Here is a 288,358-nt window from a genome sequence, read left to right as displayed (position 1 = left end):
AAACTTAGAAAAGGAACTTTAAGTTAAAGGGAATATGAATTTTTAAGGCTTCTATTACCTTTCAGCAAACTGCCTTCTACAAAATTTGCACTAGTTTGTAATTCTAACTTATGTGAGTCTGTGTATTACCTTGCTCTGTCCCTGGCACTAGTGGTTAATCAATAATTTTATCTTAGCCAAAAGCCAGAAACTGAACATGGGGTAGCTCTGCTACTTTTTGATTTATCTTAAGTAAGAAAATATCATTATAAATTTAACACTGATTTACAGTTATGTTTAGTTACTTGTGTAAATCCTTTCACCATTTTTTCCTACTGGAGTCCTTTTTTTTTTTTTTGGTAAATAAGTGTTTGAGATTGTGTGTGTGTGTATACATACACATATCATGTAATGTTTCTTTAAGATTGACCCTTCTTTGTCAAATAAATCTTTCACTTTGTCACTTACTCTTAAATTTGCTCAGAGCATTTTACGTTAAGAGAAGCATTAGTTTTTAGGTGATAAAATCTATCAGCATTTTATATTATGATTTCGGAGTCTACTCTCATAATATGAAATATCTTCAGAAATCCAAAATTACATCTCTACTTTCATTTTTTATAAATATATTTTATTGCAGTTGGATATTAATACATCTACACTTAATTTGATGTTAGATAGAATTCTTACATACCTCTTCAACTTGTCCAAACACAATTTATTGAATTAATTATTTTCCCCATTGCTTGAAATTCCCATTGTATTATATAATAAGTTGTTATAATAAGTTCTTGGATCTATTTCTCAACTGCATAGGCATTTTCACTGCGCTGTTTCTCTTTTTCTTCACCAAATCTGCCCTCGTTCTTCTCTTTTATTCCTAAAGTTTCAAGTTCCATCTTTTTTATCCTTTTTTTGAAAACGAACTATATAATAGTTTTGTCATTATTCATATAATCTCGATGAATTGTTAAGTGAAGGTAGTTTATGTTAAGAGTATAAGGACTCTGCAGATTCGTTTTTTGTTGTTTGTTTTCCAGTACTTTTTGTTTAGGAGTCACAACTCCATATATATATAATACATATATATGTATTGCTCCATTGCATTGCCTTTGCTCCTTGTTCAGTGATCAGTTGACTATATATTTTTCAAGTTATTTTTCACTGGAGAATAGTTAATTTACAAAGTTGCATTAAATTCAGGTATACATCAAAATGAATCAGTTACATATATACACATATGAGCAAACTGCAGAAGATGGTGAAGGACAAGGAAGCCTGGCATGCTGCAGTCCACGGGGTCGCAAAGAGTCAGACACGACTAAGCGACTGAACACCAACTATACATATATATGTACACTATAGTATATATATGTATACTATATATATAGTATATGTATACATACTATATATGCATATACTATATATACATGTACATATATACTATATATACATATCCTATGTATACTATATATGTAGTATATATATATACTATAGTGTATATATATATGTAGTATATATAGTATATATATGTGTATATATATGTAGTATACATATATATACTATATATATACATACATATATATACATATATATTATATATGTATATATATGTAGTATACATATATATACTATATATATAGTATATATATACTATATATATACATATATGTATACTATACATATACATATATATATACTATAGTGTATATATATATGTAGTATATATATTATATATATGTATATATATTATATATATGTATATATGTATATATAGTATATATACATATCCTATAGTATATATATATATATATACATATACTATATATACATATACTATATATACACATATACATATATACTATATATACATATCCTATGTATACTATATATATACTACAGTGTATATATATGTAGTATATATATGTGTATATATATATATATAAAACATATTTTTTTCTTTGGATTCTGTTCCCATATAGGTCATTAGAGACTGTTGAGTACAGTTTCCTTGTGCTATACAGTAGGTTCTTACTAATTATCTGTCTTATATATGTGTGTGTATGTCGATCCCAAGCTCCCAACAGTTGACTATATTTATGTGAGTCTATTTCTGGAATCTTTATTCTGTTCCGTTGATTAATTTGTCTACTCATTTATTAATATCATTCCATCATCATTAGTACAGCTTTATACTAAGTCTCTTTTAACCCTGTGCACTTATTTTTAATGGTTATCTGGCTGCGTTGGGTCTTCGTTGTAGCACACGTGCTCTCTAGCTGTGGCAATGGGCTCAGTGGCTGTGGTTCATGGTCTTAGTTGTCCTGTGGCGTGTGGACCCCTAGTTCCCTAGCCAGGAATCACACCCATGTCCCCTGCATGGCAATGCGAATTCCTAACCATTGGACCGTGAAGAAAGTCCCCATAGAGTTAGTCTTAATGTCAGCTAATGCCACTCCTCCAACTGTGATCTTCCCCTTCAACATTATATAAGATTTGAGGTACTGATGAGGCCCTTTCCATCCTGATTTAACTATGGTGTTAATTCACCAGGAACTCCAAATGAGAACCGGAAGGACATATTGAGTCCCTTCTCCTTGACAGGATCTGACTAAACTCTATTTTTTCGATCCCCAGCACTATGAAACTGCTGAAATTCTTTTTTGGTTTTCAGCCATTGTCTGAATAGCTTCTGGGGCCTCTCTCTTTGGGAAACTACCATCAGCAACTGTTCAGAGAAAAAGAGACCAAAGATATTGGACTTACTTCTACTTCTCTTCTTTCTGGGGTGTTGCGCTCTTAAGCCTGGGATGCCTTGACCAGAAATGCAATTTTTGCTTCCCAGTGTTACGGGATTGCTGAAAACTCTTCTGGTTCTGTGACTCTTGGAAGCGGCTCTCTCCTCAAATTATCAGCCTCTCTCCTTAGACTAACTGGGAAAATTCCCTGGAGGGAAAAGTGATACATAGAAACTTGGGCACAGAAAATTGTACAGTTCTCTCAAACTAATCAAACTACAACTTTCCTCTCTTTTTTATGAGAAAAGGAATATATTCCATTAACATGTGTATGTGCGTGTGTGTATGTGAGTGAATACTGTCAACTCCAAATTGGCACTTACCATGGGCACTTGCCATTATTAAATCATGAGCTGCTGCAGCTGCTGACTTTCAACACTCCCTGAAAGGAGTTCAGGGTGGAGAACAGGAATGAGACACTCTGTGCCAGAAGGAAAAAGTGGCAAAAAAAGGGCTTCAGATAGTCATGTATTTTCAGGAACTGATTTTTTTTAGCCTAATTATTGTATCTCCTCGTTATCTAGAAAAGCACTAAATTCCTTCATGGTGACAACTTCTCTTTGTGAACTAGCAGAAAGCTTCTGCAAAAAAAATGTCCTTGATTGCATATACTGCCCCTGCACCAAAATCCACATATACATTGACCTTTCCCCCTGCTTCTTTGAAGCAGTTTCTCAGAGCTATCTGAAATGCTATCTCCTGGGCTATAGTCCTCATTTCACCCCATATAAACCTTAGCTCCCTTAATTCCAATCTCTAACACTGTGCAGTTTTTTTTTTTAAGTTGACAATATATAAGAAAAGTAGAGCTCAGATAGGTAATTTGTGTTTAACAGTGTCACATAGTATATTGGGGAAAAGGGGTGGGAAATACTAATACTCTAACTCTCCAGACTTGCAGCTGTCTTTTCTGATATTTTTTTCATCATTTTTCTAATGTCTACTATTAAAAGAAATATACATATATTATATATATATATATATATAATAAAATGAGCCCCAAGAGGAAAACTCTTGATTTTAACAGCTCAAAGGGATGCATCTGAAGAGGGACACTTTGGAGGTGGTCAGGCCTCCCTGGGTGGGACTCACACACCACCTGCCTGGAGAAGAATCATTTGTAAATTCCTCCACACCTCAGCTTTGCAAGGGCCTCCTAAAGTTAAGACTGTTCTTTTCTATTAAGGAGTCTTTGCAGTGGCAAAGCAGTCATCAGCTTATGCAAATTCCTGTGGGTACAGAAAAGGGACCTTTTAAGCTGCCTATTACTTTATTATTGGTGAAAGAGAGAAAAGAGATGCAGAAAGGGAGAGGGGGTGGGGAGAATTAAGGATCTAATAACAGTGAGCGCTGGCTACCCAGGTTGTGTCTCTTGCTGCGTTTGAATGATTTTTCTTTGTCGACAGCCTTGCACTTGGCTATTTTTAGCATCTCTTTAATAATTGAGCTGTAGCAATTGTGCTCAGCAGCTGGAACAGGCAGGGGAAATAGCAGCTCAAAGAAACAGTGCAGCCGGGTCATAATTTAAGTCAAGTTGCATTATGAAGCATACTCTCAAAGGCAGAATGCTGAGCCGAGGTGGGGGGGAATAAAATTGCAAAGAGTAGAAAGAGAGGAAGGACATGAAGTGATGGATGGGGAGGTTTTTGTTTTCCCGATTTTTTTTAAACAAGTCTGAGAAGGTGCCCCACTGGCCAGATTCTTCTGAGGGTAAAGAAAGTGGGGCGGAGGGACTAGTGCCTTCGGTGGCACACAGGACAGGAGCCTGAGGCTGCCAGCAGCATTGGTGTTCTCATTCCCCTACGGGACACCGGGAACCTGTGACCTGGGAGTGGCAGGAAGCTGAAAAGTTAGGAGAAGAAACTTAGGCCACTCACAGAGCAACTGACTCGTGAGGAAGAGCTGGCCTCACAGTGCCTTATATTTCCCTCTCTTGAAAGGCTGCGAGCAAGGAGCACAGGTTTTTGGAAGATACAGTTGGGATTTTTAAAGTCCAGTTCTCAGCTCCATCATGAAATACTCAATTTAGGTTCTTGAGGCATTGGGCACAGTGTACACCTCACCTCATGGGATTCATTGACTTTAGCTCCTTCCAGGCAGGGTTTGCAGAGCCCAGAGTGAAATGGATGCTTAATAAGTGGAGACAGACTAAGTGCTCACATGCCTGGTCCATGGAGACATTCAACCTGAGTAATTCAGGCAACCTAAAGAAACAGTCAAAATAGTAGACGGTGTCTTTAATTAATTAAATAACCAAACTAACTAGACAGCTGCCAAATTATAGCTGAGCAGACACTGTGGGACCTTCCCAGGATTAACTCCTCCTCCCAGCTCCTCTGCTGTAGCTCCTCTCTGAAGTACCCAGAGAACAGTGTCTGACACACATTTCCTGAGTTGTTTCACTGATGCTCAAACTGTTGCAGGAAGGGGGACCCCTTCCAGGAGTGGCCCAGGAGTGAGCTCTTGTCTAACACTCGGAAATGAATCGTCCAAGAAGACACACAGGCTGACAAAGCAAGGGACTTTATTGGGAAGGGGCACAGCGGTGGAGAGCCAGGAGGCTCAGGGACCCCAGGAGAGCTGCTCTGCCACGTGGCTCACAGTCTCGGGTTTGATGGTGATGGGATCAGTTTCTGGGTGGTCTTTGACCAATCACTCTGACTCTGGGTCTTTCCTGGTGGTGCACACATTGCCCAGCCACGATGGATGCCAGCGAGAAGGATTCTGGGAGGTGGAAGGGCACGTGGTGTCTCCTTTTGACCTTTCCCAGACTCTTCTGGCTGCTGGTGGCTAATACTTCCATATTCCTTACCATGACGTCCTATTGTGAAATAACTCATGCAAGTGGTTACTATGGTGCCTGGCCAGGGTGGACAGTTTCAGTCAGCGTGTTTCCCCTAACACAACTCCCACTAAATGGAAGAAGTTAAGTACTTGATGATCAAGAGCTCGTAAACCCCAGACCTAAGGACTGATAATGTTAACCCCTGTGACACCACCCTGTAACCAGTTGATAATTACCTCACTATCAACCAATCAGAATTTTTAACATACCCTGCTGACCCCACTCCCTCATCTTGCCTTTAAAAATGTTTCCCTGAGATTAACATATACACACCACTGTGTATAAAATCGGAGAAGGCAATGGCACCCCACTCCAGTGTTCTTGCCTGGAAAATCCCATGGACAGAGGAGCCTGGTAGGCTGTAGTCCATGGGGTCACAAACAGTCGGACACGACTGAGTGACTTCACTTTCACTTTTCAATTTCATGCATTGGAGAAGGAAATGGCAACCCACTCCAGTGTTCTTGCCTGGAGAATCCCAGGGACGGGGGAGCCTGGTGGGCTGCTGTCTACGGGGTCGCACAAAGTCGGACACGACTGAAGCGACTCAGCAGCAGCAGCAGCAGCAGCAGCAGCAGCAGTGTATAAAATAGGTAACCAACAGGACTTACTGTATGGCACAAGGAACTAAACTCAGTATTTTGTAATGATCCCTAAGGGGAAAGGATCTGAGAAAGAATATATATATATATATATATATATATATATATACACACACATATATAACTGAATTGCTCTACTCTATACCTGAAACTAACATGAAATCAACTATACTTCAATAAATAAATAATAGTAAATTCAAATTGGACAAAAGCCAAAAATATAGTCTCCCTGAAGCCCACTGGGGAGTTCAGGCTTTTTGAGCACCAGCTGCCTTGGATTCCTTGTTTAGCATCTGCAGTAAGCACTGCACTTTCCTCCACCACAACCCAGTAGATGGCTTTATTGCACACAGGCAAGCAGACCCAACTGTTTGCTTTGGTAGCAGAATTGCTCCATCCGTGTTTGAGGAGGCACAGATTGCTGAAGAATGACCAGGTTGTGAATTTCCTTCCTCAGCACTTCAAACATTTTGCCTCTTGCATTTCCCTGCTTTTTACCTCTGCCTTGCTGTATTCTGGCCTTCCCTTCCTCCATTCATTTTCCTCTCCCTCCTTCCTTCCACACCATTCCCTCTGCCTTTTTACCTTCCCTCTGCCTCTTTACCTATGTCCCCTCTGCTTTCTAGCAGGGTTTATTTTTTTAATTGGAGGATAATTGCTTTACAATATTGTAAATATTGTTAGTTTCTGATGTACAAGTAAATCAGCCATATATACACACATACATCCCTTCCCTCTCACCCACCCCCATCCCACGCCTCTCGGTTGTCACAGAGTACCCAGTTGAGGTCCCTGCGCTATACAGCAGCTTTCCACTAGCTATTTATTCTACTGTGGTATTGCATATATGTCAGTGTCTAGCAGGGTTTTAGACTAGAGCCTTAGGCAACAGGATAAAGTTTCTAAGCTAAACTGAGCTGGTGAGACATTCCATCCAGCAGAGGTCAATGTGACAAGGGGAATTTCACACTACCTTGGCATACACACAGCCCACTGACACAGTGTAGGGAAGGGGGGCCTGAGATTCCTTCCTCACAGGAACATTAATTATCAAAATAGCCGTTTTCTTTAACACTCATCTTCAGGAACTTTGAAATAGAAAGTGGAAAGCAGAAATACTTTTCATGGATTTCTTAAACCTCAGGGTCAGTGTTAACTCATACTTTCTTCTAAATAGAAAAAAAAAATGTTTAAAATATCAGTCCTTATATACAGATTTAAATACTTGACGTATATTTTAGGTCTTCAGGAGGTCAAAAAGGGTGTCATAAATTTGAACAACAATCAAAAGAATTAGGTTAGATCAGAGTGAAATCTGGGACATAGGTCAGACCTCACTTTTTCATATGAATTCATTCCGTAAGAATTGGTATGTAAACGAGGAACAATCGGTTAGGATTGCTTGGCTGGAAAACACAGACACAAAGAATACTAGGGGGTATGTGTAGGATCATCTTCAGATTGTGTGTGTGTGTGTTTTCTGCCTGTGAGTTGCTCAGCATGTAGTACACGCAGGTGCTGTGTTCTGGCAGGCAGGTAGAGATATCCATACATCATTACACTTGCAGGCATTTAGGAGAATGCCAATTTTCAACCTCAGAGGCTTTGCTGAAGGTCCACTCCAGCAGCCAATTGGATCTATGAAATTGAAAATGAGATCTGACAGGTTTGAAGGGATTACAACTTCGGAGGGTGTACTTGTCCACTCTACCTGACGCCAGCCACAGAATTTAGCTGCACCCTATATTACTTACCTGGGCTTCCCAGGTGATGTTAGTAGTAAAGAACCCACCTGCCAGTGCGGGAGACATAAGAAATGTGGGTTTGATCCATGGGTTGGGAATTTGCCCTGGAGGAGGGCATGGCAACCCACTCCAGTATTCTCGCCTGGAGAACCCCATGGACAGTGGAGCCTGGTAGCTACAGTCCATAGGGTCACAAAGAGTCAGACAAAACTGAAGCAACTTAGCACAACACATATTACTTTCCTAGAACTTCCAGAACATATTGCCATAAACAGTGGCTTAAAACAAGAGAAATGTATCTTATCACAGTTTCAGAGGCCAGAAGTTCAAAATCAGTCTCACTTGGCCTCAATTAAGCTGTTAGCAGAGCCCAGTTCCCTCCAGAATCTCTGGTGGGGGAGCGGAGGGGGACATTCCTTGCATCTTTCAACTTCTGGAGGGAAACCAAGCAGAACTCTGTGGGGCTCCAGAGTACAGATCCTTTCTGTCCCCTACCCCACCCACCGCTTCTTATTTGTAGGAAATAGGTACATTCAACCTCCTAGACCTTTCTGGAGTTCCAAAGGGCAGATTCAAACAGCTGCTAATCAGAGAAGGGAAGGAACACAAGAAGAAGAGAGGAACAGTGAAAAAACAGTGCAGTCTTGGGGCAAGGTCCTGGTTCCCGCTCAGGGAATATATAGAATATATCTCTGAGCTCTTCTGTAGGTACTCAGGCCCCCACCCACCCAGGTAGAGGATGGCAACTTCAGGCTGAGCACAAGATTCCTGGAGCATCACCTTGTTATCTTGCTACCGATCAATCAGAAGAAAGCCACTGTAGCCCTCACTCCAAATTTTGCCTATCAAAATCTTTTCCCCAAAAACCATCAGGGAGTCCAGGGTTTTTGAGCATGAGTGACCCATTCTCCTTGCTTGGCCCTATAATACACTTTGCTATGCTCCAAAATCTGACATTTTGGTTTGTTTGGCCTCACTGTGCATTGGACACATGAACTTGTGCTTTGTAACACTAATAAGCCTGTCCTGGATGTTTTAAAGCAGACACCAGTGTACACAGTTCCTTCACTCACTTACAGACTAAGAAGCAAAGGAGATAAAATGAGCGAAAAGGGACGAGGGTGAGAGAAGGTGAAAGAAGACAGAAAATATGTGCGTGTGTGTGTGTGTGTAGATATGCATGTGTATTTCACATGTAAACACACACACAACTTAGACTTTGAGTAAATTGTGTTATTTTAGTAGTAAAAATGTTAGAAGAGTAGGCAGGGAAGGGATTTTTACTGAGTTGTACAGTAAACTATGTACAGGGTCACTCATGCTCAAACTATCATCTATTAAAAAACAGTGAATCACAACCTCAGAGTAGGACTGCAAGGAGATCCAACCAGTCCATTCTGAAGGAGATCAGCCCTGGGATTTCTTTGGAAGGAATGATGCTAAAGCTGAAGCTCCAGTACTTTGGCCACCTCATGCGAAGAGTTGACTCATTGGAAAAGACTTTGATGCTGGGAGGGACTGGGGGCAGGAGGAGAAGGGGACGACCGAGGATGAGATGGCTGGATGGCATCATGGACTCGACGGACGTGAGTCTGAGTGAACTCCGGGAGTTGGTGATGGACAGGGAGGCCTGGCGTGCTGCGATTCATGGGGTCGCAAAGAGTCGGATACGACTGAGCGACTGAACTGAACTGAACTGAATCTTTTTTCCTTTGATGTTTTAGTGTCCTGTGTTGTTTTCTCCTTTACTGACCTTGTTTATTGTACCTTTTTTAAAAAGTTTTATTAAAGTATAGTTGATTTACAATGTTGTGTTAATTTCTGCTGCTCAGCAGAGTGACTCAAATATACACATTATATATATATATTCTTTTTTATAGTCTTTCATTATGACATTATAAGATATTGAATATAGTTCACTGTGCTATACAGTAGGACCTTGCTGTTTATTCAGGCTACATAGAAGAGTTTGTATCTGCTAATCCAAAAACTCACAACCCTTCCCTCCCATTGGCAACCACAAGTTGGCTCTCTATGTCTGTGGGTTTGTTTCTGTTTTGTAGATGTGTTCATTTGTATTTTAGATTTCACACGTGAGTGATATCATATGGTGTTTTCTTTCTCTTTTTGACATATTTTGCTTAGTATGACAGTCTCTCAGTCCATCCACGTTGCTGCAAATGTCATTTCATTCTTTTTAATGGCTGGGTAATCATGCATTGTATGTAGGTATGTGTGTGTGTGTGTGTGTGTGTGTGTGTGTGTGTGCGCGCGCGCACGCGCGCGCGCATATATATACATATGTATGTATGTGTGTGTATACATTGTTTTGCCAAGTGTTTTAACTTTCGTCTTAGGTTCAAAGGATTTGTTAGCAAAAGAGACTAATCATTATACACAAATAAACAATTCCAGCATTTCATACAAAATGATCTGTCTTACTTTAGATATACCATCATTAAAAGAAAAAGGAATCAACGTGTAATAGAGAATATTTATCTTACTTCCAATATACAGTCATTAAAAACAAAGAGAAATAGAACAGTAAGGGAAAATAACTGCTCATACATCACTAAATTGGGTTTTGAAGGACATCCAAACTCAAACAGTGCTGGGAAGTCCCATGTAACAGCAGCTGGGAGTCCCAGTTGGATCCATGGGTGAGACTTCAAAATTGCAGTTTGGGGATTGCCAGTTATAATCCCAGTCCACAAAAGAGCACACTGCAACTCTGGTTCTATGTTAATCTTTCTTTACAACACTGTTTGTTTTGTCTTCAAATCTTGCAAAGTTGTTAAGCGCCAGGCATGGCTGGCCGGACCCCCTCCATTTGTTGTCACTAAGGCGTATCCCACTCTTTGTGAGCCCAGGACTGCAGCACACCAGTCTTTCCTGTCCTTCACTGTCTCCCAGAGTTTGCTCAAACTCATGTCCATTGAGTCGGTGATGCCAGGCAACCATCTCATCCTCTGTCGTCCCCTTCTCCTCCTGCCCTCAATCTTCCCCAGCATCAAGGTCTGTTCTAACAAGTCGGCTCTTCCCATCAGGTGGCCAAAGTATTGGAGCTTTAGTTTCAGCATTAGTCCTTCCAATGAACATTCAGGGTTGATCTCCTTTAGGATGGACTGATTTGATCTCCTTGTAGTCCAGGGGACTCTCAAGGGTCTTTTCCAGCACCACAGTTTGAAAGCATCAATTCTTCGGCGCTCAGCTTTCTTCACAGTCCAACCCTCACGTCCATACATGACCACAGGAAGAGCCATAGTTTTGAGTATATGGACCTTTGTCGGCAAAGTGCTGCCTCTGCTTTTGAATGCGCTGTCTAGGTTTGTCACAGCTTTTCTTCCAAGGATCAAACATCTTTTAATTTTGTAGTTGTAGCCACTGTCCTCAGTGATTTAGGAGCCCCCCAAAATGTAATCTGCCAGCATTGCCATTTTTTCTCCATCTATTTGCCATTAAAGATAGGACGGGATTTCATGATCTTAATTTTTTGAATGTTGAGTTATAGGCCAGCTTTTTTACTCTCCTCTTTCACCTTCATCAAGAAGCTCTTCAGTTCTTCTTTGCTTTCTGCCATTAGGGTGTCACGCAGTTTGCCTTTACAGCTGGCATATAGTCAAGGCAGTGTACAGGCCGGTCGAAAGCAAGGTCAGAGGTCTGTGCTGCTTTCCTTGTCTCTGAAGCCTGAACAAGGCTACTGTCATTTACTTTCCCTAACAGTACACACTCCTGAGAAATCTGTATGCAGGTCAAGCATACAATACTCCTGAGAAATCTGTATTCAGGTCAAGAAGCATCAGTTAGAATAGGACATGGAACACAGACTGGTTCCAAATTGGGAAAGGAGCATGACAAGGCTGTATATTGTCACCCTGCTTATTTAACTTATATGCAGAGTACATCATGAGAAATGCCAGGCTGGATGAAGCACAAGCTGGAATAAAGATTGCCAGGAGAAATATCAATAACCTCAGATATGCAGATGACACCACCCTTATGGCAGAAAGCAAAGAAGAACTAAAGAGCCTCTTGATGAAAGTGAAAGAGGAGAGTGAAAAAGTTGGCTTAAAACTTTTAAAGTTTTGGCTCAACATTCAGAAAACTAAGATCATGGCATCTGGTCCCATCACTTCATGGCAAATAGATCGGGAAGCAATGGAAACAGTGAGAGACTTTATTTTGGGGGACTTCAAAATCATTGCAGATGGTGTCTGCAGCCATGAAATTAAAAGATGCCTTGCCCCTTGGAAGGAAAATTATGACCAACCTAGACAGCATATTAAAAAGCACAGACATTACTTTGCTAACAAAGGTCCATCTAGTCAAAGCTATGGTTTTTCCAGTAGTCATGTATGGATGTGAGAGTTGGACTATAAAGAAAGCTGAGCACCAAAGAACTGATACTTTTGAACTGTGATATTGGAGAAGACTCGAGAATCCCCTTGGACTGCAAGGAGATCAAACCAGTCCATCCTAAAGGAAATCAGTCCTGAATATTCATTAGAAAGATTGATGCTGAAGCTGAAATACCAGTATTTTGGCCACCTGATGCGGAGAACTGACTCATTGGAAAAGACCCTGATGCTGGGAAAGATTGAAGGCAGGAGGAGAAGGGGATGACAGAGGATGAGATGGTTGGATGGCATCACTGACTCAATGGACATAAGTTTGAGTAAGCTCTGAGAGTTGGTGATGTACAAGGAAGCCTGCTGTGCTGCAGTCCATGGGGTCGCAAAGAATCAGACACGACTGAGCAACTGAACTGGACTGAACAATACACACACACACACACACACACACACACACACATTCATGCTCATTTGCTTCAGTTGTGTCCAACCCTTTGTGACTCTATGGACTGTAGCCCACTAGGCTCCTCTCTCCTTAGGATTTCCCAGGCAAAAATACTGGAGTGGGTTGTCATTTCCTCCTCCAGGGGATCTTCCCAACCCAGGGATCAAACCTGCGTCTCCCAGTTCCTCTCATAGAAGCACTTAAATACATTTTTTTAAAAATCAAATTTCTAAAGCTACTGTCTTCCCAATGACCAATCCTTCTCTTGTCTTTGAAATTCTCTCCTTCCTTGACTCCTAAAACTCCAAGACCTATTTCTCCTCCAACCTCTTTGCCAGTCTTCTCATTTATGTCACCTGCTTCTAAATATCCTAAATACTAAATTCTAAATATATTCATGTTATTCACACACACACACACACACCGCATCTTTGCATCATCTGTCAGCCTATGTTTAGGTTGTCTCCATGTCTTGGGTATTGTAAGTAGAGCTGCTGAGAACATTGGGTACGTGTGTCTTTTTGAGTTAGAATTTTGTCTGGGTATATGCTCAGGACGGAGAAGGCAATGGCACCCCACTCCAGTACTCTTGCCTGGAAAATCCCATGGACGGAGGAGCCTGGTAGGCTGCAGTCAATGGGGTCGCTAAGAGTCAGACACGACTGAGCGACTTCACTTTCACTTTTCACTTTCATGCATTGGAGAAGGAAATGGCAACCCGCTCCAGTTTTCTTGCCTGGAGAATCCCAGGAACGGGGGAGCCTGATGGACTGCCATCTATGGGGTCACACAGAGTCGGACACGACTGAAGCGACTTAGCAGCAGCAGCAGCAGCATATGCTCAGGAATGGAATTACTAGGTCCTTCTATTTTTAGTTTTTTAAGTCACCTTCATACTGTTTTCCATAGTGGCAGCACCAATGTACATTCCCACCACAGTGTAGAAGGGATCTCTTTTACCCACACCCTCCCCAGCATTTGTTATTTGTAGACTCTCTAATGATGACCACTGTGGCTGGTGTGTAGTGGCCTATGTTTTACACAGAACCAGGACCTGGAGATTAGGGATATCTGGTCCTCTGAAAACAAAGCTACAAATATGTAGGGTGAACCACTGAAAAGAAGGCATGGGGATGCCCCCAAATGTCATCTGTTCTTAATGTCACCTTTTGGGAAAATTGTATCTCTGCCTCCCATTAGGATGCAGTGATTTCTTTCTTAAATACCATCTGCTCAGGTGGGATACCTGCTGAAAGAAACTGTGACTTCAGTTTTTTGACATAAGCTTTGTTTTTGTTCTTGTGGAAACTGATTACTCTCTGTTCTTGTTTGCAAGCAGCAAAATTTTAACCGTGATACTTGACTTTTAAGCTGCTTACATTTTTTAAAAAGTAATAGCATTTTTCCTACTGACTTAGAAGCAGTGAGTATTCACTAAAGAGAATTTAGAAATCTGGACAATTGAAAAGATGAAATCATCCAGTAACCCTAATACCCAGAGATGACCACTATTCATAATTGCTAAATTTCTTTCACTTCTTCTTTGTATTTACATATAAATATTATAAAATGCAATAATGTTATATGGAGAGTGTTGGTTTTCATCCTTTATACTTGACATCAAATAAGGTTTCCTGAGCTTAAATATTCTTCACAATGTGATTTTCAGAATAAGATGTTCTTTGTTAATGTATGTAAAGGGTTCTCCAGAGAAACAGAACCAATATTGTTTATATTACATATTACATATTAAGAACCATATATATTGTGTGCATATATACTTGTATATATATATATATATGGAGAGAGATTTGTTATAAGAAATTTGCTTACGTGAGTATGAGGGTTGGTAAAATCTGCAGCCTGTGGTGCAGGAGACCCAGGAAGAGCTGATGTTCAAGTTCAAAGGCCATCAGTCAGGAAGAGTCAATACCGCTGATGAAATCCAAAGGCAATCAGCTGGAGAATTCTCTCAAACTCAGGGGAGAACTGGTCTTTTTGTTCTAATCTGACTTGCAATTGATTAGATGAGGCTATCTTGCATTATGGAGAACAGTCTGCTTCACTGAAAGTCCTTTGATTTCAATGTCAATCTCAGGCAAAAACACTTTCCCAGATACCCCGGGATAATACCTGACCACCTGTCTGGGGACCTCATGGTCTAGTCAAGTTCACGCATATGATTTATCATCACAGTGTGTATGCCTTCATTCATTTAACCAAATTTTATGAGGGACTATTTAGGTGATTTTTAAACACATGAACCTTTACAATCAATCCCCCTCCTTCATCCATGACAGACATATTTTATCACACAACTCTTCCTTCTTATGGAGAAACAGAGCTTTTTTTATTTACAAATTTATTTATTTATTTATTGGCCATGCCATGGGGCATGTGGGATCTTCGTTCCCCCACCAGGGATTGAACCTACACCCCCTACAGTAGAAGCACAGAGTTTTAACCGCTGGACCACCAGGGAGCCCCCAGAGCTTTTTCTAAACACAGCAACTGAAGACTCCCACTGTCAGCCAGAGTTGATGTGTCATCAGAGATGTTTCCTCTTTCTCATCCCATTTGTTTCTGACCAGCTGACGTGAAGTCACTGTCTTTCCGCACCTTCTGCTCCTCTGAGATGACACAGTATATGGCCTGTCACTGCCTCCAGCAGGCCGTGCTAACAGGCTGCTTCACGTCGGCACCTCCGGCTTCAAATGCAGGAGGCACCACCGGTCAAGGTGCAGTGCCTTGCTGTCGAACTATCCCTACCCTACTTCTCAGGCTATTTTCTCCCTGATTCTTGTTATGAATTAATATATTTTAAAGTGAAGATGCGAAATGCTGGGCTGGATGAAGCATAGGCTGAAATCAAATTGTGGGGAGAAATAGCAATAACCTCAGATAAGTAGATGACACCATCCTTAAGGCAGAAAGTGAAGAGGAATTAAAGAGCCTCTTGATGAAACTGAAAGAGGAGACTGAAAAGCTGGCTTAAAACTCAACATTCAAAAGACTAATATCATGGTATCCAGTCCTATCACTTCATGGCAAATAGATGGGGAAACAATGGAAACAGTGACAGACATTATTTTCTTGGGCTCCAAAATCACTGCAGATGGTGACTGCAGCCGTGAAATTAAAAAAGACGCTTGCTCCTTGGAAGAAAAGCTATAAAAAAAAATCTAGATGACATATTAAAAAATCAGAGACATTAGTTTGCCTACAAATGTCCATCTAGTCAAAGCCATGGTTTTTCCAGTAGTCATGTATGGATGTGAGAGCTGGACCGTAAAAAAGGCTGAGTGCCAAAGAATTCATACCTTCGATCTAGGGCATTGGAGAAGACTTGAGAGTCCCTTGGATAGCAAGAAGATCAAACCAGTCAATCCCAAAGAAAATCAACTCTGAATATTCGTTGGAAGGGCTAATGCTGAAGCTGAAGTTCCAATGCAATCATTTGGCCACTTGATCCAAAGAGCCAATTCATTGGAAAAGCCCCTGATGCTGGGAAAGATTGAAGGCAGGAAGAGAAGGGGATGACGGAGGATGAGATGGTTGGACGGCATCACAGATTCAGTGGACATGAGTTGGAGCAAACTCAAGGAAGTAGAGAAGGACAGAAAAGACTAGTGTGCTGCAGCCCATGAGGTTGCAAAGAGTTGGACACGACTGAGTCACTGAACGACAAAAGTGAAGATGAGGGGGTAGAAGTAACAGACACTCAGAACCATGTTCAGACATCTCAGAGGCAACACACCTTAGGTAAAAGAGTAGGAGAGGTGCAGTGGGCATGCTATTTTTTATCATTTACATTTTTTACTGTTTCTTGAAGGCAAAACCATGGGAGACGTACTTCGGCACTTCTCCCCATCTACCTCCCAAATCCCATCTTATGTAGAAAATTCTACTTATGTCACGAGGTGTATTTCAGATACATCTGTGGCTGTGTTTTAATTTCTAATCCAGCCCAATTGGCCTCATTGTTAGAATAAGTTCTCTCCAAATTCCAGAATTAGCTTTTCCATCTGTGTTTGAGAGATTTCGTCTTTATTCATATTTTCTTAAGTAGAGAAGTCAAGAAAGACCATTTTTGAACCTGCAAATCAGACCCAATTTTAACCACTGACGTATGTTTTAAATAGGAATTCATGACACTGTTATCTTAAGCTGTGTGCCCACTGCAATCGGGGAAGGCCAGTGACCTAACAAACTGAAGTGACTTGATAAAGTTATTTCTTAATGCTCTATTGTACATTTTACATTTGCAACTGTAGCTAATTGTATCAAACGTGAAATCTAATTAAAACCTCATTGTACCATCTGTGTTCTTTGGTTAAAGGACATGTACTATTAAACAAGTGTTGAAAAGGAGGTATTGAAAGAGTTACTTAAAATTCAATTCCTTCCATTCTCAAAGACTGGATGGTGGCAGAATGTAATACTCCATTGTTGTAGCCAGTCTTTAAAAGCTCCCCCAGAGCCACAGTTAATTTTCCTATTAGTTACAGACTAGAGACTGCACCACCAAATTCAATCTCATAGTTTTGGCAATGGAGAGAGAGAAAATCACACACACACACACAGACACACACATAAATCTATCCAGTAAAAAACTAAGAACCTTGGTAATGCAGAGACATAATGGTCTTTTAAGGGTTTCATCTTTTCTTCTCTCACCATGTTGAATGCAAATGAGAAGTATTTTGTTAAATAGAAGACTTTGAGAATTCCCTCTGCCAACAAATGGACCAACCTGTTAATAATTGTAATTTATCTGTGTTACATGGTACAAAAGTCAGAGAGTAGGAAAGGAAGAAAACAGAGAAAGGATACTATTGGAGTGAAATCCACACATCTGCAAAAAATTAAGTGGCTACTCTAGTTTAGCTCACACCAGCATGGCCTACACTTAGTTCCTTCCTCCTGTAACAGTTACATGATGTCTGGAAAGAAATGACTGACACTGAATCTTCGTTGAAATACTAAAAGTTAGTTTCAGTGGAAGTTTTCATTCTCCTTCTCTGTTAAAAAACTCTAAGACATATTAAGGCATTTCTTCTTTGTAGGTCTTAGGCTTTTAAAAAGCCCCAGGGTGGCTTCCAGTTTATTTATATACCAGCAGCTGCAGTCATGACATCAAGATGCAATAAAACCATCTCTCAGTAATGCAGGCACCTGTTGTTAAAGAAAGAAATCTAGGACACACAGGCAGGGGCTCTCGGATCCTAAATGATGGTGGGCACCCTGAGAAACTAGAGGCAGTTTTAGGGCAGAGAAGCCAGGGGTGCACACATCAGTGGCCAAATGTCCCGTGCTTAGGCCCTTTGTTAAACTGACCTCCTTATTCACACATAGAAAGAAGTCAATTTCTTTGTGCAATTCACCACAAAATTGTGATGGGACAAAGTTTGTTTTCTCTTTGTTTTTGAAGCTGTGTATTCTGTTGCAGAGGACCCAGAAACACACCACACATCCTTGACACATATTCGTGAGTGACACATATTCCACCCTGAGATGATCTAGTATGCTGCCGTCCAGGGTTTTTTTTTCCCCATTGTATTTATTTGTTTATTTATTTTTGGCTGAATTGGGTCTTTGTTGCTGTGCACTGGCTTTCCTCTAGTTTCAGTGAGCAGGGCTAATCTCTAGCTGTGGTGTGCAGACTTCTCATTGCAGTGACTTCTCTTGTTGAGGGCTCTAGAGCCTGGGCTTAGCTGCTCCTTGGCAAGTGGAATCTTCCCAGACCAGGCACGCAACCTGTGTCCCCTGCATTGGCAGGTGGATTCTTAATCACTGAACCACCTCAGAAGTCCCCAATTTTTTTTTTAAACAATGGCTATCCCAAGTCAAGCAGGCTCATTGATGATTTTGGTCTTCATAACAGCCATATGTGGGAGGCAAAACAGAATTGTGTTTTCACAGTTGAGGATCCTGAGGTCCACACAGGCTAAGTGATTTGCCTAAGATCACGTATGGAAGCTGGTCAAGGAATAACATCCAGCTGTTAGAGCAACTCTTAAGTTCCCGGGGCGCACACACAGCTGAGTTTGAATTCCGATTTATCACTTGTTTTCTCTCTGAAACTCAGTCTCCTGGTCTATACATGGTTTGAGGTGGGATCAAATGTAATAATCTATATCTGACACAACCAACAACATGAATGGCAATCCAGTCCTCAAGTCCTTTTCTTGAGCCCTCTTTGTGTGGAATTCAAACTAGAACATTCTATGCTTTATAAAAATTGGCAAAATATGTATTATTACATGAATACAATTTTCTAGTGAACATTTTTCTTTCAAAATATGATATACATGAAGGTTAAAAGTGTAAGGATGTGTCAATATAAATATCTGAGCCATTTTTTTTTAAGGATTCATGATTTGTCATGGAAAAGCAAGGACTTCACCAAAGGGAACAAAAAGACAAAATAAATTGAGTCTGAAATTCGACTCTTCTCTGGGATCTTCCTTACAAAGGAATTTGAGCAAATAATTGGTTCAAGTTTTCTAGTTCAATGTTCAAGTCTTCTAAGTTATTTGATATCACCAACCAGGCACAGTAAAAGAGAGTTTTCTGTCATTTCCCCTCATAGCTCTGTGGTGTCTGCTAAGAATATTAATAAAGACATGGCGTGCTTCATCCAGATGCACAGAGCTTCTGGTGAAAACGACGAGATAAGGGGATGGTATGATGGGTGCAAACCTTGGGTTGGACGGCAGTAGTCTCGGATGATTATATATATGAGGCAATGATTTTGTTTGTTAAGTTTTTTTTTTTCTCTAACCTCGTGTAGTGTACTGGAATTTCAGTCAATATAATCACCATCTTGGCAATGACTGAATTTGAAGGGAAACCAGTAGGATGCTAGATTTTAAGAACAAATTTGTGTGCAGATGACAATTCACACACCATCATAGTTATATAAAAAGCAAGTCTTGCTTTGAAAAACAAAAGATCAGCCGTGAACATTCACTTACTCTCAAGTGCCGTATGAGTAGACTACTGATAGATGAGCACTGTAAGTCCGTCATAGACATAAAATATGAGACTGGTTTGCCCTTAGAGATCATCCAGATCAGGCATCCCAAGTGGATCTGTTTTCACTTTCCCACCCTAATTGATTGGTGATGGCTACCAGATTAGCCATGTTGTTTAGCCAAGGATTATCGGGCTTTGCACAGAAACAGAACAGTGACTGGGATGGATTAACAATGTATCCTGATTCCAGCCTCCAGTTCTAGAAGTCCTTAATTCTTATAATTGTTGGGATTTAGCTGTTCAGAAAACAATCAACTTTTTTTCAGTTTTAGTATCTTTTATTAAAGTATAGTTGATTTACACTGTTGTGTTAATTTTTGCTGTTCGGCAAAGTAACCGAGTTATACATACATACATACATATATATATTCTTTTCTAATGTTCTTTTCCATTATGATTTATCATAGGATACGGAATATAGTTCTCTGTCCTGTATGTAGGACCTTGTTTATCTGTTCCATAAATAATAGCTTACATCTGCTAATCCCAACCTCCCACTCAGTCCCTCCCCTAAACCCCTCTGCTTTGGCAACCACCAAAGGGGTTATAAATTTCTGTTTCTATTTCATGGATAGGTTCACTGGGGTCATATTTTAGATTCCACATATGAATGATATCATTTGTCTTTTTCTGACTTAATTCACTTCATATGATATTCTCTGGTTGCATTCCTGCTGCTACAGATGGCATTATGTTGTAATTTTTGTGGCTTTGTATGTATGTGTCACACCTTCTTTACCCAGTCATCTGTAGTTGGGCGTTTAGGTTGTCTCCAAACGCCTAGTGCTTGGCTCGTGTGACTAGTGCTATATGAACATGTATGAACAGGAGTGCATGTATCTTTTCAAATTATAGTTTTGTCTGGATATTTGCCTAGGAGGAGGATTTCTGGATCGTATGGCAATTCTATTTTTAATTTTCTGAGGAACTTCCATACTGTTTTCCATAGTGACTGCACCAAGTTGCATCTTCACCAAGAATCTAGGAGGGCCCCCTTTTCTCCACCCCCTCTCCAGCATTTGTTATTTGTCGACGTTTTCATGATGGCCATTCTGACCAGTGTAAGGTGGTCCTTCGTTACAGTTATGACTTGCATTTCTCTAAGATGAGCAGTGAGCAGCTTTGCATGTGCCTATCAGCCACCTGTATTTCTTCTTTGGAGAAATATCTTTTTAGATTCCCTGCCCAATTTTTGGGAGAAGGCAATGGCAGCCCACTCCAGTCCTCTTGCCTGGAGAATCCCATGGCCAGAGGAGCCTGGTAGGCTGCAGTCCATGGGGTCTCGAACAGTCGGACATGACTTAGCGACTTCACTTTCACTTTTCACTTTGGTACATTGGAGAAAGGAATGGCAACCCACTCCAGTGTTCTTGCCTGGAGAATCCCAGGGATTGGGGAGCCTGGTGGGCTGCCGTCTATGGGGTCACACAGACTGTGACATGACTGAAGCGACTTAGCAGTAGCAGCAGCCCATTTTTTTGATTGGGTTTTTTGTTGTTGTTGAGTTGTATGAGCTGATCACATATTTTGGAAATTAAGCCCATGCCAGTCATATCGTTTGCAAACATTTTCTCCTATTCTGTAGGTTATCTTTTGCTTTGTTTTTGGTTTCCTTTGTTGTGCAAAATTTTGCAAGTTTGATTAGATCTCTTTTGTTTAGTTTTGTGTTTATTTCTATGGCCTTGGAAAACTGACCTAAGAAGGTATGATTTTTGTTAGAGAATGTTTTGTCTATGTTCCCCTCTAGGAGTTTTGTGGTGTCATGTCTTATGTTCAGTCTTTAAGCTATTTTATTTTTGTGTGTGGTGAGAGGGTGTGTTCCAACTTGATTTACAGGTGGCTGTCCAATTTTCCCAACACCTCTTGCTGAAGAGAAGGTGTATTTTTCCTATTGTGTATTCTTAACTCTTTGGTCAAACATTAGTTGACTCTAGGTGTATGGGTTCATTTCTGGGCTGTCTATTCTGTTCCAGTGCTCTATAAGCCTGTTTTTGTGCAAATACCACTCTGTTTTGATTACTGTAGCTTTGCAGTGTTGTCTGAATACTTGGAGGTTTATGCATCCTGCTTTGTTCTTTATCTGCAGGATTGCTTTAGCAATTCTTGGTCTTTTAGGGTTCCATATGAATTTTAGGATTATTTGTTCTAGTTCTGTGAACAATTAACTTTTTTAAACTAAAATAAAGTTAAAATAGCTAGGTTATGATCAAGGTAATGACTCTAAATTTTTTTGAGTATGACTTATAGAAGACACCTTGAAAATCTTTTTTAATTGAGCTATAATGTGTATATGTTATATATATTTGTGTGTTTTATATTTTTTATATAACATACAGAATATTAATCTTAAGTATATAGCTTGGTGGATTTTTACATAGGTAAACACCTATGTAACTACCATCTTGATCACTTTGATTGATGCATCCCAGAAGTTTCCCTTGAACCCCTTCCTAGTCAGTAACATGAGAGGTGACCACCATTCTGACTTCTGTAACCATTGTTTGGTTTTGTATGTTCTTGAACTGCATAGAAATGGGGTTATACTATGTACTTGGACATCTTTTATCAATGTAGTTTTATTATCTGTCTCTGCACTGGCAACTGATTATTCACAGTAAGTTGATTGAGAGCCTAGCATCTTACAAATGGAAAAGTTTTGTACTTAATAAAAGAGATTGTTATGAAGAAAGGAAGGGTTGTGTTAGATCACATGCAAATCTCCAATAATTAATTCTTACCTCTTTAAGACAAGGCTAAGCTAACATACACCTTGAAAAGACTTTATGGAAAACCATATACTTTGAAAAGCTCTCTATACAAATAACTAGAAATGTTAGATAGAATATAACAAACAACATTTTAAATTCACAAATGACCTCAATAAGCCTCCACAGAAAATTGCCAAGGATGGGGAAGGAATAAAGAAAACTGAAAACCAAAAAAAAGTAATTTCATAATCTACTTCTGTAGCTTCTCTGCAGTCAGGGGATGAGAAGAAACCACAGCCCACAGTCAGGGATAGAAGATGGTTTACTGTACCCATTCCACATATGGTCCTGGTATTGAGACCTTCTTTTGAAACAGGATACAGTGTGCAGTGAACTGAAGACTAGAAAAACCACCTTTCAGCTGGCACAAGCAGATGACAAGGTTGTTAGAGCCTGAATGAGCTCTTTGCAGGCAAAAACAAAATCTACTTAGAATTCACAGACATAGTGGCCACCTTGCCTGGATTTAACAGCCCATGTGGTATGAAAACTCTTAAAGGGAAAGTAACACACACATGGCCTTCCCCATGGAACACTTGCCAGAGGGAACTGCATATAGTTTAAGTTTACTTAAACTATAAGTAAAAATTGTAAGAAATTCATTGAATTCCATCAAGAGGAGAAAGAAAAGAACAACATAAAATTCTATAATTAAGTATATATGTTCAGTCCCTGGGTTGGGAAGATCCCCTGGGCAACCCACTCCAGTATTCTTGCCTAGAGAATCCCATGGCCAGAGAAGCTTGTCAGGTTACAGTCCATAGGGTTGCAAAGAGTTGGACTTGACTGAAGCTATTTAGCACAAGTACAATACATATATGAAAACAGTTACATAGGACTTGTGCAACTTAAAACAGGTATAAAACCATTGGTGAAATGGAACATAGACGTAAGGCAAGTTTCCAGATAAAATACTGCAGAAACTATATAACCCCCTATGATGTCTAATACAAAATAATTACATTATATATATACACACCAATGGCACCACCAATTTAGTGGCTGAAAATGATGCACATTTATTATCTCAGTTTGTTGGGTCAAGTGTCTTGGAACAGCCTAGTGGGTTTCCTCTGCTTCGGGGTCTCCCAAGGCTGTTGTCAAGGTGTAGGTTAGAGCTACAGTCTCATCTGAAGTTCAGATAAGGAAGGATCCATCTTCAAGTTCAAGTTGTCATCATCTAATCCCCTGTGGGCCGTTGGACTGAGAGCTTGAGTCTCTTGCTGGCTAACTGCTGGCCAACAAGCATGTGTTTCTTGCCATGTGGGTCTTCTCAGTATAACCGTTTGTTCTCAAGCCTTCAACAGAGAATATCTTCTAGCAAAATGGGTTAAAATCTTATGGAACACTATTATGATCATGATATTTGCCAAAGTCACAGGTCCCATTCACAATCAAGAGCAGAAATTCCATAGAGTATGAATACCAGGAAGCAAAAATCTTGGGGCCTATGTTTGAGTATGTCTACCCCAAAAAGGATTTAGATTTTTAATATATTTCATAGTTACAAAAAAGATGGTAATAAAAGTTCTTTTCCTCTCCTTCTCTTTCTTTTCTTTTCCCTTTCCACTTGTACATTTGTCTTTCTGTAAAGCTGATGTTACAGATTCCTCTGAAGTTGGGATAGCTGGCACTCATGACGAGACACATGGCTAACTGTCTACATCACAGTGCATATTATAACTTGCATGTCATTTCAACAAAGAAACCTTCCCTGGTGGCTCAGACGGTAAAGCGTCTGCCTGTAATGCGGGAGACCCAGGTTCGATCCCTGAATCGGGAAGATCCCCTGGAGAAGGAAATGGCAACCCACTCCAGTATTCTTGCCTGGAGAATTCCGTGGATTGAGGAGCCTGGTAGGCTACAGTCTACGGGGTCGCAAAGAGTCGGACATGGCTGAGTAACTTCACTTCACTTCAACAAAGAAATTCCACCAGAAACTTGAGAGTGAATAATGTTTCCTAATAATTAAGTATTTTAAAGAGAGAATAACATCTTTATAGAAAACAAGATGAGTAGAAAAACAGGGCTCCAGAGGGATATTCCAAATTGTTTAGAGCTTTAACAAGTACAAGAGAGTATTGAAATAATTAATTTACGCATGTTATTGACTGCAAGTAACTCAAGCTAGGGACTACCGGACTGACAATAAATTTCTCCTCTCATGGATTTGTCCAAAATTTCCTTACTATACTGTACATCTGCAGGATGAATTTTTTAGTGGAAGTGATCATTTGTATCTATTCCATTATCTCTTGGAAAGACTGATGTCTTTCAAACAGCCAGGGCTCATTAATTCAGACTACTTCTTAGACGGTCCAGCCAAAATATTCAGAAATAGCTATATTCACACAAAAGAAGATCACATAAGTTATTAATATATAAAAACCAATATATTTTAGATTTTGGAGAATGTAATATTATAATTTATTACATCCCTATATTAAGAGTGATGTTACTTTCCATAGTTAAATACAATAACTGAAGCTGTATCAACAAAGACATACTTAGTTTTGGAATCAGCAAGACCTGTTTTAAGAATTTATATCTTTTGCTCGTTAACTTAGTTCCTTTTTTCTGTCTTAATTGCCTTGGACTTATTGGTTTGAAATGACTGAATGCTTTGACATTTTGTTAATGTTAATTTAACTAAAAGATCTTTATTCTTTTGCTCCAAACCAAGTTGTTTCTGAGAAATTGGTTTATAGACTCCAGACAGTCTTAAGTTCCATCTCAAAATTGTTAGGATGGCTTCAATCAAAAAAGAGGCAAAGTCTAGGTGTCCTTCATAAGAATCACTTGTCTGGAATCTTAGGTATTCTTTCTTCTCCTTAAAAACCTGTGTTAAGCAATCTTACAGCTCTCAGATTTGCTCTTTGTTAAATAGAGGAGTCCTGGGATAGTTTCAAAACATTTCCACTTAGAGCACTTCCACTTACCCCTAATTTATATGAAGGATTGCTGTATCAATCAGAGAAATGACAGAAGCATTAATGTATCAGGAAAGCCTGAATTTGTCAGTATAGACATGTGGATGCTTTGGGATTATAAAAGCCCAATCTTGGAAAGAAGAGATGAGGTTTAACAAGGAAAAGGGTAGATTACTATCCAATTATTTGTGTCCCTAAAAGCTAGAGTTATATTTTCAAAAAATCCCTCTCCTTTTCTTTCTTTCTTATAGCTGTTTTGTCATTTTCTCATGCTTTGGGGCAAAGTTCAAATTTCTTAAAATGTTCTGTAGAGTTTTGCTCTGTTTGACTCACACATAACAATTGAAAGTTGAGCTTAATGCTTTAATGATGGATGAAGCACTATGCCCTACCCCAGTCCTTATCTGGGGTAACCAAACTGACTGAGCAGATGCAATCAGTGAAAAAAAAAAAAAATCTCCGTGAGCTATTTGGGCTTTCTGGACAGACCACAGGAAAGTGAAATGTCATCCTGAAGGCACCGGACTCCTGCTCCATGGACGGGTTTGTGTGCAGTGTGCACTTATGTCCCCTGACTTTTCACTCTGGCTTCTTCCCCAGTTCCTCAATGCAGTGTGCTCTCTTCCACCACAGTGCCCTTGCACGTGCTCTTCCCTTTACATCAAAACACACTCCCTGAATTCACAACCTCTCTCTCCCCCCACTCACCATCTCTCCATCTTTCTCTTTAGCTAACGCTGTTCCTTTAGACCTAAACTCAATGTCTACTTGCTCAAAATAGCTTTCCCTGGCTTTTAGGATGAGTTTTAATGTCAACTTTACAGCATTTCAAAGCAACATGCACCTCTTTTCACTAGCAATGGACATAACTGTGATTTTCTCTAGTTTGTGTGACTATCTGTTTAATGATCATCTGTTTCACTAGGGGTTATAAGCTGCATCAGGCCCTTGTCTGTTTTGCTGATTGTTTTAAGTCCCTTCCAATAGTAGAGATCAATAAATTTTATTACTGAGTTAATGTATCATATCTTTACCATATGATGTCTCTACTACTGGTAAGTCACTTCAGTCATGTCTGACTCTGTGCGACCCCATAGACAGCAGCCCACCAGGCTCCCCCATCCCCAGGATTCTCCAGGCAAGAACACTGGAGTGGGTTGCCATTTCCTTCTGCAATGCATGAAAGTGAAAAGTGAAAAAGTGAAGTTGCTCAGTCGTGTCCGACTCTTAGCGACCCCAGGGACTGCAGCCTACCAGGCTCCTCCATCCATGGGATTTTCCAGGCAAGAGTCCTGGAGCCGGGTGCCATTGCCTTCTCCATATGATGTCTCTAACTACTATCATATAATGTACATAGTTACTCGGTAATGATAGAGGTTAGAAATAACTTGAAAAGAGGACACTCTACCGTCTGCACCGAGACAAGGGCTTCCTGTGATATACAGGTGGGTTTTTTGATGGACTCAGGGACCGCAGGATCTTTACTTTCCATGATGAAAATTACAGCCTGCCTGATTAGTCTTTGTCATCACTTAATGATCAAGAGTAAGATAACAAAAGAGGGAGAATTCAGTGTGGGAGGGAATAATGACACAAAAGCAGATTTATGCCACCTTCCTCCAAAACCTACCAAAATATATCAATAAAAGTTTAAAATGTACCAATATTATAAAACCCCATATGACTCAAATTTCACTAATGAATAAGTAATGGAAAAAGATTAAGTTTTTAAAATCAAAATGAAGCATAAACACCTCAGTGACAGTCCTGTGAGAAAGGATGTGAATGGAGGAAATTCACTTGCAGATTAGATGTAAAGAAGCCAAAAATTCCTTGAGAAAACAAACAAACAAACATTCTTGCCACTGTGGATAACTAGGGACACAAAGAAGGAGGAAAAAATTCTTTAATTTGCCATTTATTTTAACATGGCCAGGAGAAATAATAGGAGTGAGTACAAAGAAAATTCTCTCTAATCATTAATAAAAACACATGAAAGGGGCCTTTTGAAAATCTTTCTTCCAGTGATGGGTAAGTGTTCAATATTTAAAACCTTAAAGCATAGATTGCCTTCTCCTTTAAATCTGCTCTGCTTCTCTTCACAACAAAAAAGAAGATAGAAGAGTAGCATTGAAATAAAACTCAAAGATAAGACTTCCCTTGTGCTCCATTGGCTAAGACTTCATGCTGCCATTGCAGGGGGCCTGGGTTCAGTCCCTGGTCAAGGAACTAGATTCCGCATGCTGCAATTAAGACCTGACACAGCCAAGGAAATAAATAATTATTTTATAAAAAAAAGAAAGAAGACTCAAAAGTGATGGCATACACAGGGTTTAGACAAAGAACAAAATCAGTCAAGGAAAACCACAAATAAATGGTCTGGGTAAAGATACACATGTGTTTTGTTATTTTCTAAGTGAAGATATTATAGAACACCATATAGTGACATATTGGTAAATAATAGCATAATTAGAAAATTTTAAAAATTCATCTCCTTGGATATACTTTAAACTTTCTCTTGAACAACTTCTGGATTGCAGAGAAAATCAAAATCCCCAGTGGTCAAAGTACTGAAAGCCAGTGGACATTGGAGCCCAGGTGTTTAATCCAAGTAGGCAGCCTCCCATGGGAAAGAACAGGATGGAAACTTGGAAAGTCATGATGGAAGGGCACGCAAGAGATTTCTGGCCCAAGGAACAGAATAGATGAACAGAAGTTAGACAGTGCATTACAAAGTTTTCTTGGATACAAGGAATCAGGTAGATTTTGACAAATAGCCAAATACATTTAGAAGTAGAGGCTTTGATACATAAACTACAATGGCGGGTTCTTAAATAGGAAAATAAAACACAAAAGCTAGTGTTTCAGGAATATCAGTTTGGCCATTGTTCAGGTCAGTTCAGTTCAGTCACTCAGTTGTGTCTGACTCTTTGTGACCCCATGGACCAGAGCACACCAGGCTTCCCTGTCCATCACCAACTCCTGGAGTTTACCCAAACTCATGTCCATTGAGTCAGTGATCCCATCCAACCATCTCATCCTCTGTCGTCCCCTCCTGCCTTCAATTTTTTCCAGCATCAGGGTCTTTTCAAATGAGTCAGCTCTTTGCATCAGGTGGCCAAAGTATTAGAGTTTCAGCTTCAACATCAGTCCTTCCAATGAACACCCAGGACTGATCTCCTTTAGGATGGACTGGTTGAAACTCCTTGCAGTTCAAGGGACACTCAACAGTCTTCTCCAACACCACAGTTCAAAAGCATCAATTCTTTGGCACTCAGCTTTCTTTACAGTCCAACTTTCACATCCATACATGACTACTGGAAAAACCATAGCCTTGACTAGATGGACCTTTGTTTTGCAAAGTAATGTCTCTGCTTTTTAATATGCTGTCTAGGTTGGTCATAACTTTTCTTCCAAGGAGTAAGCATCTTTTAATTTCATGGCTACAGTCACCATCTGCAGTGATTTTGGAGCCCCCCCAAATAAAGTCTGACACTGTTTCCACTGTTTCTCCATCCATTTGCCATAAAGTGACGGGACTGGATGCCATGATCTTAGTTTTCTGAATGTTGAGCTTTAAGCCAACTTTTTCACTCTCCTCTTTTACTTTCATCAAGAGGTTCTTTAGTTCTTCTTCACTTTCTGCCATAAGGGTGGTGTCATCTGCATATCTGAGGTTATTGAGATTTCTCCTGGCAATCTTGATTCCAGCTTGTGCTTCTTCCAGCCCAGCGTTTCTCATGATGTACTCTGCATAGAAGTTAAATAAGCAGGGTGACAGTATACAGCCTTGGCGTACTCCTTTTCCTATTTGGAACCAGTCTGTTGTTCCATGTCCAGTTCCAACTGTTGCTTCCTAACCTGCATACAGGTTTTTCCATAAGCAGGTCAAGTGGTCTGGTATTCCCATCTCTTTCAGAATTTTCCACAGTTTATTGTGATCCACACAGTCAAAAGCTTTGGCATAGTCAATAAAGCAGAAATAGATGTTTTATGGAACTCTCTTGCTTTTTCAATGATCCAGTAGATGTTGGCAATTTGATCTCTTGTTCCTCTGCCTTTCTGAAAACCAGCTTGAACATCTGGAAGTTCATGGTTCATGTATTGCTGAAGCCTGGCTTGGAGAATTTTGAGCACTACTTTACTACTAGCATGTGAGATGAGTGCAATTGTACAGTAGTTTGAGCATTCTTTGGCATTGCCTTTCTTTGGGATTGGAATGAAAACTGACCTTTTCCAGTCCTGTGGCCACTGCTGAATTTTCCAAATTTGCTGGCATATTGAGTGCAGCACTTTCAAGCATCATCTTTTAGGATTTGAAATAGCTCAATTGGAATTCCATCACCTCCATTAGCTTTGTTCATAGTGATGCTTCCTTAGGCCCACTTGACTTCACATTCCAGGATGTCTGGCTCTAGGTGTTGATGACACCATCATGATTATCTGGGTCATGAAGATCTTTTTTCTACAGTTCTTCTGTGTATTCTTGCCACCTCTTCTTAATATCTCCTGCTTCTGTTAGGTCCATACCATTTTTGTCCTTTATTGAGCCCATCTTTGCATGAAATATTCCCTTGGTATCTCTAATTTTCTTGAAGAGATCTCTAGTCTTTCCCATTGTATTGTTTTGCTTTATTTCTTTGCACTGATCACTGAGGAAGACTTTCTTATCTCTCCTTACTATTTTTTGAAACTCTACATTCAAATGGTATATCTTTCCTTTTCTCCTTTGCTTTTTGCTTCTCTTCTTTTCACAGCTATTTGTAAGGCCTCCTCAGACAGCCATTTTGCTTTTTTCCATTTCTTTTTCTTGGGGATGGTCTTGCTCCTTGTCTCCTATATAATGTCATGAACCTTCATCCATAGTTCATCAGGGACTCTGTCTATCAGATCTAGTCCCTTAAATCTATTTCTCACTTTCACTGTATAATCATAAGGGATTTGATTTAGGTCATACCTGAATGGCCTAGGGGTTTTCCCTACTTTCTTCAAGTTGAGTCTAAATTTGGCAATAAGGGGTTCATGATCTGAGCCTTAGTCAGCTCCCAGTCTTGTTTTTGCTAACTGTATAGAACTTCTCCATCTTTGGCTGCAAAGAATATAATCAATCTGATTTTAATGTTGGCCATCTGGTGATGTCCATGTGTAGAGTCTTCTCTTGTGTTTTGGAAGAGGATGTTTGCTATGACCAGTGCATTCTCTTGGCAAAACTCTGTTAGCCTTTGCCCTGCTTCATTATTCTGTACTCCGAGACCAAATTTCCCTGTTACTCCAGGTGTTTCTTGACTTCCTACTTTTGCAATCCAGTCCACAATTGGCCATTGTGGGCAGAGTAAATGGAAAATCAGGAAATATCACTTTGGGCATTAAAAAAAAGAAGTTAGCATACAGTCTAGTTTGGTGGCTTTAGGATTAAAAGTAAGTGGTTTATACTGTATGATCATTTTATCCAAGTGAGTGAAAGTTGCTCTGTCATGTCTGACTCTGTGACCCCATGGAGTGTAGTAGCCCTTTTATCTGTGTATTTTTGAGCAATCACATTCCAGTCTTGGGGCACTTTTTTCTCTAGAAGACTTTTAAAGGGTAGAAATCACTTTAGTGATATAGTGACAAATTGCCAAATTATCCTTCAGAACACTTGAATTGATTTATAGTGTGTGTGTGTTAGTCACTCAGTCATGTCCAACTTTTTACAATCCCGTGGGTTGTAGCCCTCCAGGCTCCTCTTTCCATGGAATTCTCCAGGCAAAAATACTGGAATGGGTTGCCATTCCCTTCTCCAGGGGATCTTCCCAACCAGGGATGGGACTTGGGTCTCCTGCATTGCAGGCAGATTCTTCACGGTCTGTGCCACCAAGGAAGTCTGAATTGACTTATACTGCTCAGTACTAGGTATGAAATTGTCAGTTTCCCTGTAATTATCACGTGTTTTCTTTTGAAGTCTCATAGGCCACTGAGAGGTTCCTTTCAGTTATCTTAGAATGCCCTGCGAACATCTCTGTCACCACACTCATCATATTTTTAATCTGTTTCTGTGTCTATCCTAGGACTTCAAGTGCCTTTCACTTCAGCATTTCTGTTATCTTTGTAATTTTCTCACATTTTGTCAGTATGGGGATCTCTGAGAATAAAATTGAAGAGAAGGTCTCAGAGGAGCACAATTAGATGAATGATATTGTAAGACCAAACGAAAGAAAATGGCACATAAACACATGGATTTGATCAGCAAGAGGAGTTTATTTAAAGAAAATAGAATTGATAGACTACTGAGGATGAAACCTGGATCCCCTGACATGCCTAATAGAGATAAAGCAGGAAAAATTATGTAGGCAATGATTGTCACAGTCAGAAATACATTCGCCATTAGAAGGACTGGTAGATTTGGCCCCTGATTCCAATGATAATCTGTCTACAAAAATATGAAGAAACAGAGAGGCAGTATAATAATAGGAGGTGAATCTGAGTAAATGAAGCAATTCTGTGAAATCCCAGGGGAGAAGAATTGTTTTGGTTTAACTTGGGAAGTTTCTGAGGAGAGGTCATTAGTTAGGAATGCAGGGGTGCACTAAAGTAGAAGAAAGAAGATAAAAGAGAGAAAAAGCTAGTGCCTGGGAAGTATATATTTGTCTTTAAACAAACTGAGAAAACCAATAGGTCTGTACAAGAGCAGAGAAGACAATGAAGAGTTAAACATTTGACAAAATAATGATCTAATTAAAGAACATAGGGCTATGAAAAGAGGCAAATGTCTTCCACTCACGTGGAAGAATAAAGCGAGCTATCACAATTTCAAAGTTAAAATCATTTTGGCATCATAAAGAGGAAATAATCTTAATAGTCATATTGTTAGATGGTTACTTTACTTATAATTAAGAGAGGTGCCATATTTTAAATAAATGTGTAACATCTGGAATATGAGTCTGTTCAATTAGCATATAATATAGAATTTAATGAAACTTCTTTATTACAGTTATTCCTTCATGAAAAAATAAAAATAAGGGAGGAATTTATTAATGAAGACAAATGAGATGGGATTTGCTCCTATAGATCCAAAGTCTCCCGAAGATCAGAAACCTTCAGTTAATTCCACTTGTATATTGCCATCATGTACACTCAGGACAGATTTTCAAGCTCTCTGTAGATAAAGCTTATTGCAATAATTATATACTGTATCATAGACGTTAGTCTGCATGCTACAAAATTAGAGTCTTATTGACTGGGGTTTTCATGAGTATGTATTCATTAACCAAAAACCTTACAGCAGGTAGGAATTGAATACACCTGGCAGGGGTACCAACTCAGTATGCCGGGTATTCAAGTATGCGGAAGAAACTAACTGAGACCGGAAGTAACTAACTGAGACCGGAAGTATCACAACCAAATGTTCAGTGGCGGAGGGGCATCCTTTGTCTCTGTGAAAGGTTGCTGCCAGAGTCCGCGATTCTGGATCTCTCTGCTCTTACTTTTGCTGCTTGTTCTCACGTTACCCTGCCCTTCACAATAAGCTGCCTGATTCCGCAACTGCTCTTTCAAGTGGGAAAGGCAGCATTCACCTTCTCTCCCTGACAAGAGAAAAGGACCTTCATTCTGGTACATGCGTATCTCAACATCAATTTCTTGATGCTTTCTCAGTGTGCTGACCTGAGTTTCTCTGCTCTTCACCCAGGACTGCCCGTTCTGTTGGGCATTCTTATTCCTGATTGAAAGACTAGCTGTGGTAACCAAGGGCACTCAAGGGTGAACTTCTGACATCAACACTCCGGATAGAAGCCTATCCCATACACCCTTTCTCTAGCCTCCCCTGAACCGCTCCCTTTTCCAACTTTCCTATTTCCAGCAAAGGGTTTAATGTACCTCTGTTTGCAAAAATTGCAAACAGTAAAATTGAAGGATTGAAAACTCAAAAACAATGAGACTTCCTTGGTGGTCCAGTGGTGAAGATTCTGTCTCCAATGTAGGGGGCCCAGGTTCAACCCCTTGCAAGGGAACTAGATCTCATATGTTGCAACTAAGACCCAGCACAGCCAAACAGATAAATTTTTAAGGAAACCTCAAAAATATGAAGAAACATTGCAAAATATCTACATTCTACATTAGAAACTGATTTCGTTGTAAATTCAAAATTCCTTCAGTTAACACTCGTTCTCTAGAGAACCTAGTTGATAATGAGGCTTCATTTGTACCCACTGGGAAAGCTCCATGATAGATTAAAGATGTCTGGTTCAGTCATCAGACTAGTGTGAGGTCGCTTGTACTGGAAATGACACGTTCTGATTATAGTTGATTGGCCTTTTTATCAGTGCAAGGGTCTAAAGTTCTAAGTATTTAACTAACTTTCGAATACACAGCTGGTGGATCTCACTGCTGGAAAGAGAAACCAGATTTTCTGAGTCCTAGGAACATAATGTCCATGTATCAAAGGAAATCTAATTCTAAGAGTCACATTATCTTTGTTTCTTCCGTATTAAAGCAGATCTCATTCACAATTCCTTCAAACTTTCCCTTCTCTGGTTTTCTGTTTTCCAGCCCTTGAAGTATAACCTTTTCTTCTCACACAAACATTATGTCAAGCTACTGGTTATTGTTTTTCTTGTCTTTCACTACTGCTCCAACCAATCCTCTTTTTAGATAAATCTAATACATTATTAGCATAATCTTGATCTCCAGCTTTAAAAACAATCAAAAATATAAATATTTCAAAGATGAAATAAGTCCCTCCGACTACATTTTAAACTCTTTTATGAAGTCAGACTTTTTGTTCAGTCCCTCAGTCATGTCCGACTGCTTGTTACCTCATGGACAGCAGCACGCCAGGCTTCTCTGTCCTTCACCATCTCCCAGAGCTTGCTCAAACCCGTGTCCATTGAGTCAGTGATGCTATACAAGCATCTCATCCTCTGTCATCCCCTTCTCCTCCTGCCTTCAATCCTTCCCAGCATCAGGATCTTTTCTCATGAGTTAGTTCTTCGCATCAGGTGGCCAAATTATTGGAGCTTCAGCTTCAGCATCAGTCCTTCCAATGAATATTCAGGACTGATTTCCTTAAGGATTGACTGGTTGGATCCCCTTAAAGTCCAAGGGACTCAAGAGTTGTCTCCAACACCACAGTTCAAAAGCATCAATTCTTTGGCAGTCAGCCTTCTTTATGGTCCAACTGGTGATTGCAGCCATGAAATTAAAAGACGCTTACTCCTTGGAAGAAAAGTTATGACCAAACTAGATAGTATATTCAAAAGCAGAGACATTACTTTGCCGACTAAGGTCCGCCTAGTCAAGGCTATGGTTTTTCCTGTGGTCATGTATGGATGTGAGAGTTGGACTGTGAGGAAGGCTGAGTGCCAAAGAATTGATGCTTTTGAACTGTGGTGTTGGAGAAGACTCTTGAGGGTCCCTTGGACTGCAAGGAGATCCACCCAGTCCATTCTGAAGGAGATCAACCCTGGGATTTCTTTGGAAGGAATGATGCTAAAGCTGAAGCTCCAGTACTCTGGCCACCTCATGTGAAGAGTTGACTCATTGGAAAAGACTCTGATGCTGGGAGAGATTGGGGGCAGGAGGAGAAGGGGACAACCCAGGATGAGATGGCTGGATGGCATCACGGACTCGATGGACGTGAGTCTGAGTGAACTCCGGGAGATGGTGATGGACAGGGAGGCCTGGTGTGCTGCGATTCATAGGGTCGCAAAGAGTCAGACATGACTGAGCGACTGAATTGATTGAATTGATTCTCACATCCATACATGACTACTGGAAAAACCATAGCTTTGACTAGACAGACCTTTGTCGGCAAAAAATGTCTCTGCTTTTTTATATGCTGTCTAGGTTGGTCATAGCTTTTCTTCCAAGGAACAAGTATCTTTTTTAATTTCATGGCTACAGTCACCATCTGCAGTGATTTTGGAGCCCAAGAAAATAAAGTCTGTCACTGTTTCCATTGTTTTTCCATTGTTTCCCCATCTATTTGCCATGAAGTGATGGGACCAGATGCCATAATCTCAGTTTTCTGAATGTTGCGTTTTAAACCAGGTTTTTCACTCTCATCTTTCACCTTCATCAAGAGGCTCTTTAGTTCTTCACTTTCTGCCATAAGGGTGGTGTCATCTGCATATCTGAAGTTACTGATATTTCTCCCAGCAATCTTGATTCCAGCTTGTGCTTTATTTAGTCCAGCATTTCACATGAATATGTAACTCTGCATATAAGTTAAATAAGCAGGGTGACAATATACAGCCTTGATGTACTCCTTTCCCAATTTTGAACCAGTCTGTTGTTCCATGTCTGGTTCTAACTGTTGCCTCTTGACCTGCACACAGATTTCTTCGGCGGCAGGTCAGGTAGTCTGGTATTCCCATCTCTTTAAGAATTTTCCAGACTTTGTTGTGATCCACACAGTCTAAGGCTTTTAGTGTAGTCAGTGAAGCAGAAATAGATTTGTTTTTTTTAGAGTTCTCTTGCTTTTCCTCTGATCCAACGATGTTGGCAATTTGATCTCTGGTTCCAAGAAGTTAGACTACTACTTGGGAAAAATGTATTTCCTACTGTGACCCAGTGGGTCACATACTCACTGGCTCATTTTGTTTTGTCATATCTGCGATGATGGCATCATAATTTCTACCTAGCTAAATCCTTCACTCGGTTTTTCTCCCCCGTTGTTGTCAACTGCCTTTTTACCTCTTTCCTGTAGCTGACACTAGCTCACTACACAAACATCCAGACACATAGATTCACAGTTTACCTTTTACACAACAGAAATCACATGAGTGCTGCATAGGTGAGTTGAAATAACTAGAAAAGCTAAGCGTGACATGAGGACTTTGGCATATCAGAAACCACAAAGAATGTGCTCTCAGTTCTATACTATACATAGTAAGAAACCCAATAAATATTTTTCTGATAATGACTTTGATATAAAAAATTGTTGTTACTCAGTTTGGCCATAATTTTATTAGCTTGAAGTCTATCTACATACTGATTTTCTCCCAAAATAGATCCTTTAGACTCCCTAGACAATTCTTTTCATTACTTTTCTGAAATTGATCAATTTCATCCCTGGCTTGTTTGACAGTCACCAAGGAAATTGAATTGCTTTTCAACAAGTAAATGGGTTCCCACTCCTTTTCCTACTTGAAAGAAAATACTTCTTTGCAGCACAAATAAACCCCACACCTGTCCATTTCTACAATACAAAAATTATTTGAGGAATCTACTCAACTGGAAAATATATTGGGGTAAGAAACTACACACAAGTCAAGAAAGGCATTAGGGTAAAAAATAAATCCGACAGAGTCTGTATCTATTTATTCCTTGTATAAAGGACAGCTGTGGCACCAAAAGTTCCAGTTATTTTGGGTATCTCTACCATAATCCTGGGTCGGGTGAGGTTGGAGGGAGAGGAGGGGGGGAGGGAAAATCTAAACTAGATATACTATGATGTTTTTTCATTTAATGTCGGTTTGGTATTTTTTATTTGTTTGTTTTGATTAATGTTTAAAAAATTAGAAAATGTGATTAGTTGATAATGGGTAAGTTCTGGATACATGTACTCCCGCAGAATTCTATAGTTTATTTGTATCCCCTAAAGATCATGCACGGTGTCACTTTCAGCATTTAGGAAGCCTATTTGCACATAATATGTATAAATCTTGCATAATTGCTTTCCCTTGCTTCCATGGGTCCTGTCATGGAATCTGCATCATGGCCTTCCCGTCTGCGGTCAGCTCATAGCGCTCTCTCTGGGGTGACCCTTCTGGTGAGGTGGCTTTCTGCGACAGAATTCTCTGCCCATGGTGTCCTTGTTCTCTGTGCCCAGTATGATCAACTGTGGGTTTTTATTTTCCTGGGAGTTCTAGAATCCAGCTCACTATGATCCACTTGCTATCAACCCAGGAGTTATTCTCCTGAGGTGATTCTTGAGTTCTGTTCTTCTACGGCAGAAATAGGTTTGCAAGTGAATTGTCAGTTTAGGATGTCTAACTTTAGGACTCTGTTTATTTATGTTTTTGAAATGGACACTGCTTGATATCACCATCATCAAAATAATGCATGGTCTTTAAACAAACAAGTGAAATACAGTGAGTAATACATGAAGTGAAAATGTATCTTTTCAACTCATTCTGCAAACAATTATTTAAAATTAAATGCTGGGACTTCAGTGGTGGTCCAGTGATTAAGAAACCATCTTCCAACGCAGGAGATACATGTTCAATCCCCAGTAGGGAAGCTAAGATCCCACATGCTATGGAACAACTGAGCCCACACACCACAGCTGAGACCTAACACAACCATAAATAAATAAATATTAAAAGTAAATACTGCTAGCAGGTTGATTGATATAGTCCCAGACATTAAAATGTATATTTGTGTAAGCATGTGTGAACATAAGCACATATTATTAATACATATAATATATATTCATATAATATAAGTAAATTATATAGCAACATACATAAGCATAGTCTTTGGGAAAGGTCTTCCCTTCTTTAGCTGTAAATATCTTTAATTTAAATGTTAATGTTTACATGCCTATATATACAGGTCTACATTTCTTTCCTTTTTTTGACTGCAACAGGTTATGTGGATGTGCCATTATTTCTTTTTCATCTCAGTAAAAAATACGTACCTTTCTCCTCAGAAAATATGCAAATCACAGAGTGGAGTGAAATATTCATAGTATTAAAAGAATGAATCCACCGACTATAAAAATAGTCCACAATTACAAAACCTTTGAAATACTATTGAGAATAAAGTCATAGACATATGAAAGATGAAACGTAAGACCTCACTGTGGGGCTTCCAAGTTGACTCACTGGATAAAGAATTCTCCTGCAATGCAGGAGACACAGGAGATGAGAGTTTGATCCTGGGTCAGGAAAATCCCCTGGAGAAGGGCATGGCAACCCACTCCACTATTCCTGCCTGGAGAATTCCATGGACAAAGGAGCCTGGTAGACTACAGTCCATAGGGTCACAAAGAGCCTGACACAATTGCAATGACTGAGTGCAAGACCATGATGTCCACCATTCCATGTTCACACATTTGAAAATCATGATGGAAGACATTGGTTTTCAGAGATTATAAATTTGAGGTGCTGTGCATGTCTCTAATTTTATTTCATTTAAATTTCTACTGTATTTGCAGAGACAAATTTCATATGGACATCTATTTCCTGAGTAATTTTTATAAATGAGTTTAACAAATTGGTCTAATATGTCAGTTCTGAAATAGGTAATGCATTATAGGAAACACATTTGAATTTTTAGAAAATAAAGATTACTGCTGAAATTATAAATCTTATTTAAAAATTTAACACTCATCTTTCTTTGTTGGTCTTTAGTAATAAGAGTTCCAATGGATTCTGTTTATTTACTAAAGAAGTATTCATGGTGGGAAGGCACAAATAGAATCTACTGGAAACAACAGGAGGTGTTGTATTCATGCTATGCATGTCTCTAGAATGTTATTTAATTAAAATACACATATTTTATTTGCAGAGATAAATTTGCAATGATGATCAGTTGCAAATAAAAACCTTAGCCCAGATAGTTTTATGGATGAAGTCTGTCATACCTTCAAAGAATAATAATACCTTCAATATTAAGTTCTAGGACATAGAAAAATTCCAGCTTTCCCATTAATATTATACAACTAGCATAACCTTAAAAGTAAATTACATTAGGAAAATAGCCTAACAGAAATGCAAAGACCAATCTCAACTAGAATATACATATAAAGTTTAATTAAAAACCATTCCAACTCAAATTTATATTACATACTATTAATAAATAATATTTGGAAAGAAATCAAAAGTTGTTTGACATAAAAAAACCTTACCAATATAATTCAATCTATTAATTCTTAAAAAGGAATCTTCTTATTTTTTAAAAAGGACATTTGATGATATTTGACACACATTTTTGATAGAAAATCACTACTCTTGTTAAAAATATTCCTTCAGTTCAGTTCTGTTCAGTTCAGTCGCTCAGTCATGTCCAACTCTTTGCGACCCCATGAATCGCAGCACGCCAGGCCTCCCTGTCCATCACCAACTGCGGAGTTCACTCAGACTCACATCCATCGAGTCAGTGATGCCATCCAGCCATCTCATCCTCTACTTCCAATAATATCCCCTCAAAATTTTTATCACATGTTGGCTCCACTTTTATGTATTTTTAATTTAAGTTAGCCTGCATAATGATCTATTTCCATCTTTTGCTTAATACTAGATTGTATCTTACTTCTATGTGTGTATATATATATTTACATGATATACAACATATATTATATATTTAAAATATATACTTTATAATATATAAAAGTTGTTATATATCTGTATAGATACTATATATTATCTTTTATATTTATCTTTGTTGTATTATAAAGTATATATTGTTCACCAGGCCATTTGCCTTTTATGCATCAGTATGGTGCCATGTCAGGCAAGAACTTATGAGCCATCGGTTCAAAATCACTTATGATGCTGTATGTCAGGAACAAAACTCTTTGAGGACACAGACATGAATAAATCATAGGCCTTGCCCTTGAGGAGCTCACAGTCTAAGTAAAGATAACAGGTCTATAATGTACATCCATAGTGGCTTTGCTTCGAGAGGAAAATTATTTTCTCTTACAAGAGTCACTTGCACTAGCAGTGAAGTCCTGTCTTAATTTAAATCCTCAGCAGAATACCCATCACATAAATGACAACTTGGGCAAGTCCTCCACTCTGGAGTATATGCCTAGATTTTGAATTTCAGCTTCCCCTTAAGCCCAGTTCAGTGGATGATAGTGGATTGATTCTCACATCAAAAAGAACTCAGAGCTATACATACTTAACCTTTGGAACCAGCTACTGCTAGAAAAATAATAAGCAACTCTTAGGAGGGAAAAAGTGTTGCTTGAAATTCTACAGTTCTTTTAATCTTGTGAAGCATGGGCTATAAATCAATAAATAACAATAACATCAAGAGGTGCAATTACATTTTCTATCCACTTAGAAACTGGAAAGAAGTCCTTGGTTCCAACAGCTTTCTTCCTTTAAAGTAATAACAGACTAAATCTTTACTTCTGCAACTAGGGCATGAGCCTGGGTCTAGGTTGGTGTCCTTTCACTGAATTGGAAACAGTGTAACACAAATCGATGGAAAAATACATCTATGCCAAGAGATTCTTTCCTCAAACTCTCTCAAATTAGAAACATATACATCTTTAGTTATGTCTTAAGTAGCTCCAAAAAGTAGACATTTATGCAAAAAGTTTTAGACATAGTTGGAGTCTTACTGGTCAAGTAACTCATTTCAAGTGAGGAAAGTCACTTACCTAAAGCAATGTGGCTAATTTTGGAGGTATTTGATTCATAACTCTGCACTAAATGCAAAAAACTCTTGCTAAGAATTGAACCAAATTTGATACAATATCAGTAATTTTCTTATCTTTTTGTAGCTAATTCCCTCCAAGCCAGAGGTAGTTTTAATTTCTCAATTAAGAATAGTCATGTCCTTTCCCTTGATTGGTTTGATTAGAAAGGTAATGAGATTTACCCCCATGGAACAGGTCCCATCACACTGTTCAATTTCAGGTGTGAAATAATATGCCTAAATATCCCAATGAAAACTGTCCAATGGATGTGTGTGTGTGCACAGAGCTCAACAATATATTTCCTTCTTTTTGAAAGAAATTGTTCTTTCCCCTACTACCTGAGTTGTTAAATTGAGCGGTGTGATGGAGAGTGTGAAACTAGGGGATAAATCCTGAGACCCATGGATCATAGAAGTCAAGGAGAAAGGGAGGATTCATCAGCTGGTTAAGTGGAATGGGTTGGACTAATAAATAAACATAGGTGGAATTACATCCGTGACTGATGAAAACTTCATCTAAGTTATTGAAGATGAAGTTATTGAAGATGTATCTGCACAGGGCAGATACAATGGGAACTCTGCAGTGGCTAGGAGGGCTTGTGTTTAGAGAGAGAGGATTCTCAGGTGCACTGATTTCACTCCAACTCAAACCTTTTTTTTTTTTTTCTCATTAACTGCTTTTCTCAGCCATAATGAACAACCAGACTTAGAATTTTTAGTTTCATTCATCAAGTAGAGAGAATCCTAAGTGGCTATTTGCTGGGTAAATGATCCTTTTAAAGAGATATAAACAGGTGATGGGCGCACCCTCACTCCAGTGGAGAGAGAAATTGAGCACCAGGGTACCCAGGGCTTACCTCCTTCTCCATGCCTCCTGGGTTGGAGGTTTTGGCTGGAGCAAATTACGTGGTTCAGAAACTCTCTCTCTGTTCATCTGTTTCTCTCTGTCTCTCTCCTATCTTTTGATTGTAAAATAAAACTCATAATCAGAAAACCAGACAAAACAATAGCTGGGTGAGTTATTAGAAAGCCAACAGTCTTCTCCCAAACAGCACTCAGGTCAAACAATAAAACCTTTGCAACCTTCTCCCTCCAAATGAAAGCTTTCTCTCAATATTCACCACAGCCTTGCCTGTAACAGCACAACAAACAAACAAATGTGCTACAACGGGAAGTAATTAACAAAGCAGATAAAGACATTCAGTGGAATACTATGCAACAGTTATAAAGATGGAGACTGAATCACTCAGTTAGTCCTTTATTTGTGAACCTGCAGGCCCAATCCTAGCTTCTGGGGAGATGAGAGTGAACAAAATAAAGAGTACTCATGTACTTTTAGAGATGACATTTGAATGAGGGAGACCAACAATAACAGACCAACCCAAGAGTAAACAGTAACATTGGAGTTAATGGGAATACTTTGAGAACAAGCGATAGAGAGAAAGATGCTGTCCATAGAAGGGCTTTTGGAGGCATGAACAAAAAATTTGAGCAAAGAGTGAAGTAAGTTTGGGGAAGAGGATTCCAGTTAGAACAAAGAGCACTGTCAGTGGAGTCTTCCAACAAAAGCAAGGCTAAAGTGAAAGGCTGTGCTGTGCTCTGCTTAGTCACTCAATCATGTCTGACTCTCTGCAATCCCATGGACTGTAGCCTGCGAGGCTCCTATCAGGAGACAGATTCAGGGGAAACAAGATAGAGAGCCCAGAGGGGCTCAGAAGCCAAGGGAGGAAATTTGGATATTATTTAATTGCATTGGGAAACCACTGGAGGGTTTTGATCAAGGAGGTCGCCATCATATTTATGTTTCTAAAGATCACACTGACTGAGGAGGAGCAATATTTAGGAGGCCTCTTGTCTCAGATTTGGAGAAAGATGATGATGGAAGGAAATTCTTCTTAAAATAATATGGAAAGGTCTCGAAGGCATATTGTAGGTTTTTTTTTAAAGCAGAACATTTCTAATGTGTGATCTTAGTTATGTAAAAATAGCAAAATTAGTACTTTCAGACCCCACAAATATAAGCTTTGTATGTGTGACTATGCATAAACGCTTATTTAGAAAGCTCTCAGAAGAATCATAGAAGGCAACCCAGCAGACAGGAGAAATAATTCTGGGAACAGAGTGGGTTTGGCTGTGGGTGGGGATGAACCACTTTTGAATGATTTATTTTTATTTTTTACAACAATAATGTATTCATTTGTTGATTGCCTATCTCATATACAAATTATAAGAATGATATAGCTGAATCAAGTGCTTGCGGTATGGCTAAAATAAAAATTATAAAGATTTTTAACAGCTGCCTTCAAAAAGATAAATACTTTAGAGAATTGGTGATTCTGGAAGCGTGAGCTAAATCTCATAATGTTACATTTACAAATTTGCTGTCAAATTGTTTTCCCACAACATTAATTTCAGAAAAGATTAGATATACATTTACATGAAAGATGAGTAGGGTATTGAGAAGGTGTGAGAACAGGCACAGATTTATGACAGTTCATGCAGAAATTTTGATCTCGAAACTGCTGATGGAGGATAAACAGAAAGGAAACCTAGTTTTAAGAGCAGTGGATTTGGAAATTTTTGTTATAAGAATAGACAATTTAAACCTAACATGGAACCCATGCTCCCTTGTTTTCTGAGCATGGAATTAATGGGCATACTTTGAGAACAAGAGATGGAGAGAAAGATTCTGTTCATAGAAGGGCAAGTCACTTAACCTTTCTGAATTTCCATCTCTTCTCTGCTTAAAGGTAGCTATTCCTACCTGATCACTTTACAAAACACATAGCTGAAGGAAGGAAAAGAAGCAGAGGGAGAGAGAAAGAGAAAGACTTACTGAAAATCACAGGTGATGGCAGCTTCTACCCCTACAGGGGTGTCATTTCTCTTTGGAGCAGGTAACCTTTTGTTGAGCAAAACGAAATGCTGGGACATTTGGCTGTGACAGTATCATCCTCAAGGCATGCTAAGAAAGAAAGTTTGTGAAAGAAAGAGATGAAATTGCCCTACACAATAAATAAGAATTTCCAAGTTTCTAGAACTGGAGAGAAGCCCACTAGGATGAGGAGGGTGGGGGCCCTGGGACTCTCAGCTGGAAAGAGTCACTCAGGGCCTTCTTAAGATACCATCTGCCTAGCAGTGACCCGTTGTGATCTGTGTGCGGCTTGTATGGCAATGTGACACCCTCATGTCCATCAACCACCAGGCTCAGTAAATGACTGCCCCAGAAAAAGGCTTCTCCACTTGGGACTCTGAATGAATGAGGGGAAGGTGTCTGTCTGGGGAGATTAAATAGTTACCAACATGTAGGATTCCAGAAGAAACTTCAGAAGAGTTAGGAGTTTCCTATCACAAGGAAGGTGAAAGTATTAGTCCAACGCTTTGCGACCACATGGACTGTAACCCACCAGGTTCCTCTGTCCATGGGATCCTCCAGACAAGAATACTGGGTTACCATTCACTTCTCCAGGGGATCTTCCCAACCCAGGGATCAAACCCAGTTCTCCTGCATTGCAGGTAGATTCTTTACTGTCTGAGCTACCAGGGAAGCCCCTCTGTATCACAGGTGCAATAGAATTTGTCACTAGTGACAGTGTGTCTCCGGGTGACATCCAGGTTGATTAAAATAATGCAGAGAAAGAGTGGTTCACAACATACTTTATTAAATAAAGGCTCTTTATTTAAGTCTTTAATTTTAGTTTGTGTATGATGTAAGAGAAAGTTAATTTTCAAAATAGACAATGAGCTTCAGGCAGCTCAATAACAACAACAAAAAAAAAAAAAAAAAAACAAAGAACTCAGTTGTAATCCTTGTTTAAATAAGTGTTGATGCTGGGTGTTAACACTGAGCAATATATGGAACTCTCTAGGCCTTGGTTGCCTTATCTCAGGGCTTCTCAGAAGGCTCAGTGGTAAAGAACCTGCCTGCCAAGGCAGAAGATGTACCTTCGATCCCTAGGTCAGGAAGATCTGCTTGAGAAGGGAATGGCAACCCACTTCAGTATTCTTGCCTGGAGAATCCCATGGACAGAGGAGCCTGGTGGGCTACAGCCCACGGGTGACAAAGAATTGGGTGTAACTGAGCATGCATTCACACACACACACAATCTGGAAAGTAATTTTAACTTAGATATTTTGTTTTTTGTGTGGTTTTTTTTTGGCAAGAATTTAAAAGTTAACGTACATAAAGTGCCTAGAACTATGCCTTGAATGTTGATGGAAACAATCAATATTTTTATTACATATTTATTTCCTTTATCTATTATCCTACAAAGTAATCTCATAATGTTACTTGCAATGGAGGCAGCAAGACATTGTGGAAAGAGCAGTAACCCCAGGAGTCCCTCCATCCCTACCATCCCATTTATTCACTGTGGGACTCTGAGTCCTTCAGTTCAGTTCAGTTCAGTCGCTCAGTCATGTCCGACTCTTTGCGACCCTATGAATCGCAGCACACCAGGCCTCCCTGTCCATCACCAACTCCCGGAGTTCACTCAGACTCATATCCATTGAGTCAGTGATGCCATCCAGCCATCTCATCCTCGGTCGTCCCCTTCTCTTCCTGTCCCCAATCCCTCCCAGCATCAAAGTCTTTTCCAATGAGTCAACTCTTATCATGAGGTGGCCAAAGTACTGGAGTTTCAGCTTCAGCATCATTCCTTCCAAAGAAATCCCAGGGCTGATCTCCTTCAGAATGGACTGGAAGACTCTCAAGAGTCTTCTCCAACACCACAGTTCAAAAGCATCAATTCTTCGGCACTCAACCTTCTTCACAGTCCAACTCTCACATCCATACATGACCATAGGAAAAACCATAGCCTTGACTAGATGGACATTAGTGGGCAAAGTAATGTCTCTGCTTTTGAATATGCTATCTAGGTTGGTCATAACTTTTCTTCCAAGGAGTAAGCGTCTTTTAATTTCATGGCTGCAGTCACCATCTGCAGTGATTGTGGAGCCCCAAAAAATAAAGTCTGACACTGTTTCCACTGTTTCCCCATCTATTTGCCATGAAGTGATGGGACCAGATGCCATGATCTTCGTTTTCTGAATGTTGAGTTTTAAGCCAACTTTTTCACTCTCCACTTTCACTTTCATCAAGAGCCTTTTTAGTTCCTCTTCACTTTCTGCCATAAGGGTGGTGTCATCTGCATATCTGAGGTTATTGATATTTTTCCCAGCAATCTTGATTCCAGCTTGTGTTTCTTCCAGCCCAGCATTTCTCATGATGTACTCTGCATATAAGTTAAATAAGCAGGGTGACAATATACAGCCTTGACACACTCCTTTTCCTGTTTGGAACCAGTCTGTTGTTCCATGTCCAGTTCTAGCTGTTGCTTCCTGACCTGCATACAGATTTCTCAAGAAGCAGGTCAGGTGGTCTGGTATTCCCACCTCTTTCAGAGTTTTCCACAGTTTATTGTGATCCACACAGTCAAAGAAGTTAGTCCCTAAGTTAAGTTGTTTCATTTCTAAATCATGACCTTTGAGCCAGATGATCACAAAGATGGATTTCCATTCAAACTAGCAAATTGTGAATCTCAAATCCTACATGACTGCACCTGTGACACAGTTCCCATGCATCATCTGACGTACAAAAGTGGTTAAGCTTGTTTTCCATCCCCTTTATTCTCTTTAAAAGGCTCATAAAAGTAAAAAGTAACTTCCTCTCCAAGCCATATAGTTACATGGAGATGGCTTTGTCTTTCTGAATCTTGAGTTGCCCAGGTATAAAAAAAAAATTTTTTTTTTTTTAAGAATGAAGTCAGTTCAGTTCAGTCACTCAGTTATATCTGACTCTTTGCGACCCCATGGACTTCTACACACCAGGCTTCCCTGTCCATCACCAACTGCCAGAGCCTGCTTCAAACTCATGTCCATAGAGTTGGTGATGCCATCCAACCATCTCATCCTCTGTCATCCCCTTTTCCTCCTGCCTTCAATCTTTCCCAGCATCAGGGTCTTTTCCAATGAGTCAGTTCTTCATATCAGGTGGCCAAAGTATTGAAGTTTCAGCTTCAGCATCAGTCCTGCCAATGAATATTTAGGACTGATTTTCTTTAGGATGGACTGATTTGACCTCCTTGCAGTTCAAGGGACTCTCAAGAGTCTTCTCCAGCACCACAGTTCAAAAGCATCAGTTCTTCAGTAGTCAGGTTTCTTTATGGTCCAACTCTCACATCCATACATGACTACTGGAAAAGCTATAGCTTTCACTAGACAGACCTTTGTTGGCAAGCAAAGTAACCTCTCTGTTTTTTAATATGCTTTTTTTAATAGGTTGGTCATAACTTTTCTTCTAAAGAGCAAGCATCTTTTAATTTCATGGCTGCAGTCACCATCTGCAGTGATTTTGGAGCCCCCCCAAAATAGTCTGTCACTGTTTCCATTATTTCCCCATCTATTTGCCATGAAGTGATGGGACCAGATGCCATGATCTTCGTTTTTTGAATGTTGAATTTTAAGCCAACTTTTTCACTCTCCTCTTTCACTTTCATCAAGAGGCTCTTTAGTTTCTCTTTGTTTTCTGCCATAAGGGAGGGAGGGAACACAGCCCCGCCCATCTGCCATGAGTCAGACTTGCCTATGAGTGTCTACTGGTCTCTGATGGAGGCATGGCTTGACAGTTTGACCTCAGGCCAAATAACAGGGAGGAAACACAGCCCTGCCCATCAGCAGAAAATTGGATTGAAGAATGAAATACTCCTTTTCAATGTGGGATTTGACTCAACATTAGAAGATGAGTATGGCAGAGTCAGACATGACTGAGCGACTTCACACTCATGGCCAAAAATAAATAAGAAAATAGCCCATTCCCAAGCTCTCTTAAAAAAAATTTTTTTTTTTCAAAGAATAAAACTAACTAGTAGAAAAGTGACTTGCAGGTATGAGGAAAGTAGTCCTCTTCACACTTCATGACCAGGAAAGAGATGGGTATATCTTGGAATAATATAATGGAATTAAAAGTGAAGAGAAATTGATATATGTTGGATAGTTTTGCAAGTAAAATTGATATTGATAGAATTTCCTGATGCAATCTATTGGGGAGTTGGGAAAAGGAAGAATCAGAATGATGCTATTTCTGATTTAAGCAAATGACTTGATTGATGCCATTTAATTAGGTGGGAAAGGTTAGAAAACTAGCATGAGGAAAAAAGGAAGATTCAGATTTCCATCTTGTGCCAGGTTGTTTGAGATGTACCTCTGACTTCCAAATGGAAAAGTCACCTATCTACTTGATAAATAACCCTGGCATACAGAGAACAGGTTTGAGGCAGAAACAGCCCTCTTGTTGTGGTCCACGCACACACATGACCTTTAAAAGCACCAGAAATGGATGAAATCACTAAAGCTACAAGGACCTAGCATCAAACCCTGGGGGCAGATGCAGAGTGGGAAAGGAAGGGGAACCTATAAGCTGAGGGCTGCCCTCGTGGCTCAGTCGGTAAAGAATCCACCTGCAATTTGGGAGACCTGGGTTCGATCCCTGAGTTGGGAAGATCCCTTGGAGGAGGGCATGGCAACCCACTCCAGTATTCTTGCCTGGAGAATCTCCAAGGACAGTGGAGCCTGTGGGCCACAGCACATGGGGTCACAAAGAGTCAGAGTGTGAGGGAGGAAGAGGGACTAAAGTAAGAGGCTGACGACTTCAAAAAAGTGGAGCATTCATCTCTGAATTGCAACTAAGAAGAGGATGAAGAAGAACCAATTGGATTTTGAACATGGAAGTTATTGTTTATCTTATAAGAGCAGCATTGGTGGCACCTTAGGAGCAGAACTCCAATTGAACATTTTCAAAAATGAATTTGAGGTCTGACTGAAAGGAAGCTACACATAGTAAATTGTTTTGCAAAAATTTGTCTTTAAGAAATGCAGGAACTGTATTTTGTTACACCAAAAAAGAGAAAAAGAACTCCAGAAGGGAGTTTGATTAACTTGAATTTAAGAATGTCTCCAGGGTTTTCAGGTGTTTCCTTTTCATTGCGTGGTATCTCAGTACTTTTTAAAAATTTTAATTTATTTTTGGCTGTGCTGAGTCTTTGTTGCAGTGTTCAGGCTTCTCGTTACAGTGGCTTCTCTTGTTGTGGAGCACGGGCTCTAAGGCGTGTGGACCTTAGTATTTGTGGCATGCAAGCTCAGCCTCTCCATGGCAAGTGGGATCTTCTAGGATCAGGGATCGAACCCGTGTGCCCTGCACTGGAAGGTGGATTCCTAACCACTGGACCACCAGAAAATCCTCTCATCCCAACACTAACACATCTGACTAAAGCAGGTTTAATTAGTAGTGATGGACTCTGGACTCACCATGCCTTAGCTTTTATATAATGTTAATTTAGCTGAATGTGGTGGAGACTTCTAATCTATCATGGGTTTACAGACTTCCCTCTGGAGCCCAGAGACTAAGGAGGATATGAGGGCGTCCTAGTAGAAATACCTCATTCAGGTTAGGAATGTGGTAGTGCTCCTCAGCTGGCGCTAGTGGTAAAGAATCCACCTGCCAATGCAGGGAATGTAAGAGATGCTGGTTTGATCCCTGGGTTGGGAAGATCCCCTGGAGGAGGAAATGGCAACCCACTCCAGTATTCTTGCCTGGAGGATCTCGGATGGAGGAGCCTGGAGGGCTATAGTCCATGGAGTCGTAAAGAGTCAGACACAACTGAAGTAACTTAGCACGCCTGCAAGGCTAAGTTACTGGAGAAGGGACATGGCTCCTTCCACACAGGGCAGTGTAGGTGAAGGAGAAGAACCAAGAACAGTACCTCGTGCCAACCCTTAGAGGAAATTGAGTGTGGAAGGAGTTGAATATGCGATCATCAACTCAAACTATTCACCAGTCTTTCCAATGCCTGACCTATATGCATTCAACTTTTTCCTAAACATCAGCTCCTGAATATTCTGGCCTTGGCACAGCCTCACAGACCCCAGGGACAGTTTACCTTTATACTTGACTCAGACACAAGTGTCCTTGTCCCAAAGAGAGACGGCAGGCTGGATATCTAGTGAGCTGGAATCTGAGAGGTAGAGAAAAGCATGGGGCCCGTAGAGAGTGAAGATTTCCCTGGTCCAATGCACTACCTCCACCAAAGGTGCACAGAACTTTCTCACACAATTCAGAACCTAGAAGGTTCCAAGAAAAGATGGCATTCAAGTGAATTGAGATAGCATTAATATTTAGTGTATTATTTCAGGATAATATTTATAAATATATAAATATATTTCATGTATATTTACATAATATAATCATATAAATTATATTATATAATCTATAATTATTTCATAATTATACCATGTTATGTCTTTTGCCTGCATTGTCTAGCTTTATTATTATAACAGTCTTGGGCTGCCCTGGTAGCTCAGTTAAAGAATCTGGCTGCAATGCAGGAGACCCTGGTTTGATTCCTGGGTCAGGAAGATCCCCTGGAGAAGGAAAAGGCCACCCACTCCAGTATTCTTGGGCTTCCCTTGTGGCTCAGCTGGTAAAGAATCTGCCTGTGATGCGGGAGACCTGGATTTGATCCCTGGGTTGGGAAGATCCCCTGGAGAAGGGAAAGGCCACCCACTCCAGTATTCTGGCCAGGAGAATTCCCTGGACTGTACAGTCCATGGGGTCAGAAAGAGTCGGACATGACTGAGCGACTTTCACTTTCGCTTTTTCAGGGTACAAAACATTGAACATGATGTGAAGAGTATGTAACTCTGAGATTATGCCACATCTAGAGGATAGGAAGAGAAGAGCAGTGAAATGGCGTGTGGTGGTGGACAGCAGGCCTGGTGGGGGGTGGGGACAGTATGGGAAGACTGGTGGCCAGCAGTGAAGCAAAGCCATGGAGATGCGCTGCAGAGTTCCTCTCTTTAACTCAGTTCAGGTCAGTTCAGTTCAGCCGCTCAGTCGTGTCCCACTCTTTGAGACCCTATGAATCGCAGCACACCAGGCCTCCCTGTCCATCACCAACTCCCGGAGTTTACCCAAACTCACGTCCATCGAGTTGGTGATGCCATCCAGCCATCTCATCCTCTGTCGTCCCCTTCTCCTCCTGTCCCCAATCCCTCCCAGCATCAGAGTCTTTTCCAATGAGTCAACTCTTCGCATGAGGTGGCCAAAGTATTGAAGCTGAAGCTTCAGCATCAGTCCTTCCAATGAACACCCAGGACTGGGCTCCTTTAGGATGGACTGGTTGGATCTCCTTGCAGTCCAAGGGACTCTCAAGAGTCTTCTCCAACACCACAGTTCAAAAGCATCAATTCTTCGGTGCTCAGCCTTCTTCACAGTCCAATTCTCATGTCCATACATGACCACAGGAAAAACCATAGCCTTGACTAGATTTCTCTTTCCAAACAACACCCTGACTTCAATTTGAAGAAATATTTCTAATGTATTAGAATCAGCCTGGAAGCTTCATCATAGCTAAAAGGTGATCATTTCACTCAAGTCAGACCAGTTGGGAGGTTCTTCTCTGGGATTATAAACTTAGAGGAACAAAAAGACTGAAATGCCCAGTATAGACTTTGTCTCTATGAATGAGCCCTGAACACTTGAGACCATCTTTCTGCTTCTTACTTCTGCAGCTGCCTTGCTTCCTGTCTTACTTCTCTTACCTCTCATCAATTCACTGAGCCCCTGGGATCCTTTGTGTCGGGAGGTTATTTTGCTTAAATGCATCCGGGTTGAATTTCTGTTGCCGGCAATCAGGGAGCCCTGACTGGTCAGCAGACAAAGTCCACCAAAAGCTCAATGAGCACTGATAGAAGGTGTGTTTCAGGGAAACACACCTGAAACTGCAAGGATTTTTAAAGATGAACAAAGAAGAGTAACTGGAAGAGGTTTCATTTATCCAAACCCCAAGTGCAAGAGAAATCAAAGCCTCTCTTTTTTTCCTTCCAGTCATACGTAACATGCTCAGAGGCCCCCTTCTATCTGAAGGATAGATTAAGTAATCTTAGTTATCAGGTAACCTTCCCACTCCAATCATTAGATATACAAGAGTCTGCAGCTGATTTGTTGGCAGGAAAAGCCAGGCTCCTGGCCTCATGTGGTCTCCACCATCTGTCCCTTGGGCACCTCTCATTGGTCCACAATGCTGACCACAGATGCCACATCACAGCTACCCTTCTGTCATCCTATCATCCTCAAGGCCAGAGGCACCCTTGTCTGTACTTCCTTAGTGCCCAAGGCCTGTAAGAAGCTCAGATTTGGTGTCCAGCCTTTTTTTACTTTCCCCATTCAAAAATGTGGCTCCATTTCATCCCTCTTCCTGGTCAGTGCAAATCTAGCATTGTTGTTCAGTTGCTCACTCGTTTCCAATTCTCTCTGACCCCATGGACTACAGCACATCAGACATCCCTGTCCTTCACTATCTCCTGGAGCTTGCTCAAACTCATGTCCATCGAGTTGGTGATGCCATCCAATGATCTCATCCCCTGTCACCCCCTTCTCCTCCTGCCTTCAGTCTTTCCCAGCATCAGGCTCTTTTTCAATCAGTCGGCTCTTCGCATCCGGTGGCCAAAGTATTGGAGCTTCAGCTTCAGCATCAGTCCTTCCAATGAATAGTCAGGGTTGATCTCCTTTAAGATGGACTGGTTGGCTCTCCTTTCAGTCCAAGGGACTCTCAAGATTCTTCTCTTGCACTACAATTTGAAAGCATCAATTCTTTGGCCCTAAGCATGAATCCCCTTCAGTTCACCTTTGAAACCCATCAACAATGACTTCTTTCTTCTAGGACAGGAAATGCTAACACCAGGGTTTGTTTTCTTTTTTCCTTAATATCATCCTCTGTGGAATAACTAATGTAGTACATACCTGATTGTGTCATAATTATTTTGTTTGTTGCTGTGTGAAACAATCTAATTTAAAAAATTGATCTCTGTATTTCCCATTCCCAGTTCCTGGACCTACTGAACACTCAATGAATGTTTGTAAAATAGAACACCACAAAAACCTACTGTGTAGACTCATCTTAACATCTTTGCACAGTTCCTGAAAATAGCTTTTGTGGAAAGTCATAAAAATGCATCGATGGGTAGATAGTATCCCCCAAACCAAGATTTTCAAGTGCTTTTCAATAATTAAATTCTGAGGAACAATTTAAAGCTTGCATAGTTTTCTCTCAAATGCTCTCTAGAGACAGCTGGTGTGCGCTGGGGTTCATGGACTTCATTACGAGTTCATTTTCCTCTTTTCTGCATTGGGTATACTGACTGAAATGAGAAGGAGGGAACCAGGAACACAAATTAAACAGGTGGAATCTGGAAGGTGGCAGAGCCCATACACAGATTATTAAACAGTCGGCTTTGCGCTTGGTCTTGACGAAGCCAGGGTTCACCATTCTGAATGAACTCAAGCAAATAGTTGCATGAGCATACCATGATATCCAGTGTCTAAGGGTCTAAGATCATTAAACAAGAATCTGCCCAGAATGCGGGAGATCCAGCTTCTATCCTTAAGTCGGGAAGATCCCCTGGAGAAGGGAATGGCAACCCACTCCAGTATTCTTGCCTGGAGAATTCCATGGGCAGAGGAACCTGATGGGCAAGCCAGACAAGACAGGTCACAGAGTCGGACACGACTGAATGACTTTTCAGTTTCCAGGGTCTGAGATCAGTTAATGAGGGGCCTTCAACAAGTCTATTGTATATTTTGCACACCATATCTCTCTTTGGATAACAGGATTTATAAGCTGCTGTCTCAGTGAGAAAGGGTGAAAAACACCTTCTGACTTCCCACGTGCCTAAGAGTACAGAGACCATGCTAGAAGTTAAATACAATGGAGCATGTGACTTGCCCAAGTTAGAGTTTTAATAAAAGTCATCCTGGAGGCTTTTCAGGTTTTATCCACTCAGATCCCTGAAGTTTTGTCATCCTGTTAGAGCTGTTCAGAACTAACTCTCCACCCCTGTCTGCAACCCATCACAGGAACTCCTTTCAATCCTTAACTCTCCAGGCACATCTTCTTTCTCCCCATCTAAGAAATCTTTCCTTTCTTAAATTACTTCCCTCCCCCGCCCCCGCCCAATCCCTCTTTAGGCATTAGCTGGCAATACCTATCACAGTTGCAATAGCAATGATGATGCTGACTGCAGAAGGAAATCGGTGCCCTTCTCCGATGATAGCTTCTAAACTCTAAGAGTGATCCCTGAAGTAAATTTCAGCCTGTGCCTCACGAGTGATGGAAAAAGCACATGGGACCAGAATGGACATCTGGGAGACAGTAGCAAGAAGGGTTATTGTCTAACTCTAGAAAGCATTTCCATGTCCTACTGCTCAGGTTGGGAATGTTTAAAACCATACTTTGACTTGAATAAAAGGCACTACATACTTATGGAAATGTAAAAGATTACTTTTCAGAAGACATTGTAGGGACTTCCCTGGTGGATCAGTGGTTAAGACTTTACCTTTCAATGCAGACAGTGTGGGTTCAATCCCTGGTCAGGGAGCTAAGATCACACATGCTTCATGACCAAAAAACATAAAACAGAAGCAGTATTGTAACAAATTCAATAAAGACTTTAAAAATGGTCTACATTAAAAAAAATATTTTAAAAAGACATTCTATCAGGTTTTAAAGTGGATTCTCACTAATAAAACACCTTATAAATTAGACAGGACTTCAAAGAGTCAGACACGACTGAGCGACTGAACTGAACTGAAGGGAATCATTAAATAGGATTTTATAAGGTAAGGAAACCACATCATAGACAGAAAAAAGAGATATTACTTTCCATTCTGTCATTGCCATATTTGGGGATTTTTGCTTTTGTGCTCAGATGTTCAGTGTCCAACTCTTTGTGACCCCATGGTCTGTAGCCCACCAGGCTTCTCTGCCCTTGGGATTCTCCCGGCAAGAATACTGGAGTGGGTTGCCATTTATTCCTCCAGGAGATCTTCTTTACCCAGGGATTGAACCCAGGTCTCCTGCATTGCAGGTAGATTCTTTACCACTAGCTCCACCTGGAAAGCCCATTGTGAGGTTTAAAACCTACCCAGCAGCAGCAGCAGCAGCAGCAGCAATGCCTGGAGACTGCAGATGGGAAAGGGAACGTGAAAACTGCTCAGTCACGTCTGACTCTTTGCGACCCCACAGGCTATACAATCCATGGAATTCTCCAGGCCGGAATACTGGAGTGGGTGACCCTTCCCTTCTTCCAGGGGATCTTCCCAACTCAGGGATTGAACCCAGGTTTCCCACATTGCAGATGATTCTTTACCAGTAGACAGGAAGATTAGCATAATCACTGTACCCACCCCACCATGGGAGTCTGTGCTAAACTTAAATATGAATAGTCTGAGATTTTGGGTGTATCTCATATAAATGCTTAGAAAAATGGTGAGTATCATGTTATAACATAGGATTCTTAACTTTGTTAAAGCCTTTATCCCAGATGAACTCAGGTAGTAAGTCAAAACTAGAAACTCCATGGCCATCAAACTTACCTTTGCAGTTTCCTTCTTCCTTTCAATGCAATTGACCCATGAGATTGACTCGAGTGTCCCTGAGGACAGGCTTACAATTATGTCCCCTAGGATGACTCTCCTCAACCCTAATAATGGTGCCCACAATTGAAATCCAGACCCAGTTGCCATGGTCATGCTGTTGAATCTGTAGAAGCAGTGTTTCTATTTGCGATGAATGACTTTTTTAAATTCAGGGCTCAACAAAGTACAGGACCTGCTGCAAAGGGCTAGATGATTTGGGGTCAGAGTGACTCTGTTCACTGTCCACTCCAGTCATTGCAAGGTTCCAAATCTTTAGAGCTGTAGTGAGCACAGACACACATGATTATTTTGTATTAACCTGAGTAAACAATTTGAGATTTATGTTTACACACTGTTAATGCTGGATTTTTAAACAGGAAAGCAGTATACTAATAAATGTCCTCTGCTTCCTCTGATCTGTGCAGCCCATGGATATGGAATCCCCTCCCCTTCACTGTCCCCTTTGCCTTACCATGCTGCTGCTTTGAGAGGCTGAAGGACATCAGATTAAAATATGTGTGGGGGAATCCAAGAGACAGCTGATGGAGTTGGCAGCAGTTTAGAATGGCTTCACTGAGTATGACATTTTTTTAGCAATGCCTTGTGAAAGCTGTAACATAAATAGGGTAGATACAGAGGCCAGTCATCAATATCTCCCTGCTGCTGCTACTGCTGCTAAGTCCCTTCAGTCGTGTCCAACCCTGTGTGACCCCATAGACGGCAGCCCACCAGGCTCCCCCGTCCCTGGGATCCTTCAGGCAAGAACACTGGAGTGGGTTGCCATTTCCTTCTCCAATGCATAAAAGCGAAAAGTGAAAGTGAAGTCACTCTTTGCGACCCCATGGACTGCAGCCTTCCAGGCTCCTCCTCCCATGGGATTTTCCAGGCAAGAGTACTGGAGTGGGGTGCCATTGCCCTCTACGTATCTCCCTGAAACCTGTATATATAGCTTCACATTAATGGTTTGATGTGTTGGGCAGAGTTTTTGACTGCTTGGAAATATCAGTTAGATGTAGTGCTGTAAGATTTTCATCTGCCTACATAGGAGCATAATGGCATTGCTCAGTCCAGACTGAAGTCAATGTTTCATGGGGTCTTCGGGAATTTCTTCTGTCCTATTATTTATCACAGGCAGATGTGCTTATAGAGTGTCCTTGAACGTGGTGGAAATAAGTCCTGAGTTCTGAAGTCTTCTGTCACAACTGCTAAGGTGTCAGGAAAGTGAGGTACAAAAACCAAAACAAACAAGATGGAAACTTGTCTTCATTGAGTGGGTCAAGAGGAGTCCATTCACTATTAGACTTTCTTCTTGGTCATGTAAGAGAGGTTTCTAGATAAAAAGACGTGCTACCTTGCCAAATTGTTTTTTTGTTTGTTCATTTGTTTTCATTAGTTCAGCAAAATCAAGTCACAGATGGGCAATAAACTGAAAACTATATAAACTTTTTTTTTTAACGCACCACATTTGTAAAAGCAATTGTCTTAAGGGACGCTAAACAACAGGTTTTTTAAAAAATTTCTATTTCACATGGTTCCCTAGAGAAAACAAAACAAAACACAATACCAGCCATCTTTAAAACAAAGACCCTGTGTTAATATGATCAGAGAGGTTTAGATGATTCTGTGGGGCAATTTTTTTCCTTCTGCTTAGTCTTCTTGTCAGTTAAGGGCCTTCCCTGTATTCTTTTCCTGTTGTGGTTATTGAGTCGCTAAGTAATCTCTGACTGTGTGACTCCATGAACTGCAGCACACCAGGCTTCCCTATCCTTCACTGTCTCCTGGACTTTACTCAAACTCATGTCTACTGAGTCAGTATGATGCCATCCCTGACATCTAATCTGGCATATTTTAATTTCAGAGCCCAATTGTTTTATGCTCCTTCTTTTCATAGTCCTTCTGTTTTATGGTCCTTCAGAGCCAGCATTCTTTATGGTCTTTCTTTATGGACCTTGGGGAGAGCTCAGCAGACAGCCTTGAAATCAGGTTATCACAGTCATGCCATCTCATCCTCTGTCACCCCCTTCTCCTCTTGCCTTCAGTCTTTCCCAGCATCAGGGATAAGTCAGCTCTTTGCATCAGGTGGCCAAAGTATTGGAGCTTAAGCATCAGTCCTTCCAATGTATGTTCAGGGTTGATTTCCTCTAGGATTGACTGGTTTGATCTCCCTGCTGTCTAAGGGACTCTCAAGAGTCTTCTCCAGCATCACAGTTCAAAAGCCTCAATTCTTCAGTGCTCAATCTTCTTTATGGCCCTATTCTCACATCCATACATGACTACTGGAGAAACCATAGCTTTGACTATACAGACCTTTGTCCGCAAAATAACGTCTCTGCTTTTTAATATGCTCTCTAAGTTTGTCATAGCTTTTCTTCCAAGGAGCAAGCATCTTTTAATTTCATGGCTGCAGTCACCATCCACAGTGATTTTGGAGCCCAATAAAATAAAATCTGTCACTATTTCCACTTTTTCCTCATCTATTTTCCATGAAATGATGAGACTGAATGCCATGATCTTTGTTTTTTGAATGCTGAGTTTTAAGCCAGCTTTTAAATGCTTCTCTTTCACCCTCATCAAGAGGCCCTTTAGTTCCTCTTTCTTCTGTTATCACATTGCAATACCCTTCTGAATGGGGATCAATCTTCCCACTTAATGTCTGCCTAATAAGGGCAAGGCCTCTCTTTGGGTTGCCTGAGCCTTGCAAAGGAAGAGCTTTGCCTCAAAGGGTAACTGAAAACAAAGTATATTTGGTTCAACTGAAATATTTATTCAGGACTTACCTGGTAGTCCAGTGGCTAAGACTCTGAGCTCCCAGTCCAAAGGGCCAGGGTTCAATCCCTGGTCAGGGAACTAGATCCTATGTGCCAGAACTAAGACCTGGTGTAGCCAAATCAGTTTTAAAAAGAAAAAAAAGAAATATTCATTTCACTTAATTGATGAAAGTAATGATTCTTCTATGAACAAGGTCCCAGTAGTTGGTATGAAGGACAGAAAGCCATTAAGACTTTAAGACCTAAAGAATATCCAAGGCCAAAGCTTCTGAAATTAGAAGGTGGCACGTTAGATGCCAAGAATGAGCCCTGGTTGGAGGGAAGGAAGTTGAATATTTGAAGCTGTCTGTTCATCCTTCCAGTTTGCTCTCAGTTTCCTGTTTATTAGAATCTTAAGGTCATTTATTTTTAGACTTGACAAAGACCTAAGAAAGTCACTGACCTTGGGGAGAGCTTAACAAGGTAGTCTTAAAATCAGGTTATTACAGTCATGTCAAACTTCCCAGTATAGAGGGACTGTATATACACAGAAACATATTAGTCATGTAACTCTTACTAATAAATAGATCATAAATATCAGAAGTATTTTAGGTAATATTAATCATGCTGCATGGGAATCAGGTCTGGATTACTAAACAAGAATTTGCAGTTATGTAGGTTAAATAAGTATAGAGATCTAATGTACAGCATGATGGCTATGCTTAATAATACTGTAATGGGGTAGGATGAAGAGAGGAAGGGAAGTTCAAAAGGGAGGGGATATATGTATCCTTATGGCTGATTCACTTTATACTGCGGCAGAAACCAACACAACACTAGAAAGCAATTATCCTCCAATTAAAATTAAAAATAAAATAAAATAAATAATGCTGCGGTGGATACTGGAAATTTGCTAAAAGAATAGATTTCATTTGTTCTCACATCATACACACATACACACACACACACACGCACACATGAAATGTTACTTAGCCTGACTGTAGTCATCATTTCCCTAGGAATATGTATATCAAATAATCCTGTTATAAACCTTAAATACATAAAAATCACATTTAAAATGATTAAAATAAATAAAAATTTTAAATACCAAGAATTGGTGATTCATGTTGATAGAATGATATTAGAAAAGAAGCACTTCTCACAATCAACAAATTTACATTATTTTCAGGAAAAGAGGAATGTATATTTATGGAAAAATGTGAAATTATGAATAATCCACAAAACATAAATGTCTTAGCCCTTGGTGTCTATTAAACTCAAATTTATTACTTTTTAGGAAAAAGAAGGCACATATTGTGGATAGTAGGAGTCAGTAATTTTTACTTTTTCTCTAATTTTTCTATATTTTCAGAGTTATTGATAACATCCATTAATTTCTGATCTAATTAGGGAAAAATCCATCAAAGTCTTCTCTGGTGAGATTTCTTGAAAGCTGTCTCTTCTCACAGAGATCTTCCCTGTGATTCTACAATAAATCATTCCAGTTGACTAAGTGTCTTTATGCTCATGTAATAACAAAGAGATTTTTATTTTTAACATTCAGCTGTACATTCCTGACTTGTACAGTTAATATTTTGATAGGATTGGCTCTCTAGAATCTTCTTCTGAAGCCTCAGGTAGATTCTTTTGTTGACTCAGGAGGTTTGAATAAATTGCCATGAATCTAAAGTCCCTCTTCATAGCATGATTGATTTTATCTCTTTGATTAAGTCAAAAATAACCCATAATCCCAGACATGACTTTTTGAAAACTTTTCTAGTGTGTTTTTAATATTATTATTTTATTAACTCTGTTAGTCCCATCATAAGTGACATCTCTGAAAACTACATACATTGGAAAATTTTATGTCTTCATAGCACAGCTGTAAAAATCAAGGCCAGATAGGATCAGAAAGTAATTAGGCTACCATCTGCTTGCTTCCTTACATATTTGTATCATCAGCTTGCTCAAGGCCAAGCTGTAAAGTACTTTAGCCTGATGATTAGTGGCCCTCTGCCTTTTCACTCAGTAATGCCACTGTGTCTCCAGAAGCCCAGAACTCCCTGAGCAAGTCAGCACTTTTCACCTTTATCCCCTGAGCAGTGCCTCAAAATCTGTATCTTACTTCCTCTCAGTTCAGTTCAGTTCAGTTCAGTCTCTCAGTCTTGCCCTACTCTTTGCAACCCCATGAATCGCAGCACACCAGGCCTCCCCGTCCATCACCAACTCCCAGAGTCCACTCAAACTCATGTCCAACCAGTCGGTGATGCCATCCAGCCATCTCATCCTCTGTCATCCCCTTCTCCTCCTGCCCCCAATCCCTCCCAGCATCAGAGTCTTTTCCAATGAGTCAGCTCTTTGCAAGAGGTGGCCAAATTACTAGAGTTTCAGCTTTAGCATCATTCCTTCCAAAGAATACCCAGGGTTGATCTCCTTCAGAATGGACTGATTGGATCCCCTTGCAATCCAAGGGACTCTCAAGAGTCTTCTCCAACACCACAGTTCAAAAGCATCAATTCTTCGGCACTCAGCTTTCTTCACAGCCCAAATCTCACATCCATACATGACCACTGGAAAAACCATAGCCTTGACTAGATGGACCTTTGTTGGCAAAGTAATGTCTCTGCTTTTAAATATGCTATCTAGGTTGGTCATAGCTTTCCTTCCAAGGACTAAGCGTCTTTTAATTTCATGGCTGCAGTCACCATCTGCAGTGATTGTGGAGCCCAAAAAAATTAAGTCTGACACTGTTTCTACTGTTTCCCCATCTATTTCCCATGAAGTGATGGGACCAGATGCAATGATTTTCATTTTCTGAATGTTGAGCTTTAAGCCAACTTTTTCACTCTCCTCTAACACTTTCATCAAGAGGCTTTTGAGTTCCTCTTCACTTTCTACCATAAGGGTGGTGTCATCTGCATATCTGAGGTTATTGATATTTCTCCCAGCAATCTTGATTCCAGCTTGTGCTTCTTCCAGCCCAGCATTTCTCATGATGTACTCTGCATATAAGTTAAATAAGCAGGGTGACAATATACAGCCTTGGTGTACTCTTTTTCCTATTTGGAACCAGTCTGTTGTTCCATGTCCAGTTCCAACTGTTGCCTCCTGACCTGCATACAGGTTTCTCAAGAGGCAGGTCAGGTGGTCTGGTATTCCCATCTCCTTCAGAATTTTCCACAGTCTATTGTGATCCACACAGTAAAAGGTTTTGGCATAGTCAATAAAGCAGAAATAGATGTTTTTCTGGAACTCTCTTGCTTTTTCCATGATCCAGTGGATGTTGGCAATTTGATCTCTGGTTCCTCTGCCTTTTCTAAACCCAGCTTGAACATCTGGAAGTTCATGGTTCATGAATTGCTGAAGCCTGGCTTGAAGAATTTTGAGCATTACTTTACTAGCATGTGAGATGAGTGCAATTGAGTGGTAGTTTGAGCATTCTTTGGCATTGCCTTTCTTTGGAATTGGAATGAAAACTGACATTTCCAGTGGCCTGTGGCCACTGCTGAGTTTTCCAAATTTACTGGCATATTGAGTGTAGCACTTTCACAGCATCATCTTTCAGGATTTGAAATAGCTCAACTGGAATTCCATCACCTCCACTAGCTTTGTTCATAGTGATGCTTTCTAAGGCCCACTTGACTTCACATTCCAGATGTCTGGCTCTAGGTGAGTGATCACACCATCGTGATTATCCGGGTCATTAAGATCCTTTTTATACAGTTCTTCTGTGTATTCTTGCCACCTCTCCTTAATATCTTCTGCTTCTGTTAGGTCCATACCATTTCTTTTCTTTTTTGAGCCCATCTTTGCTTGAAATGTTCCCTTGGTATCTCTAATTTTCTTTAAGAGATCTCTAGGCTTTCCCATTCTGTTGTTTTCCTCTATTTCTTTGCATTGATTGCTGAGGAAGGCTTTCTTATCTCTTCTTGCTATTCTTTGGAACTCTGCCTTCAGATGCATATATCTTTCCTTTTCTCCTTTGCTCTTTGCTTCTCTTCTTTTCACAGCTATTTGTAAGGCCTCCCCAGACAGCCATTTTGCTTTTTTGCATTTCTTTTCCATGGCAATGGTCTTGATCCCTGTCTCCTGTACAATGTCACGAACCTCAGTCCATAGTTCATCAGGCACTCTATCTATCAGATCTAGTCCCCTAAATCTATTTCTCACTTCCACTGTATGATCATAAGGGATTTGATTTAGGTCATACCTGAATGGTCTAGTGGTTTTCCCTACTTTCTTCCATTTAAGTCTGAATTTGGCAATAAGGAGCTCATGATCTGAGCCACAGTCAGCTTCTGGTCTTGTTTTTGCTGACTGTATAGAGCTTCTCCATCTTTGGCTGCAAAGAATATATCAATCTGATTTTGGTGTTGACCATCTGATGATGCCCATGTGTAGAGTCTTCTCTTGTGTTGTTGGAAGAGGGTGTTTGCTATTTCCTCTAACTTCCATTTATAAAGTCACTTCTCTAATCTCTGGGGAATCCTATTCCCTACATTCCCTGTTGACTGCCAGGTATGTATCTAGTTCCATAGTGCAAGCCACCTGCATCATCATCATGGCAGCTGGACCCACGGTGGCAGGGAAAGACTGGTGTGGCCTCCCGCACATTCTTGGTGCTTCTGGTTTGTTCTTCTCACAGCCACTTCATGTCTGTCTCCCAGTGGAGTGCTGGTGCCCACTTACCGATGATTTAACAAAATTCCTGAGCATTTAACAATTAGCGTCACCAGTCCAGCTCACTTGAGACCCTGCAGCTATAACAAATCTCCTATTTTGGATATTAGACAGAAAATATAGATATAGATCCTACTAGTTTTGCTTTTCTGATAAAGCCCTAATTGTTATACTACTCAAAGAGAACAAACGTATGGATACCAAGTGGGGAAAGATAGGGGTGGGATGGACTGGGAGATTGGGATTGGTGTACATACACTACTATGTATGAAATGGATAACTAAGGAGAACCTACTAGATAACATAGGGAACTTTACCCAGTGCTCTGTGATGACTAATGGGAAGGAAATCCAAGAAAAAGGGGATATGTATATACATATGGTTGATTAACTTTTCCATACAGCAGAAACAGACACAACATTGTATAGCAACTATACTCTAATAAAAATAATTTTTAATAAAAATAAAAATTTTAAAGGATTGAAGACCACAGTCCTTAACAGTTGTGGTCAAGTTTCTCAAGGAAATTCAGCAAATTAAGAGATCTCTAATTTGATACAATTTTTGAGATAAAATTCACTTGGGTCCATGGGGCTTCCCAGGTGGCACTAGTGGTAAAGAACCCACCTGCCAGTTCAGGAGACTTAAGAGATGTGGGTTTGATCCCTGGGTCCAGAAGATCCCCTGGAGAAGGAAATCCAACCCACTCCAGTATTCATGTCTGAAGAATCCCATGCAAAGAGGAGCCTGGCCAGCTATAATCCACAGGGTCGCAAAGAATCAGACACTACTGAGCAACTAACACTTTCACTTTCAGAGATGGTCGTTACACGATCAGTTCAGTTCAGTTCAGTTGCTCAGTTGTGTCCGACTCTGTGCGACTCCATGAATTGCAGCACGCCAGGCCTCCCTGTCCATCACCAACTCCCGGAATTCACTCAGACTCACTTCCATCGAGTCCATGATGCCATCCAGCCATCTCATCCTCAGTCGTCCCCTTCTCCTCCTGCCCCCAATCCCTCCCAGCATCACAGTCTTTTCCAATGAGTCAACTCTTCGCATGAGGTGGCCAAAGTACTGGAGCTTCAGCTTTAGCATCATTCCTTCCAAAGAAATCCCAGGGCTGATCTCCTTCAGAATGGACTGGTTGGATCTCCTTGCAGTCCAAGGGACTCTCAAGAGTCTTCTCCAACACCCACAGTTCAAACGCATCAATTCTTCAGCGCTCAGCCTTCTTCACAGTCCAACTCTCATATCCATACATGACCAAAGAAATCCCAGGGCTGATCTCCTTGCAGTCCAAGGGACTCTCAAGAGTCTTCTCCAACACCACAGTTCAAACGCATCAATTCTTTGGCACTCAGCCTTCTTCACAGTCCAACTCTCACATCCATACATGACCACAGGAAAAACCATAGCCTTGACTAGACAGAACTTAGTCGGCAAAGTAATGTCTCTGCTTTTGAATATACTATCTAGGTTACAAGATAGTTGTTAGCAAAGGCTGACAGTTACACACGGATAACTTCTGGAGAACATTTAAACTTTAACTAATTCATTGGAAATAGTATAATGAATGGTGTTAACAATTCGAGATGGCAAATGTTCTAGATTCTGAAAAACCCATGTCAGTCACAGGCCCACACAACACGAAATCATCTTCCTTATTGCTGAGATTTGTTTGTACTTCTCCTGTCTCTTAGCTGATCATGCCAAATCTGCCCCTGTGGTTTACCTTGAGCAACAAATGTGAGGTGTACCTGGAAGACACACAAAACTAACAACCCAAAAGTTCCTGCACTATTGGCTCCCAAGCATGTTTCACTGGAGATATATGCCCCACGCTGGGTGGACCACTGCCGCATGGCCTTGTCATTGGGCCACCTGTGTGTGTATCCACTGCAGCAACCACAGAGTACTCAGCAGGAAGGAACTCAATGACCTAGCTATTCTCAACTGGAATGAATTTTTGGTTTTGGGTTAGACTTAAATGTTCTGGTTTTGATAGAGTCTAGAAAATCCAGTTTGGGCCTCTTGACCTTGGAATAAATTCTGTTCAGATGATGCTTTCCTATAAAAATGAAATTACTCTCAACTCCTCTTCCTGCATAGTACTTAGCATCCTTGCAGAGGGTTTTGGCATAACTAGCTGGTGTTTATTCTGACAAAATATTACTGGGTAAATAAATATTTCAGAACGTATTTGCATACCATGTTAGTGATACCCTAAATTTTAGACCCAGCTAAGATAATGGGCATACTCTAACTGCATAGTTTTGTTTATTCGTTTCAACTAATTTAGCATGGGCCTAGACAGATGCTGTCTTAATTACTCCAAAAGAGTTTTTTCGCAGTTTGAATGTTTAGTGGAAATATCTCTGAGTGCTTAAGATGCTGTCTCTGGTGAGATAAATGTTTATAACGGAAAGCGCTGGTGTTTTTTGATAACCTCCAAGCCAGCGTCTCTTGGCTTATGTGGATGTGTGGACAGTGTGCCATGTAATTTGTGGCTTCAAGCACTGGCCCGTCACCACTTTGTGTTTGAGCATAAACATAATATAAAAGACCGTTGGACAGGAGCTGCACGAGGGTGCTCTGATGGGGCCAGCCAACACACAGTCAGTAACTGCTGAGGAAGATGGATGGTCAAATAAGCTACCCAGTGCTCGGACAAGCTACCTTGGCGTGATAATCTTGTTTAAGATCTTGCTACATTATTCATTGCTTTTCTCCACTACTAATCTTTGCAACATGCTTCTGTAATGTTTCTGCTTGCCTTCTCAGAGCTATAGAGACTATTGTTTTATGATAGAGATAAAGCTTTTCATTAATTTGCCCATGCTTTGCAGGGAGAGCAGGGAAGACAATAATCTCTGGTAGCTACTGTTCACAGACCACTTCCTGCAACTCATAATTTCCACCGGCTAGAGGAGAATTAATCGTATGTGCATAGAGATGATGGCAGGCTTAGGCACGGTCTCTGTCAAGTGTCCATGGAAAAAGGGATTACTTAAAAGACTTCGGAACAATCACTTCCTTATTATATCACCAACCTGGTTCTACCATTAATATGTTTGTTTATGAACATTTGGATATATGGACATAGATGTGAATACTGCTTCCTTGCAAGCATCCATATTCCATTGCCTGGGTTTTTTTTTTTTTTTTTTTTTTTTTGGCTGCTCTGGTTCTTGGTTGCGTGTGGGCTTTGAGTAGTCGCAGTGAGCAGGGGCTCCTCTCTAAGTTGCGGTGCACAGGCTTCTCAGCGCAGTGGCTTTCTTTGTTGCAGAGCACAGGCTCTAGGGCTTGGCACAGCATTGTGGTGCATGGGCTTAGTTGCCCTGAAGCATGTGGGATCTTAAGTTCCTGGACCAGGGATCAAACTTGTGTCCCCTGCACTACAAGTTCAGTTCAGTTCAGTTCAGTCGCTCAGTCGTGTCCGACTCTTTGTGACCCCATGAATCGCAGCCTGCCAGGCCTCCCTGTCCATCACCAACTCCCAGAGTTCACTCAGACTTGCATCCATCAAATCAGTGATGCCATCCAGCCATCTCATCCTCGGTCGTCCCCTTCTCCTCCTGCCCCCAATCCCTCCCAGCATCAGAGTCTTTTCTAATGAGTCCACTCTTCGCATGAGGTGGCCAATGTACTGGAGTTTCAGCATTGTAAAGCATACTCCTAACCACCGGACCACCATAGAAGTCCCTCCATTGCCTTTTAACGTTGACAGCATTGCAAGGATAAGGTGAGTTAGCACATAGATGCAGTTACGGAATCAAGAAACAAAAGCTAAGAAGTTTCGCAAGAATTTATTAGAATACTGAAGTTGGCGGTGGAAGCTGAGCAGTTGGTTGCTGACAAGCTCCAAAAAAGACACGAACATCGAGCATGGGAGGCTCACGTGGTGAAAGTGACAGGAGCTGGTCCCCAGGACGGGCCACAGTCGGGATGCCTATAGTGCCTGCTCCTCCTCCAGAGGGCAGGTTGGGGAGGGGAGTGGCGAACACTGAGGCCAGCAAAAGGCTTTCAAGGAAGAGAGAAGCCAAGCCCTGCCTCCAGTAACATAAGAAGCTTAGTTTGTGTCCCTAAACTGTTCCTTTGTAAAAACGAACAACAATAATGACAAAATCCCATGAAAAACAAAATACCTTTGGATTTTGAACAAATTAAAGAATTTATCAGAATAAATCCTGGAAAATAAGACACCAACTCAAAATAATAGTGACCAGATTACTAACGGAATTAACATGCTCTACTAGGAAGAAAACAGTAACAGAAGAATAGAGAAATGTAAAGGATAGGAGATACAAAGAAAACAAATAGTAAAATGGTAGACATAAATCCAATTTTATTGATAATAATGTTCAGTGTGACCAGATTAATCAATCCAACCAAAAGACAGAGATTATCAGGCTTGATTAAAAAGGAAAAATCCAACTATTTGATATCTATAGGACATACACTTCAGGTTCAAAGACACAAATAGGTTGAAAGTAAATGGATGGAAAAAATGCATAAGGCAAATAGAAGCAATAAGAAAGCTGGAGTGATTATAGTAATATCAGACAAAATAGACTTTACAATAAAATTAAAATGCTGCTAGGGGTCACATAGAGTCGGACACAACTGAAGCGACTTAGCAGCAGCAGCAGGAACAATAAAGAGCATTTTATCGTGATAAAAGGGTCAATTCATCAGTAACAGTAATAATTATAAATATGTGTGCATCTAATATCCATGCATCATGGCTTCCCTTGTGGCTCAGACAGTAAAGAATCTGCCTGCAGTGCGGAAGACCTGGGTTCGATCCCTGAGTTGGAAAGATCCCCTGGAGAAAGGAACAGCTACCCATTCCAGTATTGTGGCCTGGAGAATTCCATGGACAGAGGAGCCTGGGGGACTACAGTCCATGGGGTCGCAAAGAATCAGACACAACTGAGTGACTTTCACTTCTATGCATCTAATAACAGAACCCCCAAAACATGTGAAGTCAGAACTGACAGAATTGAAGTGAAAATAGGCAATTTAACAGTTATAGTTTGTTACTTCAATACTCTACTTTTAATAATGGCTAGAACAACTTTACAGAAGATCAGCACAGAAATAGAAAACTTGAACAACACTAGAAATCAAGCTGACCTAAAAGACTCTTTAGAATCTTTGACTCATCAGCAACAAGATGCAGAGTCTTGTTAAGTGCACATAGAACATTCTCCAGATGATCTCACATACTCCAAAACAAACCTCAGTAAATTAAAGAGATTGAAAACATGCACAGTAATTCTTCAACTGCAGTGGGATGGAGAAACAGAAAAAGAGAAGTTCAGTAACAGAAACCAAGTTGGAAATTAAAAGTGAAGTAATATCCTCTAAATAACCAATGACTCAAAGAAGAATCACAGGGAATTAAAAAATACTTTATGATGAATGACAATAAAACACACTGTAGCAAAACTTATGGGAGACAGCAATGCTTAGAGGGAAACTTGTAGCTCTAAACACTTATGTGAAAAGAAAAAAAAGATCACAATTCAGTAACCTAGCATTCCACCTTAATATGCTGGATAAAGAGATTGAGGTGCATCTAATGAAAAAAGAAGAAAGAAAATGATAACGATTCAAGTAGAAATTATTAAAACAGAGAATGAAGAAAAGAACAACCAGTAGCTGATACTTTTAAAAAGCCAACAAAATTGACAACTTTGAAGAGTCAGCAAAATTTAACTGGACAGGCCAAGAGAAAACAAGGTGGTTCAAATTACTGACATCAAAAATTAAAGAGGAGGCATTAATACTGACCATACAGAAAGTTAAAGCATCATAAGGAAAGTAATTGTATGCCAACAAATCAGACGGCATGAGTAAAATGCACACACTTCTGAAAGACACAAGCTACAAAGGGAATCAGTTAGAAGTAGAAATCTGAATAGACTTATAACAAGTAAAGAGATTTATAGGGCTTATTGTTATATGTTTTAATAAGGTATTCAACTTTAAAATATTTGTAACCAGGAGCCAAAAGACTTCGAGAACTCTGTCTCTTTTACACCAAGAGCAATCTTAGCTTTAAACTTTGTAATTGTTAAGACCTCAGAATCCTCTACTGCATTTTAATAAAGCTTTCACTGAATTGTGTATCTCTCTGAAATACTAATAGAAAAATTAGAATTGGTTTACACTAGTACGCCATCTGATGAGCCAGAATGAAAGCTGGGAAATATTCTGGTAAGTTAGGAATCAGGTAATTATACACTTTAACCAAAGGAGTAATGACATTACAGGTGGGACTTAAAAGCATCAGTTCTCGCTTTGGGTAAGATGAAAAAAAAAAAAACAACAGTGGTGTTGGGAATTCCCTGGCGGTCCAATTGTTGGGACTCTGCACTCTCACTGCTAAGGGCCCAGGTTCAATACCTGGTCAAGGAATTAATATTCCACAACCCGTGTAGCATGACCAAAAAAATAAAATAGAAAACATTTTTTTTAAATGGTGTCTGAAAACAAGCGGGGAAAATGGGAGTGGCTGGTCCATGACATGGCACTTACCTACCTTTCTTTAGTTAGCAAGTAGCAAATTGATCACACTGCAAACTCTAATGGGCCAGACTCTTCATGTTAGAGAAAGTTAGCTTTGCTTGAATATTTGAGCCCCATCAATATAGGAGGAAGGAAGCAGAGTGGAAAGGCCTGGGTGGGAATTGTGGTGTCATGACAGGGGTGACAACTTTAATATACTGAGCCCCAGACTCCCTGTAATTGTAGTAGTAGCCAAAGCGAGGTGTAGTAATAGCTGCTGCTAAGTCACTTCAGTCGTGTCCGACTCTGTGCAACCCCATAGACGGCAGCCCACTAGGCTCCTCTGTCCCTGGGATTCTCCAGGCAAGAATACTGGAGTGGGTTGCCATTTCCTTCTCCAGTAGTAATAGCTACTGGATGTTTACTCTATGCCAGGCACTGTGCTGAGAACTTCACACACAGTAACTCAGAAGAGATACGTCATTCTACTTGGAAGATGGGAAAGCAAGTTAAGTAGCACATATAACTTACCCAAGGTCACAGATAGCCAGTCTTCTATCGCATGTACACTCACTCTAAAGCTTAGGTTCTTTAATGCTACCCTTCACTCAGAAATGAGAGACTCAGGACTTCCCTGGTGGCCCAGCGGATAACAGTCCACCTGCCGCTGCCGAGGACATGGGTTCCGTCCCCCACCGGGGATGTTCCACATGCTGCAGAGCCACTAAGCCTGTGGATCACAACTGCTGAGCTCTAGAGCCCATGCTCCCCAACAAGGGAAGCCACCCCAATGAGAAGCCCACTCTCTGCAATGAAGAGTAGCCCCTGCTCACCACAGCTAGAGAAAGGCCGCACACAGCAACAAAGAGCCCGTGTAGCCCAAACAATAAAAGAAATGAGAGACTCAGATGCTTGGCAGAGCCAGGAAATGATGTGAGTGAGCGATAATCATGGATGCAAAGCACTAGGAGGATGGGGCCTACAGAGGAGAGACCATCTCATGCATGTTCCTTAGAAAGGCTTTGTTCTGATTCGCTTTGTTTTATTCTTTTTTCACTTTAAAAACATTTACTCACCAAGGACAAATTCAGCAGTCTGCCAGTTGACAGCCTCCCAGTGAGTGGATAAACGTCGAGGGCTTTGTGAAAAGTCTGACCCAGAAAACCAGCCTCTTAATTTTTTTTTTTCTTCTGAGGAATAAGTGGATCCTTTCCAATTAGCTCTTTGCATCATCTATGGACAAGGAAGTGGGTGATAAAGCTCACAGAGCACACAGTCCTCTGCTCACACTTTCCCACTTCCAGATGCCTCCTGCAAAAAGCAAATAACCACATTCAAGAATCCACTTTAATTGGTGGGATGTCAGCCTTCAAAGCCTATGCAGTAAGACTGTAAAATTCAAGAATACAGAGGTGGTCCCCTCAGTTTCCCCCTTTTAACCAGCCAGGAGCTTCTGAAGCAGCTGGTCCTTAATCAAGCCTCACTAAATGTAACAGAATGAGCAGAGCAGGAAAGGCTGAAGGGACTATGTTTCCTCATAAGCATACACTAATAAGCCCTAACTATGCTTGGAGAAGGCAATGGCAACCCACTCCAGTACTCTTGCCTGGAAAATCCCACGGACAAAGGAGCCTGGTAGGCTGCAGTCCATGGGGTCGCTGAGTCAGACACGGCTAAGTGCCTTCACTTTCACTTTTCATTTTCATGCATTGGAGAAGGAAATGGCAACCCACTCCAGTGTTCTTGCTTGGAGAATCCCAGGGACGGGGGAACCAGAGGGCTGCTGTCTATGGGGTCACACAGTCAGACACGACTGAAGCGACTTAGCAGCAGCAGCAGCAGCAGCCTGCCCTGTACTCACCTTCATAAGCAACTCGATGCCTACTCGTCCCCTTGGTGACTTGTCCTTCTTACAGGGGACAGCGAGGAGGACTAGCTATACCTAAGCTTTACAAACCAAGGTTTCACTTCCGACTCTCCTTTTAAAGGCTACCTGTGTACAAGTCATTCCATTTATGAGAACTTTGGCTTCCTTAACTCCAAAATGAATAGTGCCCATTCAAGATCTGCTGTAAAGTTTAAATGAGTTGATGCCTGGGACATGTTCATTGTTCAGTAAATGGTTCTTGTTATGACTTTCTCCAACTTTCAATCTGTCCAACGTTGGACATCCAGCTCCAATGTTATATTCCTCATCAAGTCTTTTCTATTTTTTTCATTTATTTCATTGAGGTATAATTGATTTACAATGTTGTGTTAATTTCTGCTATACACTGATGCAGATATATGTGTATATATATGTGTGTGTGTGTATATATATATATATATATATTCTTTTCCATATTCTTTTCCATTATGGTTTATTACAGGATAGCAAATATAGTTCCATGTGCTATAAAGTAGGACCTTGTTCTTGTCCTCCAGCAAATCTTAAATGATCTCATTAGACAGAAGACTTCTTTGATTTTCCTGTGTCTATAAGTCCCATATTTTTCTTTGTTATGACATGTATTTCAGTAGGTAAGATAGTTACATAACTTCTATCTAATGAAAATAGTTGTACAATTTCTTTTTTTCTATTTTAAGTTATGATGTTCTAAAAGTAAAAGCCATGTCTTGTTCACCACGTATACCTGCTGATAGTATTGTATAGTATCTTGCTGATAGAAATCACTCAGAAACATTTATTGAATAAATTCAACACTCTTTCTAGCCTTTGACTGAAGTTGCATAAATTGAAATTGTACATGATGATGACAGGATGCAAAATGAACATATCCTTGTAAACCACCACTAAGGTTTAATAACAGATGTTACTAGCAGATCTCTAGCACCCTGGAGGCCACCTGTTGAACCCTGCCAGTTATAGCTGCCACCTCCCACACTGATGACCACTCCCCTGGCAATTAATAGCCTATAGTATTTTAGCTTTGTCTGTGATTTAAATGTTTGCATCTATTTATGTATAATCCATATGCATAGATAAGAGTGTTTTTTTGTTTTGTTTGTTTTCTAATCAACAGCACTAGCATAACAGGGACTAAAGCACTGCTTACCAGTTTTAAAATCCCTTTTAATTCGAAAGCACAAGCCCCTCAGTGATGACAGTCACCACTCCAGTAAAACGGCATCTCTACATTTTCACAGTCTCCCTCTTCCCACTGACAGTTTATAACCTTCAAGAAGCAACTTTTATTTTCCAGTGAAGATGACTGAGGCTCACTTTGCAAGGTGCTCTATGGAACAAGGGTGAGAAGTCCATGTCCTCAGAGAGCTGAAAGCCTTCAATGTCTTAAATTCCTTGGGAACCAAAACAACTGGAAAATTTAATAAAGGACAAGTATGAGGCTTGTACCTTGGGTATTAGAGGAGACAAGATCTTACAGTGGATGCACGAAGCAAGAAAGTTTGTCTCTAAAACATTTCATCTGTGCTTGCACCAGTTAGAGATTAGGGAACCTACCTTGTCTATCTCTGGGGAAGTAAGTATCTGATGAGTTAGCCCACTGGTCCGACATATTTCCCATGCCTTTTGTTTTGATTACGTGTCGAGTCTGCCCCTCCTACCCATCTTGTTGTGGTTGCTTCATTTTGTTTTTAGTTGTAGAAGACCTTTTCTGATAAGTTTCAGCCTTCTTCATAGGTGGTTGTTCTGCACGTATTGTGGTTTGGGTATGCTCATGAGAGGGAATGAGTTTTGGGGCAGAGGGGTCTTTCTATTCCACTATCTGGTCATCCTTCAGTGCCTTTGGTTTTCATTGAGAATAGCCCAGCTGAGTACCTGAGTCAGAACTTGCAGTCTTGAGTTGGAGCCAACAGAGTTTGTGAGGATGGGAAGAATGAGAATGTAGAAGGTATAAAGAAAGCATCCTTTCATTTACTTATTTATTCATTAACTCAGAAGATTCCCAAACTCTACTCAGCACACAGTCTAGTGGTTTGGAAAGACAGATTAAAATGACAACGATTATGTACCAGATTTTTATTTGGGTAAAGCATAGGTAGTTCCTGAGATAAAAAAGAAGAAGAAAGAAGAAGGTAAGAGATTACTTTCATTATTTTAGTTTTCATTTACCGTTCACATTAGATGCTGAGAAAACTCAGGTTTATGAATCTTCCGTCCTTTCCTGAGTGGCAATATGGTTTCCTTGGGAAGATGGCATTTGAGCAAGATCTTGAAGAATGAGTTGGGGTGTAGCAAAGACTCTAGGCTCCTTCTGTGAACGCTGAGGATGTGCTGTGAGGTGTTAGGGTGTAGCAGTCATTGCTAGTGCTCCACCATGTGTAACAAGCATGAAAACGAAAAGGGTCACCATTATTCAGTTCTAATCGTGATTGCCAGACATGTTACCTTAGAGAGTTAGTTCTAATAGCTACAGAAATCAATGGGAGACCATGCTTTGCTGTAAGTCTTTCAGACAGAGCTGCTACTAATTGCTCTGTAACTATGGGTCTGACTGTGTTATCAACCTTACTTCACAAGTGATCCTGTTCTGGTGTAATTCTCCTTTTAAGAGCTGTTCGTACAGAACAGCAGGGTCACAATGGCCCTTGGAGACAACTTGTCCAGGCTTTTATCATTGGAGCCCTTTCTCCAGACACAATTCTCTTTAGTGTTGTAAATAAATCGAAGAGGAGTGTTCAATGTAAGGAGCCCTTGTGTGTGGCCTGGTCTGTTTAACCACTGCTCAGACTCAGAGCTCCACTGACCCTGGAGGAGGCTTCAAGGGTGCCCTGTCACCTGAGAGAGATCGGTCATTGTCTTTTCTAACACCTTGTTCTTACAGGTGAGGAAATTGAGATCCAGAGAAGTTAAGTGATGCCTCGAAGTTATACAGCAAGGAGATGTCATAACAACCACAAATTCTTGTTGCCTTTCACTCCAACATAGTTAATCTACCAAGTCTCTTTAGTAACAAATAGCCAGAGTTGGATACAAAGTGTAGAGTAAGATTTTGGCCACATAGAATAAAACTCATTTAATCTCTTCATTTTTTGGAACTTCCCTGGAAGTCCAGTGGTTAAGAATCTGCTTTCTAATGCAAGGGATGCAGGTTCGATCCTGCCTCGTGGCCAAAAAACCAAAACATAAAACAGAAACAATATTGTAACAGATGCAATACAGACTTTAAAAATGGGTCACATCACTTAAAAAAAACTTATTTTAAAAAAAAAAAAAAAACCTTCATTTTCTCACATCAGTTTGCAGTACAGTGCATCTCAAAGCCCCAAGGACTCATGAACAACACAGAATTCTTGACCCCATTCCAGAATTAATAAAGTCTCCTGGATCAGAATGAGAGAACAAGTATTTTATAAGGCCATCCAGATGATTCTGATGTAGCCTGTCAGTCAGTGGGATTAAGATTTGTCACTGGACTTACTGTTCTAGGGGAGTTGGGACTCACTAAACGTTGGAACTCATAACTTCATGTGTAGAATATGTGATTGGTATTTCACTTCCTATGAAGGCAAGATGACTTCAGCTAGGGAGGAAGTACATAGAGTTCATGAACAACTGTGTGAGCAATGGGCCTTCCCATTCTGTCTTGTAAGATTCGTGCATAAAACTGATGGGCGTGAAACCATCCCTCCAAGTCCACTGGGAAAGACTATGGAGCCTCATCAATTGTCTCCTTCAGTTTTCTCTCTGGATATGACCATCTGATGGTAAGAATTGGTTCCAGTAAGATTTTGGCCTCCAAAGTTAAGACTACTAAAGATCTCTTGGAAAAGCTCAATGTACAAATGTATTATACTTTCATACTGTTTGAATTAGAAAATCCTAATTCATCCTAAGTAGGTAGAGACAGGTTTCTTTATGAAATGATGAGTTTTTCAGACTTCAGAGGAATCTCAGAAATCACACAGTTTATCTCTTTTTTTTTTTTTTTTTAAATAGAGATTGGTTAGGGCTGAGGGCTACCATACGTAGATAGAGGCAGGGCTGGGCCTTGAGTGAAAGCCAGGAAAGTGAGTAACTTTTTTTTTAAGTGAGTAAATATTTTATTAAAAAAATTTTTTACATGGTATATGAACTAAAGTTTCCTCCAGAATTTTATATACTGAGTTGGCCACAAAGTTCATTCGAGTTTTTCCGACTTATGGAAAACCCCAAATAAACTTTCATGGTCAATTCAATACATGAAATTTGAAATAAGGAAACCTGACATGCTACAGTTCACGGGGTCACAAAGAGTTGGACATGACAGCAACTGAACAACAGAGTAGAGAGAAACAGACTGAGCTAAGGAGGACATTTAATGCAAATTAGGCTACAGATTACTTGAGCACTTTTCGAAATCATCACTGTTATTTTTCAGCTTGTGTCTATTGTAAATCAAGATGGGCACACAGCGGTTTAGGAAAAAGGATTCACCCTCATTAGTATCTCAGCAAAGGGGGAAAAAAGCAACGAGATAGAACTTGGTTTTTAAGACACTGTGATTTTAGATGGAAAATTTCCTACAAAGAAAGAGCAAAGGGCCAGCATACTAATGGCAGTGAATATCTAGGGGCTGTTCTGAAAACTGCTTGGTCCTTTGAGCAGACATGCAGACTCTCCAAGCATAACTCACACTTCTCAGCAAATTCATTTTACACACTGAAATGCAGCTTTTGACAAAATTCACGATTCCGCCTGCATGTGCCTTTGGCGGTGGCTTAAGGAGCTGCCTCTGACTCCTCTCAAGTCCATCAGCTTATGAAAGAGATTCAAAGGGGCCAACTCTGCCTTCCAGTGAGGACAGAATCGAGAGACTTTGCTGTCCTCCCTGCCCCAGCTACCTCTTTATCTTTTCTTATGGTTTTTGTGATATTTTTATTTATGCGGTATTTATTTTTGGCTGTGCTGAGTCTTCATTACTGCACACGGGCTTTCTCTTGTTGCAGTGAGCAGGGACTACTTTCTAGTTGTGGTGTGCAGGCTTCTCATTGCAGTGGCTTCTCTTAATGCAGAGCATGGGCTCCAGGCATGAGGCTTCAGTAGTTACAACACCTGGGCTCAGTACCTGCAGCTCACCAGCTCTAAAACCTGGGCTCAGTAGTGGTGGCACACAGGCTTAGTTGTTCCACAGCATGTGATATCTTCCTGGACCAGGGTTCGAACCCATGTACCTGAGTTGACAGGCAGATTCTTAAACACTGGGCCAGCAGGGAAGTCACCCAGAAGCCTCTTTCTGCAGGTTCCCACTGGGAAAGGCAAAGAGGGTGCACGAAAGGTTGCTTCCAGTGATGAGGGAGTTTCAGTGTGTGTCAGCAGGTGTGGCACCTGGCCATGTATTGACTTTCGAGCCAGACAGGACTAGCTTTGGTCCTTGCTTTCTTCTCTGAGATCTTGTGCAAATTATTTCTTCAATCTGATCTTGTTCCATCTCTGGGCCTCAGTTTTCTCATTCAGAAAGTGAGAAAGATAAGAATGCTAGTTCCCTCTCTGATTGAGTTCTTTTTTTTTTTTTTGTACCTAGAGCAAAAATGAGTTTTCCTTTAGTTCAGCCAGTTCAGCTGCTCAGTCGTGTCCAACTCTGCGACCCCATGAATTGCAGCATGCCAGGCCTCCCTGTCCATCACCAACTCCTGGAATTCAATCAAACTCATGTCCATCAAGTCGGTAATGCCATCCAGCCGTCTCTTTCTCTGTCGTCCTCTTCTCCTCCTGCCCCCAATTCCTCCCAGCCATCAGAGTCTTTTCCAACAAGTCAATTCTTTGCATGAGGTGGCCGAAGTATTGGATTTTCAGCTTCAGCATCAGTCCTTCCAATGAACGCCCAGGACTGATCTCCTTTAGGATGGACTGGTTGGATCTCCTTGCAGTCCAAGGGACTCTCAAGAGTCTTCTCCAACACCACACTTCAAAAGCATCAGTTCTTCAGAGCTCAGCTTTCTTCACAGTCCAACTCTCACATCCATACATGACTACTGGAAAAACCATAGCCTTGACTAGACAGACCTTTGTTGGCAAAGTTATGTCTCTGCTTTTGAATATGCTATCTAGGTTGGTCATAACTTTCCTTCCAAGGAGTAAGCGTCTTTTACTTTCATTGCTGCAGTCACCATCTGCAGTGATTTTGGAGCCCCAAAAAATTAAGTCTGACACTGTTTCCACTGTTTCCCCATCTATTTCCCATGAAGTGATGGGACCAGATGCCATGATTTTCATTTTCTGAATGTTGAGCTTTAAGCCAACTTTTTCACTTTCCTCTTTCACTTTCATCAAGAGGCTTTTTAGTTCCTCTTCACTTTCTGCCATAAGGGTGGTATCATCTGCATATCTGAGGTTATTGAGATTTCTCCCGGCAATCTTGATTCCAGCTTGTGTTTCTTCCAGTCCAGCATTTCTCATGATGTATTCTGCATATAAGTTAAATAAGCAGGGTGACAATATACAGCCTTGACGTACTCCTTTTCCTATTTGGAACCAGTCTGTTGTTACATTTCCAATTCTAACTGTTGCTTCCTGATCTGCATACAGGTTTCTCAAGAGGCAGGTCAGGTGGTCTGGTATTCCCATCTCTTTCAGAATTTTCTACAGCTTATTGTGATCCATACAGTCAAAGGCTTTGGCATAGTCAATAAAGCAGAAATAGATGTTTTTCTGGAACTCTCTTGCTTTTTCCATGATCCAGCGGATGTTGGCAATTTGATCTCTGGTTCCTCTGCCTTTTCTAAAACCAGCTTGAACATCTGGAAGTTCATGTTTTATGTATTGCTGAAGCCTGGCTTGGAGAATTTTGAGCATTACTTTACTAGCATGTGAGATGAGTGCAATTGAGTGGTAGTTTGAGCATTCTTTGGCATTGCCTTTCTTTGGGATTGGAATGAAAACTGACCTTTTCCAGTCCTGTGGCCACTGCTGAGTTTTCCAAATTTGCTGGCATATTGAGTGCAACACTTTCACAGCATCATCTTTTAGGATTTAAAATAGCTCAACTGGAATTCCATCACCTCCACTAGCTTTGTTCGTAGTGATGCTTCCTAAGGCCCACTTGACTTCACATTCCAGCATGTCTGGCTCTAGGTGAGTGATCACACCATCGTGATTATCTGGGTCATGAAGATCTTTTTTATACAGTTCTTCTGTGTATTCTTGCCACCTCTTCTTAATATCTTCTGCTTCTGTTAGGTCCAGACCGTTTCTGTCCTTTATCGAGCCCATATTTGCATGAAGTGTTCCCTTGGTATCTCTAATTTTCTTGAAGTGATCTCTAGGCTTTCCCATTCTGTTGTTTTCCTCTATTTCTTTGCATTGATCACTGAGGAAGGCTTTCTTATCTCTTCTTGCTATTCTTTGGAACTCTGCATTCAGATGCTTATATCTTTCCTTTTCTCCTTTGCTTTTTGCTTCTCTTCTTTTCACAACTATTTGTAAGGCCTCCTCAGACAGCCATTTTGCTTTTTTGCATTCTTTTCCATGGGGATGCAAACTCCATCATAGATTTCATTCCAGATGTCTTTCTTTTGACAGGTATACTAGTTAGCTTATGCTGACTAGTGGACTACCCTAAACCATTTTAAACAGGACTGTTTCCTGAGCTCAGGGTTCCCCCAATTGGCAATTTGAACTGGATTTAGCTGGATGGTGTGTTATGGATTTGGCTGATCTTGGCTGGGCTTGCTCTTGTGACTGCACTTAGCTGGTAAGGCACCCAAGGCTGCCTGTGACAGGGGGTAGGGGAGACTTTTTTAAAGAGGCTGCGTTTGTTCCCATGGAAATAGCAAAGGTACCAGGAGAGCAAAATGGAAGCTCTAAGACCTCTTGTGTCCCAGGTGTGAAATAAACACTTTTCCTCTGCCACATTCTTTTGGCTCATCAACTCATAAGCCCAGCCCAGATTTAAGAAGCATAAAATACATTCCTTTTCTTGATGGAGGAGCTGAAAGAATTTATACAATGTTTGCCATCTGCCAGGTAAGCCCCTTCTAGATGCAATTTTAATTGACAGAAGGAACACTGTACCGCATGGCAGGATGCTCAACTCTTAGTCACTTCACTGAGTCTATCATCACCTGCAAGAGGGCATTCATAGCAAAAACTTTGTCGTTTTAATTTAGAATTGTATCTCCTTGTGATTCATCCCAGAGCTAAGACAAGTATGGATGCCATGCATTTATTTATTGGAGGGTTGGGGACACTTCCTCTTTTTTTCTCTCTCTCTCTTTCTGACAGGTGTCCTGGGAAATCCTTCTGGAGTAGCAATCTGGCCCTTCGTCTCATTTTGCCAATCCGATCACCCTAGGGTAGGGCGATTTAACAGGAGTAATTAATCATTGTGTTTTCTGAAATTGGAAGCCAAGGCACATTAGCCTCATACCAGAGAGCATGTATGCAAGTGAGGGGGTTATGAAGGAGTGTGTGTAATGAGAGAGGTGAGAGTCTTATAATTAAGGAGGAGCATAAATAATAATGAAAGTCATTAGTGCCACTCGGTTGAAAGAATGTCATCAATGTAATTGGGGCATTAAAGTGAAATCCATTATGACAAACATTAACACATACAAAGGAGGGGAAAATGTGGTTATCTTGAGTTTGACAGATAGTGTCAGCTTCCAGTGGGGCCCAGATGGCATTCAGGAAAATGTTATGAGCAGTTTTATTTTAATATTTTTGGTTATGTGATATTTGGGAATCGAATGACATAAACACATGAGGAATTCTCACATGCCTGGCCTTGAAGCGGCTGGCAGAGAGGGGAGGTCACCAGAGGCAGCAGAAACTGGAGGACTTCCATCTCCATGCACGACGTTTTTTCTTAGGTATTGCAATGTAACTCAAGGCATATGATGCAGCCTGGCATTTTTTCCTCTGTGAAATTCCCCATTGAACCACACATGCAGTTTGGATGCTTTCTTTAAAAAATAGCAAAGTGTGGGGAGAGCGACAGGGATGAGAATGAGGACATTTAAACAATTATGCAGGAAATTTTATGATGCTAAAATTGAACACAGGCAGACTGTGCAATGGCAGGATTCCCACCCGTGCTGAGCTTTGCAAAGGAGAGGGTGTTTTTTTTTTTTCCTTTCTCTCTGGGACTGTAATATTTTAGCATAAAATAATTCAGAATATAAAACAAAAGGGAAAAATTTTAAATATGTCTGGAGATGAAGGCAAAGAGAAATAAAAAAGAAGGCAATTGTAAAAAATAAGAGAGAGAATTGAGATGAAGTATGTGTGTGTGTGTGTGTGTGTGTTCAAAAGGAGGAAATGATAAATGACGGCAGTGGTTTGCAAAGAGATATGTTCTCTGGGGTTTCTTTCCAGGGTAGGAAAGACTCAAGGGGATGGAGTCTCTGCCAGCAGGGGTATCATGAGGATTCAATGAGTCTATATATGTAAAAGACTTAGCACACTGACTAACGGTAAGCCCTCGATAAATGGGAGCTGTAATTACTATTATTATAATGTTATTGTTTGTCAAGGTTGGTAGAGCAGTCCATATACAGGGGGTCTAGATTATTCATGCATGATGGGGAAGAGGAGGAATACACTGACATCAATGTCAAACCCAGTGTATGCAAAGAGATTTAGATAATATGTTAGCTCATTTAATCCACATAGCAAAGCTTCTCAGCAGGTATTATTGCCTATAATCAAGGAAACAAAGGCTGACATAGTTTAACGCATGTAAAGCAGTTAAAACAGTGACTGTCACATAATAAAGGCACAATAAATGTTAGCTCTTATGATTGCCATAAAAGCTGTGTAACTCGAAGTTACACCGTCAGCCACTGGAAGAGTCAAGATTGAAATCCTTCTCTCTTTTACTCCAGTCACACCGGGCTGTCTCTCACTTGACTCGCCTGGAACCCCCACAGATGAACATTCTAGGGTGAGAAGGCCACGGAGACAGCTGGGATGTGATGGAAAGTCCTTGAAGCTTGGAGCCAGATATTTAAGTTGAGATCCCTGCTACTGCGCCCTGGATGCATGGCTCGTGTAGACCAGTCACGGTGCCCAGAGTTCCCTTTAAGGAAGGACCGGGTTATCCCAGTTACTGGGAAAACTGTTAGTGGACCTCATATAAAGTCACGGCCCTTTGTGAGACAGCCCATACTTGATCCTGATGACTGATTGCTGTACAGACATCCTAACTTGGAAGGAACAACTCAGAGGCGCCATTATAGCTCTAGGGCTCCTTGAGTGCAGGGGTGTCTGTGTGTGTGGAATGAATGTTGGCCGAAGCTGTCAATGTCCAACAAGACAGCTCTACTCCACCTTTATTCCCCTGTCTTTTCCATCCCTTCCACAAGAACAGACCTCAAGCACTCTTTTTAATCAACGTTTTGCAGATTAAACTCTAGTTCAGAATCTGCTTCCTGGGGGACCCGAGTGGAGACAGTTTTGAATCTGCAAAGGGAGGTGGTATGATAGTTCCCGAAGATATTTCAGTGAGGAGCTGAGGGGAGCTAGTCAGACTGTTAAGGCAGGAACACAGAGGTGAGAGCATAAGAAAGTTTCAGAAAATACTGATTAAAGAAAAGATGGTGAGCACTCATCCTAACATAAGCTGTGAGCAGGATCATTTGGAAGACTGAGGAATTTCAGTCTGCATCTCCATCCTACCCTGAGGAGATGCCGTCATGCATTCAGTTAATCCCTAGACGGTCTTGCCAGGAGGCAAAAGATATTGTTTGGGTGACGATGTCTTGTTGAACTTCCCCCACAAATGTGCTCTAATGTAGGGGGAAAACTGTTTAAAACGAACATCAGAGGTGTTAGAGAAGAACAAAAGAAAGTCATAAAACAGCAATGTTTAAACCTAGGAGGAAATATAGAGAATAGGCTTGTGTCTTCATTTAGGAAGCCTGATTTAAGAGGCTAAATAGTAAGTAATAATAATAAATAACAGTGAGTGTATCTAAGCAGGAATAATAGAAGCTAGTTTGAGAGACTGGCTTAATTTTGTCTGTTTCCTCATTTGTTCTTGAATTCCGTTATTTATCTTAAAATAGATGAATAACATAAAATATGACCTCTTTCTTTGGCATTGCCTTTCTTTTGGATTGGAATGAAAACCAACCTTCTCCAGTTCTGTGGCCACTGCTGAGTTTTCCAAATTTGCTGGCATATTGAGTGCAGCTTTTTAACAGCATCATCTTTTAGGACTTGAAATAACTCAACCAGAATTCCATCACTTCCACTAGGTTTGTTCAGAGTGATGCTTCCTAAGGCCCACTTGACTTCGCATTCCAGGATGTCTGGCTCTAGGTGAGTGAATACAGCAGCATGGTTATCTGGGTCATGAGATCTTTTTTGTATAGTTCCTCTGTGTATTCTTGCCACCTCTTCTTAATCTGAGAAATCAGTATGCAGGTCAAGAAGCAACAGTTAGAATTAGACATGGAAAAACAGACCAGATGAAGGAAAAACAGCCTAGCAAAATGCCAGACTAGATGAAGCAGAAGCTGAAATGAAGATTTCCAGGAGAAATATCAATAACCTCAGATATGCAGAAGACACCACCCTTATGGCAGAAAGTGAAGAAGAACTAAAGAGTCTCTTGATGAAAGTGAAAGAGGAGAGTGAAAAAGTTGGCTTAGAGCTCAACATTCAGAAAACTAAGATCATGGCAACTAGTCCCATCACTTCATGGCAAAAGATGGGGAAACAATGGAAACAGTGAGAGACTTATTTTTGGGGGGCTCCAAAATCACTGCAGCTGGTAACTGCAGCCATGAAATGAAGGCTTGCTCCTTGGAAGAAAAGCTATGACCAACCTAGACAGCATATTAAAAAGCAGAGACATTACTTTGTCAACTAAGGTCCATCTAGTCAAGGGTATGGTTTTTCCTGTGGTCATGTATGGATGTGAGACTATAAAGAAAGCTGAGTGCCGAAGAATTGATGCTTTTGAACTGTGGTGTTGGAGAAGACTCTTGAGAGCCCCTTGGACTGCAAGGAGATCCAGCTAGTCCATCTAAAGGAAATAAGTCCTGAATATTCACTGGAAGGACTGATGCTGAAGCTGAAACACCAATACTTTAGCCACCTGATCCGAAGAACTGACTCATTTGAAAAACCCTGATGCTGGGAAAGATTGAAGGCGGGAGGAGAAGGGGATGAGATGGTTGGATGGCTTCACCAACTTGATGGACAGGAGATTCAGTAAGCTCTGGGAGTTGGTGATGGACAGGGAAGCCTGGTGTGCTGCAGTCTTTGGAGTCGAAAAGAGTCGGACATGACTAAACGACTGAACTGAACTGAGTGATGACCTCATAGTCAAAAAGAAGCAAGTTATTGGCTTAAGGATCTAATCCTAAAGGACTTGATCCTGCTCACCATAGAGGTTTCCTTTTGGGGATAGAAAAAGTTGGGGGGCTAGAGATTCTGTTAGTGAGTATAATATTTGCTTTTTTATTTTTTTAAATAATTTTCAGTAGCTTTTTATGTCTTTTTAACTTATACTATTCTTTGATATATCATTTTTTCAAGCTTTTAAAAATTTTTTGTAGAAAATTTTTTCTAGCTTATTTTCTAATCAAACAAAAGAAATCTCTCATTTGTAGCAATGTTACTCTTATACGTCCTATTAGAGTGTTTATTTCTATATTTTTTTCTTTATTTTCTTAGAGAATTACCTGATTTTCAAAGAATGAATTATTTTTGGGAAAATGATCTTTCTTATAATTAAAATAAAATAAAAATAATTTTATCATTATCCTTTTATATTGCTTTCATTTCTGGTTGAACTATACTTGTCTTTCTTTTTCAGTTGGGTATTTAGATAATCACATCAATTATTTTTCCATTTATCTATCTCTTTACCTACCTACCTATCTCTATCCATTATTTGTAGGGATATGAAATCCCCTCTGAGCACAGCTTTAGCTACTTCCCAATAGCTTGAAAAACAGGTCATTTATTTTAAATAATTTCATCTGCATTTTATCTACTTTATTATTTCAAAGTAGAAAATGTAATTTCTCAACATGTTTTGGAGAGCATTAGCCATTAATATATTATTGATTTATGCTTTTATTTCATCAGGGTCAGAAAATATGTTGTCCATATTTGTAAAAATTAGAGATAATTGCCTGTTGCCTAGCATACAATCTGTTTTTATAATGTTTCATTGGTTTCATTGGTTTGTAAAAAAAAAAAGTCTATTTTTTTCTTTGAAAAATATGAGCTGCTTTTGAGAGTTTTTTCATCCTACTTATTAATAGTATAATCATATCTTTACTATTTTTCCCTTTTTTTAGGAAAAAAGTTCCAAAGTCTCTCCTATGGATCCTCCCACTTTAGCTTTACATATTTGTAAAGCTGCTGCAAAATCTCTCTCTACAGTTTCAAAATTCCATAATGAGAAATGGATTCCTTCCCATCCAGATGGATTTTTATTTTCAAAAATTTCTAAAGAAATGCCACCAGCCCTAGAAAAGGTGATACTTCCAGCTGGCCTGGCAATCACCAGGTATTGATGCCATCTCTCTTCCCTCCTGGGCCTTTGCCAGACTTGGCTAATTGATCAAGGTCTTCCTTCCTGCAGAGTCCAGATGCTACCTTGGAATATAGTGCTCTAGTCAGCTCCTACCAACCAGTCACAGTTTGCCCTTCATTTAAAACCTATTTGCCTTCTCTGTTCAAAACATTATTAGTCAAGGTAAGAAAATAAAGTTGACCAATGCCTGCTAGGTTTGGAGAGATGCCTCAGATTAATATTACCTGTCAAGCTATTATTCAAAGCAGTTAGCCAACACAGTTTAACATGGGAAATCTCAAGGTAAAAAAGTATCCTTGAGACCTCAAAATACTTAGTTGACAAGATCCAGACAAACACGAGATGAATCAAAATAAACATTAAAGAAACTATGGTCATGGAATCCATCAAAATAAGGTTAAACAATTATAGTTACAGGACAGATATACATAGTTTATTCTTTGACCATGGAAATAATGTTACTGGCTGAAAATAAGTTAAAATAGCTAATCTGTAATTATTGGAAGAATATTGTTGGGGAAGGAAAAAAGCTGTTGATCTCACCTAATCTTTTTTAAAATGGTAACTAATGATGACATTTGGTAGGAGGGAAGGTTCTTATCTATGGAATTACCTTAACAGAACACCCATGGGTTAGAATTGCCCGTGATGAACAAGACCAGTACAAATGGATTCATGAAATCTCTGTGTGTCTCCTGCATTGGCAGGCGGATTCTGGCAAGCCCCATTATAAAACATAATTCCCCCAAAATATTATATAAGATATATGACTGTCTGGAATATCAGATGAAAATGTTTCGTGACCAAAATGTTTTCCGCTGTGTAAGACTGGCAGATTTCAATCAGAGGCCTCATTTATTGCTCTGGTCCAAAGACCTCTCACCTTGGCAAAGGAAGGAAGAACCTGAGGAATCATGAATGGTCTTTGGAACCTCTGTTTGCTTTGGTTGAGCTTCTCAATTCTTGCATATTAAATTATTATTAATAGTAAAGCTTGATTGGTAAGGATATTCATTTGCTTGACTCATATCTTACGATCAGCTCTTCGTATTTGTTGAGAAATTGGGGTGACATATAGATAGATATGGCACTTCCCAGGTGACTCAGTGGTAAAGAATCCACCTGCCAGTGTAGGAGACATGGGTTCAATCCCTGGGTCAGAAAGATTCCCTGGAGAAGGGAATGGTAACCCACTCCAGTATTTTTGCCTGGGAAATCTCAGACAGAGGAGCTGGCAGGCTACAGTCCTTAGGATCGCAAAGAGATGGATACAACCTACTGAACAAGCATGCACACGGAGACAGAAGTGCAAAACTGCATGTTTCTTCTTCTTTCTAAGCGTGGAATCCACCAAAACTGAAACATGGGGCTGACAAAATGTTTTACTCTCAACCTGTTACTGTTTTTCGTAGTATTTTTTACATACTTACAGGATTTGGGGGGCAATCCCACCACTTAAAGTGTAAAATGTTCACCTATTATTTAACAAATCATTTCGTTTTGCTTCTGTTTCTCCTCACTGTATACCCGTCAGTTATTATTAGTAAAAGTAGCATGTGCTATAAAATTCCTCTGAAAGGTTTTGTTTATATCTACCTACTTACCTACTGGCTACCTACATACCTATATTTTTTGTTTAAGGAGAACACACACATTATAAAGATTATTTAACCTTAAATTCTTTATAATGTATGTAAATAATTTTCAAATGATAAATTGTTATTTAGTTAAGAAATACTTGCGACATAGTTAGGATTGATTTGACAAGCATCAGAGCCTCTGGTATGCTAGAGGATGGAAAAGAAAATGAATAAAATGTGGTACGCAGCATTCCCAATCCTAGCATTTTTGTCTCCAGTCTGGTACTTTATGCAAACTTCTAGAATGTTCATTCTGCCTTATATTTTCTACATGCAAAGCTACTTACAGTGTCCTAAGCACTATTTTAAGTGATGATAAGAAGAAAAAGGACAGAAAATCTTACCTCAAAGAGTCCAAAGTAAAAGTTACAATGTGGGGCACTGTTAAAGGTAGCAAACTCTGTATAAATTGCCACTTGGGGACTTCAAAGAGGAGGCAATAACTCTGCTTAGAGCAGCTAAGGAAGGTCTTCCATGAAGAGGAGACCAATATACAAACAGGGACCTCTAATTCACGTTTATAGGGAAGTTTTAAGACTTTGACATTTCATTATTCAAAATAACACCTTGAATGGAGTGCAGAATACAACATCACACCTGATTGAAACAGTCCTGAAGAAGAACCACAGTTTCTTCTGTAGTTACATAATAGAATTCGAAGAACACAAAGCAACAAATGGAGATGTGTGGATCACAATCCTGACGCCAACACTTGTAGACCTTAACAGAACATTGCAAATATGTAAATTTGCAGTGACATAAACTCTGGGTTTCATTTTCTTCTTCAGATAAGAAGTGGGGTTGAATTGCGTTATCCAATATTTTTTGAAAACAGGAATCTGAAGCATAGTTCAATGTTACCAAGACTAAGAAAAAATGTATACCAAAAGAGAGACTGTAACCAAAACCTACCCTAGGAGGTATTGGCTTAGCAATCAGGCAGATGTAAGAAGACTGATATAAGAAGCTGAAAAGAGCAAACTGTCTGACAAAATTGTTACCTCCAGTAACTAGGAAGCAAATCACATCCCTTACATACATGAGGGCACAGGGGGAAAGTTATGAAGATAGAACATGTTATTAACGTGTGTAGAATATTATTGGATGCTTTGGCAAAGTATTTAAAAAAGGGATTAAATCCAGAAAGAATGGGCTGGTTTCAAAATAAAAATGAAAGAAAGCAAAAGTTCTGTTAGAAAAGCATACTGCTTCTAAATTCTGCTACTGATGCTGCTAAGTTGCTTCACTCGTGTCCGACTCTGCGACCCCAAAGACGGCAGCCCACCAGGCTCCCCTGTCCCTGGGATTTTCCAGGCAAGAACACTGGAGTGGGTTGCCATTTCCTTCTCTAATGCATGAAAGTGAAAACTGAAAGTGAAGTCGCTCAGTCATGTCCGACTCTTAGCGACCCCATGGACTGCAGCCTACCAGGCTCCTCCGTCCATGGGATTTTTCAGGCAAGAGTACTGGAGGGGGCTGCCATTGCCTTCTCCATCTAAATCCTAGTGAAGTGGCAAGTAAAGAGGCTTTGAATGGAAATATGCTCATTAAAGCTGATCCACTGATTGAAATATTAAGCAAAAAGCAACATGAGTGTTATTACATACATAAGTTAACATTTTTCAGTGAATTATTTTGCTTCAGGGAAAAGATTGAAGTAAATATGTTGATTAGTTGGTATTTGGGATTGTCCCCCAAATGACAAGTAAGTGAGTTTTGTTTGGCTTTTACATGTGTTATTGCAGATAACGTCTTGAAAATACCCTAGAGAGAGAACCAGAGCTTTACGAGTGGCGGGTGGGCAGGGCATGGAGGAGGGCTAGAAAAGTTTAGAAAACCGCCATAAGTACATAGAATTTACTGGAATCATACTATAAGAAGTCAAGTTAGTTTTGAAAGATAGTTCCAAAGAAAGCAAGAGCTTGAGACTTAAAATGACCCTTTGGCTCTCAAATTTCTGCAGGAAAGAGGCAGAATAAAAAAGTTATATGGCCTTCAAGGATGGCCAAAGAGGATGATGGAAAAAGAACCACCTCCCAGAAGGCATTGTCTAGAGACCTGATGAGCAAAAACAAGGTTGTTTCTACACAAGACCAGAATCAAGACTTAAAGAATTCTCTGTATCCGGACAGTGGAAGACCTTAAGAAGGTCGCCCAGAGGATTTTAAAGTTTGCTCCAAACCTATGGGTGGTATGCATCCCCCATTCTTTCCGCTTCCCAGGGAGGCATGTTTGCTGTGGTTACTCTCTCCTGTGTGATCTCTGCATTTAGGGGTGGGTTGAGAGGGTGACAGGAAATTCCTTTTAATTCACAGATTTCTATAACATTCTAGGAAAGTCCTTGTGGACCTGAGATAGTAATTACCACACATCACTAGGAGATCCTAGACTTTGAAATAAATGTTGATTAGTTGGAATTTGGGATTGTCTCCCAGGACAAGTGAGTTTTTTATTGTTGTTTGTTTTCTCAATGTGCAAGAAGAAGGGAACAAAGACATACATGGTGATCACTAGGATGAAAACTTATGGTATTTATATATTTATATGTCTCAAATTTTAAAATATCAAGGATATCTGAATTTAATAATTAGCATTCATGTCTAGGTGTTTGATAGCTCAGCCATGCTTGCATGAGTAGTAATATAAAGGTATATATACTATATAAATTAATGTGCACTGACTCTGTAGCATTTGCTTTTCTTGCCTACACTTCAGGTAAAATCAATAATTATATTTTAATATAAAGTTTGTCCCCTTTTGAACTTTGTGTTCAAGTCAGGGTCAAACCTGGGGTTCCTGCACTGCAGGCGACTTCTTTGCTGTCCGAGCTGCCTGAGAAGTCCAACATTAGTAACAGACAAGATTAAAATATAAAATAGAAATGCATTCAAAGTGCTGACAATTTGAACATGAAACAAGTGTAAAAAATCAAAAACTGTAGAATTTAGATTTTCAGCAATGTTATTTTTCTTCTAGAGTATTTATTATTTTTATTAAAAATAAAAAAAATAAAATCACTAATTTGAATAAAGTATAAAAAATTTTCATTTATATTTTTAAAATTATTTAAATCAAATTCATTACTTTTTAGACATAAAACTAATCACAATTCTAGCCTTTAATGTCCATCTAGTTTCCAACGTAAACCATCAGTATTGCCCTTTAGGCATGTTATGCAATTTTATCATATACAAATACAAGACGGCCCATTAAATTCGGATTGCAGATAAATAGCAATAATTTTCATGCATGTGTACTCCGATACTGCATTCACACATACTTACTTGAAAAAAGTTACTCATTTTTTAATCTAAAATTTAAATTACACTGATTGTCCTATATTTTATCTGGAAATGTACATGTAAATTTAAGAGTAATAGAATTTGCTTATTGCAACATGTTCCAGAGTCACTAGATACAACTGTTGCAAATAGTGTGGTGATACATAAATGAATATCTGAGGAGGAATTAATTGAAAACCACAAGTAGCAGCAAAACAGACACTTGGCAATACAGAGAACATATTTCAATATATTAAAAAAAATTAAATTCACACCCAGAGGATAGATATGACATGTTAATTAATTTGTGTTTTCTCTTACCTCAGTGCTTCCACTGCTCAAATTCTGCCTGCATTCCAAAGCCGCATCCGTCTCCATACTTAGCAATGTCAAGTATTTTCAAGGTAGGCAAACATAGGTGTCTTCTGTCTCTAGGCCATAAGGCAGAAGTCTTAGACAAGGGTTCCCCTAACACCTGGGACCTAAAATGAGGTTAGTCGTGGGAGTGGAAGTTAAGTGGTATGACTTAGTACTCTACTGTGCCAAGTCTTTAATCTTCAACGTCTCTGAGACACATGTATCCCTTAATATGTGAGCGTGTTCTCATAAAATCCTGGGCTCTTGAATGCCCAGGACCCAAAGTAGACATCCCATATAGCCAGGCGTAAAATGAATAAATTTAGATAAATTAAATTTCTTTCCAACCATCCATGCTCTGACAGTTTTCCAGTCCTCCTGTTGGCCCCCTTTAATCCACGTGATGGACTGTGGACAGAAGTATACACCATGTGTCCTGTCTGGGCTGTCTCAGAGCTGGTATGCCATCCTTCAGGTCTCTCCAGTCATAGCTATGTTGAAACACCAGCACAAGCCAGGACTAGAAGGCCTCCAGTTCTGATCAAGTAGAAAAGAGCACAGCACCAACCCACATTAAATATGTAGCCCCCCAAAGAAGTCTGTTAGGAAAAAACAAAAGGATTTTGGAGGTGTATTCCTTTCCTCAAAACATAGCCTGGCATAATCTGAATAATATCAGCTCTATAATTTAAAAGAGTTTTACACATTCCCAGATTATGCACCCACCTGAGTTTGGTGTTTGTTTGTTTGTTTTTTGAATTGTAGTTTGTGCTTTTTAAACTTGCATTTAAATATTTTCTCAAACTGAAATTTTATTTTAGTGTTGTATACAGTGTGCTTGGGCTTCCCGGGGGGCTCGGCAGTAAAGAATCTGCCTGCAGTGCAGGAGACCTGGGCTCAGTCCCTGGGTCAGGAAGATCCCTTGGAGGAAGGCATGTCACACCACTCCAGTATTCTTGCCTGGAGTATCCTATGGACAGAGGAGCCTGGCAGGCTACAGTCTGTGGGGTTGCAAAGATTCGGACACAGCTGAGCCACTGAGAACCCTCACATTCGTGAACTTGTGGGTCTCTTACATCAATAACACTGTTTCAGGTTAAGCTGGGTGTTGAGTAAAGATACAGGTTAGATGTGGTATAGTTTTTTTTTTCTTTTTTCCATTATTCTTTTCCTTAACTATGTGATATGTATAATAAACATCTTATAAAAGTCAACACAAAAGAATCCCAAGATCTAGCAACTTGCAGGCCACAGTCAAGTCAAAATGACCGAGGCTCTAAGGTGGAAATGACTCATTGAAATGTCATAATGATTTGATATCTGATTCAGGACCAAAATTCTGGTCTCCTAAAATCTATTCTTGGCATTTTTACTCCAGTATATGTTGCTGTCTCACAGACTAACTAGTAGAGTGTTTATAAATCAGAGAATCTAGGTTATGCTTTGGTAATACAAAATCTGTAAGAGTCAGTGGCTTAAAACAATTTTTTTTCTTGCTCTGTTTATTTGTGTGACATAGGTCAGTGTTGACGTCTAGTCCACTTCAGGGATGCCGTCTGATGCAGGCTCCATCACCGTGGAGCTGGACTGTCTGACCTCTGATCCACTCTGTGTCTGTGTGGAGGCCAGGAGAACCCAGAGGATTTCACAGAGGCGTCTCACTGCCCCGGCCCAGAAGCAGCATGTACCGTCACGTTCACTTGTCCTTGGTGAAAATTTGTGATGTGGTCACTCCTGAATGCAAGAAGGCCAGGGCATGTGCTGTCCTCTAAGGGAAAGAAGAGATGGGTGAGGTGAGCGCTGGGTTACAACTGCATGTGATGAAATGGAAGTAACTGAATTGATAAACTGACAATTTCTCTTTTTATTTTTAATTTTATTGGAGTATAGTTGATTTACAATGTTTTATTAGTTTCAGATGTACAGCAAAGTGATTCAGTTATACTTATACATATATTCATTCTTTGTCAGACTTTTTCCCCATATGAGTTATCACAGAATATTGAGTGGAGTTCCCTGGTGCTACGCAATAGGTCCTTGTTGGTTATCTATCTTACATATAGTAGTGTGTGTATGTTAATCCCAAGCTCCTGATTTATCCCTCCTCCCCTCTGATAAGTTTGATTGTTTTCAATATTTATAAGTCTGTTTGTATTTGCAAATAAGTTCATTACATTTTTAAAAATTAGATTCTACATATTAGTGATATCATGTGATATTTGTCTTTGTCTGATGTACTTCACTAAGTATGATACTCTCTAGGCCCATCCAAGTTGCTGCAAATGGCATTATTTTGTTCTTTTTTTATAGCTGAGTAATAGTCTACTGCATGTACCACATCTTTATCCATTCCTCTGTCAAGAGACATTTAGATTGCTTCCATGGTTTGGCTGTTGGAAATACTGCTGCGATCAACATTGGGGTGCATTCTTATCAAAGGATGGTTTTCTCCAGATATATGCCCAGAAGTGGGATTGCTGGATGATATGGTAGCTCTATTTTTAGTTTTTATTTTAAATATAAATTTATTTATTTTAATTAAGGCTAATAACTTTACAATATTGTAGTGGTTTTTGCCATACATTGACATGAATCCACCATGGGTGTACATGTGTCCCCCATCCTGAACCCCCCATCCACCTCCCTCCCCGTACCATCCCTCTGGGTCATCCCAGTGCACCAGCCCTGAGCACACTGTCTCATGCATCAGACCTGAACTGGTGATTTGTTTCACATATGATAATATATTATGATTCAATGACATTCTCCCAAACCATCCCACCCTCGCCCTCTCCCACAGAGTCCAAAAGACTGTTGTATACATCTGTGTCTCTTTTGCTGTCTCGCATACAGGGTTATCGTTACCATCTTTCTAAATTCCATATATATGTGTTAGTATACTGTACTGGTGTTTTTCTTTCTGGCTTACTTTACTCAGTATAATAGGCTCCAATTTCATCCACCTCATTAGAACTGATTCAAATGTATTCTTTTTAATGGCTGAGTAATACTCCATTGTGTATATGTACCACAGCTTTCTTATCCATTCATCTGCTGATGGACATCTAGGTTGCTTCCATGTCCTGGCTATTATAAACAGTGCTGCAATGAACATTGGGGTACACGTGTCTCTTTCAGTTCTGGTTTCCTCAGTGTGTATGCCCAGCAGTGGGATTGCTGGGTCATAAGGCAGTTCTATTTCCAGTATTTTAAGGAATCTCCACACTGTTCTCCATAGTGGCTGTACTAGTTTGCATTCGCACCAGCAGTGTAAGGGGGTTCCCTTTTCTCCACACCCTCTCCAGCGTTTGCTGTTTGTAGACTTTCTGATGATAGCCATTCTTACTGGTGTGAGGTAAGAGCTTATTGTAAGGTATTGTTTTCATCTGCATTTCTCTGATAGTGATTTTGAGAATCTTTCCATGTGCTCTTTGGCCATCTGTATCAGACTGGTGATTTCTTACCTGATGATTTCTCTCCCACAGAAGCTTCTGGTTTCCTAACAAATTTCTGACATCTTGTGTCTGTACCCTTATCCTGAGAATTGAATCAAAGGATAAGTATATGTCATATCAGTGATTTGGGCTCTTTGTGCTTAAAATGGTTAAAATGATAAGAAAAAAAAGAAGAAGAAGAAGAAGATGCAAAAATGGTTTAGAGGCTTGCTCATTGCTTCTAGGGATCTGCTTTATTTCGGAGTGAAAGAGAGCAGAGTCCACCAAAATAGGGTAATTTCTTGACCTGAAAGGGTTCACTCAGCTGTCTCAAAAATTTACCATTTTTTTAAATAGAAAAAAAAAAAGTGTTTGGTGTCTGTGTTAAGGGAAAAATCTGAAGCAAAAATGTAATTGGTAAACTCACAAAATGTTTAGTTCTCTTTCCAAAAGGAAAATTTTGCCTTAACTTAAAAATATACACATAACAATGTTTTGTATGTTTTTAATAGTGTATTTATTTTTGCTATTGTATATAATTTCTACCAGGGAGGTAAAGGTCAACCAGCTCTTGAATAAATATTAGTAATCAAAACAAAAGATATCCTGAGGCTGATGTAGCATCTTTGAATATAGAATTATGCCAAAATGTGAAATAGAGACATGGTTGATAAGCAATTCAGATTTAAAGACTTACCCTCCCAAGGGATAATCCTCCAGTTTGGAGACCACACTCTCCAATAGCTTTCATTTGTGTGTAACACATGTTTTGTCTTCAATACTCTACTCTGCTGTCATTAATATATTGAAATATCCAGTGTCATGAAAATAATCCCCATGACTTATTATATAGAAAAACAAGGAGCGTTTTATGAAGTGATATGCATTTTTCAATCCATTTATGCAAAATAGACCTATATATTTATGGATATGTACAGAAATTGGCTAAGCATAAAAGTGATGGCTGGTGGTGGTGGTATTTTAGGAGATTTTATTTTGTTCCTTTTTAATTTTGATTCCCACCCTCATTTTTTTTTATTTTTTTTGGTGATAAATCTCTATAGATTTTGCAAGTGCACATTTATTTCCAAAGTTAAAAAAATTCTTCAGAGAGTAGCTTTTGAGAACGAATTGTACATTCATGTCGCATTATAAATCTGTACATTGTGCTTCTTTAGATGCTGAATATTGGCCTACAGCTGGGTTTCCAATAAGATCATAGTACTCTTGAAATAGTAACACTGAATATGTTTTACCTTTTAAACACATACACACACACACACACACACACACACAAAACATTGAAAGTTATGAAGAACAGTTGAAATGCCAAATGTGCTATATTTTATTAGAGATGAATTGTAGCTATTTTATTCTAGGGGCTAATTCACAGAACTTTAATGTTATGTCATTATGAGGAAGCCAGATATATTATTTCAGTTCTGAATAACTTGGTAACCTTTTTGTCTTCCTTTGTGTGAAAAAAGGGAACAGTGTCCATTGCAGAAGAAAATGCTGTATCTCAGGACCAGGAATGTAGAACTGGAGACAGGATTACACAGGGCTTTGGCAAATGCTAGGCTATGTTCTGGATCATTCTTTGCATGGCAGGAGGAAACATTTTCCTCTGCCCTTCCCAAATATTCCCTTGATGCTTCTGCTTCATTGATGCTTTCCATTCTGGGCTCAGTTTTTAAAAATCAAAAGCATCTTCCGTGAGTTCCATAGGAAGCTGAAAACACTTCATGCTGAAGAGACCCCAGAGGGCAGTGCCCACCTCAGGCAGGTAGGGAGGCCACTGGACATCCTGCCTGAGCGCATGCCTGCTCTGCAGTCAGAGTTCCTGCATCTGAGCCCCCTCCTGCCTGGAACACAGGCCTCAGCCATGCAGAAGTCACGGGCCCCTCAGGGCAATAGATACAGAGAGGGAAGATGCACAGTACTCTGGGGGGGGGGGCAGCAGGAGCCCAAACCCCCAAATATTAAGGTTGTGTCTAAATGCTGGTATTTCTATCCCAAAAGATGCTGAAAAGAAATATGCAGTTCAGCCAACCGCCTTTCTTATCTTTCGATGCTCAGATGAAAGGTTTCCTAAGCTTCTCTCAGCTCTTTCTTCTCATTGGCCCTCTGATTTAGATGCATCTCCAAGAAAATACTACACAGGTTCATTTTTGAGGAAATTTCTGAGTTTGCCCTGTCAGCCAAGCATCACTGTGTGGGTATGTGCCGGCCAGCTTTCGTTTCTGGTCTGCCTGTGAGAACACCAAGGGTTCGTGAAGATCATTTTCTTGTACTGTGCACAGCAGACTCCAGAAGGATCTGTGCCATCAGAACATTTGGTTTCTAGGCTCCCAAGTCCTCTTTGTTTTTGATCGTGACATTTCTTCATACTCAGATGCATACGTGATGTAACATTCTTTGTTGATGTTCTGAAACGTGTTTTAGAGTTGTTTTGGCTTAGCACTAATTAAGAATGGGGAACTCAACTTTTCTGGTTAAAATGTTACTCTCCCCCACCCTCCCTTCTGACTCCCCTGCCTTTCTGTACCAGGCATATCTGTAGGGCGTTAAACCCAAGACTGGTATTTAATAGACCCTAGACTGTTTTGTTGGAAACAGGGCAAATGAGAATTCTCTCTATGGGGTTTGTGGGTCTTTGTTGTAATGGGGAAGAATGCCCTAAAGGGGAGTTCCTAGCAGCCTAATTGTTGAGAAATGATGGAAGTTCAACAGCATGGAAATTCTACTTCTTGCTTCAGCTGAAAAGGTGCTTATAAAGGTAGCTGGGCTATTTTAGCAATTTGCCTTATTTTGAAAATCCAATTTGAAAGCTTCATTAAAGGGCACTAATTTGGTGTCTTAAGGGAATATGTGTAAAGGAGCTTGTCGGCAGTCTAAGATGTTTGCCAGTGTGTAGGTGAGCTCAACCCCCCAAGCTGGGGTTACTTGGTTACCTGTATGCCCTTTCATTTCAAATGTGATATGAAATAAATTCAAAAGCATCCAGACTTAAAAAGTAACAACACAGCTTCTGCAAACACCTTCTGCTTGCAGCACAACAGGTCAGTAAATCAAGAGATGAGTTGTTGGGACAAGGAATAGAGACTTTATCCAGAAAGCCAAAAGACAGAAAAGATGGCAGACTAATGTCCTAGAGAACCATCTTACCCCAGTAATAAAACAGACTTTTTTTATACTAAAAAGGGGAGGGATATGGTTGGTTGTTGTTAAATATTTCTTGGTGCAGGAATCCTTTGTTCTTGCAGCTGTCCAGACAGGTCAGGTCATGTTGTTCCTGTAAACCTCCAACATGACAAATGTTATTTTCTGTTCTGCAGAAACTTTCTTGTATCTCTATATGAATGGGAAAGTGTTATACTCTTAAAGGTCAGAGCTTTGAGAATGGGCTATCCTGTATATTTCAAGCTGTAGGCAACATTCTTAACTCAAAGCAAAAGCAACAGAATAGAAAAGCTTAAAGTAAAAGAAACAGACCTAATATGGAGTCAGATTTGTTCTTCCCTATGACACTTCCTTGTTCCCCCATTTCCACCACTTCTCACCCCTAAGTGTAGGATGCTTTCAGTGCAGAAATACCTCTGCATGGACATCAGCATCGTAGATATCATTCAGAAGTCCAATAAGGAAGACAACAGTTTCACTGAGTTTGCTGCTGCTGCTGGTGCTAAGTTGCTTCAGTCGTGTCCAACTCTGTGCGACCCCATGGACGGCAGCCCATGCCGTAGTTAATATAGGACAGACCAAGGGACATAAAGTATGGTAACTGTTTCAAATTAAGGAAATGCAAATACTTTCTGAATGCCTAGAAGAGTCGCTTACTGCTCACTGCCTGCCTAATATTCCCAGAAGTATATTTCAGTCCCACTTTGAGACGCAACAGTTAAAATTGGATAGATGAATGTTAATTACCTAGGTGGCCTCAAATAAACTTGAACCTTTTCTAGTTCCTCCTTTGTTGATGACATATTATGAGAAAAGTTATAAAAAGTTAGCCGAATTAAATGAATGTTATTCTTCTTAGGGAGGTTTTCCTTTTTAAGTAAAGGTTAAACTCTGTGAGAAATTGCATTGTTTCAACAACTTTGTCTATACACTGATAAGATACTGAAACACTGTGTCTTGTTCTATTACATAATCACTGACATTTGTAGTAAGAATGGTGATTGAATTCCCTTTCCCCTTGTTCAGTAGTTATAATTTCTAATCCAGTTTATAGAAAGGAGTTCCTCTGTGTGTGTGTGTGTGTGTGTGTAACTTGCAGTGTGAAGTCTGATCTAGAAGACTGTGTTAAGAACAAGGTCTTAAAGCTTTTCTCTTAGTAGATTACTCATCCAACCCATTCAGAGGGTGCTTAGGTGTCATTCTGTCCAAAACGAAAGTCAAGTACAATGACCTCTTTCCCGTGCAGTCCCAACTGTGTGAATTTAATATATAGCAACTTGGCACAACAGTTTCCCCCAAGGAAAGGAGATTTTTTTTTTTTTTTTTGGAACATGAGATGAAGGGAGGAGAATTAGAGATACTTTTTTTTGTGAATTTTTCCCTTGAATTCCATATGGCTGGAAGGAGGAGAGAAATGCCTGTCAAAATGCTTTTGGAGAGGAACATTTGAGTTGAAATGCTCAAAAAATAGATCAACATAAGGGTCTTAAATTCTTTAGGCACATTTGCTGAAACCTCATACAGCAGATTTATTCCAAAACTAGCCAATTCCCGAGGGAAACAATTTCCAATATTGAGGAAATAATGATCTGTTCACCAAAACCAGTACAACTTCATCCTAATTTTTTCCATAGCATTTCCTAGCAGTACACATAACATGTTTGGTATCTTAATCAATATCTTAGCATATATAAACATGGCTACTGCTGTTGAAATTACTTTTCTATAAAAACTGGAAGGCACACCCCTTAATAAATCTGTTTATAATATCTGTTATCAAGAATGGTATCAATAAATGGAACTGAAAGGATGTGGACATCTTCATGACACGGTTTATACTAGTTATTTATTTGTTGTCTCTTCACTGGGGTTACTAATTGCAGCTGGTAAAAGTTGATTTTCTCTTCTCCAATTTATTGTGGGATGGGGCGTTCATTGCACCAGATCCATAGTTATTCAGTGTCTACATTTCAGCAGCTGAATTGCTGGATACTGTCAGAATAAGCTTTGGCAATTCCATGCAGGCGTGTACAACTATAATTTTGCTTCTCATTAATAACAGCCTAGCAAGGAAACCCAGAATCAAATGCCTTGCTCTCAGCTGGGGGCAGAACGCCAGAGTGATCTATCTTGGCTGGTGACCTGTGATGTTGAAAAAGTAGGCTCTACATTCTACTCAGGAGGGGTGGGCTGTGTTCCGGAAATGTATTCCCATTCCTCCACTATTCCTTTTTTTTTTCCTTTTGGTAGTGTGTACCTTGAAACAATGGGGGGGGGGGGAATGAATTACAGATAATAAAAATAGCACATCTCCAAACAAACAAGAAATGCAGCCCTTTTATTTCTTGGGATGTCAACTCTGCGCCCTGCCCCACGCCCTAGCCTGCAGGGGTTTCTGGGGCACCTCTGTGATTCTCAGTCGGCGCCCGGGTGGGCAGCGGGCTGGGCGGGCGCCCACGGGGAGTCCACTTGGCGCCGCACAAGAGGACTTGGGGTCCTGCTCAAAGCCGCGAATGTCTGAGAGCCCTGAGGCTTCGGCTGGATTTGGGTGGAGTGAGGTGTTATTGTTGTGGGATATTCTCTGCAGAGTTGGCCTGGAGAGTGAGCCCCGGAGGAAGGGAGTGAGCACGGCTTGGCCAGGTGTCCGCCGCCAGAGTCCGGAGGCGCCCAGGAGAGGTACTTGGGGCTTTGGCCCCGGGCGGGGAGGGAGGCGCGCTGGCCGAGAGCGGGGACGCATGGTGGAGGGGCAGGGGGCAACGTGCCAGTTTTCTCTCTGATGAATGATGTTCACGCGCCGTTCGTGGCTCGGGCGCTTTGTCTCTAGCCCGGGGCCCGGTGGAGTAGACCAGCCAGGGGACGGATGGCACCAGCACGCGCTCCGGGCACACCGGGCAGGTGCCCGCGCTCCGGCTCAGCCAACTCCGGCTGCGCCTGGTGGCCGAGGCGCGGCCCCCGCAGGCGCCCGACCGCGGCCATCTCCCGGGCGTGGCGGGTCAGAGGCTGGAGTCTGCCGGCCGAGCAGCTGCCGCGCCACATGCGACCCGCACACTGCCGCCAGCCCGGGCGGGGACCGGACACGGCCGGGGCTACGGGGAGGAGCCGGGCGCGTGGGAGGGCAGGGGCGCGCGGAGGCGGGGAGCTGGGCGCGCGGGACCCAGGGACGCCCGAAGCTGGCTGGCTCAGGGAGGGACTGGGAGTGACAGAGCGACGGACAGGTGGGAGCAGTTAGACAACTGGAGACGCGGAGACCGGCACGCAGAGAGAGGGAGGGAGAGGCAGGGGACGCAGACAGAGGAGGGAGAGGGAGTAGCAGCCTCGCGCGCCCTCCCTGCAGACGCCCTCCTCTGTCCGAGGGAAGCGGCCGGGGGCGCGGAGTGGCAGAACGAGAGGGATGCGGGTGCAGAAGACCAGGAGAAGGTCCCTGCCTCGCTAGTGGGACCAAGAGTCGCGGAGGGACCGCCGCGAGGGGCAGCTCGGAGAGCGGATCGCGGGACGGCGGGAAGCCCGCGGTGGGCTGCCGGGCTGAGGGACAGACGGCCGGACAGACAGACGTGCCCGGGGACGGACTGGCAGCCAGGAGGCGGGAGCTCGCTCCCTCTCCGCAGCCAGGGGTCGAGAAGGCGGCGGCAGCGCCCCCCCCGCCCGAGCGCATCTGAGCAGCGGGGAGCCGCAGGGACCTCGGGGTCACCGGCCGAAGCCGCTGCTGTGGCCGCAGCCCTGCCGGGAGCCCCGCCGACGCCGCAGAAGGCTCCTTTTATTAGCAGTTAAATAAATCGACCCCAAATAATAACAATAATAAGCCAAAGCAAACAAATACAGCCAAGTCATCCGTGAGAAACAATAATACTAATAAAAGCCACAAACCAAAATCAATCAAGGAACAGAGACGCTGGGGGACGTCCACTTTTCGGTCAAGGTAAAATAATTTTAAGGTCTTCCGACGTGAACATTGCACGCCTTTTGTCATTTCTTTCTCTTTTTTTTTCTCTTCCTTCCTGCCTTGCATCTGTGCTTTTCTTTCGAGTTGTCTTTAAGTCTAGCTCTCTCCTTCCTGTTTGTAGAAAGCTGTTGTTATGTATGCATCCTGTTTTCATGCTTTGTCGGAGGAGGGGTAGACTCCCCCCTCCCCAGAATGAGGCAAAAATGAAAAGCAGGAAGAGAATGGAAAAGAGCAGGTCTCTTCATCAGAGAAGTACACAGTTGATCTTTAAAGGCTTCTCTGTAGAAAGTTGGGAATGTGCCTGTTTCTTTTGGAAGAGAGCTATGCAAGGGGCAGAAAGTAGTCATCTGTTTGTGGTCCTCAGAGGACTTGAGATCCTGGCTCCCCCAGGAATTAGAGGAAAGATGTTCAGTTTCGTTTTTATGTGTCTGAATTCTGTATCATTGCAAACTCCAAATTTAACATCTTCTGCCTCAGGGTTGTAGATGTAGTGGTAGAATGGAGTTGAATGAGACAGGTGTATAGAAAGTTTCCTAGGACGAGAAATGGATTCTCTGGGTGTTTATGCATGGAAATGGGGCTGGAGTGGATGTGGTTGCTGTCAGTTCAGTATCCTGAAGATATAGGCAAGCACAGAATCTGAGCTGGAAAGACAAAGAATTGATAGTTAGATGGATGGAAGGCTGGGAAAAATCACTTTCACGAGATAATTTCTGACTTTTTTCAAGTCTGTTGGTATGACACGTCAGCCTCCCCAAATAAAGATGACGATCTCCAAAGTTCAGGCTGAATGTGGACAAGATTTCACTCAAATCCTGAAGAAATCCAAACGATCCTCACGTCTTCTTCATCCACTTGGGTGACCAAAATGGCTGTGATTGTTTTGAGAAAACGGAGAAATGGAGCTGACAGGAAATCCCTTTTCATTTGGTAAAAGTTAGGAAACCTTTGACACTTTAAAATAAATGCAGCTACTGCTCAGGTTTTGTCACCACAGGGCTTACATGTCTTCGTAAGATTTTAGGTAATGTCATTTTCGCAGAGGGCAGTCATTTGGAAGCCTAGAGCTCTAGCCATGTGGCCGAGTAGGCTGGTTATCTTGGCAGTGATTGCTTCTGCTTTTTCCCAATAAGGATCGCATGGGAGATAATAATATATGCCCTCATCTCAGGTTGACACGGATTTCTAAGGTATGTATGTGTGTTTGATCCTGAATTTCCTTTCTAATAACATTCTTATACTTCTTTTCGTCACTTGAACAGAATGTTTTTCAAGGCTCCAGAGAGGGAGTTTAGAATATTCTTTAAGGAATACAGTTCTTCCTTGCAAAAGGCTAGTCTGTTACTACCCTTGCTTATTAATACTATCACTTGGTCTCAAGTAATCTGCTTTAAATACAGTTTTAAGACATTCAGACTGCTCTACAGAGATGCCTTAACTTATCCTCACTGCTTGTGATTAATATTTTCCAATAAATCTTGAAATAAGTTGCTTTGGATGAATGTCTATTCAGCAGAGTACTTTTTCAGTGAGATGTATTTAAAGAAACTTACACACTCCAGAAATGCACCTTGAGCTTCTCTGTGACTTCATTTCACTACATGCTGATTTCTCTTTTACAGTATTCTGCTCAGACTGAGATAGGTTTGGGTACACTGCACTATTAAATTTGTAAATTGCTGGTCTCCCAGTGACTTTCCTTCTTGGATACCAGCTGAGTGTGGTTACCTTGAGAACTGTGGCACTAACCCCATTAGAGCATGCTCCACTGGGGAGTTCTGTGTGGTCTATTTTTAATGCTATTTAATGAAGGAGTGAGTGCCTCACTCAGCACTACAAGGAGCAGGATGGAAGGCAGAGCTGGGCATGGTGATGGATCCTGGGGAAGGATGTCTGGAAAGGTACAGACTGGCTACTGGAGATGGTAATTTTCATTAGTCCTAATGAATCGCACTAACAGAGGCCAGTTGATTTTAGTGGGAGAATTACCTGAGAATAGTTTGATATGTGTTTTCATCGACCTCTCCAGTAATTCTTAGAAAGAAGATTCAATAATTTGAGTGCCTTAAAACTTCAGGGAAATAGTAACCAGGGAGTTGCTGTGTATATACTATTTTTAATCCAAACTGTCAGGTGCTTGGGTGGTAAGACGTGCAGAAGTAATTTCAGCTTCCTAAAATATTGTACTGGGGAAGGGTTTGGAGCTTGTAAAATGTTCCGGGCATAAAATAACTAAATCCTTCTAAGATAGGCTGATGACTTGAAGCTCTGCCTTGTGAATTTGTTTTTCATTTTCTTTTATAAATGTGGAGTCTAGATCAAGTATTGTGGCAATGAAGTGAAGTAGGATGTTTTGGCTGAACTTGATAGAATATTTAAGCTGTTTTCCCCCCTTACTTTGAGATAAGCACAATAGATATGTTACCAAAGGTTAACTATCTCTTAAATGTAGATGGCAGAGGCAGCGCTGGTAATTTTCAGGATTTTATAATGAGGGGGGACATGTCTTAATGTTATAGTGCGTAAGATATACAAAGCCATCTGTCTGCAGTATTTGCATATATGCAGAACGCCTGTCTTGAGGTAGGAAGTGAGAATGTTCGATCAGAAAGGTCCCTGTTGTTCACTTTCACATTAACAAGGTACTGCAGTTGGGTTATTTCTTTGTGCAGAGTAAAGCTAATTAGAAAAATGCCTAGGTTGTTTCAAAAGTAATAAACACAAGAGAAAGTGAGAAGTTTGTATTAAGTGGAGAAATGAGTCATAACTATTATTAAATGAAGCTGTTAGAACAGTGTCCAAAGTTGTCCTGAATCTTGTCAATTTTTATAAGAAGTACCCCCCCAAAAAAAAAACAAGAAAAATACATTGCAGAGAGTTAGTATAATTTGCTGCAGTTGCTTGTGTTTCCCACCTTCTACTTTGAGAAGGAGAAAGTAATCTACATTGACTGTAGTATTTCTCTTACCGGAGAAATATTATTTGAACCACAGTGCTGCTACTTTTCTCCAGATTCTCTAGGCAATGGGCATTCTCATCTGAATTCAATGTGGATTATATCTGTGCACAAGATCATGATAAACTGCACAAGTACAGTGTGGAGTGAGTCAGCCGGTGAAGACACAATATCCCATACAGCCAGAAGTGGATACGACTGAAAATCCTCATTAGTATGGAGAGACAGTTTGAAGTCCGTTAAGGTTGAAAATCGCAAATGAACCCTTTGTATATATGTTAGTTTAATTCAGATCTGCTTCATGACAAGGTTAGGAAAGAATCTGGGGCTTAAAGGTGATGTGGACACTGAAAACCATCTCTTCAAATGGTAAGTACTGGCATGGTCCTAACTGGTTCCACACAGTGGTGCATGTTGAGAAATTTGTGAATCTCTAATCAGGAAAAGAATTGGCTTCCTCAAAAATGCCTTATGTCACCAGCGAAGTTCTGAACATATTTTAAGTCAGTGATGATGAACTTATCAAATCCGTACTTCCTCCCTTTAGACAAACGACCTTCATTTTTTTTTTAAATCGGTGCTTTCAGAGTCTTTACATTTCTGACTTTGCTTTCTTTCATTTTTCATTCTAACATTGAAAGTTAAATATGCTTAATGATTTCAAACAGTTATAGAAGTCACTGCTAAAGGACTATTGAAGGTAGAAAAAATATTAGCAAGACTTATCTGTGACTGGATTTGTTTTTCTCAGGCTATCTTTGCTTCTGAGGTTGGTTTCCTTTAATGTATATTTATGCCAAGTGCTAATAAATTGATTTTCTCAGTAGATCAGAGTCTTATAATCTAAATTAATTTTGCTCATCTTGGATTAAACTTGGCTCTGGATGTTCAAAGTTATATAATATTTGTATTTACATCACAACCCTTTCATTTCTAGAGGATGAGATGGGAGCTGAGATACACAGTATTTAAACTGCATACATTAGTATCATCTGCTTGATCAAAAATAAAGTACTTGAGGCAGAGTTTCAAGTTTACTCTGCAGGTTTTAATGTTTGGCAGCAGTGTTAGCTTGTGATTTCAAAATCCTCTGTAATCTGGTGATATTGTATTTTTGTAAGTCATGAAACACCCATCTAGCATTTTGAAGGTACCTTTCTCTAAAATTACTGGGAGGTATCTGTGCCCTGGGAAATTGCTGCACAGGTAAAACAAAACACGGATTGAAATAATTCCACCGGGACAGTTGAGGAGAAATTGAAAAAACAAAAGGAACTGACTTATAATACACCCAACTGACTCTACCTTCAAACTGAGTCTTTAGCATCACGTTCTGTTCTTCCCTTGCTGCCAGCAGCGATCTTCATATCGGCAGGTGGAAGGACTGGTAACCATGGTCTGCAGCCACAGTAGATCAATATTTTAAATTCTTCTACATACTTTTCTTGAGAAAATTTCTCCTGGCAGTTTTTTATAACCCCTACCTAATATACAATGTCCATGCCAAAGGTTATGTGAGATTTTTTAAAGTTCTGTAACCAAGTGATATCTATTAGGATAAAATTGCATCTGTGACTTATTTAAAGGCCAAAGAATTCACCCAGAATTTTCTCACTCAAGGTACAAGGTCATAATTATCCCTCAGTCATAAATTCATACATTTTTAAAGTATTAATATGTTACAAGTGTTTCTTTTATCTAGCAGCAGAAAATATTTCATCTTCTGCAGGTAAAGGGAAGAGGGTTCCACTAGAGATTAGCCTTTTAAGAAACAGGCCTTTTATCAATTTATTACATTTCACACTATTTTAAAATGGTGCAATTCTTACATTAAAAATGTTTTGTGGATAACACACAAAATATTAATATTTTGTTGACAATATCACTTCTGTGAATAGTAACATTGGTTTTAATATAAGTAAAAATGAAATTCAGTTTCAGTTGAAGGATTTAAGATTTTTAACAGGAAAACAACTGCGTCACGTTTTATTTCAAATATTTAGGCAAATTTTGTAGAGATTTCTGTGGTTATGCAGCATGTGATTCTATGCAGAATCACTTAATGTAATATACAGTCTTTATTTTCTGCAAGTTTTTTTTCACTGAGACATATTCACAAAGCTAATCTACCTAAATAAACCCAGATCAACCTCCTGATACCCACACAAGATAGGAAATCAGTGTTTGTGATAAAGACTTCCAAAAGAACTCTGTGACTTTTCAACCTAAGATGGATGTAGAGCTGGAATTTTTAATAATGGATACACATTCTTTTACGTTTCCTTTATTGTCAGTTGCTTCTTTATCATGCACTAAATGTGTGAGGATCATCTCTAGGGAAATGCAAACCAGAGGAATGATCTCACATATTCTGCAGATTTTCCTCCATTTGTCAAGATCCAATACTCACTTTAGGACCATCTAATCCACAGCATCATACCTTAAATGAAAAACTAAAAATGCATGTTGACATAATTTGATCTGGTTGCAATGGAAAATCAGCACCAATAGTTGAGATAAACTGTTTCCGCATCTTCAGAAAACAACGGAACATCAATTTCTAAAAGTTTTACAATCTTCCAAGTCCAAATATGATATGCCTTGACATGGAAATCAGAAGGCCCAGCTGTCATCTGACTGTTCCGTCGTCTGAGTTGCTTTCAGGTGATCTCATCACCGTCACATAGAAAAATCCAGCCATGGGTCGGCAGAGAATGAAGGAGGGGCCTGGCAACTCTCTGAAATTCAGGGACTATGCATAATTGTTTAACTTTTTCTTGCTCATAAACTCAATAGGCAAATAAAAAGCTATCGTGTTAATGTTGCCGTTTTTTTTATACCTTTCTAAAGCCACCAGCTAAAATCTCCACATGAAGTTCTCATACTTATTGATAAGAAAATATCCATACTCTTCATTGGCAGGTTTTTCTTAGCATTTTACTGGTTAATAGGTAATACCACTCTGATGGAAATCCCAGTGCTGCTGTCATCTGACTTAATTTAATCATCAAAGAGCTGTTAGAAAATAAGTAGATGCCATGTGAATATGTGACAGAATCTAGGCTTCAGCATTGTTTACAAGCTTCAAATACGCAATTCTTTAAAATGCAGTTTTTAAAAATGAGTGTCAAAAGATCTTTTTGTTATAAATATAGCATTTTTTTAAAAAATTTTTTAGAGAAAGAAGATTAAGGTTTATACTCAGATGACCACTCTTTTAAGTCAATGAAGCACACAGTTATATTGAAATTGCTATTGAACTCTGCCAAATTCATTCATGGTCAGGACATTGCAGTTGTATCTGTGATCCTATTTCTTTTATCCGGCTTATGGGAATAATGGCACTAACACTTTTAAGTTATACTGTTTTATATTTATTGTAAATTTACTTAGATATACTAGCATTGTAAGAATTTTAGGAAATTATCAAACAAATGGCATGGCACTAAAGACGAATTTAGAAATCCCACTGGAAACAACTAGTTGGTATTAATGGTTTGTCTTTTTATTTTCACTTCGGTGCTTATTTAACTTCGTTCAGCATTTATTTCATATTTCCTTTGTGAAGATTAAAATCTTTCTCTAACCCTGAAATTTCCACATAATCATGGGTAGAGTTTGGGAAAGATGAAATGATACAGCATGCCATCATGATGTGAGTCCATGCTGTTGCTATCTGCTTGAGCTCCGTGAAGCACCCTTAACAACTGGACTCCTTCATTTTTAATTACTATTATAATTATCGACTTTATCTGGAACTACATGTGGCTTCATTTTTAGTGGTTTTTTTTTTTTTCAGCGTGAAGAGGTGGGAGAGTGTATTTAGTTAAGAGAGTTTATGTGTGAAAAATGTATTCATATCATAAGACAAGGATGCAAATATCGGTCCAAGAGGGATATCATTTCACAATGATAATGATTGCAATGTCTGCATGATTTGTCAGATATGATGCAGGAAGCTATAGATAGGGAGACCTTTTGAACTCAGAGGAACTTTGGATCCCTTGTCAGGGTAAAACTAAAGAAGTGTGGGCTAGAGGATGCTGGAACTCATCAGGGAGCAGGCAGCGGACTGCTGTGTGCTCATGATGACGGACTGTACCACTGAGATACACGGGCCTCCATGGGATTCTGCAGATCAGAGAAACGTGCAAAATCTGGATTAAAAGAAAAGGTCCGGAAAACAAAGTCTAAATGTGGTGGTGCATCTAAATCTCACTTCTCCAAAACTTACCTCTGTAAATATGCAATTTACCCCCTGAGCAACCTATCCTGGGGTTTAGCTTCTGGGTCTAAGTAAATAACTGAAAAATGTGTCTACGGCCAAGACTCTCAACCCCTCTCTGCTTCCTAGTTTCCTCAAGACTGTAGTAACACCAGTTCAGTCACAAACAAATGCCCATCATGTGACCATAGCAATTTCGTTAATTCCTCGTTGCTTCAGTGTTTTCATGTAGCATATGGGACACATAAGGCCTGCTTGACAAGACTGAAGCAGAAACAAAGTCCCTGGTACCTTGGTATTTATTCACTAAAAGGAAATCATCACCTTTTCATATAAAAAGTGTTGAGAGAGAGCTTTAACCTGATTACGTGAAATGAGAAAAACTTCCTTTTAAGCATTTCGTGTGTCTGTGTTTTAGTAATTTAGAGTACATTTCTTTTCTTTTTCCGCCCTGTAACCATCTTTACTGGTTGAAATTGGAAACTAGCTTTCCTCTCTCTGTGCCTAGAGAGATATTTTTCTAGGCACAATATTTTCTGTGAGCCTAGAAAATATCAACAGCCAAGCAGAGGTAGTAACTAATCTAGGAGGTGGGCCTTGTATGAGGATAGGAATGCTTAGTAAGGTCATTCTCTCCTGTCAGTCTCTAGGGGGAGAGATGGACCCACTGAGAGTTTTCTGGAAAGTGAAAGGATAGGACTTCTCTAAAACATTTTAATTGAGTCATTTCCACCCTCCAAAAGGGGTGGCCGAAGAGCAAGGCCATTACTGAATGCGAAGGAACTGAAATGGATCCAGGGAGGAATTACCTGGCATCCCGCGCTGAGGATTGCGACCAGGAGCAGCAACTCGGGGGTGGCAGGGGAGGTGGAAACATTTGTCAATATCCTCTCCGAAGTTAAGGCAAGCAGAACAGAGGGCTGGCTGCTGGGCTCTCTGGCGCCCCCACTGGCGGCTTTGGTTTCCTGTCTCCCAAGCCGGGAGAAAGCTGTTAGGAGTGCACCGCTGATAATGGCTTCAGACTCTAAAGTATCTTCAGTTAATGTTGCTGAAATGAATCATTTCATCCCTTACATGAAAATGGTCAGAGGGTGATGTCTGTCATAACTGGGTTTTAATCAGTTGGTCCCCATCAGAAAATGGAGAACCACGAATGGTGTTCCGTAGAGAGGCTGAGCTGTGCAAAGCAGTTAATTCATCAGATAACCACACTTTTTAAAAATCATAATTAAATATCAGCCATTCTTCTGAGGGGACTTCCCTAGTGGCAGAGTGGTCAAGAACCCACCTGCCGTTGCAGGAGACACAGGAGATGCAGGTTCTATTCCTGGGTCAGGAAGATCCCCTGGAGAAGGAAATGGCAACCCATTCCAGCGTTCTTGCCTGGAGAGTCCCATGGACAGAGGAGCCTGACAGGCTCTAGTCCAAAGGGTCACAGAATCAGACATGACTCAGCACACACACACGTTGTTCTGAGAAATAGTACCATCAGAAAAATGCTCCAATGAAATTTCTCAGAAGGTACCTGAGAATACATTTATAAACCTTCAATATTCTAATAAGTGCTAGAACAAAAAATTAGGAAAGGTTAGAGAGTATATCGGAGAAGGCAATGGCAAGCCACTCCAGTACTCTTGCCTGGAAAATCCCATGGACAGAGGAGCCTGGTAGGCTGCAGTCCATGGGGTTGCTACGAGTCAGACGTGACAGAGCGACTTCACTTTCACTTTTCACTTTCACGCATTGGAGAAGGAAATGGCAACCCACTCCAGTGTTCTTGGCTGGAGGATCCCAGGGATGGGGAAGCCTGGTGGGCTGCCGTCTATGGGGTCGCACTGAGTCGGACGCAACTGAAGCGACTTAGCAGCAGCAGCAAAGAGTAAATACAACATTATATATATATACTAGGTTGGCCAAAAAGTTTGAATTTTTCTGTAAGATATTCCAAATGAAAATTTTGGCCAACCCAATACATATTACATATACTATACATATATATGTATACACACACACACACACACATATATATACACTAATATAGATAGTATGTACATGTATATATATACTAGAATCAGCATAATATATATGCTTAAATGCTAGCCATTTAGCATTAAACAAAAAACGAATTTATCTCAAAAGTATACAGGTACAGGCAAACCTCAGTGATATTATGGGTTCATTTCCAGACAACCTCAATAAAGCTACTATTGCAATAAAGCATGTCACTTGAAATTTTTTTGGTTCCCAGTGTGCAATTGTATCCTGTCTTTAAAAAAACCAATGTACATACCTTAATCTAAAAATGTTTTATTATTAAAAGAGACTAACAACCCTCATCTGAGCCTTCAGCAAGTTGTCATCTTTTTAGAAGAGTAACATCAAAGATCACTGATCACAGATCACTTTATAACAAATATCATGATAAAGAAAATGCTGGAAATATTAGAATTATTAAAATGTGACATAGAGACAGGAAGTGAACAAATGCACTTGGGAAAAATGGCACCAATAGACCCCCTTGATGAAGTGATGCCACAAACCTTCAATCTGGAAAAAAAAAGACAATAACTACAAAGAGCAATAAAGTGCCATGAAACAAGGCCTGTGTGTATTTCCCAGTGCATTTTTTTTCACTGTCCTTAGCTGTCCTTGTTTGCACATGCCAGCTATTTAATAGGCTTGTGGAATTAAAAATTGACCTTTATATTGTTGATGGCTCCTATTATCCAGGATTAAAATCAGCTCTAAGTAAAGTTTTAACTGTGTTTTTCCCCTAAAAGTTTCAGCCTAAGTGGATCGGACATTCGTCTTTCTGAAAAAGAGAACAAAGAGATGCCCTTATATGTAGAATTATAACTTCACTAGAAATGATTTTGGCTCTTACAAAGCAGCTTCTCCTTTAGATCTCAAGCAGTGACTCAGGCTTTTATGGAGATAGCAAGGTCCCTAAAACATCAGTCGTTTAAACTGAATACCTAGATCACTTTTCCATCTACGTGAAAGGAAATCATAGTTAACACTCAGTTAATGTGGTCTTGGGAGAGAAGATGAGGCAAGTGCACAAACAATTTCCAAATCGCTGACACACAGAGCTGGAAATAATGCCTGTTTACTGGAGATGTGCCTTTGAAGGGATTAACATTGGTGAAGGTGATCCAGGATGTGGGGAAGAAATTCACTCCTCTGAAGAACTGGGCAAGTAGGCAGTGATGGATGAAGGCAGGGAAGGAGGAATGAGAATCGAATACTGAAAAATTGGGCTTCCTTAGAGGTCAATGGCAACCCACTCCAGTACTCTTGCCTGGAAAATCCCATGGACGGAGGGGCCTGGTGGGCTGCAGTCCATGGGGTCGCTAGGAGTCAGACACCACTGAGCGACTTCACTTTGATTTTCACTTTCATGCATTGGAGAAGGAAATGGCAACTCACTCCAGTGTTCTTGCCTGGAGAATCCCAGGGACGGGGAAGCCTGGTGGGCTGCCGTCTATGGGGTCGCACAGAGTCAGACACAACTGAAGTGACTTAGCAGCAGCAACAGCAACCTCTCTTTCTGCCTTAAGGAGAGTTGCCCTACTCTCCCTATTATATGGAAGCAGTGATCGGATTGATGAGGGTTAACTGGCAAACCAGTTAATCTGCTTGGGACCAGTAGAACTGAATAAAGGTCTTACCCCTCTCTTTCAAAACAGTCTAGTCCTAAAGTGTGGGATCTGGTTGAATAAGAGTAGAGTGAATTTGCTTTCTTAATTTCTACATTTTAGGGTATGCTGAGCATGGTTCCAATGGAATGAACATCTGCATACCTTTCTGACTTGACAAAGCAGAACAAAACCTGGTACCTTAATTTCGAAAGATGAGAACATTCTGTCTTCTTTGAGGCGATGGCAGGCTTTAGGAAGATGTAGAAAGCAAGAGAGTCTGCCACAACTGGCGTTTTCAACAGGAAACCAGAAAAATATCTTCTGGACCACACTGTGTCAAAGTAGGGGACTTTCCATGGGACCTGAATGGAAGAGACGGAGTTCTTGTGTGGGAGTCAGCAAGATCTGTCTGTTGCATCAGATGTTATACTCACTCATTTACTTGTTCATTTTTGGTTTTCAAATATTTATTGAAAATAAATATTTTTACATCAGGTCTCAAGCTAAATATTTGGGAAATTTGCTCTGTAGGATTTTGTAGGCATTTAGGAGAGGGACATGCACTAGAACCCTTTGAATAATGAATGATGATTGAGAGCATAAGGAAACTCCAAAATGATAGATGGAGAATATCTTGGATGATAAATTCTATAAACAAGTTATGAATTAATTTGACAAATCAGAAAAATCTTTTTTTTAACCCATAAATTTCATTGAGAAAATTGACAAAAAGTATACCTCGAGAGTGGAGACCATATTGTTTCCAGAAAGCAAACAAGGAAGAATTAACACCACTACTAGGGGAAAGTTCTGTTGATGATAATAGAGCACAAACTGAAATCATGAAAGCAGGAATTGGGAAGTTCCCTCAGAAGAGAAAGACAAGCTGATTGTGACAAATGTATATGGAATTGGAATAAGCCATTTGGTTTTCTTTGTTGAATTTATAAAAATCACACATTTACACTGTTACTAGAGCTACAAGCAACTGATGCAAATATCATTGTTACGAACTGCAGAGTTCAAATTCATATCAGATCAAGCTAACGTATCTGTTTAGATTTAAGAAGAAAGGTTTTCTGAAAGCAAATGATTTTTTTGAATTTGTTGTTAGATTCTACATAGTGTGAAAAAGGAAACTGAAATAGTTTCAGAATATTATAAACGTCCTTGGTAGATTAAAAAATAATGCCTGTGATGAGATGGAGATGGGATTACATACAGTTCTAGAAAACTGTAGGAGTGAAAGGTTTGATCTGTATGTTACTTGAAGGGTCATTTCTCTTAAGAATGTATTTTGTTTCCATTGGCTGAGACAGAGTTAAAGATTTAGGTATTTGGAAGCAGAGGAACATCTGGATACATTGTCCTAAGGCCTGCACCATGTTAAAATTTCTTGCCCTCAGACACTAAGGAAGAATTTACTTTTAGAAGTTACCCATAAAGCATCAAAATTACACCAGATGATTTCTAAAATCTCTTCCAGTATTCAGTGTCTAGTATTGAATGTTTTGGGAGAGTATAATATTTGTGAATAAATTTTATATTGAATTGCCCATAAATTTTGGTCATACTTTCTTTTCTTAACCTTTCAAGGAAGGACTAATGCTACAGAATGAGTGAAATGATTAGAAGGTTGTCATTCTTCTAGCATGTAGCTAACTTATCATGAATAGAATAGTTAAGAGTGACAGCTTTACACTGACGTGTGTAAAATAGCTAGTAGGAAGCTGTTGTATAGCACAGGGAGCTCAGCTCGGTGCTCTGTGAAGACCTAGGGGGTGGAACGGGGGTAGGGTGGCAGGGAGGTCCAAGAGGGAGGGGATATATGTGTGTGTGTGTGTGTGTGTGTATCTGTGTCTACATCTATGTATACATATGGCTGATTCACTTCACTGCACAGCAGAAATTAACAGAACATTGTAAAGCAATTAAGAGAATATGTGTTCCCAGACCTGGGTTCAGATTCCCTCCTGCAACTTGCTAGTAGGTTTTTCAAGCTTTCCTAAACCTCAGCTTCCTCATCTCTAAAATGGGCTTGTAAGTACTAAAGATGTTGTCTGTGCTTCTCCAATTCGTACTATTCATTTACTCCCTGGTGGCTCATATTTTCAGTTTGCTTTGTCCTTGTCACTATCTGCTTGATTCCATAGGCCTCACCAAAAAAAAAAAAAAAAGCATCCCCCTGAGACCCCTCCCAGTCTTGAGTGTGTTTTGTTGACATGGCAGTTACTTTGGGTATCCTGTTCATGCATAAAGGGACTCCAGTTTCAGTCCAGTCATACAGTACATGATATGCACTTTCAAGCCAGTGGTTCAGTGACAAAAGGCCATCTGGGAACCTCTAAAATCCAGATGCTTTCTAGAAGATACTCCTTTGCACAGACAGCAGGGTTTGACATTTTAGAAGCTTAGATGGACAGTAGGCATCTTGAAAAAGAGATGTGGGCATGGGTGGTTTAGAATTCCACGTATACACAGAATTTCACATAGTATTTCACTCTCTATTAGTGGTATCTCACATGGGATAAGGTTGTGGCTCGATGCTGCTTTACAAAGAATGTTAACTAGGGGTTTTTCTGTATTTGTCTAGAAGTGACATAGTTTAGTCTTAGCATCCTTCTGGGGCAATTTGGAGCTTTAAGAACCAGGGCTGATTTCAGATAATACTTACAATTTGTACACTTTGCAGATAATACCAATGGCTATACCCAGCAGAAGGCCATGTGTATAATTAGAGATTCGCCCAATGAGTCTAGCAAGAGAAGAGAGCTCTGAAATAGATTTTTCTAAAATCGCGAGAAAACATTACCTCATTGTTTTGATCTGGCTGTGGAAATAGACTGGTTTGGATGTTTTAAGAAAGGATGAGGCGATATCACTTGTTTCATTGTTTATATATCAGATCCTTGGGCTTAAGCAGGAATCAGAGGGTGTGTACTGTCAGTGATGAAATTCACAGCAGTGAGACAGACCCAGATCTGAGAACTCGAAACGACTGATAGATGGTACTTCGTAGTAGAATGATTGATAGATGGACTTCCTAGTGACCTGACCAGATGTGTTGAGGCAAAGTCAACTTCTGGGGTAATTCTTGATGAAGTACATAAATATAGCAAGGAAACTTTAAATGAAAGAGAAACGATTTTTTTTTTTTTAATGTTTTTAGGGAAGCTACTGAGTGGCCATTAGTGAAGGAAATCTGTGCTTATTTCTGTATTGATTAGGTCATTAGTGGCATTTGTTCGGCCTTGCAGGAGTTACTTTACATGGCTAGCACCTTCTTCTCTCTGTATTACTATGTTTCTTCAGGCAGAGTTTCTTTTTAATATAGAGGTACAAGATTTCTGTGCCCCTGCCTGTGTCATTTGCTGAAGCCACAGGGAGAGTGATGAGAAAAGTCAGTATAATTCTACTAATTCTGACTTTACCTTTGGATCATTTTTTGGAAACTTTTAATTTTATGTTGGAGTATAGCCTATAAGAATAACAATGCTTTGATATGTATCGTAAACATCTTATAAAAGCACGTCAGTCCTCCCTGTCCATCACCAACTCCTGGAGCTTGCTCAGACTCACTTCCATCGAGTTGGTGATGCCATCCAACCATCATAAATGTTATCATATACTTATGAACTACTCTCTTGTAAAAGAGAGAGACTTGCATGCCCACATGATGTCCACACCCATCAGCTCTTGGTCTTAATCACAGCATGGGATACTTCTGTTGTATCATACTTGGGGATTCCTGTTGCAGGGGAAAAGAAAGAGGTATATTTAATTCTTCTTTTATTTTTTTCCTTTGTGATACAACTCATACTGTGGTATGCAATAGCCATGTGGAACACAGAGAATTCTGTCTAATCTAGGCATCACGAATTAAGAAACAGGATATAGGGAGATAATGGAAAGGTATATATGGAGCCATGACAAAGAAGGGCATGGAAATTGACTTCTGACCTGGGTGGAACTTTATGTGTCTCAAATCTGTACTTGTGGCTGCCGTTTGGGGCAAGAATGACCACCTATCTCATAAATTCACCTATCACTGGGACAGTTTCTCCTGGTGTGATGGATAGGCAATAGGTTTGAAGTCAAGGTGACCTAAGTTTGAATTCTATCCCTGCCTGTCACTGATCTGGTGAAGTCAGTTAACTGTTGTGAGCTTTCATTTTCTTAATTGGCAACAAAACTCCCTTCATGAAGGATCACATGCAAAATATTTGCCACAAAAGAGAAATGTTGTCTCTATCTGACTTCCTCCTGCAAGGTCTATTAATCCATTAAAACGTTGAAACCTGTAAGAGCACATGTAATGAAGTGACACATCAATACTTGTTATAAAAATGCTATAAAGTTTGGGTCACAAATATCATCTGTCCACAGATGACTGAAAAAAGGATAAAATGGTTTTGATGGATGGTGGGATTCTTTTGTGTTGGCTTTTATAAGATGTTTACGATATATATCACAGAGTTAAGGGAAAGAATAGTGGGGGGGGGGCGAAAAACGATACCACATCTAACCTGTATCTTTACTCACCACCCAGCTCAATCTGAAACCGTGTTATTGATGTAAGAGACACAGTGGTTCATGTATGTGGGTGTGCTCGGTGGCTCGGTCACGTCCTGGTCTTTGCAACCACATAGACTGTAGCCCGCCAGGATCCTCTGTCCATGGGACTCTCCAGACAAGAATACTGGAGTGGGTGGCCATTGCCTTCTCCATGGGATCTTCTCAACCCAGGAAACAAAACCACATCTCCTGCACTGGCAAATGAATTCTTTCCCTCTGCGCCACCTGGGAAGCCCAATGGTTCGTACTTAAATATAAATAGATGCCCAAGGATAATTGATTAAGGAACAAAATATTAATTAAAACATTTCAAAACCATGGTTTTGAAAATATTTAAGTGATAAGTGGAGTTTCAAGAAAAAAATTGCCTTTCCACTTTCTCTTCTCATGGATTCATGAGGTTTGGGCTTTTCTTTTTCTTTTTTTTTCTTTTTCCGCCATGTGGCATGCGGGATGTTACTTCCCCGGCCTGAGATTGAATTCATGCCCCCTGCATTGGCAGCATGGAGTCGTAATTCTGTGGACTGCCAGGGAAGTCCTGGTTTGAGCTTTCAAATGCATGGTTTGATGCTACATTTGTGATTCTTTACAGTTCAGGTATATTGCCTTGTTCTCCAAATATGTGTTCTGAGCCATCCCTCAGTCAGCTTGGGAAAAAGTTTAGTTATCCTCTGTGTTCTGTCCTTTGTTCTGCCTGAATTGATACCAGGTAGATAAACCTGCTTTAAGTCCGCCGGCCAACACACACTTCTGCAGTTTCCAAATATTGAAGATGAAGTGATCAGTTCTACTAGTATTTTTCCCCTGAGATTATCTTCTGGAAAACCTACATTAGAATGAGCCAATGTGAGCTTTATTCATGGGTGGTTTGGCCTCAATTTGTCTTCTAGCAAGCCAGCCCCAGACACCCAGAACACAGACTCATCCATCCCTTGCCTGAGCTTTCCTGTGTCTGCGTAAAGGGTGACGGTTGTTTTTGGCAGGTGTACAGGATCAAAGGGGTCCCTTTATCCTGTTACCTTTGGGGAGTCGGTTGTTCAGATAAAGGAAGTGGTAAGGTTAACAGTAGTTTCAGTCCTCCCCCGAAATAAAAATTAGTGTGGTAGGTATAATAAACCCCACTTATTAGCTATTTGTTGAAGGTAGTGGCTTTGTTAATATATTTGTACGGATGTATTTAAGGATTATGTTTACTTTTTGGGTTTCCATGGTGGCTCAGATGGTAAAGAATCTGCCTGTAAGGTAGGAGACCAGGGTTCAATGCCTGGGCCAGGAAGATCCTCTGGAGAAGGAAATGGCAACCCACTCGAGTATTCATGCCTGGAAAGTTCCATGAACAGAGGGGCCTGGTGGCTACAGTCCATGGGATTGCAAAGAGCTGGAAACAGCTGAGCAACCACCAGTTCACTTTTGTTACTTAAATGCTTTAATTTTAGTAATTAACTGTTTTAATTGATATATACATTTATATAGATACATATATATTTAATTTTGTAACATGATAAATTATATATTATATATACATATATATGTGTATATATATATACACACACATATATACAAATTTGGAATCCTGTTATATTACAGAAACAGTAATCCCTATTTTTGTGAGATCTGTGATGAGAGGCCCTAAGTTAGCTGCTTTTCCACTTCATTTCCCTTCTGAATTCATTTATCTCACTGCCAATGAACAATATCCCACTAAGGATAGGGTTACAGAACAGAGCCAGAGAAGAGAGGAAACTTGCATTTGCCCCACTCTCTACTCATCAGAACTGATAAAATGACAAGATGAAAACAGAAGGTAAGATAATGTGTTCATTGTTTCAACTGAGGAGTTAGGGATTTCTGCACAACTTAGGTTTTGATTCCAGAGCTCTGCCCCCGGTGACCAAAATTGAACTACACCAACTGCCTTGTAAATGTCAGTGGGTGATCTAGGACTCATATTTTTAACACAATGAACCATCTTATCTTTAAGTGGCTCCTGCTACAGAAGGAAGTACTTGTGAGTGAGTGAGTAAGCATGTCATCTCAAGAGGAAGTCTCAGACCGTGGCATTCTTTTCTATACTGCACAGGCTTGTTGATCCCTAAAGCAGTGCTTCTGAAACCTACATGAGCATCAGAAATCACCTGGAGAGATTCTTCAAATAGAGACCTCTGGACCCCAGTGCCAGAGTTTCTGATTCAGCAGATCTGACGTGAGGCCCTGCGTATCTGCATTTCTAACGAGCTTCCAGGCCATGCTCCTGCTGCTGGCTCATGGACCACCATTTGAGAACCGCTGATCTGAAACATGAAACTTTTTATCAGAATGTAGAATTCGTATGACTGATGTTCTCTAATCTGAAATAGTAAAGGAACACTGTAAAATTTCAAAACAAATCTCAGAATCGATTTACCCTGATTTTAAAATTATTTTTAAAACATGAGCATCTTAAAAGAAGAGATGAGGATGGCAAATTCCACTAGACAGTAACAGTTAGGAGCCTCTGTTTCAGATGGTTTTGGGAAGAGGCAGGTTTTCCCATGAGGGTGTGTTCCAAGAGTCTCCAGGATAGGATCTAAACTGCATGGGGATAGTATAATCCCAAATTCACAAGATTGAGTATTCTAAGGAGCAAGATAAACTTAAAAAAATTGGTGAACACCAGATGTTAAAATTATAAACACAGAAACATGTAAATAAAAGTCTAGAATAGCTTTATTTATAATTGCCCCAAACCAGAAGTAATCCAAATGTGTTTCAGAAAGTGACTGGATAAAACATGGTGCATCCGTACGATGGAGCAAGAAGGAGCAGACTGGCTGGTCTCAAGGGCACTAAGCCGAGTGGGTGAATCTGGTCTCCAAGCAGCAGAGACTCTATAACCCCATTTTTGTAACATCTCAAAATGATCCCCTTATAGTGGCAGAGGAGGACAGACCAGTGAATGCCAGGAGCTATATCAGTGGGGCGGGGCTGGGGGGTGTGATTGGAAAGAGATGGCATGAGGCAGTGTTTTGGGTGATAAAACTGTTCTGCAGCCTGATCATGGTAGTGATTACACACACACACAGGTGTTAAGCTTCATGGAACTATAAAGTCCTCTGCTCCCAACAAGTCAAACTTATGATAATTTTTAAGTTAAGAAAAGTAAAATCAGAATAGTGCTGTCTTTCATTTATACCAAGTAACTGGATTTGTGCCATTATATCAGGTAAAAGTACCAATGTATTTAAAGAAATACAAAAGCTGTATTTCAAGCAAAGCAAAAAAGAAAAGCATGATCTTCATGAAAACGGATCTTCATAAATGGTTAAGGTCATTTGCTGCAGACAGGGCTTCTAGGGAAAATTTGGAAGTAGGAAAAATCTGCCTGACATAGTCTTGACCTGGGACCCCTCTTAAGATCTTTCTCTCATTTATACTTTTTCTTAGAATCCTTCTCTGTAAGCTTTATTGTTTTCAAAATGAATTTCAAGGGACTTGAATTTCATTTTTACTCACTGAAAAATACCGACAACTCTAGCATTGTCATCCAGGTACCTCCCATATTTATGTGTGAATCCCCAGAGTCACCGTCCACCCACACCTTGCATAGCCCAGTGACGGCTCCTGGGAGCCTTGGAAGGCTGTCAGTAGTGTCTGGAAACAGCTGTAAGGTTGATAGACATTGATGTCTGACCTGGGTCTGCAGAAGTGTTGGCAGTTTAATACTAGCCGGGCTCTAAGCCCATAAGATCAAGAAGGATCTGTTGAGTGGGTGCCTGTGTTTTTCTCAGTGGAACATAGAATGCTAACCACAAGTGGTAGATAATACCCTTGAGTGCTTCACTTACCTTAACTGGTTTAATCCTCACAACCTTCTGTGAGGTGGGGGAAGTGTCATTATTCCCATTTTCGGGTAAGGAAAAAGCACAGAAACCCAAAAGGAACTTACTTGCTCAGTGAGTGGCGGGGTCAGGCTTCAAGCTCTGGACATCTGGCTTCAGAGTCCAAGCTGTTTCGCAAGTGTACAGCTCTGTAATGTCTTGTGTTTTTTTTTTCCTACATTTTCTCCTTTCAAGACAGGCTGATATTTGCGTTATGGTGCATCTCAGTTTCCACGTGACCCAAAAGCCCCGTGGTCATTTATTGACTCTTGTACACAACTGACCTTGTTGCGCCAGCTGGGCAAGATGTACAGATTGTCGCATGTAAACCCAGTTACACAGGAAGCCACTAGTTACCTGAACCTCCTGTGTGGGTCGAGTTACAATCGTGGGCCAAGAGAGAGGGCAGCCGAAGTGCCTGTCGATGCCCAGAGCAGCAAACAGCTCTGTGACTGTGTCCAGGCCGGCACCCGCCACAGAGCTGTATCTTTGGTCCTCAGGATGTACAGTACTTGGAAACTCTCAGACCTCAGTGTCGCTTGGTGAAATCAGAGGTTTGTCCAGAAAGCCTGTTCCTGGCCTAGGGAATCTGCTCTTCCAACCACCTTGGGTGAGCCAAGGAGAACTTGGCTTTGGAATGGAGAGAAAAGATCCCTTCTCTTCACTAGCTCTCTGATTCAGCTCATGGAGCAGACAGAGGAGGACAAGAATCCGATCCAGACCTTAGAAATACAGGGGTTTTCCGTAGGCTCAGTGCAAAACAGCTCCTTCTTGTGATGGGCCCTGAGAATGTCCCCACAGAAACCCTCCTTATTAGGCATAGTCACCTCAGTCCCCAAAGACAGGCGTGGACTGCGGTTGTACCCCCTCGGGGTCGGCTCCGTGTCCCAAAGGGATCTCCGCTGCTGCATTTTAGCATGGCGGTCACAGGGAGACCTCGTGCACCTGAGAAACAGCCCTTCACCCCAGTGGGGTAAGATGGGCATGGACCAGAGGTCACGCAGTCATTGTCCAGTAACAGGGCCTTCTGCTGGTTGTCTGATACAATTGTATAAAATCAAACATTCAGTATGCTTGTTTGTATTCTAGTGGGACATCCAAGGCAACTCTACTGGAAAAAATAAAAAGGAATTGCAGGTTTCTGGCTAAGGATAGCAAAAACAAGCCTCTGTTGCAATAAAAGGTGTGGTTTTGCTATCGTTCTTGAATAAGCTCGCATGATGTTGTAGTTGCTCCTCGGCAAACGTGCCGTGAAGGCACCACCAATTGAACGATGTTGTGGGAGGCAGTAGACAGCGCGAGAGTTTTTGAGACCAACCTTTGAAGAATATCAGTGCCTGTGGACCTTGGACAGTGAACCTACTCCTTCTAAACTTCAGGTTTCTCTCCCTCCTCCCCAGCTCCATCCCTCCTCTTCTTCCTCCCTTCCTTCCTTCCTCCCTCTATCCTACCATCTTTTCTTCCTTCCTTCCTTTTTTTAAAATATGTGTGAATGACGTTAGTAGTAGTGAAGATTAAAAGTACTCACTGTAATCTGTTTTTTGCAGCATCTGGCACATAATATGATATAGGAAGAACTTCCCTGGTGGCTCAACCCTAAATAATCCACTGGCAGTGTAGGAGTCACAGGAGACGCAGGTTCAATCCCTGGGTTGAGAATATTAGCGTGAGGAAGGCATGGCAACCCACTCCAGTAGTCTTGCCTGGAGAATATCATGGACAGAGAAGCCTGGAGGGCTGCACAGTTCATGGGGTTGCAAAGAGTAGGGCACAACTGAAGCGACTTAGCTCTCATGCATATACATGATATAGAAAAGTATGGTAGGTATTATTCTTACAGTGTAAGTTCACGCATCCGTGTTCAAGCTGAATTCAATATCAATATGAACACCTGTGGAAGTGTGTGACTACCATTGTCTGGATCACAGTTTTGTGATTTACTTTATACCAGTGAGATGGAGGATCAGTTTCCTTTGCTGACGAAGGATGCCCCCAAGACTCTTCTCTTGGTAACTTCCCAGTAAGTCTTGTGAGAAGTAAAGGAATTCATGCCAGCACAGCCAGAGAAGCAGATATGTCTATTAAATGAAGAGGTTGACATCTTAAGTAGCTCCTTTCAGACAGCTTCTTTCTGAACTGAGCCCTCTTTAGGCCCCAGACTCTGGTGTGTGTGTGTGTGTGTGTGTGTGTGTGTGTGTCTGGACGTGTGTGGGGCAAACCTCAAGAGTGAGTGTACAAGTGTCACGCACAGTCTGTGTGTGAGCGACGGAGCCCCAGCCAGTCTTCTGCAGCTGGGAACAGCAATTAGCTGCTTCCTGAATTAGGGTCTTGTTTGCACTGTTGTCCAAGATAATCATTTGTTTGTTGAAACTAAGACGCTCTATCTTCCTCCGAGGCATCAATCCTCATATTTAAATGATGAGGTCTTTGAATCTCACAAATCATGTTTGGGTTTCACAGGAGGAACTCTGTCACAGCCTGTGTTTTCTCTCTCTGACTTGGGGAATCAAGGCATAAGTTGCATGTATATTTCAGCTTATTCTTCAGACAGTTATGAAAACATTATGCAGTCTATTCCAGCAACGGTTTGGACACAGGTCTATTTTTTAAATGCCTTTTATATGAGTTCCCAGCACACATACATACTTATACGTGCGTAGACACACTCCTCACAGACACCTGCACACACACATGCAAAATATGATTTTATACAACAAGACATAGCCTTCCCTAGGGTATTGTACTCCACTTCTTACCTATTCTGTTCTAGTGCATTTCACTTGCTCTATTCATTTCACTCCATTCCGTGTTCTATTTACTGCCTTTACAAAGTTCCCAGTTATAACCAGTGATTCAACTTTCCGATTTACAAACAGGTCACAACCTAAAGTTTGGAAAACATGAATCTACATATAAATTGACTTCAGATTCTGTCTTCTCTTCCAGTGTTTGCAGAAGAAGGAAGTGCCTCTGGCATTACAGTGTCTTTTTGATCTTCAGCTATGCATGATCATAATACAGTGATCCAAATATGTCTCCATTTCCTCTACTGAATAAATGCCAATTTGTACCCCTTTAAAACAATAATGACCTCAGTTCACTCAAGTCAGTGCTTATTGCCAAGTCATACATTATTTTGGAACTCCTGCGTAGAAATCATTATCAACTATATCTGGTTTTTCCAGAAGAGGGACATCTTGAACAAGGAAGGGGTCACTGTGTTCCTAGGACATGTTTACTGGTCTGAAGTGTGTCCTTCGTATAGCCACAGCACACAGGATCAGGATTTTAAAGATATAAGTCTTAAGGACACATTTAAAAATTTTATACTATGAATATAATATAAAGTTATTTTTAACTGTTTAACAGGTATTTTTAACCACCTGAAAAATTAATAGACTTTTACCAGTTAAGATGGTTAGGAGATATTCCCAGAAGATGTTTGTCTCTTTTAGAAACCATCATTAATGCCCTGTTATATTCCACACACCTTGGTGGCTACTGGAAACTCAGAGATAAGCAAAGTGTAGTCCCCACTCCCAAGGCACTGACAGCCTGACTCTTGGGTCACTTCAGAACCCTCTGATAAGGGCTGAGATGGAGATGCATCCTCTGATGGAGGTCAGGGTGAGCACAGAGGAGGACTAGACCCTGGGGAGTGGACACAGAGCCAGGAGCTCGAGGGGGAAGAGGTGACTTCTGACTCTCATCTTGTTGGTTAGTGTATTGGTTGAAAGTAGTGATCGCTCGCATGACATAAAGTGAGTTTCTCCTTTCGAGAATGGAGGTGGCAGGGGCATGTTCCCAACTGATGGAGGGCCTTCCTGCTTTATTTCCAAAGCGCTGTGCCTTTCCAGAGCAGCCCAGCCGAGAATCACACGGGTACACGATGACCGTGAGGCTTCAGTGTGTGTGATTCACGTTAGTTCTTGTAATAAAAACATCAGAGAGCTGTTTGGTGACAAGTGTCACAGGTGTGCATTGCACCATCTGCTGGCGCCAGGAGAATATGAGACGCATTGCCAAGGGCCAGATTGAAGTTCTAGCCCCGACAGGCCTTCCTGGCATCCCTCTCGGGGTTCTCAGGTTGTCGACCTTGTCTTCTGTCCCTTTGTGACTGGGTTCAAGGCCAGAGGCAGTTAAATATATAATATTAAGGTGTCACTTCTAAATTACTGAAGATGCTTTTAAATGCATACATGTAAATGGTGCTTTTCAGTCTCCGCAGTGGGACACGGGGGGCTGGTCTGTCCACACCCTGAGAAATGAGCAAGGTGATCTGTGGACTTGCAAAGGGTCTTGCAGCCATCAAAGACCACTTCCTCTGTGTCTGTTCTTGACCTCAGCTGCTCATCATAGTCTGATCCTCCTGGGTGGGAGCGGTTGAACTCTGCCCCCGCCCCTGTTCCTGCAAACACACCCAAAGCGTGCATCCCACTTTGACCTTGCTCCCCTGCCCCTCTCAGCCATCCTGGCCACCGATTGTTGCCTGTGCCCCCCTTTCTGATCTCTGCTGCCCTATCCTTGGAGAAAGGTCTGGGATCTCGCGGAGAACGGAAGGGAGATTGCTCCCAGCTCTTCACTGGGTGGAACCACAGGTTTAGATAGTGATAGACTTCATTCTTAGAGTTCAGAACATGGAAAATAATTATCAGACTCCAACGGAGAATTATTAACTCTTGACTGAGGACTTGGATAAATTTTTCCTCACTGGGAGGATATTGTGCTCTTCATTGTATTGATTGAGAGGGCATTTTCTTCAAATCATAGATTAGTCTAGTCTGATTGTTATCCTGGAAGCTTAATGAGAGACCAGTAAGGATTCATTTGAGATTCACTGTTTAGCATACTTGCCGAAAAACGGAGAAGGCAAGTCCTTGGAAAGCCAAGTTGAGTGACTCCATGCTTTAGCAGATGGTAAATTTCTTGAAGGCAGGAGCTGGACCATATCAATCTCTGTACATCTCACTGTTCCTAGCAGACTGGCTTGTATTTCGTTGGAGCTGAGTAAATAATTGTTTATTGATTCCACTAGCATTAACAGCCTTGATTTACACACATGATCACACACACCACGGATTGTCCAGGCAATTCAAGTAAGGTCTTCCAGGAGACTGAGTGTTTTACTGAGACCAATTGAAATACACATCTTCTCAGCCTTGTAAAACATCCAATACTGAATACAACTTAATATTCTCTTATTGATTCATTGTCATAGTATGAAAATCAGTTATTGAGCTGTGATCATGGGAATAATGATTCATGCTGTTGCAGTTTTACCTCCTCCAGCCGATACACAAGAGAAGTGGTGAAGGAGGCCACATAAAGAAGAAAGGAGATAAAAGGACTCTGTAGGTTCTTACCCGTAAAGTTTATAGAATGGTGCTCAGCCTATAGGACCACAGTAATACTTATTAGCTGCTATTATAAATGTTTAGGCTGCTCCTTTATCAGAATCTTTGAAGTGCTAGGGCACTCGCTCTACATAGAGTAGCTTGGGGAAATGAGAACACTGATCAATTTCCTATAGATAGCTATAAAAAATTTTAAATCAACAGTATTCAATTAATTGACATTTTGATGCCCTGCCTATTCCTCCGAAGAGTACTTTAGATAAACAATAATAAGTAATGTTCCTGGGGTGAAAGTGAGGCATGGTTGATACCATTTAACTTATATGCGTGCATACTCAGTTGCTTCTGACTCTTTGAGACCTCATGGGCCAGAGCCCACCAGGCTCCTCTGGAATTCTCCAGGCAAGAATACTGGAGTGGGTTGCCATGCCCTCTCCTCCAGGGGAATCTTCCCAACCCAGGGATGAAAACTGCATCTCCTGCACTGCAGGCGGACTCTTTACCACTGAGCCACCAGGGATGGCCTTTAACTTATATAGTCTTGGGCAATTTTCTTGGTCCCACTGAGCCTCAGTTATCCCATCTGTATAATAGAAGCTGTGACAGCTCATTATTAGCAATTGTGAGGGCTTCCCTGGTGGCTCAGTGGTAGAAAATCCACGTGCAATGCAGGAAACACAGGTTTGATCTCTATGTTGGGAAGACCCCCTGGAGAAGGAAATGGCATCTCACTCCAGTCTTCTTGCCTGGAAAATCCCATGGACAGAGGAGCCTGGCGGTTTACAGTCCATGGGGTTGCAAAGCGTTGGACACAACCTAGGGACTGAACAAGAAGTGAGAGAGTCACTAAGATCATGTGTATAAGCTGCTTATGTTATCTACCATGTTATCATGATGTCTTTTGTGCCTCCAGTATATCAGGCATGGCATTAGCTGACTGGTTTTGAAATGACATCTGGAAATGTCAACTTCAGAGGTGTCTGCAAGTGGACATATATTAGATTTGAGGTCAGAGGACTGTGTGGCCTCTGAGAACTGGAAGTAAAAAAATAGGATCAGACTTTTATTTTTAGGTGAGAAGTCACAACTAAGAGAGTCATGGATTTCTTTTCAATTGACCAGAATTAAATATGGGGTCCCAGAAGAAGCAGTCACCCAGAAGTCCAGGTTGATATACAAATGCACGATTTATGAATGAGTTGTAGTACCTGCACGTGACTACCTGCACACGATTGTAAGATTTGGGCCCACAGTGAGGTGTCCAGGGTTAGAGAAGCTGAGTTTTGTTCCCACCATCATGTGACTTCAACCTTCCAGAGGGGAGTCCTGAGATGTGGCAGGCAAAGTCCTGGGAAGCGACCTCTGAGATGGAGTTCAGTGTGCAGGAAGTTTACTTAGGACAGTTCTTGGTACCAGCACTGTGAGGGGCAGGGAAGGGCACAGGCATGGATAAAGGGAGAGGTAAGCCACAGTTCAGGCCAGAGAATGCCATCAGCCTTGGCCAACTCTGGTGATGCTCTGCAGTTTATATGACCTTGGGTGTCGGCCTACAGTGGAGATGGCGGTACCAACCTTCCCATGTCAATTACTTATCGGATATGGACTGCCCTAAGGAAGGGTGCAGAGAAGGCAATGGCACCCTACTCCAGTACTCTTGCCTGGAAAATCCCATGGGCGGAGGAGCCTGGTGGGCTGCAGTCCATGGGGTCACGAAGAGTCAGATACGACTGAGTGACTTCACTTTCACTTTTCACTGTCATGCATTGAAGAAGGAAATGGCAACCCACTCCACTGTTCTTGCCTGGAGAATCCTAGGAACGGGGGAGCCTGGTGGGCTGCTCTCTATGGGGTCGCACAGAGTCGGACACAAGTGAAACGACTTAGCAGCAGCAGCAGGGAAGGGTGTGGCCTTGGGGACTCAGACTGCAGCTGAAATAACCCCTCAAGAGGCAGCAAGTCCTTCCTTGAAGAGGATTCTGTCTTTACCACCAAGGTTGATCAGAAAGATAAAAAATGACCACCAAGATGCCCTGGAACACGTGTATTTTAGCGCCTGTCCCATTGTTGCATAAAAATAGTCTTGCATCACTCCCTGGGAGAAAAGTCTTAACTGGAGGTGGGTCAGTTTCGGTTTTTTTTTCCCCAAAGAAGTTGTGGTTCTAAGAGGTTTTCACACCTCTCCCATTCTGCCTAGAGATAATCATCAGTTGTCTCCAAATCAGTCTTTCCCACCAGGACTGAAGCCCATTTTGGGTGCAGAATATTTCTGTCTGGTATTATTATATTATTTAATCTCAGGGGACATGTTATACATTCAGATTTCCATTATGGAAATCTTCAAAACACGCACAGAAAATACAGATTATCGACCACCGACCCCCCACGGATGTATCAGGGAGTGTCAGCATTTCCCCTTCGTCCAGAGTGTTTTCTCACACAGAAGGCACAGCCTCCTGTGTTCATCCGAGACAGATCCGGACAGGCATGTCCTCAGAGCGGGGTGAGATTTCACAACGTTTGAAGTCACGAATGTCTCTTAATAGCACTGACGTGAGCGCACTTGGAGCTCTCAGATCCGTGTCCGGGAAGCGGCCCGCTCACCCTCTTTGCCCCACCAGATCTTCAAAGCAGTGGCCGGCCAGCCACTCACATTTCCACTGCCCTGCGTCTGCAGTTGGGCCGTGGGCATTAGCTGGGGGCTGGGAATGTGGGCTGAAGCCCGAGGCTGTCTAAACAATGTTCGTGGCACCCGAGAGGGCAACAAAGGTTGCCTGTAACTGGCGTGCTCAATTTCCAGAACTCTGGTGCGGAGGGGCTTCCTGGAAACGGATGGACGCAGAAGTGACCTGCCAGCCCACCCCATTCTGGGGCAATATTTCAGCCTGGTGTTGCCTCCGAGTCAAGCTTTCTGTATAGAAAAGGAGCCTCGTAGGCAAATTCTATAGAGAATTTCTAGCGCCTGGTTGGGGATCTGATGAGAACCTGTGACCTGAACATCCAAACCACTTCTGATGCCCCAGCAAGTTTGAGGCCCCTGGGGTGTCCAGGGTGATGTCCCGGCCCTGAGGCTGTGCTGTTTCCCGAGCGGAGGAGTGAGTCAGCACTCCGCTCTGCCCCCGTGGATCCAGCAGGAATTGGGCGGTGGTTTGGCCCTCAGAGCAGGTGGTGGGGGGTGGGGGTTGCGGCGGTTGCGCTTCCTCTCCGAGGTAGGGGCTCAGCTGTTTCCTTGGTCACGCGCCCCTCCTAAGTGCTCAGGAGGAGGCAGGAGGCCAAGAATATAGCTGAGACTTGAGCCGCAGCCAAGTCGGGGCAGCTGCTTCTCTGTTCTCTGAGCTGGAACCAAGTCCAGGCTGCAGGGTGGCCTGAGCTGGCATCTGGGGAGGGGCCCGAGAGGATTGTCACTGGCCCATTCTGAGCGACTTACCCCACCTGCTATTTGTGTGTGCGTGCACGTGCATGCGTGTGGGTGTGTACGTGTGTGTATGTGGCTTGTGTGACACCTCTCTGACCTCTGTATTTCATGAGATAAATGGAGCTCCGTGAAAAAAAAGCAGACAACTTTTCACTCCTTTGGGTCAATGGATCTGCAGATCTGAAATGAGTTATTTTAAAAGGTAAAACTTGAGGGCACCATCCTAACTCGGAATGTACGCATTTGACACAAGCATATTTGGGTTTATCATTTCATCTCTCTGCATATGCACAGAAGCAGCTAGGAAAGGATATTGCACTAGGAGCAAGAACTGAATCCTAGGGGTGTGTGACCCTTACAAAGACAGGTATATGATGCCAAACCCCATCACTGTTCTCAGCAGAAGTTTTTTGTTTCTTTGTTTAACTTGCTGCTGCTGCTGCTAAGTCGCTTCAGTCGTGTCCGACTCTGTGCGACCCCATAGACAGCAGCCCACCAGGCTGCCCCGTCCCTGGGATTTTCCAGGCAAGAACACTGGAGTGGGTTGCCATTTCCTTCTCCAATGCAGGAAAGTGAAAAGTGAAAGTGGACTCGTTCAGTTGTGTCCGATTCTTAGCGATCCCATGGACTGCAGCCTACCAGGCTCCTCCGTCTGTGGGATTTTCCAGGCAAGAGTACTGGAGTGGGGTGCTTTAACTTGCTAGCTGAACACAATTCATTTCTCAGGTCACATGATGAGAGTTTGTTTTTTGGAGTAGCAAAAGTTAAACCAAGTAGGGAGTTTTGGGCGGAATGCTGAAAAACTCCAATTTAACAGTCTGCAGAATCACAATGTGTACTTAGTTAACACACACTCTCCTATGTATCTGTTCTTTTCTTCCCCTTTATTTTTAATAGAAGTATTGGTTTCCCTGGTGGCTCAGATGGTAAGGAATCCGCCTGCAATGCAGACCTGGGTTCAGTCCCTGGGTTGGGAAAATCCCCTGGAGGAGGGCATGCAACTCCATTTCAGTATTTTTGCCTGGAGAATGCCATGGACAGAGGAGCCTGGTGGGCTATAGTCCATGGGGTCACAAAGAGTCAGACACGGCTGAGCAACTAAGCACATAGTTGATTTACAATGTTGTGTTAATTTCAGGTATACAGCAAAATGATTCAGTTATACATAAATTTTTTTCAGATTCTTTTTTCCCATATAGGTTATTACAAAATATTGAATAGAGTTCTGTGTGCTATATACAGTAGGTCCATGTTGGTTATCTATTTTATATACAGTAGGGTGAATTTTCCTATCTATTTCTACACAGCAGGAATTGACAGGGCTTTAAAATGGCTTAGGATAGAGTTGGGTAATATGATATAAACATATCCATTTGGAGGTAAGAGATGCTATCAAGCATTCAGGATTTTTTTTATTTCCTGTATTTAAGAAACCAGAAAAAAAATCATCCACATAAACACTGCATGAGTTCATGAATCTATCCTACTGTTTAAAAGCACTGCTGTTGACAAAGAGCCACTTCTTAAGAACTCTGCCCCATTTTTTAAACAATTAATACATCTTCCTCAAGTGTGAGTTCTCCAGAGGGGAGGGCTGTTTTCTAGGTACCTTTGTACCTGCTGTTTCTATCCAAGGTGCTTGTTAAAAGTATGTGAAAGAAATGAAAATGTATTCAGTTTATCCTGTTTGTTATGGATTTGAAAGGTAATATGATGATGATGATGGTGTGGACGTGTGTTGTCGTTTCAAAAATACCCAAATCATTGCTCAGCATGCAACAGCTCCTCTGGTCTTTGCCCTTCTCCCCAGACTCTTAGCTTCAGCCTGCCCTTCAAAGAACAGTGACTGTAGACAGAAGCTGTTGAAAACTGTCAAACTTATAGGTGGCTGCTGAATAAAAAATAAAAAACTCCAAGCCCATCTATAGGTGGTTGGAGAACCCTAAAAGGATGACACATCACCCAGGACCCTTGCAAGAATCCAAACCTACAAAGCAGAAGGAAAGCACATTTTTTAAAATGAGGGTACAGGGTCACCCCACAAACAGTTAATTTTCATTGAAAACTTTTGGTTGATTCCTTATAGAAGCAAGTAAACTTAGAACCCAATATTCATATCAATGGCTCCATGTAAAAATATCCTTGAAGTCTTTAGACATTTTGGTCCAGTCTGATTGTAATTGTTCTCAACTTTATTTTTAATGCATTAGAGTCATTTTGATTTTAGTGTTTATTCCAAAAACACATTTTATGATAACTTAAATGTTTACCTATCTGGTCTTGAGATTCTTCTGGCATTATTAAAATAGTTCTTAAATTTTTATTAAATAATTTGGTTTGTGTGTAGGGTATATTTTAAGTTTCATCTTTGACATTTGTTTAAAACATACCTTTTCATAGATTTAATTCCTTTTACTGCACATTGGATCTGATGGAGTTACTCTGTGCTTTTGGTGTGGTTAACAGTTCTTTGCACCCTCTTTACTTTCATGTCTTCTAACTGAACAGGTAACTTCATGGCAACCACAGACATACTTCACCATGCAATTAACAGTGCCAGTAGCCTGTTTGAACTTATTCGATATTTTGTGGTCTCTTCTCAATCTTCACGTTTACTGTTGCTAATTGTAAAACTAAAATAGGTTCATTTGAGAAAATCTAGAAAGACTAGGGTAAGCGTGCACCCTCAAATCTCACATGGTTCCATGCCATGGGTCTCCATGGCATCAGCTTGGCTGCCTTGGTCATTGTTAACCTCAGTCTTTCACTGTATTGTTGAAGTTGAAGTCTTGGGGCCAGCCTGTCAGAATCTGAACTCCAGTCCCGGCTTTTCCTAGAGTGAGGTGTTAGCTCTGATACTCAGTGTCTCTGTGCCTCAGTTTCCTCTATTTTAAAATAGGATATTTGAGAGTGAATCTTTTTATCCTATATTTTTTTCATCAAAATAATGCCAGGCACTAATGAGTATCCCCTAGATATATCAAAACCATTGTCAATTGGCTCTATTTACATTAGCATTAAACTTTCTTGTTATGTAAAAGTCTCTTCATTGTTCACAGTAAAAGTCATTTCCTTTACAATGTGATTTATGACCATGATGATGATAATGGAGAAATAATTGCTAGTTTAGAAGCAAGACCTCAGTGGTTTTGCGTTGTAACTAGGCACTATAATCTCAGGACTTGTTAAACTGATGTATTCATTCACTAATTCATTAAATAAATGCTTCATCAAACCCTTACTTACCACTAGGTGTTTCAGTACAAAAAAAAAATAATAGTCCCATTTTTTAAAAGAACTTACATGAGAGAGAGAGGGAGGAGTAATTTATAGATTATTCCTGAAGAAGCAACAGTCTTTTCTGCACTGCTCATTGGAAGCTGGGCTCCATTTGACTTACTTCTTAACAGATTTGGGAGAGGTGCTGAATTAAGAGACAGAAGCAATGTAAGATTATTTTTAATAGTTAATTAAAGGAAAATATAATCTGAAATGGGAGCATATAATGCACAAAAATGTAATTCAGAATGAAATTTCTCCAAAGTAATGCACTCTGAAAGCATGTACATTCTTGTGTAGACACTGCTTTTAAAAAAGTAGACCTCGGGACTACTCTGGTAGCCCAGTGGTTAGGACTCCATGATTCCACAGCAGGGGCCTGACTTCGACCCTTGGTCTGGGAGCTATACCAAGAGTGTAGTGACTGAGTGTCAATCACAGTGACTGGAGCATCCTTCTGCTGGTTCTGAATTTGTTTTTATCCATTTGGGGCGAGGAGTAGTCTTAAATATAGAAGTGTTCGTTTTTGCCTGAGCATATATATCTATACTGAAAAAAGAAAAGAATTTTTTTAAAAAATGAGAACCTATGAAGCTTTTTAGGAGCAAAGCTATAAACACTACATCTGATAAATGTTGATACTGCATTCTTCAGGTATATAGCCCAGATGTGAGTGAGAGTGCGTTTGTGTCTGTGTGTATATGAATGTGTATCTTTAGAGAGATTAAATTAAGATGGATAAGGACTATGCATTGGCCATGGTCAGTATAATATCAATCATTTGTTTTTGATGGTCAGAAAACGAACTTCTGCTCCAGTGTTTATTTCAAGAAAGGGGTACAAGTATCTTTCAAAATCCACTAAGAAACCTACCCCCAATATTCAGTTGTAATGTTTTAAAGAAAAACAGTGAGCAGGAAAAAAACAATTGCTCCTAATTTGCATATATAACTTTGGACAAAATAAAATATATGAAAATGCTGCATGACAATACATGTAAAGAAACAGCTTCCTAAATTTTCTACCAGTTTTTAAGAATGTTGCCAGGATGCAAAATCTGCAGGAAACCCCCCCACTAAGTTGTGTCTAGAGAGAGCCAGGAGATAAGGCAGGTTTTGCTTATAACCAGAGCTTTTTTTTTTTTTAAACAAAAATCTCCCCAAGTTGACTGACTGAATTTGCATGTGAACAGTACAGCGAACCAGGAGTATTCAGACAGGCAGCTTTCTTCTCAGTTCTTGAGAGTCTCCGGAAGTTTGGCTTCTCCAGAGGGTCAACGGATGGCCTTTGGAGGGAACAGTGTTTTCTGCCCCTGTGTCACTCTGCCCTTGCTCTTTCTGGAGTCTGTCATGTTGAGAAAGAATATAGGCTGGGCATCGCGGGCATGCCAAGCCCCCCGCAGGAATGGTGTCAGGCCACAGAATTTCCAGCAGAAACATCCCCTCATATTGAAGACTACCTGCCAGCTTAGAAGGATACTTTTGGACCAGATGGGATGTCAGATACCTGGGAATGTTCACATTACACATGTGTGTTCACACACATAGACACCTGTGCACACCTATATGCACACACACATACACACGTATGCTGCTGAGTCGCGTCAGTCGTGTCCGACTCTGTGCGACCCCAGAGACGGCAGCCCACCAGGCTCCCCCATCCCTGGGATTCTCCAGGCAAGAACACTGGAATGGGTTGCCATTTCCTTTTCCAGTGCATGAAAGTGAAAGATGAAAATGAAGTCGCTCAGTCATGTCTGACTCTTAGCGACCCCATGGACTGCAGCCCACCAGGCTCCTCCATCCATGGGATTTTCCAGGCAAGAGTACTGGAGTGGGGTGCCATTGCCTTCTCTGATACACACGTATACACACAAATATATATAGACACATGAATACATATATAAACACATATCATATATAAATACACATATCTTAAATCTTAATATTTAAATTAGGATACTAACAGTACCTTCTGAGGCTCAAAGTCGTCATTCATGTTAACATACTTAGAATCCTTTGATTCGTACAGATTTAAATTACCTTTCTTGTCATCATGACTTTTGTGGCAACAGGATCCAATCGTGTTCTTCACACTTTTTTTCAGTGAAAATGAGTAATCATTTGAAGTATAGAACACATTTTTGTATATACCATACTATAACAAGCCCAGAAAATGCTTCTCCTGATATACTTTTTATCTATAATAGTGAACCATCCTGTCTCCACTTAGATGCCAATAATAATGAATGAATGATTCTTTTTGCCTTCCTAGTTTTAAATCTATTTGTGAAAATTAAAATTTGTTTTGGGCTTCCTCATGAATTTCTCCAAATATTTCATGTTCTACCTTCACATGTTAATTCTGGATGTTTTTTTGTCTGACAGCTGGGCTGGCCTGCCTGCCTGCCTCCTGGCCTTTGTCCCTTCTTCCCTCTCTCACTCACTCCCTTCCTTCCCTCCAAGAATTGTTACAAGTAAAAAAAGTTATGATCTTTTCCCCACTGTGTAATTTTCCCCAGGCTCCCAACTTTTACATTTTATTGAAAGTCTCTGCAACTCAAGTATGCTTCAAGACTGTTTTGTTCTAATCATTTGACATATGTACAAAGCTAATAGCCCTTCATTGACCCTTGGCTTAAGCATCGTAGATCCCATGAATAGAATGACCCCAGATCTTCAACTTCACCATTAGGAAGCCTTGAGGAATCCTCGCACACAGCGTAAGCGTAACCCTTTTCTTTCAGTTGTCGTCAGACCCTTCAGCCCTGGGACCTCAGCCCAGCATCTCTCATCACCTAGGTTGAAAGTACCTCCTGAGTTTCATCAGTAATTCCTACCAGCTCCCTAACATAGAACAGTCTAGTAACCTGCCTTTTTCCCGCCATAACAGGTAACTCTGGCAGGCTAATAATTCACAGAGCTTACAGCAGCTTAGTTTCGTAACATTTTCCAAATGTATTAGATATTTTAAAAATATAGAGAATTTTTAAAAACGCACACTCATTTTCCGCCATCTGGATTTCTCAGGATTAAAGGGTCTTGTTGGAAGGTTTGAATAGGGAGCATCCGCCTAGGAGAGTCCATCAAAGTAGAAGCCACTCACCAGCAAAATACTGCTGTCTTGAATGCAACTGGCTCTCTAACAGTTCCTTTGAGCAAGAGTATTTTCTTTAAAAGAGAAAAAAAGAGCTTTGAGGCCTGGCTTGGGACAGGGAGCAGGGAGAGGTTATTGTGTCTAACCAAGATTTTGTAGAGAGCCGTCATGTGATTGCAACTGTGACAGCAAATGAGAGCACACAGCTCAACTTTAAACAGCAGCCCCTTGGACATCCCTGGAGGTCCAATGGCTGAGACTCAGCGCTTCTACTGCAGGGGGCACAGCTTCAATCCCTGGTCGGGGAACTAAGCTCCCAGGTGCCACAAGGCATGGCCAATAAAATAATATTAATGAAATAACATAAACCGTGGCTGCAATCTTTCAGGTGGCCAGCCACAGCTCCCTGTAGGTGTCTTTGCCAACAGGGCATCTGGGGTCTCATTGGCATGGCCACAGATGGCCCCAGCTCTGGGCGGGGGGTAGGAGGGGTCGGAGAGAAGCAGTACCAGTGGGCACACTCACGTTCCTATCTTAAGTAGGAAATTATCTGCTGGCCAAGCCCTGGGACACCTGGCGAATCAACCAGGTTCTGCTCCACCGATGCATTGTAAGTTTCCTGAAATTGTTTCCCTCCTGGGAATATGTCCATTTCTCCTTCCAGCAAATTGGTAGGGATTATGTTCTTGCTATGTGTGAATCCAAGGGCCCTCTGTCCAGGGAATTTAGAGTCAGTCTCCCGCCCATGTTCATCACCTAGAATGCTTTAGATCATGTATATTTAAAGCTGCATCCAAACCCAAGCCAGACCATTGATGGCTTAGAAAGAAAGACTTCAAGGCACTGCTTTTGCATATTCGCCTTCTTTTTCTAGAGATTTGTCTTCCCTGAGCCTCTGTTAAGTCCTGACTCTGAAGCCACAGAGCTCCTCTCACTCCCTGTCTCTTCCAGAAATGGAGACAATTAGGTTTTCCCATCACTTTCTGCAGCGCTTGAGGTCTCTCACGCAGGCTGTTTTCCTCCATTGCATTCCTGAGCACCCCATGATGGTTTTGTTGTTACTTACTCTCCCACATCTACAGTTTAAATGATCTTTCTAGAGATTTCACTGTGGGGAGGAAAAATTCCAACACCGTGTTGCTAGCCAATACCAAAAACATGCTGATGTCAAGTGAACTCACGTATCCTGCATTCCAAGTGCATCTGCTCCCAGGAAGTCTGAGGATCAAAGGAGTCATTTGTTGAATGCTTATGTTCTTTAGCGTAGTTGTTGACCTCAGTACAGTGGCTTTTTAGTTTTCATGGCTTGAGTTTGCAGGGGCATCAGTGTGTAATTTTGTGTCCCACTGTACTAGGCAGCATAGAGAAAGAGGAAAAACAAAAGGGAAAAGGGTCCTTGCATTTAAGATGGAGCAGAGATGGCCAGGAGTCTGTAGGTATATTATCCTTCTCCTTGTGGGCTGAGCACCATTGCACCTTGGGGGGTGGGAGTATGTCATTGAGACACCTGATGACACAGGTGAGGGGCCTGATGACACAGGTCAGGGGCCTGATGAAGTCAGCACTGGATGAGAGTCCATGAAACTTGATGTAACAACCAAAAAAGCAGAGTTTCAAAGGAATGAAACACTACTTCTCTACTTGTTTTTAGTCGGGAAATGTGAGCAAGGCCTAACTGGCCAGTTTAATTGTGATGAATCGTATATTTAATGGATGCAGTCACTTTCTCAGGAAAACTCATGCTGTCAAGGGCCTGGAAACACTCACCTGCGTGTGAATCTTCCGGTCAGGGGTTCCACATTCGCCTTTTATCTTTTTTTTTTTCTTTTTTGGCATATAGTTGATCTGCAATGTTGTGTTACTTTCAGGTACGCAGCAAAGTGATTCAGTTCTATCTACTCTTTTTTAAATTATTTTCCCATAGAGCCCATTACAGAGGGTTGAGTAGAGCTCCCTGTGCTATGCATACAGTAGGCTCTTGTTAGTTTTCTCTTTTACGCACGTTGGTTAGTCACTAAGCCGTGTCCAACTCTTACGACCCTGGCGGGCTACAGTGTATTGTTTGTGTTGCATGCCTCAGTCATCTGGATGGGACGGCTTTGCTCTCAAATCCCTCTGTCTGCTGAGCGCTCTCGTTGGGTTGGTAGCTCCCCTGGGACAAGCATCATCTCTTTCCTTTCTCTAGCATCCTATCCAAAACGTCCCCCAAAGGCAGGTGCTGTCTCTGAACGGCCTGGCCCATTATCACACACACACAGAGCTCAGTCAGACCAAAGCCCTCTTGAGAATCACCTGTCCAAAAGCATGCCATGGTTTTGCCCTTTTAGTGACTGTTGAGTATTTTCCTTTAACCTTACACACTGGTTAATAGGTCTCTGAGTGGTGACATGCCCTGGCTTTTTTAGATAGAAGAAGCAGAAAAGTAGTGACCCAGCCATCACTGATCAGAATTCAGGTAGAACTTGGAGCCCTTTTTCATTCACAGAGTCAGCAAGTCCTACTCTGTTTCGGGCGCTGTTCTCAGCACTGGAGTTAGTACAGAGGTAGACTAGCCAGGCAAAAATCTCAGTCATTGTGTAGTTTATGTAACAGTAGGGGGAGAATGACTCTTACTACTTGGTTAGAACATTGAGCCTTGTTAAAGAGTTACTCATCTGAGATTCTAAGACCTGGGGATTTCAGTGATGGACAGAGCCAACAGCCAGCTGCCCTCTCACTAAAGAGACAGGGTGAGTAGGCAACCGATTGTCTTACTCACTGGAGGCTAGCAATGAATAGTGCAGTTGATACGAGGAAAACGCTCCAGAATCACCCATGCGGAGGTAAATAATAAAAGCATTTAATGGTGTAATTGTTGAATCTTGTGGAAAGAGCTTGCTGTCAGTATGTGGTGGTGGTTTAGTTGCTAAGTCATGTCTGTCTCTTGGTGACCCCATGATCTGTAGCCTGCCAGGCTCCTCTGTCCATGGGGTTTCCCAGGCAGGAATCTAGGTGTGAGTTGCCATTTGCTATCAGTATATTAACACTCAGTTTGTAGCCCAGATCCGCCCGACAGAATTAAAACTCTTTTGTTCCTGTGTCTCTTGAAATACCCCCTGCTCTTCTTGAGATGGCAGCAGCAGATATCCATTTCTAATAAACCTCTCTCCTGCCTTTCTCCCTGCCTCATGGGTGTAGAAGTCATTTCCTGCACTCACAGACCTTTAGGCCCACCTTTTAGCTTTTTATTTGAGATGAAGCATCCTTAATTCCTTTGCTCCCGTGGAAAATCTTTCCACCCTCGCATTGTGCGGGGGTGGGCGGAGGCAGAGCTAAGGTCATGGGTGGGTAATTTAAACTTCTACGTTGATTGCTTTTGATTAGATGTACTGATGGTATTAGCTAGTAATAATTCTGAAAAAGCAACCTTAAGGCTTGAAATATTCACAGGCTATGGCACCACACATTATCTACTGACATAAGGGAAAATAAGGACACTGTGGCCATGAAAGCCCCTTATTTTTCCCAACTTATAAATGGACAGAACACGAACCTTATCACCATTTCAAAAATCTAACAGAATGATAATAATTTATCCATTTATTTTTGCTTTTTCTCATTTTCCATAAGTGTCTATTCTTTTCTTCTTTTCTGCAAGAAAGGTTTTAATAGCCCAAACAGCTCACATTCTGGCACATATAACTGCGTCACATTTGTTAAGTTTCATTGTTTTTGAAATGACAGATTCTACTTCCACTTCTTATAGAAATAAAAGACAAAAGTGTTCAATCAGATGTGCTGAATAAGATTACTATTTATCCCTACCCTTTTTGTAAAGGGCTTTTCCTCTTCATGATGAATTTGTATAACTTTGAATTCTTTAAGCCACAGTTGAAAGTATGCATTTCGTGATATATCCCTGTCCCATTACAAGGTGTCTCCAGTATAAGCACACACGTGTGTGTGCTTAGCTGCATCCAACTGTTTGCAACCCTGAGGAGTGCAGCCCACCAGGCTCCTCTGTCCATGGAATTCTCCAGACAAGAATCCTGAAGTGGGTTGCCACGCCAGTATTGGAGATCCTTCTCCAGGGGCTCTTCCCCACCCAGGGATCAAACCTGCATCTCTTACATCCGCAGGCGAATTCTGTACCACTTCACCACCAGTATACATAAATGGACATAAATAATGGATTTTATGTCCTTGGCAGCCAGATCCACTGAAAGAGGACATTTTAAAATACTTTATTGAACTACATTGAGAATATAGAAGTTCTAACATCTGTGAGATTAATAACGTTCAAGGAAAAGTATCATTTCAATTGATCATCCCCCTCCCTTCCCTAAAATAGTTTTGTTTGTCCCAGGAGATTATGGGGCAGTGATATTGAGGGAAATATTTAGGGTAAGTGTGTAATGTGGTAGAATTCCTGGAAGATCTATTAAGAAACCTGAGTTACATGGTATTGTTAGCTATAAGATCCCAGCAATGTTACTTATGTTCCCAGAAAATTTGCTTTAGTTACACTCGAAAGAAAAAACTACTTCCCAAGTCTAAGATTCTGGTTCTTTGCTTAAAGATTAGGAAGACATTAATTTCTAAATATTAAACATGTTCTGGTCCCAGTAGATTCAAATACATTATTCCACATTTTTAAAAATGTGAGTACACTTTATCTGGGAATCTTGCAGGCATATGATTCCTGTATGGCCTCTAGAAAGAAGGTACCATGAGCTGCAGAAGTGAAGGAGGAAATTGGGCAGATGGTTAGCCTATAACTTGAGGTCATTCTGATGACTATGGCTTATAGGCTTTTGCGGGTTTCAAAGAACAAGACTAAGCATGATGTCTAGAGGTCCGTGTGTCCATAAAATATTAGGGATAAAGTCAAGAAAGACACGTGCCATTATCAGGCAGACTATTCATGCAGGCTCTCGGCAGTATATGAAGATACACTGGCTAGTGGAAGAAGATAGTGGTTCAGGGGAAGAAATGTGTGGGTATCTCTTGAAATACCCAGGAAATTAATGGAACAGATTAGATGCACCTTGTCTATATTTCTAATAAAGCCCCAGTCACTATAGGAACATGTGGTTTTAAGAAGAGCTCTGATCCTCAGTCTAATTGACAGTGTTTTTGACCCAGCTCTGCCACTAACTGGTTATGGATCTTCTCCAAGACACTAGATTTAGGATCAGCTAGACTGGCTGATTTCAAGGTTCTTGGCAAGGCTGTGGTTCTCTGAGTACTTGAACGTTTTCTTTGAGTTTGCACATGACTGGAGGTTGGTGACACCACCTTGTGTATAGATAAGTCATGGCTAGACAGTTAACAGATTGCAGCAGGAAACATAAGGTGGTGATTACCCTGCATGGCTTATGAAAGATTGAGACTATTTTAAAATCCTGGGAGTGGTCCCAGGGGTCGCTCAAACTGAAGTGACCCTCAATGCTTTCTCAGTCTAATGTGGCAGCAGGGCCACTGGCCTTGTGCTCTGTGCTATTTATTTTGGTCAGAAAACTCTCTTTATCTGCAATTTTTAAAAAAGCATGCAAAATACTGAGTGAGTGATGTGAGAGAGCGGCTCCCGCCAGCCCTCTCATCCAGATGATTGACAGTGGATGTCTGTATTGCAGTAAGATGCACCCGGGGTTGTCTTGCAGTTAGAAGTAGTTTCTGTTGCCTTTTGTGGATGAAGACACGTTAGCCAAACACACCTTGATTCTAGTAGAGATGCAGTGGAAGAGTCTGAACATCATCACATCCTAACCTTTTATCCGTGCAGCGTCCACATTGGATGGTTAAATAACAAAGCTTGTCTTGCCGAAGACGAGATTGCTAAGATGACCATGAGGAGGAGGAGGATGGTCCCATTTATTGGGTACCTATTTGAACTGGCACAAACCAAGGCAGGTTACATCCACCACACTTGTCTTTACATGTATCACTGTTATCAGTGCCCCGTAGAAGGTCACTTCCTCTGTTATACTGTCAGTTTCTGCCTTTTTTTCCCCTAGTTTGTATGTATATTGATTTTTTTCCTTTTAAATCATATTCTAGAAGAAAAGAGTTTTTTAAGTTCTTTCCTGGTGACATATACATAATATTTTATCATTTTAGCTGCTCCTAAGTGTACAATTCAGTGGCATTAAACAGTGAAACCATCACATCTATACTCACAACTTTTCCATCATCCCCAACAAAAGCTCTGTACCAATTAAATAGTAACCCCTTCCTTCCTTACCTCCAGCTCCTGGTAGTCTCTGCTCTTATTTTCTGTCTCCATGAATTTGCCTACTCTAGGTACCTTGTGTAAGCAGAATCACAACACATTTGTTTTCCGTGTCTGACTCATTTTACTAAGAATAATATTTTCAAAGTCCATCCATATTGTAACGTGTCAATTTCATTCCTTTTTAAGACAGAATAATATTTCACTGTCCGTATACCACATTGAGTTTATCCATTCATCCATTGATGGATACCTTTCGGCCATTGTGAATAATAACATTGGTGTTCTAGTCCTAGCTTTCTGGTTTGTTTTTTTGGGGGGGGCGGGGGTGGATATCTGTCTAGGAGTTGAATGACTGGGTCATATGGTAGTTCTGTGTTTAAAAAGGTAGGTTGTTTTCTGTGGTGTTGTTGTTTTTTTTTCCCTAGTGCTAACTTTTGAAGCAATACCAAGAAAGACCAATTCCTTGTCCTCTGAATGTTTTAAAACAGCATAAGAAAATAGCTATTTTGTCCTCCCTAAGTCTTCTCTTGTCTAACCTAAAAATTCAAAATTATGCAACTATTTTTTTGAACCCAAATGTAGAATCTTATGTCAGTCTCTGCTACATTTTGCTTTATTGCTTTTATCAACTAGTCCACTCTGTGGAGATATCCAAATATTTATTATGGGACTCAGTACATTATTTCCTTCTCCCAAGTATATGCCTTTTTTCTTTTGAAATACACTGAGAAAACATTTAAGAATTATAAAAACAGAAGACATCTTTATCTTCCAGTTGATGACTAATCAAAAAGAGGATGATGAAGATAAAACTGTTTAAATTTTTTCATGTGGATCCATTAGAATTATTTAACTTTTATTATATTCTTTTAAAAAAAAGATTTTTCCTTTTGAGATTGTATTAGCACATCCTTGCACATGGTAGAGATTCCATGAACACTTTTTAGGAAAGCGAAGAATTGAAACGTTGTTTTTTTTTCCCCCTTGGAATGCTTTTATTGAGATCTGACCCCTCTTATTTTTAAAGGCACTTATGATTTTCGTGGTACTGTTCTTATGTCCAAAGCTTTGACATCAGTTATTTCCATTATTGGAAGCCTGATAAATATTGATGAAGGTTATGTTTATGTCCAGTTTGCTGTAATAAGAAAGAAAAAGCACTGTTCTTCACATGAGTTACAGTATATTTATAAACTGCCTAGCTATCCAAGTTGAAATAAGAATATTCATGTAAAATAATTCTACCCTTAAACCCCTAGTATGAAAATTCCTCTTCTTAAATCTCCTCCTAGGTTCTTCCTCCAAAACAGTTGTCTGGTTATTTTGGCATTTGCATGGGTGGTTCAAGAATCTTACAGAATGCTTGTGCATGGAGTTGACCAAAAAGAGTTTAATGAAAGGATAGAACTCCTGGTTGAGTGTTTCTTACACACGTATGTTGAAGGAGAACATTTTCTTTGGGAAAGTAAACTTATGTGAAATTTTCTTATTGACATCTTTCTGTTACCTGGGGAAATGTTCAACCTCACTGAAGGTATTAATCTGTACCTTCTGTTCATGCCATGATGCCATGGTGGCTCTCATTTCTAAAAGGATTACCTTTCAATTACTTTTCTCTCTTTTTAAGTCTTTAAACTTAATCTTAAACCTTCAAACTATTTTTTATAAAACTTTAACAGAATAACTGCTTTGAGACTAGGCTGTGTCTTTGGTTGCTAAGGGGTTGCAGCGTTTAAATACCTTATGCAGCCAATTGACAGATGACTAATATCACAGTTCGCCAGCAGCTTACATTTGCAGAACTGTGACCAGCTAAAAAAAGAAGGAATAGTGTAGAAGCGAGAACCATCTCAATTGTTCACATAAGTAAATCTTGATTGTGTTGTTTCATCATAAAGGACCTATAGTGATTTGGGATGAGTCATCCTCTGCTGATTTTGAATAGAAGGATTGTCACAAAAGTGACTAATAAGTGACTCTCCCAGCTTGCAAATAGAATTTGATATCCCATTTTAGATATCCTCTGAGAAATAAATCACTGCTAGAATAGGAATCAAACCTCAAGCTTTATTTCTCCACCCAACAACCCAGCGATTAATATATGTAACATGCAGACACACATAGACAAATGATTAGGACACACCTATTTTGTTGGTGATGGTGAAAGAATGTTTGGTCTTTTGCATCGTACTTCTCTCTCCCTCACTTTCTCGTCCCCACAAACCCAGCTGCTACTATTTGCAACTCTGCTGCTACTGCTGCTAAGTCACTTCAGTCGTGTCCGACTCTAAAGTCAGCCAAAAAAATAAGAAACAGCATGAATAGAATATGAAATGGTCATTATTGTCCTCATTGTAAATAGCTGCTAGTGTTATTGATCAATTTCCTATAGCTTGTTCATTGCCTGCCTTTGCTCAATATCACATCCTAATCTATGGTTAAAATCTTGTAACTGAAAGAACTGCAGTAACTTTTATTCTGTGCATTTGTTGAGTGTCTCCCATTTTTCTCTCTCCCCCCATCCCACAACCACATAACACTTGACACTTGGCCAGAATATCCATTAACCAAATGTTGGATAAAATATATTTGTTAGACATGGTTTTGCCTCTCTGTGTAAAATGGGAGAAATCGGAACAAGTGAAGATTAAATGACAGAGGAAGAGTCGGGTTAGTTAGGGGAACGGAAAGCTGGACTAGGGTTGATTTCCTGGCAACACTATCTTAGCAAAGAGAACAATTTTAATCAGTTACAAAAATATTTGTGATCCATATGTTCCTCTCTGCTCGTTCCCATATGCCCATATTCCCTTTTATCTTGGTGGATGATGACTTTATGATTCAGGAATGCAAGAATAATACCTCGCTGGCTTTAGAGCACAGTGCTATTTCCAAACGTGTCCTGGTAATTACGCACACACTATATATCCAGGCTGTTCACGCTCTGAGATGGTTACGTGAATCTCAGTTTGTTCCTTCTTCATGGAAAGAATTATATCTTGCATCCACCTACTGGGGCTGGAATAAGGCATCTAAGGCTTAGATCTGAAAACCGCACGAGCACTTCACTGGCTGGATTAACCCCACTGTGCAAATAGGAGCATCAGAAAAAGGAGACGGGAAGGCTGCAGTGATCATTGATAACTTCATTCTCTTTGACAAAAGGAAAACAGAAGCCAGAAACCATTTGGTAAATCCATCTATCACAGGTGCCTCTGTTTTAAGACATATTAAATATGTGGCCAGTTGCTTAAATAGATCCTAATTTTAAGGCATGTTGACTTCTATTTAATATCAAGTGTTTGTGATGCAAAACTGGTCAAAATTGAAAAATTTAAATTACTGTCGATGACCAATGCATTTTGATCCTAACTTCTTATTTCCTTTGCCAATATGTCCTTTAAAAAATAGTTATATAATTTTTAACAACAAAAGAAACACTTTTTACAGCCATTTTAATAAAGACGTCAATCAAGCTGGAAAGGATTGACTGTAGAAACGATTGAATTTTCAACAGTTGTTTTCCTCTCCCACAACAAATGGAGTCATAACCCAATAGGCTGTTCATCAAGCTGCAGTAAAACCTGATGAGGAGCCAGCTGTGCTCCTGGCGGCTTGGGAGGGGGAGCGAGGGGGAGGCAGGGAGGTTTCTAAACTTCAGAGTAAATAACTGAGATGCACTGAGTGTTTTCAAAGTCGGGTCTGTGGCGGAACACGTGTGCAGGCTGCTGTATTCAGCAGATGTGCGCCAGGGTAGAGTTGCAGCGCTGGGAGAGAGATACAGCTCCGGTTGGGCAAATGTTATTAGGAATCTGTCTCTGTTTGCATTCAGGCTGTCTTCGCTGCTGCTCCTGGAGGAGTTGCGAGAAAAGGAAAGTGCACGTTCTAGCAAGGATTGTTTTCAGCAGGTTCAAAAGTTTGCAAGTCTCTTGAATCCCTCTGGCAGGATTGCTTCGCTGTCAAACAGAATACACAGCTGGTGGTGGCAGTCCTCATGGGGAGGGCGGGGGATGGATGGATGGTGTTCACCCAGCGACGAGAATATTAGGAATTCTTCCTGAACTGTCAGGGGAGGAAAAAAAAGAGCGCTCTCAACAATACCATTATGAAAGTTTCTTTTTCCTTTCTTTGTATTTTTTTTCACTTTTACAGCTAATGCCTCATTAAGTCAAAAATTGTTCAATGTGCTTTCTTAGGATAGTTTTCCTAAAGAAAAGAGTCACCAAAAAACAAAACAAAACAGTACTCTGGAGATTATATTGATCTATAATTAAGACAAAGGCTGGGGTTAAAAAAAAGGAGGCAAGACTTTTTTGCTCATAGGTGATCTGGATTGTCGTGGAGGCAAACACACAAGCTTGTTTTTTTTTTTTTTTTTTAATATAAAGTGCGAGATTTCACTAAAAAAGGTTAAAATTGAAGTGAGTAATCTTCGGCGCATAATGCAATTGTTAATTTTAGCTCGTTGCGTGGGTGCCGCTCTGACTTGAACAGCCGGCTGGAGCCTTCATTAGAGAAGAAGCAGGCAGCTTGGGACAGGTGGAGTGGATCAAGCCGTGAACGTGGTTTGCTGGAGGCCGGTCATCAGTGTTAGGAACCCAGTCTTGTTTGTCTAGCCCTTTGCCCCTACCATGATCATTGCCGTTACCGTTACTGTTGACTTCTCGTCTTTTTTTCAGGTGGACGATGTGTCAGACCGTGTAAGGAAGTCACATGGAGATGGGCGTTTTGAACTGTTAATGGGGACATGGGACTCCCGTTGTCTCTGATCCCACGTGTGGATTTTCCCAGCGAAGAAGGACAGAAGCCGCTCGTGAGTTGCCAAGACCGGCAGCCGGACTCCTGCAGGAAAGGTAAAGAGCTGCCATCGGATGGCTGTCACTTCGTCTGAATGTTTTCCTCCGTCTGTAAATGTGCGTGTTTGCCTGGAACAGTTCCTGAAAGGCCACCCAAACAGACAGCATCTGTATAAGGGATTCAGCTGGCTCAGAGTCTGTAAAATTAGAGCTCAATTTGTGCATTTCATTTTTTTTAAAAATCTGGTCATCATCTGTTTTTGATTGAAATGCTCCAGGAAAAAAAGTTAGGGAAACAGAAGTCCTGTCTCCTCCCCCCGACTCAGTACATTGAGAAACAAACTGTTTGCTTTGAGAAACAGAACTTTTTATTTGGTTAACTGCGTCTCTCCCCCGTGTCACTGAAATATGAATACACTGAAGGGAATATCCTCAAACCTCCTCAAACCTCTGAGCCTTGCTCACTGGCCCCTCACAAACTCCAGCCATCATCCCTGATGAAAACTTTTCCATTCCCACAATCCTTTGCCCAGTGAGCCTGTGTTTTTTTAACAATATCATTAGATACCCTCTGTCCTGTCATGGTAGGTCTTAGCATATTTGCAGCAGAATTACTGTGTTATTAGATTTTTCTCATGTTTCCTATGTCCACTTGGAAATAAAGTTACTGAATTAGTACTGAATTAGTGAACGGTAATTAAACACTCCCAGAGAAACATATCAAGACACTGATATGTCCATTAATAATTACCGTTGCAATGACTGGGAACAGAGCAGTCATTACTTGGGAATTTTTGTGAAAGAAGTGACTTTCTAGGCTACAAGGTCTTTCTGTCTTTTATTTTTTCTTTTTCCTTCCTTCCTTTCTTTTTTTCTGTCCTGTTTAAATTTCCTTCTTTCTTTCCTCTTTTTTCCTTTCTTTCCTTTTTTCCCTTTTTCTTTCTTAAAAAGAAAAAAACTGAGGAGGAAGTAAAAGCTGAATTATTCATGAGCTTCATTTGACAGCACATCAGAAGGGGCTTTATAGAGGTAGGGAGGAACGAAAATACTAATAACAGGCTTATACTTTGAAAAGTCATTTCTAGCATCTGTGTAGTCATCTCTTATGAGCCTGGAGCATCGGAGTTCAATTGTGATAACTTCATTGGAGTTACTTCCGAAGGATCTCCACAGCACCAGCCACTGGCAGGGGCTGAGGGTAGAGCTTCTGCTTTTAATAATGTCTCTGTCAGTTTGAAGTCTGAAGTCCCTGATGGTTTATTGCCAGATTGGGATCCTGTATGTGTTCTGAATTACTACCTCTTATGTTGATTTCTCCCTCAGTAGAGTGTACTGAATCCCTTAGACCCAGGAAGGTATGTCTATGGTTGAAACTTGCAAATCATTTGTGAGTCATCTTAGAGATGCAGCAGAAAGGTACCACCTCCCAACTCGGAAGCGGAGGAAGAGTTGGGGAAATACCCTCTTTTTCTTCTGCTTCCATTTTGGAGTGGAGCATAGGAACCGGGAGGTGTGTGGGACTTGGGTGTCTCAGTTTAAGATGTATTGATCCACCCTGACAGCAAGGTGTATTGATAGGAGCATGTGTATGTGTGTGTCAAGGGATTGAGTGACCAAATCTGCCTCTTGGTGTTTGTCTGGGGTCCTTGATTTGGTCTTGTTTTATTCTCTTTGGGGTGCAATTGGCAGAGAGGCTGGAGTTGCTCATTTGATTTTGAGAACAAAGGGAAGAATCCAGTATCTCAACCGTAATGGTCAAGACTTCACCCTGCGCTGACTTTATTTTCTGATGTCTTCACCTTATAGGGTGTCAAACCTTGTGACTTTAATTTGCATCTGGGAGAATGTCTGAGCCAGGAGACCTGAGTCAGACCATAGTGGAAGAAGGTGGGCCTGAGCAGGAGACGGCCACTCCGGAGAATGGTGTGATTAAATCTGAAAGTCTGGACGAGGAGGAGAAACTGGAATTACAGGTGAGCCTGGAGAAATCCCATTTGTCATACCACTCTGTGCACCCCTTTCTTTCATTTTGAAGATACTCTGAAGGTTTGTTTGTCTTCTTGCTTGTAAAGAGTTTGACTAGTAAAATGAACATGTGTACATATGCTCTGTCATGCCCAACTCTGTGCAACCCCATTGACCAGAGCCCCCAGGCTCCTCTGTCCATGGGATCCTCCAGGCAAGAATACTGGAGTGGGTTGCCATTTCCTCCTCCAGGGGATCTTCCTGACCCAGAGACTGAACCTACATCTCCCCCCTGCATTGGAAGGCAGATTCTTTATCCCTGAGTCACCTGGGAATCCCAAGTAAAATGAATAGAAAATTCATAAAGCAAATCTTCTCTTTTCCCATTTATTAGTCCTTTATTTCTGACTAAACAGTACATTCTGGTCAAAATGCCCTTTGAAATAGTGTGTGTATATATATATATATATATATATATATATATATATATATATATATAGCCAAAGAACATATTTAATGACTGAATTTGCCCACAGCTTCTCCATATTAATTTCCAGACCACCTCAAGGAGTTTGTGGAGAGCTTCTCCTGAGGCAGCTTTATACTAGCTGAGTTTTAAAAATAGATTTGTATTCCATGAAAAGAGGAAGGGCCAGCTCATGATAGACCAAGAAATATCTAAGACATGAGCTCTGGCAGGCAGGTTGACCTTCTTGCGCAGGCTAAGCATCGATTCTTATTAGCGGAAAAGCTTAGAATTCCCAGCCAGGAAGAGAGAGAGAATGCCTGGAAGAGGCAGGGGGCAGTTTGGGGGTGATTGAGAGTACTCAAAAAGTGATATGTTTTAAATGGTCAGGATTTATGAGAGAAGGAGATTTGGTAGAAGGAAAACAAACTAGACTTGCAAATAACCTGTATCGATTTTCTTTGAACCAAACTACAAAAGTGTTAACTGTTTTTATTTCATAAATGTGCAAAGGCAGATAATGGCATAATGGCCAAATGACCTCAAGGCCAGCCTTTGCCCTCCCCAACAAGCTTCTGTGGGGCTTCCCTGGTGGCTCAGACAGTAAAGAACCTGCCTGCCAGTGCAGGAGATGTAAGAGACACAGGTTCAATCCTCAGTTCAGGAAGATCCCCTGGAGAAGGAAGCGGCAACCCACTCCAGTATTCTTGCCTGCAGAATCGCGTGAACAGAGGAGCCTGGCAGGCTACAGTCCATAGGGTCACAAAGAGTCAGACAGAACAGAGCTACTAAGCACACATGAGCTTCTGTGAGGAGGGAAGGAGAAAAGCTAAATGGTCAAAAGTTTTAGAGGAGCAAGGGCAGGAGGCGTCCTCCCCAATGGTTATAATTGCTGTTGTTATTGATTTTTCAACTCTAGTGACATCTTTTTCTCTCTCTGTCTCCCCCCACTTCCCTCTCCTGGTTGGTGGTTTGTTTGATTTTGTTTCTAACATACAGAGGCGTCTGGCGGCTCAGAACCAAGAGAGAAGAAAATCCAAGGTAGGGTTCTGGAATTCTGTGTTGACCTGATATCCTGGTTGCATATGTCACATAGGATTAGAGGATTTGCCAAGGAGACACAGGGCTGTATGTAGATCTTGGCTGCATCTGCGCTGCCTGTGTTTAACGTGGTCCTGTTGACACTGCTCTTTCTTGCTCTATGTGCTTTTTAATTAGAATATTTAGGGTTCACATAGCTGCAGTGTATATATATTTGATCCTGGCAAATTTGACAGTGCTTTACAAATGAATTGCTGCTCATTTTTTCATTTTAAATCAAATTTGGGGCAAATTTTTTTGTATGTCTGATTAGTTTCTGCCTTGAAGTAAACAGGTTCTGATGTTTAGGATACAGTCTTCAACTTTTAACATATTTTCTCAGTCAGATCACTTTCAAACCCAGTTTTAGTAGAAATTTATCTGTGTTGTCTTCTCCTCCTTGCTTGTACATTCTTTGTACATTCCCAGTGCGATGGGCAGTTTGCTAAGAGTTTTCTTTAAATTTATTCTTCCACCCTCTCCTCCACCTGCATTGCCATCAACACAGATCCGATGCTTTGAGCCAAAGTAGACGCTTTGTCCCCATTGACACAGGGGTCCAACACTTGGAACCAGTGTAGACAGCCCTGAGCTATGGATTTGAAGCTGGCTTTTAAAATTTTTGATTTGGGAATGTCCAGAGAAGGTGGAGATGGTTTGACAGACTGAGTTTATTTCCTGGTTGTTTTTTTTTCCTTTATTTTCCCTTCCTTCCCATTTCTTTCGCCTCCCCAGTCAGGAGCAGGAAAAGGTAAACTGACTCGCAGCCTTGCTGTCTGTGAAGAGTCCTCGGCCAGACCAGGAGGGGAAAGTCTTCAGGACCAGGTATCCGCCCTGTCTTTATGGGTCATGGATGAACGGGATCTACTTTCGTGTGCATGAACATTTATTTGGCATTAAACAGTGTCTTGGGGGGAAGCACAAACTAGTTGAAGAAGGACACAGTCCAGCTTCCTCCCCCATTTCTGAGACACCCTAAATTAGTTGAACAGTCTCAAAGTATTACATTTGTTTTTTTTCCAGACCCTCTGAACACTGCACATGGAAAGGAATTCAAAAGATTTTAGATTAAAACTTAAAATGTAAGCACGGCCGTGCTGCTATTCCTCAAAGGCTCTCTCTTGATCAGACTGAACCAAATACAGTCCTAAGTACCACGTCTCCTCCCTTAGTGGAGAGTCTTACCTCCCCAAAATGCACTTGCCTATAAAAACACAAATTTTGGCTCTTATGAAGTTTCAGAAATAGTGAATTAGGTGCATGGAGCTTTGGAGACATACTTTTAGGGCCTTTGGTGGAGATTTCTCACTACTGGAAAAATGGTCCAGAAATAAATCTGAGATGAATGTGAATTTAAGTTAATATTATTAACACTTTGCTGCACATCCTTACACCTAATTTTTGCTCCTTACAGCAAGGCTATTCAGCTCTAAAAATTCAACTTCCAACAAAACTCTTCACATGGTATTTATTTTTGTTTGCCTTTCAGGCATCATATATGCTTTTAGAAAAATGGTCTTGCTGTTAAAATTTTTCCTTGTTTTATCAGAGGCTGAGAGCAGTCAGGACAAAAGTAAAATGATTTATTTGAACTCAGAGGAGGAAAAATTGATTAAGTTAGCATTATTTGGGGGGGCTGTGTTTTGCTTTTCTCTTTATAATTTAATTAAAATTCTCAAAATTTTCCTCTTGGATACAGAGAGCGTTGAGAGCACTTTCTTTCAAAGGACCAAAAATAAATTCCTCGTAGATATCATCCTTAGAGTATTTTTTTTCCCCTAGCCTCATTTCCTTAACCTGCCACCCATGTCGTACGCCAAGGGCAGGCTAGCTTTCAGTAGCCATCACTATGTTTCATACAAGTTTTATTTTCCTTGGGCTCTGAGAAACATGTGGCTTTTGTTCAGCATTTTATTTGTGCTTCTTTTTTGTATGGAGATTCAAAAGGGGGAATGAGGCGAATATCACAGCTTATCTCATTAAATGTGGATGGATGGCTTGTGATGTAATGCACACAATACATATTAATTCTGCAGAATGATAATGCCCCAGTGGTCCTCTGCTCCGAATGCCAGGCAGAAGAACACAGCCTTTATAGATTTCATCTGATTTTTTTCATCCTATTTGATGAGGTTCTGGGAGGAGATTTTTTTTTTTCAAGTGATCATCTGTATCATTGTACCCACCCTGGACCTAAGCCTAGGTTACTCCTTGCATTTGGAGCAGAGAAGTAAGAGGCAAATGGTACTTTGCTCCTGCTGGCCCCATGCTGAGTAACTGAGACTAGCTGTGTAGGAATTAGAACTTGCAAGCCTTCCTGGGGACTGGCTGAGGTGGTGGGAGCAGGGCCCGCCCGCCACCCCCCGCCCCCCCACACACATATAAGCAAGTAGCCCTGCTGCTCTTTTAGAGAATGAAAAAGCAGACCTTTGAGCTTGTATACAATGCTTTCATTAGGTACCACCGGCACTTCACATCATGTGGGAACTGAATCCCTGACAACACTGGCCGAAGTGTACGGTATACGGATTGTATGGTTCCCCCAATGTGTGTGTATTCACAGTATTTGGAAAACTGCCTTCATTTTCCTGTGTGGGAAAAACCTCTTGCTACCTGTATTACTTGATCTCAGACCCATAGCGGATGGTTCAGTCTGTCCTTAAGTGAAAGGAAGTGTTTCTTTTCTAATGTTATCCTCTTTACCTATCAGTGTATTGCTGCAACTTGAATCATTCTTTTCCTGTTGTTGGAGATAAAGTTATCCTGTACTGATGTATTTAACACTTGTATTTTATTATTGAGCATATCAATAAAAATATTAAAAAAGAACAGATTGTTTTTTACCAACTCTATAGCACTTTCGTGTGTTTTTTCAACACCATAACGTGTAGAAAAGGCAGGTGTTTTTCTGAGTATAGTGTTTGTCAACACATGGCAGGAGTTTGTACATTTTTGTGATAACGTCCTTTAGCCTCTGCTGTTGCATTCATATTTCCAAGCCTCTTTGATTTTAGATTTAAACTTACCGAGGCTGGATGGATCCATCGGTTTTGAAGAAGTAATGAGACCACTTCCTGACCTGGGACCCTCACTTTCCTCTCCTGACTCACTGTCGAATCGATTCTTCCCCACTCAGAGCAAAAATGTTCCAGCTTTTCCCTTAGCAAGTGGAAGCAAACTGTAACACCAAAGTCTGCCTGAATCTTTGCAGACTAAGACATTTCTGTCCCAAGTGCTATGATAAAAGACCGTATCATCAGATTACACTCAGTTTCGTATATGGCCGTCCCCAGGATAGTTTGTATTTGTCCATCCGCAGGATAAACATGTGAATATCAGGAAACCCGGCTAAGATAACTATTTACCATGAGAATGTGTTTTAACTCAAACTCTGTATCATGCAGCTTTCCAACCATGGTGACTTTTTATTCCAGCTCAGAGTACACAATAGCCCCTCCCAAAAAAGAAACTTGCCATTGGAAGACTTTGGTTTTCTGCTTGTCAGATCAGCTAGGTTTACCAGGAACCACTAAGAATCCCAGATTGGCCATAATTTGAGGATGTAGAGACATCAGTTTAGTCACATGTAAAAAGTCTTAGTTTTCAGTGGGAAACGCTATTAGTCATTGGGAATATTTTTCCCCTACATCATAAATGTTAATGTCGCCAGTGGAAGAAAGTTTTCCCATTAGATGATCTCTTACATAAGAACCAGTGGGCTTAATGTTGGCTCATTTGTCATAGTTTTAATCATAGCATAGTTTTTTCAAAAAACTGAAAAACATAATTTGGCTCATTCTTCTTCAAAACAGTGAATATACTGTCATCCAAATGGCTGATATATGAGTTCATATGAAATGATCTGTTTCAGTACAAAATCAATAAATACAAAAGTGGGTCCAGTCCAAATACTGTAAATGGTCAACCAAGCATTAGTTCAAGAGACTCTTACATCCTGAAAGGATTCACTGATACTAGGATTAAAGTGATATTAAATATTTATATTTAATTGATGGGAAATATAGTCCTATTTTCTACCTTTTCCAAAAGGCAGTGCTTATTGTAAGTATTAATGCTTTATTAATAGCTTTTGTAAGTAAGCAACATAGGATAACCCATATCTAGGATTCCTTCAATTCTGTATTTTTATTTTTCATAGTGATAGAAATAGTATTTACGTGGCTCTGAAACAAAATTTTAATTGTGAATGGGCTATTATAGCCTTTATTTATGTCTGTTTTTTCTGTCATTATGATTCATGTAATATCTGTCTGTCTGTGCTTGTGCCAATCTTTTCCGTTCAAGGAATTATATGAAAGAACTTGCAGAAGCGTCTTCTTTATGTTAATTTTTAAGACATGATAGTAGCTGTGATGCAAACTTATTGATAAAGAAATTTTTCTTACCTGTTTAAAAATAAACCTATAGAGAAAATAAGAGTTGTGATCTACAGGAATTTAGCTTGCTTGCGGTTACTATTCACAAGGCAAAGTTTTAGTACTAGCTACTTCTCATGACCTCCCATTGACCTCCAAAGTTAATTCATCTTAAAGAGCCATTATTTTTCTGACAGGTATAATTTTTTTTACCATTTAAGAAAAAAAAAAAATCTGTACCTGGCTTTCATTTTCCTTTTCTTAATAATCTCTATGCAAAATGGAAACCAGACAGAGATTCTTAAATTTGGCTCTAAATTATTATATTTTTTCCCCAACAGGAATCAATTCATTTACAGCTTTCCAGTTTTCCCAGCCTGCAAGAGGAGGATAAATCTAGGAAAGATGACTCTGAAAGAGAAAAAGAAAAGGATAAAAACAAAGATAAAACCTCTGAAAAACCCAAGATCAGAATGTTATCAAAAGGTGAATGTGAAAATGTTTCCTTAACTTACTCAGTTTATACATAACTAGTCACAGAGTACATTCTAGACTTTACACAAATATCACCTCCCACCAAAATTTGCGTAAAATTTTATATGTGTATGTATGTGTGTGTGTGTAAAAGATGATGTGAACTTAATTTTTTCCTGTTCATGATGTCATTTTTGTGTATCTAAAAAGATTATTTTTAGGATCACATATTTATTTGGATATTCATTTGGATCTATTTTTGAGAAGCTTGTACAAGGGAGTGAATATAAATCTGTTCTTAATTCAGGTTTATTAGTCCAGTTAATTTGAATTGATGAACAGTAATGGTACCCAGTTTTATATCTTTTAAGTTTCATGTTTATCTTAAAAGACAGACAGTGGATTGGCAGTTCTCAGTTGATAAGTGGTAAGTGGTGTCCCCAGAGTGCAGATGTATCTGTCAATGACAATGGAACACATATTAACATTTTATCTGGCCTAAATGAATTTGTTCTCTGCAACACATATACTGCCCCATCATGTCTCATGTAAAATATACACACTTGTACTACAGGAAAAATTTCTTCCCCAAAAGTCATTCCTTATAAAACCCCAAAGCTACAATCCAGACTTTTCGACGTGTTGCCTTACATATAATTATGCAAAAGTAAAATGAACAAACAAAAAAAGAAAGCAAAAGTAAAAACAAAATTAAGTTGATATGAAGAATTCCATGAATAATTGGCAATAGACTAGTTTTTTTAAATACATGAGATAGTATAAGGCATTTGATCAGCTGAGAAATGACAACTATTTCACATATGCTCCATAACCACAGATCTGCTTATAATGATTGTCTCAGCTGCTGAACATCTAAAACCAAGGTGTATCCGAGAGTAAACAAGTACAGCTGCCTAAGATGGCTTTGGAAATTAAGCTTTAGACAGCATCAAAAGACTTGAAAGACTTGGAAATATTTAATCCCCTCCTATATTTTGTATCAGTTAATATTTAGACAGTTTTACAACAGAGCATTCAGTTTTTGCCTTCTCCATTTTAAGAGAAAGAGGGTTCCATGGTATCTCAAGCTCTTGAGAGTTCTCTCTGTGGGTTGGGAGTACCCATCACTGTCATGGAGAGGTCATGCCCTTGCTGATTGACAGCCCAAAATGAACTCATGACATCTGACTCCGCCCACCTACCCACCCAGACCGTGCCCACTTCCTCTCCTATGACAGCTAGGTCTTTCCACACTGGAAATCTACTGGGTGTTCTTAATCCCCGAATCTAATTTTCATCCTGATTTAATGTTGCCAGGTCGCTAGTTTCATAACATGTATCTCTAACACCAGTAGATTCACCTAAAGTTTACCTGAGCGTAAGGGAAAAGGGAAAGGCTGGGAAAACCCTTTTCAGCCCACCTCCCCCTGACGTTTCTCATAACTCCATCCTGCTGTTTGTTTCAGATTGCAGCCAAGAATATACGGATTCTACAGGCATAGATTTACATGAGTTTCTGATTAACACGTTAAAGAATAATTCCAGGTAAATCATTAAGTAAATCTTGTTTTTAGAGGAGTCAAGTAGAATGTTACAGTAAAGTCATTCATGCAAACACTTCTAAGAGGGAAGCTGTAGAAGGCTGAGTCCATCTCTGATGTCTTAAACTGTCTGTTGTATTTTCTCTTTTCTGCTAATAGTGTTCATGTTTATGTTTTTAGCTAGTCTTAATCCCTGGGTACTTGTCCAGTGAATAAATTATAGTTTACAAGTTCTGCCTTTCTGGTCACAAAGAGATACTTATTAAGGGGGAAAATATAGAGAATGAGAAGCAATGTCAAATATGCTTCAGGGCAGCTATTGACCAACTATTTGGGTTTAGCTTTGTTAAAGTTTCCTATTAATTTAAAATACACAATTTACTTGGTGTGTTTTATGGGCCTAATACCTTGCATGTCTTAGTTAGCATTAAAAACTACAAAGGTTTCAATAGCAGAACATACTTAACAGATGAGGAATCACCTTAAGGAGAATGGAATTACAGATAGTTCGACATCATATTTCAGAGAAGAGTTCGATACTGATTTGTAGCTATGTAGATTTAAACAATCTTTTCCATACATGTAAATGAAACTGTTAAGTCTTTGGGAATGGACAGTCCATAAAGCCTTTTCATTTTAACATTTATTTTGCAGAGACAGGATGATACTCCTGAAAATGGAGCAGGAAATTATTGATTTCATTGGTGACAACAAGTATGTTGAATCGCAGTGCCGGTTAATGAATCTGATGTGTCTTGGTTTGCTGTATGGGTTTAATCACTCATTCTGGAAAGATTTAGGGGTAGATAAAACATTATTTAATATGTTTGCTGACTCATTAAATAGAGATGCTATTGGAGTTAGGAGCTATGTGCTGATGGGAATTGTTGCTTGGACCATGTGTACTCCTGCTTGTTAAATTCCTGACAAAATGGCTATAAACAGGGGGCCACTGATTAGCATTGAGTAGCAGTAACAAGAAGCGACCCTTTTCGTTTTTATTATAGTTTTTTAATGGGCTCCAGCTGGCTGTAGTCAGTTATGCCTGGAAATAATTGTGCTGCTTTCAGTGTCAACCGTGTAGTGACATCTCCAGATAGACATCTGCAGTCCCGTATTATGTTATGTCATTTGTGGCTGTGCCTGGCTCTGTGGATAAGATCTCCTGGACTAAAACAGAATATACTTCCCAGCAAACATTGAGTTCCCTGTGGTCTGAGAAATGCACAACTCTAAAACAAAAACACTTATTGTACTTTAATCAATACATCTATAAGTGGAAAATTGGTCTGGAAATGAGAACATTGAGTGATGCCAGGAATGAAATAAGCTTAATGGTTCGAATGAAAAAGAAACGGTTTTTTGTGTGTATCTCTCAAATGTACTACGGGCCAGAAACGAGAATGCTGATACTGCTGTTTCTTGTATTCCTTTCCAGTAATCATTATAAAAAGTTTCCCCAGATGTCATCCTATCAGAGGATGCTTGTCCATCGAGTGGCCGCTTACTTTGGGCTGGATCACAACGTGGATCAAACAGGGAAATCGGTCATCATCAACAAGACCAGCAACACAAGAATGTAAGCCCCTTCACTGAATTTATTTAGCATTTTCTCTTTCTCTTGTGGATTCATTTATAAGAACACAGTATCCAGTTCAAAGTACATGGCATTTAAAATGTACAGTGTTATTTATCTCTTGCTCTTATCAATAATAGTGGCATTTATCTATAGAAGATTATGTGTGGACCAGGAAAGTTGATAAAATTTAGGCTGTAAAGTGTTGTTATTCCCTGATCTGTTACCTAGCTCCTGAAACACAATTTTCTTCCTTCCATTAGTAATCCATGTGGTTATATAGAAAACATGGAACATGTTATGTCAGCTACAACTTCGACTAAAAATAACAGACATTTAAAAACAACAATAACATATATAGGAAAATTACCCTTTTCTTTCTTTTTCTGGTATCAAGACATTGATCTTACTGTGGTTTCTAGAATAACAAAAACTCCAAACCTGGAGACAGAAGTTTGGCCTCTAAGACCCAATTCTTTTACTTACTACCTGGGTGATTTGAAATAAGTTATGTAAAGTGTGCCCTCTCAGTTTTTTTTTATTTTATTTTGCTTATAAAATCAGAGTGTTTTGAGCCAGGTAATATCTAAGTTCTGGCTCCAAAAGAAGGTTGCTTGTTTGGTTTTGCTTCTTTCAACAACTGTTTGCTTCTATCTCACTATGTTTTCATGGTGTCACTGAAAACATAAAATGAGTGGTCATTTGCTTTAGAAACTTCACACTACGTCTGTTGAACCCACCTCTCCTTGAAGCACAGACCATTTTTATAGCACAGTACACATTAAACTGAAAAACTGTCCTCATATAAAGCAATTTCTTAAGACAGTTGTGTTTGGTAAATTGTGCACATTGTATGGTTTGTTAGGAATGCCATGTTACCGAAGGGAACTTTTGTGTCAAGCACAGCAATGTGGTTCAGACATTAGTTTCTGTTCTCTGGAGGCTGGGGCTTGTTGGGGTGGAGATGATGCCCTTTCTCTGCTCAAGGCACAGTCTGTGATGAGCAGAATGAGTGTGAAGGTCATAGTCGGGAGAACTCAAGCTGGGACATCTGGGGCTACTGAGATTGGCTATTATCTCAGGGACACTGAGAGCTTCTCTTCTCTGGACTTCAGATTATTTATTTATCTGCAGGAGAGAGTTTGGAATGGTTAATGTTTAAAGGCCCTTGAGCTTCAGAAGTCTTGGGTCCTGTGGTTGCATTTTATTGTGTGGGCAAAACACATCTTAAAATTTATCAGCTTTCCGGTTTATCTGATTATTGGCACACGGACCTCCTATTTTGAACAGTAGTAGGACTGAAAGGTCACTGTCCTTTAATCCTTCCCTCTCTATTAAATACTCCTAGTTGTTGCTGTTGTTGCTTTTCATTCTTCATTCTGGTTTTTCTTATGATTTTCAGATACTGTAACGCAGGCACACACTGACTGCAAACTAGGCAAGCAATTCTGTCCTTTTAATTCTTTCTCTATAAGGCCACAAGAGACGTGGACAAGCCCATAGATCAAATAGATTGATGTGGTTTCAACTAGTAGAGACAGTGCATTTACGTTTAATTCACCCTGATTTTGCAGTCCCATAGTCATAAATATTAATACACATGTTTGAGACCTGTTTCATTGTCAAACAGTTTTTGAGAAAATAAAACACTCTTTGTACAAAGGCTCTTGGTAACTCAGCAATGGCTCCAAACTTGCAATCAGTTTGATACAGTAGTCACTGGTTATATATGGCTATTTACATTTTAAATTAATTATTGAAATATAATGTAAGCTTTAAGATTCAGTTCCTCAGTCAGGCTAGCCACATTTCAGGTGCACCAATTAGAGAATATACAGAACATTCCCTTTATTTCAAATCTCAGAATCCTTGTGTTTCTTGCAAGTTTCCAAATACCACTGGAGAACATAATTTGTCCCTTAAAGCTTTTCTTTTCTGCTAATGAGCATCGTATAATCAGACTTCTTCACTTCCAAAAGAACACTGCTGCTGCTAAGTCACTTCAGTTGTGTCTGACTCTGTGCGACCCCATAGACGGCAGCCCCCAGGCTCCCCCGTCCCTGGGATTCTCCAGGCAAGAACACTGGAGTGGGTTGCCATTTCCTTCTCCAATGGGTGAAAGTGAAAAGTGAAAGTGAAGTCACTCAGTCGTGTCCGACTCTTCTCAACTCCATGGACTGCAGCCCACCAGACTCCTCCGTCCATGGGATTCTCCAGGCAAGAGTACTGGAGTGGGGCGCCATTGCCTTCTTTTTTTTTCCCCTTTAATGACCAATTTACGATAGATGCCATGTGTTTTTGCCTTGAGGAAGAGCAGAAGAACTTGTGTAGGAAACACCTTCAGGTATCGTTCCTCTAACAAAGTGCCTGGCCTGCTAGGCATTTTGTCTAGTTCCTGCCTTTGATCATCAACATTTAGTCCCCGCTCTGTGACTCCCAAACAAAAAAGACGAATGACTGTATGTCATGGACAATCAAGGTATTTCCTGAAGAGCTGAATTTAATAATCTTTCATCCACAGCTAGGTCAAATCCCACCACTCTATTCCAGACACCTTTCTGGCCATCCTTGACTTGAGTGGCTCTTGCCAGGGATTGACATGGGGATGGGGGAAGCTAATATCTTTCAGAACAAGAGAAAAAGATGAATGTAATGTGCTTTTATAAATAGCATCCAGTCACATTTTCAGGACCTGAATCAATTGGAGCAGTTTTAGCAAAGGAGAAATGTAGTTCTGTGGGAAATTATATTTGATGTTGAGAGTCTGGTGCCATGTTTTCATGGAATTAAAGTTCAAAAGAGAACATCTCTTCAGGTTCCAGGTGTCTTGCATATTTTTGACTGATAATTTCGAGAGCTGTGCCATCAGGACACAACTATGATGGTTGTGGGGACCATATTGGCTTAGATATATTATTAGATGAAAATGTTTCCATTTCTATAAAGGAAAGAGGCTGAGATGGAAATTCCTCAGATGATTCCTTGTGGGTTTTGTGTTTTGGAGATACCGTTTCAATGTGTACGCTTTAATAGTACCCCAAAACAAATGCATGGAGATGCATAGTTTAAACGTCATTGTAGATTGGGAGAAATGCAGAAAACCTGGATGGAAGATACAAAAATGAACTGAAGGGCTAAGGGAGGGAAAACACTTCCTTTTTTAACTTTTCGTTTTCAGTGACCATGCTGGCATGTAAGGTGTTCCTCTGAAGTGGATGCCTGTCAGCTAGATATTGGCTGGGATTTATTTCCAGAATTCCTGTTTTTCTAGATTGTCTGCAGTTTAAGTGCCTATAGAATGTGTCTTGAACATACTAAGTTTTGCATGGAGAGAAAATAGTCTCACCTGAAGTGCAAAATATTTAAGTCATGACAACAGACTGTGGGGATTATATATACACATGCATGCGTACTACAGTCACTTCTAGTGACTTCTCTGATATCTTCAAATATAATACATCCATCCTTTCATGATGGAAAAAATAATCTCAGACTTTTCAGATACTTATAATCACTTATAATAGCATTGCATACTATTTGTTCAATTGTACAGGATACTTTACATCTTATTTAATGTATATTATTTCATTTAATATTAAAAGCAAACTTATAACCTAAGTCATTAGAGCCTCATTTTACAGAAGAAGAACATTAAGTGCACAGGTTTGGTCCCTGGTACAGGAAGATTCCATATCCTGCAGGGCTCCATAACTACTGAAGCTTGCATGCTAGACTCAGTTTTGGACCTCCAGAGAAGCAATGATCAGCATGGCTAGAATCTCAGCTCAGTGTGTCTCATACCAAGAACAATGTTACTAAGTAATCTAACTCTCTTTAAGGCAAAACAATCCAGACTATCTTGATCGACATCCCCAAGATCTCCTGGATTGGTTGAGAATTCCCACTCCTTAATCTTTTGTGGTCTGATAAGAAACGATGATTGAGGGAGAAGATTTTTTTGAAGGTTCACTCAGTGGTGTCAATAAATTAACAGATACTTCCTCCCATATGACAGCATTTGCCAGATTTTCTTTATCACCACTACAAGGTGCGATATTTGGGGAAAAAATATGCAGAATTTAGAGGGAGTGATATCCAGTCAGTGGAAACTTCCTATACTCCGTTTCAATCAGTGTTTTCAAAAATGAAAAATCTATGTTTACGGATAACGTCAGTGCAGGAGATGAGCCTGTCCTTTGTGTGAACACAAAATTACTCTTCCAAGCAACTCAATTGCCCAAATGCATGTTTTCATGTCATAGCCACAGGAGCATGGGGTTAAGGGCGTAGTCATCCAGAGAGAGGAAGAAATAAGAATTGTGTTCATTTGGGATTCATTCCCAAAAGGTGCCTTCTTCCAAGTGAACTGGTGCACTATGGAGAGTTAGCAAAGAAAAGTCACCTTCCGCTGGCACCGCTGTGTCCTCGCTGCTTCTCAGGGCTAGGCAGCAAGAGGACAGGCGAGCATGCGCCACCTCAGCCATCCAGCACAACACTCAGCCCACAGAGCAGGCCTGAATGATTGGCGATGCCTCTGTTTACAATGTACCGTCATCTTGTTGAAATAACGAATGGAGTTTTTGAACTGAGTCTCGGTCCTGTTTCTGCTTTAGTCGGGCTCTCTCTCCCCAGCGTATGGCCAAAAGTATGTTTTCATCTCTAGCACTTACAAATTTTTTTCTGTTGGAATTCTCTGTTAACTGTCAGATTATTTGGCAATACCAGATGAGCCCCTTGGAAATCTGGGGCAGAGGTATTAGGGTGTGTGCAACTTGGTACTGCAGGTGATAATTAAAATGTATTTACTTTCTATCATGTTACTTTTTAAAGTCTATTTTTACTTTTGGCTGTGCTGGGTCTTTGTTGCTGTGCACAAAGTGAAAGTGAAGTCGCTCAGTTGTGTCTAACTCTTTGCGACCCCATGGGCTGTGGCCTACCAGGCTCCTCCGTCCATGGGATTTTCCAGGCAAGAGTGCGGGAGTGGATTGCCATTTCCTTCTCCAGGGGAGAATGGCAATGCCTTTCCTTCTGACCCAGGAATCGAACCTGGGGCTCCCGCATTGCAGGCAGACGCTTTACCGTCTGAGCCACTGGCTTGCTTTGTTTGCAGAGATCGGGGGCTACTGTTCATTGTGGGTTTCTCATTGGGGCGGCTTCTCTAGCTGCGGAGCACAGGCTCTGGGCGTGCGGGCTCCGGTAGCTGTAGCTCAGGGGCTGTAGAACTCGGGCTTCAGGAGTTGTGGTGCATGGGCTTAGTTGCCCTGTGGCACATGGAATTCTGCTGGACCAGGGATTGAACTCGTGTCCCATGTCCTTTTCATTCTTAACTACTGGATCACCAGGGGAGTCCCATGTTACTTTTGATGTTTAGGATTGAGGTTAAAAGAGGAACAGTGCTTTAAAATATATATGTGTAAATGCCGCAAATACATGGGTCTGTTTTTTTATGAGAAGCTTTGTTCTTCTCTTTGCGTCTAATTTTCACTGTCTCTCTTTTGCTTATTTTTCTACCTGTGTAGCCCAGAGCAGCTCACTGTTCTTTTCTTAGACAATTTCTACACCTCTCTCTCCTTTTCTCCCTCCGAGAGAAAAGATGCATGTTCATGGTGTATCATTTGAAGACTAGAAACCATCTACTTTCCCTAGTATTTTCCAAAGGGCCAAGATCAGTCATAGGCAGAGAGAATCGCATGTATATCTGAATGCCTTTGCATTGTCAGAGCACCTGTTTAACTAGTTCTAAAAAATCTTCATATTAAAACGTTGTCATCTCTTGAACACTTTTTTCTTTTGTCTTTCACATTCTCCCACTGTCTTTGCCTCCAATCCCCTAGTCTAACAGCACAGAGCAAGGAAAGAAATGGTAGCTCTGCTAGGGAGAGAGGTTACAGGCCGTCACAAGCGGGAAACAAGAATAGGACTCAAAGACAGATGCTGAGGGTGACGCTTAAGAGTCCAGGCTCAGGAGCCCAAGTGCCTGATTCCCAGTGTGAACGTGGGTTTTGGCCAGGAGTGAGGAGTGGTATATAGTGACCTCCGTGGTTTGCTTAATGATCTGAGCTAGCTATTTGATAAATCTCAAGAACCGTGAAACTTGTTCTGATTCAGCCAAACAGAGCCTCTCTCTGGGTGAAGCAGTTGAGCCCAGTTGACTTGGTTAAACATCCCTGAGATGAGGCACGCTGACTTCCCTGTGAACAGGACCGAGGGACCCACCACCCTCTCGGGGAAGACTAGTGAGACGTGGCCAGCAACCCTCAAGGGGCATCTGTTTTTCTTAGTTTCCTGAAGGGGCTCAGGTTGAAGGTGGGAATCTTTAGTTCTTGAGCCTTAACCACTTCACTCCCGGCAGGTGATAAGTGCATTTATACCAAACAAACCAAAAGACCCATGCTCTTCCTCCCACATCTATTCTCCTCCTTTTCCTTTGGCTGGAACGTGAGTGGCAGTGGGAATGAACTGAGCAGCGTCCTGAGACGATGCTTGCTTATTAATCTTCTGAAGAGGACCTAGTATCACCATCTCCAAGCGCCTCTTGGAAACTCTTTGAGTGGTTGGTTGGCATCCTGTCATTTCTAAACAGGACACATTTACTGTACACTTTTTATAGGAAAAGTGTTGAAAATCATCTGACTTGAAGCCAAAGGTCAGGAACCTAATGAAGAATTACATTCCTCTCAAGAAAAACCATGACAATTTTTTTTTTCCTACACACACAACCTACTTCTTTAAACAGTAGTACTCCAGCCTAAAGTCAAGACTTATTTATTAACAATGGCCAACCCGCATATCTTTTCTCTCCAATGTGTTTTCTCATATCATTTTCCTCAAATACCTCAGACAACAGCAGAGTCTGTAGGTGAGACAGACATATATTGTTGAGGAGAGAAAATAAAGTATGTTATGTTCTTTTCACAATGTGAAATTATTTATAGGCCTCTGAGTATTGAATGTATAATTTACTGATTTTGGAATGAACCATGCACATACTTTAATATAATGTTAGTATCTTAAATATAACATTTTTTAAAAAGAACTTTTGTATGCCTTAAAAATAATTTCCAAGTATCTAGCTAACTAGCTCACAGCATTCTAGGCAGGTAGAGCTAGGCTGAGATTCATGTCTTGATTTATCTGATCTATTCACAGATCAAGCCTGAAATCCACCACCCCTGTCACTCAGCCACGACTGAGGTTTGGAGAACAAGAACTAACATGAACAGAATCAATAACCCCAAATGATGATAAAAGCAAGAAACAAACCAAACACTATCCTTTCACTGAGACCAGACCCATTGTATTTGTTTTTTTGATTGTTCTTTTCTTTTTAAAAAACAAAATCCTAATTTACATTTAATTTTTTTTTAAGTTAACAGAGAACTCAGTTAATGTTAATACAAAAATGAATACTAAAACTGTGATGCAAAACTCCAGAACCACAGAACACACTGGATTAAAAACTGTCCTGGCAAAACTTAGAACTGAGATAAGACCCATTTTCTCAATTCTTTCAAGGGCCAAGCATTTCTCAGACATTCAGTACCATACTTTCCATGGAAGTACAGGCTATACGTCTGATCCATCTTATTTCTATTCAGAGTTTATTGGAGGAGCCAGGAACATTTTGATCAGGACTCTGTGCATGTGTGTGTAAACACATGGTATGTAAGTGCCAGCCTAGGTGTATAAGTGTGTAAAGACATTGTCTGTATTTTACAGTTGGCAGCAGTTTAGAGGAAGGTTCTGGAGAAGGCAATGGCACCCCACTCCAGTACTCTTGCCTGGAGAATCCCATGGACGGAGGAGCCTGATAGGCTATAGTCCATGGTGTCGCTGAGGGTTAGACACGACTGAGCGACTACACTTTCACTTTTCACTTTCATGCGTTGGAGAAGGAAATGGCAACCCACTCCAGTGTTCTTGCCTGGAGAATCCCAGGGACGGCGGAGCCTGGTGGGGTGCCGTCTATGGGGTCGCACAGAGTCGGACAGGACTGATGCGACTTAGGAGCAGCAGAGGAAGGTTCACTATACATGAACTATTTATAGTATTTATATACTATAAATACTACATAGGGTATTTTCCTGTATGTACAGTAGTTTTGGAGAGAGACAGATTATGGTGACTTGGTTCATTCCATCTGCAGCTTGGTCTCCTATAGGCAGCAGAAACAGGCCCAGTTTCTACAGGCTTCCTTCGTTGCTTCTAAGTCCACCTTGAGGAGGAGCAGTCACGTTAGCCCTTGTACCTTGGAGGAAGTTGAAGGCCAGAGCCTGTTTACAATGAATCTCCTTGCTGTAGTTCCTGTGTCTTATTAATCTTAAGATTTCTGCTACTAGAGAGGCTGTGAGTGTATCATTATGTCTCTAGGAAAAATGGAATTGAGGTACAGAGTAGAAAGAGACATTGTAGTTTGTTGGTTGAAGGTGTTTGGTTTCCAGACTTAAGTGCTAGCATGCTGAATTTGTAAGGTGTAGTCTCATTTAAAAGAGAATCAAAAGGATAAGGTGAAAGTGGAAATTATAAAGTATGGAAAGAAGAATGTAGGACTTTCTTTTATAAATAAGACATATCAATTGTCAATGTGCTTCCCCAGGTGTCTCAGCAGAAGAATCCACCTGCCAAGGCAGGAGACGAAGGAGATATGGGTCCCATCCCTGGGTAAGGAAGAGGAGGAGGGCATGGCCACCCATGGCAGTATTCTTGCCTGGAGAATGCCATGGACAGAGGAGTCTGGCGGGCTACAGCCCCTGGGGTTGCAGAGTCAGATGCAACAGAGCACACAACACACACACACACACATCAGTTGTCAATGTTGTAACTGAATATTTTCCCATGTGAAGGGAACAGGGCCACTTAGACTTCTCTAATATGGTTGACTGTTAAACTATTTTTGACGAATGTGTTACACATAAAGCATTTCATCCTGTTGTGCACAGCCCCATTTCTTTGTTAAGATGCGTGCATGTTGATGACCATCTTTCCATTATTCAGGATGAAATTCAAAGATGTCCCTTGATGCTCCTCTGCATTTAGTAGAATTGAATTCTTCATTTGTGTGTATGTTGGGGGAGGAAGCGGGGAGTGATTAAGCTGAACTGTTGGGAAGAAAATATATATTTGGTTTCAAGAAACTGGCAGCGAGAATAAACCACTGAAAATACTTCTGGATCAAAAAGATAAAAAACACAATAAAGCACGCTCATCTTCTTTTAAGCTTCAGGTGAGAAAAAAGCTAAAATTGGAACCAGTTGAGTAAGACAGTTTGATAGTCTTATGCAATGTTTTTCCGTCACTAAGTCGTGTCTGACTCTTTGCGACCCCATGACTGTAGCCCGCCAGGCTCCTCTGTCCATGGGATTCTCCAGGCAAGAACACTGGGGTGAGTTACCATGCCCTCCTCCAGGGCATCTTCTGACCCAGGGATCAAGCTCGTGTCTCCTGTGCATTGGCAGGCAGATTCTTTACCACCTGAGCCACCAGGGAAGTCCTTTTACTCAGCCATACTGCCTCTCAGTTCATGAGCTTTGTCTAATCAGGAACAGTGAGGAGTTGGTTCAAACTTATGAAAGGATTGACTAGGGGATCCCAAGACAGACTGGAAATGCTAGCGCTGTTCTCCACACATGAACAATGAGTGCCACAGTAGAGACCTGCTATGAACTGTGGGAAAACACTATTTTTTTTTAAATCAAGAAGAAACATTAGATTTGTTTTCTCTGCTTTTTGGTAATGATAAACAGGTAGAAATAACTCATGGACTAACATCTTCCAGGAAAAATAACGTAGGCATGTAGTGCTTGCTTCAGCAGCACATATACTAAAAAATGTAGGCAAGTATAATGCGTGGCCACGAGATACATAGTAAACTCTAGTTATCATTCATTTAATAAATACTGTGACCTTTTGCAGCTTTGAGGAGTTCTTCTTACAGTTACATCCTCATCTTGATCCATTGAAAGTAATTCATCACCATTTTAAATGAAGGTCCATACCATATTATATAGTTTCATTCATTTTGTGGCTAAGAAATAATATTGCTATGATGTTAAATTAGTGGTTAAAAGGATTTTTAAAAGCTTTAATATAACAGTACATTACTGGTAATTTTTAGTGCAGTCACATGTAATATTTCAGTCATAAACTACAGTTTGCATGAGTTTAAACTGAAAATTACTCCTTACCTCTAGATAAGTCTCTATAAAGTCAACCTGGAAAAATCTTATTATGTTTATTTTATTCCTTTTATGCAAACTTCAAATGGTTACTTTATAATCTTTCAAAACACTTTTGGTAAGTCAAGAAATGATTAGTTACTTGTACTATTAATTTCTAATGTTTGAATACAAATTTTTTTGAAACCAGTTGTGGATGATGCCATTTGCATAATTTATATCAGAGTAACAAATATCATTGCTCTAAATATTGCTCTCAATAATATTTACATTATTGATTCAGACAAGCTACTTTGACTACCCCTGCTTAAGTGGTGGATGTGTTTTTCCTGAATATGTCCTGCTATGAAATAAAAATAAACCAGCACTATGAAGAAATGCAAATGAAGTTTCAAAAATAATGGTTAAATAGCTCTTGTGTAACTGTAATGTCACTTTAACCTGAGAAGTTCCCAAACCAAAAAAGTTAAAATTCCCATTTCCACCTCTTTTCCTCCAGTGTGAAAACCTTTTCTTTAATGACACCGTTAGTTTTGGTCAGCTTGCAGTCAAACATAAATCTGATTTTTAAAGATGTTCCTAATGTTCTGAATTTGAATTTATGTTCCTACTAACCCAACTCTATCCTGTTCTATTTTATAATTTAAACATTTATGAATTTATGACCACATATCTTAGTGATTCTTTGATCTGTCCCTGAGTTACTGTGACTTACATACAGCTGTGCTAAATTTTCATTCATTCATACACTGAGTCATTTATTCACCCAACCAAATGCCTCCCAATGCCAGGCATGGTTCTAGGCACCAAGGATACACTATTTTAAAAAGCAAGACCCCCACCCACATGGAACTTGCAATCTATCTCTGGTTAGTATGCTGAAATCTCACTCTAAATATTTTTCTCCTTAAAGAGCACTTTGCATGCATGCTCAGTCGCTTCACGACTCTTTGCGACCCTCTGGACTTTAGCCCACCGGGCTCCTCAGTCTATGGGATTCTCCAGGCAAGAATACTGGAGTGGGTTGCCATTTCCTTCTCCAAAAGAAGAATTTAGTCTGAAGCAAATTCATCTTATGTTCATGGGTGCCATTTCATCTCTAAATGAACATTTACAGATGATTAGCAACAAATACAAGAAATAGATCTGTATGTTTAGCCGTTCTCCAATCATTTCATTGACTGGAGTTTATCAGATGTTCAGAGCTCAGGGCTATTAGGAAAGGATTAATTAACATTGCTACTATTAGCATTTGTGTTCAAGTTAATATCTTAATTTCCCTTGTTACAAAAAATATGTATATAACAATATCTGAGTGGTTAAAAATGTTGGGAAGCTTTAAAAAAAACTCCTGGAGAATTGTTCTCATTTACAGTGACCAGTAGCTATTCATGCTATTATAATATTGTCAGACTTTATAGTGTTATAAATGATTGAAGGGTCCTGTGACTGGGCTCCACCAAAATATATTTAATTCCTTTACTGTCAATGATCTTTTCATTATAAAGTGCAAATTTACTCTGTCTCCTTAGTGCTCTGATCTTAAAATGTCATATCCGCACACCCAGATTGCTATATTTTATTCCATGTTAATTCCATGGATAACATTTACATTAATATTGAAGATGATATGATGCAGGTTTTCTGTGCTTTATCCTGAGGTGTGAGGCCCTCCAGCCAACTGAGTACAATGTAAGCAGAGAGAGACTGTTCACTTCTCTGAAAGGAAGTAAGCAGGCTGTTTGATGCCTGTGGCTTAGTGGGAAAATATATAAACTGGGGTCAAGAGTCACTTGAGGGATAGTTTCCTTATCTGTAAAAGAGGCAAAAAAATTTTTTTTTGTTTCTCCTACATCAAAGTTTTATTGCAAAGACTAAATGAAAGAGTGCAAAAATTACATCTGATTCCAGAAGCTATAACTGGTATTATTTCAGTTTTCTGGCTTTGTCTGCTCCCTAGTATTATAATAATTGATGTATGAGTGCTTATGGAAACAATATTTCTCAACAAGATTTGAATTATACATTTAAACTGCTCCTTTGTTTTTAAAGTGTTGTTTGTTTATTTTGGAGCTATAAGGAAACAATGAGATTCTCTTAATTACTAGCCACTCATATTAAACAACAGAGGCAATGATTTGGCTTCCTGATGACTGAATGCATACTGAACCCAGAGGGGCACAGAAAACCCACCTGGCTTCAGAAGTAAGTAATACATCAGACCTGAGAGACACCTTTGGAGAGCCGTCAATTACAACTGCTTCTATACTAGAAATGGACATTTTAGCACTTCCTCTGTGATTAACCAAAGCAGAAGCCATTCACCAAGTTCTCTGATGTGCAGGGACGCTGGTGGGAAATGAACAGGGTAGTGGAGCCCTTTCCTGTAATAATACAAGATGATTAAGAGGATCTTTAAAAAATCAATTGACTAATCAATACCATGTAACTGCTTGGAACAGTTTCCCCATGCTAATCAGGCATTAAGTTGTTTAAGCTAAACATCTCCAGTTTCCCCCAGTTACTCAACTGATTTACAAGACATGGTCGAGGATGTCAGTCTGCTGGAGCCAGATTCCAGAGCATCTGTCATTAAAGAAAGATGAAAATAATTCATACACAGCCCTCTCTCACTGCATATTCAGAAGGCTCTCGAAAGGGAAAATGTAATAGGAAGTATTCTCTTAGTTTTAATGTAGTAATCCCAAATTCTAAACATATATAGAGAATAAGGGTGGGGACTTAATGAAATTCAGGACTGACAGAGGTCAAAATAACTATAGAAAATAGAAAATACACTCTATATATTTGCAAGCCTTTAAAATTTTGTTTTAACTTCCACCATGGTGAACAGCATACAGCAAACAAGACTGAATTCCAAACAAAGCAAAGGTATCCTAACAACACATGTGAAGTGACATAGTATTACTTCCCTATATACTGCCAGCAATTCTAGTATCAAAACCATGTGTAAACTTTTTCTTGAATGCCACTGTGGGGGAAAAAAAAAAAAACAAAAACACTAAGAAATAACTTTAAACAGGGGAAAAAACTTTTTTTATTGATATGTTTTACTTTGCTGGCAGACCAGAGCAAAGGTTTTGTGAACATTTAAAAGATGAAAAAGGTGAAGAATCCCAGAAGCGGTTTATCTTGAAGCGAGATAACTCTAGTATTGATAAAGAAGACACTCAGGTTGGTTCTCAAGTTTGAGAGTGGCTGACGTTGTTGTTTTGGAAGGTGGGCTGCCTGATGTTCTTGTCGTTCTTCTGTTGTCCCTGCTCCCCCTCCCAAATCTCCCCTGCCTCTGAAAAGAACCCCCCCAACCTCCTGCCCTCCACCCCTGCCTCCCCCTTTGGCATTCGGTGGGTAGCAAAAGACCACGTCATGGTTGCTTCAGCGCTGGCTCTGTGTTGGGCTGCATGGGTGGTGCTTGGCACAGGCTCTGCTGCATGCCTTGGGCGGGTCGGGGTGCCGCAGGCTCTGAGCTGATGGGAAGAGCTTTGTCAGTCGCATTTCCAGGTGTCTGTGTAACTCTGGCAGTCGTTCCCCTCCCTACAGCTTTATCCTTCCGTTGTGCACACATTGCGCTGGATTGTCAATACGGACCGCTGATCAACTGATGTAGCTGTAAACAACAAACCTTGTTATGGTGAGGCCAGGTGGATTTTGCAAACTCTCCCAAAATAAGTCTTCGCGACAAAGAACCAAGTTTATGTTGTAGTCCCCCACCCCTTGCTGTGTTTTAACTTCCATGTCAGCTGTTTGCTTGTTTTGCACGAACTGTAGCAGAACTTGCTCCTTCCCTGTTTTTTGCTTGTGACAAAACATCACATTGTTCTAGAATAGCTTTATTCACAGGAAATTGACAAGGCTAGAGAGACTTTCCTGGGGTGGAGGGGGTGGGTTCCAGGGTGATGAATAAGAAAACTAAGTAAATGGCAAAAGAAAACACATTTTCAGTGATAAGGAGAACCATAGAAAGTCATACGAATGCCATTGCAATTACGCTTCCTGTCTCTGACAATGAAAATAGAGCTTTTATGAAAATGACTTTGCTTTAGAATGCTGAAAGGTAAGACAATCTGCATCACACTCAAGTTATTATTTTAATTACCCACAGTGAGTCACTGTGAGCCAGTATGTGCATCTCGGACACTTTAAAAAAAAGCAACAACAAAAAAACTGTCCATCATTTGTATCTCAATTCCTCCCACCGCCACCACCCCGAACCACACCATGGCTTGAGTTAACTTTGACACTTGTGCCCATGTCGTGTACTTAGTGGATGTTTGTTGAATGGATGGATGGATGTGGTTAGTGCAGGGCGTTTGGGAGCGGAATGGCAGGAATAAGATGCAAAAGCAATAGAAAGACAGGAAGTGACTCAAATAGAAGGCGGAAGAAGAGCAGTCCTCATGCTGGGTTCTTTGAATTGTTAGTTTCCTTGATATTGACCCTAATCCACAGACAGTCTTTTTGAATTCAGTTCCTCCTCTTATGCGATTCACAGAAGAAGTCACTGAGTGAATAAAAACACAAATTAGGATGCAGAGAAATGGCATCCACATCTTCCTTTCTGTCCCTTCTTGCTCTGTTTCTCTGACCACAAGTTTTCAAAGCCATTTATTCTCGTGGCCACCTTGGACTCGCCACTTCCTCTTTTCTCACCACCATTCTGCCTCCTCCTGGGGCGTCACATCTTTGCTAAGGAGATAGAACCCATCACAGAGCAAACGGGCTGAGTGCCTGAGGCACATTCAGAGCTTACCTTCCAGAAACACCGAGCTATTTGCATCCCACCAGGAAACAACAGGAGTAGGAGCACCCCTGCCATCACAGGGCACACACCCCACACACACCGCCCACCACGACTTCCTCGGGGGCCAGAGGGAGTAAGACTTGTCAAGCCCCATTTATTTAAGTGAACATTTATTACTCTCAGCTGACAGTTTTTCTTGACTGCAGATTTCCAACGGCTCACCTTGGGTAACCCTCCTGATTTCTCTTTTCTGTTCAGCAAAACAGAATGCATCCATTTAGAGATGACAGACGAAGTAAATCAATTGAAGAGAGAGAAGAGGAGTATCAGAGAGTGAGGGAGAGAATATTTGCACATGATGTGAGTAGTTGTTTTCATTGCCTCTTGAGTGCGGTCTCTCAGTCGGCAGTACGGCAGCCTCATTCCCCAGACAGGAAGCTGATAGGAATGAGGGAAGCTGGAGGCAGGGAGCTGCCGAAGGGCAGCGGACCAGAGGTGCTTCTGGAAGACGACCAGATTCAGGGAAGTGATGGAAAACGAGCCAGAGGTTTGTGTGTGTTCCCAAATACCGAGGTACTATTTGGGGTCAATAAAATAAACCGTAAATACGGAGAGAGGTTGCCAGCTTTGCAGAGAGCTCTTCATATTTATATTAGCCAACAGATACCACGAGGTTTTCTTCTTAAGACCAACATTGTACAGAAGAAAGAATTCCCAAACAAGAGAAAAGTCAATTGAGCATACACACACAGAATTTTCTGCATTCTTAGCAAGTATGGACACTTTATTATATCAAAGGTAAATAAAGATACTCATCCCTTCCCCCACCCCATTTTCAGATAAAATTTGTTCCGTGACCCATCTTCAAGGGAATGATCAGAAAACAATTTCTTTTGTTCATATCCCAACAAAGAAAATATGGTTGGGATTATTATTTTTTTTATTCTTTTGCTCACTGTGGCCAAAATTAAATGTAATTAAATTCCATACAAATTAAAAGGTGAAAAAAAGCTGAATTTAGATGCAACAGAATGGAAAGGACAACCTGTTTCCATAGGCTTTCCCTTCTATGAACGCATTTGGCAGCCTCTGAAAAACGCTGTGGGTTTTTCCCTCTGCAGAGGTATAGCCATGAGCACCTTTGTGTAGATTCTCTGTGGCCAACACCTCTGTCTTTACTAAGTCAGATAGGCATCTGACCTCCTCTGTGATTTGTTCTCATGATTTGTTCCTTAAAAAGCCATCTAGACACCTAGGCATCCATGCTTACCATGGAAAGAGCCTGCTATCCCCAGAGGTTTGAAGCCCAAGCTAGCCTCCCTGGTCTTCCACCTTCTGCTGAACCCTTTAATATGAACTGCAGAGGAAGTGATACTCTGCACTTCTTCCACTTCTTGCATGTGGGTTTCTGTCATCTGCCCTAGAACCTCTCTGCTTTTTTGATACATTAAAATACAATTTTGAATTGAATAGCCTGGTCAAAAGCTTGCACATTAGGAGAGTGTGAGAGAAGGAGATGAGGTAGCCATTGTTGAATGATGTCTGGGGACAATTCTAGAAGATTCTAGAAAATCCTTTTAATTATGGTCAGAATTCTTGATGCTGCAAAGGACAGCCTGACACGTAGCAGACCTTTCCTTGTGTTTGCTGGATACAAGAATGCAGTAATGAGAGGCTCTGTTCTAGTCATAATGCTGTAATAAACCTATCTTGGACTGGAGCTAGAGTATTCCTATCGACCTTCAAAATGAGAAACTTTTCTGAAGGACAGTTTATTCTCTATTCTCTTTTTTCTCTCTCTCTCTTATACACACACAGACACAGACACACATTCTTCCTCTTAGTATAATTCTGGCAAGCTATATAGTTTATGAATGAATCGTTACATTGTAAAGCAAAGAGTAGTCACCCACGTAATGTACAAACAACATTATGCTTTTTTTCTTCGTCACATTGCCAACTGACAGCAACTAGCATCACTGATGCATGCCTGTGATGGGGGTGACATTTGCCCTGCTAGCCTTCGTTTCTGTATTTTCGTGCCCGTAGGAGGTCATCAAAGGGAGGCGGGGTCAGCCTGACTCCTAGTCCACAGCGCATTTCCTCACATCCCTGTTTAGGAGATTTAGGAGTAAGGAACCTGGGTTCCAGGCTGAAGATTGGAGGCAAGGGTTCCTGTTTAAAGCCTCTGTGGCCACATGCTGTATGATTACCATTATTTTTTAACAAGTAAAAGCAGACCTAAACATGAGACAGCCTAAATGCAAAGCTATCGTCATAGCCCTTTTATTCCGTGAAATACTACTTCAGCCTTCTCTGCAATGCTGTAGCTGTTTCTCCTTGTGGGAGAGGAGGTGTAAACACCTTTGATAGACTCTCTGGTGGCCACCACTTCTGGTTTTACTAATTCAGGTGGGAGACTGGCATGTTTCTGATGCTGATTTTCACTTGATCACCTAGGGCAGTAGGTTTTTTTAATTGGCTTTCTATACTCAGAGAGCTTCCCAGGTGGCTCAGTGGTAAAGAATCTGCTTACCAATATAGGAGATGCCAGAGATGTTGGTTTGATCCCTGGGTTGGGAAGATCCCCTGGAGAAGAGCAAGGCAACCCACTCCAGTATTCTTGCCTGGAAGATCCCATGGACAGAGGAGCCTGGTGGGCTACAGTCCTTGGAGTGGCAGAGTCAGACACAACTGAGAGACTGAGCTCGACAAAAACAACCCAGAGTGTGCTCATGAAGGGCTTCAGAGATGACCTAAAATCCTTGATATCACCTGTAAAATATTACGTTCATGAGTATATGTACATTTTTCTAAGGATAAGCTCTCTCGTGTTTATCATATTATTTTAAGTTTTCATGACACTTGAACGACCATGAGCCACTGTCCTAGCGGAAAATAAAAAGCCAAATGTCTTTCTCCCTTGTCTGATAACTCTTGTAGACACAATGCAGTCATACCTACTACTGGTGGTCCCCAAATTTGGCAGCTTAAAAAAAGAAAACAAAAACATCTCATCTCACAGTTTGCAGGGTTCGGGAATGTGGCAGGCTTAGCCGAGTGATTCTGTTTCGTGGTCTTTCGGGGGGCTCCAGGCAGCTGTCAGTTTGGGCTGTAGTCTTCTGCAGATTTGGTGCCGTGGTCTTCTACTCCAAGAACCACTCACATCTCGCCAGCCCTCAGTTCTCTGCTGGCTGTAAGCTAGAGATCTCAGTTCTCACAGAGTGATGTAGAGCTCTCTGTACGCTGCCGGGTGTCTTCAAACATGGCAACTAGCTTTCCCTGGAGCAAGTGATCTGAGCAGAAAAGAAAAAGGGTCCCAAATGGAAGCCACGGTACTATAAGCTGATCTTGGAAGTGACATATATTCCCTTCTGCTGTATTCTTTTAGACACACAGATCAGCTCTGCTGTACATGGGTGGTATCGCACAAGGCAAGGGTCCCTGGGGGCCACCCTGATTTAACAGAATATTACCATATTCTCTGTTAAACACAAACTCAAGGGCACAACAGCAATATGAACTTTCTCAAATACATATGGTAAAATAAAGACAGGACCCACTAGGGAGCCTTTATCTGTATAATTCCAGATTCCCAAATGATCATAACTACCCAATTATTAAGGTACACAAGATAGTAAGTATATTAACTCATTTATAAAACAAATGCAAGGAATCCAGCATAAGGAAATTAAGTTATAGACATATAATTTTTTTAAGCTGGTTTTTAATTTAACATCCTCATAACTTAAAAACAGAGGTAATAAAACCAGCTTCCTTTGCCAGTTATTAAGTCATAGAGTAGTTCAAACAGGTCCAAATGTCGATATACTTAAGTAGGATTATTTTTTCTACTTGAAGTTACAATAGACATTTATAGAAAAATACTTCCTGATGTTTATACTTTAGCAAAATCCAAATTTCTTTTAAAATTAGAAGTGTTCTTGAATATTTTACAGATGTATCTTGATGGCTAAGGGATGCATGTATGTGTGTGCGTGTGTGCTTTTGTACATAGGTACACAATCAAAATATGCAGATTTATTTGGGGATTTTCTAGAAAAAGCTTTTCAAATATAGTTTGAGAATTTGGGTATCTTGAAATAAGACCAGATCATCTATTATTTGAGAACTGAAATGTTTAATTCAGAGCACACAACAATTTAGTTCTCAAATAATAAATAAGTGTACCTTTGAAGTAAGAAATATTTGAAATATAACTCCTCTTTCCTTTTGGCAAGCATGTCAACTTATTTAATGATTAATCCTATGCAATGTTGCTTCCTTTAGGAAGGTTAAGTAGATAAAGCAATATATTTGAGAAGGACCTGTTTTGCCTAGGGGATAATTTCTGAAGGATATTTATATATAAATAGGGATTCGAGGAAGATTTCATCTTTGGTTTTCTTCACGGGGGCTGATGACGAGGGTGTGAGGTACCACCTGGCTTGGGGGTAGCATGTGGAAGAGAATTCTATAACCCATTAGGCAAAAACATTTTTCTCCTTTTAAACAAAGCCCTTTATGTATATATCTGAGAATGCATATACCTCACAGCTCTGAATGCTGGGCTTAACTACTGTGATAATTTTATCTTTCTCTGCTATTAAAATGTGTAAGTTATTAATGCTTCTTTTAATACACACACACGTGTGCATATGCATGCACATACATTTTCATCAGTTACTGAATCATAACCCATAATTGTCTTTATCTTTATGAAAAGTGTGGTAGACGGATGATGAGATGATTTTTTTTAGGACCTTTCCACAAAAATCAGGAAGATGCTCTGGAGATGGGTTTTTAGAGAGCATCATCTTTAATTTGCATGTACCTTAATTTTTAGTTCGAAGAGTTTGGGCTGCTTCCCTTACCAAATGCTATTAGATGAACAAGTCCGAAGAGGTCAGCATGTCTTTGATAGCTCTTTCAAAGACGTAGTCAAGTCTCAGTTATTCAGAATCAGCCAGAACATCCTAAATGTAATTGACCTCTTTCCAATCTCAAGAGCTGAAACATAGCAAAGTATTAAATTCATCATGGATATCTGGCATAGTATCACTTTGTTTATATACCAAGACTTGGCTTAGACTTGACTCTAATTGGTTGGGAAACCCAACTAAAGGAAGTACAAACAATGGGATATTTAGCTTTCTTTAAAGAGATCCTCTTAGGAATAATGTCAGGGGCACATCATCTGTATTTGTTTTCCTTTATAAAATTAAATACCAAATTACTTTAAAAAGTATTTTTCTGAAAAGCCTATTGCTTAATTGGCTATGGTTGCCTTTTAGTAAATAAACTTTTTGCACACTTCATCTTCAGAATGCATGTTAAATGCATAGGGATTAAAACAGAAGTGATTCTAGAGCTGCCCTCATTAAAACGCTCAGACCACTGAGAAAAGAACATTATGCCCAAATCTAACCCTTCAGCTTATGGAAGGAAATGATCTCTCTGGTAAAATGTAGCAAGAAACCAACATCCCGCCAGCCTCTGTGAGAGGTGGTTACATTAATAGCATTTTTGATTCAAAAATTCTATATTGAAAGGTCATTATTATTTCTTTATTTTTATGTTATTTTCTCTTAAAAATGAGCATGTTCAGTCTCTTTGATCCCTTTAGGAGGGGAACTTACTCATCATTTAGAAAATCCATGCATATGTTATCTGTGTTTGTGGTTAAAATCTTAGTGCTTTAAAAACGGTTTTATGTTAGTTCCTAAGCACAGTTGTATTTTACAACTGTTATACCATATTTTGTTAAGACTTCTCTTTTTGCTTGTTAAAATTTAATTTGATCCGCCTTTCCCCAGCACCTAATGGTAACGGAATTTTATCTTCCTTACGTTGTGTATTAAACTCAAGATAGCAGAGACATGAATACTAGAGAATGGAAGCTAAGAGGAAAGTGACTGGGTTTTTTTGTGTGAAAAACTAAGATGTATTAGATAGACTTGATATTCTTTCCTGATTAGCTTCGTTTTGTTCTCACCCCTCCCTCCCTCCCTCCTCTGCTAACTCCCCGCGGGCATTGGTTGAGGACATCTCTTCAGTTTTGAGAGTCTCGCACGCAGGTCAAGTGTTTATGTTGTGAGAGTTCGTGGAGCCAGGTCCTAGCTACAGGATTGTGGTTTCCCAGCGCTCCCATCCTCAGGCGGATCGTGCCACGCCTGCATGCTCTGCCTTCCTCCACACGTGGCCTCTGGTCCAAGGTGGTGGCTGGATCTCGGCTGCCCCGGAGGAACCCACTAGCTCAGGGCCCTGTAGCTCCCAGGCGTCTGCTGCAGTTTCATTCACAACACCTCACTTCTCCTTCTGACCTTGATGTTGACTGGGCTAAATCTCTCTGAAACCTGGAGACACCATAATGGCAAAGTTGACACTTCTAACTCTAACCTTTTTGTTTTTCTTCTTCTTCTTTTTTTTCTTTTTTTCCTTCTAAAAATGCTGCACAGTTTTCTTAATGTTTTTCCTCTTGGAAAAAAAGTATTTTGAAAATCAGGCCAGGATTTGGGCTCCCTCAGCGTATCCTGAACATCTGATCCAATGCCTTTTTTTTGTTTGTTTTCCAGTCAGTTTGCTCCCAGGAAAACCTCTTTGTGGAAAACAGGTAAAATGAAATTTGCTTTTTCATCTCTTTAAAGGAGCAGAGTCTGTCATCTGTGTCTTGTTTATTCATATATATATGCCATATATAAGTGTGTGCTTGAATATATGTATAAATAAATACATATATCTATGCATGCACACATATATATGCTCACATATATGTTATTTAGCATATCCAGAAGCTATTTAATTTGGGACAAAAGTTCTCTCGGTTATTTCCAAACATAGCTTTCAACAGTTTCCTTATTTAAAGTCTCAACTTCTGGTCCTAACAAAGATATAATTCTGTTACCTTCCCCAGGCGTTAAAAAGTATAAATGTTGAGACAGGAACTTGCAGTTTCATTGGCTTATTGAATAGGCTGCTAAAATCCCTTGTGTATATGGTGTTATTGGCCACTTTGTGTGCCCCATCATTGTATGCAGCTACACAGATAATAATTTGAATAATATTGTTTTATGTTTCTCATTCTAAGTAATCTACTGGTTTTCATAAAAGGCCTAACTTGGAAAACTTATCTAAACCGATCTAGTTTGTAGAGTATACCTGGCTGGGTGTTAGTAGGGGAAGGGGTGGTTATGATATGAATGAGTTAAAACATTTATACAAAGTCTTGTGTATAAGAGCAGAGGTTTTCAAATTTAGCATGTACCTTTTAAAAATAGTTCTAAATTGATATAGATATTAAAATGCTCCATTGATTTAATTGCATATTTTCAAGGGGAATTAAGGAATTCCACATTAGCTGTGCTGATCACATTAAACTACATCACAATGGGCAATTTGGATTGGAAATATGGTTTCCATTTAGAAAGAGGTAGTTAATTTCATTTCAGGTGTTGGCTTAATAGGCACCCCTATAAAATTGATTAAAATGGAGGCTATTTGATTAAATTCCTGTACTTAGAAAACTTGAACATTAGAGAGGATTGGTTTAAAAAATGCCATCATTCATATTAGCAGTTAGAAATCTTCAAGTAACTACCCTCAATTGAACAACCTCTTATAGAAAAAGGGATGAGAGTAGTGAGCAAGTCTTTACAAGACATCTAAAAACATCCTCAAAAATCCATACAGATTTCAACAAATATTCTGTATTTACAGTAAATTAAGAACCCCTGAGTTTTAACATCTTAGGTATGATTCTGAGGCCAAAATTCTCTGTCCTTACCAGAAGATGAAATTAGCATTTAGAATTCCATTTAATAGGACGCTCGTTCCCTAGTCTTCTGGCCATTTTCCCTGCTTACTCCCTAATCTTAGTCATTTATTTGTGTTTTGTATAAAAAGACTGCTAGTGCACTTGTATCCCTAATATTCAAATTGGAGTATATTCATATAATTGGTCACTAATACTCATTGCATATGTTAAGAAGTCTTGACAGTCCCCAGAAGCAAAAATCTGAGTAGATTCTCTACAAAAATAAATATATGTCTTGGGTATCTGCCTTTGAAAGGTCATATTTCACTATGCCCCCAAAATAAAGAATAATTTTAATATTATCCAAAGAGAAACATCACAACTGATACATTCAGTTACTTAAATATCTCTTATATCTGTGTCAGTTTCTTTGATTCTCCTCTCCTCTCCCATTCCCTCTGTCTTTTCTTCCCTTCTTTCTCCCTTGTCTAGTATCAGTGCCTTAATCCCAGGGTACAGACAAATCAGGATGCCATTCATTTATGAGCGCAAAATGCAACATCAGGCAAATAAACTGTAGCCTATGGGGTAGATCTGCAAGACAGGTGTGCCGTAGTGGGTTCACATCCATGTGACCTAGGGCATTTAGTACCCTTAGATTTCATATCATAAAAATCATGTTTTTCATTTCCAGTAGGCTCTTGGAAGACAGTAACATATGCAGTGAGACCTATAAGAAAAGGCAGCTCTTTCGGTTGGTATGGTTTCCTTTTTTAAAACTGTGTTTTCAGACTATGTGCCGGAATCTATGTTAACTATAAGTGTATTAGTGTAAACTATCTCTGTTCATGAAAGAAAATATGTTTGGTTATTTCTTTGTAAAGCTTGTTACTGAGCTGGCGTTGAAGCTTTATTAGGGCCTATACAACACAGGACTGGCAAACCACGGCTTGGTCTACAGTTTTTTAGGATTCTTCCTCTGATTCTCCGGATTTTTCTCCAGGGCTGACTTTGGGAATACGCCGACTTCACATTCTCAAATCAACTTTGCTAAATTGCACTGAATTAATATTTCTCTGGCAGGTTGCAATTGTGTATATGTTCCCAGTACTGGAATACAAATCCATGATAACTCTATTTGAGTAGTTGATTTTTAGCCACTACTATCCATCATAATATTTCAAACAACATTTTTTCAAACACAAATTTTATTTCTAAAGAAAGATATGGGATTGTCTCCAATTATAATGAATTATATAAAATCTAGATCTGTGTGGGGTAAGGGGAATGTGTGTATTTATAATAAATACACATATATATAGTTTCATATATAATATACATATAATTATATAAACATATATATATATATAAAGTTTTATATGAGGCTAGAGAGTGCCAGAGAACTAAAGGGTCTATAGCCATTCTCTCATCACTTTATTAAATGTACCTCTAGCATCCATTGTAGGGCAGTGGATATACTGTGTTATATATTTGTGAGTGTATATTGAATACCTCACACATATATTTAATATGCTAGTGTTTTCATGACTATTAGGATTCATCTCTATTGTAGGAAAGGCAAAACAAACCAAACAATAAAAGTTATTGACCACTTAGAAGGAAGAAAATACCAAAAAAAGAAAAAAAGTAAATGGATTCTGGGCTTTGAACATATCTTTTTTCTATAAATCTGAGCTTATGACCCCAACATCAAAAAATTTCATTTCTTCTCTTTACATTCTGGCAGAAACAAAAAACAAGATCTATTTTTTTTTAAGCTTTTACTTTTCTAGGTTGAACAACATTTCTAACACCTTCCTCTTGTATCATTAGACAGTTTATTTTCATACTTGAAGATTAAGAAAATAACCTTGAATTTGTTTCCCTTGAAAGCCCAGGAAAATACTAGGATTTACCAGTGCTCATGCAGTCACACACCATGGCTTGGTTTCTTGACACCAGTAGAGATAAAATTCTTGACTCCTAGAGGCATTTAGTTTTGGGGCTTCCCTTGTGGTTCAGCTGGTAAAGAATCTGCCTGCAATGCGGGAGACCTGGGTTCGATCCCTGGGTTGGGAAGATCCCCTGGAGAAGGGAAAGGCTACCCACTCCAATATTCTGGCCTGGAGAATTCCATGGACAGTACATGGGGTCGCAAAGATAGCCCCAAATCTGGGTCCCTAGCCAGAACTACCTTCTACTAAGGTCAACCATCACAAATATAGATGCTGTAACCCACTAAAATTACCAAGCACAGACTCAGGAATGTGACTTAGTGCAAAGCAATCCACAGGCTGATAAAAGTAATTCAAAGTCTACATCATACCTAACTTTATTTAAAAAAAAAAAAGCCATGTTCAGACATGAAGGAAAATAAAAATTATCAGTTACATTACTCAGCACAGAAGCAGAACTGAGAGTACCTGCTCTTTGACTACTCTGGGGTCAAATTCTATACAGTTACATACAAGAGGGCCAGTGCCTCTTGATGACCAGATAACGCATTATCATCATCTTCCTGATTCCCAGTTAGAAGGGAATCAGGACTGGGCTTAGGAGTGATGGGAAGGCACTTATGGATGTAATCGCTATGATCCCACACCCAAGTAGACAGGCAGTTCAACTCTGGACCTTACCAGTATTAAAGTGAATGATGGATAAAGCAGTAAAAAAAGATAATTTCTGGGTATCAGTATCTAGAGACCATAAATTAAATGCATCATTTTAAATCTCATTAATGCTAACTCTCTAAAGCAAAAACTTAAATTCTGTTTTTAAAATGAATGTACAGATCTTGACTTGGGTTGATTTGAGGCAGTAGAGTGAAGGTAGAAGTTAAGGAAATCTTAGGTTGCCCTATTGGCCAGGGGATGAAATGAGTCTTAGAAGAGCTACCCAGTGTTTTCAAAACATGCCAAAATGCTCTGAGGAATGGTGGCCGACACCTCCTTTGCAGAGAAAGGCTCAGCCACACTGGCATTTAGAGGAAGTCTGAATTCCTCCCATAGAGGTGAAGAGTTGATGTGGAGAAGATAATTGAAACAGAATTAGTGATGATCACCCCCATATGGAGAGTTGCCTTCTGACACATCCTGTATGCTAAGGACCACCCCAAATCTCTTCCTATAATAAATATTCCTTATTAGCAACAAGTGAGATTATTGTCACATCCCTGGTACATTCGCTGTTGCTAAATAATACTTTAGTTGGGCTTTGTCAAGGGTGGGTCAAATTAATCAGAACTATATGACCAAAGATTGAAGCTGAATTTAGAGATTGAAAGGGAAATAATCAGATTTTCTCTACTCAGGCTCCTCTGGGCTGCTTGAATTTGATAGGTGTTTAGGAGGTACTGAACACAGAGAGGATGTTTGTAAGAAAACATTGAGAGAAGAGAGCAGGGCGCTGAGTGCTTTTTGTTTTGTGAGTTTTCTGTTGCATTTCCTCCCTTCACTGTGCAAAATCTTATGACAAATTAGCTGTTTCATTTTTATTATCTCTTGGATTCATTGACCTTCTTAAGTTTTCACGAAATGAAAGAAAAAGTTAAGGCAAAATCTGAAATTTTCTGTATGCCTTCTGTGCAATGTGGCGGGTGAGAGTTTCAGTCAGATCTGTGTACTTTTAGCATCTCAACAGTCTATGATTGTCTTTAGAAGAATATTAATAAACATCTTAGAGGTTTGGAGGGAGATTTATGTCACATCACACAGTGATATGAAATTAGGGGTTATATGTATTGCCCATGGTTTTTGTCCTCTTTACTTATTTATAGTCCATAAGAATCTTAGAATATTTTGATGATCCATAATTTCCAACTGCAGAAAAGGCTTTGAAAACGGTAACCAAGTTATTCTTTAAGCAATTGGAAACCAATGAAAATGCAAATTTCATCAACTTCCTCTGTAAAATACATGCAGTTTTTGCACACTGCTTAGAAAGGCTCTCAAGTCTTCAAAATTGACTTCTGGCTATTGGATCTCTTCCAGTAAATTCAGTCTTTTTCTATTTGAATTTTGAACAAATGTGTCATTTCACCTATGGAGCTATTTTGTTATTTCCATTGATCTCTTTGGAAAGTCTCATGTCAGTGTAGTGTTTCCACTGTTGTTGTTATTATCACAAGTTTTTCTACGTGAAAGGGATAAAGGGCTCTTTCCTCTGCCCATGAAGGTTACACTCACCGGGCAGAATTCTCACCATAGGTTAATAGAGGAATGCCTGTGATTTCTGTGCCATCTGCCAAAGCCTTAATACATTCAGATCTATATCTCTCATGAAGTTCGAGATTAAATTAGTAAATGGCGTCTTTGGAACTGTGTGTTCCATTTTCCTGTGGTCCAATTACTTAATGATAAAAAGAAAGACAGAACTCTTTTTCAGTGGGAGTTGCTTTTAGGTTCATTCAACATCATAATTGCTCTCAAACATTGATTCACTATTGATTTGGGTCCAGAGAATGTACCCCCCTCTCTCCTCTGCATGGGAGAAGTTACCAATTATATTTTCTATCCTGTTGTTCTCGTTGCTCCTTCACTGGCAGAGGGATTTTGTGACATTTCTCAGTTTGGTTTTTCTGTGTGTAACATGAGCATTCTGTGTGTACATCAGTGAGGTGTCCGTGGCGTCCCTTGTGAGGCAGCCGGTGCCCTGGGAAGGGTTGACAAGAAGGGTCTTGCCTAGATGATCCTTACAAGGAAGGCCCGGCTCGGTGTCCATTCTGCTCACGGAATCTAACGTTGTCCCATGCATCTTTCCGGTGGCCATGCTCCAGGGGCAACCGAGATGGCTCAGGGAGAACTTCGGGAAGCAGGCAGAGCAGCTCCGAGAATGAACTCAAGTGGTCTGACCACCAGCGGGCCTGGAGCAGCACAGACTCCGACAGCTCCAACCGTAATCTCAAGCCGGCCATGACCAAGACGGCGAGTTTCGGGGGCATCACGGTGCTGAGCAGGGCTGACAGCACGTCCAGTAGCAGAAGTACCGGCAAGCTGTCCAAAGCAGGTAGTTAGTACTGAATGGGTTTATGTGCCGCGATAGTTTCCGGCTTCCATCCCAGCTGTGTGGTCAGCGCACTCTCTGAGTTCCCTGAACTAAAGATGATGTGCTGGGCTGTGCTTAGTCACTCAGTCGTGTCCGACTCTTTGTGACCCCATGGACTGTAGCCCTCCAGGCTCCTCTGTCCCTGGGGATTTCCCAGGCAAGAATACTGGAGTGGGTTACCATGCCCTCCTCCAAGGGATCGTCCCAACCCAGGGATCGAACCCAGGTCTCCCACACTGCAGGTGGATTCTTTACTGTCTGAGCCACCAGAGGGGCCTATGATAATGAGGTGAATGTTATTAATCACTGGGATAACCAAAAAGTCAGGAATTGCCACTGAAATAACCATGCTGTTCCCACGAGTTGTGTGCCTGGGTTCATGATTGAACCCAGTTCTTATCTTTAGTCTCCTTATCTATAAAATGTAAGTGATATTAGAATGTTATTCTCACTCCCCTTGGTGAACTATTGTAATTTTAAATTTGATCATTTATATAAAATCAGTTACTGAGGCAACTGCACAAGCCAAGTAGTTAACCAAGGTTAGCTATTTTTTTACATTTAATATTATGATTTGTTCTTTAAAACTACATTGTCAGATAATTATAATATTAATTGTTTCAGTTCTTGCTTTGGTAAACTCTTAGTATATGGCTCAGGCAGTAAAGAATCTGTCCCAGATTTCATTCTTGGGTTGAAAAGATCCCTTGGAGGAAGAAATGGCAACCCACTCCAGGATTCTTGCATGGGAAATCCCATGGACAGAGAGCCTGGTGGGCTACAGTCCATGGCGCTGCAAAGAGTCAGACATGACTGAGCAACTAACACTTCACACTTTATGTAGGATGATTCGGGGTAAGTTACTGAACTTGTTTCCTCATTTGAGAAATAGGTCTAATCATAGTACCTAATTGCAAGTTAACAAAGACTAAGAATTAATATACACAAAGAAATTCCAATCATGCTAGCAAGTTATAAGCCTTCAATAAACACTAATTCTTGCTTATTTTTATTATTTCTTTTTAATATTTTACAGTTAAGGAAAAAGAGCCTCAGAAAGTTTTCATTTCCAAGTAGCTAGGTGCATGTATCTCTTCAACGTTTTCCTTTTTTTTTTTCTTACAAGTGAATAGTGATCTTCTGACATAGTTGGTTCAGGTTTGCATGAACAGTCTTTGAGACATGCAAAATGATGAAAAATCTAGGAGAACCATTAACCTGAAACAACTTAACACTGATGGCTGCATGACACCATGGGATTCATAGCAGCCTATGAAATATCCCTCATGGTCTGCCCTTTCTAGCTCTTCTGTCTCACAAGTATCCCTCACCATCATTTTCAAATTATTTTCAAATGGCCACGATCAAAATCTTGAAAAAATCCCCGGAAGCTGACTGAGTAATCATTCAGTAGCCCTCCATGAACTTTAAGTTTGCGATGTCAGCAGGGAATTGTTTTCCTTTGGTTTTGATTTTGCCTTGAAAGTTTGGAGGCCCTGACTCCCAGCTAGGGTTGAGAGTTGTGGTCCAGTGATATGTCTGGAGGTCAGGGTACATGGCTCCCAGATTCCTAGTCTGGGTGTGGAGAGTGGGAGGCCAGGACCCCAGGGGAATGGTGAATGGGCAACACCAACCAGAGGTTAAAAAACATGCTGTTCTCCACTGTGAATACAGTCCCAACCAAGCTTCTCACAACTGCTCAGAGACTCTTTGTGAAATCTCAGCTCATTATGCTAATGGCTTAACATAATTATGTTGTTGACAAGTGCTTCCTAAGAAATTATCTTGTGTTTTCCTATATAGGCAGAAAATTAATAGCATTTAGTCTCAGCCACTACTTTATATATACATACACACACACACACACACACACACATCCTGCTTCTTGGAAAGAGTCAGGTGGGCCTGCACTGCCTTTTGGCATTTTTATTCACCATTTGGTGAATTCTTGGTTTCTTCCTATAATTAATTGCTCTTATACCCCACTACTGCAGCAACTGGAGTCAGGAAAATCCACCGTGGTGCACTTGAGCTCTTGTAAACTAAGAAAGGTTAAATAGTTTTAAATCTCCTTCAAACGCAGAAACCAAGTACCTTAAATGGTGCACTTAAAAATTCCAGCACACCCAAAGAGCACTTAAGATTTTCAAATTAATCGTTCTTCTCCACACACCAACCACCAGTCATCTCCAAAGCAGAGCTCTTTGGAAACATTTAAAGCACTTCAAGAATGCTAAAATGCCATGTTCTTTGAGGAATGATTAGAAGCTGTAAGTGCTTCAGACATTTTTTTTTTTCTTTTCATCTAAGCATCTCCATTTGAAAGCCTGTCAAGGTATAGGAATGGCAAGAAAAAAAAATTATAGGAGATCAAGATAGGATGTCAAAACAAACTTACAATCTCCCAAGATGGTTTTATGAAGCAAAGCTGTCAATTTTGCTGTCATGGAGCTTCAGAATCGTACCAGGTTTTCAGTTGTTGTTTTTTTTTTTTTTTTTTTTTTTACTTTATTGTTTACAGTGGAACGGCAAGCTCTTTTGACCTTTTCAAAACTCAGTCTGGAGACATTTAAGTTCTCCTGCTCTTTCTCTAATTACATAGGTTCTAGCTTCAAATAGGTGATAATGAGATGTGTTCCAGATGGGAATCACATTTTCCTACATTTTGGGAAAAGCATGTTCCTGAAGTCAAAATGTGCAAGCACATCCTCTTGAGATCTTGGCTGCATTTCCCCTCTTGTACCCTCTGCCCTGCGCATGGCCACGGTCAGTTACCAGGGGCCCAGCGATGGTCTGTGGCGGCAGCCGATTCCAGCACATCCTCCCGGGGAAGAGGACTTGAATGGCTGCAGCCCCATTCTCCCTTGGTAGTGGCAGCGGGGTTCAGAATTAAGAATACCATGTCATCTGTCTCTTTCCATGCTGGCCACACCATGTTGTGTGTTTTTATTTTTGGTTGGTTGTTTGGGGGGATTTTTATTTTATATTGGGGTATAGTTTACTTAAAATGCTGTGTTAGTTTCAGGTGTTTAATTAAAGTGGTTTAATTACACATACACACATATCCTTTCTTTTTCAGACTCTTTTCCCATATAGATTATTACAGAGTGTTGAGTAGAATTCCCTGTGCTGTACAGTAGGTCTCCGTCGGTTATCTATTTTTACATAGTAGTGTGCATCTGTTAATCCCAGCCTCCTCATTTATCACCATCCTCTTTTCCTCCTTTGGGGGCCGTAAGTTTGTTTTCAAAGCCTGTAAGTCTGTTTCTGTTCTATAAATAAGTTCATCTGTATCATTGTTTAAGAGTCCACGTATAAGTGATATCATAGGATACTTGCCTTTCTGGCTTATTTCACTTAGTATGATCATCTCTAGGTCTATCCATGTCGTTGCAAAATGACTTTATTTCCTTCTTTTCTGTAGCTGAGTAATATTCCATTGTAAATGTACCACATCTTCTTTATCCATTCACCCACTGATGGACACTTAGGCTGCATCCATGTCTTGTCTACTGTAGATAGTGCTGCTGTGGACATGGGGTTGAGAAATAAGTGGGTAACCTCTGTTTCTTTCCACACTGGCCACACCATGTTGTTTGAATACTGTCCTTCCCTCTTGATGTCAGAGCAGGGCTTCTCGACTTTAGCTGCATCAAGATCACAGGAGAACTTTGTTCAAGCACAGATGGCTTATCTACAAACCAAGCTTGAGAAATAGCTGCTCTGGAAAAGTAAGACTTCCTTCTGCTTGGTTTTCACAAAATCGACATGACCTGGCATCTTGTTTTCTGGTTGCAAGGATATCCTTGTTGTTGTCATCTTGCTGGTCTGTGCCCCGGGATATCTCTGGAGTCAATGCAAGACATGTCATCTTTCCATCACTTCCTTTTCTTTGTATTAATGTTCATCATTCTGCTAATGCATCCTGGATATTCTTTCCCTTGTTATTTCATAAGTCTTAGTTCAGAGTTCCACTGAACTCTGATCCCTGGTTCTGGAGACATTTTCCTGGATTCAGGAGGAAAAAAATTCTTTTTCCTGTTCAGGGTCCCTGTAAAAGAAAAATGGTCCCTGATGAGTTAAACAGGCAAAAAAGACTTTACCTATAACTAATCCAGTGAAGTCAAGACTCTTGGAGTAGGAGAGAGAAACTAAACTCAGCCCTGCAGAAACAAAGACAGGAGAGTCTGTAAGTGTGCAAGAAAAAGATGCTAGAGGAGCTTACATAAGTGATGGGTCAATTTAATTAGACCTCTTGTGTTTACTGATTGGCGCAGAGACTAGCAGAGAAAGGCACCATTTTTTCTTGAGGATTATACTTCAAAGGCATGGCCCCCACATCCTTAAGAAAGACCTTTCCTGATTGTAAAACTGGTAAGAGGCTGGGAGAAGATTTGCATCTTAAAGGAACAGAGATGCTTTATGACAAGGGAGGAAGGAGGCCTACAATTAGGAAGAAATCTATCTAGAGTGTGTTAAGCTGAGGGGAACTTCAAGGGCATCGTCCTCGTCTCTACTCATCCTTTAGTCTGGTGACTTGTATTTTACAAAAGAAGACATTGAGATCTAAAAAAAAGAAGTCACTTCCGGAGGAAAATACAAGGAATTCTGGCAGAGCTAGAGCTAAAACTCCCTCCCTGGGGAATGAATGGCACACTCCCTTCTCCAAGGGAGTCTGCCCCGACCCTTCCCTTTCTGCCCCAGCCCTCCCCTGGATTTCCTTTTGTCTGCCTTGTTATCTCTTCCCCAGTCTCTTTCCGTCTTTCCGTTTTCGTGCCCCCTCTTGACTGTTCACCTACGACTGCCACCCTGGTATCTTCTCTCCTCACCTCCCACCAACTGTCCCTCTGGGTCCAACTTCCGACTTCTGGGCAGCCCATTATGAGTAGTGTTGAATTTCTGGGCAGTATCTCCTAGAACTTGACTCAAGCCTGGTGAGGGCCCTGGTCCCACCGGTTCTTGCTGGAATGACCCTAGTGTAAACACGTGACCTGTAGGCTTCAAGCGTGGTCCCTGGAATTGTGTTGCGTCTGTTTGAACTCAGACTTCTCCACTGCACTTGGGAAATTTACCTAGCATCTCTGAGGATCAGCTCTCATCTGCAAAGCAGCGTTGCTGTGCAAAGTAGATGAGATAACTCATGTGGTGCTTGGCCACACTGACATGCTGCTTAAATATTTGCTGTTGCTATCACTAAGTCCCTGAAAAAAGAAAACACAAACCCCTCTCAGTGCCCAAAGTAGTAAAGTTCTCAAATATTAATTTTTTATAAAACTGTGATCACTTCTACTCCTGTGCCTTTTATCACCATTGGTAGCATCCATTTTTAATCAAGAATTGCCATTAATTCTGGCTATATATAGAATATTGCTTTACCTGATTCTAGATGACCAATGTTCAGAAACTGTTCAAAGCTGGTTAGATACCAGCCAGGCTGCACGATCATGGCTGAGCCATCCCTTCAAAGAATCTCGCTGGTTCCATCTTTGCAAGTGTTGAGAGTTTACGCTGAATTTACTTTTCCTTCTTCTCTTTCTTTTAACCTGTGGGCCCTATATTTACCTTGTCTCGTCATTGTTCCTATTGAAGCTGCTGCTTTTTCTCAGCCAGTAGAAGGAAATGATATTGCCAATTAATGATCAATGGCCATCTTCCAAAAGCCAAGGTGAAATCATCTTTTGGATTTTATAGAGGTACATCCGTCTATGTGTATCAGTCTCCAGCACCAACACAGCCCAGGCTAGCCCTAGATTCTTTCTTGGGCCCCAGTTTTTCTCACTGTCTAACCCATCAGCCGGGATGCAGGCTGAATCAATTGTGTGTGACCTTCAACGCCTGGAGGCAGAAAGTGTTACTGTATTATTACTGTTGTTGTTGTTGACTCCTAAGTGTCAGACTTGGACTGTAGCCTCACATCATAGACACAAGTCCACACACACACACTACAGCTTGCAGTGAGCAGCGACTTCAGGACCAGGCATGTTAGCCATGTGTTCCCACAACCACTCTTGCCATTCCCACATTTCCCTTTCGATCCTTTTTTTCTCTGCCCATATGTTTTTTAAACTAACTTTTATTGGAGTATATTACTTTACCATGTATTCATTTCTACTGTACAGAAAAGAGAATATATCCCCTCTTTTTTGGATTTCCTTCCCATTTAGATCACCAAAGAGCATTGATTAGAGTTCCTTGTAGATTCTTAACTAGTTATCTGTTTCATACATAGTATCAGTAGTGCACATATGTCTCTCTGAGTCTTCCAATTCATCCCTCCCACTTTGTACCCATATATTATTCAGAACCATATCACCATTAGTTAGATGGACCATCTTGAATTCACCTGAAACTTGATCATTCTGAATAATCAAAAAAGCATGGAAGATCCCCGCACAGAACCCTGGTGTCGGTCAGTACTGGGTCATGGTCAAATCTAGATCAGTCTGCCCAGATCACATCCCAGCTCTGTCATTATCTGGCTGTATGAGTTGGCTTGAGTTAGCTGCCTTCTCTGTGCTTCCATTTCCTCCCCTATGTGTGCAATCATAGTCCTTCAAATTTCAGGTTTTACTAAGATATCCACTCATACTACATACCCAGTGAATATCACTATCCTTCTAATTTAGGATAACTTGACTTTTATTTTGATATACTTTTAGGTGTCCCTTAAAAGAGTCAATGAGAAAATAATTTAATTACACTCCAACATTGATAATACTCTACTTTGAGGGACAAGAAATGGTCTCTCTGAGAAGCGATGCGGCGACATAGTCATGACTATTTTTGCCCAGTTCTGAATGTGTTCAATTCAGATAACTTAAGTTTAAGATTTTAAGCCACTCTACCATGTTTGACTCGAATTTGAAAATAAATTCACACCTTGTATTCAAAAATAAAGACAAAAATATCACCACACTCTGTAGTGGTCCCTTTTCTCTGCAATCACATTATATTCCTCTCACTTATTTTAAAAGTTCTCCAGTTTAAGGGCACATTTTAGAATCTTCAAAACAATCTTAAATATTCTTTATATATGTATTAACCTTTAGTGACACAGAACAATGAATTTTTACTGATATAAATCAATAGTGTAGGCTAATAGTTTTTAAAGTTTCTTATACTCCATTCTTACAAGCTGTGATGTCACTCAATCCATTAGTTTGAATCTACAGATGTAGAAATTTGGCTTGGTGCAGTTTCTCTCTGAGGCTCTGATTTAATATTCAGGGCCCCAAAACAACCACAGTCAAGGGCGCTGGAGCTGCCTGGCTCTGGTTGCTGGTGTATCATGGACTTGGAATGTAGCTTTTCTTGTCCACACTGGAGGGAAAGGGAGATGATTAGCGTTGAATTCCATCTCGGTGGCTTGTGCACACTGACCCAGTTACCTGCGTATGTGAAAATCGTCAGTCCACAAATCCCGCCATGCTTCTGCTCTTGTGTCATCTGAAGAATGATCAGTCATTATCACGATGGCCAAGACCTCTTTGATTTACCTCTTGATCATATTAATAATGAGAATATGCAAGATCTGGTGCAGATCTTAAGCACTTCCTAGATCTTAATTAAAAGGAATGAGCCAGTTCTTCTACTCACATTTGAAGGGAAAGATCACTTCTGACTACGACCTTTTCAAAATTCAGCTTTATGGATGTTGAAGAACCGGTACTTTAGAACCATCTACATGACCATAGATTCCTCCTTAAACTGCAGTCATTTTAACCTCCATCCCAGTCATTTTAACTTTTATGTATTTATTTACTTGGCTTCAGTGGACAGGAATTTGAGCAAAGTCTGGGAGACAGTGGAGGACAGAGGAGCCTGGCATGCTGTAGTCCATGGGGTTACAAAGAGTCAGACACCAGACGGGACTTAGTGACTGAATAACAACATTTATTTGGCTTCATCGGATCTTAGTTAGTTAACAGCATGTGGGATCTTCTTTGCGTCAGGAGAGATCTTTCACTGCAGTGCGTGGGCTCTCTTGTAGTGGTATGTGAGCTGATTTGCCGCACATCCTGTGAGATCTCCATTCCCCCAACAGGGATGGAACCCACGTCCCCTGCATTGCAAGGTGGATTCTTAAACCCTGGACCAGGAAAGTCCTCCAGTCATTTTAGTGTCGTAACTCAAGCTCAGGGAGACCTTTCCACATCATTCTCTTCTCGAGGAGACAGGAATTTTCAGGCACTGAGTTCCACGGTTTATGGTACCATTTACCAGCTCATCACCCTAGTGGTGTGTGAGGTGCCAGGAACTGAGAGCTCATTCTTCATCTCTCTTTTCCTGGGAATCTGATACATCGGAAAAACATGTGACAAATATTTCAACAAAATGTGGGAGAGGCATTAGTTAGTCTCATCCTGCAGCAGTCACCTCAGATTCTTTAGTGATGGACTGTTTACAGTAAGCAGTGGTTCCCCTCCCCTTCTCCGTGTGGAATGACTCATTGATCTATGTCTCCCTGGTAGGTTCCGAGTCCTCCAGCAGTGCAGGCTCCTCAGGATCGCTGTCACGCACGTATCCGCCTCTCCAGAGCACTCCGCTGGTCTCGGGTGTGGCAGCCACTTCTCCTGGCTGTGTGACCTACCCAGAGAATGGGATGGGGGGCCAGGTCGCTCCCAGCAGCACCAGCTACATCCTCCTTCCACTCGAAGCTGCCACAGGCATCCCGCCCGGAAGCATCCTGCTTAATCCACACACAGGTTGGTTCATCACCTCTCTTTGACTGAGACACAAGATCAAAGGTCTGTTCTTGTGTCTGAGCTTTTGAATTTGCTAGCCAGTGGTCTGAGAATTCTTGGGGCCTAAATGGCGGTGGAGGGTCTTGTTTTAGCAAGAGCAGATCTATAGAGAGCTGGAATCTGTATCTTGGTATCGCTATCAATATTGATGTGGAAATCAAAATACAGATACTAGAAATATACTTTTCTCTCTGGCCTCTCTTCCCTGGGTATGGTCTCCCTCATGTATTCCTGGGAGCTAAGATCAGAAACTGTTGAGTGATAAACTGTGAGGTACTCATTGAAAATGGATATTTCTCAGGCTAAATCCATGGTTAGCTTGTTTTGTTCAAAGTGTTTTCACATCCAAGATAATTTCAGGAGCTTGAAATCTCAGCTGGACACATAGCAGATTCTTCACTACATAAACTGTCTTGTCATCTTACAACCCCACACAGATCCCACTGGGAAATAAGGAACAGCAGTGGCGAGAGTATACAGAGGACAGGATCTTATGTATTTCAGGAATTTTAGGGTTAGGCTGGTTTTTGGTGGGATTTGGAAAATTGCTCATTTCATGACCACTGTTTCTTTCATGATGAATGGGCATTGTTGTTGGCTTTTGTTGGGTTTTGTTTTTTACTTATTTAAAATCGAAGTATAGTCTATAGCATTATGTAAGTTACAGGTGCAAAATACAGTGCTTTACAAGGTTTAAAGTTTCTACTCCACTTATAGTTATTGTAAAACACTGGCTATATTCCCCATGTTGTGCAGTGTATCCTTGTGTTTTGTTTTATACCTAATAGTTTGTACATCTTAAATTGCTTTGTACTTATTTAATTCCTCTAGTGGTCAGTTAACTTGCACAATAACTTCAGAGGACCCAGAGCCCTGGGCAGATAGACTAATGAACACCTGCTCTGTGAGGGATACTTCTCAACCTGAGGCAATTTTCCCATGCATCCAAGGCCATTTGGCAATATCTGCAGATATTTTGATTACCATGACCTGGAAAGGAGGGGCTCCTACTGGCATCTAAGGAGAGAGACCAGAGATGCTACTGCTGCTGCTCATGCTGCTAAGTCGCTTCAGTCGTGTCCGACTCTGTGCGACCCCATAGACGGCAGCCCACCAGGCTCCCCCGTCCCTGGAATTCTCCAGGCAAGAACACTGGAGTGGGTTGCCATTGCCTTCTCCAATGGGTGAAAGTGAAAAGTGAAAGGGAAGTCACTCAGTCGTGTCCCACTCTTAGCGACCCCATGGACTGCAGCCCACCAGGCTCCCCCGTCCCTGGGATTCTCCAGGCAAGAGTCCTGGAGTGGGTGCCATTGCCTTCTCCCAGAGATGCTACCACACATCTCAAAATGCACAGGACAGCCCCTGACACCAGAAGAGTATCCAGCCCCAAGATGTCAGTAGTGCCAGGGCTGGGCAACCCTGGGTTGGAAGGCTTGACATCAATAAGTCATTTCTCTAGAAACCTTTGAAAGAGATGGAAAAAACCTTTTGAATTTTCTCAATATATATCTGTGGTTTGGTTTAGATTATTCCAGAGTATTTCTTTGATGAACTAAATTTTTAAATGCAGTGCTGGTTAAGAGTCTCATAAAAGTGCTGTGACTCCATGTTTTCACATGTCTAGTAATTAGGAAATTCAGAGATGGGTGAGCATGATAGTAAAATACTTACTTGAATAATTGCGACATTTTCATGAAAGCATATGGCACATTCTCAAGGCACGGTGTGTGACTGAGACATTTTGAAAATGCCATAAGCTTGAGGGGAAAGAAGGCATAATCATTTTATTGAAAACCATTTGAAAGCTTTCAGATTAGATACTTGTAAGGAGGATATTAGATTGCTTTTATTTTATCTGGATCATTGTAAGCACTATAAAGGAAATGAAAAGAAAACCAAGATCATATCCATTACTCTGGGCACAGATCAAAGTGTGATCCGATGCTGTCAGCTTAAATTCTTTCACTTTTAATTGAGATAGGGAGGGTTTGTAGACAAGAGTATCCACTAAGCGTAGTTTTGAGTGGTATGTTTTAACCAGAATTGCAGAGTGTTTCCAAAAAGCTCAACAGAGTATTTTTTTAGGGGACAATGATTTGTAATGATAGAATGGATGTGCGTGTGTATGTGTATATTATCATCCATAATCTTGTTTATAGAAAAGGGAAGAAAGTGCTTCCTGGTGCCAAGTCCCAATTTTTATACATTGGCATGAGTAATTTAGAGCTGTTATTGAAATATCTCCTTTGCAAATGAGTCCTAACTAAAGAAAAGGATCTAATAACACTGTTGAACAGAGTCTCCATTCATGACACTCTCCCTAGACCAGGAGGAAAATAGTACTAAATTATTCTTGCCATGATGAGTGGTGAGATGTAAGGTAAGTTGTGATGTTTCTTTTTTGCCAGAATGTGTTTATATTTGTCAATTAAAAATATGCACAAAATCCCCTCCTGGTCTAGTGGTTAGGACTTGGTGCTCTCACTGCCATGGCCCTACATTGCATACCTGGCCAGGAAACTAAGATCCTGCAAGCTACGTGATACAGCCAAAAAAGGGGGGAAAATGTGTACATATATAGATATATATGTGTCATATATCATATTTATGTGTGTAAATGTGTATTTCTGGTGTGTTGTGAGTCTGTCTCAGGCTATTAATCTCTCCTTTTTAAATATTTTTTTTTATACAGATCACTTTTAAAGTCTTTATTAAATGTTACAGTATTGTTTCTGTGAGGCATATGGGATCTGAGCTCCCAACCAGGGATTGAACCCACAATCCCTGCATTGGAAGGTGACATCTTAATCACTGGACTGTCAGGGAAGTCCCTATCTAATCTCTTACATGATGCTACTATTAAAACTGGAAAGTTGCCTCCTTTGGGCTGAAATTCATCTTTCTCTGGCATTGCTGCCCCCTCTTAGAATCCACACCTCTTACCCTTTCTTAACCCTTTCCTAACTACCTATATGCTAATACGTGATAGGAACGCTTTGGTATTAGCAACCCTGAGCCTGTGACTCCTTTGCTTCTTGTGTGAATTGCTTCAGGGTCCATTTCTCAGTTACCAGCACATTCCTGAGCTTGTGGGGAGGAGCCACACTTGGTTATATTTTTTGCTTCCCTGGAGTGGATGATGAAGTAGCCTGAGGCACTGTGCTCAGACATAGGTCCTCAACAATTACATATTTTTGAAACAGTGTCTACTATTCATCATCCATGCTGATGTGGAGAGTAGAACAGTTTTTCATCCAGTGTCATATATCTGAGAATGTGCCTCATGTGTAAAATGATGATGGATAAAATATCTGTCTTAAGCAGGAATAAGACAAGCAATGATTTGAAATTCTAAGGTGCCTGTCCATCATTTGTCTGCTAACTGAAACAAAAATGAGACTTCCTTTGTCGGCACAACAGACCGGGCTTTTACTTGACACTGAGTATTTGGCAACTGAAACCAACCCATCCATATACATTCTTGCGGTTCCCCAGATACAACCAGGATTTTTTTACTTTGTCTGGCTTTAGACTCAGCTCCCACTTGGTCCATTTCTAACTCTGGACCTGCGTTGACTGTTGTTTCTTTGCTTTGTGGGCATCTGGATGAAGGAATCAGAGGCTCTTTGCTCGAGAGTTATCTCTGGACCATGCCTTCATCCTTGCCAGGCAAGCCTGGGTTTGATTCTTGAGATGCACCTTCCTCCAGCTGTCTTAGACTCAGCGTCCTTTGGGAAATTTCTAGCCGAAGGCTCATCTTTGGCAGTTTTCTGTCAACGTGGTGCTATTCAGAGATGTCAACAGGCATTGGCATCCCTCACGCCCTTGTTAGTGTCCGTGTGTTCTGTTTTGCCATTTTGCTCTGCTTTTGTCTGGCTAAAGTTCAGGAGCGTGAGACGCAAGAATACACCATCTGCAAGGACTTTGACTTTGAGTTGCCTTTGAGGGCTGGTTTGTTCCGAATGCTCCTCGTAGGCTTCCATAATGCTCTGCTTTTTGTTTTTCACAGGACGTCTAGAACCAGTTTATCTGAACTGCTCCCGCCTTGTGCTCGAATGCGCCATGAATATTTCGTGTGCTGTCTAAAAGCATGTCTTTGCAAGACCTGAAGTAATCTTTGCTTATCCATAACCATCAGCTTCTTTATCGTTTGACTTCTCACTTTTTAAGAACTAGGAAGGAAAATATTTTTCCCATCATACCCTCCGTGTCTTTTTAAATAAATACCCTTCTGCCAGGTACATAGTAGCCATGCTTTAGTATGGGAAACCAAGAGCATATAATTACTTTTTTAGTGTGAACTGCCCCTGGATTCATTTCCTTGTTACCAGCCCATTTGTAAGCCCTTTCTGAGGAGAGGTCCTACTGAGCTTTTCGTTTTTGTTTTGCATCCCTGGATAACAGAGCCTCGGTCCCAGGCAGGGGCTCAGTCTTTATCTATTAGTAACATAATGTCGGCTGCACGTTACACACATTGATGTGAAGAACGGAGTCGTTTTTCATCTCAAGTCATGTATTTGAGAGCGGTGGATGCTCTGCAATCAAACCTGCTCTCTGCCCTGGCTCAGCTCACAGCCCGGGCTTACTGCTGTCACTACGCCCTCTTTACCTGCCAACACCCATGCCAGGCCTGCTGGGCATGCTTCTGCAATTCTGACATGAAAACCTCTGCTGAGTGGAATAGTCCTCGGGCTCGTGAGCCTTTCTCCTCTGGTTTTCAGCTGCGGTCATTCAAAGTAGTTGTCTGTACTTAGTCGTAATTACGTCTGGATTGGTGAATAGGTAGAAAACGGGGAGGCCGTCAGAGCCCGACTTGAAAACCAAGAGTCACCTCCTGGCCCTCATAGGAAATTGTTTTTGGTCTCTTCCCTGACATCTGTCTTGACTCTTTTCATTTTCCTCAGTTCTCTCCATTGTTCCTTGGTGAGCATAAAAACCAACCTTTTATACTATGTTCTCTTTCCAGAAGAGCCTGCCCCTCTCTCTACCCAAGTGAATTCTTAGTACTTCCCATGGACTGTAGCACGCCAGGCTTCTCTGTCTATGGGATTCTCTAGGTACAAATCCTGGAGTGGGTTGCCAATCCCTTCTCCAGGGGATTGATCCAACCCAAGAATTACCTGGTGTCCTGCGTTGCAGGTAGATTCTCTACCATCCCAGCCACTAGGGAAGCCCTAGAAATTTTCACGTCATTGTTTAGAGATACTTCTTTCTTCTGGTCCCCAGCACAATAACATTATACTTTACAGTTATATTGCACCCTGCTACTGGGCTAAGCCATGTCAGCTGTGTCTGACTCTGCGCGACCCCATAGACGCCAGTCCACCAGGCTCCGCCGTCCCTGGGATTCTCCAGGCAAGAACACTGGAGTGGGTTGCTATTTCCTTCTCCCTAAGTATGGTCAATTTTTCACACTTCCTTTGTTCTCACTGGGGTAAATCAAAAGTCTCAGAAATAGTGGGACTTCTCTGGCCCAATAATTAAGACTCTGCGTTTCCAATGAAGGGGGCATGGGTTCAATCCCTGGTCAGGAAACTAACATCCCACATGCCACGTGGTGTGACCAAAAATCCACAAATAGCAGTTTTTAAAAAAAAATCCAATTTAAGAAAAAGTCATAGAAATAGTAAAGATCATTTTCTTTTTGTTTTCCATCTTTGCATGTTTGTGTTTATGTGTGTGTGTGAGCATAGAGTAAGACTGACTTGAAAATGATTTCATATGTAGTTGCTATTTTTTTTTAATGTTAAGAACCTAAAATTTTCCTCTTACCTAATAAGATACCAAATAGGAGGAGAGAACAAAGGATTAGAACCCCAAATGGGCCAGTAGATTTTTGTAAATTGAGCTGTTTTGAATTCTTTCTTGAATTGTTGGGTTTTGCAGGAAAAAATGGGTTGCGGATTTTTTTTTCTTTTTAAATTCAGAAGAGTTATTTTGGAAAAAAGAACAATAAGACAATAAAACATAGCTAAAATTAAATAACAATGATAGAGAAACAAGTGCTTATGGAGAACATTTTTTAAAAACCCTCTAAATGTAGTCATTGTTCTGTGACTAAAATTCTAGCACATTTGCTTTTCTATCACAGCATGTTGTGATTGGTTATGAAACTGTTGTTAGAACTTCTGTGATTCTGGCAGGTATGTTCATAAATATGCAGCATATAAAGTTACTTGTTGGATACACACACACACACACACACACATACACACATTGGGGGAAGTCCTGAAAATTTGGGAAATGCTAAAGCTTTTGTGTCAGTTCCTAATTTTCTTTTTAAAGGAAGGTGTTTTTTTCCAGAGCCATCCATCTTTATTTGTTCACTTTTTAAAGTTTATTTTTAATTGCAGGATCGTTGCTTTACAACGTTGTGTAGGTTTCTGCCGTATAACAACGTGAATCAGCCATAAATATACATATACTTCCCCCTTTGCTCAGCCTCCCTCCCACCACCCCCGTGCCACCCTCTAGGTCATCACAGAGCACGGGCTTGAGCTCCCTGTGTCATACGGCAGCTTCCCACTAGCCATCTGTTCTACACATGGTAGCACACGTTTCAGTGGTACTCTGTCAGTTCATCCCACCCTGTCCTTTCCCTGCTGTGTCCGTAAGTCTGCTCTCTACATCTGCATCTCTGTTCCTGGCCCTGCAAATAGGTTCATCAGTATTTAAAGGAAGGTGGTTTCTTTGGCTACATCATGCGGCATTTGGAATCTTAGTTGCCCGACCTGGGATCAAACCTGAACCTGTGTGCTCTGCAGTGGAAGCACAGAGTCCTAACCATTGGGCAGCCAGGGAAGTTCCATGTCAGTTCCTAAATGAGTTGAAATTAAGTCCGTTGCTCTTTACCTGTAGGCACTTTGCCCATCTGTTCACCCATATTCTGGGTCTTCTTTATCTACCAATTCTGAGGGTGATTCCACCTTGGAACATGACCCACACCTCTCCTAACTTCTCATGTGTTAATGAACAGTTTTCAGTTATGGTTGGATTTTTTTTTTTTTTTCATGGAACTTCATTCATTGTCCCATGTATTCATCACACAAACTTGGGTAATTCACTAAAGTTGTTTGGTGTGATGGGAGGTGAATGGACCAGAGTCATTTCCTAAGTGTCTCACTTACTACTTCATTTATTTCTGAACAAGTTGCTTGGGCCCTCCAAACCCTGATTATCTTGTCTCTGAGAGTGCAATGAGGGACTTCCCTGGGGGTTAAGTTGTTAGAACTCCACACGCCCACTGCAGGGGCACAGGTTCAATCCCTGGTCAGGGAACTAAGATCCCACAAGCCACGTGGCACAGCCAAATGAATAAAAAATAATAAAGTGGAATGAGATTGCACATCTGTGGGGTTCCTGGAAGAGAAGACCCTGGGTGTAAGGTGCTTGTTGCTGCACCTGTCATATTGGAAACCCATTTCTTCTCTCTCTTACCTCCCTTTCCCTCTTATCCCCTCTCTTTCATTTCCTTCTCCTTACCCTTCTCTTTTCAGCCCCTTATTCCTGTAACCTTCCTAGCTTTCCTCTTCAGAAACAAAACACAATGACACCTTTCTTCCTCGGAGGCCCAGTGAGATCCCAGGGATACTATTTTGTAAACTATAAAATACTCTTCAAATGGCAGGAACAATAATAGTGAACCACACCAGTATTTCACAGGACAAGACTATGTGTATTTGCTTCCCTGTGATCAGATGGTTCTGTGATGAGTTTATTATGCACCACCTTCAAAATCTCAGTCCCTCCCTGGCTGCTGTCTACTTAGAGAAGTGAATGAATGCATGCGGTATATTCCGGTTGTACATATATTTGTGGAACAGATAATGATTCTGACTTGGTGACCAGCCCAGTGGAAGCAAAGCAAACGTACTGGTAAATAATGAGTCACTGAATACCGCAGAGCTGTCAGTGCAAAACAGCCCTTATCTCAGTGTAAGTTATCTGGCTGGTGGCTGCGAGGTACAGGAGAACACACACAGGGCTCCACGGACCTCCTTCTCCGGGTGCCACTACGCACAGGTATTTTTAGCTTTGGTGAATCGACCTGAAGGCGGTAGCTTTATCTGCAGTATCTCAAATTGCTCTGGGCTTATTATACTGTTATTTTGCTCAACCAGATGAGTCTTAAACAGTCAAGTCTTTGCCCTGGTGAAGGTACTGGTGTCCCAGGGTTCCACTGGCCCTTGTCTTCAGGTTCCATTTTGAGAATCTCTCAGCGGGGTTCTTTGTGTCCAAAGAGGGCTTGAGAAGTTTCCCTTGACCAAGGTATGGTCCCATTGCAGGCCAGCCCTTCGTGAATCCTGATGGGACCCCTGCCATCTACAACCCCCCAGCCAGCCAGCAGCCCCTGCGTAGTGCGATGGTGGGGCAGGCCCAGCCGCAGCCCCAACAGCAGCCCTCCCCGCAGCCCCAACAGCAGGTCCAGCCAGCCCAGCCACAGATGGCCAGTCCCCTGGTCACTCAGGTAAGAGCTGGCGGGAAGACCGGGAGGGGAAGTGCTCAGAGACGGAGGTCACGCCAACCTCAGAGGTGCGAAGTGTCAGGAAGGGGGCTATTTCCCGTGGGTACCACCCCTGTCCACTCAACTCCATCATAAAAGCTGGCCACCGAGAACCCTGGCTGATAGGCCAATGGGACTTCAGCTGGATCCTTAAGTGTAGGTAGAGCTGAGCGCCCACCCCATCCAGTGACTTGCATGCTGAGGCCTGGTGCTTGGGAACAGGAATGACAAATGCTGCTTGTGTGGTCAAGGAGCCTGACTTGGGGATGGAACTCAATCCCATTGTCATCATTCCCAATGCAGAGCAGTGTGCGTGTCTGCAAAGACTCAATATGATATGCCTTACTAACGGGAAGAACAGAAACCAGCTCATTCCAAGGTGGCCTGGCTATTCATCTGTGCCTTGGACAGATGTAGGGCTGCCCTCCTGTTTTAGGGCAACATGTGGAAATGGCCACAGAAACCTGAGGTATCCAGAGAAGTTGCCAAGGTGAACCTGTTTTTTTTTTTTTTTTTTTTCTTGCTTCTTACAAAAATTTTTCACCCTGGCAACTCTTAGCCTTTGGACTATATTTTTAGAGCCAGGGAATCTGACCACCACCAACAACATGAAAAGTCTCACAATTCTTCTTAAAAAAAAAAAAAAACTAAACTAAATGAAATTCTTTAAATTCTGTAGTGCTTTACAGTTTTTTCAGAAGTTTCACACACATGATTTCTTATCTGGGCAGCAAGCCTCCCCCAGGCTGGCTGGTGCCAGTGTGCCTGGCTCTGGCTTCCCATCAGTGGCTGGCCCCCCTCTCCAGAGTGCACTGAACCAAGACTGCTTGTGCAGGACGGTGGTGTGCTTCAGAGGCAGTGTGATTGCAACCCCCAGCACTTGCCTGTTAACCTGATCAGCTTTCTCTTTCCTCCAATCTGTCCAGGGGCTGCAGGCTTCCTCCCAGTCCGTGCAATACCCAGCTGTGTCTTTTCCTCCCCAGCATCTCCTGCCTGTGTCACCAACGCCGCAGTTCCCCCTGGTACTGTATCTTGGGGGGATGACGTTTCTCCTGGGAGAGCGTGTTCTCTGGTTTGGCTATTGCCGGGTGGACTGATGCTGGGTGGCGGGCCCTGAGCTGACTGTCAGCGGGGACGTGGTGCGTGAATGTCTCATTCCAGAACATTGCCACTCCTCTCCAGAAAGAATGCTTTCCTTTCTGTCATCTGTCCCATGTTGAATGCTCCTGCAGTCTGATACCCCTTTAAGAGTTTACCAGCTTGGGAATTTTCCTGGTAGTCCAGCGGTTAAGACCTCTGTGCCTCCCCTGCAGGGGTCAGGGTTTCCATCCCTGGTCGAGGAACTAAGATCCCATATGCCATGATGCACAGCCAAAAAAATATAAAAAGGCATGTACAAGCTAAGCAGGAATTGGATGTCCTCTGAGTTAGAAGTCAGGAGGAGAGAGACACATGAGTTTGGTGTGAGGGTTGGGAAGTACCTTAAAATCAGTATCTAGATGGTAACTGACATCACCCGCTGCTCCTGATACAGGTGTTCCCCTAGTATCCCAGTCCTCCAGAGCTCTCTCATTTCCCCTCAATGTACTAAGTCCTTTTGGACAATGAGAGTGAGCATTCTCCCTTAACTTTAGGCCAGGCAGTGAATAAAGACTCCTTTACAAATGGAATCCCACTCAGCCTGCTGATGACTCCAGTCCTGGTTCCATTTTTGCAGCAGCCAAGGGCAGTACAAGTCCCTCTTGTCTCTCTCCAGTAGGCAGAGCCTGTGGGCTATTGCTGGTAGACCAGGTGACCCTCTAGGATAGCCCACCAAGTCCTTTTCACCCTAGTGTTATTCTGAGGATCTTGAGCCCACAATGAAATAATAATCAAATAATCATTTGTTTCCATTGAAAGAAAGAGATACAGGTCAACCTATTGACCATCTCTGATCCTCAAGATGTTTGACATCTATTTTCCCTTGTTACGTTCTCTTGTTTTGGACAGAGAATTCCTTTCATTTATTTTTTTCCAAATCGTGCCCCCTCCATCTCTGGTAAGGACAAGCCTTGTCCTGCGTCTGCTTCTGTGTGCCCCTCCCATTCCTCAGCCAGCCTTGCTGATGTCCTGGTTTCTCTTGATGGCTTGCAGAGAGAGGACGTGGCCACGCAGTTCAGCCAGATGACCCTGAGCCGGCAGTCCTCGGGGGAGACTCCCGAGCCCCCCGCTGGTCCCGTCTACCCGCCGTCCCTCCTGCCTCAGCCCACCCAGCAGCCAAGCTATGTCATTGCTTCCACGGGTCAGCAGCTTCCCACAGGGAGCTTCTCTGGCTCCCAGCAAGTCCTCCAACCCCCTGCCTCGCCACAAGGATTCGTGCATCAGCCTCCACCCACACAGGTGAGTGTGCTTCTTCTCACACTTGGGACCCAGAGCTGGTTGACCCAGAACACCTTGAGCTCGGTTTCCATGTAGAATATCACCGACTCTTCCCGCTTCGCCCTTCTGGGGCATACTGATACTCCCAGCCTACAGGTCCTGGTCTGTCCTGTCCAACAGCTGTGCAGAGTCTTATGGGGCTCAGAAAGGAAGTTGGATGAAGCGGACCTGTGGCCCCAGGACCAGAGGGAATGGCCCACTGTCTAGGCTGCTGGTGCAGTAGCCATGGCACAGCATCACCTCCTGCAGGATATGGCTCACTATGGTGATGGCTAGGGCAGGAAAGCCCTGGGGAAGGAAGCGGGGAAGTCAGCTCCTGGGGAACTTGCATCTCTCCTGCTGCTGCTCTGGAGACATGTTTCCTTTCTTACCCATTCACAAGCGTCTTTCTGGAGCTAATCGGGGGCTCCTCTCAGAATATAAAGGAGGAAGCTAAGCCCCCTCCACTGTACTCTCCTCTCCCCTGGGGGCTCTGGCCTCCCATGCCCGCCCACCGGTAGCCATTAATCATATTTAATTGACTTGAGCATGTAAGACACCACAGATCACTGATTTTTACTGTCTTCTCAAAGACTGATTATGTGTTACTCTTCACCACCAAACATCTCTGGGGCTCTCCTGGGCATCCCTTGCTGAATATTGCAAGTGATTACTGTCAAGATGTAAAATGCACTGAGGCGTTTTCTGGTCCATTTTCAAGGCATGCACAGCCCAAGCAAATTCCATCCTAATTATGAAATATCTCATTGGAGGAGCTGTTTCAAGTACAGTGTCACCTTTGTATCGTCTGTGGCATTGCCTTAACATCTTGAATAAATTATTTTCTTTTCCAGCCATGCAGAATCCTCTGCCATGAAGTGATTTTCACCCATTCATTTTATCTTGAGTGATAATTATAGTCTGCCTTTAGCTGCCTTCTCTGTAATGTAGCAGTGTCACTGGTAGGGTTTAAAGTCAAGGTGGCTCAGTCGTGTCTGACTTTGTGACCCCATGGACTTTATAGTCCATGGAATTCTCCAGGCCACAATAATGGAGTGGGTAGCCTTCCCCTTCTCCAGGGGATCTTCCCAACCCAGGGGTTGAACCCAGGTCTCTCACCTTGCAGGTAGATTCTTTACCAGCTGAGCCAAGAGGGAATACTGGAGTATTCTCCAGTATTCTCCAGAGTACTGGAGCCACCCAAGAATACTGGAGTGGGTAGCCTATCCCTTCTCCAGCAGATCTTCCTGACCCAGGAATCAAACTGGAGTCTCCTGCGTTGCAGGCAGATTCTTTACCAACTGAGCTATCAGGGTAGGGTTTAAGGAGATGTGGAAAATAAGTTACAGGAGAACAGGCCTCACCAATATATTAATTATTTTAATAATATTTAATTATTGGGAAAGAGAAGATTTGGCAGAATATTCAGTCAAAGCGTTTTTTTTTTTAAACAAAGATGTCCTTGCTTGATTGAAGGAATTCCAGTTTTAGTGAGCAAAGATACTAGAGCAAATATTAGAGCAAAGACAATCCAGACTGCTGGTGTGTCTGCAACGGAAATGCTCTCATTCTCTCTTTAATAGATTTAAAAATAGAAAGAGAGCGGGAAGGGGGGGAAAAATCAGAAAACACATGTTCATGATCAGTCTGAACATCTCTGAACTTCTTTGTAAAAGAACCACAGGTAAAGGTATAGGATATATCCCACAGTGATTTTCAATTTATTAAACATTTTAAAACTCAATGACTCAATGATGTATAATAATGAAAAGAACATGAGATATGGTCTGTGGGCATATATGAAAATATGCTCAATTTATGCAGAAAAATGAACCTATTTAATAACTATAAAGGTCAGTTTTGTCTGACTTTCCATGAACACTCAACCCACCAGAAGAATGAAGCAAATATGCATGGACAAGGCAAAGAGGGCAAGCCATAAAAATCTCCATGCTCAAACAGATGGCCCCTAACTTTATTCTAAACAGATAAACCTTGTAGGCTGTGAACTGGCATGCCTCTGCTTACATTTTAAAGAAGTTGATAGAGGAAAAGTCACAGACCTAGAAATAAAAGGTAATTGATTAATAAGAAAAGAGCCTTCATATAAATGACCTGAGACAGGCAAGAAATCTTTCCAGGTCAGTAGACATTTGATTTGAATCTTACTGGAAGTAATTAGAATATTTTCAGTCATTCCCAGTCAGGAGAAAGTGACAGAAGGTGACATAAACAATAATTTTGACCTATGTCCCCTTCCTGAACATTCTTTTTTAACCTGTGTCCCTTTTTAGATTGAATATTCTTTTTTTTTTTTTTTGGAGGGGGGATACTGGCTATGTGCCACTCTGATAAGTGCTCTGCTGGACCTCCCCTTATTTCATGACTTCATCCTCTGATCCTTTTAGGCTGGAGATCAGATTTCATGACTTACTTGTGTTTCCATTACAAAAACAATTCAAGTTAAATGATCACATTTAAGTGAAGTGAAAGTCACTCAGTCGTGTCCAACTCTCCGTGACCCCGTGGACTATAGTGCACCAGGTTCCTCCGTCCATGGAATTCTCCAGGCAAAAATACTAGAATGGGTTGCCATTCCCTTCTCCAAGGGATCTTCCCAACCTAGGGATTGAACCCAGGTCTCTTGCATTGCAGGCAGATTCTTTACCAGCTGAGCCACCAGGGAAGCCCGATCACATTTAAAACTACCCTAAAAATGTGTTGTCGTTGTTGATGACTGTTTCATTCACTCTTCTTGCATTTAAAAAAAATAAAAAATTCAGTGCTTTAAGACAACAGCCATTGTCTAGTTCACGGCCAGGTCAGCAATTTGTGGCAGAACTCCGTGGGGATGGCCCGCCCCTTTACCACGTGGTGCTGTCCCAGGCAGCTTTACTGGGACTGGAAGGTCCCCTTTGGCCTCACTCTTGAGTCAGAGCATTGGGATCTTGGCTGGGCAGCCTCTGGCCTCCACATGGCTTCTTTCTCCAGCTGGGCAGTCTGGATCTTCTCCTAGTGGCTAGGTTCTCTCCTGAAAGAGTGAAAGCTGCAAGTCTTCTTAAGGATCAGGCATACAAGTCTCAGAAATCATCATTCCTGTGTCATGACGTTAGTGACACATACATGGGCTTCCCTGGTAGCGCAGCCGGTAAAGAATCCACCTGCGATGCAGGAGACCCTGGTTAGATTCCTGAGTCGGGAAGATCCCTGAAGAAGGGATTGGTTACCCACTCCAGCATTCTTGGGCTTTTCTGGTGGTTTAGATGGTAAAGAAGCCTCCTGCTATGCAGGAGATCTGAGTTTGATCTCTGTGTTGGGAAGATCCCCTGGAGAAGGGAACAGCTACCCAGTACAGTATTCTGGCCTGGAGAATTCCATGGACAGAGGAGTCTGGTGGGCTACAGTCCATAGGCTCATAGAGTCGGACACAGCTGAGCAACTTTCACTCACTCAATGCATATGCATGTAGGCAGGATGGCCATCTTTGCAATTTACTGTATTCACATTATGTCGTAAGATGACAATGTATTTTATGTTTAAAAACATTACTCCATTTGCAGCCCTCATGTCCGGCCATTGTCCTCTTCCTTCCCCAGATGCCTGTGTATTATTATCCGTCTGGTCAGTACCCTACCTCAACCACGCAGCAGTACCGGCCCATGGCCTCGGTTCAGTTCAGTGCTCAGAGGAGCCAGCAAATTCCACCGACGGCGCAGCCAGCAGGTACTTGGAATCTGTTGCCCATTTCCTCCTCCAGCTGTTATTTTGCACATACATCTCTCAGCTGTCCTCTTTGGATGAGCATCCAAGCTTCATAGTTCAAATCAGCTCATTTCCCTTCCCCGGGGAAGATAACGGAGCGTTTGATTAACTCTGTGTGGGAAAGTGACAGGTCCCACGAGGTGAAACTCACGTTGCCCAGCCTCCCCAGCATGCATGCGAAACACGGTGTGCATAACTGACTTGGGGACCCTTTTAGTTTCTCTGACAGCTGAGAGCCAACCACCTCCCCATCTTCCTAGTTCATACTATCCCCCACCCATTTTAAACCTAAAGAGACTCTTCCTCTGTTCCTAAGGCTAGGCAACCATGTTAGGTTGTTTCTGTAGCACCATAAAAAAATGCAGTGTCTTGAGAAGAAGATCACTGACACCTCAGCCTGTGTCCCCATGGGACTCGGACCCGGGCTCACGGTCTGGAGGGCCATTCACCGCCTGCGGCAGCCACTGTGCAGTGGGAAGGGGGGCCGAGGCACTGTCCGAGAGTGAGTAGCAGGTCTCACAGTGAACCGGTCTCTTTCCCTACTGTGTCACACTCCTGACGGGACGCCGCCACCCCAACAGCAGCAGGAAGCCGGCAGGTGCGAGGGCCCTGCGGTGGGGTCACACGGGTGTCCCTCCCGCTGCCCACAGAGTAGGGGGAGCCACCGATGGTCCTGCTGAAGACCCCCTGGCTGGGGGCCCCTGACTTCCGTGAGTAGGGCGGCGTGTTAGAGCACGTGATCTCATCCGTCCTCTGGCTTCCGCACTGGATCTGTGTCTGCGCCTCTGTAATGTGTGAGATGTGGGGGTGGGAAATACACAAGAAATACACAGCTTTTGTACGTTGTGACCAAAAGCAGCATCTTTCCCAAGAATGAGTGCAAATCCCCACCAGGAGAATACTCGTGCTGGTGGGGCTGGCATTTTGTCAGTTGGGAGGGATCATTTATTAACTGTGTTGGGAGTGGCTATCTGTTCTTTAATTCATCTCACGACCTACTTAACTTCTGTGGGAGAAGATAGGGACTCATATAGCAGGCAACCAGACTTTGCCTTGTTTTCAACACTGTGTCAGTTTCAGAAAGAATAGATTTTGACCTCTGAATTGACACTTTTGCAGCAATGAGAGCACTAAAGGATTTCTAATTATTAGTTATTTTAAGATAGGTGTTTGAGCCATATTTTCTCTCCTTGTTGGAAAATGTTATCTCTTTCAAGTTGGTGATAACTGTGCTGTGAATTTAGATACAGTCTCTAGTGATGTGTTGTTTGCATTCTGAACCATCTTTTTTTTTTTTGTCTGGTCATGTTTATCAAAGAGTTAATTTATAATCTAGCTCTTGGCCGAGACTATAGCAAAGTTTCCCTTTTGGTTACTGATGCCTTTAAAAGAAGAAAGATGTCAATATCTAATTATAAGAATTTTAAAATTTTTAGTTGAGTGCCACTGTTTGAGAGTTTTCTGAAGGCTATGTTAGTCCTGTGTTAGGGTATAGTTTACATACAAGAATGCAGATCCAGAGGGCAGGAGCCAATTGCACTGTGAGCTCTGGGTCTGTGTGAGGGGCTGAATAAGTTGGGTTAATGTATTAACTAGGTAACAGAATAAGATTTTTAGAACAACCGTCGAACTCCCCACTGCCTTCACTGATGCATGTCAACACAAAGGAGAATCCATGTGACCTTTGTTTCTTCTTTTTTAAACAATGTGGGAGAATTTCGGGATGCAGAAACCACTCTCCCCATCTCAGGGAGACCTAACTGGTAGCATTCATGAAAACCCAGTGGCTCTGACTTGTCCCATGGCTCCACACCACCAGGGAACTGCCACCCCAAGGCGAGATAATGACACGTAATTAAAAGAAGGCATTCTAAGCCAGTATCTTGCTCAAAATAGCAGCTGGTGCTTCAGGTGTCAAGGAAGTGAGTGGCAGCTAATGTGTCTGTTGGGGTGGAGAGATGAGAAACGCCAAAATGATACCTGCACGGCATCATCCTTGAAATTGATAACATAGTGTGCACGTGCGGGCCCTGAGCTCCTAGTTCAGTGAGCACACCGGACGTCAGGCCTAACATTCCCCAGCATTTTCCACCTCTCCTGAATTTTCTGAGTGTTTGGGAGGGCAGCTGGTGATCTCCCTGAGAATCACCTCTGCTAATTAAACCCAAGGAACACAGCTCAGCGATGGCTCCGTGATGGTAGAAGGGGCCCTGGGACCCTACAGCTGGGAAGCTTTTTGCCGAGCTTAGTGGCACCAACAATGATTTCCCAAAGGCACATGGTGAGTTATTTGGGGGAGCTGCTGTGTCGGTGGACTCTCTGACAGAGAAAGCCTCCTAAGCCTGTGTGTTAACCAATTTGTCATAACAGCATAAATACACTCACTAGGTTTGCCTTTACTTCCTGGTGTGGATGAGCCTATAGAAATTAACATGCTGGTAACTAAGGCAGCATGTTACCAAGGTGGATAACATATGACTAATTCTCTAAGTACACAAGTTGGCTTAACAGCAGAACAACTTGAAAACCTGGACTCTTGCCTCCCAACTCACATGGGCTTCCATGTTATTTTGCAGAGCTGGTCAGGAACAAATGGCAGAGAGCAGCTGAGACATCTGCATAGGAATCACACATTAGGAAGGAAAAAAATAAGAGTTCCTTTCAGATCACATCTCCAATTCCAAATTCCCTTTTCAGCTGACTTAAAAAGCAAAATATATGTACATATACCTTCATTCTTGGTTCTCCAAGATCTTGGGCATGTCCTAAAAAGCAACAAAAATGAGCATGTAAAGCCCCATATACCTTCCTAACTAGGCATTTGGGAATGAATACATCCTAATTTTGGTATTAGAGTACTGCTGGTTTCATAAAATAAATTAGAAAGTATTTCCTGCTCTTCTGTTTTCTGGTCCAAATGTGTCAAGCTGGTACTAAATCTTCTTTGAATGTTTGTTAGAATTCTCCAGTGAAACTTTCAGAGCCTGGGAATTTGCGGAATCAGAAATATTTTGTTTTCTTTCTATTTGAAAATAATATGTGGAACTTTTTCATTATAAATTCATTATGGTTATAAAACTATTCCAATTATCCATTTTATCTTTGCTGAGCTTTGGTAGTTTGTGGTTGCTGAGGAATTGGCCCATTTCTTCTAAGTTGTAGAATTTATGGCTATAAAATTGTCCATAGTTCTTTATTATTCCTTTATTTTTCTTTTCTTTTCTTTTTTTTTTTTTTGGCTACACTGGGTCTTTGTTGCAACTCAGGAGTTCTTTGTTGTGGCATGCAGGCGTCTCGAGATGTCTGTGCAGACTCGGTAGTTGAGGCCCATAGGCTTAGTTGCCCTGTGGCATGTGGAATCTTAGCTTCCATCCAGGGATTGAACCTGCATCCTCCGCATTGCAAGGCAGATTCTTAACCACTGAACCACTAGGGAAGTCCCTCCTTTATTATTTTTTTAATAGCTGCAGAATATGTTGTGATATCTTGTTCCACCTTGATAATGATAATTTTTAAATTCTCTTAATTTTCATAAGAGCTTCCCTGGTGAGACTCTTCCCTGAGAAAGAGTCTACGTGCAATGCAGGAGTCTTGGGTTAAATTCCTGAGTTTGGAAGAATCCCTGGAGGAAGAAATGGCAACCCACTCCAGTATTCTTGCCTGGAAAATTCCATGAACAGAGGAGCCTGGCAGGCAGGCTACCATCCACGGGGTCTCAAAGAATCAGACAATCTTGCTAAATTTATTGATTTTATTGATCTTATCAAAGAACTGCCTCTTTGTTTCATTAATTTTCTCCATTTTTTATTTTCAATTTTATTGATTTCTGCTCTTACTTTCTTCCTTTTACTTATTTTAGCGCTATATTGCTCTACTTTTTATAGTGTTTTGAGGTAGGAAGTTGGATTATTGATTTAAAACCTTTGCTCTTTTCTAATGTAAGATTTTAATTTTAATTCTAAGTTTCATTGTCAAGTCCACTTTCGCTGTGTCCCACATATTTTTATATGTCATATTTTCATTCATTTATATGTATTTTTTCTTTGCTTGGAGATTTCCTCTTTGACCCATGGTTTATTTAGAAGTGTGTTGTTTAATGTGCAAATGTTTGGAGATTTCCCTGTTGTATTTCTGTTATTGATTCTAGACTTATTTCATTATTGTCAAAAACTATAATTGATTTCAGTTCTTATAAAATTGTTGAGGTTGGTTTTATAGCCCAGGATATGGTCTCTCTTGGGGAATGCTCCTTTAAACACTTGAAAAAAATGGGTATTCTGTTGTTGTTAGGTGGAATGTTCTATACATTTCCATCAAATTCTATTTATTTTGTTGTTCAGATCTTCTATAATTTTGCTGATTTTTTATTTGCTCATTCTGTCTGTTGCTGAGAGGTGGAGATTCACTACTTCAACTATAAGACTTCCTAAAGTCCTGAAATGAATCTCAAGACAAATGTTGCCCCCACCACCAACCCCATACCCCTGAAGTCTAAGGATGGAGGGAGGTCTGTAGCTATATGGAGCATGTTGGTTCCTTTCCCAAATAAACAAGAAGTTCTTCCTTCTCTAAAAGAAGCTGGAAGCATTCCATAGAAATTCTGTTCCATAGTCTGGAAGGGAAAGGCCCTTTGACCAGTGGAGTTTGGGTAATGTCTTCTATAAGCTGCTGCCATGTCTCTCACACACCAGGCTTTCAGCCCTGTTGCTTAGTGGCAGTAATATGACTTTAGGTCTAGGTATAAAAATCATGAAGCTAACTGCTTTACAAGGGACAGTCCAGTGGTTTGCTTTGCCTGATAGAGCAGAAGATTCTGTATTCTTGTCATGAAAATAAACTAACACAATATTGTAAAACAGTTATCCACCAATTAAAAATTAAAAAAAAAAAATAGAACAGTAGGAAGAGAAAATGGATGGCTTCAGAGAAGAAAGGGGGGAAAAACACAAAACTTGCTGGAATCTTAAATTAGACTAGATTCTAACTCTTGTGGGTCATTTGAGGTGGATTCTGACAATTGTGGAGATGCCTCTCACTTCTACTTTTTAAATCCTTTTCCTCTCCCACATTTTCCTGCTCGAACCATCTGCTAAATGAGGCATTTTGGATAAAAACCAATTTCATAGAGCACTTTCCATGACAGTGTTTTACTTTTAAAACTGTAGTTCAAAAGGAAACAATGAAAATCTTAACACCCTTACATCCTATTGCAAAACCCCCTGCAGCTTTTGTGGGGCTTCTGCAGGCTTACCTAATTTACTTCTGCTCTGCTCAGGTCTCTGTGTTGGGCTGGTGAGACTCCACCCTGCCTTGTGATAGGAAAGTTGGGATTTCTTGCAGGAGGAAATGGTGGAGGTCTTTAGAAGTTTTTAAACTTGATTCATTTTTTTTTCATTAGTATTTAAGGTAAACCTCACTTGGACTTTATCTTACACTCAGCTCATCAGCCATCATGAAATTTAGATAGTACTGATAGAAATGGAAATGGAAGTTAAACACTCAGTTTTGCTAGATGAGGAAACCAAAGATCAATCTCCTGCCGAATGTGGAGTCTCTCTCATCAGGACCAGGGAGCATGTGTGCGTGAGTGATAGAAAAATATATGAAGGTTTAAAATATTAAATGAAAACTGCTCACCCCTCCAGACATGACTGAGCGACTTTCACTCTCACTTTTCACCCCTCCAATTTAATCATCAAAAGATCATAGTAATTCAGTGTTATGAAATCAAGTGTAAGACAGCCTAACCAACCAATCCACTTCAACAAACAAATATACACCTTTTTTCAAAGTTTAAATGCCCAAGGACTATGTCATAGATCCATATTCAGGGATACCGTAAATCTGGATTTTCTTTGTATTTGTTTGTTTGGTTTCAGCTGTGCTGCATAGCATGTGGGATCTTAGTTCCCTGACCAGGGATCTAACCCATGCCCCCTGCAGTGGAAGCATGGTGTCTTAACCACTGGACCACCGGTGCTGTGCTTAGTTGCCCAGTCATGGTCAGACTCTTCATGACCCCATGGACTGTAGCCCGCCAGGATCCTCTGTCCATGGGATTCTCCAGGCAAGAATACTAGAGTGGGTTGCCATGCCTTCTTCCAGAGGATCTTACCTCACCCAGGGATCGAACCCAGGTCTCCCACACTGTAGGCAGATTCTTTACTGTCTGAGCTACCAGGGGAGTCCCCTATTTGGGTTTCCATATACTGAGCAATTTGGGAATGTCTATAAAGTAATAATGCTCCAATCAAAAGTCATACATGTGACTAGTTTTGATAGTATTCAGATGGCAGGGAATAACCAGGCCCTGGAAACCTACCCACATCACCCTTTGGCTGTGGCAGGGCTCTCCTTTAATCATTTTAGTTGCCTTCTGGATGTACAACAATGGAATGGGGTTGGATGGTGTTCCTGGCAGGAAGATAGAATTATCTGTGACCTGTGTATGTCTGAAGATAAACCAAAGCCTGTGCTGCTTTCCTGATAGGAAAAGCAACGTCTTAGTTCGTTCTTTCTTTAAGGAGTAATATTTCTTGTTGCAATAGCATATTGTTCCTATTAACAGCTCCTACTGAGAAGGAAGATTATTGCCTCTTCATTGTTGTTCTGAAACGCCTTTGGGATGGGGCAAAATGCACCTTAATGGAGTCTATAAATTTATTTAACCAGAACCGTTGATTGGACTTGACAGTGACTCCTGTCCTTCTAGCCTTGCTTATGAAGCAGTCAGTATCAGTGTAATTGAGAAGGGTTTTATCTTGAAAAACATTTTCTCCGTCTTTGCTCTTAGGATGATATTCCTCATCTTGACTTCTGTCCCTCTCAGGATTGGCTAAGCTGAGGAGACGGAGCATCAGAGATCAGAGCTAAAGAAAGAATGTGGTTGACCGGTGTGACCAATACGAGATGCTCATTTATAGAAATTGGGACCTTCTCTTTTTATCTTAAATTTATTTCCCAAATTTGATGATTTTTTTTTTTAAAAAAAGAACTATTTTCCTAATTACCCTTCATATAATTTCCATACATTTTAATATTTAAAACCTCATTAATCTATTTTTTTTTAATTTTTAATTAATTTATTTATTTTTAATTTTTACTTTACAATTCTGTATTGGTTTTGGCATAGATTGACATGAATCCACCACAGGTGTACATGCAGAATATATAACCAATAATCACTCAGAGAAGGGATGCAAAAATTTTTACACTTGACAAGTCTAAGAAAGTGATTGCACTTAGGATGTCTGCATTATGATGTGCCTAAGAGCAGAGGGGGTAAATTATAAAAGAGTTACAGGAGAATTTAATTGTCTGATTTCTGTTAACATCAGAGGAAGTCACATGGATAAATCCTTGTGGAACACGCTGTTCTGAAAATATCAGTCTGGAAAAGGTTTCTATGGAAATGTTCATGTGTTTCTTTCATTAATTGGTCTAATTATTCCATTTACAGAAATAGGAATGAGAAGTGTTAAGCTGGGATTCTGGGAAAGGTTAACACTATTAGAAGCAATGATAGGAATCGTGCTGTTTTTAGGTTTGAAAATCTTACAGGTTTGGAAAGCAATATAGATGGCCAGGTCCCTCTGTCCCCCAGGTCATGATAAAAGAATTTATTCAACATATTTGAAATAGTTACTAACACTTTGCATTTTATGTACCTTTGGTGTTAATATATTCATCTGTAGCGCAGTTAAACACGACTGTGACAGTTAGACTTTCTGCTTTTCTATAAAGATCGTAAGACAGATCATAACATTATCTCTTTTCTTTATCTTATGCAACAGAAAGTGGAAAACATAGCCTGTTAAAGAAAAAAAGAGTCAGATTAGAGGATGATAAGGAAAGAATTGTGGCCAGAAAAGCACACAAATACTGATTTTTGAAAACTCTAACATCTTTCCTGTGTGATTGTCCTAAGAGAATATGCACAGAATAGTGATATCCAGAGAACCCAAACTACTTGTTCCAAGGTGTCAGATTTACCTGATGGTATAAAGCCAAAGTAAATTAAGAGAATTTAAGATGTTTTGTGCCATACATAGTCTTGATCCTCCCTTTTTGGGTGCTGCATTTTTTTATTTCTTACAAATTGGTTGCCAGCAATTTCTGCTGTCAGCTGTCAACTAGGTCTACGAATGACTTCATTTTTCAGCCGCATTTTTCTTTAGAAAATATTTTTTTTCATTCTTCATGGTCTCCGTTTCCTTCCCATCCCTAAATCTATTTTCTTATTTTATTTTCCATCTTTACTTGTATTAATTTATTTTTTGAATATTTACTGTTTGGCCACACGGCATGTGTGATCTTAGTTCCCCAACCAGGGATTGAACCCACGTCCCCTTCAGTGGAAGTGCTGCATCTTAACCACGGGGCCACCAGGGAAGTCCCTGTTTTCTAGCTTTAATTCTTAACTCTACATAAACAGTCAGTCTCACCTGTCTGTCATTTGTTTTCCTTTCCATTTTCCCTTGTATTAAATAAGATTTTTCCCTGCAAACTCTGGGTACTTGTTCTTACATCTCATGTGTTCATTGTCTGCATTTTCCCCTTTACTTTAGTTTTTCAATCTCATTTCTTTCCGCTCTACACATCCCTTGCCATTAAGGGATAGGACACTCAGTTCAGTTCAGTTCAGTCGCTCAGGGATAGGACACTGCTTTTCCCCAAAGACATCCATAATCTAACATTCAGATGATTCAGAAAAATGAGCTGGATTTTCCCTACGTTCCAAAGCAGAGCATGAAACGTACCAGACTAGCTTTTGTCTCCAGTGCCGTCCCTAGAGCCAGCATCAAATGAGCCTTCGGGGATTGATTTCACTTGGAAATTTGTGGTGATAAAACAGTGAACAGCATCTTGAATTATGTTGCTTATATTGTGCTTTCCAAATTCCAAGCTGACATGGTACCCACAGAAAAAATTACTAGCCTAGTGTTTAAATTTGTCATTTCCAAGGAGTTCACTATGGCTTAACATTGTTGATGTTTTTCTAATTTTGAATAGAAAACTGTGCAAATCACTGACATCAAAGGAAACTATCTCAAAGGAAGTAGCCCTGAAATAGGCTCCTGCTCCCAGGTGGCTCAGTGGTAAAGAATTTAGCTGCAGTGCAGGAGACCCAGGTTCAGTCCCTGAGTTGGGAAAATACCCTGGAGGAGGAAATGGCAACACACTCCAGTATTCTTGCCTGGAGAATTCTGTCGACACAGGAGCCTGGCAGCCTACAGTCCACGGAGTCACAAAGAGTCCGACACAACTGAGCAACTAATACTAGAATTCTTTCTTCTTTCCTCTGTCTTCAGATGTGACTATTTCTTTAGGGACACCATATATATATATCAGTTCAGTTCAGTTCAGTCACTTAGTCATGTCCGACTCTTTGAGACCCATGAATCGCAGGGCATATATGTGTGTGTATATATATATATACACACACATATATATAAATTCAGCCAAACCATTGAGCATGGACTTACTTTATTCGTGACATCCTAGCTTGCCCCTTCCTCAGACCAGCAGCACAAGAACAAAACTGTAATCACCCCCTTCAGCTTTGAATTGCCACTGGCCCCTCTGTCCACATGATGCCTCATAAACCTGATAGCTCTGGATCCGGACAGCAGTGACTGTAACCCAGGAAGGCTGCAGGATTACAGGAGGCTCATAAAATTAGTATAATTCTCAAAGACACACAGCGGCACACATACCCTCTTAAAGCAGATGGGGGTTGCCTGCTTTCAAGCAGGATCAGTGACTCACTTGCAACAGTCCCTGAAATGGCCACAGTCCTCTGCGTGTTGCTTCCAGGTTCTCTTCACAATTGTCAACCCATCTTCCCTGGCTGCAGCGATGGCCTTTGAGGACAGCCACCAATCCCTAATCGCCCACTGAAATCTTCTCCCTGATTCCCACACCATTTCCTCACAGGCGCCTAGAGACTCATTAAAATTGCATTTTTAATTTTTTCCCAGATGCTCTTACTCTGTTGCTTTTTTGTTTTTATTTTTGAAGTAGGTCCAGCACCACTGAACTTTTTATGAGCCAGTGTGGGTCATAACTGTTTGAAGAGCAAAAAATAAACGGCAGAAAGAGGAGTCAGAAGAGCGCCGCCCCCCCCCGCCCTCCCCGCCCGCCGCCAAAAATACAGGCTACTGCAGTGGAGTACACATTTCAAGGGGTTGTAAGAACACGCAGTAGGATGCATCAGACTTAGCTCCAGGTGGGATTGTGTGCATTCCTTTCCCAAGGAAAACAATGCAGAGATAACTGTCGCTCTGACGGTTCATCTTTGCATGGATCGTGTTAACTGGACTGTGTGGTAGTGATTTTATATGATAGAGGTCAAAGGGCTTGGGTTACTTTTTGATGAATTTTGATGAACACCTTGGCTTTCTCAAGCCAGGTAGTTTAAAGAGGGAAAAGGAGTCCAAAATGGTGGTGGCTAAAAGACAAAGAGGGGAAAAGTCCCCGGCCCAGTTTCGGCTCCTCTTTTTCTATGTTTTTCCTCCTCCCCCTGGGCCTCCCTATGTAAATTGGGCTAGCCAGCAGTGCTGTTTGTTTTACCTGAGGTCCTCACTCTGGTCCTCAGACCTTCCTTTGTTCTATTTTGCAGGCTTTCCCCTTCTTTGTCTTTTAGCCATGACCATTTTGAACTACTTTTTCCTCTTCTAACTACCTAACACTCAGTTGATACCAACTAGGTCTGTCTTGGAGGAAAGGCTCTGTTTTTACTAGGAAGCTAGTCAAAAAGAACAATCCAAGGACAAAAGATAAATCAAAGAGTTAAGCTCCTGTCTAGCTGAAAATTGTGGCAATTTTCAGTCCTAGAGGTAATTTTTGTCTTTTTATTTAGAACGTATAACTTTTTATAAACTGTAAAAACAGCACAATTCTTATAGGAAAAGAATTTTTTGAAAAACACAAAAACTCCTTGCTAACAGAACAGGTTTTTTTTTGTTTGTTTGTTTTTTTGTTTTGCCTCTCTTTTTCTGCCTTTGAACTTATGCATACTCTTGTTGTATATAGGCAAATAATCATAGATCATGACAGTTTCTTCTTAATACTGCATTTTTATTTATTGAAAACACCTTATTGTTTTACTTGCATGTAGACTGATCCTCAGTTCTCCAACACTATATTCAGTTCTGCAACACTATATTTCTATGCAAAACGGTATTTGCAGATGAACATGCACATTTGCTATTTTTTTAATGTTTTATTTTTGGGCTATGTCAGATCTTAGTTATGGTGTGTGGGCTCCATAGTTGTGTTGCTCGGACTTAAGCTCTGTGGTGTGTGGAAAATTCGTTCCCTGACCAGGAATCATACCTGAGTCCTCTGCATTGGAAGGTGAATTCTTAACCCTTGGAGCACCAGGGAAGTCCTGGCATGCATGTTTAAATAAAAAATTCAAGACAGTCTACAAACTAGAGCTAGTGAGTGAGTTTAACATTGTTGCAAACTATGGATACATATAAATACGGGAAGTAATTATAGTTGTACATACTGGCAGCAAACAAATGAATATTTAAAATTTAATTATAATAGTGTGGTGTGTGGCATGATTTTGATAGCAATAATGAATCATTCTGCTTCCAACCTTGTAGGTCCAGCCTTGCCTTAGTCACCTGGGAACACCCAAGAGAACCCCAAACATCCCAAAATATCTTGCATAGTAACCACAGTTACAACATGGACTATTTCCCAGAACGGTTCTTGTACTCGTTTCCTCTTCAATTAAAAAATAATAATAAATGAAATTAAATATGAAAGCATACGTAATGGGGGAATTAAAGCCTTCAAATGTCTCTCTTATCTATCTATCTTTAAACTTCCACATCCCAGGACTATTTCAAAACAGACTGTTTTTATTGGCTTTGCTATTCTCTCCCCAAACAGGGAGGCTTCACAGAAATTTCAGGGAATTTCTCTACCTTCTGTCAAGCAATCTTGTCTTTGTAATTTCCCATTGTTAAAATGACACAATTCAAGGAGCTCACATACTCCAGAGCTGGAGTCAACCTCGAGCATCTCTGGGATGTGCCACACAAAGGAGACGGTTTCCTTGGCAACAAGAACCTGGGGGAAAAAGCATGGAAACATGTGCTCCCTACCTCCTTCCCTGGGGCCCCTTGGCACTGCTGTTTGTCAGGCATAGAAACTAAACTTGAGACAAGACTCCTTGCCCTCCTCCACATGTTCAGCCATTGACCCCCACTACCAATCACTTGCTCGCTCTTCCCATTAATGAAAATAGTTCATCTGTGAATGGGAATTGTTTCATTATTGCCCTTAGCTGGTATTTTCTAGAAATGCAAACAGAGAAAAGGAAATGGACTTTTAAGGAGTTTGTGTGTATGTTTGTATGTGTGTGTGCCCATGTACATGAATGTGTTCATCCATATAAACTGAATTTAAATGACTGGTAACACTTATTTTTTACATTTATTTTCAATTATGAATTTGCATAATAGGTTTTTTTTATAAATTCTGGCAGGATATGATGGCATATTTGGTGACTAGTGTGAAAATTATTGTATTAATTTGGCAGAACTTATGACATACTAAGTATGCTTCTAAAAATGTTCCCATGAGCTCAAAATGCTTTTCTCCCTGTGTTAAAAATGGCAAGACAAATACTGGCATGTGAATTTGTATCAATAGGTAGATGAATCTAGGAAGTCTGATTCCAGGGACATCATTCAGTAGGTATGGGAACCAGCTGATGTGATTTTCAGTCCTAAGCTCTCTCAGTGTCCCAGGAAGTCAATAATCCCATATTAGCCTACGTTCCAAACTCACCCTCTCCCTAACCCACTCCGTCCCGCTTCGCTGCATTTTTCCTTCCTCAGAACAATGACGGAGAGTATGCACGTGTAATTGTTGATTTCTAAATTCTGGGGCTGCTGAGTTTGTCAGCTGTGGAAGGATATTTAGTGTGTTGTGGCCTTTGGCTTCTTTTTCCAGGTAATTGAACCACCTGTTCAGTTTGGAACTTCAGGAATGTAAGTGTTTGCCAAGAGATTTATTGTCTCTTATTTAGGAACAAGTATTCAGCACAAGTAGCAAAAAAAAAAAAAAAAAGAGAGAGAGAGAGAATTAGTATCTGCCGTGTGTGTGTGTGTGGTGTGGGTGTATGTTGTATGTGTTGAGTGTGTTGTGTATGTGTGTCTGTGTCTGTGTACCATAGAGAACTGGAATTTACTTCTCCCTTTCTAGAGGCTGGAAGTGGAAGGTCAGGTTTTTGACAAGTTGGTTTCTTCTGAAGTCTCTCTCCTTGCAGAAATCTGCCCATTCTTTCTAAAGTGAAGGATTGAAAAAAAGATACTAAGTGCAGGGACTTCCCTGGTGATCCAGCGGTTAAGACTCTGTGCTCCCACTCCAAGGGGTGCAGGTTCAATCCCTGGTCCAGGAACTAAGATCCTCCATGCTGCGTGGTGCTGCCAAAATAAAACAAGAACATAGTAAGTGTAGAAAACGACTGTGTTTTGCCAAGGAGTTCTTATAACACTGTCAACAAGCACTAACACACTGGATCATTTTCCCCATCACTGGCCGGAATTAACCAGAACAAAAACAGTGATCATGTGTTACTTCCCATTTGGAGCTCCTCTAATGTTGCAGGAACTACATTATACCTTCTGGAACTAGATGGCATGTATTAAACATCACATTGTCCCTGTGTGTATTGATAAATAGAGATTAAAAAACCCAAGAGGATATGCCAGGGTTTATTCAAGAGGCTGTGAAACACAGAGTTAAAAAGACACCGAAAGCTTTCTTTTTCTTTTTCCCGCCTTTGTTGTTGTTGTGTTTGTTGTTGGTTTGTGGTGACAGTAACTGACTATAAATGATGAGAATCAGTAACTCCAGCTCGCAACATCCCATGAGCTCTCTTCCTGTCCCAGCTCACACTGGTGGCCCCCAGGGTCCACAGGACTGTCGGGAAGACCGGCTACTTGAATCCTGTACATTTGCCTGCTGGTGACAGCCAGTGCTTGTACAAGACAACCACCATCTGGCTCTTTCTGCTACATTTGCAGCAGAAGCCCCTGTTGGGTGGAGGGGATGTGAGAGGCTCCAGGCAAACCAGAACCCCTGTGAAATCACTGCAGATGGCTTTATTTTGGGAGCTAACAGGCATCCAAGTTGAAGCAGGAAGTAGAAAAATAAATCAGCTGGGAATTTGATGTCTCCTTCTCTTCAAGGGGCTTGAGATGAATTTCGTTGATTTATTAGGATGCTATTAGGTACCTGGAAAGATTCGGAAGCATTGTGAAAGCAATTTGAAACTTTAAAGATTCTAAAGACACCATCACGGAACTGGGGCTGTTAGGTTCTTCTTCAGGAGAGGTGTTGATATGTTGGGAATTAGCCATTGGAAAAAGGCACGTTCATCATTCCTAAATCACTGTGTCTCAGGAGATGGTCTCTCTGCATTAGGATGGGGAGGGGAGCTTATCAAAAGTACAGATAACTGGATTTTCCTGAGTTACTGCAGGCTGGTTACCACCTCTTCCCCAGGAATACTCTGCTTTTGTAGAGAGAGTACTTTCCTTCAAAAGCTTTTTTTTTTTTTTAATTTTAGCTAAGTGCTACTGATTCTAAAGCTCAGACAGATCAGCTTTTGCAAAATGCATTCTCAAGCAATTAATAGGCCATTAATCTTTAAGAACAGTTGCCCTAAAGTTAATCTACGTTAAGAATTCCTCTGATGTTTATTTCCTTCTCTATGTTCTAAACAATCCTCATGAGAAGGAATACCATCAGGTTCAAACTGGGGAAGATTTCCATCCATATCTTCCGAGATGTCTGCGTTGTCAAAAATCCTGTTAGATGCAGCAGATGTGGGCTTTCTCTAGATTGAGGGATGTGTTCAGAAATGATTATTAAGATGAAGAGGTTAGAGTAAGCAAGGTGCATGACAAAGTGACCAGCATTTTCTTTTTTTTTTTTTTTTTACTTTTTTAAACTGGAATATAACTGCTTTATAATGCTGTGTCAGTGTGTCAGACTCTGCTGTACGACGAAGTGAATCAGCCTGTGGATCATACGTGTATGCTGAAAGTGAAAGTGTTAGTCGCTCAGTTGTGTCCAACCTTTTGCAACCCCATAAACTGTAGCCCGCCAGTCTCCTTTGCCCATGGAATTCTCTAGGAAAGAATACTGGAGTGGGTAGGCATTTCCTTCTCCAGGGGATCTTCCCCACCTAGGGCTTGAGCCTGGGTCTCCTGCATTGCAGGCAGATTCTTTACCATCTTAGCCACCAGGGAAGATATATACAAATATCCCTTCCCTCCTGACTGCTTATAAAGCAAAGCTACTTATAAACTAGTCACGTGACCTCTGTGCCTTCCTGGGTGTTGTTTTTTGTTTTTTTTTTTAGTACAATAACAGGATACAGTTATACAGTCACTGCTCCCATGAACCCAGGGACTTCCTATTGGGCAACAGCCCTCTGCACCTCCTCCTTCTCCTCCTTGATGTCCATGGAGGTAGCCCATCAAGATTGTCAGCAGAGTTAGTGTTCTAGTCTGTTTATTGGGACTTTAAACATTTTATTTATTTGGCTGCACTGGGTCTCAACTGTGGCATGCAGGATCTTTAGCTGTGGCATGTGGGATCCCTAGTCCCCTGACTAGCGGTCGAACCCAGGCCCACTGCATTGGGAATGCAGAGTCTTAGCCCCTGGAGCTTCAGGGAAGTCCCTCTAGTATGTCTTTGTGGAGCATATTTTAATCTTCTCTGGGGGAAAGCTAAGTAGAATTAAGAACCAGTATGACTTTTTATTATTAAATGGTGGCACGCAGAAACTAAAATACTGTGAATTTCTAGTATGTAGAGCCTGGAAAGATTAGCACTGCAGCCACTGATGATGTTAATGACCAACAAGTTTGTTCAGGTGTATCATGAGTTTTGTTAATTTCCAAGTGGTTTTGTAATCAGGCATTTATTCATTGAGCCCCTAATAAAACCAGGCAGAAATTCAGTGATATTTGGAGACACAGGCCCGGTGTCATCCCACAAGGAAGCCACTTGCACCCCCACCCAGGCATCTGCTCAGATCTGTTGTGAGTTTATAACATGTTTAAATAACACAGTGTCCTCAACATGCAAATCAAAAACTATTAACAGCCACGCACACAGACACACTCACCACCCACATGTACAGACATATGGAATACATCATTGTTATTCCACATAAATTTTTCCAGTAATCATCTCTTCACCTATTTTAAACTGTAATTACAGAGAACTAACTATATTCCAGTATAAAATAAAAATTTAAATAAGTAGATAGATGGATAGATATTGGGTTGTCCAAAAATTTCATTTGAGTTTTTCCATAAGGTGTTACAGGAAAATCCAAATGAACTTTTTCGTCAACCTGATAGATAGTAGATGATTAAAAAATAAAGAAAGAAAATTAGTTAAAATTACAGAGATATTCTGTCATGGAAAATATTTGTGTTAATAATGAAGACAGACTATTCTTTGAACATTGTAAAAGAGATATTTGTGATGCTGTTTAGGAGATGCTGATACCGTTTCTCGGCGTTTACCTATTTGGTCTTCACATTCAATCACTGAGGTTGGCAACAGGCACTGTGTCTGTGCACATATGGAACGCTGTTCCCGTGTGACCCACAGGCGTGGTACTATCCGGCTGTTAGAATATTAGAGCTCTCAGTCTGGGACCTTCAGATCCTCACGTGTTTTCTCTCATTCTTTGTGCCATGCTTAGTCGCTCAGTCGTCTCCAACTCTTTGCGACCCCATGGACTGTAGCCGCCAGGCTCCTCTGTCCATGGGATTCTCCAGGCAAGAGTACTGGAGTGGGTTGCCATGCCCTCCTCCAGAGGATCTTCCCAACCCAGGTCTCTCGCATTGCAGGCAGATTTTTTACCGCCTGAGCCTGATCAATATTGGATTCATGAAGGCTAAAGGGCTGGAGAAGAAAAGCATCCTTGACCTCTTACTGCCAGTGGGGACCAGTTGTGTCAATGTAAACCTCACGTAGCAGGCACACAGTCAATATTTCTAAATGAACAAATGGCAACATTTCCTAAAATAAGATCAAATGTTGGAAAAGATGGTTCTAAATGTCCAATTTAACCCTAATTTAAAGACCTGCATGTTGTTGAAGTTTTGTGAAGTCTGAATTTAGTGTTGTAATGATGGCCAGAAGTTCAAAATCAGAATTGACCCCTGGAGCCAAATAAACTCTAAAACGACATCATTCCCAGGATTGCTCAGTTCTAGTGGGGAGGGGTCATCTCCCCTCTATCCCTCAAGGACTTCTTTCACTAAATGTTACGGATTCTTATGCTCATTCAGACCAGGTGCTCTGAAATCTGTTGTTGTTTTTTTTTAATTACTGGGGGTTTCTTTTAGTTTGTTTTTGTCTGCACTGGGTCTTCATCGCTGCTCAGACTTTTCTCCAGTTGCAGCGAGACGGGGCTACTGTCTAGTCAGGGTGTGTGGGCTCCTCATTCCAGTGGCTTCTCTTCTTGCAGAACATGGGCTCTGGGAGCACTGGCTTCAGTAGGGGCAGGTCTGAGCTTTAGAGCACAGGCTTAATAGTTGTGACTCACGGGCTTAGTGACTCCGCAGCATGTGGGATCTTCCTGGATCAGGGAGTGAACCTGTGTGCCCTGCATTGGCAGGCAGGCTCCTAACCAGCGGACCACCAGTGAAGTCCTGAAATCTTTCTGAAAGAATCACTGGAGAAGTGAATCAGAGGCCTCAGTAGCAGACACAAATAGAGACCCAAACACTTAGATCTGGTAGCAGAAAAATCCCAGGGACACAGTTCTAAGATTAGTGGTACTGTATGTCTTTTTTAAATGACACAGTGAGGGGTGAGGAAACCTATCAAAAGTTCTCTAATAGAATTAACTGACATACTTTTGTTGTATTAATGTGCTGGTGACTCTGATTAAGAATTCTTCCACTTTCATCATTCCCACCCATCCCAACGGGAATCTTAGTGGGAGGTGGTCTGCTTGCCTAGCCTCAGGATAGCCCATCAGGGAGTCACCAACATAGTGTGACTTGCAGTCCCGTGGAGGAAATCCTGCCTAGGACTGCATGTTCTGCATCTGATATCGGTGTTTAAAAGGCTTGATAGTGTTTAAAAGGCTTTGTAAGAAAAGCTATGACAGACCTAGATAGCATATTAAAAAGCAGCGATATCACTTTGCTGACAAAGGTCCATATTGTCAAAGCTACGGTTTTTCCAGTAATCATGTACAGATATGAGAGTTGGACCATAAAGAAAGCTGAGCAACAAAGAATTGATCCTTTTGAACTGGGGTGCTGGAGAAGACTCTTGAGAGTCCCTTGGACAGCACAGAGACCAAACCAGTCCATCCTAAAGGAAATCAACCCTGAATATTCATTGGAAGGACTGGTACTGAAGCTGAAGCTCCAATACTTGGGCACCTGATGCAAAGAACCGACTCATTGGAAAAGACCCTGATGCTGGGAAAGATTAAGGACAAGAGGATGAGATGGTTGGATGGTATCATCAACTCAATGGATAGGAGTTTGAGCAAACACCAGGAAATGGTGAAGGACAGGGAAGCCTGGCGTGCTGCTGTCCTTTGGGTTGCAGAGTCGGACAGGATTTAGCAACCGGACAGCAGCTTGTAGCATGCACCTGCCTTCCAGTGGCATGCCTTATGAAGAGCGAGGAGGCGGGTGTTGACTTCCTCCCCCATGTTTTCCCTCTGCGAAGGAAGAGAGCTTTACCAAATGCCATGGAACCACATAGAAACCATCCAATGTTAAAATGGCAACCCAGCAATTCTCATTTGGCAACCACAAGTCCTTTAGGGATCACCATAAAATCGAATGCATTTTTTTTTAATGTTATGTATTTATTTATTTGGCTGCATTGGGTCTTAGAGACGGCACTCGGGACATCATTGCATCATGAGGGATCTTCTGTTGCAGTGCATGGATTCAGTAGTTAAATCATATGAGCTTAGTAGCTCCATAGCCTGTGAGAGCTTAGTTTCCTGACCAGGGATCGAACCCGTGTCCCCTGCATTGCACCTTGGACCACTAGGGAAGTCCCTAATACGTTTGATAGAAGTGAATATAGTACATTGACCTTGAGTTTGAAGTCATAACTAACAATGCAGAGGCCTAGGTAGGGGCAAACCCCCAGTCCCGGTATAGAAAGTGTGTGCTAAGGGGTATTATTTCAAAATTTTTCATCACTTTCTAATATTCGTGGAAGCATTCAGAAATTATTCTTCAGCAGTAAAATTTTCTGAATGACTATTCTGTTGTTCAAATAGGATCTTCAGAAGAGGTTGATTTGCTAAGGATCACTAAAATAAAAAGGTATATTTTCGGGGCTTCCCTGGTATCTCAGCCGCAAAGAATCCAGCCGCCAGTGCCGGTGATCCCTAGTCCGGGAAGATCCCACTTGCCACGGAGCAGCTAAGCCTGTATGCCACAACTGCTGAGGCCTGTGCACCCTAGAGCCCTTCCCCACAAGAGACACTGCAATGAGAAGCCCTCACACCACAGCACAGAATAGCCCCTGCTTGCCGCAACTAGGGAAAAGCCCAGACGGCAATGAAGCCCCAGTGCCGCCAAAGATAAATAATTTTTTTAAGGGACATTTTTAAAAGAAATTCACTTGTTTTAGGAAATTAAATGTTAGTGTCTATTCTGGTCCCATGAAAGAATATGGTGAATGCTTTAACTTTTGTGGGTAAGCTAAAAAAATATATATATGCTATATATATACTATATATATATAGTTCAATTCAGTTGCTTGGTTGTGTCTGACTCTTTGCAACCCCATGGACTACAGCACACCAGGCCTCCCTGTCCATCACCAACTCCCTAAGTTTGATGAAAAAGAATAGTGTGAGTCCTTAGACATACTTGTCAAGAAAAATTAGAGCTGTCTTATATGCATACTTTTACATGATAAATAAGAACATGTTTAGACATGTTTATTTGTGATATGGTGGCTTTGATTTTAAAGGCTGATGGCTTGCACTAGAAATGTAACAGATGTAACCAACGCAGAGTGATGTGGCAACAGATTTAGCAGTTTTTGTCTTCCATGGACTCTCATTTGTTGTCTCTCCAAGGGCTGATGCATGCCCCTTGGGTATATTTGGATCTTCTGCCTGTGGGGAGATAGCAACATAGGACACAGTGTGTAGAAGTCAGGAATTGATCTCAGAAAGTGTTACACTCTCATCCCTAACTCAAGTGACTCTCTCAAGCACAGTTTCATTTGGTCACAAAAGAGATCAGGAGAAACTCAGAATTAGTGGGCAAAAAAGAGACCTTAGATAATGTTGGGGGGTGGGGCTTTAGTTTTCTGTTTGCATATATATATATATGTATAATATACATATATATAATATATATGCAGTTTAGTTTTCTAAATGTTTGTAGAGAAACAAATGTAAATCTACCACTTTTACAAGAATGTTAATTTCTCTTGTTTGTATATGAAAGATCAAAATCCATATACATGTAAACATAGGTTTACAGAGTCAAGAGTGGATTTTTTTTTTTTTAAGTATTTTGAAGTTATGGCAAGGAGCTTTAACACTTGTTATTTCCAAAACCTCTTTGTTTGTCAGAATCTGAAGTCATTCTCTTTCTTCTGTTGGCTAAATACAAAGCCACAGCATCAGGATTTTAAATCATGCGAAATACATTATTGTCTCATGTATGTACTATTGCTGAAGGGCAGGAAAAATTATGCTTAGGTTAGTTTTTTTTAAGGAAAAAAAAGGAAGAAAATTATCCTTTTTAGCAACTGATTTTAAATTTTGGATAAAAATTGTGCAGAAGTAACTTCATTTTCCCACCTGATGAAATAGAATAGAGTCACCACTGAACACAGCATTGTTCTTACCCTATCCCAAGACTACACTTCTTTTTGCTGAGTTATGTCTGTCAGAATGTCAAATTCTGAGCAGGATTGCTTTCGCCTCTTTTTGTTCCTTCTGCTCTGACTTGGGTTGAGAGAGTGATAACAGAGCTTGTTAGAGACATGTCTAAGACTGATTCTGAGTGATAGCTAAGAAGCTTAGCTAAGAAGAAAAAGCTTTTGTACAGAAACACTGTAACAAGTAGTTAACTGGGTTCTCTTTTGCCCTGATTCCTTCCTTTTATTCCCTAAGTGAAGCATCAGTGCACTGAAAATCAATCACCCATCCTTCTCGTCACCTGGGATGCAATTTTGCATGCTTTCTTGCCAAGGAACAAAGCTCAGCCATTCCAAGAAACAAAAGGGGTGACATGAGAATGCAAATGCAAGTAAAGTGCTTTCAGTACTTATTCAACTAATTGAGTGTAAGTAGTTTCCTCCTACTGAGATCAAAAATGAGAAAGATGGAAAAGATAAAAATTAGCCCTTCAAAACAGATCAGCCTCCATAATTATGATGCAGAAGTAATGTGTCCTATATAGTGGAAGGGTTAGAAAAACGAACTGAGAAGTTAGATGACCTGGCTTCACACAGCCTTTATAGCTGTGTGACCTTGGTGACGACTTAACCATTCTACCTCGGTATTCTCATCTCAAAGTGAAGGAGATCCCTGCACTGGCTCAACCGTGGTTAATGCAGTAATGAGAGGAGATGGCTGAGACTGTGGGGACTAAGTGCCTGATACCCAGGTCACAGTGACTGATGAGTCATGTCACTCTGGGGACCTCACTGAGCCTGCAGAAGACATGGGCACTGATTCTGAAGACTTTCTATCCTCAGGTACCTCTTTTCTGTGAAGGGGGACTGTCTAAGATCCAGTGCGGTGAAATCTTCTATCCAGTGATCTCCTCTTAGGGGTTTAACTTTCTAGATTTCAAATGTGGGTCATATAGCTGGAGTCATGTTTCTCTTCTTCAAAGAGGAAACTGGGTGTTTGGGTACATGGCTCTGCCAAGTTTCATTCTGGAACCAATTGGTAACCAGTTGTAGTTTTAAGGGCACACATGCCTAAACTCATATTGGGTAAGTGTGCGGATGCCAGTCTCTCTACTGATAAAAAAAAAACAAGAGAAGCTTTGTTACTAGAAAACACTGTTATGAAATAAAACAGTGAGGCCCTAATTTGTTTCCTTGCCTACCATAGATGCCACTGCATGTGAGGGATTACCATGGAAAACACATTCTTGCTATAATTTGGAGCCTTTAGGCATTTGATGTGCCAGTTGCCTTCAGTTGGATCTGGTCTGTAATTCATCACTGGTGTGTCCTACCCAGCTCAAATGTGCCCTTTGTGGGCAGAGGCAAAGCTAATATACTTTCCAAGTGTATGTGAATTGCTTCAATAAATCAAAGCTGCCACTGTAAGCAGCTTTATCATTTGCCAGAACAATAAGTTATCTTCATGCTTTAGAGATGCAATGCTCTCTGAGACTTTTATTTGTGTAAATCGTCATGCATCATAAACCCATTTCCAAAAATGAAATTGGGAAGCTCTCTTTCTCTCTCTCTCTATAAATACACACACACACACACACACACTTTTTTTTAAGGTGCAAGGAAATATTACCAGGAACTTGTGGAGGCTCACCAAGAAATGAGATTTTTTTATTCTGCTTATTTTATAGTAGCAATTTCTTTCTTTGTTATTACTATAATGATGTGAGCGTTAAATGCCCGCAGTTGGGGTTAAATGCCATTTAGCTCTTTACTGCTCCAGGTCTCAGGGAAACCAGTCCACAGAGAAACAGGACCAAGCACACGTGCTTCCAGCTGGGTCTGCCAGGCACCAGTTGGAGAAACCTGATGTTTCATAAATATCCATTTCTGTTGATGACTCTGTTGGCAGCCATTCCAGTAATCCAGGCTCCAGAATCAGATTTTTGGTGATCTCAGGGACTGACTTCTAATTTCCTCTTCATTTCACAAGGACCAAACCCGAATTCAAACCTGACTTGAACCCATTAGACTCCTGAGAGGGAAATGGATTACATAACCGTATTATATCTGAAGTTCCCAATGAGGAAAACATAACCTAATTTTAACACTATTTCAGGACTCTAATCAGCATGATGGACAATAAAATGTGTTCTTTTTTATTGGCTTGACTGCATAACTGCTAAATATTTATAAACTAATTTGCCATCACTTCTTCCGTGATAAGAAAATACTTTTATTCATAATTGCCTCAATAGCTCACTCCAAGCAGAGAAAACAATGTTTGTAAAGAAGCCAGGTTTCATAATTAGAAACTAATTTATTTGTTTCAAAGCCAAGTGTTTTCCCATGCATATTACAATATTTGAATTAGCTTTAGTTCTTCCTGTCTTTATTATCAAGAGGGGACTTCTATGTCCTGCTATGGAATTTTAGATTTTTCCATCCATCTCTTGAAGTTTATAGTGCTGTTTATTCTTATATCAAACTGCCCCGTAGCTATGGTTAAGGACATCATGAACCACTCCTTTTTGCCTGATGTAGGATCTTTTAAGTCCATGTTTTCCAAACAGTAGTAGCAGCCGCATCCTACCCCTTAAATAAAACTCTGTGCCTAGCAGTTTTTTTTAATTTATTTATTTGACTGCCCTGGGTCATAGTTGAGGCATTCAGGATTTTTTTTTTTTTTTTTTGTGGCACTCGAGATCTTTTTAGCTATGACATGTGAAGTCTTAGTTGTAGCACATGGGATTCTAGTTCTCTGACCAGGGATCAAACCTGGGCCACTTGCATTGGGAGCTCAGGGTCTTAGCCACTGAACTGTCAGGGAAGTCCCTGCTTAGCAGTTCTTAAACATCAGTGTTCAAGTCAGCATGGGCTCCCCTATCATCTACAGGTTACTTGGGATGTATCCCAAGACTTCTGTCTTCTCCAGAAGAATGACTTTTCCATTCACTTACATGGTTTCTGACTCCACCAGCCACCTCCTTGCCTTTCTGATGCCTAACCGAGGCAAACGCAGCCAGCTCCAGGCTCACACCCTGCTAGGTGCCATTCATTCCTGTGGGGAGGGGTGGGGCTGGGCATAAGGGATGGGGAGGATGGAGGTGGAGCTGAGACTTAGGTCCTCCACTGCTTTAAGTAGGTAGAATCTTGCCCCTCTCCTTTGTATTTCTTCTTTTTTCCCAGGCCCTCACCCCTTGACCTTCTCTCTTTGAATCCATGGAAGGAATTGCCTGTTCCAGGGAACAGACAATTAGCTGGCCAGTTCTGCTCCCAACAGTTTAAGTGGAAAGAGAACAGTCATTTTTGGAAGATTTGCTCGTTTTCACTGCATGTGGGACAGTGCCTAACACTGAGATTTTAATTACTCCTCTTCTAGAAAACCATATCTTTACGGGACTATCACTATTTCATAAATACCCATTTAAAAAGGAAAAACCACTGATAGTTGGTAGGTTTAGTATCATTCATTTTATTAGCAGCTTGTCTTTGAAAGAAAAGATCCATATAGTAAAGAAATAGGAAGCTGTCATGGATAATTGTTGGTAAAAAAAAATTTTTTAAGATTGTTTTTTTTTTAATTAGGATCATTTTTAAAATCTTCATTGAATTTGGTACAATACTGCTTCTCTTTTATGTTTTGGTTTTTTGGCCATGAGGCATGTGAGATCTTGGCTCCCCACCCAGGAATCAAACCTGTACCCTCTGCATTGGAAGGCGATATCTTAACCACTGAACCACCATGGAAGGGCCGACTGTTTGAAAATTTAATTGGCAACATTTCTATATAAAATCTCATTCACAAATTTGCTTTCTAAAAAAAATTCCACTCGTGCATGTTGAGTTTCACATTTTTTCAAATGCTTAATTGAGCGTGACTCAGTCTCATCTATCTTTCCACTGAAGGGCCACCTGCATCCTTTTCTAAATTATTACAATATTACAGTATTATTACTATAATTATTTTATCATTATGATGCTTACAATTTATTATCATATTGCCATTGTGTTCTTTATGTAGGCATGATAATTTTCAGTATCCTGAGTTCACTGCACAGGCATAGTGTAGTAAATTAGCGATGTTATGGAAATGAAAAAGGGCTAGAATAAACGAAATTCCCCTTTGGCGTGTCAGCCTGTGTTAAGCCCAGATGGAAGGTCAAGGGAAAGATTACTGAGAATCCGTGAAGAAATAATGCATTCTTTGTCTTTCTCTCCCTCCCTCCGTCCCCCTTCCTCCTCCTCCATCTCTCTCTTGCGCACACAGTGAGTTCTATATTATATATCTGTATCTTCAAACAGTAAAAATTAGCTCAGGCTGAGAAAGTAAAAATCTGCACAGTCATTCATCAGGCTGGAATAAAAGACACAGAAAACAGTAGGGGCAACATTAACTGGAAGTGTGTGTCCTAAGGACGGGGAGCTGTAGAGTCACAGTAACCCCCTTTCTTGAGTGACTGCTGCTACTGCTGCTAAGTCGCTTCAGTCGTGTCCGACTCTGTGCGACCCCATAGACGGCAGCCCACCAGGCTCCGCCGTCCCTGGGATTCTCCAGGCAAGAACACTGGAGTGGGTTGCCATTTCCTTCTCCAATGCATGAAAGTGAAAAGTGAAAGTGAAGTCACTGAGTCATGTCCAACTCTCAGCGACCCCATGGACTGCAGCCCACCAGGCTCCTCCATCCATGGGATTTTCCAGGCAAGAGTACTGGAGTGGGGTGACTGCTACCTGCTTATTCACTGAGAAATCTTGTCCTCTTAGATTACGGACAGTGTGAAGTTACATCAGTGAAGAATAAAACTTGCCACTCCTGCCCAGGACACTTGAGTCCCTGTGACACAGAGAAGCAGCCTTGATTGACAGCCCACAGGCAGGGGTTCAGACAGATCCTTCCGGACACATTCCACGTCTATCCTAACTCTGTGCTTAAGACAAAGGAGACAGGACCCTGGGTGCGTTGTGCTGTGCAGGCACGGATGTTAACTCCTTGACACAGCCCACTTTGCTTTAAGCCTGTTAAAACTCTGCTTCCCTTTACTGCTATCTAAATTCCCTAGGATACCTGTATTTTCCTCTCTCCGTTGTTGCTAAGACACCCTTGAGTTCCTCTGCTCTGTGGCCTCCCTCATTGTCACCAGTAATAATTTGTCAGATTACAGTTTTTTTCGCATGGTAGTTTTAGGCTGATTGTGCTAAGACAATCTCTATCCATCCACCCAGACCCCTTTGATGATAATTTGGGGCCAACTTTCTTTGCTACCTGTCTAGAAAATATACATTCCAGTAGCCAGAGCCAGGCTACTTCATCAAGAAGCAGGAACAGCAGTTGACATGGAGACAGCAGGGGAGTAAGAGGCATTGCTTAGAAAAGCAGGTGATAATTTGGTTTGAAAACTCACAGAAGTTCCCCCTAGCCACAAAAATAGCAATCCCACAACCCCGCTAGAGTGTGGGGATATGAGTTTTCACAATCCAGGGGACTCACTCCCTAAATCTGCTGTGTTGTCACAGTTCACGGAACCCATTGCATCGTGCAAATATCAAGGCAACTGGTATGCTTAGTCACTCAGTCATGTCTGACTCTTTGTGACCCTTTAGACAAATGTCCACCAGGCTTCTCTGTCCATGGGATTTCCCAGGCAAGAATACTAGAGTGAGTTGCTATTTCCTTCTCCAGGGGGTCTTCCTGACCCAGGGATTGAACCTGCGTCTCTTGTGTCCCCTGCATTGCAGGCAGATTCTTTACCCAATGAGCCACCAGGGAAGCCCTAGAAAGCTGCTCAGCTGCAGCGTCTGTTGTCTGCAAAATGCTCACTGGAAATGTATTTCTTTTTTGTTGTCTCTGGGATTAAAACAAACTTGTTTTTAGTATTATTATTCATATAATTTGGGGCTGTGCTGGGTCTTCCTTGCTGTGCATGGGCTTTTCCTGGTTGCGACACGTGGGCTTCCAACTGTGGTGGCTTCTCTTGTTGCTGAGCACAGGCTCTAGGGCACGTGGCCTCAGTAGTTATGCACGTGGGCTTAGTTGCCCCAAGGCATGTGGGATCTTCCTGGACCAGGGACCGAACCCGTGTTCCCTGCATTGGCAGGCAGATTCTTAACCACTGAACCACGAGGGAAGCCCTCCAAACCTGCTTTATGTGATGTTCTTCCCAGCGAGGCCCCAAATTGGGCTTCTAAATTTTCTTCAAGAAGGAACATATTTAGTCTTTTGGATGTCTCCAGGCACTCCTTTTACTTGTTTCTTTTCACCCACTTGGTGTAGGAAAGCTGCTAGGTGTTACCAACAGTAGTGTCTTTAAGGGTGGACGTTAGTAAGGTGAGTAAACCAGTGCGGCATTCTGAGTCTCGGCCACCTCTACAGCTGGAATGGGAGCCTTCATCTGCATGCTTTGGGACAGAGCATTAGGAAAGAGCTTGTGGTGGTTCTGACCACAAACAGCACTTACTGTTTGTGGTGAAGCAGTTCCTGCCATGGTTTAAGAAGACGCTTGAAGAATGGCCTGGCCTTCAGAAGGGTGAACATACTTGATTATGAGTTTTCACAGGTAGGAAGTGACTTTGCCCAACTTCTCTCTATGCCATAACTGCTGAGCATCATTTTTGAGCCCGGGAGACAGCCTGCAGAAAAACTAAACAAAATGTTAAAATCACCCACGGCAGCCATGATGCTTTATACCCTGATAGTCAGTCTATGTCATTCACGTGATTTACAACATGGAGGTTATTCATTGCTGTAGTGTATCATTTCGGTCAGCAAATGGTTATTGGGTGTGGCGACCAGAATTAATTAACTGTCTGCAAAGACACAGGATTTTCAAAGGAGAAGGTCAGTCAGTTTTGGCAAAACATGAAAGTCCTGGATTGTCAGAGCTGGAGGAATTGTCCAGCTCTCTCATTTGTCACCAAAGACACTGGGGTGTGATGAGTTACGTGCTCAGCCCAGAGCTAGAGACAGCATCCATCTATGTGTGACCTGAGGTTCCACTGGGAGAGAACTTGTGTTGGAAACTGCCTGTTCCTCGGAAGTAGAGGTACACTTAGCCAGGGAGGAGGTCAGACGGACTGAGGTCCATAGTCCTTCCCAGCGGGACTTTTAGTTCCGTCTCCTTGCCCATGTGCATGTTGGTGACCATTACCTGTTTTTCTTGTTGGCTTCTAGATTCTGCTCTTTGGAAATAAGACATCCATAATGCTGTTTTATCTATCAAGGTTCACTCAACAATAACAATATATTTATTCAGTTCAGTTCAGTTCGGTCGCTCAGTCATGTCCAACTTCTTGCGACCCCATGAATCGCAGCACGCCAGGCCTCCCTGTCCATCACCAACTCCCGGAGTTCACTCAGACTCACGTCCATCGAGTCAGCGATGCCATCCAGCCATCTCATCCTCTGTCATCCCCTTCTCCTCCTGCCAATCCTTCCCAGCATCAGAGTCTTTTCCAATGAGTCAGCTCTTCACATGAGGTGGCCAAAGTACTGGAGTTTCAGCTTTAGCATCATTCCTTCCAAAGAACACCCAGGGCTGATCTCCTTTAGAATGGACTGGTTGGATCTCCTTGCAGTCCAAGGGACTCTCAAGAGTCTTCTCCAACACCACAGTTCAAAAGCATCAATTCTTTGGCACTCAGCCTTCTTCACAGTCCAACTCTCACATCCATACATGACCACTGGAAAAACCACAGCCTTGACTAGACGGACCTTTGTTGGCAAAGTAATGTCTCTGCTTTTCAATATGCTGTCTAGGTTAGTCATAACTTTTCTTCCAAGGAGTAAGTGTCTTTTAATTTCATGGCTGCAGTCACCGTCAGCAGTGATTTTGGACCCCCAAAAAATAAAGTCTGACTCTGTTTCCACTGTTTCCTCATCTGTTTGCCATGAAGAGATGGGACCAGATGCCATGATCTTCGTTTTCTGAATGTTGAGCTTTAAGCCAACTTTTTCATTCTCCTCTTTCACTTTCATCAAGAGGCTTTTTAGTTCCTCTTCACTTTCTGCCATAAGGGTGGTGTCATCTGCATATCTGAGGTTATTGAGATTTCTCCCTGCAATCTTGATTCCAGCTTGTGCTTCTTCCAGCCCAGCGTTTCTCATGATGTATTCTGCATAGAAGTTAAATAAGCAGGGTAACAATATACAGCCTTGACATACTCCTTTTCCTATTTGGAACCAGTCTGTTGTTCCATGTCCAGTTCTAACTGTTGCTTCCTGACCTGCATACAGGTTTCTCAAAAGGCAGGTCAGGTGGTCTGGTATTCCCATCTCTTTCAGAATTTTCCACAGTTTATTGTGATCCACACAGTCAAAGGCTTTGGCATAGTCAATAAAGCAGAAATAGATGTTTTTCTGGAACTCTCTTGCTTTCTCAATGATCCAATGGATGTTGGCAATTTGATCTCTGGTTCCTCTGCCTTTTCTAAAATCAGCTTGAACATCTGGAAGTTCACGGTTCACGTATTGCTGAAGCCTGGCCTGGAGAATTTTAAGCATTACTTTATTAAGCCTCTGCTATGTGCAGGCATTGCAACTGCATGGAGGGTATGGGGTAAACACAGTGGGAACCATGTAACAAAGGTAAGTAATAACATAGAAACAATCTCTTAAGAGGACTTTAGTCAAAAGAAAGAAAAATGACTCAAAATAAGCACGGAGTCACATACATTAGCAAAATAATTTTTTAAGACCTTTTGAACTATTTTCAAATCAAATCGGTGTTTTTCATGTTTATTTTTCTCCCCCCAAAATGTTTATATAAACCGATTGAACATACTGACCTCAACAGAGTCTGTGAAAACCCAATTTACATTTGGCAAAAAAAAAAAAAAAAATGGGGGGGTGCGAATCTAGTATCAGATTTAGTTCAGCTTCGACACTGTCATTTGAAGCTGCAAATGTAGCTGCTCTCTGAAGCCATCACAGAGTTCTAATTTTGGTTGCAGCTGGTTACTGCAGCCAGTGAGAGAGGTAACCTTTGATGAATTTGGCAAGTTGAATTTGAAGCATTTGGGAGCATGTGTTGAAGGATCCAGTATCTTTATCAGCTATTCTTGGAAGCGGGATAAAAAGAAAGCATATTTAAATAGGAAACATCAAAGCAACTATACTCCAATCAAATTTTGTTTAAAAACAGGAACTCTTGGTGGTGATGGATATGTTCATGATCGTGGTGATGATTTTCTGCCTTATTTAATAAAATTCATATAAAGTGTACAATACTTTATAAATGTCAAATTTCATCTCCTTAAACCATAATATATACAGTTTATTGCAATTTATACCATACCTACCTCAATAAAATTTTTTTAAGTGAAAAATAAAAATAGGAAACATCTTCCAGAGTTTCAAAAGTTTGTGACAAAATAGTTACTCAGTTGTCTTCCATAAAGCAATCCTATTTAAGTACTTGAATGTTAGAAGAGATCTTAAATCCAGTTTAGCTCTGGACCCTAGCCTGTCAGGCTTCCTGGTGCCTTATTTGGTAAAGAATCAGCCTGCAGTGTAGGAGACCCAGGTTCAATCCCTTAATCAGGAAGATCCCCTGAAGAAAGAAATGGCAACCCACTCCAGTATTCTTGCCTGGGAAATCCCATGGACAGAGGAGCCTAGAGGGCTACAGTCCATGGGGTAGCCAAGGAGTCTGACATGAATTAGCGACCAAACCACCACCACCACCATCTAGCTTGTCAGTCATATTAACGATGAGGAACCCAAGGCCAAGGGTAGTTACGTCACTTGCTCAGAGCCACGCTGCTGCTGCTGCTAAGTCGCTTCAGTCATGTCCGACTCTGTGCGACCCCATAGACGGCAGCCCACCAGGCTTCCCCATCCCTGGGATTCTCCAGGCAAGAACACTGGAGTGGGTTGCCATTTCCTTCTCCAGCTCAAAGCCATACAGTGGAGTAAAACTCAGGAGCTGAAGTTCTGGTTTCCGCACAGTGGGTCAGTGATCAGCACAGCCAACCTTGTTTCAGAGATCAGGGTGTTTCCTGCATACAGATGTGAGGCCATGGCTTCCTGGGTGGTCCTCACAGTCTGACTCTCCCTCCCATTTAGATCTTGTCTTTCTCAGAGCCAAGCTGTTTTCTCTCCAGTCTAGTAGATTTACCTCTACAATACATAATCCTCCTCTCTTTTTATTCCACTTTATTTTGGGCAATGATCTGTGTGGTGATCAGAGATTTCTTAGTTGCAGATAAATTAAAGGGCATCGGATGTTTTCGAACAGCTACCCAGGCTTCAGCTGGGTTAATCCATTGATTTCAGCCCCACAGCACAGGGTGTCGGCCAGAGCCTGGCTCAGCTGCTCCGCTCTAGAAGGGCGCTTCTGTAACTGAGCCTCGCATTAGATTACAATTATTTTTGCCTATAGCCAGCTGTTCCCCACAGATATTTTACTTTTTATGGAAGTGAGATAAAAAGGATTTTGTATTTTAAAAGATGGCTTTCTGAGGCATATCTTCAGCTTAAGCATTGAGTTTCTTTTTATTCATGGAACTCGAAGCTGTGTCTTGAAAAATGAGTAGAAGGTATATCATCTCCAGGATAAATCATGTTATTACTGTGTGATGCCTTTTGGGGTGAACCCTTGGGGGGGCGGTGCACTCTTGGCCACAAGTGAATTTCCAACTTCAAATCATTTTTTGAGTTATAAATTAAAGCAACTTGAGTATTTTCTCTCTATATGCCAGACAGTGTGCTTAGGGGTGTATTATCAACTTAATCCTCACCTCAATCCTGTAAGATTGATGTTGTCGATTGAATCACCGCCTCCATTTCACAGATGATGGAAATAGAGGCTTGGTAAGTGGAAGCAACTGCCCTAGGAGATGCAGGGAGTCTGAATCCCAACCCTGGGTCTTTACTGTAATATATACGGCCTCTTGTGATTTGACAGTTGTGCCTACAAAATAGAACGGTAATCATCTTTGCTTTCTCCCAAAGAAATGTTTTTAGTCATCTTAGGATGAGGTGTTTGTATCCGCTGAGACATCATTAGGTGTGTAGGCCCCGGTATTAGGTATCAAATAGTGGTTCTTTCACACCTAGGGAAAGCACTTGTAATCATCTATTTTTAAACTGCTCAGCTATGTCCTTCATCATGATCTTGTTAATAATGCCAGGCCTCTTAGGAGTTATCAGTCATGAAATTTCATCATAGAAGCTTTCCAGGGTCCCTCAACCTGCTGAAACACCAACTTTGCTTAATTAAAAATTTATTCTCCAAAGAAACAGCTCTATGTGTTTTTTAGTCAGTTAATAATGAAACTAATTATCATGGTTGGCTGCAGCTTTGGCTCCAGCTATTTAAATATGGGCATTTGTAGGCTTGTGTTCCCTGGCAGCATCAGGAAGGCACACTGTTAGCTAAGCAGATGTATTTTGGAGAGGGTCTGCCCACTCCATTTCAGTTTAACCCTTTTGGAGGACAGTGTCTGTGTCCAGCCTCTGCTGGGAGACAGAGCATTTGGTCTCCAGAAACCTATCAACTCAGCAGGGTGTTTTTATTTTAATGTGGCTGAGGTAAGATGGAGAAGGCCCCACCCAAAATGTACTTAGCAATTTAATAACAGGTTAGAAAGGATTTCCCTAAGGGCAAGCAACTTAAAAAAAATAATAATAATACATGGCTGGAAATATTACTAAATGAGAAACATTTTCTTTTTTTAATTTTATTGAAATATTGTTGGTTTTCAGTGTTGTGTTAATTTTTGCTATATAACAGAGTGATTCAGTTATACATATTCTTTTCCACTGGGGTTTATCCAGGATATTGAAAATATTATAGTTCCCTGTACGACACAGCAGGGCCTTATTGTAGTGTCCATCCGATACACTAGCTTGCATCTCCTAATCACAAACTCCCAGTCCACCCCTTCCCCACCCCGTCTCCCTCCGCAACCACAAGTCTGTCCTGTCTGGGAGTCTGTTTCTGTTTCACAGATGGGTTCGTTCGCATCATATTTTGGATTCCACATATATGTGCCCTCATATGGTGACTGTCTTCTGACTTACTTTGCTTAGTGTGATATTCTGTAGGGCCAGCCATGCCTTTATGGCTGAGTCACATTCTATTGTACACATGTGCCACACCTGTATCCACTCATCTGCCGATGGACATTTAGGTTTCCATGTCTTGGCTACTGTGACAATTCTGCTGTGAATATAGGGGTACGTGTATCTTTTCGCATTGTAGTTTCGTCTGGGTATATGCAGGTGGCATTGCTGGGCCATATGGCAACTCTGTGCTGAGGTTTTTGAGGACCCTCCATACTGTTTTCCATAGTGACAGCACCAGTTCACGTTCCCACCGACAAAGGAGGAGGGAGGAGCACTCTCCTTCTGTTGTGGTCTCTCTTGGATCAGTCAGAGATGCCCGAGCTTGTCTGAGTGACGCTGAATTGTTCTTTATCAATGCCGATTTCTTCCTTGTGAATTCCTCAAGCCCTCTCTCCCTCTCTTTAATAGTTAGGGTCTTGCTGGAAGAATGTGATGAGAACTGACTGATTCGAATCTTGTCGTGTCTGAATGGTAAAGAATGAGGACTGCTCATCCTTGGCCGCTAGATCTGGAGTTAGTCTGTTTATTGCCATGTTCTGAGGCATACAGGTGGGGTCTTAGTTCCCAGTCCAGGGATCGAACCTACGTCCCCTGCAGTGGAAGCACAGTATCTTCGCCATAGACTGCCAAGGAAGTCTCTAGATCAGGAGTTTTAAATTCTGGACTGGGCTTTTGGAGTTCCTGAAATCAGCTAAATTTTACAGTATTTTTTTCTTTATGTGCCAGGGTAAAACTGACCAGAAGGAAAAAAAAAAAAAAAAAGGTTCAGAGACATTTCATTAAATTTTCAGTGTGATTCAGATCCTCTGTAACTCTTAAATGCCAGTGTCCTTGATCAATAACGCTTCCAGGGGGTGCCTATTGTTTTTGCTGCCTCCCTTTCAAAGGTTAGTGAGGAAATGAAGCAGCAGTTCCCAAACTGGACATCAGGGCTTCTGGAAGTTCCTGCTGTTAAAAACAGTAAGTATGTCAATTTGAAAAAGATTAATACATCAAATCATTACAAGCATTCCCCCATCCCCACCCTCTCCACCAAGAAAGGAATTCAGCAGATGCACTCCGAGTGGGAGGCTCTTAGAAGAGATTAGATGAGAGAGCTGCCATGACTTAGTCACTCATTCTTCTTGGCACTGTTTTGAACCCAGTTATCTGCCAAATTGATGTAAATAGTTTCAATCTGAATCTATCCATTGTTTGGCTAATATGCATAACTAGAACAGGAAGAGAGGAAATAGCCAGTGTTGCAATCCAAGATATGAGGAGCTCAAAAAGAATGACATTTCTCTAAATTCACACCAATAAAAATCTTCCCTCAATTCCTAAAAATGTATACTTATGTGTACATTTACATATATGCATATGTATACATATACAAACACACATGTATGTGTAAATATGTGTGTAAATGTTATCTGATACATATGCCTATATATAGTAACTGCAAAATTTCTCATCTGAACCCATGCTCATTTGAGAGTGAAAAAGAAGGTTATTAATAATTACACTAGAGTAACTGGCATTAGTAAACATATGTGGTCACCTTATACATAAATGCAATATTTGCTCAGTTATTTTGGGAAAAAAAGTTTTAGAAATGAGGGAGTTAGATTTTAATCTTAATTTTGTGCCCCTCTGGACAATATGTAATAGATAAAAAATAAAGATTAGAAGTAAATAAATACATTCCAAAGTTTAAGAGAGGGAAATAATAATGTTTATATCCAATGCAGTTGTTTATTTCAAAAGAAGAAAGCCTATCTATAATCTACAATGTGCTTTTTTTGTGGATAAGGGCTCAGTGAGCAGCAGGAATCCTTTTTGTCTTAACTCATCAATTAGAAACAAAACACAAAAATTATCAAAACTGGTCAGTTGATTTATAATGCATAAGGTGTAACATTTGTAAACATCAAGTCAAAAAGCATTTAAAAAATCTGTCTTGGCACTTTAACATGCCTTTAACACAACGCCTATTTTAGTCTCATTCCCAAGCTCAATATGTTGAAAGAAATTTATTCACAAATCCTTATTTTTTCTCATATAGTTAAACAGAAAGCAAATGAAACAGCATGTGTCATTTGTTAAACAGGAAAAAATAGAATTGGTCCAGACGTATTATGAACATTGTTAAATATTGCATTTGAAAGACTACTGTAGTATAACCGATAATATGTTCAGGGACTTCCTTGGCAGTCCAGTGGTTAAAACTCCACAATTCCACCACAGCGGGCATGGGTTTGACCCCTGGTTGGGGAACTTAAGACCCTGCTGCATGCCAGAGGTGTCGGTGAAAAAATAAACTATCTTTCAAAATAATAATATAGGGACTCGCCTGATGATCCAGTGGTTAAGAGTCTGCCCTGCAAAGCAGTGGACATGGGTTTAACCCCCGGTTCGGGAACTACGATTCCCACTTGCTGCGGAAAAACTAAGCCCATGCATTACAACAGGAGATCCCAAGTTATACAACGAAGACCCCACACAAGAAAATAAATTAAATAAATAAATAAATAATAATATATTCACTGAAAATATACTTTTCTTCCTAAAAATCACTTGCTTAATCATCTTACATAAAAAAGCACACAATGCTTAGTTTAGCAATACTCCTAAAGGGGAAGGTTCTCTGTCTTTCTGCAAGGATTTCAGGGGTTCCAGGTGCTGTGAACAATGATCATAATCTGAGTTAAGAAATGGACCCTGTGTGAGAGCAGGTGGCCGGGGGGATCAGAGGAGGGAGCTGCCACTTGGTATTAATATCTCATCTTTGATATAATGAGAATCCCCTTAAAAAAAGATGGAAAGGTACCTCCCTGAACCCAGGATTCCCCCTGTCATCTTCTGCTCTGAGACAGCTTTAGATTAGAACACAAGATCCAAGGAAACCAGATCTGTGTCTTACATGGGAACAAAGGGAAGTCTTAGGTTTTTCTGAGTCGCTACTGATAAACCTGGGGCACAGCTTCTAGACAAAGGACACAGGCACCCTGGCTGTCTTCAAGTTACAGCCTAGAAATTGGTGCTCCACCAGTGTGTGGAGTCTGGACCCCCAGGCCTTTGCAAATGATGCCCGCCTGGCCCCGGGCTCCCCGGCTGCAATGAGCTCAGCTCGCTCGCTCGCTGCGCGCTGTGTACTGAGTTCTGTGCCTGCCCTCACATGCAGAGCTGCTCCGGTTGCTTTCCATTACAGAAACCCAGGTCAGAAAGGCAGAGTCATCACAGCACCCGTGGTCACGCCCAGGTGAACTGCACTTGAGGACTGTGTCTTGTCTCCTAGGCAATTTGGGGTACAGAAGCCTGAACACTGCCAGCTAGATGGGGCAGTTCCAGGAATTTTCTTGGCATGTGGAGTCCTCCCTAGTAGTATCAACACCCAGCTGGTTCTTCATGTAAGGTGCAATAGTGGGGGAGTGGAAACGCTCTCAGTTACACGGCATCATTTGGTGGAGACAGATGCCAGCTACCATAGACACTGCCATGTGTGAGGACGTATGACTTATATCTACTTGGTCTTCATAAAAGCCCTGGGGATTGCAGATTAGTTGTTGTTTTTCAGTTGCTAAATCATGTCCAGCTCTTTGTCACCCCATGTACTGCCACACACCAGGATTTCCTGTCTTTCACTATCTCTTGGAGTTTGCTCAAACTCTTACTCATCGAGTCGGTGATGCCATCCAACCATCTCATCTTCTGTTCTCCCCTTCTCCTCATGCCTTCAGCATAGGGATCTTTTCCAATGAGCTGGCTCTTTGCATCAGGTGACCAAAGTATCGGAGCTTCAGCTTCAGCATCAGTCTTTCCAGTGAATATTCAAGGTTGATTTCCTTTAGGATGGACTGGTTTGATCTCCATGCTGTCCAAGGGACTCTCAAGTCTTCTCCAGCACCACAGTCCAAAAGCAGCAGTTCTTCATCGCTCAGTCTTCTTTATAGTCCAATTCTCACATCCATACATGACTACTGCAATTAGTAGCACCCAGTTAATAGGCAAGCAAGACACAGCTCAAGAATAATAGGGCCAGTGGGTAGAAGATGCGGCAATCAGCCTCTTGTCTGTCTGATTACGGAGCCTGTGATTTTTCTATTAGGAAACACAAACTCAGATTTAACACCAGAAGGCTAATTTGAAGTCGTATTGAAGTATTCTTTCATACCATTTCATCTTGCTTAATTCCTTTAAATATTTGAGATAATTATGGTGAAATGTATTAAACTGGAGAGCAATTTATAGCAGAGCATTTTCTAAGCCAAATGTGCTTGGGAATTCAAGGCTCAGTTAGGGTCACTGTGGAAATAATAAACTAGACCCTCTTTTTTTTTTTCTTTCATTTTCTCCTAAAATATCCTTCGCCCATAGTTATCCATTTGATCTCAGCCATCTGGTGGTGCAGCCGGCAAAGGAAAATGTCAAATTCAACAAAATGAGTAGTACTGCTGGAGCTGAATCATAATTTAACTTTTTTTCTCTGCCCTACAGGATATTTAAACAGTAATATTACTTAATAATACTTCCTAAGTTATTATCAATTCCCTACAAAACATTGCCATTTCCTCAAAATGGAAAGGCAAGCACTAGGGCCAAGAGTCAAATATTCTGCCCTAATAGCCAATGACATCTAAATTCACGAGTTAACATTTACTTAATTGCTGAGGCAGTCATGCTAAGTGCACAGTCTGACACATTATCAGGTGTTTTTTTAAAAAAAAAAGATAATTTCTGAGGGGAAAAAAAATAACAGATCTATAAAACCAAGAGACACGACTCTGCTAACATCATTATCCGACTCTCATTTTTAAAATCTTCGTTTGATCAGGTTGGCAGGGTGGTTAGGGGAATACTGCTTGATATAAGGGCGTATTCTGTGTAATTCTTGAAGGGAAGATGGGGAGGGATTCTGTTTGCTTCTCCTCTCGTCACATAGCCATTCTCTTCTGACTCCACAAACTGCGTCTCTCAGCTTCCTTTGTCCTGGGGCTTCCAGATGGGTTTTGTCCATGGAAGGCGTCAGCAGCAGGAGGGCAAAGGAGGGGAGATCAGGAGCTCTTCAGCCTGGCCTCCCTCCCTGTGCAGATAGCCCTCCAGGTGGCCCCGAAGGCTGCTAGGAACACTGGCTCCACCCCGACATGTGCATGCTATGGGGAAAAGGGTCTCCACCCCGACACATGCATGCTATGGGGAAAAGGGTCTTTCTGTGGTTAGGCTCTGGGCGTCTCCCTCTCCTGTCTTTTTTTTTTTTTTTTTTTTTTGCTGTACCAAGTCTTCGTTGCAGCATTTGGGATCTAGTTCCCTAACCAGGGTTCGAACCCAGGCCTTCTGCATTGGGAGCGTGGCGTCTTAGCCACTGGACCACCAGGGAAGTCCATCCTGGTGTCTTAACTTGCCTACTAGTTTGGCAATGCTCTCTTTATTAATATCTCTTCAGGTGAATCACTGCAGTGGAATTCTGTTGCCTGCCAGGATCCTGAGTTGGGGGTGGGTGGCACTGGTGAGAGATTAGAAGACCCCTGACTTAGTTCTGATCCTTGTGAGCTATGTGTCCCTAAACAATCTAGGGATTCCTTGTGCTTTACTTTCATCTTCTGTAAAGTGAGTCATAATGGCATTACTCCTCAAGTGCTTAACTCAGTGATGTAAAAGCCATAAAGGTTATTATAAGTAAGCTTGGAGGAAGAAAGGGGAATGTTCCTGCCTGTTCTCCTGGTTTGAGTTCATGCCAACAAGGCCTATACTAATTCAGCATATGACCTCCTAAAAACGTTGCCTGTTGATAAATAACTGCTCATTTGTGTGTGTGTATTTTAGGCGCCAAGCTGTGTCCAACTCTTTGTGACCCCATAGACCGCAGCATGCCAGGCCTCCCTGTCCTTCACCATCTCCCAGAGTTTGTTCCACTGAACCACTCATATCTATGTCTAAACATCAGGATGCAGTTGGGCGAGCGTTGACAAAGAGATGGTTTGATTCCTGTCTTTTGCAAACCATGATATAGTCCTTGAATCTCCAGATTTTTCTCTTCTTTCTCCATAATGCCCTACTTTGGGTTATCTTACTGGAAACAAGCTTGGTTAACCCCAGGTCACATACACAAGGCATATTCTCCAAGTGCTTAGTAATTACATGGTGATAGCAATGAGCCAGCATTTGTGTGTCAAAAATACGCCTAGCAGCCCGGTCTGTCATATTTGGAGGAAGCACTATAGCATATATATGCCAGCAAAGGGACTGACAGCAGAATGAGATTTAATCCCCAGTTCATGAGAAATTCTGTGTGCAATCCTGTGCCTTCTTAGCCCTCAGCACCCCCAGCTTCATCACCCTGAGCTGGCTGGGCCAGGAGGTCTCCAGTTCCATTGTTCCCACTCAAGTTGAACGATTTCAGACTTGAGTGGGGAGGAGGGAGGGCAGGGCAAGAGAGATTTTTTTTTTTAACGTGTACCATTTTTAAAGTCTTTTTTCTTTACTTTCTTACAGCTTCTTTTGTTTGGGCTGCGTCAGGTCTAGCTGCAGCATGCAGGATCTTTCTTGGTGCTGCACTGGCTCTCTGGTTGTGTCACGTCGGCTCCAGAGCACACAGGCTCAGTAGTTGCGGCACACGGGCTTAGTTTCTCGGAGGCATGTGGGATCTCAGTTACCAGACAAGGGATCGATCCCGCATCCCCTGCACTGCAAGGTGGATTCTTAACCACGGGGACCAGAGGAGTCCCCGTTTCTAAAGTCCTGATTGAATTTGTTACAGTATTGCTTCCATTTTATGTTTTGGTGGTTTGGCTGCAAGGCATGTGGGATCTTAGGTCCCTAACTAGGGAGGGAAGCTTAGCCCCTGCACTGGAAGGTGAAGTCTTAACCACTGGACCACCAGGCAAGTCCCTAAGAAGAGATTTAGAAAAGCAAGGAATCCCAGATATGTGCTGTAGGAGGGCAAGTAAGGGAGGGCCAGCTTCCTCGCTGGCTTTTTTTTTTCAAGCTCAGTGAGATCAAGACATACAAGCAAGCCCACAGTTATGTCCCAAAGACATGGGGCTTCAGAAACGGCTCCTTTCCATATCTCCTTATTTAGGTCTCTCCCTGCACCTGTCCCAACACTATCAGGTGAAACTGGAAGCTGCGCTGTGCCCACTTGACTTGCTGCTGGAAGGAACTTTTTCCAGAGGCAAAAAGGACAAGAAAAACAGTTGGCATCTGGTCAGCTTTGTCCTTATTTTGCTGTGATGGTGATCAGTTGCTTTTCTTTGGCCATCCCTCAAGCATGGGCAGGGCTGGGGCATTCTGTTCTGCTGCTTTTTTTTCCCTCCCACACTGTCTGACATGCAGAATCCTAATTCCTTGATCAGGTATCCAGCGCAGACTCCCTGCTTTGGAAGGTGAAGTCTTAACTGTTGAGTCTTAATCACTGGGCAATCCGGGAAGTCCTGCTTCCTCATTCTTTTCCTCAGGTCTCTGTTTGTGGGCTTATTTTCTGTCCTGTGGCACTGTAAGATTCCTTTAGGGCAAATACAGTGTGGGTGGTTTTCTGTCAACATCATTGATAAATGTTCTTGTGGCACTGAGTGCAGAATACCAGGCTAGACCCAGGTGTATAAGAAACGCTTCCTTTTCCAGAGGATGAGCAGGGGCAGGGCAGTCACACATCTCGGTCCCAGCTAGGTGCTCGGTCTCTGGGATGTTTCTTACAAGAAGGATCTTGGTCTATCCTAAAACCCCTTGAGAAAAGGATGGTCCCAGATTTACAGATAAGGAAGATGAAGTCGGAGAGGAGAGAGGCCCCCCTCCACCCCCCGCACAAGGTGTGATGTGTCAGATCCCATCAGCCACAATATGAAAGGAAAAGTAAGAGGCTTAAACGGTAAGAATTCAAGACAGAAGTATTCATTGAAAGGGCTTCTCTGGTGGCTCAGTGGTAAAGAATCCGCCTGCCGAAGCAGGAGACCCAGGTTTGATCCCTGGCTCAGGAAGATCCCCTGGAGAAGGAAATGGCAACCCACCCCAGTATTAATGCCTGGGAAATCCCATGGACGGAGGAACCTGGTAGACTACTGTCCATGGGGTCATAAAAGAGCTGGACACGACTTAATGACTGAAATCACTGAAAACCAAGGTCCAACAGTGATCTTCAAAGTGTGGTCCCCAGACCAGCAGCATCAGCAGCAGCCCCCTGGGAACTTGTCAAGACAGCACATCCCAAGGCCCCACCCAAACCTGCCGAATCTAAACCTCTGGAGGTTGGAGCCCAACAATCTGTGTTTTAACTTGGTCATTTTAACCAAGTGATTCCAGAGACAGGAGAATGTTGAGAACCATTGTCAGGGGAAGCAGGGCAGGGAAGCAGGCACTCGGAGATGGAGATGTGATGAGGAGGCAGGAGTGAGTGGCAAACCTTGAGAATTCGTAGCTTTGAGAAGGGACTGCAAGGTGGGCCCGGTTTCGTTCACTCTCAGTGCAACCTGGTATGCTGCCAAAGACAGACCATGAGGCCTCAACTGGTTCTCTTAGGTCCTGTGTGTTGGCATCATCTCGTTACAGTGAATTCAGCAGGCAGCAAAGGGTGTGACTCAATATAGCTTGTGCTCTATTTGGGTGCTTATAAGCTTCCCCAGTGGCTCAGATGGTAAAGAATATGCCTGCAGTGTGGGAGACCTAGGTTTGATCCCTGAGTTGGGACAATCCCCTGGAGGAGGGCATGGCAACCCACTCCAGTATCATTGCCTGGAGAATGCTGATGGACAGAGGAGCCTGGCAGGCTGCAGTCCATGGGGTTGCAAAGCGTTGGACATGACTGAGCAACTAAGCGCAGCACAGGAATCTAACCACGATGAAACTCTACCAGGCCTTGGGCGGAAGACCATTCGTCCTTCACTTTTATTTTTACTTTAATTATTGTGAAATGGGATATAAGTGTGGACCATATCCTGCAGCTCCAGCTAAAAAGATAAGCACAATTTGTATTTGCATGGACAAGCCTGTAGATTTCTAATTGTTGTCTCAACCAGATAAAAGCAATAATTTTAAATAATAGTTCCCCGCATGGTGAGATTAAAGACTGTTCTTATTGCTGTTAACAAGGATAATCATGGGTTGATTAGGTAGATGAACAGAAACTGTCTCTTTCTTGTTGCTTGGACTTGTGACATCATCTGTTGCCCAGCAGCTTCACTTTGGGGCCATCTGTTGGAAAACTGATAGAAACACAAAGGATTCAAAATTAATGTTCCCTGAACCCCATGATGAGAATTTCCTTACAAATGTTTATCCCCAGATTTTCTCCTTGGAAAATATTAGTTATGAGTAGAAAACCATTTATACCAGGTTTAGTTGTGGGATTTTTGTTTTTGAGCTACCCATTATATAATTTAGAATCAATCACTCTTTTGTTGTAATAAAATGTAAGCAAATTGACCTTTAAACTTTTTTGGCATCTTGAAATTGAAAATGGACTGATGTTGTCTACCTAGACCTCAAGGAAAAATCAGGAGAAACTAAACCCCAAATCATTAGAGCTTGGCTTCTGCATATATACGTTCAAAGGATGTGTATCCATGATGTACTAGAAAACGTCATGCTGGTACTTCTTTCAGTTTCTTCAAAGCCAGTGTATATCCCAGTGTACACCCACTGTACACAGCATACTGTATAGTCCAGTGTATACTGTGCAGTCCAGCATACAGTCTATTGTACATCATAAGGCACAGCCGGGTCCAGTATATAGTACAGTATACAGTCTACCCTGCAGTCCAATGTCTAGTCTGGTCCAGTGTACATCATAAGATACAGTCCAGTGTCCAGTCCGGTCCAGTGTACAGTATACTGTACAGTACAGTGTATATCCAGACCAGTGTATAAGGACACAGCTGGACAATCTGGTATATGGGCGAATGCACATCTGGCACCCAGCTAGACACATCTGACATGCAGCTAGACATCTGGCGCACAGCTGGACACAGCTGGCACACATCTGACACTCTGGTACATGGTCAAGTGCACATCTGGACACAGCCAGTGTATAGTTCAGTGTCCAGCCCAGTCCAGTATACACCAGTGTATATCTAGTATACAGTCCAGTGTCCAGCTCAGTCCAGTATACACCAGTGTACATCTAGTATACAGTTTAGTATACACTCCAGTGTATATCCAGTGTACAGTCCAGTGTCCAGCCCAGTCCAGTATATACCAGTGTATATCTAGTATACAGTCCAGTATACATTTCAGTGTACATCCAGTGTCCAGCCCAGTCCAGTATACACCAGTGTAAATCTAGTATACACTCCAGTATACACTCTAATGTACAGCTCAGTCCTGTATACACCAGTGTACATCTAGTATACAGTTTAGTATAAACTCCAGTGTATATCCAGTGTATGTCCAGTGTCTCTGTGCCTGTCTTCTCCATGTCCATAAAAATCCTATGAATGGCTCTTACAGTCATTCTTACAAGAAAGAACAAAGCATAGTCAATTGGTTCAAAGAAGGAAGGGTAAAAGAGGGAAAATCTAAGTAAACTGAAAATCAGATTGACACTGAATTCAGGTCAGTGGTGTGCCAGAGCTCTCTTGTTTTGGCCCACATGAGCAACATTCAAAACATCAGGAATTTTGCCAGCTGATTGTTAAGCCCTTTGTAGCCTGAAATTGGTGGGGATAGTTACATCAGGGAAATCAGTGAGCACTACAAATCAGGGCTTTTGTTTATCAGAGTCTGGGTTTCAGTGGACAACTGACATCTGTGGTTAGGGTACAGTAAGTCCAAGCTAGTGTCCATCCAACAGGTGACATCACTAAAACTCTTGGCTGCCAGTATCTAGCCGTTCATGTCCTAAGTATCTCCCTGGTGTGTCCCTTCTCTCTCATCCTGCATCTCTGCCTTAGTATCTGTCTTTATCGTCTCTGGCCTAGATTACTGCTGTTGCCTCCCAGCAGACTCTACCACTGGAACAGTATTACTGCTAAATCTACCACTAGAGGGACTTCCCTGGCGGTCCAGTGGGTAAGACTCTGCGCTCCCACTGCAGGAGGCATCGGTTCGATCCCTGGTCGAGGAACTGAGATCCCAAATGCTGGGATCTACCACTAGAATAAAGTTTAGGTAAGAACCCTGCCAGAGTGCAATCGAAGGAGGTAGTTATCTTTGACTATTGGGAAAAATAATATATACTGCTTTCTTATATAAACAGGGTACTTTTGATTAACTGTAAAGTAGGTGGTTTTTTTTCTTTCTGTTTTGATGTAGGGTTCTACAGATTGAATCTATGACCATAGCACCTATTTGCAGAACAGTTGGCCGGGGCTAGCTTACAACCTGTAGCTATGTGAGAGTGACAGTAACAGAATCCCCGTGGGGTTGAGCCCATGACTTCTGACTTCATGATCGTCCTGTTCTAGCCAGCTGATCGAAAGCAATTTGTCAATGGGAACACCCCCCACAGGGAATGCTCCCATAGGCCATGATTAAACCCACCTCTGTCTTCGCTCTACCCTGAGTTTAGTCTGTGGAGAGAACTCCTCTAAGCTGCTTCAGCACCAATTTGCTTTCACCCAGCCTGGTGTAAGCATGCCCATAATTAACACTGGTAGATGTGCAGAAATGCAAGAATGCCACGTTTTCTAAGCTACGCAGCCTCATTAAGAAAGTAAAACGTTTGTGAATCTCCTGCAGGTTTTCTCCCTCTGGGTTGTGGAGGTTCTCTGGCTGTCAGCACAGAACTCTGGGCCAGGAAAGTTCAGAGAATTACTTCAATAATATGACAGCCTCGTCCATTTAAAATGGAATTCAATGCCAGCTTCCCTCAGAGGCATTCATTGAAATTCTGTGCATGAGCTATTCCTGTAGTCACTTAACAATGTCTCTCATGTTTGCCCTGATTTGAAAAAAAAAAAAAAAAAATGAGAGAGAGAAAGAAAACTAGCTTTGTAGTTGCAATAGCATGGATCCGGATGGTCTAATTACAATGAAGAGGCCCCAAGCTTGCAGTAATAGGATGGTTCATCTGATGTGTACGGACGGCCCCGGGAAAATGACCCATGCATGGACATTCTCGGGGGACACTAAAGAGGCTTCTAAGAATTACACTCTGTGCAGCAAGCAAGCTAATGAGCAAAAGAGAAAGTAGGAAAGAAACCACTGCTTCAGGAAGCGTAGCTCCACTTATGGCTGGTGACAGCGTTCCCCAAGTTCATTAGGACGGACTGGGCTTCCCTGGGATGGGCGTGGCCTCCCGTGCTCATTCTGCATCTTGCTCCTAAGCAATGAAAACCACTGAATAATAAATGGCGAAGAGAAAGAGGATGGAGACCGAGATGGCTGGTAAATCAGATGAAGGCAGACACTTACACAAAGATGAAAGAAGTCGAAATGAACTTCAACAGCAAAAAAAAAAAAGGCAGTTTTTTTAATACCCTTCTTTTTTCATTTTTTGGACAGTTTTATGATATTTTATTTTATATATAAGAACAATATCTTCTTATGATGTCCAGGGAAGATATTTTTATCCTGTATCTTAATCTTTGGACATGTTTGAGGAAAAAAAAAAAAGTCTTTGGATCCAGTCTATACTGCTTTCTTCTTTTAAAAGTTCTACATGGGGTTTTAGGGCACATAAATTGGGAAGTTGACATAAAGGCAAAATGCTTCAAAGGATACACGCCTTGCTTTTCAAAGGTGACCCCACTTAACCTACACTGTCGCATCAGGGGGTCATCACCGGGGAGGAGAAGCAAGACAGTGTCTGCAAAGACCAGGGGAATCAAGAGGACCGTGTGCCCCTGGACCCCGAGGGAGGCCCGGTGCCAGTGGGACTGTCAAGGGCACCTTCCACTCTACCTGCCATGGGCACCGAGCCTCCAGTACCCCAGACCTACTCCTCTGAAGCATAAGGAGGTGGTCCTCTTTCAGAAAACCAGAGAGATATCATGATCGATAGGACACATCTGTTCTCTCCACTCATGGCTAGCTACCTGAAACATCAAGGTGGTTCAGATAGATGAAGCCAGAAGGGACCCCTGTCTTTAAACAGTGCCCTTCTAATGAAAGAAAACTGGGGAACAAATCCATAGTGTTCATAGAATTAGAACAATCATGAGAGCAGCCTCTAAACTCCCAAAGTACAGCTGCCTCTGAGTGGCTGTAAAACAGGAGACCCAGGTTCAATCCCTGGGCTGGGAAGATCTCCTAGAGCAGGGACAGGCTACCCACTCCAGTATTCTTGCCTGGAGAATTCCATGGACAGAGGAGCCTGGTGGGCTATAGCCCATGGGGTCACAAAGAGTCGGACACAACTGAGCGACTGACACTTTTCATCTGACATCCTAGAGTTTCTGTATATCTTCTCTTACCAACTTTCAAATACTATAGATACTTTTTATTTCCAAAGGTCACGTGACTTTCTTAGCCACAGCTAGCTGCCTGATACAGTGAAGTAACAGAACTGGTGTTATATTTAATGAGCAAATAAGTTTTTTTTTAATGCTTTTTTTCTTTTTTTTCTAAAATATTTACCTGGCTGTTGTCAGGTCTTAGCTGTAGCATGTGGGACCTAATTCCCTGACCAGGGATTGAACCCTGGCCCCCTGCACTGGGAATGGGGAGACTTAGCCACTGGACCACCAGGGAAGTCTCAAGTTATTTTTATCTTATATTTTGAGAGCATTTTGAGAAAACAGTCCATAGTAAATGTACAGAATCTTTGAAGATTATGAGGAGAGGTGTTCTTTGAAATGGACCTAGTAAATGAAAACTGTAGTTTCCACTGATCATTAGAAACTAATTCCTTCATTAGGAACTAATGAAGTAAATGAAGGACTAGAATCCATTTGACACCCCCACCCAGCTCCAACCTGACCACCTGTCTGGTATCCCATTATCTGAGTGACCAATCTTTTAAATAATTATTGAGTGGTCTGAGTTGATTTTGTCAGGGCAACTATGCTTTACCTTTGATTTTTCTTTCTTTGATACCAGCAAGACCATGTTCAACAGACTATGGATCATAACTCTCATCCTCTTAATGGTTTTAACTATTGAGAAAACAATTAATGCAATGAATGGCCATTGAGTAGCTGCCATGCTAAGGAAATTATGTTAATATGTGAGCGTTGGAAGAATGTGCAATAAATAGTTCTAAAATTTAGGGAGCAAAAACAGGGATGCTCAAGCCAGAAAACCTCAACCTAAATTCTAGCCAAATGTCTGGGTCATAGTTGTGTCTTTTGTAAAAGGAGTTTAATAGCACTGACTACCTTCCACGATTGTTGTGACAATAAAGTGTAAGTGCTTAATTTACTGCCTGGATCAGAGTAAGCAATCAAACCAATATAGCTAATTAGCCAGTTATGATGGAGAATCTTTAAAGAAGAAGAAAAAGTAAAAGAATCCATAGGAAACCAAGAAACAGAACCAGGCAGATATTATTAATAGAAATTAGTATGTGGGATGCATGAACTATAAAAATTTAGCAAAGGGAGAAGCCAGTCCTGGATAAGCATTTTTCTTTTTCATCTTCTTCACCAGCTATGTCACAGCTGAACTACTGTAATTTTATCTCAAAACCATGTACAGAGAACAGAATTTGAATTCAGAACCAGCTACCCTGGTTCCTTAGAAGCCCTGTGTGTGTTGGTTCACCCAAGAGAAGTCATATTTTCTATTAAGCAGGTAATTAACTTTAATCATTTGAAAAGACATTGTACCACATTAAGAATACTTAAACACAATAGAAAATTGCACTGCTTATATGGCTTGGGAAGGTGTTGAGAATTGCGTAGCTTCTTACTTTGCTCTGTAGATGCTGAGTTGGCCGAAAAGTTCATTCTGTAAGATATACAGAAAAACTCAAACGAACTTTCTGGCCAACCCAATATTTGCCCAATATTTGTAGTTAAGATACACCTTCCTCACCTTCAACCTTCATAACCAACAACAGCCAGGGAATCAAACACCTAAAAACACAGGTCATGACTTTGTCATTCATTCATTTCCAAAATGTTGGCTCCATAGCAATGTATTTACAAATAAGAGTTGAAATAACATCTGTATCAATCATGCAATTTTTAATTCCTAAATTGTAATTCCAGTTTACATTCTGATTTTTCATAAATATGCTACATCAAGCAAAATGTTTCCTTGACAGAATATTAATGATTACCCTTGGACTACAAAGAGTATTCAATAACTGCCATATTTTATTGAAAACAATGTTAAATTTCAGATCTGTAAGATCCAGACATTTATTCTTTTACTGGTCAGGAGGCGTTTGTCCATTCCTGACCTTTTTACCTTCAGAAAATAAATGACGCATGTGACATGAAAATTGAATTAACCTCAACTGAAAAAGGAATAATACAAATAGCTAATGTCTTTACGATCGCCCTAGCAAGCCTCCAGGGCAGCTCCTGTTGCTGTTTCTGTTTTGTATGATGCATTCTATCTGGCTAATCCTCAATAAATATGAAAACCAGATCATTTCACAGCTAAGAGCTGACAAACGGGAACAGGCTTCTCATTTGAGTAGACGAGATAAGCAGGCTGCCACCAGCCAGTTCCACCATCTTCGCCTTCGGGCGAGCTGTGTCCCAGGCAGACCCTGTTAGTTCACACTGAGGTCACTGCTATCACATTTCTGTTTGTCTATTCCTAGACTGGAGCTCAGATTCACATTCCACACGGCCTCCTGTCTCAAGGACCCATTCTGCCGCCTACCTCTGTAGCATCACTTAAAGCAGGGGGCCCTCCGATTAAACTGTTGCAGGTGTGAATTTCTTGCCTGGAGAGCGAACTGAGAAATGAATGAGGTTCATGAATATAAATTGGACTTTCCTTAACTTTTCATTTAGAAATTGTATGGCGTGATTCGCTCCCCACATAAATCTTTATTTGCCTTAAGTGTGTTGACTCTGAGAATCCTGGTGCAGAGCTGGTAGCCCATTGCTCTGCGTGACTGGATGTTGAAGTTCACAGATCAGGCAGAAGTGGCTTGGGGCGGGCGACACCACGGCAGTGTCCCCACACCCGTGGGCTCGGCGAAGATGGACTGCATCCCCCTCCCACCGCAGCCCAGGCCTGCACCTTTACTGGGTCGAGGCCACCTGACCTCCTCATTCTTCTTCTCTCCTTAAATATTATCTGATAGCTACTTCCTCTTCCTACCAAGACATTCTATTTTCTCTATGTCTTAGCAGCTCTATTATCATCAGACTGATTTTTCCCTTCACCCCAATTTTGGTTTATAGAGCTGATATAATAAATGAATCTTTCATAGGCCACCTCGATTTATTTTTGAACAGACGCTGTGAAACAGAGTCATTCTGAAGATGACTTGGGACAGGCTGGAAGGATTCAACAAGCAAATGTATCCTCTTTAGACGTGAGGCCACCTGACCTCTCCTGCCCTCTTCCCTCCCCTTCTTCCCATCCTGCAGTAGCACCCCCAAGACCAACAGGGCTTCACCATAAGATCCAAGTATAAACCTGATTTTTTTAAAGACATTTCTCAAAAAAAAAAAAAAAAAGACATTTCTCTCATTTTCAACCTGTACTTTGACTGTTAAGCCAGAAATAAGCACCATTACACAGACCTGAAAGTGTGCTCATATTGCTTGCTCTTTGCTATAGAAATAGGACATGGTAAGGAAGGCTGAGATCATGAATTTTCTACAGTCAGTCATGCCAAGTTTTTTTTTTTTTTTTAACATATATAACAATAATCCTTGCTACAGTGAATTTGATATGGCTAGTAGTAACGTCCTAGTAATAATAAAACAGCAACAATTTTTTTTTTCAGGGCCAATGGGTATAAGAATAAAAGGGGGATATCCTAGAGAACAGATTTTTGCAATGAATGTTAAAGGAAATTTCTCCCTGCGTATGAGGCATTGTGGGAGGTAGGGAGGACCGTGAGGTGGCCTTAAGTCACATTTCTTCTTCCCAAGTCTGATGATTTTTCCATATTGTATCAACTTCAAACACTTTGCCATATTTATAAACCCTCTGGGCTGAGGTTATTGAGATCCAGTAGACCTCAGAGCACATGTAAGGGAGGCTTTGACTGTGTACCCATGAACTCAGAATAACTGGAGGAAAGGTGGCCGTGACCCTTAATTACACTCTTAGTATGTGGTGTCTATAGTAGAATTTAAAATAACCTTGTAAGTAAAACCACTATTAAAATGGAGTGAGGAGAGTAATGTGAACATTTTTAAAAATGGGACACATAAAAGAAGGTCAGAGGATGGTTTCCTTGGCTCCACTCACTGATGGGTGCAGGCGCCATTCCAGCCTCCTGACCCCGAGTTTGCTCTCTCGAGTGTTCCTGACTTCACTTCATTTTCATCTCATTTGACAAATAAAGCTGATCTCCTAACTTAGTGGCTGTTTGCAAGTTACACTTCCACAGTATTTCTAAGGTGAATGAAAACATTTTTGGCTGAACACAGGCTTGCCAAGTGTTGTCTATTGTAAAGACGCTAATGTAATTTCATCCTTTCTCAATTAAAACTCTCACATGCACTCAAAAGAAAGGCTATTTTTAAACAATGGATACTGATTAGGAATTTTTTACCCTTTGTTTCAATTTTTAAAATCTGATTGTAAAACTTAGTGTTTGCATCAAGAAAATGTAAAGCCTGTCTTCCCAGAGAACTGTATTAAGACAGCAGTTGGCCTGATTTCAGTACAATTAATAACCGGAGCTCTGGAAGGACCTTATTTTACAGCATGGAAGTGAATCTGTTTTATTTCTCTATCACCGTGTCATCTTCACCAACATTATAACTTTCTTTCCAATATTTATAAGAATAGTTGACAGACTTGCTTTAAGAATGCATTTTAAAGCACATCTTGTAGTAGGGGTTAAGATAATTAGAATAAATTCTGGTCCCCTTAAAAAAGAAAGAAAAGAAACCCTACCAACTGGCCCACCTGGAAGGACACCAGCAGATACATTCTTTAAATTTTGTATTCTATATAATCTATGATATGTACGTGGTCTCTTACGGGAGTGTTTTGCCAGAACGTTCTCTCGGGGGCTAGTGGTGGAACAGAATAAAAGTGTGGCATACCTGCTGTTGTTGCCTTTGTCTGAGTCAATGAATATTGAATTAGGTAGAATTGCAAGTCTTCTTGTGTACTAGGGCATGGAAAATAGAACGTGTCCCAAGTTAACAGGCTGTTTGGTGATCTCTCTGTGAAGTGAGGTAGTGCAGGAAAGTCAGAGGGTGAGAAAATGAGTCAGTTTAATAAAGAAGAACTTGATAATTTGTGACTTCTCCAAGTGTCATTGAAACCAAAGCGAAAGACAGATCTGAAGGGTAGAGTTTACAGCAGTCAACCAGCACCAATAGAGGTTCCCATCTTTGGGTCGTGAAGAATGCACCACTTCCACAACACTAACCCTTGGATGGAAATATCAGCAAAGTTTCTGGAGTCATGCCCTCATCCACTCTTGAGAAGCAAAACCTGCATAGTTAGGAAATAAGCGTTCCTAACATGGAGAGTGAAAGGTCTTCCGGTTGGCTGGTGAAGTTCTCTTACTCCGTGCAATTTCATCTTCGTTCTCTTCCGTACAACCAGTTCAAAAGATGTTTCCTCTTTGCAGGTTACCAGCCAGTCTTGTCTGGTCCGCAGGGGTTCCAAGGCCTCGTGGGGGTGCAGCAGCCGCCTCAGAGTCAGGGGGTGATGAGCAGCCAGCAGGGAGCGCCAGTGCAGAGCGTGATGGTCTCCTACCCAGCCGTGTCTAACTATCAGGTGCGTGTCTGCAGCTTGGGAACCGGTGCTTGAGAAGCAGCCCCTGCCAGAGTACAGCCTGTGGGTGTGTCCCTGTCTCAGATGGTTGGCCAGGTGGTAGGGGGCGCTCGGTGCAGTCGTGTTGATGGTTGACTTTGAGTCAAGATTATGCTAGACAAATAGAAAACAGAAAGTGTACATTTCTATAACACAAATGGCTTTTGAATGCCCGTCTAAGTCTGGTTCCATATAAACTTTCTATTCATGAAGGAAAATTCTTTCGAGTTCTGTTCATGAAGACCTCTGGACATTCTGTTGAGATGGTACTTAATGAGACAGTCCTCGTGACAAATTTTCGTTTGTTTTGATCGCAGCCAAAGAAAGTTCATTTCACCACAAATTTAACTTATAAAGCTTTTTAAATGGCATCTCAGATTGATCTAAAGGGTATTTATTGGACCTAACAGTTGCATTTTCCAGACTAATCTCACATTGAGTATTTAAAGCGTCACACCCCCTTCTGTAATGTATATTCTGAAATGCACTGAGAGGGAAAGTGAAGGGTTGGTGAAGTAGGTTAATCATTCAATTTAGCTGCACCAAGTACCTCTGGTCCTAGAGACCCTACCCTCAGTCTTCCTGCCTTAACCATCCTTGTTCACATTGCATCGGTCTCTACCGCCAACTCAATATGAAATGTTCTTGAAAGTTGCAAGTTGAGAGTGAGGTAGGTTCCTGGGACAAAAGCCTCTTTTATTATCAGTGGCTCCAGGCCACTTTGCATAAAACCAGAATGGGAGCATGGCTTTCCAAAACAGAGAGAAATCCAGAGAGGGGGTGGTCCACACGGCAGTCCCTGGAGAGCCAGCAAAGGGGAAGGAAAGAGGCTCAAAGCTAACACTTTCCGAGCATCTGCTTCTCACCAGACACAGCCCAACTGCTGTTGCATCCTCCTGCACCTCTTTCAGGGGCCACTTGGAAGGAGGTGTCATTATGCACGTGGGATCAGAAAATCAGAGCGGTTAAATGGTTTGCCCAGTGTGAAACAGCTGATAAAAAGCAGAGCTGGGACTCCAACCCCAAAGCATGACTGTTTTTGATGACACGACCGTAGCTTGCGGGACACCCCAGAAGGCCCTCCTCATACAGGGACATGTCTTGTGTCTCCGCACAGGTGCCAATGACCCAGGGTTCTCAAGGACTGCCCCAGCAGTCGTACCAACAGCCACTCATGCTACCTACCCAGGCAGGCCAAGGCTCCCTCCCAGCCACCGGGATGCCCGTGTACTGTAACGTCACACCGCCGACCCCTCAGAACAACCTTAGGCTGATGGGCCCGCCCTGCCCCTCCAGCACTGTCCCCGTGGTGTCAGCCAGCTGCAGGACCAACTGTGCCAGCATGAGCAACGCCGGGTGGCAGGTCAAGTTCTGAGCACTCTGGCCATGCCCCGTGTCTTCTGACACTACCATGGCCCTTTGCGGGAGGAGGAGCCAGGTGGGAAAACTCACTGAGGACTTAAGTATTCACTCCACACCCAAATGACTGCTGCTGGTATTCTGTAAAAAAAAAAAAAAAAAAAAGACTAATCCACACGTTAGCTGGTTAATGGTGCATATTTCCGTCATGTCTGCTAGGTATGCCTTTCTAGCTTAGCTAGTGACATGAATTCATCAAGGTAAGATTTTCTCCTACCACTGAATACCACTGTGTAGACGATACTATCCCTAATTTGGATTATTAGTTTTGTACTTTGTGTTGAGTTTGTGATGCTAAGAAGTATTTAAAAAAATTATATACTGAAATCACATTGTACCAAAGCTGTAATGGAAAAGAAAAGAGTTGATGAATGGAAGGAATAATTTATATACACAATAGAGTTTTCTTTTTTTAATGGATATATACTGTATTGTAGTGTTTAAGCAAAATAAAACTATTTGACCTTATGGAGGAAGGTCATGTTTTTACCACCAGTTTCTTTCACTCTCTGTTCCCCTATGTGTTGGCTTGTGTCCCTTTATCCCCTTCAAGCACTACTTTATAAATAATGCACAGAAAAGATATTCTGGTTGTTTGCAAATGAACTAGTATCACACTAGTAGGCAAACACTGAACCAACTGCAGTTTCTTGTCGTGCATAGCACAGGGCTGGCTCCTGGAAATAAATGACATGCGATGCATCCACTCATTGAATACACATTTTTGAAGTGTACACACCTGGCCTTTAGTTTTAGGCCCACTGAATGCATGTAGCTATACTTCACCAACTGGGAAAATCTGCGAACAGCTGCTCTATACCAAATCCTGTGCCACCTCCATTCAAATTCCATCCACCACCTGGGAAACAAGGTATCTTTGCTTAGAGGGAAATTAAAAGAGGCACAATGTAGGACTTCCCTGAGTGGCCCAGTGGTTTAGAATCCACCTGCCAATGCAGGGAACACAAGTTCAGTCCCTGGTCCAGGAAGATGCCATATGCCAGGGGGCAACTGAACCCGTATGCCACAACTACTGAGCCTGCACGCCCTGGAGCCCGTGTGCCGGAAGAGAAGCCACCACGATGAGAAACCTGCTCTCTGCAGCGAGAGAAAGCCTGTGCTCAGCAGCGAAGACCCAACACAGTCAGAAAGAAAGAAAGAAAGAAACCGCCCAGTCGAACTTCACCCATTATGTTGGGTCACATAGTGTAAAATACCACAGCTATTGACAGTAAGTCAGGAACTCAAAGGTGCTAATGCTTGTCCTAATGATTTAAAACAAGGCAAAATAAAGCAAGAATTTGGTTACAAAGATGCAAAACAGTCACACACACAAAAAATATTGGAAAGGCTGTTCCTGCGTAATCTCAAAATGTTTACCTCCCTGTGGATTCTGCAGGTAAAACTGATTTACAACAATCTTTGAAAAATAACATCTGAGTATCATCTTTGGCCCTTCCAGGGGGGATTCAATGAGAGAATAAAACCCCACAACTTTCACTTTGCTATAGTAGTACAATGACTAACAGTTCTGTTAACTCTATACCTAAAAAACACTTGCCAATGAGAAGGATTTGGAAAGTATATATGAGTAATTCCCATTATTTTTCATATTACCACATTCTGTATATTAGATTTTTTCATGTCCATGTCCTTTAGCTGGTGATGGAGTCAGGCAGCCAGATGCAAACTACCTTCCAGATTCAGTTCAGTCGCTCAGTTGTGTCCGACCCCTTGTGACCCCATGAACCACAGCACAGCAGGCCTCCCTGTCCATCACCAACTCCTGGACTCCACCCAAACCCATGTCCATTGAGTTGGTGATTATTGTTCCTTAATTTTACCTTAATTTTCCTTTGAAAAGGAATTTCACACATGCCATCATCAGCTTCATTCCTTGTGAAGTCTGTCCATTTCCCCACTTCTCAGTCTACTGACTTCATCATAAGTAAACCAGAACTATGAAAAAGGTTCTAAGAAAAAAGGATGTTGCATTTTTAAATTGAGCCATTAAACCAATAGGTTGAGTAACTTTTAAACCAAGAGCTGCTCTGAGAAGAAGCAAAGTGTTCGCCAAATTAGTATTTTCCCTTAATGGAAGGAGGCGGCTGACCAACATGGACTCATTTTTGAAATATATTTTCCATGGAGCCCTCTGACCCTGGCAGTGATCCCAAACCCAAGGATCCAAATATAGGCTGAATGTTTTCCTTTTCATACTATTCTGAAAAATTTGAAACACTTCTTTAAGCAGTCTTAGAATTACTGGGCCTACATCATGCTGAGGGTAAAGACAGATAGATCTTTGCTGTTGTTGGCCATTCTTTTCCAAATGTATTACTCTCATATTTAGACATTTGATTTTTATTGCATAGCAAATCCCTTTACTTACTGTTTATACCTGAGCCATCTTCCTTCCTTTCACTAAATGTTTGTATCCAGTATTACCTTATTCCTAATATCATGTTAAACTTACTTTACATTTGAATATTCGAGATGGCTGTGTAGGGAGACAGTTTTATTAGTGAAGCACTTCCAGAAATTAATTTATTGTCAGGAGAACATTCAGTTGTTTTCACATTGATTAAAATTGTATTATAATCACATTTGGAAATTTTATATATGTCTATAAACTTATATAGATACATATGCAAATATACAGTCATCTCTGATGATTCTCCATGTGAAAGTAAAAGAGAACACAAGTGACTCATGCATTCATTTATTCAGCAAAATTTTACCACATACTTGACTATATCCTAATTAGTGGCACAATTCCAAGTAAGACTACAAGTAAATTTCATGCCCACAGATTCACTCTTGTAAGTTTTTTCATACATTTGGTTATCCTGTGATGGTTAGAACTAAATGTTCTAACTAGGATACCAATGAATTTCAGCCATTTTATTGTTTTAATATCATTCCCCAGCACATGGGGTAGGATAAGACAGTGTGTTACATAACATTATGGAAATGGAATTATGTAATTAATTATAAACATAGTTGGAGGCTAAGTCATAAATCACAAAACAAAATAACTGGGGTAGGGACGTGCCTGGTGGTCCATTGGTTAAGATACTGCACTTCCACCACAGGGAGCATGGGTTCAGTCCCTGGTCGGGGAGTAAGATCACCCGTGCTGCATGGTGCAGCCAAAATACAGGGGAGAAAAGTGGAGTACACATGATCCAGAGCAGCTTCCTGAGAAGGAAGGACAAAGCAGACACAATCAGGGGAAAGAAAGTGGCAGAAGAAATGCCTTTTGCCGTCAAAAGAAGTGAGTACTTGGACTCGGCCTCCACTTTTGCTGGCGGTTGGCATGGGAGGACGCTTCTATGCGCCTGTCCCCCTGCTGCCTGTATTCTGCATACACAGGCACATCCAGGATAGAGGGGCATGCCCACCCTCACCAGCACCAGGGTTCCCTCATGGGCAACTCTTCATTCCCAGGCCAAAAACAAAAAAAAGAACTGCACATATCTCACCCTAAAGGCGGAGTCCAACCACATCTTGCACACTTTAAAATGCAAGCAATATCTTACAATAGTTTTTCTAAAACATTTTCCGTAGAAGACTTTTTCCGTGGGATATTTATAGTTGTTAGATTACCTGACTGTTCCCAGGACAATTAAAATTGGAAGACAAGGTTAATGAAGGTCAAACAATCTTTTAAAAAGCTATCTGATTTCTGGAAACCTTTACGATGTAAGAGGGAAGCATAATTTGCATATTTTCTCAAACATATTTGAACATAATATCCTTCTCTTCACAGAATATATCAAGAGACTAATATTATGAGGTACATATATTTTTAATTATATTAAGGCATCTGAAACCAAGAGTACAAACACAGTTATTTTATTTCTATAGATACCATATTAGGCTATTATAAAGGGTGAATTTAATAATACTACAACCTTACTTCCAGCTGTGACATCTTTGGGTAACTGCCCCTAGAGTGCATTATTTACTCCTTGAACACATGAGCTGAAAGGTAAGCCTTGGCACCAGTATTTCTGAACTTTTCAATTCTTAATATTGAAGGACTTCATATTTCTATTTCTGTCTAAATGGTAGTAACAGTCATACAGCTATGTAGATATTGTTATTCCAAATGATCTTTCAGATCTCTATGTGAGTGTAAAAGAGAACAAGACTGATTTATGCATCCAAGCACTGATGCCTTCTTATTCATTTCAAGACCTTGTACCACAGTCTCTGGAGCCTGTGCCTTTAGGAACTTCGTTAGTGTTGAGAACAAATTATACCAGATAACTAACTAAAAATATAGGAAGCTAGTCATAGGTCTTTTATTTTAAATGTAAGACACATTAAAATAGGATTCTGGAGAAGGAACAGGTGGCTTCTGGCTGTGGTTTTATGAGGCTTTTGACCGGGGCCCTGTTGAACAGATGGAATTTGAGCCTGCAGACCTTAGTGTGGGGGAGCCCCAGCCTAGCCAGGAGAAATGCCTAGGAGAGAAAAAGGAAGAAAAAGATGAACTATAGTATGTCCCCTACATACAAATAAGTTCTGTTCTAAGAGTGCATTTGTAAGTCTAAATTGTTCGTAAGTCTAACAGTTAGCCTAGGTCCCCAACTAACACAATTGGCCATATAGTACCGTACTATAATAGGTTTATACTACTTTTCACACAGATGACACATAAAAACCAAAAAATAAACATTTTAAATCTTACAGTCCAGTACCTTGAAAAATACAGCAGTACAGTACAACAGCTGGCATACAGGGGCTGGTATCAAGTGAACAGGCAAGAAGTTGCTGACGGGAGGAGGGAGAGGAGGCGGGAGATGGCAGAGCTGAAGGACTGTCAGCAACAGAAGATGGAGAGCAGACTGCAATTTCACTCATGCCTGATGTTGATGGCATGGGTTCTGGTTCCTTGCTAGAACCAGAAGCACATTCACATCTCTGAAAGTTCACAACTTGAAGGTTTGCGTGTTGGGGACTTCCTGTATAGGTTGGCTGGAGTGGGAGGTGAAGCACAGAAAGAATGAATAAGGGGAAATTGACAGAGGGCCTGGCTGGGGTGATCTTGAAAGCCGGTCAAGAGTTAACAGGCAACCAGAGGCTCCTGAAGATTTGTGGATGAAGTCATGTGATCCCAGCCATGGTTCATAAAGAAGCATGGGCCTCAAGAAGTGATGTGGATGAGACTTGAAAAGGATCTTCATTCAGAAACCAGAGATGAACACAATAATAGTGATGATCTGGCGCCTAGCGACAGTTACCATCAGCATTGTTGGGCTCAGTCAGAAATGAGTCCTAGCTCTTAAAAGTCTTAGAATTCTACTTTTATGGGCAGCGAAGCTTTAGCGCTATGTGTTTCCTTCTTCCCTCATGGATAGAAGCTTCTGTGCGTAAGCGCACTGTCTTAAGCTGCATCACAAGGCACAGTTCCCGCAACCTTTTAAGATAAATGAGACTGAAGAGAAAACTGAAACAGCACAGGAGGGCCACCAAGTCTCCATCACGGTGTATCCTGTACCAATGCCTAATATGCAGCAACATCAGATATCAGCTGCCCAGTCGCTCTAGTTAAAAAACAAAACAGAATAAAACTGGTGAGACATTTATCCATTCTGGCTCTCAAAACATTGTGGTGTTTTTTTTTTGTTTTTTTTTTTCTGTACTTTGCTGGATGCCACTTCTTCTATACAGGACCAAAAATATTTGCTTCCTCCCCTATTATTCTGTCTAAAACCCTCTTTACTGAGAAAGTTGTTTTCATTAGGGCTTTGACATTATTTTCCAATAGCCCTCAGCTGTAGTGTCTGTTTCAAGTCAAGTTGCCTCCTGTGAAGTTTTGCAACCTCCAATCTTCTCCTTCCAAACTAGATTTACCCCTATTCCGTGTCATCAGTGGCAAGAGCTTTTTACTCCTGGAACTGGGTTCTCTGCTGCTCCCAGCGTTGTGCACACAGTGGGGGGGAGAAGCATCTGATACTAATCTTCCATGGGGGAAAATCACCTTCTGATTGATGTCCTAACAGACAACCGGGTCATCTACTGGGCATGAGGCTGCTTCTGCTCAGACAATGATAACCAACCCCTGACTGCAGGTGCGCAGTGAGTGCTTTGACATTCAAGTTTATTATTTGATTTGTTTTGTTTCACTGCTTTATTCCATATTCCTCTCACTGTTGTTACAGGAGGAGAGGAAGTCAGATACTGACCAAACAGGAGGAGATGTAAATCTGAAGAGGGGTGAGCCCTGAAACTGGGATTTGATGAACAGTCAAGGAGCAGACACAGCAGGCATTCATGATCCTGTGTATACTGCTGATGCACTGGCCAGACTGATTGGGCTAGATAGCATCCTGTTGGAAAAGAGTTGCTTTTTGAATGTTCAAGGCCTCACTTCTTCAGAGTCTGGTGCAAACAGGGGATGGCGGCGGAGGTGGGTTGGGGGGGGGGCGGTGCTCATGTTGGGGTAGGGAAGGAGAAGATGACACAGACTATAAAGGTCCTGGAATTAGAAATAGGACAGTTTATTGTGAAATTTGGTGGTGGGGGGCGGGGGTTGGCCGTGTTGTGCAGCATGTGGGATCTTAGTTCCCCAACTAGGGATCAAACCCACACCCATTGCACTGGAAGCCAGAGTTTTAACCACGGGGCCACCAGGAAAGTCCCTATTGTGAGGTTTTGAATCATGTTTCTTGTTAAGAGATCCAACATCCCCATAGGAATGGTCCAATAAAACAGATCTGGTTAAATGTGGGGATGAAGTAGGGCCTTATTGCTCCCTCTGTACCCCAAAGGGTTTTATTGTGTTAACAGCTTGGAAACCACTGCTGTTTGTGTTGCCATAATGCTCTCATAAGACTCCCACCTTCTTGTAACTGGATTTCTTTGCATACAGAGTTTGCAGCTGCTTCTCCAGCAAGTAAGTCAGTAGGCACTGCTGTCTGTGCACAAATGTCATCTCCCTTTTGCATCAATTACCTCAGCTTACTGGAGAAGCAAATGGCAACCCACTCCAGTATTCTTGCCTGGAGAATCCCACGGACGGAGGAGCCTGGCAGGCTACAGTCCATGGGGTTGCAAGAGTCGGACACAACTGAGCGACTAAACCACCACCAACACCTTAGCTCATACAGGATTCACAGTTCTTGAAGAAATGAGTGTGTGGGCCCTCCTATGGGCTTCCCTGATGGCTCAGCAGGTAAAGAATGTGCCCACAATGCAGGAGACACCAGAGACTCAGGTTTGATCTCTGGGTCGGGAAGATCCCCTGGAGGAAGAAATGGCAGCCCACTCCAGTATTCTGACCTGGAGAATCCCAGGGACAGAGGAGCCTGGCGGGCTGCAGTCCATGGGGTCTCAAACAGTCAGACACGACTAAGCACAAACACACCCTCCTATTACAGGGTGACGGGAAGAAACATCAAGTATATAGTGCCATCTGAATCATATATATCTGTCCCATGAATTGTTCCTAAGCTGATGAAAAACAGAAAAAAAAAATTTTTTTTTAAAGAAATAAGATAATCACCTATCTTTTTCAAGTGTTTAAAATTTGTCTCCAAGGAGGAGGCCACAGTTTCCAATGAAACTCACGAGCCAATTTCATCCTTTTCAAAAGAGAGAGGAGTTACTTAAAGTGCTTAATGGTAATGTAATAGAGAGCAATGGCCTGAGACTGAAAAATGCAGCAATTTGAATTGGACATTAAGAAAAATTTCACTGGAAGCAAGGGCAATTATACAATGAAATAATTTCCTAAGGGAGAAACAGTGAGACGCTGTTAAAAAGAGTTGTTTAAAAGAGTAGATTAAAAAAAAAAAAAAACACTTGCAGCTGAGGCTGCTGGAAGATGGTTTTATGATTTATTGCTTTACTGTGGCCACACGCCACCCTCTCTGGAGATTTCCTAGGCTCAGCTAGCTTACCTTCCATTAACGAAGGATCTGCACAGTGCCCAAGGACTATGATGTCTGTATTCTGTTTTTTATACAAAAATGTAGACTTGTAAATGGAATACCCATGAAAGAGGCAAGGAGAACCTAGAAGGCTCTAGTTGTTCAAAATCCACTCTGTGTCAGCGTCCTAGGGTATTTTACACACACACACACATGTATGAGTACATACATCTCTCTCTCCCTTTGTCCCTCTCTCTCCCCACCCCCAATCTTATTTAAACCTTCTGCAACTAACTGGTTGATCTGTTCAAACTGGTGGCCATTAGGTATTACTGGCCATGAGGATACATGACATGATTATTCCTTCACACAAACTGCTACATGTGCAGAATAGGGTAGATAAAAGCATCATTTACCTGAGGTCAGGAGCCTTGCTTTTGAATCCTAGCTCCATGATCAAGCACCCTCAGAAACTAACGTCTGGGTCTTGCTTGTACAGTTCTCTAATCATTGCTATTCCTTTCTTTCGTCATCTGTTCCCTCCCTTATCAGGACCAGTGATTTCCTAGCCAGTGTACATAGGGATTTAACACTAGTTATCAACTTACCAGCAAGGATAGGAAGAGACAGCATCTGCTGAGGGGAAGAAGGGATCCCACAGAGATTCCCAGCCAAGTGCTGGGGAGGAGCCCCTTCCATGCCCTCCAAAGGTTCAGAGGGGCCTGCAGAACCAACATCCCCTGGCCCTTCTATCAGGATGCCCCATGCCACATTCCAGGGTTTCTGGTTTTCTCATCCAGAGACTATAGCATTGCAGACCTATTCAACTGAACATTCAGTATCTCTGGAGCTCGAAATTATGAGGTGTTTGCTGCTCAGCTGTGTCCCCTCTCCTACGGCAGAAGTTGGAAGCCTTTTTATGCACTCCCAGAGAGGCCCTCTGGCTCTCATCCTTAAGACTTGTGAATGGTCTCTGGTTCTTTGTTAGCCTCCTTGCAGGGTGAAGATACCATTTAGCAATACCTCTAGCCACCTCACCTCTCTGCTGCCCTGTAGACATTTTCTCCTAGTGCCTTTCATATGCTTGAGCTTTCATCCCTACAAGGGCATCTTCCCCATAGTGAGGCTTGACCCCATCACCACCAGCGCAATATTCAGCAAGGCAACCACGTGCCAAGGAACTCAGAATGGCATCTTATATCCACTGTTGCCACCATCTGTATTAGTTCAAGTCTCTGAAAAGCAGATGCCAAGATGGAATTAGACTTTTTAGAGACGTAGGAGGAAAATTCAGTAAGGAAAAATGTATCAGGAGCTCCAGAAAGCCATCAGAGTCATTTGACCTGATGCAAGTCTGACATCTGTGTAGGAGAGAGAAAAAGGCTTAGAATTCAGAGCAATTCAGGAAAGTTGCAGCAAGACCTATAGAGAGTTCTCAAGTCAAAGTCTCTGTCAGAGACCCACACGTCTAGAGAGTGAGCCTACTTTAGCATCTCTGCTGAGCTCATGAAGGTCTTGGGCAGCATGTTGGCCTCGGTGGAAAGGTAGTCATAATTTTTAGAGTCCCCACTGTCAGAGACACGAGAAGTGCATTCCCATGGCTGCCGTACAGAGAGACCCAGAGTCCTTTCAGCTTGGGAAGTCAGCCTTCTGTATGGCTAGGTCCTCTGTATCCAGTTAGTGGATAAGAAGTGTGAGACGGGACATATCCCTCTGCGCATGTGGATGCACTTCACTGCGTGGAAAGTCTGAGAAATGTGGGCCTGGTTGGGGACCATGTAACAGCAAGAAGAATACAGTATGAAAAAGGAAATGCAAGCCTTTGATGGACAGTGGGTCCTTCCTGCTACTGAGAATAAATAAAAGTGGAATGGAAATGTTGTTACTCTGATGGGATAAATGATGAAAAGAGAAAGAAAAACACTATGAGAAAGGGAAACTTCCCCAGCGGTAAAGTGGCTAAGACTCCATGTTCCTAATGCAAGGCGCCTTGGGTTCCACTCAGGTTGGGGAACTAGATCCCACGTCCACAACTAAAGATTCCACAGGCTGCAACAGAGATCAAAGATCCCACATGTCATAAGTGAGACCTGGCAGAGCCAAATAAATAAATAAAAATAAACACAAACAATAACAACAACATTAGAAAGGAAAAATGGGGCCTAACTATAAACAAAAAAATTATTGTGGATGCTATGAACAACTTTATGCCAATAAATTTGAAAAATGGATACCATATTTGCAAAATATTGATTACCAAGAATGACAAAAAGTAAATGCAAAACCTGAATAACCTAACAGATTAAAATAATTTACAGTAAAGATATTCTAATCCCGAAATACCAGTCTCAGAAATCTTTACAAGGGAGTCCCACTAAGCCGTTTTATGTGTTCTAATAGATTTTTCTTAAGGCCACTCCCAAAACAGCAGATAAGTGCTAAAGCCATGAAATCAGAACAAAACAAGGAAAGAATAAAGACAGTCAAATCATAGTTCAAACTCATTCTTGAAAACAGATGCAAAATATTTACAATTAAATATTAACAAATGCAGGGCTTTCCTAGTGGTTCAGTGATACAGAATCCTCATGCAATGCCGGAGATGCGAGTTTGATGGCTGGGTCAGGAAGATCCCCTGGAGGAGGAAATGGGAACCCAATCCAGTATTCTTACCTGGGAAACTCCATGGACAGAAGAGTCTGGTGGGCTACAGTCCACGGGGTGGCAAAGAGTCAGACACAACTGAGCAACTGAACAACATTGACAAATGCAACCCAGCAACATGTACATGTGCGATCTCATGAGAAGAAACCAAGCCTGCTGACATCTTGATCTTAGGCTGGAAGGCTTCAGAACTACGAGAAAATAAAATTCTGTTGTTTAAACCACCTCATAGATGGTATTTTATTATGGCAGCCTAGCAGACTCACTACATCAATTCTCCACATATTAAACAACTCAAACTTATTATAAACAATGTGTCAACCTATTTTAAAGGAATTTCAAAAGTCTATCCTAAAGTTCACATGGAACAGCAAACAGCTAAGAACATCAAATAAATGTGGAGGAACAAGATGAGGATGCTGCCCAGTCAAATATCAAGGCATTTTATAAAGATACACAGTTAACATTTCATGGTTTTAGCACACCAATAAATTAATATATCCCTTGGAATAAAATAAAGGGCCTAGACACAAAGACATCCACAAATAAAAATAATGGCACACAAACAGTGGGAAAATGATACTTTATCCAATAATAGGAATGAGTTAATATGCAGTCTCTATGAAAAAATAAAATTAAATATTTTATCTCACAAAGCATAGAGAAATAACATTTAAAGTAGCTGAAAATCCCAAATGAGGTAAGTGATGGATATGATAATTACCTTGTCAAGGAACAGTCTTTCATTATGGATACACATATCAAATCACCATGCTGATACTTTATCTTATAGTTTTATTATTCAATTATACCTCAGTAAAGCTGAAAAATTCTAAATACAAAATACAAAGCTGTAAGATATTAGGAGATGCTACAGAAGAACATCTCATGTCCTCAGGTTATATACTGACTTTTTTAATGAAGATACAAAAATCACAATAAACAAAAAGTATTAGTAAATTTCATTACCATAAAATTCAAGATGACTGTAAAGAAATGTCACCATGACAAGGTGAAAGGAAAAGCTACTGACTAAAAGATACTGTATACATTCAAAATGTATAAAGAATACATATAAAGCTATAAAAAAAGACATACAGCCCAATGTAAAAATAAAGAACTGAACTGAATAATCAATTTACAGAAGAGTAAACCTAAATGGTTCGATACACATATTTAAATAAAGGCTCAATATAACTAGTGTTCAGGAAATAAATTTAAAATTCCATATAACATTTTACTTTCCACCACATAAGCAACAGTACATGAACCAATAACTTCAGGATGTTCAAGCTGGATTTAGAAAAGGCAGAGGATCCAAAGACCAAATTGTCAACATCTGTTGGATAATAGAAAAAGCAAGGGAGTTCCAGACATCTACTTCTGCTTCACTGACTATAGTAAAAGCATGGACTGTGTGGATCACAACAAACTCTGGCAAATTTTTCAAGAAATGGGAATCCCAACCAAATTACCTGCGTCCTGAGAAATCTGTATGCGGGTCAAGAAGAAACAGTTAGAAAGGGACATGGAACAACGGACTAGTTCCAAATTGGGAAAGGAGTACGTCAAGGCTGTATATTGTCACCCTGCTTATTTAACTTATATGCAGAGTACATCATGAGAAACGCTGGGATGGAGGAAGCATAAGCTGGAATCAAGGTTGCCGGGAGACATATCAATAACCTCAGATAAGCAGATGACACCACTAAGGTAGAAAGTGAAGAGGAATTAAAGAACCTCTTGAAGAAAGTGAAAGAGGAGAGTGAAAAAGTTGGCTTAAAACGCAACATTCAGAAAACTAAGATCATGGCATCCAGTCCCATCACTTCATGGCAAATAGATGGGGAAACAATGGAAACAATAACAGACTTTATTTTCTTGGGCTCCAAAATCACTGCAGATGGTAACTGCAGCCATGAAATTAAAAGACGCTACTCCTTGGAAGAAAGGCTATGACCAACTTAGAGAGCATATTAAAAAACAGAGACATTACTTTGCTGACAAAGGTCCATCTAGTCAAAGCTATGGTAATTCCAGTAGTAATGTACAGATGTGAAGGCTGGACCATAAAGAAAGCTGAGCACCAAATAGATGCTTTTGAACTGTGGTGTTGGAAAAGACTCTTGAGAGTCCCTTGGACTGCAAGGAGATCAAACCAGTCAATCCTAAAGGAAACCAACCCTGAATATTCATTGGAAGGACTGATGCTGAAGCTGAAGACCCAGTACTTTGGCCACCGGATGTGAAGAACTGACTCACAGGAAAAGACCCTGATGCTGGGAAAGATTGAAGGCAGGAGGAGAAGGGGATGACAGAAGATGAGATAGTTGGATGGCATCACCAACTCAATGGACATGAGTTTGAGCAACCTCTGGGAGTTGGTGATGGACAGGGAAGCCTGGCATGTTGCAGTCCATGGGGTCACAAAGAGTCGGAATGACTGAACAACTGAACTGAACTGAACTGACATGAGCAACTGAATTGAACTGATATAAGCAACAATGATCAAATGTAGCAACAGTTAAGTATTAGGTGAGAATGCGAAGCTCTTGTCCACAACTGGGGGTGGCAGGTGGGACTGGTATGTAAGCCAGAACAATCACTTTGATAAAGAAAGGAACATTATGTAGTAAAGCTGGAAATAAGTCTATCTAGCATACAACAATACAACTTGTAGGAAAATGGCCCAGAGTACCCTGTGCATAGGTAAACAAGAACACACAAGAATGACTAATGTCAGTTTCTTAAAAAAGAGAAAAATTGGGATCAGCCTGAATGCCTACTAGAATGCATGGATGCATTCATACAAAGGGGTAAGGGACAATGGTAATGATGAATGAACTAAAGCTGCACATCTCAGCATGAGAAAATCTCAGAGAGAAATCACTGACAAACATGAAAGGAGAAAAGAAATACTTAAATATAATACTTAAATAAACTTGAAAACATTCAAAATAATCCTGTGTACAGTTTTACAGATAAAGCATAAGTTTTTAATGTGCAATAAAATATGTATGTGAACAATATTAAATTTAGACTAGGCTTCATAATGGGAGGAAGAGGGTGAAGAATGGAAAGGGTCTATTTATATAAGAAGCTTCAAATTGATCTGAAATATGAAATAGGAAAGCAATGTAAAAACGACACCAAAAAATAGATGGTTAAAGACCTGGCTGTTTGCAAAATAGCCTCTCTGCATTTTCCTGAAAGCTTGAGATTTCAAGGAAAACATTATTTGAAGACACACAGGAAAAGGTGTTTTGTTATCAGTTTATCACTTTAGCTCTAAGTTTGGTGAGTCTTAGTAACTGAGAAATAGCCTACATTTTTTTTCTTACAGACATTACAGTGTAGTAAAGGATAAATGTTTGGAAGTTTGATAGTTCATCCATGAGCATTGCTAACTTTTTTTTTTTCCCCCTCTTAGGAGAAATGTTAATGGGTTCATCTGAATACAGCTATTTGGGTGTATGACTTTTCTGGCAGAGAAAGCAGAACTAAAGTTATATTAATCAAAGAAAAGAAGTGTGTATGTGTGTGAGAGTGTGTGTGTGTGAGAGAGAGAGAGAGGAGGAGAGGGAGGGAGAAAAGGGGAGTGAGGGAGAAGAAGGAGGGAGAGAGATCTCAAGTTGCAGATTATTTGCCAAGATAAGTCAAATCAAATTTCTCAGAATGTTTTGGACATTTGGGTGATTTTGGCACTTTGGTGTTTGTGAAAAGTGAAATCAAAGTGGTAGTCACTCAGTCACGTCCAACTCTGCAACCTCATGGATTGAAGCCCACCAGGCTCCTCTGTCCATAGAATTCTCCAGGCAAGAATACTAGAGTAAGCATCTATTCCATTCTCCAGCAGATCTTCCTAACCCAGGGATCAAACCTGGGTCTCTTGCATTGCAGGCATATTTATTACCATCTGAGTCACCAGGGAAGCTTAGTTAAGTTCAAGTAACATTTCATCCACAACAGACTGTTACAAAATTGAGAAAAAGAGTACATCAAGGCTGTATATTGTCACCCTACTTATTTAACTTATATGCAGAGTACATCATGCAAAATGCCAGGCCGGATGAAGCACAAGCTGGAATCAAGATCGCAGGGAGATGTTGGGGGCCAGCGTGAGGAACTCCGCCCATGGCAAAGGTCATGAGGAAGGAGGTTTGGCATATGCAAAGGCGTGATCAAGCCTCAGGAAGCCCCCTGTTCCCGAGCATCTACCCCAAAACCAGAGTCTGTTTTATGCCCTCACCTACACCTCTGACTTTACGGGGGGCTCTCCCCCATAACCATTTCTCTCGGAGAAGGAGTAAACGTGCAGCTCCAAGGCAATAAAAATTCCTGGGCGTGACAAGAGTGTTTCAGCTTAGGGACTCCTCTGAAGGTTATCTAGCCCGCCTGTATAGGTTCCTCCGGCCACATGTGATTGTTTACAGCCTCCAAATCTGAGAGGCACGAGATGTTTTAGACTTACTAAAGGCAAATTCTTTTGGGGACTTAGAAATTATCAGTATAGTGGGTTGGTTAGGAAATATATCGGTGAAGGGTTTTTCATTTGTTGTGCCAATAATTGCTGCTAATTCCCTGCTCTGGGTGGGACAAGGATGTCTCAGGTCAAACCTCTCTGCTGACAGACTAGCTTGTGTGACAGGATTATCCATACTCCTGCCACATGATTGTTTACTACCTCTCAACCATAAACAGCACAGAGAGTTTTGGAGTATTTTGAGAGTCTTAATTAGCATAGGGCTTTTCTCATTGTTGAGTCAATGATTGCCGCCAGGCTTCCATATCCTTAGGCACCTGGGAGTATATTAATCAATGTATTTGGAATATAGAAATATAGTAGTTTTTGATGTTAGCAATACTAGACTTTTTGAGTTAATGGATTTTCTCTTTTGTAATAGATCACTGTGCTTTGTTATAAATCACTGTGTCTTTGTTATGTAAAAATGTAACTTTATCGCTATTTTAAGACTAAATAGATCTTAAGGGGAGCATTGGTAAAAGGATTTTCATTTGTTGGGCTGATGTTTGCTGCTAAATCTCCATATTCCCTGCCCGTATAATGAAGATAACTAACATATAGGAGAAATAAGTATTAACCTTTAAGATTAATCCTGTTAACCTTGGGTTAAATAAATTCCTTTCTTGATTGTAACTCACTACACCCTCACCCTATAGGAATGCAACTTTTATCTGGAGGGTGGTGCCTGGTTTAAGAAAAATCACCCTTGGAAGAAATAAGATTTTTGGTTATCAGAAAGAAAGGATCATAGAGTGTCAGCAGGTCTCACTCATGGCCAGAAGATGATGTAATATCCCTAAGACCCCGCGTGACTCTGTATTCATCCCTATGTGTAACAAAAGGTATATAAGCAAACCCAAAAATAAAGAAATTGGATCAGTTTCCGGAAAGACTGATTCCATCATGTCGCTTCTTTCTTGCTCCCGTTTCTCTGGCTGAATTCCCATCTGGATTCAGCCTCCTTTTCTCCACTACACTATCTGCTACTACACTATCCGTTTCTAATCTCTCTCTATATCTGTAATTAAATATGTATTTTTCCAAAGACGCCGATGCCGTCCCCACCTTTGAATTCCCTGGATCCACCGGGGCTGGACCCCGGCAGGGAGAAATATCAACAACCTCAGATATGCAGATGACACCACCCTAATGACAGAAAGCGAAGAGGAACTCAAGAGCCTCTTGATGAAGGTGAAAGAGCAGCATGAAAAGCTAGCTTAAAACTCAACATTCAAACAAGTATGATCATGGCATCTGGTCCCATTACTTCATGGCAAACAGGTGGGGATAAAATGGAAACAGTGACAGACTTTATTTTCTTGGGCTCCAAGATCACTGTGGATAATGACTGCAGCCATGAAATTAAAAGATGCTTGTTCCCTGGAAGAAAAGCTATGGCCAACCTATACAGCATAGTAAAAAGCAGACACATTACTTGACAACAAAGGTCTGTATAGTCAAAGCTACGGTTTGCCCAGTAGTCACATATGGATGTGAGAGTTGGACCATAAAGAAGGCTGAGGGCCCAAGAATTGATGCTTTCAAACTGTGATGCTGGAAAAGACTCTTGAGAGTCCTTTGGACTGCAAGGAGATCAAACCAGTCAATCCTAAAAGAAATCAACCCTGAATATTCATTGGAAGGACTGATGCTGAAGCTGAAGCTCCAATATTTTGACTACCTAAGGTGAAGAGTAGACTCATTAGAAAAGACCCTGATGCTGGGAAAGACTGAAGGCAGGAGGAAAAGAGGGCAATAGAGGATGAGACTGGTTGGATGGCATCATCAACTCAATGGACATGAGTTTGAGCAAACTTGGGGAGAGTGAAGTACAGGGAAGTCTGGCATGCTGCAGTCCATGGGGGTCACACAAAGAGTCAGACACAACTGAGCGAATGAACAACAAAATTTCTATGACAGCTGTAAAAAACACTGACAATACACTCATTGAATGCCGATACTATAGGCTAAGAGAAACAATAGATTAACCATATTTAGGATTTTCTAGAAATATGAGGTCCTGATTGACTTTCCTGACACACCCAAATGTCTACTAGAGAAGCTGAATTGAAGGCCCTGGGTAATTTCTACAACTGCAGGCAAGTTAATAAAAGTTTGTGGCTCGAGTGTTCTCATCTCAGAAAGGTATTATTAAGCTTAAAAATTGTTTATTCTTCTCCTTTCCATGAGATTTTACACATCACTGTAACAGGAGGAAACCAGTGAATTGTAATCTCTTGCATCTAACAAGACCGGCAGAGAGCATTTAAAGATAGCAGAGGCCCCTGAGGGTGACTTTTGAAAGCTCACAGTGAGAGTGTCAGGAGCAGAATCCGGATGTTCTGGCTTTCATCTTAGTAGTTATTCATTCTAAAATGAATTTACTTCATTATTTTTCCCTGATTGGAAAAAAAAAAAAATAACATCATCAGTCTCTACATTTTTTATTCACAATGTCCAAATTAAATTTTTTAAAGGCACACAAGAATAATTTTTTAAAAAAGAATAATCAGAGGGACTTCCCTGGTGGTCTGGAGGCTGACTCTGTGCTCTCAATGCAGGGGGCCCAGGTTCAATCCCTCGTCAGGAAACTAGACCCCCCATGCCACAACTAAGAGTTTGCATGCTGCAACTAAAGCTCCTGTATGCCACAACTAAGACCCAGTACCGCCAAATAAATAAATAGATTTTTAAAAAGAATCATCAGATAGAAGCAAATGCAGAGATAAATAAGATACAGAACGGCATCAGTTCAGTTCAGTCACTCAGTTGTGTCCGACTCTTTTCCTTGGACTGCAGCACGTCAGTCCTCCCTGTCCATCACCCACTCCTGAAGCTTGCTCAAACTCATGTCCATCGAGCGGTGACGCCATCCAACCATCTCATCCTCTGTTGTCCCCTTCTCCTCCTGCCTTCAATCTTTCCCAGCATCAGGGTCTTTTCCATTGAGTCAGTTCTTCACATCAGGTGGCCAAAGTATTGGGGCTTCAACTTCAGCATCAGTCCTTCCAATGAATATTCAGGGTTGGTTTCCTTTAGGATTGACTGGTTTTCTCTCCTTGCTGTCCAAGGAACTCTCAAGAGTCTTCTCCAACACAGCAGTTCAAAAGCATTAGTTCTTTGGCACTCAGATTTCTTTATGGTCCAACTCTCACATCCGTACATGACTACTGGAAAAACCATAGCTTTGCCTAGAAGGACCTTTGTTGGTAAAGTTATGTCTCTGCTTTTTAATATGCTGTCTAGGTTGGTCATAGCTTTTCTTCTAAGGAGTAAGCATCTTTTAATTTCATGGCTGCAGTGACCATCTTCAATGATTTTGGAGCCCCAAAACATAAAGTCGGTCACTGTTTCCATGGTTTCCCATCTATTTGCTATTTGCTGGACGCCATGATCTCAGTTTTCTGAATGTTGAGTTTTAAGCCAACTTTTACACTCTCCTCTTTCACTTTCATCAAGAGGCTCTTTAGTTCTTCTTCGCTTTCTGCCATAAGCGTGGTATCATCTGCATATCTGAAGTTATTGATATTTCTCCCGGTAATCTTGATTCCAGCTTGTGCTTCATCCAGCCCAGCATTTCTCATGATGTACTCTGCATATATGACAACATACAGCCTTGACGTACTCCTTTCCCAATTTGGAATCAGTCTGTTTTTTCATATCTGGTTCTAATTGTTGCATCTTGACCTGTATACAGATTTCTCAGGAGGCAAGTCAGGTGGTCTGGTATTTCTGTCTCATGAAGAATTTTCCACAGTCTGCTTTGATCCATGAAGTCAAAGGCCTTGGCATCATCAATAAATCAGAAGTAGATATTTTTCTGGAACTCTCTTGCTTTTTCTCTGATCCAATAGATGTTGGCAATTTGATCTCTGTTCCTCTGCCTTTTCTTAATCCAGCTTGAACATCTGGAAGTTCATGGTTCATGTACTGCGGAAGCCTCACTTGAGCATTTTGAGTAATTTTGAGCATTACTTTGCTAGTGTGTGAGATGAGTGCAATTGTTTGGTAGTTTGAACATTCTTTGGCATTGCCTTTCTTTGGGATTGGAATGAAAACTGACCTTTACAGAAGTACATAGGGAAGTTTACAATGGCCACATAAAGAAGTTAGGAAAAAATAGATTTTTTAAATGCTGAAAAGATGAAGAATTTCAACTGAGATGCGAAATCACAGGAACAAATCAAATGGCATTCCAAAATAAAATTGGTTATTCTGGAAAATATATACATTGCCTAATAACTGAGACTACTACATGGGTGGTGAGATATGCTGAGCAGAAGACAGAATTAGTGAACTCATGGACAGATAAGAATATATATTAAAATTAAAGCATACATGCACAAAAAATATAGAAAGGGCAGGAGAGCATAGGAAATGTGTAGGATGCTGATGGCCTGACACAGTAGTCCGAGAAGAAGAGGACTGAGAGATGTAATAATTAAACTGTCAAGTTTTCCCTAACATGCTAAAAATTATAAACCCACAGTTTCAAGAAGTTCAGCAAAACCAAAGCAAGATTAATACAAAGAAGATGACACAGTGTTTTGAGTTATTTGGCTGAGCTCATGGATCAGTTTGATCAGCTGCTGGATAAATGTGACCAGGAAGCATTAGCTAGGATGGATTTTATCTGCTGCATGTGCTGGCTCAGCCCCCAGTAGGTTATTCCAATTATTCTCCAGGCAGCAAAGAGATGCCAGAAGAGGAAGAAGTTAGGCTCAGAACTGACACCCTTCCACCTCATTCTACTGGGTTGGACAGAAACTGTGTTCGGGTTTTCCCAAAACACTTTATGGAAAAATCTGATTGAACTCTGGCCAACCCAAAAATAAGCAAAGCAAAACACAAGGCCCAACCAGATTAAAGAAGGGGAGAAACAGTCTTCAACTCTTGATGAGATGAACTGCAAAGTTGCATCATATGACATATAGATATAGAGAGGAGCGTAATTGCAGACAACTTTGTAACAACCAGTCCATTCTGAAGATCAGTCCTGGGTGTTCATTGGAAGGACTGATGCTAAAGCTGAAACTCCAGTACTTTGGCCACCTCATGCGAAGAGTTGACTCATTGGAAAAGACTCTGATGCTGGGAGGGATTGGGGGCAGGAGGAGAAGGGGGCAACAGAAGATGAGATGGCTGGATGGCATCACGGACTCGACGGACATGAGTTTGAATAAACTCCGGGAGTTGGTGATGGACAGGGAGGCCTGGTGTGCTGCAATTCATGGAGTTGCAAAGAGTCAGACACGACTGAACGACTGAACTGAACTGAACTGATTGATACTTCTCCAGGAAACCCAGAACTCTTTGCATACACATACCATTTCTTCTAATCTGAGACTGTAGATTTTATGTAGGTTAGACGTTATGAATGAGAAAAATTGAAGAAAAAGGATGCCGTGTTATCTGTTTAGGTTTCAATGAGTGATGGCAGCTTCCCTCCATCTTCCAAATGCCTGTGCAAAACCAACCATTACAGGGACTTCTCTGGTGCTTTACTGGTTAAGACTCTGAGTTCCCAATGCCAGGGGCCTGGGTTTGATCTCCAGTCAGGGAACGAGAGCCCCCATGCTGTAACTAAGACCTTGCACAGTTAAGTGAAAAAAAAAAAAAAAAAAAATCTATTATAAAGTTCTGTATGAGCCATTACACTGCCACCCTAAATATGTCTTAAAATATGCTTTATTTGGCCCTTAAAATGTTTTCAAGGTTTTGTATGAGTTGCTAGCTTTCAAGTAAAGTTCAAACTCACACCTTCTCTGGAGCATCAGGAGAGCCAGAGCACTGGACCCCTGACGCTTCACTTCAGCAGCAGAGGAAGAGAAGGTTTTCCCCAGGCTGCCTCCTGCGCCGACACTCCCTACCACCTCACCCACAGCCAGCTTCCAGCATCTAGGTTACCTTCCCAGCCTTTGGAATAATCAGCCTCTGTAACTTCTTGCTCTATACCAAAGGCTTGAATCTGTTGTTAATTAATTTATAGCTACCAATATTAGGCTGGATAACTAGCTTGTATGTTTATCTTAGTGTAGAAGAACACAAGAACAAATTATCTTTTGCCCCTCCCTAATCCAAGAAGAATTAGCAATGCTTTGAGCCCTCAAGTTGGGAATCTTATAAAAATGCTTGTTCTGATTCAGCAGATCTGGCTGGGGTCTGAGATGCTACATGGAATTTTAAAAAATTGAAGTATAGTTGATTTACAATATTCTGTTAGTTTCTAGTATACAGAAAGTGATTCAGTAATATATTCTTTTTCAGATTCTTTTCTATATGGCTTATTACCGGATATTGAATATAGTTCCCTGTGCTATCCAGCAGGACCTTGTTGCTTATCCATTTTATACATAAAAGTTTGCCCCTTCCATCACCCTAAGTTTGTTTCCTATGTCTGTGAGTCTGTTTCTGTTTTGTAAATAACTTCACCTGTGTCATATTTCAGATTCCACACATAAGTGATATCATCTGATATTTGTCTTTCTATTTCTGACTTACTTCACACTTAGTATGACAATGAGATTCTGCATTTCTAATAAGCTTCCTGGTGATGCGGTGGAACCCCACTGAGCTCCACTGTCAGAGACCTGCCACTTCCAATGCTCCAGGGCAAGTTTAAGAAGCTTTGCTCTCACAAAGACAAACAGCTGGATTGTCCAGAGAGGGCTGTTGAAAACTGGGGTGGGGGAAGGGAAGAAAATTTCCCAAAATGAAGGGGAAATGCTTAGGTTTAGAAAAGAGTAGTTGGGTTTTGTGAGCCTTGGAATCAATAAGAACCTACTTATTTCCTTAGGGAGCCAGACTCACAGGAACTCTGGTGACCGGGGATGACCCAGGGTTCTCTTTTTCTTGGGGAGGAGGGGCACACTGCGAGGCACGTGGAACTTCCGCAACCAAGGATCACATTCACGCCCCCTGCAGTCGAAGCACAGAGTTTCAACCACTGGACCACCAGGGAAGTCCCACCCAGAGTTCTGACACCGAGGACAGCGGTAGCGAAGCAGGCTTCATGGAAACACGATCTGTGCAGTCTCCAAGAAGCCCATACTTACAAGGACTTGCACTCGCTTTAAAATTCTGCTCTTGGGACTTCCCTGGTGATCCGGTGGTTAAGAATCCACTTGCCACTGCAAGGGACATGGGTTTGATCCCTAGTCTTGGAAGATCCCACATGCCACAGAGCATCTAAGCCCACGAGCTGCAACTACTGAACTCCATGCAACAAAAAGAGTAGCCCTCCAGCTACTGAAGCCCAGGTGCCTAGAGCCCGGGCTCTCCAACTAGAGCAGCCACCGCAGTGAGGAGCCCGCGTGCGGCAACTAGAGAGGGCAGCTCCCTCTTGCTGCAACGAGAGAAAGCCCACACGCAGTGCTGAAGACCCAGCACAGCCAAAAATAAACACACACAGAAATTGTGTTAACTTAAAAAATAAATAAAACTCTGCTCAATCTTGAAATTCTTAATAAATTTAAACAAGAGGTCCTGAATTTTCTTTTTTGCAGTGAGCCCTACAAATTATGTAGCTATTACTTAGCAGCACTGAGATTTACCCCCAAAAGATGCCCATTTAAGAAGCAGGGGGCAGCTGAGAATTCTATCACTGAATTTGGAATTTGCGAGTAACAGATACCCACTACTACATATAAAACAAGTAAACAAGGTCCTACTGTATACCACAGGGAACTCTGTTTAACATCTTGTAATAAACCACAATGAAAAAGAATACACATATTTATATTGTTCACTCAGTCATGTCTGACTCTTTGCGATCCCATGGACTGCAGCACACTAGGCTTCCCTGTCTTTCACTATCTCCCAGAGTTTACTCAAACTCACGTCCATTGAGTCACTGATGCCATCCAATCATCTCGTCCTCTGTTGCCCCCTTCTCCATGTATAACTGAATCACTTTGTTATATACCTGAAAAACTGTAAATCAACTCTTTTTCAACAAACAATTTAAAAAGAAGAAGAAGCAGCAGGGGGAAGCTATCTACCTTGGAGGCAACTCTTGAGTTCAGATAAGGAGCATTTAAGAGACGATTATAATAACTTTATCTCTAAACTCATCTACCCCCACACCCTCATTTCACTCAACAATTTTTGGCAGAAAAAGGGAAAAATTTTCCCCAGAAAAAGGGAATCCTCAAACATGACTGAGTTTGAATCCCTTGTCACCCAGGGAAGTATAGGCTCAGACCTCCGTCTAATTTGATATAAACAAATAATGAGACCTTTTTTAAACCTTGGATGGTGGAACAAGGAACATAACCCCTGCATATGTTTCCAACAAGCCACTGATGTGATTAAGAATTTTACAGGCAGCCATGAACAGTTATAAGTATGTAAACACCTAGCCAAAAGGAGGTTGCATCATGTCAGCTGAATTGATTGACTGTTAAATGGAGGGTAGCTTGTGATTACATCTATTCAACAGACTGTTGTAGCCACACCATCAAAGTGGTGCTGGCATGGGCCACGAGCCAAGAAGGGGTGTGAGCTGCAATACAGGGTCTGGGCGCGCTGGTGGTGTTCATTCAAATTGGATGCTGTCGGGCATCTTGAGGGATGAACTGAAACAGGAAGCAACTGACATTTGTTCAGACCTTTCAGGGGAAGCTGGAAGTGTGAATAAGAAGAGTTTGAAGATCTTCATTAGTGGTGAGGTGAGCATCAAAGCTCGCAGGGGAGACTTTAATGTCCGGAGGTCCAAGAAAATACATGTGTCAAAGATAGAAGTGAAGCCCATGTTGATTTTATTTTTTGTCCCTTTGACATCAATCACCTTGCTCATAGAAAATTAATCTCTCAGGGTTCAGCTATCCTGTATGGTTAGAAATTAAGACACAATTGAGCCTGTCTGTATAATCTAATAGGATCAAACTGTGCTTTTTCCTTTATAAATGGAGCAGATAATCTATTGAATACCCACCATGTGAACAACTCTCTGCTTTGTGCAAGGGGCTGTGAGAGAACAGAAAGATGAATCAGCCTTGAGTCCTGCAATCAAGAGTATATTTTTCAGAGACAGGATAAGACACGGACAAAAATGAGGAAAAAGTCGGGCCATGTGAAAGATACCGTGAAAAATGTTTATAGCTCCTGTGAATTCTGGAGCTTGATGACTACTCGGGAAGACTGGATGGGAGGGTTAGGGGCAAGTGGTTGGATGATGACACAGCCTTCTTGCTGGGCATTAAGGTATTGGTAGAATTTAACTTCTCACTGTTAATGGGGAAGGCTATTCTTGGTACAAGAAGCAATTTACAGAAGGATGTGGAGACAGTGAAGAGTGAGCATATATGAAGACTTTTAGGGGAAATTCGCAACCTAGCATTCTAGAATGTGTAGTTCTGAAACACAGCATGGAATGAAGGATTGCAATAGAGAGAAAGTCCGAATCACTTGGGTGGTACTAATGCTTTCAACTGTCTTTGTATATTTTTGGATGTCTCCTTACAGCTCTGAATATTCTTATGTCCCTATTAATTTCACAAAGGAAGACACTGTAGAGTTTGCCACTTTTAATGAACTTTTATTGGGAAACAGTTTTAGAGTGACAAAATTATTGCAAACATAATACAGAGTTCTTGAATATGTGTTACACCCAGTGTCCTCCATGATTAATATTCTCTATGGCTATGGCACACTTATCACAGTTAATGAAGCAGCATCGATACATTCTTATTCACTGAAGTTTACACTGTGTTCCGATCTCCTTAATTTTCACCTGTTATTTTCTGCTCCAGGATCCCGTCAGGGGTACCACATTAATTTAGGAGTCATGTCTCCTGAGGTTCCTCTTGGTTCTAACAGTCTCTCCGTCTTGTCTTGCTTTTGATGACCTTTGCACGTTTGAAAACTGATGCTCGGGCATTTTGAGGAACATGCTTCCAGTGAGATTCTTCTGATGTCTTCCTCATAATTAGACTGGGGTTGTGGGCTTGGGGACGAGGGCACAAGGTACAGTGTCAATTTCATCAAATCATCAAGTGCACACACAGGCAACGTAACTTATTACCGTGGTGTTGACCTTTAGAGTCTGGCTGAGCAGTGTGTCAGGTTTATCCACAGTAAAGCTAGTCTCTCCTTTGTGGTGTTTCCATGCTCTTTCCAGAAGTTGCTGTGCTCAGCTATGCTCCGCCTCATTGGAAACAGAGTTTCCACAGTGGACCATATTTGTGTGAGTCTGTTTCCAGGCATGGGATTTGGTTCCACCAGTCTATGACCTCTGTTCTAGCAGTAATGCCACGCTGTTCTGATTGCTGCAGTCTTACAGGAACCCTCCATATCAGTGGCCGCACTTTCATCTTTGCTCCTTGCCAGTGCTTTGGTGCTCTGTCAAGGTTTTGTGCCTCTCCGTAAAACTTTGCAATCAGTTATCATTATCTACAAAATAGGGAGCATGCAGAATAAATAGATCATCTAAAATAGTGGAGGGATAGAAAGCCCAGAGATAAACCCATGCACCTACAGGCGACTTATTTTTGACAAGGGAGCAAAAACATACAAAGGAGAAAAGATAATCTCTTCACTAAGTGGTGCTGGGAAAACGTGACAGTTATGGGTAAAAGAATGAAATTAGAACACTTCCTAACACTGTACATAAAAATAAACTCAAAATGGATTAAAGACCTAAATGTAAGGCCAGAAACTCTAAAACTCTTCAAGGAAAACATAGGCAGAACACTCTGACATAAATCACAGCAAGATCCTCTATGATCCACCTCCTAGAGTAATGGAAATAAAATCAAAAATAAACAAATGAGACCTAATTAAACTTAAAAGCTTTCTGCACAGCAAAGGAAACTATAAATAAGGTGAAAAGACAACCCTTAGAATGGGAGAAAATAATAGCAAATGAAAAAACGAACAGAGCATTAAACTCCAAAATACACAAGCAGTTCATGCAGCTCAATATCAGAAAAATAAACAACCCAATCAAAAAATGGGCAAAGACCTCAACAGACATTTCTCCAAAGAAGTCATTAGTTAGATAGCTAATAAACACATGAAAAGGTGCTACAGAGTGAAATAAGTCAGAAGGAGAAAAACAAATACCGATATTAATGCACAGATTAATAGAATCTAGAAAGATGATACTTATGAACCTATCTGCAGGGCAGGAATAGAGACACAGATACACAGAACAGACTTGTGAACACACACCAGGGATGAACTGAGAGAGTAACATGGAACCATACACATTACTATACGTAAACCAGAGAGCCAGTAGGAATTAGATGTATGACCACAGAGCTCAAACCCAGTGCTCTGTGACAACCTAGAGGGGTGAGATGGAAGGGCTGGGGGCGGCAGGGAGGTTCAACAGAGAGGAAACACATGTATACCTATGGCTGATGCATGTTGATGTGTGGCAGAAACTGAGACGCTCTGCACTTCCCTGGTAGCTCAGGCAGAAAAGAATCTGCTTGCAATGTGGGAGTTGTTTTTCAGTCTCTAAGCCATGTCCAGCTCTTTGCGATCTCATGGACTGCAGCACACCAGCCTTCCCTGTTCTTCACTGTCTCCGGGAGTTTGTTCAAACTCATGTCCATT

The 288,358-nt window shown here is 41.2% G+C and overlaps 1 protein-coding gene across 31 annotated transcripts; it reads left to right on the top strand.

Moving 5' to 3' along the window:
- Nucleotides 1-99,810: 99,810 nt before the first annotated feature.
- ARPP21 (cAMP regulated phosphoprotein 21) lies at nt 99,811-262,213 on the top strand. 31 transcript variants are annotated; one of them, XM_040246266.1, is made up of 21 exons: nt 99,811-100,517; nt 145,830-146,003; nt 147,753-147,919; nt 149,377-149,418; nt 150,193-150,282; nt 154,175-154,319; nt 155,774-155,852; nt 156,503-156,562; nt 157,287-157,427; nt 170,686-170,794; nt 172,620-172,721; nt 178,937-178,974; nt 180,812-180,868; nt 184,889-185,118; nt 193,629-193,862; nt 202,187-202,368; nt 203,331-203,426; nt 204,538-204,783; nt 208,398-208,524; nt 260,121-260,269; nt 261,423-262,213. In XM_040246266.1, exons 3-21 carry the CDS (start codon nt 147,791-147,793, stop codon nt 261,678-261,680), a joined length of 2,514 nt encoding a protein of 837 aa, XP_040102200.1. In that variant the 5' UTR covers nt 99,811-100,517; nt 145,830-146,003; nt 147,753-147,790; the 3' UTR covers nt 261,681-262,213. The 31 variants fall into 31 exon arrangements, 29 of the variants coding, with proteins under 29 accessions (XP_040102200.1, XP_040102197.1, XP_040102196.1 ...); XM_040246263.1 differs by having other exon boundaries at nt 203,322-203,426; XM_040246262.1 differs by having other exon boundaries at nt 184,889-185,121; nt 203,322-203,426.
- The last annotated feature ends 26,145 nt before the right edge of the window (nt 262,214-288,358 follow it).

Source organism: Oryx dammah, unplaced genomic scaffold (genome assembly GCF_014754425.2).
Source record: "Oryx dammah isolate SB20612 unplaced genomic scaffold, SCBI_Odam_1.1 HiC_scaffold_9, whole genome shotgun sequence".
NCBI classification, from domain to species: Eukaryota; Metazoa; Chordata; class Mammalia; order Artiodactyla; family Bovidae; genus Oryx; species Oryx dammah.
This window is presented reverse-complemented; position numbering and strand designations above follow the sequence as displayed.

Coding starts and splice junctions, on each gene's coding strand:
- ARPP21 (XM_040246256.1), top strand. CDS start 147,791: ATGTCTGAGCCAGGAGACCTGAGTCAGACCATAGTGGAAGAAGGTGGG. Junction 185,122..193,628: donor CAAGCTGTCCAAAGCAGGTA/GTTAGTACTGAA, acceptor TCTCCCTGGTAG/GTTCCGAGTCCTCCAGCAGT. Junction 193,863..202,186: donor CCTGCTTAATCCACACACAG/GTTGGTTCATCA, acceptor GTCCCATTGCAG/GCCAGCCCTTCGTGAATCCT.